The sequence below is a fragment of the Carya illinoinensis genome, chromosome 14 (genome assembly GCF_018687715.1).
Source record: "Carya illinoinensis cultivar Pawnee chromosome 14, C.illinoinensisPawnee_v1, whole genome shotgun sequence".
Classification (NCBI taxonomy): domain Eukaryota; kingdom Viridiplantae; phylum Streptophyta; class Magnoliopsida; order Fagales; family Juglandaceae; genus Carya; species Carya illinoinensis.
The window spans coordinates 3,161,932-3,450,289 of record NC_056765.1 but is presented as its reverse complement, the minus strand read 5'-3'; the positions used below and the strand labels follow the sequence as shown (position 1 = coordinate 3,450,289).

The window sequence follows — 288,358 nt, the reverse complement described above, 5'->3', positions numbered from 1 at the left end:
TTCTATCTCAAATTGAACCCAAAAATATTGATGACGCACTTCTTGATGAATCTTGAATTCTAGCTATGCAAGAAGAGTTGAATCAATTTGAAAGAAATGATGTTTGGATACTTGTTCTTAGACCCAAAAATCATACTATTATTGGAACAAAATGGATTTTTAGAAACAAGAAAGATGAGTCCGGAGTCATTACTAGAAATAAGGCTCGACTTGTAGCCCAAGGTTTTAATCAAGAAGAAGGAATCGATTATGATGAGACATATGCACCTGTCGCAAGATTAGAAGCTATTCGAATGCTACTTGCATATGCTTGTTATAAAGATTTCAAACTTTTTCAAATGGATGTTAAAAGTGCTTTCTTAAATGGTTTTATAAATGAAGAGGTATATGTTGAGCAACCTCCAGGTTTTGAAAATCATATTTCCCCAAATCATGTTTTCAAACTCACAAAAGCACTATATGGACTTAAACAAGCTCCTAGAGCTTGGTACGAAAGACTTAGTGGTTTCTTGATTGAAAAAAGTTTTTCAAGAGGAAAAATCGACACAACTCTTTTCATTAAATATGAAAATGATGATATTATTTTGATTCAGATTTATGTTGATGATATAATATTCGGTGCTACTAATGAAAATATGTGTCAAGTTTTTACTAAGACTGTGCAGGAAGAATTTGAGATGAGCATGATGGGAGAACTTACATTCTTTCTCGGATTGCAAATTAAGCAAGCAAAAAGTGGGACATTCATCAATCAATCAAGATATATTAGGAAATTACTGAAGAAGTTTGGGATGGAAAATGCTAAGGAAATTGGAACACCAATGAGCCCATCAACTAAACTTGATAAAGATGAATCCGGTAAGCCAGTTGACTCGAAAATATATCGAGGTATGATTGGTAGCTTATTATATTTAATAGCTAGTAGACCAAATATTATGTTTAGTGTGTGCTTATGTGCACGCTTTCAATCATCTCCAAAAGAATCACATTTAATTGCAGTTAAGCGCATTCTTAGATATCTTAGTGGTACAATTAACCTAGGGTTATGGTACCCTAAGCACACATCTTTCGATCTAATCATCTACACAGATGCAGATTATGCTGGCTGTAAAATAGATCGAAAAAGCACTAGCGGAGCATGCCATTTCTTAGGTCATGCACTAGTTTCCTGGTTTAGTAAAAAATAAATTTCTGTTGCACTATCTACTGCTGAGGCAGAATATGTTGCTGCTGGTAGTTGTTGTGCTCAAGTTCTCTACATGAAACAACAACTTGAAAATTTTAAACTCAAGTATAATCACATTCCAATCAAATGTGATAATACAAGTGCTATAAATCTTTCAAAGAACCCACTACAACATTCTAGAACTAAGCATATTGAAATAAGATATCATTTTCTTCGAGATCATGTACAGAAAGACAATATAGTACTAGAATTCACAAACACACACGATCAGTTAGCAGATATTTTCACAAAACCTTTACCAGAAGATAGATTATGTATGATCAGAAGAGAAATAGGTATGATGCATGCTATGAATATATCTTAAAAGATAGACGATAATCAATAAAAATAGAGATAGATTTTTTAAATACTTTTACATAAACTTGAGATTTTTAGCCTCATGTTTGAGACGCTCATTCTCTTCATACAATATCATGTCATTCTTATCCATGGGAACCGGTAAACGGAATGAAGAATCTAATAAAGATTTCAACTGTTTATTCTTCTGCCGAATGATTCCTTCCCTTGTGTGAGACTCTTGAACAATTCGTTGAAGTACAACAATTTGTTCTTTGAGCTTTTCAACTTCATGATTTTTGGCTTGTAGCCGCTGAGAAAAAGCAACAATAGAGGAAGAGTAGCGAGTCCCAAGACTCACCAAGTCATAAATAGCATCAGAATCTAACTTATTAGTCAAATTATTATTTTCTTGCTGCAACATGGCACCAATGGCAGCTGCAGAAAGGACAGGAGGTTGAGATGCAGAATGCCTCATGGATGGATCTAGAGAAATGTTAGAAGAATGAGCCATTGAGAAAAGAATAGAAGGCTTAAAACGAGAATGTTGAAGGAATGCAGATGAGTTATAGAGATGAGAAGAAAACTTGATACGGATTAGATGAACTCTATGACTGATTTTATAGAGATAGCATAAAGAATAAGACAAACTATTGTCTCTTCAAATCTTATTTAGTCAAAATAAATACAAGATATACTGGACACACATTGTCAAAAGTTTTCTTACTAACCCAGCGAGATTAACAGTAGATTGTCCCTATTTTTCTAGTAAACGATGAACTTCTGCTGTTATCTGCCGATGTTGACCTTGTATCTGAACCATTTCTCGTTCCAGCTCCTCTATTCGTGGTTGCAGATCATGAGCATACCAATCTGTAAATTTTTTCAACTCTTAGTTTTCTTGCTTTAACCTTTTATTCTCACTATCCTTATTAGCAAGCTTCTGTCGTAACTCAGATATTTGCATGTTAAGATGATCAATCTCACTCACCCTCGCCATTAACCTCCGAGACATGATCATAATAGATGCAGCATATTGACTACTGAGCATTCTTGATTCTGCAATAATCTCAGAATCAGCCTTACTAGAAAAACAGTTCACTGCTCCTATCATGGTATTAACGGCCTCAGGAGAGAAGATTGATGATTGATGTGTCAATGGTTCCTGATTCAAGTCTGGAACATTAGTGGAAGAGAATTGCTTAGCCATTTTATCGTTGTGGTAAAACAGAACTCAGGTCAAGAATCAATTATTTTTTTTGGCATCCGATAGATGAAAATGATCATTTTTTTATAGCAACTCAGAGCCTTCAATCACGTTTGTCAACAACATCACGCGATTGTTTAAATCTCTAGCCGTACTAAATTCATAGAGTTAGGCCTCGAGACTTTGCAGCATTTGTCGGGTCACGGACGGCTCCTTTTTCAACTATCTACAGTGACTATTAAACGCATCGTTTTCTTCAGTCCATTTACTTACTGCCGATCCTTTTTAATGATGCCAAAAGGGGGAGAAGTTTTATACTAGAATATTAACATTGTTTAAATTGCTAAACTTGTTATATATACTTGGAATTATATTTATACTTTTGCTTGAAAAACTAACGCATATTTTCAGGGGGAGCTTAAGTATTAATACAGGTTTCAAGTTCTATCAAGTATTTGTCATCATCAAAAAGGAGGAGATTGTTGAACTCAAGGTTTCAAGTTTCATGTGATTATAAATCTACACATGGATTTTGATAATAACAAATGAATTCAAAGAATAAAGGAGTTTCAAACTCAAGTTGTTCATATAATGGAATCAAGCATGAGCAAGAAGGAAACAAGTTCACATTAAAGTCATAGAATAATGTTGTAAATCTCTTAAAATTCGAAATTAGGATTAATGCTCAAAATTAATATTTTATCATAAAGCATTAAAATACATTTTTTACATGTGCATGAATATTTTTGAAAATTAAATTTGAAAATTTTAAAAGATGATTGATTGTCATCTTTTGTATATGCATGCTTTGATTAAAGGGTTGAACTTTGAAAATATTAAAGATGATTGATTGTCATCTTTCACATGTGCATGTTTTATTTGAATATTTTCAAAAGTGATTGATGCTTTTTTAGATTTATACAAAAGGTAGATGATTTTGTTTGAAAAATTTGAAAAATAAAGTGTGCTCATTTTGTCATATACAAAAAGTAAAAGATTAGGTTTGAATTTTTTTTGAAAAGGACAGTGTGCTCATTTTGTCATATGCCAAAAGTAAAAGATTAGGTTTGATTTTTTTGAAAAAGTGAATGATGTTGTCTTTGACAATTGAAAAAGAAGAACCTTTTATTTGAATTTTTTGAAAAAGTGAATGATGTTGTCTTTGACATGTGAATCTTTTTAAATTTGAATATGAAGTCTCATATGCTTATAAATAGATCATTTGAGAGCTTCACATTCACAACACCAAGAGTATACAACATTCATTCAAAGCTTTCATTCTCTATTCTCTAAGCATTGAGCCTTAATCATTGTTCATTTTGAGAGATATAGTTTGCGCTGTATTGTTCTTATTTCACTCATTGATGAGTGTTTTCTGATAACCTACCCACTATCAGCTTTTGTATCAGAAAAGGGTGTGTATAACCTTTGTGCGTGTAGAAAGTATTCTACACGGGGAATAGTTGAATTACCACGTGTAAGGTGATTGCAAGTGTAGAGGGTGTTCTACATGGATCCTTTGTAGCGGTGTTGTTCAAAGGTGTAATAGGTTTCTATCTCCACCTGAAGGAAGTTGAATAGTGAATTTGGGAATCCTCAAGGGGTAGCTTAAGGACGTAGGCAGTGGGGCCAAACCTCGTTAACATACTGAGTTTGCTTCTCTCTTACCCTTACTCTTTATATTTATTGTTATTTCATATTTTGTTTATATTTTATATTATATATTTGATTTATAATTGTTATTTTTTTTAATACAACTCAATTCACCCCCCCTCTTGTGTTAGTCATCTGGGCAACACTACAAAATCAAAATATATCCACAATACAAAATTATTTAACCTAAATTTATTGAAACTACTACTGAGAGAGAGATACCTCAGTGAAACCTAAATGAAAGAAGAATGACTCCTCCGCAGCTTGCAAGACTTGTGGGAGGTCTGTATTAAATGAAAAAAGAAGCACCCCTTTGCGACTTAAGGTTTAGGGTTCATAACAAAAATTGGGAGAGGAGAAGAGAATAAAGGAGAATAGAGAGAGTGAAGGAAACAAGCGGAGAAGAAACAACAACGGAAGTGCCTCCCCAAAACGAACCATTTTTCTCATTTTCTATTTTCATCGCATGTTAACAAAACATTACTTTTACTCTAGTCAATTTAAAATGCACCATTTCATTAAATGGTACAAGTGGGATGGATTGACACGCAATCCGTCTCAATTTGTTATGGGTGTTGAGAAGTGTTATGAATAGTAATAAAAAATAATAATAAAATAATAAATATAAATAAAAAATAAATAAAAATAATTAATAATAATAAAAATAAATAAAAAATAATAATAAATTAATAAATAATAGTAGAGAGAGTTGAAGAGTGCTCAACATCCAAACACCGACTTTTCCTTAAAAAAAAAAATCTTTGGATTCAATAAATCAATTAATTATTTGATTTTGAATCCGATTATGAATTTTCAAGCAAAAATTAAAGGTGTCCACAATGTTAAGACAGCAGGCCTTAATCAGTGGGTGGGTCTTTCATCTTGTGGGTGTCTAACATGTGGCCCACACGACAACAGCTCGTACAGGCGACCGAAGCAGCACATCAACCTCACAGTTATATACTACCTAAATTCTTTGCTTAAATTTAAAAGAAAGAAAAACATACAGTACATTATTTTGTACAAAAGTCTAAACGAAGGAAAATGTTAGTTTGCCTGTCGGTTTAACTGTTAGTTTATTTTAAATTTTTAAATGTTTAAAAAAAGTTATTATTAATGAATATTTATATATATTTTTACATATTTTAAATGTTTAGAACATATATTTTCAAAAAAAGAAAAAGAAAAAAAACTAGGATAACCGACTAGCGTGATCCTAATATTAAACATGTAACACTGGCAGTACAAATAAGAAAATTAATATTCTTATAATTTTTAATCATTATATGTTGGTTGTTCTTTGCGAATAATATGATATTATGGAGAGTCGGATAAAAATATAAGAGAAATAATTTGTATAAAATTTAAATAGAAAAGTTCATTCAATCTAAAAAGTGACCCGATTTTAAAAAAAGTGTAAAAAAATTATTATTTATTAGTTAGATTAATTTTTTTACAAAGTGTCTGTACAAAACTTGTCTAATTAGGACTTATACTTAACATTATTTAAAATATAATAATTAAAAATATTATATAATTCTATTATTTTAATAAAAATGATTTATATAATTTTAGATATCTAAGTTTCGTACACACCTTAAAAAAAAAGAGTTAAAGCTGTAATTCATATAAAAAAAACATATTTTTAAATAGTATATATTCTTTTGTATTTTTAAGGAAATATGCTGATTTGGATATTTTAAAATTATATCTAATATTATTTTATATTAATACAATGATATTGTATTTTTTAATTAATTTTGTGTTACTTTTTAAAAAAATAAAATATAATGTAAGAATAATAAAAGATGTTATATTTATCAATTAAAACAAAAATGAGAAAAAATCATAAAAGTGAGTTAAAAAAAAAAATCATAAAAGTGAAATATATATATATATATATATATATATATATAAAGAATTATGAATTGAAATTTGAAAATGAACGATATTACTCGGGCCTCAAGAGTGACGCAGCAGGCGCCAGGCGGGGGAGTTGGGGAACTGAAGCGGCGAAGCCCCCTCGCTCTCGCACTCACACAACTCTCTCCTTTTCTAGTCTCTGGACGACGAGTCGTTCTCTCTGTCTCTATCTCTGTCTAGAATGGCGAGCACGGCGGAGGAGAAGCCGGATATGGAAATGGTGGTGTACGACATAGAAGACGACGAGCACGATTCCAAGGAGACGGTTCTCCAGAAGTACTTCCTTCTGGAATGGAAGCTCGTCAAGTCCCTCCTACTCGACATCGTTTCCAATGGCCGCGTCTCCGATCCCTCCTCTGTCAACACCATCCGATCCATTGTAATCCCTCTATTTTTCTCTAAGTTCATTCTATCAGTTTGTATACTTTTACCGTGTGAAGTTGCAATGGATTAGCTGTGTTGGATTTTTGAGGATTGAGCTTTTTGTGATTCGTTCCATTTCGAATGCTTTTGGGACGGATTGAGTTCTTCTCTGTGAGTTTGTGGTTACCGTACTTTCAAGGATTGCAAGATGAACTGGGTTTTGCTCCCGGGTTCTATCATCAAGCCTGATTTTTTGGTTGTTTCTAATTTGAGCTAGCCTGTTGCATTTTGATAGAAAATAAATTATAATATAAAAGAAGATGGAGAAGAGAGAAAGAGGGAAGGAGATTTTTTGAGAGCTACATTTGTGCTTTCTGAATTGTTATTGAATACAAGGCATATATCTCTGTTTATAAGAAAATTACATTGAGATAATATAAAGTAAATATTTTAAACATTATGGAAATCAAATCAAGATCATATCAAATCAAAGTAATTTGATAATTATGTAAATCAAATCAAGATAATATTGATTTGATATTATCTTCAACATTCCCCTTCAAACTCAAGGTGGAGAACTTTGGAAGCTTGAGTTTGAAGTTTGAAAGTAGTAGCCTTCATATTCATTAATTGATAGCTGATGAGATGATGGTATTGGTGATGAAGTGGCTGGCAACTGGAATATAAAATCTGGAGCTATGGCCAACAATGGGCTATATATGGCCTTGGTCAACTACTAGACCAAAATCAAAAGGCCAAAATTGGATCTGGGGTTTCAAACAATGCTTACAATAGATCAAAACCTAATAAAAATGTCTCACAGCTAATAGAGATACACTAAATGCATTGATTTGAGATGATATATAATTGAACAGCGATGAAAATTTTGTAGGAGGTAAAGCTAGCAGAAGAATAAATATTCCACAGGATCGAGTCTAGCGTTAGCCAATGGCTTTAATACCATGATAGAAAATAAAATATAATATAAAAGAAGATGGAGAAGAGAGAAAGAGGGAAAGAGACTTTGAGAGCTGCATTGATGAGCCCCAAGATGGACCAAGTCTTAAAGATCCCTTGCAAGTTCCTTGTGGGTTCCATTTGTTTCAAAATATGTCTTGTTTTTATGGGCTTAGTTTTGAAGTTACTCATTAGAATATTCATACTTTTTATCGGAGACTGCATCTTAAGGGTGACTCTGCATTTTTGGGTTGTCATTCTATCACGTTCGTAATTTTTTTCAATTAATCTTTCATTTTGACTAAACCTTAAGATCCTTATTTTCCACCTCTGATATTGTAGTTTATTTTGAAAGTATTGCTGCTGCTGACACACTTCTGGACTGCCTCAATTCATGCTGGATGTGTTTGCATTTTTTTATTCCTTTCTCAAACTCACAAGGATCAAATGTATTTCCTTTGGCATTTTTCTTTTTTCTTTTGCCTTTTGCTCCTAAATCCTAGACTTGAATGAAAAGTGTATTCTATACCATGGGGGAAGACGTCAAACACTCCATTCTTATGCTAAAGCTTGAATGTGGTTTGCCAATATAATGTATGTGGTATTTGGATTCCACATTCAGTGATAACAGTATATTAGAATACCATGGACGCTTTGATTGGACACAGATTTGTAGTTATTATAACTTTATTTAATATATCTTTTGAGTACTGCTACTGCTACTGGGCCATCTAAAACTACCACTTAGATGACTCTTTTGATGTGGCACCACCATGCAGTGCCTCGTGGTTTATTAAAAAAAAAACAAAAACAAAAAATATATTCAAACCAAAAAGGCTTCCGAAAATACAAAAAAAGGAAGACTAAAACTCCAGGCGAACCCCCCCCCCCCCCCCCCTCCCCCCCCTTATATTTGTGTTTTAAATTTTTTTAATAAACCATGTGGTGCCACGTCAAGAGGGCCATCTAAGTGGTAAATTTCAAATGGCCAAGTAGCATTATTGATATATTTTTCCTTGAAATCTCTATTTTATGTGTGAATTAGATATTTTGGAACTTTAAAAAGTCGTGGAACACATTTTTGGCTATTTGCTTGTCACATTCAAACATTTGTTCACTTGTTTTCAGTTGGACAAGTATCAGCAACAGGGTCAACTGCTAGAGCCGTACCTGGAGAGCATAGTTTGCCCTCTGATGTTCATTATCCGTTCTAAAACAATTGAACTCGGTGTAGCTTCAGATGAAATCCTAGAAGTAATCAAGCCTATATGCATCATTATTTATTCACTGGTCACAGTTTGCGGATACAAGGCTGTTATCAAGTTTTTCCCTCATCAAGTGTCTGATTTGGAACTAGCGGTATCGCTATTGGAGAAGTGCCATAGCACAAATTCGTTGACAGCATTACGGCAGGAAAGTACAGGAGAGATGGAGGCTAAATGTGTAGTACTTTTGTGGCTTTCTATACTTGTTTTGGTTCCATTCGATATCTCCACTGTTGATACTAGTATTGCAAACAACAGTAATCTGGGGGAACTTGAGCCGGCCCCGCTGGTACTGAGGATATTAGGATTTTGTAAGGATTACCTTTCAAATGCTGGCCCCATGCGCACTATAGCTGGATTACTGCTCTCTAAGCTTCTGACGCGCCCAGATATGCCGAAGGCCTTTGTCAGGTAGCTATCATTATGTATATGGGCCCCATGCTGTTGAAGCATAAAATCAACCTGTTTATGTTGTGTCTTACACAGACAGTGAACCATCAAAGTTTTTGACAAAAAGCTAGTTTTGCGTTGCTGATTAATTTTCTATATTTAAAGCATTGCCAGTAATGGTTCTCTTCTATTAGTTTAATGGTGGCTCATTTCTTCTTTTATTTCCAGACACAGAGAAAAAGCCTGATTAATTCTTCTTCTTTTGTCTCTACTTGGAAAGGAAACTTTCCAGTGGACATATTTACATATAAGGCACTGGTCCTATAGTCACTTCCTTGTACATTTGTAGTCTTTGTAATCATCATTTGATCTTGCTGATGTACTATAATTTTTTACATGGTGGGTTTGGTTGTAATTTTCTTGTCCATTGTTTATTTTAGTTGAGCTTGAATGCTGGAGTTAAATGGTATCGTTTTAAAAGTCAAGAACTCATTTAATTTTTCTATATGAACTTGCCTAATTCTTCTGTTACTTCAGCTTTGTTGAATGGGCACATGGAGTCCTATCTTCGGCCACTGATGATGTCTTGGATCACTTCCGGCTACTTGGTGTTGTTGAAGCATTGGCTTCCATTTTCAAGGTCTTCATTCATTTCGTTTCAATAATTCCATTTATTCACAGTGGTTCCTCTTATACATTTTAGACAGATGATGGCTAAGGAATTATTTTCCCCAAGTCCAAAAATATACAATTGTTATGACAGTCATTGTCATAAAGTATGTAACGATCTCACTGTTGCATTTGATTCTAAATAGATTATTTGAATCATTTGCGGGGTTATTGCTTGATGATTCTATTTATCATTGGATGAACAGAAAATAAGCTTATTTTCTTGTAAGTTTTTCAATTTGGAACCTACTCCAGTTGATTGGTAAGCAATTAGGCTGGTTTTTCTTCTCCATGGGTGTCTGAAATTCAATGGCGACGCTCTTAACTGGGCATGATGAAAAGTATAGAGAGAACTCATTTGCTAAATTTGAGTTGTGGCTACGTGCTGGTTTACTTTGGATTGCAAGGTTACATTTGATTTTCTTCCCTCCTAATACCTATTGACTCATGGTCTTCTTCTTGGGTCACTTATGAATCAATATACCTGCTGATGTGTATAAATCCAAGGATGGAATAATGCAAGGCAAGAGGTTATGGTTTGCAGTTGAGTTCTTTGCTAACAAAATGTGCTGAATCTGATCATTATTTTCTCTTAACTTGGCATCATTGTGAACTTCTTTCATCATAATTAACAGACAACAGTGACATACTGTGCAGAGCTTTGTGATACTATTTTAGCTTCGGCTTGATCACTCATAAGTTGGCAGAGAAGTTCCATTGGCAGAAGTTCCTTTCTTTTAACCTTTTTTTGTATACAGTTTAAGATAAGAAAGAAGAAAGAAAAGGGTTGCATAAGTATATCTTTTTTTAATGTGTTTGGATGCCACATATCTGTTCAATCAAGTGTTTCGATATTTTTGTTTTGGTCTCATTCTTATATCCAATGGAAGCTACATTTTCCGCCTTCTCAAGTACTCGCATCTCTTACATACCATTTATCATGGACAGGCTGGTGATCGAAAACTCTTGCTTCATGTGATTCCAATGGTTTGGAATGACAGCTCAGTATTGATCAAGTCCAGTGCTGCAGCTCGGAGTCCTTTACTTCGCAAGTATCTTGTGAAGTTAACTCAGCGGATTGGGCTTACTTGCCTCCCGTATCGGTCATCTTCTTGGCGCTATGTGGTTAGTCGTGCCAAGGATTTTGTTATTCTCATTCAAAAACCTTATTTTTCATGATATAATATTTCATATATGAATATTCAAGATGCTAGTATCTTGTTTGCCTGCCCTGCATTCCTTTGAGATTTCCCTACCTTACTTGTTAAATGGCTTTTTTTCCCCCCCTCTAAACCATCAATGCAGAGCACTTCTAGTTCATTTGGAGAGAATATTTCTGCGCCTGCATCCAAAAAAGATGATCAAGGCAGTCATGCTTTAAATGTAGACTCCCCTAACTCAGAACAAAGGTCAAATTCCATCCAAGATGAAGATATGGATGTTCCAGATGTTGTTGAAGAGATAATTGAGATGTTGCTCTCTGGCTTGAGAGATACGGTATGTTTGAAGGGTGAGGATCTGTTGTGATCTTGATTATTTTCTCCCATATGCTAAGTGTCTCCAATGGTGAAAATTGACATGATGCCTTGATGATATCTAGGTGCTTGTTATCTTAATTCTTTAAATGTAGATAGGTGAGTCTCATAAATATTTTATATACTGTATCCCTACAGACTTTTTAAGATCTTTCATCGGAGGTATTACTTTTTGTGTTTGGGTTATATTTTGATCATGGTTCTCCTCCTTGTGCAATAAAAAGTTTATGTATGCTAGTACTTCATGTTTCTTTACAAGTGAAGTCTAAGGGGTGAAATTATGGATGAGACGGTGAAAACTATTCAAGAGGAGAGCAATGGCTGAAAGCTTTAAAATGCTGGTGGTGGAAAGCTAATTCTTGGTTTTAGCAAATTTTCAGAAGTTGTGTAAGGTAAATTAATGCTATAAAATAGCTGAAATATGACATGCCTGCAAAAAGGCATGAATAAGGGCATTGCATGCCTGATCAATGCCATCTAGTTGACTATCCATTTCATGAATATTCCCAAAAGAGTTGACTCAGGATATCTCTGGGAATCTGCATATGAATCCTCATATGGTGGGCTAGGTTTTGGATTTTTTAAGATTACCGGTAAGGTGAGAGATACAGTTTTTTTCTTAGTTAGCCATGAATGCAGTAAGCCTCTCTGTTAGGATTTCTTATTTCCATAACTTGAATATAGGTTTGACATGAATGTGTTGATTTCATCAAGCTGCATCTTCAGTTGATAAAATATCATTGCCCTATACCTTGTTTGGGAACTCAGGATCGAATGGACCATAAAGAAACAGATAGAGAGGGGATGAACGGAAAAGTACCGGGATTTGCTGCCCTTAACTTTGATATTCAGGATATAATTTTTTTCCTGTTTGATTGTAAAGTGGAGGAGAAAAGAAGGGAACCTATTCACAATGATAGGGTTATTGTATTCCTTTTTTTCTCCTTCCCACTATTGGTTTCTGTTTGATTTATTAATTTCATCACCTGCATTGCTGGTTTGAAGTTGACATTGTTGGCATGGCAATGCAGGACACTGTTGTGCGTTGGTCTGCTGCAAAAGGTATAGGCCGCATAACTTCACGCCTAACATCTGCCCTTTCAGAAGAGGTCCTATCATCTGTCTCGGAACTGTTTTCCCCAGGCGAGGTATAGTGGTGCAGTTGCTCTCTTTTGTATCTTGTTCCCTGTGAGAATGGAAATTATTCAATAGTCCACTCCTTTTGAGATGTAGAGCTGTGATGCATGTTATATATATTTCCAGGGAGATGGTTCATGGCATGGAGGTTGCTTAGCATTGGCTGAACTGGCACGCAGAGGATTGCTCTTACCTGTCAGTCTTCCCAAAGTTGTACCTGTTGTCATTAAGGTTGTACCTGTAAAAATGTAAACTGCAACCAGTCATTTTGAAGTTTTTGTTTTTTCATTTTGTGGCAGTATTCTTTCCATTTGATATGTTATTGGAGAACGTTTTCCTGACCGATACTGTTTCAGTTAGTACATTGAAAACATGGTTTCCTGTTCTTATTTACTCATTCATGTCCGGCATAGTAGCTTGTGGTGTAAGACGTTGCAAAAATTTACTTCTGGGGAGAAGGTGTCATATTTGAGCTTCTTTTCAACTACTTGGGTGATGTGACCTTTATTTCAGTAGAAATGAGTTTTTGTTTTCTTCGCTTGATGCTAAATTCTTTTTAGTTCCAAGTTATTTATCCTCTTCTTCTTCACATGGTATTTCATAAGGGAACACTGCTCCATGCTGTCAACTGTGTACTAATTGTATGGTTGATTATTTGTATGCTTTCAACTGCTCCATGCTTCCTCTAGCCAATTCATCATGTATGATTGATAGTTCTAGTTATTATTATGGTACTGATTATTTTTCTTCTTTTCCTTTCCCTCCCAAAAACAATCTCTTATCTAAATGATTGAAACTGATATAGTGGTGAGATGTGATTTTTTTAGTAAGCTTTCACATCTTTGCCTCATTCAATACTGCTTCTTTTCTTTGATTTTTATATTTAGACATTATTTTCCAAATAATCAAGAGTCAGAGATAAAAACCATGCGCAAAGATACCTAGAATGCAGCAGTAAACTGATCAATAACTCTTTTTAACAGGCACTACATTATGATATTCGAAGAGGTCCGCATAGTGTTGGATCTCATGTGCGTGATGCTGCTGCCTATGTTTGTTGGGCCTTTGGTCGTGCATATTATCACAAAGACATGAGAAATGTACTAGAACAATTTGGTCCACACCTTCTAACTGTGGCTTGCTATGACCGTGAGGTGCTGAAATCTTGCTATTACATTTTTGTATTGTTCTATAATTTTAATTGTCCTTAAGAAATCATTATTGTCTGATAGCAATATTGCTAAAGATTTTCAGAACTTCTTCTTAGGTTAACTGTAGAAGAGCAGCTGCAGCTGCTTTCCAGGAGAATGTTGGAAGGCAAGGGAATTACCCACATGGCATTGATATAGTGAACACTGCTGATTATTTTTCACTTTCTTCACGAGTGAACTCGTATTTACATGTTGCTGTAGAAATTGCTCAATATGAGGGGTATCTTTATCCGTTTGTGGATGAACTGCTGTATAACAAGATCTGTCACTGGGTATACTCCAACTTAAACTTCTTTCATACATTTCAACTTTTTATATTTTAGAAAGCACTTGAATATTAGTTCACAAGTATGACTTTTTTCCCCATCCAGCTTGATGGTTTTTCTAGCCCTGATTAATAAATTCAAGCCATTTTGTCTAAAATGAACTTTCTGCAGCCAACGTTTTAGAGGAACAATCTGGATTGTAAGCTGCTATAGATTCATCTTATGTGTCCATTTATTTTTATCCCAACTGCACTTAATTTGTGAAGGATTTGCTGAATAAAGACTATATTGGAAACTGGCCCGCAAAGTTATTAGTCATTATTAGCAAGTTTGCTTGAAGTGGTATTTAGTCATGATACTTTGGGGAAGGTGACGAGCTTGGGTTTAAGAAGTAGATCCTGAGTTCTATGTCTAATTATTGATATGAAGCTTGTTACCAATAACAGATTCCTGATGAGGGGTCAAGATTGAACATGGTTGTCTTCATTACCTGGACAAAAACCTTTCAAATTCTATTAACATGACATCAGATGGATCATTGGTAATTATTTTGATGTTCCGTTCCTCCCAAACAACCTGAAGTTCTTTGAAAGTTACCTTTATTCATGCTTGCTTTGAATTTGCTTGGGCAAGTATGTTGTATAATAAATAGACATTTTACTCATCATCCCTTTCTAGAGGGAAGAATGTGAAATTCTTTTTTATTTCTGTAGGGACCAAGAACTTCTATTGCTCTTATTGTTCCTTTTCTTCCTTTTTGCTAAAAACTTAACCGTTTTTATTTTCCTACCATTCTAAAAAATATCCATGATTACATATGTATTTTTGATAAGTATTTATTGGTGCATATTATTGTAAATATATCATTATTTTAATTTTGTTGGATTTAAAAGTAGATAACTTACTAATATTTGATGTGGTTAGGATAAAGGCTTGAGAGAGCTTGCTGCGGAGGCCCTTTCTGCTCTCGTCAAATATGACGCTGAATATTTTGCAAATTCTGTAGTGGAGAAACTAATTTCTTGTACTCTCTCATCTGATTTGTGCATGCGCCATGGTGCAACCTTAGCAGCTGGTGAACTTGTGTTGGCTCTACATCAATGTGATTATATTCTTTCCTCTGGTTGGTACTCTTACATTCTTGAATTTTATTTTGGTTGATCCAAATCAGAATGCCAGTAAAACTTCTTAGCCATATCCTCTCACAATTGACAATGTGCTTTTGTTTTTGGGATATACTTTAATGGATGAAAGGGTGAATATTTGGTCTTCTAGCTTATAAATAAAGGCGATTTGATTTTTTTTTTTTCTCAGCTTGAATGCAGAAACAAGTTTTGATTTTGGAAAATTTCTCTTTTACAGATACACAACAGCGAATTGCTGGTGTAGTTCCTGCTATCGAGAAAGCACGACTTTATCGTGGAAAGGGTGGAGAGATAATGCGCTCAGCTGTTTCCCGGTTTATCGAATGCATCTCTTCATCTCATTTGCCATTAACAGAAAAGATTAAACGAAGTTTGATTGATACTCTGAGTGATAATCTGAGACATCCTAATTCTCAGATACAGGTAGTTGTCCTTTAGTATAATATCTTGCTCATTGACTTAACTTATTTTGTGGGACACCTTGATTTTTGTTTTCCTTATGATGCACAGAGTGCTGCTGTTAGTGCTCTGAAACACTTTGTAAAAGCATATCTGCTCGCTGAAGACATTAGAGGTGTTGGTGATATAGTATCAAAGTACCTTCAAATGCTGACTGATCCAAATGTTGCTCTAAGAAGAGGATCTGCATTGGCACTTGGTGTTTTGCCTTATGAATTATTAGCTAAGAGTTGGAAGGCTGTACTTTTGAAGCTTTGTAGCGCCTGTGTTATTGAGGTGCACCTACTTGTAGTGCAAGTATCATTGAAATGTTGTATTGTTATAAAATTAATGAATGGGAGAGTCACCTAACTATTTTTTTTAATGTGCAGGACAACCCTGAAGATAGAGATGCTGAAGCACGGGTAAATGCTGTCAAAGGACTCGTATCAGTCTGTGAGACATTAATTCAGGGTAGAGAAGATCTGAATATCCAGTCTAGGGTGGATGACATGCCTCTTTTTCTTCTAATTAAGAACGAAGTGATGATGAGTTTATTTAAAGCTCTAGATGACTATTCTGTTGATAACAGAGGTGATGTGGGTTCTTGGGTTCGTGAAGCTGCTATGGATGGCCTGGAGAGATGTATCTATATCCTATGTAAGGGAGATTCCAATGGTTCTACTAGAAGATCAGATGGAATAGAATCTGCATCAGAGCTTTCAAATTCTGTCGTAGATAAAAATAACCAGATGCATTCACTTTTTGATGCAAATCTTGCTTCCATCTTCGTTGGAGCAATTTGTAAGCAAGCTGTAGAGAAGATGGATAAGCTGAGAGAAGCAGCAGCAAAGGTTCTTCAAAGGATTTTGTATAATGAAATAATTCATATTCCATACATACCTTACAGGGAAAGGATAGAAGAAATTGTCCCTAACGACGCAGGTTTAAAATGGGGGGTAAGCATAAATTGATCATTTCTTCTGCAGTGTACTTGGTAAGTAATTTGAGTTCTTTGATGGAAAGGTTACTGTCTACTTGCTTGTAGGTACCCACTGTCTCATATCCACGGTTTGTACAGTTACTTCAGTTTGATTGTTATAGTAGATCTGTCCTGTCTGGGTTAGTTACCTCCACTGGTGGATTGCAAGATTCTCTGAGGAAGGCATCAATCACAGCATTGTTAGAGTTTCTTCAATCAGCTAATACTGAAGGACTTGTTGAGAAAAATTCCAGAGAATGTATGCTATCTAAGGACATCCTTTGGGTTCTTCTACAGTACAAAAGATGTGATAGAGTGATTGTACCCACTCTGAAGGTAACATCTCCCGAGAAGCATTTTGGAGGAAACATGAAATCTTTGCTGCTTACTTTTAAAATAGAGATAAGAATGAACGGCTGGTCATCTCTGTGACTTGTGCTCTAGAATTAAGTTACCAACTATTTGTTGTGTGGCTTGCACTGACCACAAGCTGCAAAATACATAAATAACTGACCAGTAGATAATCTCGTCTCCTGATTTAAACCCAGTCATTGTCTGCAGTACGATTTTATCTTTTGTCTCGTTTCATGAGAATCATAATAATCGCCTATCTCAAAATATTTACCCAAGGAGATGAAAGCTTGGATCAAAGTGACCAGAACACTGCAGGGGTGAGAGTGAGTATCATTTATTTCAAGACCTTGAGAGAATGAATGTCTACAGAGCACACATTTTTAAGTGGTTAAGAGAAGTGTATGAAGGAGTAAGAAGCGAGACTTGTGTCGCTATAAAAGCAAGATTCTGAGTGCTTAATGCATTTTGTTTCTCAAAAATAATGTCTTTCTTATAACATTCATTTCATCCTTTTTTTTATTTATTTTTTTTGTTTTCATAAAATGAAAATTCTTCTTTATTTGCGTTTACTTATCAAAAATAAATCTCTTCTGTATTTCAGACGATCGAGATTCTATTCAGCAAAAAGATACTCTTAAATATGGAGGTTAGTTCACTCATCCAGTTTATTGATGTTGTTAGTATTGTTAAAGAATAACTCTATTCTAAGATCTCTACACTACACACTATCCACATGGGCATAAGTTTATTAGGAAGATAAATTTTAAAATTTGAATATTTTTTTTATAAGTATTTAAAATTTGAATCTTACAAATCAAATTATGTCATATGGATGGTGTGTGGTGTAGGAGCCTTAGAATAGCAATACTGTGTTAAACTATTACTTGTCCCAAAATTTTAAGCTGATAAGAAAATGTGAATTTAATAATTTATTTCAGTGCTAGAAAATCATCTCATAATTCATGGATATTATCAGCAATAACTGTTCCAGAGCATATTTACAAGGATCTGGGTACCACGATTTGCTGGTGACAAAGCAAGTGTGATCTGTTTTATATTATCCAAACCATGTCACCCATCCAGAACATTACATTTGGAAACCCCAGTAGTTTATTTGTTTTCTTTTTTAAATTCTTCTTTTCAAAGCAAAAATTAAAGCAATCGCCTGAATCTTAAAGAAACAAAGTTTTGTGGGAAAAACCATCATTCATCAAGAATTTTGTTGTGCTTATATTGGTCAGTATTTTTCAAACATATTTCTAAGTTTTGAATTAAAAACTTCTGCAAATTTTTTTTGATAAGTAAAAACTTTGCATAGTAGTTTTGATGGAAAGCCAAAAGTCTTGCCTCCAAAATCATCTGATGAGATTCTTATTACTAATCAATCTAGTACAGCCTTGCCCCGTATCAAAGAAATATTGATCAGTGGCAATCCTGTGCCTATTTTTTTTCTGCATGATGGTGGACTGTGTTCCTGGTAACATCAATCAGTAGCAATGTATTTATTTAAAAGACCTTACTTTTACTAGTTTACTTGTATGTTATTTGTTCTCTTCAAGACCGCCCACCAGTGGGGTTGGGGGGATCTAAACAAAAACTCTGGATGGACTTTTTACGAAAGTGAATTGCTTAGCAGCCAAGGTGATGCCTATAATCCCATCATCCATTTGTCCCAACTCTGCAGAAATGCTGCAATTGCATAAACCTCCTTTTGGCAGTTGTACTGAGACACACATTGTATTAATCATGAATAACTGACTAAGGATCCCTTATGTTTTAGTTATATTTTGTATACTTAAAAAAATGTTTTAGTTATATTTAATCTGTTAAAAATCCTCGTTCTGAACACCTTTTTAATTGACCTGCTCTAAATTTCAATGTCCAGGTTCATACTACAACCTTCTGCACAGGTGTCTTGTCTTCCCTTGCAGTTGAACTGAAGTGGTCAAAGGACTTCTCCAAGTTATATGCAGGCATCGCAATACTAGGATATATTGCTTCCCTGTTGGAATCGATCAACTCTCCGGCCTTCTCTCAGCTTCTCACTTTCCTTGGCCATCGATACCCTAAGGTTTGTGAGGGGTCACAAAATATCTACATTTTCCTTGGCAAGAGTAATTAAAAGAATCAAAACTTCTCACAAGCTTTAACATAAATATCTCCATAGATGATCCTATAAAGATTAGCATGTTGTTTAAAATTCAGTCTGTATCAGAGTCAAAAGTCCATGAAAGAGGGTCATCTATCTATAAATAGAAATTCATACAAGAATGTCATGAAGAGTCCATGGAATATCAACACTGGCAATAACTGTCTGTAACCAGCTTCGAGTCTCCTTCAATATGAATCTTACATGTGCCATGAAAGCCATTGTTTCCTTTATGGGGGCAGAAAATTCCTTTATTTTCATGAATTACATCTTCATAGAATCTGTGGGTTATAGTATCTATAAAGCAACTCAATTAACAACCTTCTTTTTTCTCTTATGGTTCTGTACCTCTCCGTTCAATTAACTCTGGTTATAACCCAAATACCATAACCTTGCTTATTGGTTTTGTTCCCTATTTTTCCTGTCAGTAAACTCTTCTTATAACGCAGATACGGAAAGCTTCTGCCGAACAAGTTTACCTTGTGCTCCTGCAAAATGGGAATCTTGTATCGGAGGACAATATGGAGAAAGCACTTGATATTATTTCTGAAACTTGTTGGGAAGGTGATATAGAAATGGCAAAGCACCAAAGATTAGAATTGTTCAATATGGCTGGTTTGGAAACAGGACTACTTTACAAGAAGACTGATGGAGTATCAAACAAGGATGGCGGTAAGAAGACTCCAGCGGCTGATGAAAATGCTTCATATTCCTCATTGGTTGGGTCAGCTGGGTTCTGATTTTTTTTATGTCCAATTTTGCCGTAAACCTTTTATCTTTTTTGTGGCCCTGTTCATATACCAGGACTTTGTGTTTTTAACTTTCTTTTTTGGAAGGCGCTTGCAAAAGAGGTATCTATGTATCTTTTGGAACCATTAATCCATGTTTTACCCAAGCAGCAAAGAATTGCCTATTAAAGATGACCGTTGGCTGCTTATACCCAGCTGAACAAATTCGTGTGAAATCCGGTGACCAGAAATCGGCAGTCTTTTCGAACAGAATTGCTTTAGCAACCAGCTTTGAGAACATAATCTTCAGATACCAATGAAATTCAATCTTCAGATAGATGTATAATTGAATTTTTGGCATTAGAGGAAATACATATTGTAAAAAAGCTCTAATTTTCTGAAACTACATTGAAAACAGTGGGAAAATAGATTAGTGATTAACATTATGGTAATTCAACGTTTATCAAACCAAATACAAGTATCCAGTTGTATGATCTATTGGCCAGTCCACAAGCACCAAATTAATAAATACAGATCTTTGTAGAAAATAAGATATCACGTGACATTATAGGTGGAGAGAACCCCTGAAATTCCAAGCCACATTGGCACTCCCGTCACTGGAATCCATGACTGCGTGGATAAATGTACTAGCTGCAAAAGGACTAGCCTCCCGGGGACCTTTAAGCACATGAAAACCAGGTCATTTCACCCTTCTTTGAGTAGATGCTCCAATACCTGTATTCATATACTCCCCAAAAAACAGCGTAGAAAGTGAAAAATTTCGTCTCCATTCTGTCCACCCTTCTGGATCAATTGAACCATCTAGGTCAGTCTTCATAAACACAGTCCTTGAATACTTTTTCCATGGCCTACCCAAGAAAGTTCTGAATGTATTGTTTTTTACTGCACTCAGATCACGTGCTGACCTAACCCTACAACCTTGAATGGCAATCCCTGTATTCTCATTTGAATCAACTCTACCCTGTGATGTTACCATGTTGGCTTGGTGGCGCATTGGCCTCCTTACAAAAATGTCACAGTTTTGGAACACCGCCGTGGCATCACCAAAGATGAAATCAATAGTGCCATAGATGTGGCAGTCACGATAAAATTGCCTTAATGAGTGCACACAAAGAGTGTCTTGGTAGCCTCTGAAACTGCATCGATAAAATACAGCGCGGTCCGAGCTTACCCTCAGTGCCACTGCTCGGAGTTTGTAGGGTCCGGCTGTGTTCTCAAATGTGATATTACTTACCCAGAAACCATCCCCCGATACACCTATAATCATAAACCATATAGCAAGTACCTAATGCTGTGAAGGAGTTTCGAGCAGTGTGCATAGATTCCATGAACATTGAATGTTATGTCTTATCTTTAAATTGGTACATCTAATTCAGCCGTCTAGGACGTTTCTGTTACCGGTGACAATTGTTTTGTCGATGCCATCTCCAACCAACATGACATTCTTCATGTTCCATCTCATCTCCACTTTCTCATTGTAGACCTCTAATTTCACGTAGATTATTACTCTTTCAGGTCACTTGCAACCCATTCTAGAAAGTGCAACAACTGCTGCATTGATTGTCCTGTGAGTGCCAGAACCAACCTTTGCCACTATGAAGTTGGCACTAGAAGTTGACGTATTCCATAATGTTAAAATGCCCCCCATTTTGAGAAGATTTTTGGCTACTTGGGTTTCCTAGAAAAGCAACATTAATGACGTATAAGTCCAATATGTAATTATGATGTTTTAAATTGCTTAATAAGCCAACTATTTAAATAAAAAATTACTAGAAAATAGAAACATGTTTTGAAGCATTGACATTGGTGTAACCAAATGAAAATGCAAACCGTTGGATGGAGGGGCGCACATGTGGGCAAACCCCTCCCCTCTTGTGTGTTATAAGCACAAGTAACGCATGGCCGTTACATGGCTTGTAAACGCATCGCTTTAAAGCCATGCGTTACCTTCAAAGTAATGGTTGGCCTTTAAGGCCAGCCGTGTAGGGTGGGCTATATATAGCTCCCCTCATTTGGTTCTTCTTTTTCACCTGCAAAGTAAAATCTCTCTCTTTTTGTTCTCTCTTGAAATAAGTATTTAGGTTGTGGATTTGTTAAGTGTCACTCTAATTTTATACTAAGTAGTGCACTTTGTCACTAAGAGAAAACGCTTGAAATTTGTCAATCTGGAGAAACTTGTGGAGCAATTTTATAAGTTAAGTTTGAAGTACTTTTCCGTTATGCTTTCTAACATTGGTATCAGAGCTTTTTTTTGTTGTTCCCAGTTTACAATATTTTATTAGCAGCTGTGAGACTGCATGTAAACTGAATGTGTGCAATTTTTTTTCAACGCTGTTCGCGTATGAGTTGTGCTACATTTTTTTTAAACTCCATCGCATTTTTTTGAAGTGCCGTTTAAAAAAAAAAAAAAGTTGCATCGGATGGGCAACCACTGCTAGGCAGTGGTGCAACCAGTTAGTGGCGCTGCAAGCACCACAGAGGTGCTGTGCGCACCATGGAGGTGCTGTATGCACCACCATGGTGCAGCGCACACCAAGCTTGGTGCTACGTGCACCTCAGTAGGTGTTGTGCCGACATCCAGCTCCATGCGGTGGCAATTTCTGGCCACTCAGAGCTGCACAACAGTGGCTATTTTTTTTTGTGAGGTACTGTTTACGTGAACAATACCCTTCTGATGGAAGAAGATGACTCAATGTCATTTGGGTTTTTTTATGGACTTGGGCCTTTCGGCCCAATGTTTTTAAGCCCAATTTTTTTAAAGGAAATAAAATAATAAAGTGGCATTTTGAACCCAGGACCACCTTCTAAACTAAAAAAATGGACACACCACTGGACTGCGAATGTCTTTTGGTTTAGGTGGGGTTTTTTAAATTTATTTATAATACATTTGTTTTTCTTTAAAAACATTTTTTTTGCATGATTTAACATATGCTTAGATATATTGTTATATTACATGTGATCTTTTATTTAATTTTTTAAATTAAATATGATTACATGTGAATATTTGGTTATATTCATGCTATTTTTTTATTCCATAATTTTATATTACATGTGATCTTTTATTTAATTTTTAGATTAAATGTGATCACATGTATGTGGGTATTGAACATGTGAATATGTGATTATTTTATCATTAATGAATGTTAGACTTGAATGTTTAGACATTAGTCTTTTATTTCTTTTAGTGATAAAATAGAAAATCCCACTAAGTAGTCTTAGTTAGAATTGTTAGTGTGAATGATAGTCTGAAAGAATTGCAGTGATCCAGTAAGAACTGTAAATGCACCGTATAGCCAAAAGACCATGATGACCCCAGTAAGAACTATAAATGCACTATATAGCCAAAAGACTATAGTGGCCTCAGTAAAAACTGTAAATGCACTGATGGAATAAGAAAAATGGACTGTAATGGTCTTATATGAACCATCTTTGTAGACTGGCCCAACAGGTTGCTGTAGTCTGGCTGTCTTTGTAGACTGGCCTAACAGGTTGCTATGGTTTGGGTAGCTGTCCTTGTAGATTGGCCCAAAAGGTTACTGTGATTTTAGTATGATATGTCTTTACACATGACTAGGACTAAGAGATTATTTAAGATAGTGGGAGTATGATTGAGATTTATGATGATAAATTCTCCCATATTTATTTTAAACTTGCGCGGGAATTAGGTTAGAAATTAATAATTTGATATTGTGGTGTAAGAGATGATTTTGAAGCCTAACAATTTTTCTATCTTGTGACATGTCTAAATTATTTATTTTCTAATTTGAAAGGACGCGTCAGATTTCTTAGGTGTGTGTGTAATGCCCCTTTTTTGCATATTGTAGTGAAATCGCATCCAAGAGTATTGTTGCTGACTTAAACAAAGGGGAGAAATTAGATGGGGAAAACTATGACATATGGCATCACAAGATCCAATATGTCTTAGACAAGAAAGAGGTCATAGAGACCTTATCTCACACCCTTACTGTGCCCGAGGAAGGGAACTCGGAACAACACAAGATGGATCAACTAACCTATACTCAATGGGTAAGAAAAATTGATGTGCGCGCATAATAATGTTAGCATGCATAATTATCTAATATGTGAGTTTGAGATCTATAACACTACTCAAAGCATGTGGGAGGTTTTGAAATTGAAGTTTGGTGGAATTTCAGCCACTAGGTTGCGTGGATTAACTATGAGGTTCGACTCCTATAAGAAGTGCTCTGACCATACGATAAAATAGCATCTTAGAGTTATGTCAACTATGATCCGTGAACTTAGGTCGGTAGGAAACAACTTGACAGATGAACAACAAGTCCAGGTAGTGATAAGATCACTACCGAATTCTTGGGAGAATATGAACCAGAACCTGACTCATAACTAGGGGTGGGCAGCGGGGGGCCCGCCCCCGTCCGCCCCGCCTCCGCATGGGCGGACGGGGTACCCCGCACCGCACATGCCGGGGTGGGGGACCCCGCCCCGCATGAAAAACATTAAGCGGGGGCGGGGGGCGGGCAGGGCTCAACCTGGCCCCGCATTTTATATTTATATTTATAAATATATATTTTATATTTATAAATATATATTTTTATTTTACAAATTGTATATATATAATATATTACAATTTGTTAAACTTGTTCACAAGAATCACAAGAGAGTGAGACTTGTTCATCACAAGCTTGCATATGCTATGGGCACCCTAGGCCTCATTTATATAGAACTCTAAGACCATACAAGAGTCTTACTTGAGCAATGTGGGACTTGGCGTACAACATAGCATAATTGACATAACTTAAATTGAAACATGAACTGAACTTGACTTGACATGAACTTGATCTGAAACTTGACTTAACATGAAAAATACATACTCCACAGTTGTTGTGGTCCCATGTATTCTACGTGTAAATACATACTCCACAGTTGTTGTGGCCCCATGTATTCTACACAAACTTGACTTAACATGAAAAATACACACTCCACAGTTGTTGTGACCTCATGTATTCTACGTGTAAATACATACTCCACAGTTGTTGTGGCCCCATGTATTCTACGGAAACTTATTCTTTAAGTGCTTAAATACATACTCCACAGTTATTGTGGCCCCATGTATTCTACGTGTCACAATTGCTGTGACCCCATACATAAGTAATCAAGATGAAACGTGACTGGAATACGAAATGACTGAAGTCCTGACGTAACATAATGTGACTTGAACATAACTTGAAATATATGACCAACTTGAGATAGAAACATTTCGTAACATGGCATAACATATAATAGACAACATATTTAACACGACATACTTGCAACAGTAAATATTACATGACTTGACATATATGTAATAGATGGTATACTTAACATGACGTACTTGTAAGGTACAACAATACATGACAGAATATATTATGTAACAGATAAAAATTGATGACAGAATAAATTCTGTATAATAGACAATTACGTGATAACTTGGCATGACATGACATATATGATAGCATACATACATACACTGTAGTTCATTTATTTAGCACACATACACAGTAGACTGCTAGTAAGTTAAAAGCTAACTTACCTCGATCTCCGCGTTTCTTATAAAACTTCAAGTGCGATTACGAGAAACTGTAATTAGTGATTCTAAAAGTTAGAACTAAATTACTAATAATTTGAAATATGGAAAATACTAACTTAAAGAGTAAAATTTTCATTTTACTCTCTACATGTGGGAAAATGACCGTTTTACTCATAACTTAAGGATTTTGCATACTAACTCCAAAAGTTTCCAAAATTTACATTCCTCATGTAAATTTTGTCCTAAACTTAAATATCAACTCAGAAAAATTTAAAACAAAACACAACTATGAAAAACACACTATGGCCGAAACATCCATAGGCCATTTCCCTTTATTTTTGTTGCAATTCCTTCCAACTTCAAAACTCATGCTTAAACCAAAATTTTGCAACAAACATCTTCTAATCCTAAGTTCAAAATCATACTTAAAACATCCATTTAGAAAAAGCTAATAATTAACACCAAACTTTTTTGTAAAAAGATCCAAACACTTGAATCACAAGTTTTGATCTTAAATCAAAACATCTCCAAGAATTTCAAAAATCAAATCTTACTTCTACCATATTCATAATATCATCCTAACATCAACCATGTTTTAAATCATCAAACTAAAGTCACCAAAATCACAAAATAACATTTGGAGTTTTTGGTTTTACACTTAATCCAAAAACAGAAACTTTTTCCTCAACTAGTTTTGATAAATCTCTTGATCTATGACTTATAAATATATGATCTTCAAACCAAACTATCACATGGTTTAAAAAAGATGTCCTAAAACATATATAAGTTTCTAATTCAAGATCACATGGTTAGAAATTAACCAAAACATAAATTTAGCCAAGAATATCCACACTTTGGCTTATCTGAATATCTCTTTGCATAAAATTTCATATTTTTGAAACTAACATCAAATATCTTCAAAATAATAATATAACATGTATATAAGATGCTTAGGATCCTCCAATAAAATTATTAAAGTCATTAGAATAGGTTTAGACCACCAAAGAGTTAAACTTTCTCAAAACAGAAACTGTTTTTCTTCTTCCAGTTTATAAGTTTCTAAATCTAAGAAATTCTTTCATCAAAACCTTTAATCATGCAAAAATCCTCAACCAATAGTCACATATACATGTTAACAATACTCCATAAAAATTTCGGACCAATATCTATCCATTAACTTGGTCAAAAACTCCAAATTATAACATATTCTCCAATTTATCTCCTAGAATGACCTTTCTATAGTTTATATAATATTTGACTGACCAAATAATTTTCAAATGGGGCAAATAAGATATCTACATAAACTAGACTAAAAAAGGAACAAGTTATATGAAGGAGATTTTATGATAAAATACTTACAAAAGCTTCAAAATGGGCATGCAAAAGAACTCTTAAAAGCTATCCGAGAGAGGGTGTTTGATATTCTTTTAATGGAAAGTATAAATGAAAATAATTTCGTGGGGAGAGGTGGCTGGAGATACTTATGGATGAGATATGGAAGAGATGAGGCTGGAGTGAGAGTTAAGTGTAAGACTCTCTTACCTGAAGTGAGAGTTAAGTGTAGGACTCTCTTACCCGGAGTGAGAGTGGAGTGTAGGACTCTTTTACCTAATAATATCTACAAAAATCAATTCAAGATATTTTTACCCAATAATATCCACGAAATTAGCTTAAAATATTTTTATGTAATAATATCCACAAAATTAGCTTAAGATATTTTTATCCGACAATATCTACAGTTTTGAACAGACATTTTGTCCGAAAATATGAAAAAATGTTACTGCGCTATAAGACCTTAAATAACCCTCCGAGTCTAATGGCACAAACCATAATACATTTTGACACTTCTAACTATCTCCAATAATCAAAAACACACTTCTGATACCATAGTAAATAATAACACTAACTATGTAGTTAGACAAAAACCTATACGATTAATGGATTCGTGAAAACTTATGTGGTCTTCACGAGGTTCCTAAAGTTAATAGAAATTTCACAATTGAATTTCTAGCGGGCTGTTACATATGCTATCAAGGTTCAGATTTGCAGCTAAGAGGTTACAGTGATACAGACTGGGACAGTGACCTAGATGAGCGTAAATCAACCACTGGGTATGTATTTCTGCTCAACAATGACATCATTACATGAAACAGCAAGAAACAACTCTGTATAACTTTATCCACCATGGAGGCAGAATACATAGCTTGTTCTGCAGCAGTTCAAGAAGCTGTTTGGTTACGGAGGTTCCTTAAGCATTTAGAAATTAGCACGAATACTTCAGATTCGGTAACAATATTCTGCGATAGCATGGTTACTCTCGCATATGCTAAGGACTCTAAGTACCATGGAAGAACCAAATACATATATATCAAATATCACTATATCAGAGACATGGTAGCGCAAAAGGAAGTGTTTTTGAAACACCTCTCTACGAGTCTCATGGTTGCTGATCCCTTAATGAAACCTATAGCAAGAGATGTTTCAAATGTAATTTGTGTAAATGTAGGAACTGAATCTAGGACTACGTAAACTGTAAATGTAATTTATATTTCAAATGATATTGAGATGTAACCTTTCCTTTGGGATATTAATACAATATAATTCAGTTCCTGTCTTTATCATATTGTTTTTCTAATACACACAAGATATGTCAACAGGTTTAGATCGGCTCACTTACACGAGCGATCGTCTCTAACGCTTGAGAAGCAAGTAGAGACGAGACATTGTGTTCTTAGATACTTGTCCAAAGGGATAACTTAGTTGACACAAAGATATGTCGTCTTAGTGGGAGCCAAGATGATGTCTAATGAGAGGACTATGCACGGGTTACCCCATAACATATGTAGCCTGTGGTTAGTCAGATGTGAGATCCTCTTTCACGCCTTAGAGGCAAGCAAATGGAAGAACTCAGATTAGAAGCTTAAAGAGCGACTAGACTAAGATCTGTACGGTGTTGATATAGACATATGCTCTTTGAGAAAGAGAAATCCACCGTAGCATGTGTTTCATACTACATGTGCTTGTTCGACCAAATGAGTAAGTGAGTAAATGGTTTCCCTCTTTCTCACTGTGTGGTCTCATTTTTTTAAGTGTCATTTACTTTTGACTATGTCATGAGATGAAGGTTGTAATGTCTACTACTTAATTTGGCATGTTGTCTATGGCCATGATTAATACAGTCTAAAAATGCATTGTTGGGAAAATGGTTCGACCAAAGTTGAATGATATGAGTGCAAATGGTAGATTTTTTGATATCGCATTTTTGATAGTGTTTGCTGACGTCAAATTATGACGCTACATAATGATAGTGACTAAAGTTGTGAACATATTGAAATGATTTGGAGGTAGTCAAGCATTGTTATAAGTTTTCTGAATTCAAGAGGGTTAAAAAGTGTTTGATTTGATGCGATTGAATGAGTTTAGGACATGACTAGACACTTTAGAGATGTTACTATGTTGGTCTTCTCTGGGAGAGATTAGGTGTAAGTACTCCCATTTTTTTTAAGATGTGCTTGGTAGTCGCATGGTCTATTTATTTATGTGAACAAGATTGAGAACATTAGAAACATGAAGACATGGCATCATGCTCACTGTGTGCAAGTGGGAGATGTTGGATGGAGGGGCACCCATGTGGGCAGACCCCTCCCCTCTTGTGCGTTACAAGCACAAGTAACACATGACCGTTACAAGCTGCGGCATGTAAACGCATAGCCGTTACCCGGCTTGTAAACTCATGGCTTTAAAGCCATGCATTACCTTCAGAGTAATGGTTGGCCTTTGAGGCCAACTGTGTAGGGTGGGCTATATATAGCCCCCCTCATTGGTTCTTGTTTTTCACCTGTACAGTAAAATCTCTCTCTTTTTATTCTCTTGAAATAAGTATTTAGATTGTAGATTTGTTAAGTGTCACTCTAGTTTTATACTACATAGTGCACTTTTTCATTAAGAGAAAACGTTAGGAATTTGTTAATCTGGAGAAACTCGTGGAGCAACTTTATAAGTTAAGTTTGAGGTAGTTTTCCATTGTACTTTCTAACACAAACACATATATTAGCTAACAATTCCACTTTTTCAACTGCATTGGATTAATCATATGTAAATTAATTTTTTGCTTACTATGAACAATGTTTTTACATATTTTCATATTTACTATTCACCTTTATATTTTATTTTACTACTTTTTTCTCTCTCTCACCCAATGACTATTTTTCTCTCTCCTCCAACTTTTCATTTTCTTTAAATTTTTTCTGTACTGCATTGGTATATATTTGGTGATGTTCAATTTTAAGACAGTGCAATTGGTGTATATTTTATAGACATGACGTGTTAATTGTCGCAGCTTTATATATCAACCATGTTAAAGACCACCACTTGCTATAAATCGAACATGTGACTGAAAGTAACAAAATTTTAAAAAAATAAATAAATAAATTTAAACTAATAGCTAGCTAGCCACTTACCACCTGTCCTACCCGTACATATACTTTGACTGATCACATACAATTTAGCAAGAGCTTCACTAATTAGTAAAGTGGTAAGATTAATTAGTAAAGTGGTAAGATTTTTTGCCACCACATGATCATGATGATCAGCCTGATCAATAAAACCGGCCTTCTCATGATGATCCAATCCATCCAAGCAACTCCTATGGTTCGCCAGCACGCCACTTAGCCAAGTGCGAGCATCATCTTCTGTGTAATGGCTCTCATCGTGATCAGGGAGCAAGCGAGAAAGCAGGGACTCGCTCTCATCATAGAGCCTGGCACAGTCATTAAAAGACCCACCCCTTACATGGTTTTTCCAATTGGCAACTTTTGACCCATGCAGTACTCGTCCGAGAGAGGTCTGGACCCAAAAATTCTTAGATTGCAGAACCTGGGTTTGAGCCATTTGCAACAGTAGTGCCTGATCTAGTTCTAATTGGAGGCAAGAGATAATGGCGGCCATGGCTAGAATTAGGAGAAGAAAGGTGGTGGCCATGTTACAAGTACTACCTCTGGCCTGGACATTGTGGCCATATAGATAGAATGTGGGCAAAATCATGTGCTGGTTCGGTTATTTTATACATGAAGGAAGCGAAGTTGCGGACAAGTGTCATTAAGGTTGACAGACTGTGTATATGTAGGTTTATATGCATGCATTAATATTATTGGCGACATGTACAACAGATAGAAAAACGTACGCGCGTGTCATTAAGAAGTACATTGTTAATTGAAGTACATATATGTGAGAATTCTATTTACAATCCTCAAGTGAAGATTTCATGTGCAAGCCTTTTATTAAAAGAGAAAAAATATCATTTTAATAGAGATATTTTAGTAATTTTAAAAAATTTTAAAGATAAAATTATCTATGCCTATATTGCAGTCTCCAAATAAGAAATATTATATGTAACATTGCTCCATATATATACATATAGCCGGGTGATTCTTATTATATATACAAAAAAAACGTAAGGGGAGTGAGATTTGGCTGGGTGATTTGGCAATGTTATATGGGAACGTGTTGGCTTCTATCCAACACTAGTATATCAATTAACGTTCAATGAATATTGATGATCGGTTTCCCGTTTTAGATTTGAACATGCAGCTATCGACTGCATATATATATATATATATATTGTAAAACGTGCAGTAATTACTAATGAATTATAGGGAATAATTAAAATAGAAAAATAATAGAAATTTATACAAAAATTTAACGTGATTCGGTGATGTGTCTATATCTACAAAGAGCAAGCAACGCAAAATTAACTATTAGTCAAGTAGGGTTATATAATGTGTATATTAACCCTAAATGTATGAACTTATTTAAAAAAATTATAAAAATACCCCACGTACCATACTGCAATGGTGTTGCCCCGCACGCTAACCTCAGCGTCACAAATAATGTATCAATCCTGAAAGGCAGATACCATGCCACTCCGCTCGCTCCGGCATTTACTTCCTTTCACTCTATAAGTCATATACTTCAACAATGTATATGTACAACAACTAGAAAAGTGATCATTAATACAATATTATTACACCACGTTGTACGTATAACATGGTATTTTCCAGCAAGTACTACAGCTGGTTTTAGGGCTATAAATGAACTAGTCTGTTCGATAGCTCGCTCAGTTAAACTCGAATCGAATTCGACTCGTGAAAAAAAAAAAAGCTCGTTCGTTAAAGCAGATGCTCGCTCGATTTGTAAATGACACATACTCGACAAAACTCGACTCAACTCGACTAAGGTTCGTTTAGGCTCGCTCGTTTATGCTCGAGTCGACTCGTTAGCTTAACTCGATTAAAACTCATTCATATATTGATAAATATATATACACCTATACATGTATATATGTATTAGCTAATAATATAAGCATACCATTTTTATAATTAAATATATAATATATATTCTAATTATTTATGTTTATATAGTAAATATACTTCATAGGTATATTTTATAATTTGTATAATAATTAGTTGATAAAATTTAAAAATTTCATATACAATGTGGGAACCATATATGAAATAGATATATTCTATTATATTAAGTGTAAGTATTAATAATATATGTAGGCATATAATATATTATTATTTTGGATAAATATCAACTAGTTAGATATTAATTATTTATAAATTTTTTAAAATTTTATAATTTAATAGAGGTTCTACTTGTTAGTTGTATAAATTCAATATTAGTTCTTATTTATTTATTTATTTAATTTATTAATTATTAAATCTTATTCAAAAAATAATAATTCAAACTCGAGCTCGAACTCGACTCGAACTCGTTTGTGGGACGAGTTTAAACTCGAGCTCGAGTTGAGATTTTAGCTTATCGAGTCGAATTCGAATAAAGAATTAAAAAAAATTTCGAGCTCGAGTATTTCGGCTCGACAAACCAAAACTCGGCTCGGCTCGGCTCAATTACAGCTCTAGCTGGTTTTGTGACTTCCTAGTGTTTTGACGTCATACAGCTAGAGTAATTACCTCAACCCTAGTAAGTGTGTGTATATATATGAACCCTAATACATAAGTACATATATTCATATATATATAGATATACTTTATGATTCTATAAGATAAACAGATTTTTGCGATTAAATTTGACGTGACTTGATATGATACGTATATTCGATTATAAAATTATTAATTATATTGTAAAGTAAATCTAATATATTACATGCATCCACATTATAAGTTTGTAAATTTAATTTTGTGAAAAAAATTTATATGTGATTGTAGCACTTTTCACGCATACACACATGTTAGGATTTGGAATTAATAGAAGAATGAAACGTCATCATAAAACTAATGAAATCAGCAGAAATTATCCAGTACCCTATATATATATGTCGACCTCAACATAACAGCAAGATTTAACCTATACTCTGAATTCACCTAAAGCCATTAATTATGTATATAATATGGATGGACAAGATTATATATTAATTAATATATATTATGTTTACTTTTGGAATAATGTTATATATCATGACTGGGTATAGGCTCTCATTCCACTCTCATTTCAGTATTGTATAAGATAAAAAATTATATAATAAAAAATTATTTAATAATGATAAAATTGTCATGATACTCGATCAAATTTTCATTTATGGCTGCTATACCGAACCAAGGAAATTAAGTTATCATGAAGCGTTAAATTGTACAAAAGTCAACAAGTTATAGGTGTTGATAAGTCTATACCATCCACTTGTTCGTACGGTTTTGAATGGTCGAGATCAAAGCTATGTCTCTAGATTCAATAATACGAGTCAAAATCAGGAAATTAAAGGTCATGACGTTCGTCATAATGGTGATGATGTGAAGGCATGCAGATGATGCTTATCAACTTGAGCTCCTATTATTATTTCTTTCTTTCTTTCTTTCTTTCTTTTAGCGATCTATGGTCCCTCTTTTGATTACGTCCATCTCCAAGCATGTCTTTGGGTCAAAGCTGCAAATGCAAGTAACTTCAGCTAGCAATTAATTCTTCATTTTTTAAAATTTAAACTAGTGTTTGGTTATTTTTATTAATATTAATTATAAAAAAACACTAGATATATTTATATATGCACCAGATCTAATAATATTAGATACAGTTCTAAAATATATATAAAATCTTACACATTCATTTAAAAAATAAAAATAAAATGAAACCCACTTAATTATTGTATAGATCATCATGCTATATATTATTTTTGGACTGGTTCAGAAAAAATGTACCGAATTATTTTAAAATCGACTTAATTAGTATTGACTTTATAAATTATATATATATATATAGGCCTTCCATTTTCATGCTTAATTCCTTGTACAATGAAATTAATAACTAATTATTAGTTGATCGATCGATCCTAAAGAAGACTAGCAAATTGTTAAACCTGTTAACAAATACTCGATATAGCCCCTAAATCATTTTAATTCCATTAATTTCTCATCGAAAAATTATTGGATTATTAAGGTTTGCAAGTAAACGAGTCAAGTTCGAATATTTATGCTTATTATAATCTTTATTTTATAATATATATATATATATATAAAACAATATCGTTTAGAGCAATCCTAGCAAGATAGAGTTCCAAGAAAACGCAATATATATTGAGAGAGATAATTTGCTACTCATTATCCCCATACACCATATTTATTTTTAATTTTTGTTTTATTTTATTCTTCCTAAACTAATTGATTACTTCTACTTATCATCCATACATCACACATTTAGTAAGTAATATATATATATATATATATATGTGTGTGTGTGTGTGTGTGTGTGTGTGTGTATGGTGTGTGGTACTATAGATGAGGATGATGAATATAATTTTTCATATTGAGAACTTGACACCAAAGAAAATTATATGTAGAAGAAGATAAGAATGAAAGTGTTGCTGTTTCTTTTGACCAGATGACAAGAACGTAATTAGAATATTTATAGAAAAAGACTTTATCAATCATTCCTATTGATTAATAGGGCAAGCAAGAAGTCCCACTTGCTATTAACATTCATAAGCATATATATATATATATATATATATAATCATGTGTATGATAATGGTTCAGATGATCATCTCCTTAAATATTGCTCCTCCAAGTGCCAAGTGCATCTCATGGTGTCCATTGCCCGTGTGACGTATGGCCGGCCACCACTAGGCTGAAATGTTACTAAAATTTCTCTTCTAGCTACTTCAATTCAAGACATTCTTATTATATATTTAGAAGAATTCATCTCAATTTTTTTATTTTTAATTTTTTTATCAATCACTCAAAATTTTGGATTGACTTCAAGTTCTTGTAACTTGTATATATGCATGTCTCTTTCAATTAATGGATCTTAGTATATATTTAAAAATAAATAAAAATCAAAACCTAACCATCTCTATATAATTGGCATAAAAATCACACCCCGATCGAGATTATGAAAAATTTAAGCTTTAATTGAGCATGACTTAATTAGTTTTCTAGTTCTATCTTTTGGCAAGCTTATTATTTTCGCTATACAAAAGGATTACGCATAGATTCACACACAATCAAATGGCCATAAATAATATTAGCAATCAAAGTCCAGACCTGATCAGATAGACATGAATAATTGCTAATTATTCTTGTCAAATTTTTTAGTGAAATTAGATAGCTAATTATTATATGATATGTTCCACGATAATAAGAGTATTAATATATAATGCTACGAACATATATATAGTCTTAAGGTATGCAAATTCTGTGCACCCCCTTTGAAAAAAAAATGGAATCCACCAATATTGGAAATATAATTTCTTATGTATGTTCCAGATTTTCCTAACTTTTTTAAAAACAGTGCGCGATTCTTATACACTCTAAAACTGCAAATATTATTTGATATCCAATAATAATGTTGAATTAACGGTTCCTTCAACTATGCCGGTTTCCCACTAGCCTTAATATTTACGTGTAAGTAAACACATAATTTTTTCAAACATCGTTTTCTTTGATCGTTTACTGATGATATTCGAACTGATCTGATCTTTTAAGTACTTAAATAAAATTCATACATTTACAACTGATGATTTTTCTTTGTAATTTCTTTTTAGCTTTGAATTTTATTAATTAATTGCATGGTTTTTATTATCTCCAATTAGTCATGTACATATTTGTTTGACCTTTTCATTGTGGCATAGGATGGGGCTTTCTGAAGGTTTCAAGATTGATCTCATCAATTTTTTAGTGATGTGATTCTTTTCCGACGTGTAATGAAAACGTCCACAAAGACAGGTTCTATCCATCTATGATCTTTTGAAGCAGCATGATGAGATGATCATGAAGAACTGGCCATGCATGCTGAGTTCGATCTAGCCATGACCGGCCAAATTCTAGCATATTCGACATTCTTTCTTGACCACTGACGTCGTTTAATGGAAATTCTTATACAATATTATGGTAAAAGTATTCCAAAGAACTTAAGCTGATGAAAAGAGATGGCAATCGAGTCTATCGTCTCCACATACGGCTTTTCCTTTTAGGACGTACATATTGAGTCAAATTCTAACACGTGAAATATTTTATTAATATATTAATAGAGTTAGAATATTTTGGTATTATATTTAGTATATCTCTAATTAATATCAAATTAAATTACTAATTATCCTAAAAGCTAGCTAATCGGTAGTTTAATAGTAATTAAATGCTGGGGTAAAGCTATGTTAATTGACTGATAAATCAGGTAGATCAGCAGCCTGCAGCATTTCATGAGTTATATATAATATAATAGCAAGTACTTCAGAAATGCACGAAACAGATAATCTTGTTTATTAATTAGTAATAAAGAAAAACTTTGATGTTAGATATCCATCCATATCTAAAGGCAGTATGCGTGTTGATCAATACTTAAAATTCTATGCAGTGAGCGGATAGGAATTCCGATCATGATCATGTAAATTAATTAATCAGATCATGAACCTCTGCAATATTCATTCATTAGACAACTATTAATATACCCACTAATTAATGTTGCCTTGTAGGAAATGAATTAACTAATTAATTAGCTATATATAGGAAGGCAAATTCTCTTTGTAAGCTGCCGGTGTACTGTAAAGCACACCCTCCATGAACGTTGTTGACATGGCAAGACTTAATTCGTAAAAAAAAAAAAAAAAAAGATTTAAATTTCTTACAAATTAAATCATGTCATGTCAATTGTGTACGTAAAGATCATCAGTATATGTATCATCCACGCTGGCTTATAAGTAGAAAAACTCGTGTAGGGATATTTTCTTTTTTAAAATTATACCAAACTGTATTTTATGGTACTCATCATCCTAATTCTCAGCATCCTCCCATTATCCTATAATTGACATTAGATGATTAAAGATTATTTGTTATATTTTATTTGTAAACTTATTATCTAATGCCACATCATAAGATGATGAGTAGATGATGAGAATTATTATGATGAATATATTTTTTCTATATATAATCACTTACAAATCCTTTTACAGTATTAACACCTTAAAAGGATGAGGATACATACTCGACACATCGATCAGTCTGCAGCTAGGCTTTGTTCCAATAAAGGAAAGACAGGATGAACTAAGAACAAAGAATTAATTAGTACTTTCTGTTGAGCCAGATTGGAATTAATTAATCTAGGCGCCATACCATATAATATACATGATATATAATTAATTTCCTCTTAAGTAAGCAATAACAATACAAGAAAAATGGACTTTTGTAACTAATTTATAGCAACAAAAAGACTATTTTTATTTTGGTTGCTAATAGTCTTTTTGTTGCTATAAATACAACCAAAATAGCATTTTCGTTGCTATAAATTGGTTACAAAAGTCCATTTTTCTTGTAGTGTAATAATTAATTACATGCAAGAGTAGTAGTGCATGGTAGATTCATTGACTGCGTCGGAATGAGGCCATGAATTCATGATTTGCTGATTCGTTTTACTTTTTATTCCATCCATAAACATATAGGGCCATGCAATAAATAAATAAACCAAGAAGTAATTAATGCCATATAATTGGCGGGAGCAGCTAGCACTATTAATATGGTTGTTCGGCGAAACGATTCAATTATTGAATTAGTCTGGACCAACACTAGTAGTACGAGTTGCATATATTATATATATATATATATATATATATATAATAAGATCATAGCTCAGATCGATGTTAGTACTACACTTTAATCATATATATATATAAGCTCAGGCAGATCGAATGCATGCATGATCATATCCATGACCGTATACATGATTAATCTAGCTAGGCATATATATATATATGCAAAATGAATGATAAATAGAGGAAATTATCAAAAAATATAGATCAATTACCTACGCTTGGGTGCCTAGCTAGCTATACCCCTCGGATCAAGAAGGTTCTAATTTCAAGCTTTTGTTCGAATTTGAGTGTTTTAAATGGGAGAAAGATAAATATATATAAATAAGATGGATCTTTTTTTTTTTTTTTAAGAAGAGTCGGTAGCCACACACATAGTAGCTCTGTCTCAAGTTTATTAAAAAGAACCTCAGTTAGATGGATCCTATATATAAAATTTACTGCTTATAATTTAATCATATACGAGTACTAGTAATAAATTATATAGGTCATATATACTAATTCATATCATGTCTATTTGTGCATCCACTACAAGAAAAATGGCCTTTTGCGGCCAATTTATAGCGGCGAAAAGACTATTAGCAACCAAAATAAGGCCATTTTTCTTGTAGTGATCAAGTTCATATCATGGATATTTTTTTTTTTATAATGATATATGATCTCTCTGCTTCCGGTACTTAAATTAATCCTCAAATCCAAACAACAACTTGAGAGCTTAATTGTTTTCATTTTGTTGCATTCTTTTTTGTTTTTTCATTTGTTTTTTTTTGCACTTAGACATGAACTTCTTGCACTTAATCTACAACCAATGACGAATGATCGATATAGGAGTACGTACGCAGCAAGGCATAATTAATTTGTAGTTGAGTAAATGATGTAATTCGTGTGTGTGTGTGTGTGTGGTGTACGTGCATGTAGCATGAGAATGATAAGTAGAATTTGTATATATATAGATATTAAATGCATGGGGGCTGATACAGTAGTACTAGTACTTAATCAAGAACCAGTTCAAGATAAGGATCGAATTATCAATGGCTTAATTGGAAGGAGTCAATGATTTGCAATTAACAGTTTAACCACAAGTACTTAACTCGTTTGAGAACAAAAAACAAACAAACAAACACCTAGGTTGACGATCGTCGACCGAGGTTGTCATAAACCAATTAACCATGGGATATAATTAATTATAAACTAATAAGTAGTACCATATATATGTAAACATGAATAATTCATGATAAACGTCGTCCAATGGTACAAGAAGGCCGGCGTCTATGGTGTACGAATCGTTAATCAAAGGGAAATTGGAATTTTGCCATGACCATTAATACATTACATTGACCATCCAATTCAATATGCATGCATGTGAGAAAAATTCAACTGGTAATTTAAGAGGTTATGAGACGTGGCTGGTTTTTTCAGATTAATTGGCTCCTACGTCGTCTGTAGTTTTTGAAATAATGCATGCATGGTTTTTGAATGCATGATACATGCAGGTCAGACTGTCAATTAATTCTAGAAACTATATATATATATCATTATTCGTTTACAACTTTTAAACCTATCTACCTTCGAATGATTGAGATCGAGCCTTTTGACTGACTCAATAATAGAATAATAATATGACTAGTAGTCCTGCTTTTCTCCTGCAATTAATGGCCGAGTACTGCATGTTGTTTACGTAATTAAAATTCTCTTGGTTCCAAAGAGACAGTAACAAAAAAAAAAAGAGTCATCAATCAAAATATAGGCCAGCCGTGTATTATTACTATATATTATAAATACCCATACCAAGTGGCCGTGTTTGGTTGAAAAAACGAATATATATATATATATATATATAAATGCATGTTGTAATTATATCGGAGAATCTAGTCATGCATGCATGCATGCCGACCATATAAAACCACAGATTATATTTCCCATCAACAGAGCATCACGAATTCACCAAAAGCTCTACCCCGGATTTACTTGCAGACCTGCACATATGTCTGCGCAAGCAACGCGTTTCTTCCCTGCAGGTATATATATATATATATGTCCATGGATTTTCTGATCAGGTCAACACATCTAAAGTTGGTCAAAATTAATTATTCCTGATTGGATGGATAATACCATAAAACATGGTAAAAAATATTATTATTAACATACATGTCGTCTCTCAAACATATTTGTCCTTAACGTATACCTCGATCCCCTTTCTCATGTGGTAAGTGATCCCATGCACCATATGATCATATGAAAGCTAGCTAGAAGAGAATTCGATCGATGAAAAAATGGATTATTTTTAGAGTTGAAACAACGTCAATAATAAGTACCCCAGATTGTTATGTACGCTATATATATAATTAATTTCATTTTGAAAAATTATACATACATAGATCGAACTACTTCCAATAAATAAAATAAAATTTTATGTACAGTTATTTTTATATTTTCTTTATATATTTTATTAATGTGATTATTTGCATGACTTTTTTTTAATATAAAATAATTAGTTTAATTAATTACATTAATATAATACATAAAAAATACATAAAAATAACCGCTGAACTCATAAAAAAAAATAAGGAGCAAAGTAAGGGAATAAAAAGTTGTGAATACCATCAATTATAATATAGCTAGGTATAGTACCCTTAGTTTGACGACTTTTCGTGTGTCACCTCCTCTATATAAAGTAGCCCTTGGATGACACCTAAGCCCATTCAAGCCTCAAAAGCACTCTCAATCTCTCAGTTTAAGTCCATCTAAATTGTCCATTAATCGTCCATCCAATTCTTCCAATACCTCCCCTCCAATTGAAAGGCCAATTAGTACGTAGTACATGATGATGGCACTTCGAAAACTCTTAACGCTTTTATTTTTGCCTCTCTTTCTCTCTACAACCATTTTTGGCTACTCTTCAGAAGATGTGAAGAAATGGTGTAGCCAAACCCCAAACCCTATGCCATGCGAGCATTTCTTGAGCCAGAAGTACCCCAACCACACCCCCATCACGAAAAAGTCAGATTTTCTCGAGATTTCAAAGCAACTTGCCCTTGAACGTGCCACCAAAGCTCACACCAACTTAATTTCTCTAGGCACCAAGTGCCAGAACACTTTTGAAAAGACTGCATGGGCGGATTGCCTCGAGCTCTACGAGAACACCATCCTCCGGCTCAACAAAACAGCCGACCCTAGCTCAAAATGCACCCAAACCGATGCTCAAACATGGCTCAGCACGGCTCTAACCAACCTCGAGACGTGCCGAGCCGGGTTCATCGAGCTGGGGGTCAACGACTATATCTTGCCCCTAATGTCAAACAACGTTTCGAAGTTAATCAGCAACACTTTGGCTACGAACCGTGCTCCATATTCCGAACAAAGCTACAAAGATGGGTTCCCGACTTGGGTCAAGGGCGGGGACCGGAAACTCCTGCAGTCTTCTTCTCCGGCTTCTCAGGCCAACATCGTGGTGGCCACAGATGGATCAGGAGATTATACGACGATAAAGGATGCTATCAGCGCAGCGTCAAAGCGATCGGGAAGCGGGAGGTATGTAATATACGTGAAACAAGGGACGTACAAAGAAAACGTTGAGATAAAGTTGAAGAACATTATGTTGGTGGGAGATGGCATAGGAAAGACGATAGTCACAGGGAGCAAAAGTGTTGGAGGAGGTTCTACGACGTTCAAGTCAGCAACTGTTGGTAAGCAATTAATTCAATTTCCTTGAATTTTGTTCACTGCCAATAACTTCTGCTTGAGTGTGCTGGATAATTTGGACTTTGAGAGACATGGCTTAGAAAATTAGTTCAGAGGGGTGTGAATGAGCTAAGAAAAACGTACGTAGAACTGGATAGCTAGCTAGCTAGCGTTCACAAAGATGAAATAATCAGCTAACGCATGCGCAAGAAACCTTATTAACAAACTTAAAAACTATATTATTACAAAGGGACTATGTGAGCCTTGTGTATTCGAAATTTGTATAAATTATTATTTTATATAAAATATATAATATACATATATATAAATATATAGACCGGTAGGGATGAGATTTTTGGAGACCAAAATCTAGATTTACTAAATGAGTAATACTATTTGTAGCACTTTATACCAAACACATCTAATATAGGCTATATGGTATAATTTGATTTCTAAGATTTAAATTTTATAATTTATATTTCAAATCAAATTATATCATATAAATAGTATGTACGTAAAGATTTTTAAATAAAGTTATTCTTATTAAATACAAAATTAAGTGCTAGCTGTGAGTAGTTCAGTCCACATGCATGAGTAGTGCTACTATTATCTATGCAAATATATAAATTTTTCTAATTTTATTTTTTAATATTATTTTAAAGAGTAATATTATGTACAGTTGTGGAATGCATAAATATCATACAGTCGCTTTGAAAACGAGTGAAATTTACTATTAAAAATTAATTTTTTTTATATAAGTCCCGTACTTTTTTTTTTTTAAATGACCGTGTACTCTTATAATTGCAAGTATCATTTCTCTACCGTAAAATTAGTAAATTTTTGGATGTTGGGACTTGAAAAGGACGATTATAAAGTACTAAAATTTTCTGTTATATAAATTTACCTTATATATATGACCATTAAATTATTTTTCTTCATGTTAAGCATGCTGCATGCACATTGGAATTAGGCTAGCTTGACGATAGAATCTCTCAAGTCTACTTGCACAAAGTTAATTGCTTGCGCATGAAGCTGAGCTTTTTTCTTCATAAAAACGACAGCTTAATTTATTAATTACTGTTCTGATAATACTCAAATAATTAAATACACAAAGAGAATTTGCATGAAAGTCAAGGGTCATGATCAAGAAACTGAACTATAAATTATAGACCTTTTTAATTATATATTATTTAAATAATAAAATTACCATGCCAGCTGGATAGTAGAAAATGTCATAATATATATAGATATAGATATATAGATATAAATTTAAGGGTGCAAAGGTGCTGAGTCGCAAAATTCAGAGCTAATTAATATATATTAATACGGGTAGGTTTGACTTTAATTGGTCAAGCTGATTTTTGAAAACGTGTACTGTTTTGCGTGTGGTCATCACGATCATCATCTCGAAAATGACAAGATACATAATTAACTACCGCCAGATAGAACCTGTCTGTAGCTCTATGGACGAGAGAATTTCATGTTTTAAATCTCGATCGGATGATCCTAATTTTCTGCCAATACTATATATATATATATTATATATGTGTGTGTATGTATGTACACACCATCTACGACGTAGTATAATTTTATATATTTTTGCAGCTGTCGTGGGAGATGGATTCATCGGCCGAGACATCACAATCCGGAATACAGCCGGAGCAGCAAATCACCAGGCCGTGGCCCTGCGTTCAGGATCGGATCTCTCGGTATTTTACAAGTGCAGCTTTGAAGGATACCAAGACACTCTTTATGTCCATTCCAACAGGCAATTTTACAGGGAATGTGACATTTATGGGACAGTAGACTTTATCTTCGGAAATTCCGCTGTTGTTCTACAAAAATGTAACATCTATGGACGTTACCCACCTAACAAGACCATCACTGTCACTGCCCAGGGAAGAACTGACGCTAATCAAAACACTGGGATTTCCATCCACGATAGCACAGTCACAGCAGCTTCTGATTTAAAGCCTTCCCAAAGCTCGGTCAAGGTGTATCTAGGGAGGCCATGGAAGGCGTACTCACGCACAGTGTTCATGAAAACCTATCTAGATAGTTTCATTAACCCTGCTGGGTGGATGGAGTGGAGCGGTGATTTTGCCCTCAAAACATTGTATTATGGGGAATATGCCAACACAGGGCCAGGCTCATCCACCGCCAAAAGGGTCAAGTGGCCAGGCTACCATGTCATTACTAGTGCATCCACGGCTTCTCAATTCACCGTAGCAAACTTCATCGCCGGCGGTTCCTGGTTGCCAGCCACCAACGTTCCTTACACAGCCGGTCTCTAGCTTGCTGGTTGGGCGCGCGTAATTTGGTTGCAAATAAATTGTTTAATTCACGTATGCCTTCAAATAATTCGTTTCAATTATTGTTTCAAGTTGTACATTAATTCTTAATAACCATTGAGGTACTAAATCGAGTTCCTCCTGGTATGAAAATTGTGAGTTGATTGTTGTACTATTTAAAAACGAAGACAAGGCAATATTTAAATTATTAATTGGAGTATTATACATCATGTATCAAATATTGTACTCAAATATATATGTTGCTTAATTTATTCATTAATGATCATATATATCTCTTGGTTTGAAAACAACCTGATAGATAATTAACACTAAAACCGAGTACATACGTATACGCAGGATTCAAACCGTGTCCTGAAACTACTCGATAGGCAATTAATAATATTTATGGATATTAGTCAAGAACTAGCTATAGCTTGTTCATTTCTGATCAGCTCATCCAACTACTTAATTATGAGTACTACTACTTACCATATAATATATGTTTTTCTTTATAGAATTATACATACATACATGTATACATACATATAGTTTTCTGGTTTTCTACATGAAAGAGAAAAATTAATAACATGTTTTGCTACTCACCATCAGTACCACATATATACTACACTTTTTTATTATATTTTTTAATTTTTAATTTTTTTGGTTTTATTATTCGTAAACTAATTAAATTCTTTTACTTATCATCCATACACTACACATTTGGTAAGAGAAAAAATAAATAAAAAAATAAAAAATTATATGTGTTACTATGTGTGGTATGTGAGGATCTTGATCATGAGTAGAGTTTTTCAACAATAAAAAGCTATGTCCATAACTTTTTAGGAAAAATATTAGTCATCGAACAGTAAGCAATTAATTCATTGTACTTAATAATAGATGTGCGGATGAGAATCAAAGACGTTAACGTGAATGTCCAGACCTTCAAGCAAACGTACGCGATAAATTGACCTTAATTATAGAATAAAAAACCTCATGACTTATCTCCCCATCTTAAGAGAAAAAAAAACATGCATGCGTAACAGTCCACACCTACGTACCTATAACCTATATATATATATATATACATAATATATACATATAAGCAAGAAGTATAATAACTATGTATACTGCATGAGTTCCTTTTCTTTGACTTAGAACACAATATGGTGATCTTAGCTTTTTTTTTATTAATTAATTGTTTGAAGTTCTGACCATGAAATAAAATCATGTGAATAATCCGTACGTTCTCTTCTTTTTGAAACAAGAGGCAATTATGGTTAATTATGTCAATGCTTAAAACAATTATGTCTTCTCCATATACTTACTATATATATCTTTATAGTCATCAGTAATCTTAAACTAAAAAAAAAAGTAATAATACAGATCGTATCTCAAAGATCGCATGCTGTCGTTCTTCTTCAAATTTTGTTATTTTATTCCTTTTAGTCTATTGGCCGTACTTCGCCGTAGACCTAATTGTAGTTATATATAGGCCGTTATATACAAATCAGGGAGACATGCAATCTTTTTCATCAATTCAAAACTTGTATAGGAAGTTTAACATGAGAGACTTTGTCCCTTGATCTTTTCCTTAATCCTTCTGTTGAGAATTGAGAGTAATTGAGTTTGTAGTAATTGGTGGGCCATTAATTAAGAATCCTCTTCGATCGGCTAAACACTATCATTACTCATAATTAGGTTATATATGTCATTCTGGACTTTAATTTCTCTATTGCATACCATTTTGGACTTTCTTCTATTGCATGGTATGAAATAGAGAAAGTCCTAAACATTATTCAACCCTCGCGCGGATGCATGCATGGGTCCAACATAAAGGAAGCAAGTTCAAAGCTGATTAGTACTGTTAATCTTTCAACAACAAAGGCGCCGCCCTTCCGAGGTCGAACCATGTCTGTCGCAAATAAATGTTGTTTTTCATCTTGAATTTTATCATTCTTAAACACGTACGTATAGTAATTAATAAGTCATATATATTTTATCATTCTTAAACACGTACAGTAATTACTCATTTAGTAATTAATAAGTAATTTTATCATATATATTTATCTATAAAAACATTTAAAATGCGTCACACTCAATCGATGTGGACGTGTCTAAAGATGATAAAAAAGCATTCGAGAAAAATAAGATAAAATTATTTATGACGCTAAAGATCATAGACTATATATATATAGTGGATATTAAGGGGTTGATATGTTCCAAGGTCTCCCAGATTATTCAAACCATTGCAATCTTGTTTTAAATTTGCTTTCTCTCGCTCTAATCGATCGGCAGTTTTGTGGGCTCCCATGAATCATGATCTTTAATAAATTAGTCTATGACCCAATCCGTCTTAATGATATGTGTCGTGGGTCAAATAAGTTTTGTGGGCTCACTCTTTTATCCTCAGAGGAATTGGGGTAAGAAATATGAGGGAAATCTACATTAAACATAAACTATATGAGTTTGGTTATACAAAACTACTAAACAAAAAGAAGAGAGATCAGTAATATTAGATATAATTTTAGGGCATGCAAATTCTAAACATTCATTTTGAAAATAAAAAATGAGGTTCATAATTAAAAATAAGGAAAATGCTTGGGATCCGACTGGAGGATCCATTTTTTTGTTTTTTAACTTAGTGATTAAGAAAATAATTTTTAATAATATTGTGAATTTTTTTCTTTTCCTAAAAATATTTAAGAGTGTTAAAAAAATTATGTAAAAAAAAACTATAAAAAAAAAGTATTAGCTGGATGAGGTAGCGGGATCCCTAGCACTGCCCTAAAAATAAATGATTAAACAAAAACTATATGATCTTGGTTAATATACAAAACTACTAAACAAAAAGAAGAGAAATCAGTAATATTAGATATAATCTTAGAGCGTACATAATAGATCTGGTCTCAAATTTATAAAGTTTTTTTCAAAAGGAGTGGATGACTTTAAGTTTATATAAATCATTTACATAATAATCATGCAGAATTTCCTAACATAATAGATCGAATATATAGAAACATGACATATAGCTTCAGAAAATTAAAAGTGGTACTTTAAGAACATTATATTGAAAAGTAGTACCGACGGGATTTTGTTGGATAGCGTGATCAAGAGAATGGAATCGGCAGCCCGTCTCTTCTTTTGTAAGTTAATGGGGATCAGAGTGTTACTTTATACCAGAAGATAACATCCAGCGTCACCTTTTGTGCACAATCATTTCGAATTAGCAAGAAAAAATATTTAAGAAAAGAAAGAAATTCAATCACAATTGCCAAAAAGTAAAGTACGAAGAGAACTTAAATAGTAGTGTCACAAGAATAATACGATCGATGATACAAAGATTTGCCAACCTTTGCAACATGGGTTATCACTGGCTGACATGAACAGGAATCGTCGGAACCGACCGCCATCGTCCAGTTCAGTTTTCAGGCCTAGTGAGAATTAACCAGCTTCGATAATTAACGGAAAGAAATTAATTAAGCGGGCCATATCTTCAATCTCCTTAACCTGTATATATGTTAGATATATTAATGAATATTGCTCCTAATATAATCAGTACCATTTATGTACGTTTTATCAAAAATATTTTAGTTAATAATAAGCAAAAGATTTAGAATTAAAATAATTAAGAAAATTTACCCATGGTTCTTCGGCAAATTGAGAGAAGAACGATGAAAAGGGCTACACCTGCTAGTATCCCAACAATAATTGCTACTGTTTTTCCCACTTGATCCTCGTTAGAGGAATCTACATGCAGTTCAGATCAAAAAGTAGAGGTAATAATTAATATTGATAAAAAGATGAATATTGGAGATTAGGCAAGTTGAAATGGGTAGATCAATTGACTCGTTGGTGGTCTAAGAATAAAATAAGAGAACAAAACCTTTTGCAACCGAAAAGATTAAAAAACTTTAAAAGATGCAAGAGAGGAAAGGAATGGCACTTAGAATGGAGGTCCCCCAAAGCAGCAGCACAAGTTACCAGTGCCCCTTAATGCTTTAATACATAGAAAGATAACATTTTGACAATTGGTTCTGCAAAAGATTTCAAGATCTCTCTCTCTCTCTCTCTCTCTCTCTCTCTCTCTCTCTCACACACACACAGACTTGTAATGATCTATCTAATTAATCTGTGGCTCTAATTTATAAAGAGGTAAAATGACAGATAAAAAATTTTTCCTAGTTTTTTCCTTCAAAAAAATGGAAATGAAGGTCTTCCTGTTTAATAAGAAATGGAGAAAGAAATGAGTTGCTAGCTGCATGTACCTGAAGAGGCATCATAGTAGCCAGATGCCCAGTACCGAGCATAACACTGCGCCAAATACACGTCCGCTGCAGTAGCTGATCCACATACATTCTTCAACTTTCCAACAGCATCCGCAAGACAAGAAGAGCAATCTGTTGGGTTCAAATCCCCCACACACTGTGCAAAACCTTGCACTGAACCGAAACTACTCACTCTAAATCCAATGGCCCCTAGCAAATCAGCAAGAACGCCATCTCTACGCCTAAAGAACTCAAAATCATTGCTTACACTTTTACTGCACTTAGTATGCCTAAGACTTGTGTCAAGCTTTCCCAAGAAATCAACATGCTCATATCTTATGTAGCAGCCTTCGAGTTGCAGAGAAGCCCCATAAGAGTATGGACAGACTAAGGCTATTTGACTTGCTGCACTTTCAATGCATTTCGAACAGTCAAAGATCTTCAAATCCCCCCTGCACTGGTATAAGCCAGTTATGCTACTGTCATCGGGTGTTGTGGAGCTTCCATTTCCTGCAGCGAAGCTGTTGTAAGAAAGTTGAGAAGACGAGCTGACTGCCGATGTTAGAAAAGAGTTGAGATTTCCTTCAACGGGTGAATTGGGTTGGTATTTTTCTTGAGAGCAGCCTGCATAGATGAATGTGTTGATTGGGTATCCATGGCTGCTAAGAGAAGATAAGAGAGAGAATAAAAGAGAAGAGAGTAGTCTCATAACCAAGATCATGGCTTGGCGAGTACTGAAGTGTAACTCAAGGTTTCTCAGCATTTTTTTCTCTTGTTTTTTTTCCAATATTTGGCCTAATTGGCTTGCTTTCTTATGGTTTTGTGCTGGTTTTGAGGTGATGGTGAGAGACCAGTGGCTGCTTTTTGGTCTTTCCTGAATTCCCTAGCGGAGCCTTTGTTCTTCATGGAACAACTTGTACTGTTGTACACAGTTAACAGCATCTTTTTCTGATCAACAATATTCTACTTTGTCCTGAAAACTAATCTATAAATCAAGATCATCAACATAACTACTTTTAATTTTGGCCAGAAACTTGATTAATATGGCATTTGATTATTTAAAACATGATAAATACTTTAACCACGAAGATATTCCATAAAAATAAAATCATAAACTAACTTGACACTGTGTGGTACATTAGATTTTTATTGTAAAGTAGACTTAATGTACGTATCATCGAAAATCACATCAGTTTATAAATTTATTTTTGTGAGAATTTTTTATGCCTATACACTTCTCTTAAAATATTGGACGGTTATAGGTCCGGATATTCAACTAATTTTGGCTGATGCCAGCCTCCACATGCCCAAGTTAAAAGGCAAGAATATATGCTAATTATATTGGAAGTAGGGCAAGTTGCTCTTACAGCCAATAGATACCAAGCTAGCTTTCATTTTGGAAAACTAAGAACAATATTGAAAGTCTCATAAAGCATCAGATGGAGGAAAAAAAAGAAATACATGGTTGAAGATCCGAATGCTTATCTAGAAATTTAGTGAGAAGCTAGCTATAATATGCAACTCATGAACACATTCGACTAAAAAATTGGGAGCAAATTACCTAAATCGTGAGAATTTCTTGTTTAGTCTAGCATGAGTTTTGGCATATATAAAGGGTCAAAGAGCAATCTTCATATGCATATCCTTGTAAAAACATATGTACGCTCGTACATGAAGGGAGCTCTATAATGCTAACTATTGTAACGAGTAATAAATGTTGTAAGCCGGCCTACTTCATGCGTTTTCTCTTATCAGATATTTTTTAAGGAAAAATCTAATTACAAGCACACTTGTACATTAATATATGTATTAATTTATTGTGATTAGTCAAAAAGTAGATTTTATCACTACAAGAAATTAGCCCTTTTGCAGCGGTTAAAATCGTTGCAAATACATTCAAAAAACGCTGTAATTGATCAATTGCAGCGTTATTACCCTCCTTGCATGTTCGACAGTATAAAAGTGATATTTTTAATCAATAGCAACGTTATTGAAAAAACGCTGCAAAAGACTTCATTTGCAGCGTTTTTAAACCGCTACAAACTCACTAATTTCACGCTGCAAAAGGCCACCCCATGTGACTGCCATGGCGCTACATTTGATCAATTACAGCGAAATTTATCCTTGCTATATCATTAAATTTCGCTGCAATAGCCCCCAACAACAGCAGCGCTACATTTGGTTCGTTACTTTTGCGATTTTTTGCAATACTTAAAATCGCTGCAATTGATTTATAAGCGCTGCAATTTGTATACGTCAAAAGCAACATACCATTCTAGCGCTGCATTTGACACTTTTTGCAAGGACGAAAATCGCTGCAAAAAATAAAAAGCGCTGCAAATGCCCAAAAGCAACGCTTACTTCCTTTGTTGCATTTTGCATTTTTTTCAAGGACTAAAATCGCTGAAACTGATGATTTGCAACGAATTTGGCCTAGTTGCAACGACTAAAAATCGCTGCAAATACTTAATTACGAAATTAAAAAAAATAATTACTACTGAAACATACAGTTTCAGTAATTAATTAATCTGTATTAGAAGCAAAGTTAGTATATCTTCTAGGATTTAATTCCCTTTACTTAATAATAAAAAGGGTACATAGAAAATAACAACAAAGTACCCAAGGATCCTTACCCAAGTCAAATTATAAATTCATTTACATTATAATTTATATAGACGGAGGGGTAGCTTGATACATTTTAAAGTACTGCTAAAATTTCTAGGATAGTCTTATCTACGTAATCACCTAGAAGTGCCAGAGCCTGATAAAAGAAGCAGAGTAAAAAATGAGATACAATTCAAGATCATGTGTTCTCTGTGCAAAGGAAGATATTTAATAGAACTCACAGGATCACAATCATTCTTGATGCCACAGTTCACAATCCCAACTCCTAATAATGCACCAGAAATAACATGGTTGTCACTTAGGTGGAAGTACTTGTCAATTTGGGCAAGTCCAGCGTCAACATCCCACAGTAAAATCATACTCTGTTATGACAAGAGGAAATGAGAATCCAACTTATAGGTTGAAGAAGTAAGAAGAGATAAACTGGGCAGTAAAAGACATACAAGACTTGCTGCAGCACTAGTCTTTCCATGTTCCTTATTTTTGAAAAGCCAGTTGGCAGAAGAGCCACCACTAGAACTGTCTGATGGGACTGTCATTAACTTATCCTGCAACAAAAACAATCAATATCACAAAAATTCACACCATATGTTATTTCTCAAGCCTATAGCACATTACCTGACCAAAGCCAGCATTTACAAAAGCATTAACAAAGGTGGCAGCAAGGTTCTGTCTAGCCGAGTCAACACTTGCACCAGCACTAGCACGGCCTTCAAGCAAGTGTGCCTGAGAAAATACATGAGAAAGCACATTATCAAAAGGGAACTCACATTTATCTTAACACATAATGAGCACCTAGAACATCTCTCTCTCTCTACTCTTTTGGCTCTTCTTTTCTTTTATACATTATATTAGGGGATGATGTCACATCAGGAGATGATGAAATGATGATATTAAAAGACTTGCATTCAAGGATTTCTTTGCAATTAGATATTAATAATAAATGAGTTTATTAAGAAAAAAACTACATATGTAATGCGCAAGAATGAACAAGGAGACCATCAAAAACAAAATCTATTGGCAGCAACCACTTCTAGATGGTGCCATAGCGTATTGGAAGAATCATAATTGACCAAAATACATCACCAGATACATAGAAGAACTACTCGATGAAGATGCTTTTTCAACAAGGAAACAGAGAAATCACAGCAATCACCCACTAGCTTTCATCTTAACCTATAAGCAGAACGTGGTTTTCACTAAAATGTGTGTGGACCTCTTAAAGAAAGAGCTCCACATAGCATGAGCTTCTTTATTTAATAACTACCCTTAACAGTATATCTCCCAATAGAATGATGACACCATTCAAGATGAACTCAAGATAGGAACTTTCAGCAACAGTTTTAGCACTTTCTTCAAGATTTCTTAGCCCAAAAAGAATTCCTTAGAAGATCATATGCACTTTTGCCAAAATACACAAAGTACCATAAAAAACCAGTGGAAATCACAAAAGCACACATGCACACTTTTGCCAATAAGCCCATTATGTGCTTTTTTAGTGAGCTTAAATCGCAAAAGCACACTTCTATAGTTTCTTGAAAAAAAATATAAAAACATCAGTCTTAAGTATTCTGGACCATTCATTTGCGGTACAAATAAGAACATACAGTATTCTACATTGTAAACAATATAACGAGGAAAAAATCACTTTTTCCTCTCTGAACTGCACAGCAGCACAACAACACAACAATCAAACAGTCTCTTGGACCCCCCCTCCCAGTGTGTGTGGGGGTGTGGGTGCGGGCATCTGTTGAGGTTCCATTGTCTCCAAGATACCCATTCCTTCTATTTCCCAAGTGGAGAAGTGTTATAAGCTTTGGATGAAAGCCCTGGCAAACGTCGGCACTAACTCTAACTGACCTAAGGTAGCAAAATTCCTTGGCTCCCCATTCCCAAAACTCATTCCACCTCCCTTTTCTTTCAAGAAAATGATTCTCTTTCTTTCCATTTCCTTTGTTCTCTCTCTATTTGGTTACTGCAAAAATGATTACTTGAAATGGGGTACAGTTGCTAGAGTTGAAGAAATATGATGTAAAGAATGAACTAAACAAGCACTGGTGATGAATTAATAGAATCCCGGTCAAATTAAGTATGGCCATTGCCTTCATTATGCATAAAATAAGGGAATGAAGGGACATGGGAATACCTTGGCCTCTCAGACTTAGAAAGATGCTTAGACATTATGGATGCCTGCAATGAACCAATCATTGTATTTTGATTAATCTTCAACTAAGAAAAAAAAATAAGTGTAAAAAAGAAGGAAAAAAAAATGCCAAATCCCTCCTATTGCATTAAGTATTCAGAATCTCAGATATAATTAAAAACTTGCATGTAAAGCATGAATTATAAGGTAATCCAAATAGAATAGTGGATGCAGAATGAAAAAATAAGGAAAGCAATCTACGGTTAAATTGGAGGATGAACATAAAACAAATTATTCAACATTCAACTGAATAACATATAGTTTTGCTTGGAAGGTAATCCATATCATAAAAAAAATGCACCATCATATTATGGAGCATATAAAAAAAATTTACCTAATCTAGAAACCAAAAGAAAAATGCATTGCATATCTCCAATTTACATTAGACGAGTATAGTACCTGCTCTTGGAGTATGCTCCTGGCCTCAACAAGTTGAGCTTCAAGTTCAAGCTCCCTCTCAGTTGATTCAGAAGTAACTTCAGCACCTTTCTGTGCATCTTGCAATTGAACCATACGCTCCTTCAAATGTCAAAGCATAAACAAGAAAATAAATTAACATCTTACTGTCCATAGGAATCATAAGATGAATTTGTAGAAAAGGCAAAAAAAAAAAAAAAAAAAAAAAAACCTTTATGGAAGTCATCTTATTTCGGAGACTTTCCTCTATTTGATCTCTAGCCATGTGAAAGGGCAGGTCAAAGACATCCTGCATGTATTGAACTCTTAACATATAGCGCCATAATCTTTCATCATCTTTCATCAATGCACCATATAAACGACATTGATAAACTAATTGGACATGTCAACAGTGCAACATTGAACAAAAAGTGATCAACGGAACTAGAGGTAGTCAGACACGTTTACACAATAAAATAGGACAGAGATTGAGGCCAAAGCACTTGCCGCTGTCTCTGCTCACTAGCAGAGTCTCTAAATTCAACATCCCGCTGCCTCTGTTGAAGCAACGAGTATAGACAATTGCAAGTTCTCGCAACAGAAACTTGCGAAGCACGGAAAAAACAGGTTAAAGTAAATAAATGATATCGTATACAAATCCGAGCGAAGCAAAAACAACGATCAACATCAAAACGGACCGGATCATTGGCGAACAGATCGAGAGAAGCCAGGAATCCGTACGTAACAAGCGTCCGGTTCAAGTACTTAGCGCAGTGTTCCAAATTTCCCACATCGGCAAATGCGTACTCTCTGGAGCACAAATCAAAACCATAAACATCAACGCTCAATAAGATACATGCCTATACATATAATGTGGATATATAGCATGGTAAATGTATGCTGTGCAAAAAGAAACCCTAAACTGTTGAGAAGCTCACCCGATTGTGGAGCCGGACTGAGTGGTGGCAAAAGGAGCCCCTAGCGACAGCGATACAGAGAGAGAGAGAGAGAGAGAGAGAGAGAGAGAGAGAGAGAGAGAGGTGAGGCCAGATTTGGAAAAAAGGAAATTTCCGGCATGGGGTTTGGGGGAGAAGGAGGGGGCGGACATCGAGGTGAGGTGGCAGTTACGTGGTGGGGTCGCTGGCGACGGGCTGTGCCCGGCGGCGTGGGTCGAGGGAGGATCGCTGGGGGAACGAGAGCGGGGAGACAGAGAGAGGGAGGGGGGTGTCTGCTGGAGGGAAAACAAAACATAAATTGGGGGACAAAAAATTGAAACTTGGCGCCCATGTCAATTTCGACTATATTTAGGCGCTGCAAACGTAATTTTACAGATACAGCGACTTAAACCGTTGTAAATATTAGATATTTCGCTGCAAAAAGGTAAATCATGCATCGTTTCATTTTTTAAGACCAAAAAAAGCGGCGATTTAAAAAATGCTATAATAGATAACCTTTTGCAGCGATTTTTTTTACAACAATATAAAAATCGCTGCAATAGGCCTATTTTCTTGTAGTGTATTAAAAACAGTGTTAATTTAACTTTTAAGTATGAAAAAATCAATATTAGTACGCAGATTAGTGCGCGACTTTACTTGTATGTAGTAAAACTCTTTTTTCAATCAGGCCCCTCTACAGTCCTCGCTGGTGCTCCCGCTAGGTTTAGAAAAAAAAAATTCACATCATTTTTTAATACTTTTAAACAGTTAAAAAAAATAAAAAAATTCATAATAATATTAAACAAAATTTTCTTAATCTTTAAGAAAAAGAAAAAAAATAAAACATTTTCCTTTTTAATCATTGTTGTGACCAAGTGATCTTGAATTGGATTAAGATGCTTATAATTGATGTGGGCTCTGATGATTGATATAAAGAATTGTTATAGATACAAAAAGATTATAAAAAGTAAATTTACAAATTGACGTGATTTCATAAAATTCGTTACATCTATTTTAAAATAAAAATAATTTTATAATCTAATATATCACATTAAGTTACATCAGTTTGTAAGTTTACTTTTATATAATCTTTTTGTAACTAAAGTATTTTCCTATAATATATATGGATATGTTAATGAATTGGGTGGTGGGCTTTTATTGTGTATTAAAATTTATAGCACCCCTACGCGAATATGCTTGCTATTCAAATGGTTAGGACTTTTGATTCGCATCCACACTAATAATTAATTAATTAATTACTTAATAACTTATTAATGTAAATGAGCTTAATTTAATATTCAATCAAGCTCGATCAATTCATTGGGTAAAGTAATTTTCAATTTTCAAACATAACTAGCTTTATTAATATTTTATGAGTAATTCTACGTACGATTGTAAAATATGTAATCGTCGCGTAATCATTTTAAAAAATAATAAGATTTTTTATTAAAAAATTAATTTTTTTATATAGATTCTATATTTTATTATTTTTTTAAAGTAATTACGTAACGGTTGTATAATTCATAATTACAGATATTTTTTCTCATTTTATATAAAGACCTAGCTGTAGCATTATTATAATTAATAAAAAAATATAATTAAAACGATTGGCAAATAATTATATAGTCAGTGTCTGGACCTTTTCAAAGGTAAATTCTACGTATCACTTGATGGCTGGATTCCCCTGCCACTTGCGCAACTTGATTTATACGTCGACGGACATATTTCTATAATGAGAAATATTTTTTGCAGTCGGTAGATGCAGTCGGCGTGCAGTCGGTTATAAAAAAAAAAAATTAATATCGGACCTACATGAAAAAAAAAATTATTTTTATAATTTTTTATAATTCATGTAGGTCTCTTTGAATATAAAAAAAAAAATTTATAATTTTTTTTATTCATTCTGTACAGGTGATTGCATGCCAACTGCATGTGGCGACTGTATGTAGCAAAGCTGTTGTATAATTTTATCAAATCCATGAATGCCAGAAAATTTTAAAGATGTTGTGTCTAATTTAAATATTGTCATCTTCATTTATACTGTAACTGCAATTATCGAGGCATGTCTAATTTTAGTATTTTACGATGGATTCAAAAAAATTTATTTGAAGTCAAAGGCAAGTGGTTTGATTGACATAATCTTCAATCTTTAAAATGTAGGTCTGGATTCGAAATCTTCATTTCCAAATATATTCAAAAAATAATTATTTAAAAATTTAGAAATTTAAGAAAAATAGAAATCTCAATTTTTTTGAAAATAAAAATTCAACACTCCCAAATATGTTTTACGCACCAAAATAATTTTTCATATCTCATAAATAATTTTGATCTAATATTCTTCTATGATTCAAAATACACAAATGTCAAGACAACGTCAAATATATATATATATATATATATATATTTCAAATTGGACAATGATACCCTTCAATTTCAACTGGTTGACAACCAGTTTACAATTAAGACAATAAAATTATTTTACAATTTTATTAGTTTACAACTATAAAACTGATAAAGTTGTTTTTTCCTCCATTTTATTTTATAAATTTTTTTAACATAATTAACCATTAAGAAAAAATTAAAAAATATATAATTTTATTAATAGTCACTTTTTTAACCATTAAATATAAATATAAATAAAATACTCTAATATTAACTTTGAAGAATAACGTTGAGGAGGTTAAGTAGCATTTTACTTTACAAAATTATTAAAAAAAAATTACATAATTTTTTATTGATTTTTTAAACTTTAATTTTTTTATACCTAAGTTGTGAATTGGTCGTCAATGAGCGGACGTAAGGCTATCATTATTCATTCAAACTATCTCACGACCTTTTCAAACTCAGATAAATATAAATATATATCAATATTTCTTCAAGATTTTAAAAAAATATATTTTTGAGTTAAAACAAGTTCTAGTAATTTAAGGTGAATAATGATAGACTTACTACACCACTACTACGTGCCCTTTTACTGTTCTTTTTTATTTTTTTAAAATTTATTTAATGGTTAAAAAATTGACTATTAGCGAAATTGTATATTTTTTTAATTTTTTCTTAATGATTAAGGATGTTAAAAAAATACTTAAGAGAAAATAATCAAAAAATAAAAAATTTTAAATATGTTGTTAAATAGTAAATAAATGGTAAGAAGGTAACTCATTACCCATTTAAGTACCCAATTATTTGTATACAAAAAGGAAAACTCTAAACCAAGTCAACCTTGTGCACCCGTTGTGCACAACGCCTACCTAGCATAACCATAAAATGAAATGGGGCGTTTTTTTGTGTTGTAAGATTTGGCTAAGCAGGAGTCAAAAATGGGCTGGGGGGATATTTCAAACAATGAAGTGAAACGGCATTGTTGCTTTTTTCCTTCACCTCCCCACTGAAGGAGCCACTTCAACTCCCATCCATCCACGATTCCAGAGAAGGCTGAAGTCAAAAAGACTAAATCGGCATCCATTATCATGTCCTTCACCTTCCAATATTCAATCCCTCCATCTTCTCTCCTCCATCCTGCGAATGAAAGTGAACCATGAGGGTTTAGCTCTTTTCCTAGCAAAATTTATTGCTCTGACGATTTATTAAGTGGAACTTATGGGAGTTCTTTGGACAATATACATTTCACCACTTTAAAGGAGTGGGAAGCAGTTTCTAGGAGCAAGAGCTATAATGGGTTGGATATGAATTGGCCGTTCAAACCGCTAGTGAATATTGGACCCAGACCCTTCCATTTGCCAACACAAAATCAATAAACAAAAGTTGCAAGATTTCATGTAACCCAGACCCGCTACAATCAGTTTTTTCACTGCTCAAGCTTGAGATTTCATGTAAAAAATTCAACACCGATTGAGCATTATCGTGTAAAATCAGACAAGAAGTTAATTTGCCAATTGCAAATAAAAGCAAGTCTCCATAACCCACAACCAGAACAAATTCAACATCGATTGAATTTGCAAGTTGCAAGATTTGTTTGCAAGGTCTGGGTTACATGAAAGTTACATGTAACTCATACCCACCATAATCAGTTTTTTTCACTGCTCAAGCTTGAGATTTCATGTACGTTGCCATTGTGAACCGGCCGGATGTCATCTTCATCGCATTTTCTCTCTGTTTTTTTTCATTTACCCCACCACGTCAGCGAGGGAGTGCAAAGTGTGCACAAAATCGACTACGTTGAGCAAAACTGATACAAACAAGAGTAGCCCCACCAACTGCAATTGACGAGATTGCACGAATATATAATTTCAGATTCTCCACTACTGCCACGATGATAGGATTGATCTTATGGTCCCAAACAAAGTGACGGCACAACTTTTGCAAAAGAAAAATAAGACAAATCAAGATTCTCAACAATTGTTAATCTCATCTTTCAATAAAGTTAAATAAAGTTAGAAAAATGCTATTCGCAGTGGGCTCTTGTTAGGATATTTTTAATTTTTTTATTTAATAATTAAAAAAATATATTTTTTAATGATGTTGCATTTTTTTTAAAATATTTAAAAGTATTAAAAATATATGTGAAAAAAACAAAAAAAAAAACATAGATGAAATGTCATAACAGGAGCTCTCAGTAGTGGTTGCAGATCCAATCATAAAGTTAAAGGCACAATGCCACTTCATTGTAATTACTAATTAAGCACGCTATTTCATATGCCTCTCAATTTGTTCACTTGTTACTTTAGTGTAAATTATATTTTTTTTATTTTAAATAATTTTTATACATGTTTAAATATTTTTTAAAAATTAAAAAAAATACCAATACACTAATAATTACTTCTTTAATTAATAAAAAAATGTTCTTAAGCTTAGTTTTTTCATCTAATCTCTTTATTGTAGTTCCTGTTGATGTCTATTTTCGTAAAGAAAAATTTTATTTATAAGTCAATATAAATTATATATTTAATAAAATGTTTACATGACATAATTTAATTTAAAAAATAAATTTTAAATTATGAATCTTATAAATCAAATTTTACTATTTAAATTATATAGATAATGTATTTTACACATTTAACTTCGACTTAAAAATAGAAAAATTCTTTTATAATAACATAGAAACATGATTGGCAAAGGAGAAATAACAAAAGTAAGATAAAACTAATCATGCACGTAATTACATCTAAAATCTACTCCATTATGGAAGGAAAAAAAAAAAATCTACTCCATTATGAAATCAACAAAAGTGGTAAAAAAACATACCAAAAGAACTACAGGCCGAAAAGACCGGAAAAAAAAAAAAGGAAACAGGCAAACCACTACAATATATTATATATATAATCATATATAAGGAAAATAAGTTCTAAAATATAATCGTCATTATCAATTTGGAATCTTTCGTCGTCGTCGTAATCAATACGTTCAACAACCACAGAGTCTCTCTCTATCTCTCTCAATAGGAGCGGTTCCCCGTCAGCCCCCTGGCACCACCGCAGCCGGCGGCTATACAGGTCTGGACCCTCTCGAACTCCGATATCCGGCAGGGGATGGTGATCCCGCCCTGGTGCTGAAATCCGTATTCCTCTTCTGCTTCCCTTAGAAGTTCACCAAACAGAGGATGGTTGAAGTAAATCACGGGCACCAGAACCCTGCGAGAGTCGCCGTCTTTTTGGCCGACGTACACCGCCAAGTGCCCCTTAGGTACCGCTACTTGCTTCTCTTTGATGGGCTCATGCCCAACGGGTATATAACCAGAGCCGGGTCGATTACAACACAGTTTTTTCGCCCCGTTCGTCAACCGCTGGCCCCAGGTGACGAGCTTCGACATGTGTTTGGAGTTTGACTTGGGTTTGCTTGATGGTGGAGTTGGTGGTGGGTTGAGCCGGTGGTATCTGGTTCGGATCCGGGTTTTCCCGACGATCCATTTAGAAGCCCGGACTATCCGTTTGCCAAGCTTGAAGCCTCTGATCTTTCTCATCGTAAGTTTTGTGACGAGAGTGAATAAAACGAAATGAGGATGATAATCGCCAAAAAGAGAGCGATTTTCTTTTTTTTTTCTTTTTTGGGTTTTCTCTTTAGCGTGAAATGGTGGTGTTCAGGAAAAGGGCCATAGATCAGCGACGGACATGGCGAGGCGGAAGAGAGTGAGGCAGACCTCAGAGAGCGACGTTGGTATGTTTGACATCCTGTATGTCTATACTCCGTGGAGAGGCTTTCATTCGAAACTAAACAAAAAACAAGATTCTGGGTTCAGTTCGGTGGTTGTCTTGATTCCCAGTGGTGGAAACAACAGTACTCCTTTTATGCTTGATGGGATTTGAGGAAGAAAACTTTCAAGATTAGGCACAAAAAAAGGAGCGAATAATTCCCCAAAAAAACACACAAATTGTGGGTTCGGTTTTGGTGGTTGTAATGGTGCCTAGTGCCGAGGAAGAAAACGATCAAGATTAGCCACGAAAAGGAACAAAAATATTAGAGGCGTGAAGGGAGAGAAGAATTTGGGAAGCTAGTGGTCGGGACGTACTTGCAAGGAAAGGGGAGCTAAATAGCGAGCCGCAGAGAAGAAAGAGCAAGTCAAAGGTCAGATGACAGCATAGGCGGCTGCGGCGAGATTTATACGGTGCGTGCGATTGATTCTATTACATGGCACGTAAAATCATTCAATAATGTATGAATACATCTTACTTCCGTCTCACTCTTATTTTATTATTTAAAATATAATATATTTATTATTATTAAATACTAAAAAACAAACTATCTAATAAATAATTATTTAATTATAACAAATATGTCTTATATTATATAATAATATGAAAGTGTGAAAGTAACGTGATATATATAATTTTTTCGATTATACTAATTACAAGGATGAGAATAGTAAAATTAAAAATAATATTAACGTATAATAAATTTTAAAACAAGTGGTCAAAATATGTAAAACAAAAAATATATTTTTTGGACCGAATATTACGGAATTTTCATATCATACGTATCTAAAAGTGGCGCCTAACAAATCTGAAGAGTTTGATTTGGGAGTCTTGCTAAGTACAATCAATTTGATGTACCAATTTGTATATTATTGATTTTTTTATTAAAATAAATAAATAAAATTGAGAGAAGAAAAATTTATTTATCTTCTAAAAATCATTTCTATATTCAATTCACATCGTTTCATTAAATAGATGCCTTATATATTAGTATTGGTGCATAATTTAATATATAAATTTACTTATAAGAAGAATTTTTATTTAAATATATATCAATTTATTTATATTTTAATATATTTTAATAAAATCTATGAAATATTATTATTTATAAATCAATTTTAATAATTTAAAATTTTGATATTTTTAATTGTAAAGTGTATAATTTATTATACGAGAATTGTACAATCAATTGATATTTTAGCATTACTCAATTTGAAATCATCCACTCTTGAGGGAGAGCAACAAAGTAGACCGGGGGGGACAAAAGCAAGAATCTGACCTCACCCACGTTGTTTCGTAGAAATGGGTGAATTGGACACGTACGCATCTCTAGAATGAAAGTTGTAAATACAAGAAGGCCCAGTCTGAGGTTGAAACGGTGCAGTACGGCACAATTTAATATCTTGCTAGCTATCGAACCTGTGTAGAGCACGTGGCACGCATTATCATTGCCTCTTCGTACGTCGTAGGAACTCTTGTTGCAGATTCGGACCACCTCGTTCTCCTGACTCCTTTTAAAGAATTAATAAATAGAATTTGAGATAAATAATATCAACAAATATAATTACATATAATAACATTTAAAATAAAGAAAAATTTATACTATAAAATAGTTCGATGTAATATATTAAAATTACTTTGTGATAAAAAAAAATATTTTATAATTTGATATATTATATCATGACATATTAATTTATAAATAAATTTTCATAATATCTTTGTGTAAATTCAGCATTGTTCTAAAATAAATTACATGGCATTTATGGTAATTTAATTAAAAATTTTAAATGATATTGACGAAAATTGTTAGTTTTATTTAAAATATTTTTAAAATAATTTACTTATTTACGCATAATTATTGATATGTTAAAAATTATAAAATTTAAATTTTTTAAAAATTGACAAAATGAATTTTTTAAAACTTTTTATAAATAAAATTATAAATATTCGTAACATTATTTTAAATAAGATTTAAAAAAAATGGACAAGATAAGAATGCGTGGAAGAACTATTATAATTCCGCACGCCTTTGGTTAACGCACTAGCTCCCACTTGCCCAAAAGACCGTCCGCCATTGACCGCTACGCCCCGAAGGAAGAACGGTCCAAGACTCCAAAACTCCTAAGTAATTAATTAAGTAATATTCCGCGTTCTCCGTTCCGTACGGTGCGTACTAAAAAATCAGCTCTGACAGACTTTTCAAAAAATGGTGAGCCACGTGGGCTAATAAGTCAGCGTAACGCGTGATTTAATCTAATGTGGTGGGCCGGGCCGTAGAAATAACAGGCCCAAATGTTCTGCTTTTGTCAGTGGAGCTTGGAGACATCCAATGGCCGTCCTTTTCTCCTCCCCTAGGAAAAATGATGCTTATCTAACTCGATTCATTATTACCCGTTTAGGTAGGACACAAGAAAGGGATGTCTTCGGCTGTTTAGATTCCGTCTAGCAGAAAGAGAACTTGATATCTATCTCTCTATATTTGCCGATGCGAACACTACAATTAACTTAATTCCTTTTATTTTTAAGGAAAATAATCTAATAATAAAGATATTATATAAAAATAATCTCATAAATTAACATGACTTAATATATTTCATCAAATTAAAAAGTTATTTTTATTATTAAGCAGATTTAACAGATCAGATAAAATTACATCAATTTATAAGATTATTTTTATATAATTTCTTTGTAAATGTAAAGTATTCTATTTTTAAAGATAACGTGCATAATTTTTATATTATATCTAACATTACTTGTAATTTAATTGTGTGTACATATATTTTTTGAAGAAGTTTAACACTAATATTTAAAAAACTCAAATATGTGGATAGAACATTTGGATTTTAACGATTAATGTTGACTTTTCTAAGCATAGCATTTCTAAGAAAAGATTGAATTAATATAAAATAATGTTGTCGTACATACATACCATATATTATAATGACTACTTAAAACAGTGATAAATTGCAGATTTTTACAAATAAATTGTCGCATTATATAACAGGGAAAGTAGTTTTAGTTATTTATTAATTGTACGCACCTTGAAATGTCGTACCCGTGCCCGGCCAGCAGAATAATCACCACGTTTTTAGCCTCTTTTACGCCACAAAATAAAAAGTAAAAAATAAAAAATAAAAATCTTTATGGAAGAATAATATTAGGTGGGGAGAAAAAACCAAAAAGGAGCGTTGAAATATCCGTGTCCTGGATTCTTCTGTACTTTATTTTTATGAATGATCTTATCTGGTTCATTACTTTTTCAAGATTTTCTCCAAATTTCACATCATGGTTGGATTCCGAGATCCCGCCCTATATGAGTGTTTTTTCTACCTTTGAGAGCACTATATATGTGACGATCATGACAAGTTGACAACACATTTTGTTCCTATAAACTACAACTCTCTCTTTTTTGGTGATAACATTGATACAACTTCTTTTGTAATTCGAAAAGTCTATATGCTCCCGGGGAGTAATCCCACCGCAGACTCGTGGCATACGTGGCATAATAATCAAAAAGGTGTCGTTTTGATTTTGACTAAATCTCTCTCCTCTCTTGCATTCAATGTTGGCATCATTCCCGTCTTCCCTCATCTCTCTCTTCTATCATCTGCCTCCCTCGAGTCTCGTATCTCTCCTCTCTCGCATTTAATGTTGGCATCATCCTCGTCTTCCCTCATCTCTCTCTTCTATCATCTGCCTCCCTCGAGTCCCGTAACTCTAATCGGCCACTTCTCCCTCTCTTCTCCCCATCTCTTCTCCCGTAACCCTAATTGCCAAATCTCCCTTTTTTCTCCCCATCTCTTCTCCCGTAATCTTAATCGGCCACTTATCCCTCTCTTCTCCCCATCTCTTCTCCCGTAATCCTAATCGGCCACTTCTCCCTCTCTTATCCCCATCTCTTCTCCCGTACCTTAATCGGCCAATCTCCCTCTCTTCTCCCCCGTAACCTAATCAGCATTTGCCCTAATGGCCCAATCTCCCTCTCTTCTTCCCTGTAACCTAATCGGCCAAATCTCCCTCTCTTCTCCTGTAACCTAATCGCCCAAACCTAACCCAAATCTCTCATCTGTCTCTTCGCTCTTGCTCTTCTCTCAACCCTGTCATCCGTAACCTATCTTCTCCACATTTCTCAAACCCTAACCCTAACATTTCTCAAACCCTAACCTTAATATCTCTGGCGTCCTCCCTCTCCCCCGAACCTCCATGTTTGACATCGTCACCTCTGTTCTTGCCTATCGCGGTTTCTGTTTTCGACCGGTTGAAGACTAACAAGGTAGTGAATGTCTCTCTTATCTCCCTCAGTTAAGCTTGTGAGGTTCTTTTAAGTAGGTTTTCTTCGATTCATTACAATTGTTGGGTTACAATTTTAAGTCTGTGCGTGGGTTTCTGTTGGGTTATATGCCGTAGGTTTCGATTTCATGATTATGGTTGGGTTACTGTTTGTGGGCTGCTGTTGGGTTATATGCCGTGGGTTTTGATTTCATGATTCTGGTTGGGTTATTGATTGTTGGTTTCTGTTGGGTTATATAAGTGAGTTTTGATTTTATGATTCTAGTTGGATTATTGATTGTTAGTTTTTGTTGGGTTATATAAGTGGATTTTGATTTCATGATTCTGGTTGGGTTATTGATTGTTGGTTTCTGTTGGGTTATATGCCGTGGGTTGGATTTCATGCTTCTGGTTGGGTTATTGTTTGTGGGTTTCTGTTGGGTTATATGTCGTGGGTTGGATTATGGTTGGGTTATTGTTTGCTTGTTGTGTGTTTATGATTTGTTGGGGGGTTGTATTATCTTTTCTGGGTTTTGTTTTAGGGTGGTTTGGCATTGTTCTAATGAACTGTGTTTACTTTGATTAATGTTTTTGGTTGCTGGGATTGACTATGACATTATTTTATATCATATTGGATTGTTGAATTGATCTTGGTTTTTTTATAAAAATTGAATATCGTTACAACATAAATATATGGGAATAAAGAGGATTATTGTTGAAAGTGTGATTGTTTGCTATTAATAGAAGACCTTCAACATGCAGTATCATCTTCAAGAATTGGTGTTCTGTTTTCTGAAGTTATGAAGTTGCTGATTTTAGTTGTTAATAGACTAGGTAATGAAGTGGCAGATACACTAGCTAGACATGCTTAGAATGTTGAAACAATTGAGATGTGGTGGGATTGTTTTCATATTTAGATTGACGTTTGATTGTTTTATACATCTCTACACTTTCTCCCGATTGAGATTTGTTTCAAGTTTTATTCTTATTTGAGCTATATAATTATGGTTGGGTTATTGTTTGTGGGTTTCTGTTGTGGGGTTGTTATTATCATATTGGATTGGTTGGGTTACTGATGAATGCTTGTGTTTATGATTGGTTGGGGGGTTGTTATTATCTTTTATGGGTTTTGTTTGAGGGTGGTTTGGCATTGTTATTGTCCAAGAAGTCATTCGATTGTTTTATGGGGGTTCATCTTAGAATGTCATCATCATCCTCATCAATATATTCTTCATCTTTTTCCAAACGTATTTTGGGACAAACATTGTGCTTCTGCGAGCTTGAAGCCACTTTGAAATGGTTTACAACTGCAAAAAATCCCAGACGACCGTTTTTGGGATGTTCAAAATACAATATCCAGGTAACCACACTAATTAGATGCCATGACCATCTTTTAATATATAATTTTTAATTTCCAATACAGTTCAATTATTTCTAATGATTTTTCTGAAATCATTAAGGCTTACCATACTATAAGTTTTTCAAGTGGTTGAATGGTAATGAAGTGACTGAGCCACAAGTTCAAGAGAGGGCCAACGAACTGTTAATGAAAGAGAAAGAGGTTGAGAAAATACTCGAGCATCTCGAGAAGAGAGAGATGGAGCTGCGTAAGATAGTAGATCGCCTCGAGAGAGTGAAGATCGTACTAACCAAAAAATCGACGAGGATATGCAAAAGGAGTTGGTGCATGCAGCACAAGAAGCTAAAATAAGGCGTTTAGCTTCCATACTTCAGATTTATTGTTGTTTTGCCTTTGTACATGCATGTTACCTAATGTTATATAAGTAATTTGGGATTTATAGTTCTTAGTTCATTGTTAGCTCAAATAGTGATGTGCATTTGTATTATTTTCTGGTATTGGCTCAGTTTGGAATTTTAGTTACTAATGCTATGTTTATAGTTATTTGGTGGAATTGGAAGCACCAACGCTTCACAAGAAACTGATGTGCTGCATATTGGAACTTGTTGGCATGAGTAATAGATGGTTTCAGAAGTAGGATTTTAATCCTTCTTCTTTTTTTTTTTTTTTCCTGGTAGTATTTTCTGAAGGCAAAATGACATTTAGAACCCAGGATTTTTTGCTTCAGGGAAGATTTGGTAGGCAACCATTACGTAACCACTATGCTGTTGAACTCAAAAACGTTTGCAACAAATCATGCGTATAAATTTATTTGCACAATTACAACCCGCTGAACCCAAAAGATAACTTCTAATGCACCAATCCAACTAGATACTCAAATACACCAGATTTTAGTTTCCAACTTCACAAACTCATTCACTAAATCTCTGGGCATGAACACTTCAATGCTCAAGGTAACGTTCTATTCAAATACTTGCATACTTTCCAACAAATACTACACAAACCGAAATACACCAACAGAACTTCCAAGTTCACAATATCCCAAATAATTTCTGGGCATGAACACTTAAATGCTCAAATACATGCCTATTTTCCAACAAATATTTCACAAACCCAAATGCTCAAACACACGAATAGAATTTCCAAGTTCATTGTAAACTAAATAATTTCTGGGCATGAACACTTAATCCCAAAATAAATTCATCTCAAATACATGCCTATTTTTGAACAAATATTTCACAAACCCAACTGCTCAAATACACCAACAGAATTTCCAAGTTCATTGCAAACTAAATCATTTCTGGGCATGAACACTTCATCCCAAAATAAATTCATCTGCCATACAAAATATTTTCCATCAATATCTTTTAATACTAATTAACTTGCTCAAATAGTTGCTCACATACATGCTTTTTTCCAACAATACTTCACAAAATGAAATGCTCAAATACACTTAAATTCTTTCCAATCCATGATAAATGTTTCCAAATTGGATTTAATTGGGAACCCATTATTGCAAAGGTTGTGATCCATCGAACCCAACTTGCATCTGTAAATATTAAACAACAAATATTTTATTTTTGTAATAGAGAATACTTCACAAACTCGAATTTAGCCGAGTCACTTACGCTTTCTTGACTCTGCATCACTATTTCTTGTGGCTGGGTTCCAAAAACAGCTGAAGCCGTGCTTTCTCTCTCTGGCATTGGTTGTTGACATGCTTTCTCTCTTTAGCATTGGCTGTTGACACACAAACTCATCACTATTGCAAAATAATTGGTGTCCTCGATATACTTATACTAATTAACATACATGCATGTTAGACACATCAAGCTCAAATACACCAAATAAATTCCTGCATACTTCCACAACAGGCGTATCTTCTCTTTTCGTGACTCGGGTGTATACTCCTTCTCGCTAAAAAATAGGTGAGTCAATTAAAAATACATTACATATTTTAATTCATTTATAAAATAAATTCTAAACTAAATAATATATATATGCACCTATTTACGCTTCCCTTTTGCTGGTGCTTTCTTTGTCTTTGCTTTCGCTTTCCGCATGTCTATCTCCATTCTGGATGTTCTACTCAGAGATGGAGGTCTGCCTTTTCCTTTAACCACACGTGGGTTGTGTACTTTCCCATAACCGCCGACCCTAGTGGCATTTGCCATACTATCAACATTGGAACCAATTTGAGTCATCGATGGTGGTTCTTCATTGGCACGATAAAGCTCAATCATTGCTTCTAATTTAGTCCTCGCATCCTCAGTATGCTTACTCAAACCCGCTATATGGGTAATCATCTTATAACATATACTTAAGAGACTCGAATATCTATTAGAATCTAGCCGTTGTTCCCCTTTATCGTAGCTACTTTTAATTGAAGTGTATCGCCTTTTAATATCCTTCCTCCATCGATCTAAAATGTACATTTCGGGCAAATATTTGATATCATTACACCTGAATAAGGCCAAAATGTGCCGACATAATATTCCCCTCATCTCAAATAATCCATATAAGCACTTTGCAACTGCATCAATCTCACTAAACTCCACAAAGTATTTAACAAACTTAGTAAACTCTTCCAAACAAACTTTATCGTCAACCATATATGTCTTTACGACACCAATAGAATTATGTAACTTTGGATTCAAATCAATGATACTGTTCACTTGCTGCTGAACTTCCTTGAACTTAGCAATCGTGTACAACTCTTAGAATCTCTTTTCAATCGGAGATCTAGATATGCAGGGGATTGTGACATTAAATGAATGGAAGTCCGCTAGATTTTCATTCTCAATCTTTTTTTTCAATGCGTTATCAAATTGGCCTACAAACTCCTTTAAGTTTGTCCTAGAATGTACATAATCGTCAAAAAATACATTCATGCTCTCGCTTCGCTGTGTGGTACTCATTCCAGCCTAAAAACACTCCTTCAAAAATGCCGGCACCCAATGTTCACGTTCAACGTATAGGCTATGCAACCACGCATTCTCATGCAAGTTGTAAGTGGTAAGCAACTCATCCCAACATTTCTCAAACTCATCAACACGATGGTTGTCATATACACATTTCATCAATGCATTTTTCATCCCAATTTTGTAGGAACCATATGAGCCAAGCTTATCCGGAACTTTCTTCAGTATATGCCAAAGGCAGAATCTGTACCGGGTATTTGGAAAGACAATTACAATTGCATTTTTCATCACCCTATCTTGATCAGTGATAATAGATTTCGGAGCTTTACCATCCATGCGTTGCAACCATGTCTCGAATAACCACACAAACGTCTTAGTATCCTCACTAGAAATCAACCATGCTCCCAACAAAATTGACTATCCATTGTGGTTTACACTAACAAATGCAAGGGCATCCCATATTGATTCGTTAGGTATGTGGTGTCAATTGTGACCACATCACCAAAATATTGGTACACTGCTCTACTACGGGAGTCTGCCCAAAATACGTTCTTTAACCTCTCGTCATCATCTATATCCATCATATAAAAGAACCCAGGATTTTTATATTGCATCCTTAAAAAATACTGTCGGAGTGCTCCAGCACCACCTGCGCCAAGTCGTAGATGTCTTGATTTGTCAATATAATTACGACAATCCTTTTTCAAAAATGGGAGATTCTTGAACCCACCTGCACCAACAACGAGAGATCCATAACTCTTATTCGCTCGAATGCCAGCCATATCATTTGTATCTAGAACCATTTTTACGGCATCACTAACTTTTCTATTACATTGAAAGAACTGGGATTTCTTCGGACTGAGGCCATGGTTATGGATATTATGTACTGTCGTCAACCGAAGCACTCCATCTTGCCTTAAGGCATTAATCTTTGCCTTACATTCTGTCTTTCATGTCAGGCGTGAGTTGGCAACATTCAACGTGTGATTCCGGGCTTTCCCACTATAGGCACAACAAAGAGTGACGTATCTAACAGAGTCATCTTCATCCCTATCAGTCCGTTTTGTCATCACCCCAAATCCGCATTTTTTACCATACTCCTTATAATAACTTAATAGCTCTTCAAGGGAATTAAACTCCATTCCCGACTTTGGCTCCTCAATCGCCTCATCATCAACCACTTTGACATTCTAAGATGTCTCGCCACTGGCATTATTACATTCCGTAAGATTTGGTCTATCCTCAGTACACTCATCAACTATAGGAGATGCACATGGCGCTTCAGATTCCCCACCATCAGTTTTATTATCCAGCTCTGAACCAACTATTTTGCTCGTGGTAGAGCTTGTATTGCTGAAAGGAGTCGGCTGTTCCATGAACTGTTGAAATGAGTAACCAGCATTCTGCAACAAATTATATGTTAAAACTAAATAAACATGTTGCAACCAATATCTTATTCTTTTGATAGTTGCAAAGAAGCTAATTTATTATGAATAAATCCAGATCAATCAGTTATCACTATATGTATGTTGATTGGATATTGGTTACCAGCCGGATATGGTAGAAAGGTTGGTGACCACGCAGGCATTGCTCCAAAATAACCAGGCATATAATTTGGAATGTTTTGACTACTTGATGGTATGACCTAATATGTTATTAGATAAATGTTATTGATGTATTTTCCCAAAAAAATACCAAGAGTACCAATGTAATCGATTTTTCCAATTTTTTTCCAACATACCTCGGATGGGGGATTTGAGGTAGATAATGTTTGCGGAGTTGACTGATTTTTCTCGTTTTCCATGCTGGGAAAATATCCTTGAACTGGCACCAATTAAGTAATTCAACATAAGTATTAATAACTGACAATCTCATATCTGAATCCAAACTTAGAAACACTTTTTTTCTTTTATAGTTATTTTTTCTTTTTCTATTTAGTTGTTATTTTCATTTTCTAGTGAGTTGAAGATCTTCATTTGAGTGCACCAATAATAAGAACAAGAGAAATGATTGGGATCCTGATAATGGTCCCGAGCATTTCTATCAACATATGATTTTACATATATATACCCCTAGTGATTAAGTATTTTTTATTGATATTGTGAATTTTAAAAAAAAATATTTAAGAGTATTTTAAAAATACATGAAAAACAAAGAAAAATAAAAACTTTTTTACACTTGTCGCCCGAGTTGGTGGCTGTAGCCTGTAGAGCCACTCTTAAAATATTAACAAAAACCAGAACTTACAAATTAAATTCTAATACATATTGAAACTTGGGAGACAATGAAATTAAACTCTAAACAAAGCATCCAACACAACATGCATCGGTACTACATTCTCTCTAATTTTATTTGTTATTTTCTTTATTCCCTAGTTTACAAAACAGGTGAGTTTTCCAATAAAAAAAATGAATTTCTAGAAGGTAAAGGCATACTTTCAGAGCTGTGTTTCCCTTGGATTCAGCAAAAAAAAAAACAAAAAAAACAAAATGTTTCCCTTGCATGTACCACTGGAATTTTGATAAAAACATTCGGGTTTAGCCAAAAAAAAAATGTGGTCTGTCCAAAAATAACATTATAGAAAGCACAACATGATAACTTCACAATCAGTTGGATTCTCTCTACTAATCTTTTGATGCTTTCTTTGACTAAAGATCAGATTGTGCATGCTGATGAACTAGCCGATCTTCTGCCTAAATGAACAAATTTCACGCTGTCTTGCCTTATCAATAGGAGTACTAAGCAATAGGAAATACAAACAAAAACAACCACAAAATATTTAACGAAAATAAAGATAGCAAACGACATTCACAAAGCAACAACACAAATCAAATGTTCAAAGAAAAACTTAGTGCCAAAATCGCTCTCTTACCCACAAATGCAGATGAATGTGTAAAAAAAAAAACCCAGCTAAAGCCTCGACGAGCTCTCTGGTTCCGTCCCAGTTAAAGCCTCGACGAGCTCTCTTGCGCAGTTAAACCCAGTTTCGGCTCTTGCGCAATTCTTGTCCTTGTTCTTCAAAATCACACGCATCTCTTACCCACAGATGCAGATGATAGAAGCTGGTAAAAGGTCACCTGTTACAGCTCGTCGACGACATTGGGAGGTTCCGGTTTATGGATCCTGCGTCTCCTCCTTGTTCATCAGAATCGACCCGTCTCTTACCCACAGATGCAGATGAAAGAAGCTGGTAAATGGTCACTTGTTACAGCTCGTCGGCGAGGTGGGAGGTTCCGGTTTTGTGCTCCTCGAGTTTTCTCTTCAAAATCAGGTGAAAATGGCTTCCACCCCTCCCTCCTGCGTTACCTTTCAGCTTTCTTCTATTTTCCTTTTTTTTTTTAATTATCGGCTGACGTGCCACGTCAGCCCCGAGGCCGCAGCTGGATTACACCCCGGGGGTATGTAGCACTATTGTTTATAATTACAATATTTTTTTATTTTTGTATCGAAGTGACATTATGTGATTCATTTTTACTAATCACAAAATGAAAAAATGATCACTATCTCGTGTAGTATTTAAAAAAAAATTAAAAAATTTATGACTCGTATGAAAAAATGTATTTTTTAATTATAAATCACACTTTATTTTAAGAAAACTGATACTTACAGTAATGAGTTTGTAAGTATCGCACAATTATTTTAAAAAAAGTAAACAAATATAGAACCCATAAAAAAAGAAAATTAATTTTTTAATAAGAAATCCTATTCTTTTTCAAAACGATTGTACGGCATTTATATACTTTACAACTGTATATAACATTATTCTTATTTTAATGAAAGCATGCAAAACTTACAAATCTTAATACTGTATTTAACATTATTTATATAAAAAAAAAGTATTAAATTATTGAACAAATGTCTTCATATTTTTCTTTTCTTTGTCATGTCATGAATCGTGACACATTCATGTGCACAAAAAACATGGAAGGCAAAAAAAAATGTTACTATTCAATTTATGTACATAATGCGTATGTGTTTTGCAGCCGTATCTCAAACATTAGTTTGATCTATATATATGTCATTTTATTTAGAGAACTGCTAGCCTCACATCTAATACACTATTATTTTTAAAGTGTAAAATAAAAAAAAATAAAATAATAAATTTATATTTTTTAATAGTGTAAAAAAATACGAGACTACAGTATATATTTTTCTTTTTATTTAGATCTATATATGGATGACACTTGCGCAACTGTTACAAAAGAATAAAAGTATATATATATATAATATATTTTAAAAAAATCGAAGTGACAGTACGTTCTGAACGAAAGCGTGACGAAAATGCATGCATGTGATGAAGAGTACAGTACGTTGGCTGCTGAGAGTAGGAAACTTCGATGGCCATCCCCTGTTAATTTTGATAAGATTGGTGACATGGATAATGGAGATATTCAAGCGGTTAGGCAACCTGCCATGCATGTGATGAAGAAAACCATTCCCCACTTGCATTGAAAAAGGTTGTACATTGATCGAGTACGATAAAGCTTTATTCATTTAATTTTTATTTAAATATAAGTAAAAGTTGAATTTATCATCAAGATAGTATTATATTTATAACTAATTTATTTATTAAACTAGTTTGAGCTTATTCATAAGCTACTTAATTTTGATAAAATAGAAATTTATATTATATCTTATAATTTTATCTGTAATTTTTTAAAAAACAATTGAGTTTTATGCGCGCAGACACGTATATTATATTTTTTTATTACATGATTTAATAAATTTGAATTTATATAATTATGTTTTATGGATTAATAATTAATCAAAATTTTGTGAATACAAACGAGTAATTTTATATATAAAGGAACTGCTTTTTTTAATAATAATATATCTAAATCTCAAATGTATAAATCTCGCATGTCTTTTATAAAAAATTAATTTCCACTATACATTTTTTTTTATATAAAATATTTGTAGAATATTTATGCATTTAGAACTTATCCATAGTATTAATATTATTTATTTATATATTTATTTCTATTTAGAATCCTACCCAAAGGCGTGGAGATGATAAATTCCTAAGAAGCCGTCAATGACACTCATTCTCTTGTACGAAATACGGAAATGAAACTCGATCATAATTTCATGCCGACATTGAGTGTGAAACCATTGAAACAAAACCAGTTTCGATTATGAAGTGACACATCAAAAAGTGGTCCATTAGGCGTAATTTTGAAGCTTTCAAGATTATTGGCCGGATGACAAAAGTGATCGTAATTGCATTTTATAAGCTTAAAGAGAATATATATGAGAAGACGCATGAAGAAATTGATGAGAACGTGAAAGAATCAAATTAAAGAATGATTGGAATGGTTGAGCTCCGGAAATGATCAGTGTGTACGTACGTACGTACGTACTTGTAGCAACGGTAGAACATTTAAGGCTTTTTGCAACGGTCGAATTCGTCGGAAAAAATTACAAATGTAGTTGAAAATAAATCTCTAATTGTTGTACACCAATCGCAAATATCTCATCTTAAATGTTATTTTACGGCAAAAATAATAAAATAGTGGTAAGAATTCGTCGCCTTTTTTTTTTTACAACTATTTTTAAATTTTTATATAAAATAAATTAAATAATTTAAGTTTTTTAAATTTTAAAATAAAAATAATATTAAAAAATAATCTTATAATATGAAAAATCACATCAAATTACCTTAATTTAAACTATTATATTTGTATAATCAGGCTAAAATACTTCTCCTAAATTAATGAGTTTTTTTTTTTTCAATTAATGATGCTGTATCATAATCTTCGAGGCGTGTGAAAATGACTTGAACCAACTCAAATAATTATTATGGGCTGCTGGTTTGAGTGTACCCATGTTCGGCCCAAGGACAATTTGAGGCTGGGCCCAACTCAATTGAAGTCACTTCATAGTTCACACTTCACAGCCAGGTCAGTGTATTTTTTCTTTCTTTTAACCCTCGATAGAGAAATTTGATCGAAACTTTCTTGGACTGTGCTTGTTTTGGACCTTCAGGTAGAATACATTTTCCAATGAACAAGAAATTGGAAGAGCGAGGACTGAGGAGGAAAATAAAATAAAAATCTTTTTAGGAAGAGAGATTAGAGGTGCTTTCAACCCTAATAGACGAGGTGGGAAACAGAGGTGGGAAAGTTCAAGCATGTCTGCAGCAATTCAGTGTGAAAGTTCAAGCAGTAAGGACACGAAACAGAGGTGGGAAATGATATGGAAAACAAGTATATCAGGTACCCTGAAGCAGTTTCTTTGGAAGGCACTTAACATGATTTTGCCTACAGAGGAAAATCTCTTTAAGAAGAAGGTGGTACATGACATGTTATGTCCCATATGTACTGGTAGGGTAATGAGACTACTTATCATGTACTTTGGAACTGTCCTGCAACTGGTGATGTATGGGCAGTGAAGGAAAGTTCTTTGCAGAAATGGAACTACGATGAAGGGGATTTTTTTCAGTTATGGGAAAAATTACAACAATGTTTCAATCAGGAGAAGCTTGAGGAGATATCTGTTATTTTATGAGGTACATGGAAGAGGAGAAACATGACAGTTTTTTAAGATAAATTTGGCAGTCATACCAATTTAGTGTAGAAGGCTTTGCTCAATCTCAAAATATTCAAAGAAGCTGATGAAGTTATTAATGAACATCAAATTCAAGGGGCTTGCAGAAGGAGAGATGTTAAATGGCAACCACCCAGAGCAGAAACTACAAAGGTAAACTTTGATGCAACCATAGAAAAAGGAGAGAATAAAATGGGAATTGGAGTGGTAGGCAGAAACTTTCAAGGGGAGATGTTGTTCACTGTCTGTGCTGGTAAGATGTTTATTGGACCTGCTGAACTAGCTTAAGCATTATGGAACGAAATGGAAATTTGTAGTGAGTTAAACATTCAGAAGGTTCAGTTTGAAGGGAATGCTCTTAAAGTCATTATTGATATAACTCAGAAAGAAGCAACAAGTGGATGAGATCAAGAATATACTTCAACAAATGCCAGATTGGGAAGTAAAGTTTGTCTACCAAGAAGGCAATAGCGTTGCACATGATTTGGCAAGAAGGGCTTTACATATGAGTGATGAAGTAATTTGGATGGAAGAGGGATCGAGTGATCTAATGTCTCTGATAGAAAAGGAAAGGCCATGTTTTTCGGATTCTACCTATTAATGAAATGAAGTTATGTTGATGATTCCAAAGAAAAAAAAAAAAAAACCTAATAGACAAGGACATGATTTCCTTTTGTAACTTGCATTCTCCTCGTTTGTTTTTAGAGATGAGATAAGATCAATTGATATAAAAATTAAAAGTTGAATAAAATATTATTAGAATATTTTTTTAATATTATTTTTATTTTGAAATTTGAAAAAATTATAATAATTAAATGAGATGAGATAAAATGAAATGTGAATAGTTGTGAAATCAAACAAGGCCTAGTAATTTTGTACTAAATACTAAAAAATATAATTAACTAAAATATCATATAAAATCATATTAGTTTATGAGTTTATTTTTTTAATATAAAAAAATTTCATAAATTAAATAAAAAATTGATGTAATTTTATATAGTACGTAGATTATAAAATTATGTTAATTTTTAGATTTATTTATATAAAATTTTGGTGTGATTATAACACTTTAATTTAATAATAATAGAAAAATGTTTAAACAGCTATGAAGAAGTAGCGAGGGAATTTCAACGGTAATAACTGAACCTATAGCCACCGTTGGATCACAAGATGACAGCAATTTAGAAAGAATGTGACGAGACTAGGAGCGAATAGAGCAGCAAGACCCGAATTTGAATTTGGGCGAAGATCCAATATGAAGGATCCGAATCTGGAGTTGCAGGAGTCGGGTTGGGAGGAGCTGAGGAGGGAGGCCCGGAAGATCGAGGGCGATCTCGACGTCAAGCTCTCTTCCTATGCCAGACTCGGCGCTAGGTTCACCCAAGGAGGTACCGTTTTTCTCCTCGCTACGCCACTTGCACTTTCTATTCGACTTTTCTGCTTCTTCTGCGTTGCATTTTGGTTATCGGTGGTATTGGGATTGATGGGTCTGTTTTAGATTTGGGAAATTTTTGGTCCTCGAGTTTCAAATTTAGGAGAATGAAACCTGTTCTTTTGGGTATCCGTGTTATTGAGATTTCAGATATCCGTGGGAATTTATGCTATCGATCTGTTAAAAAGAAAGGGAACTTTGAAGGCTGAGCGGGGCGTAAGTTCTATTGTAAATGGGCAATCGTGGCATCGTAAATGCAAGAGTTTTAAGATTGATCCAAGAAGATGGAGAGGCCTTGAGGTAGGCTGCACCCTTGACAACCTCTGATTTGAAATCAATTCATTGAACTGGGGCATAATTTCGATTCTGGTAGCATTGTGTTGAATTAGTGCTTCAGTATCAATTATGTTAATCAGTTTAGTGACTTCTATCATCCTCAGTTTCCTTTCTTCATAGAGTTTTTGGGGAAGTTGTGGTTTGAGTTCAGATTGCAATGCAAGAAGCTTGCTTGGATAGGCTGCTATACCGTACTTTTGGACTCAAGGCTATTCTAGTAGCCCCTAGACTCCTAGAGCAGTCCGCTTGGCTGCTTTTTCTGAAACTATTCCTTCATTCCCGTGTCATCATCATATCGACCAGAATTGCATTCATTCCTGTTCTCACTCTCACTCTTCTAACCTAACCACATGTTACTGGTCTTGGGAGCGCACTTTGTAGAGAACGCGTGAGGGTAGGAGGTGTTTCTCGGTTAGGTCATATCTCCTTAGGACTGAAAACCACTTCAGGGCATACAATACTTTGCCCAGATTTCATCTGGTATAACTGCTATCGGGTCAGCGACTTGTGATTTGGAAAATGGAAGTTTGTTCAGGTCTAGTGCACTTTTGCTTTTAAACATCGTAGTGCAGAACAGATGGTGAAGTGTCATTTTTTAAATCACGTGTGAGTTAAGTGCCACATTTTTGGTTCCACCCGAGTGTAAAGCGCCATTTCTTCTAATAGCACACAGTCTGCAAGTGCATATTTTGACAGCAGATCATGACGGACCAAAAAACAGAAAAGTATTTCCTATTCTATCTGAATGTATATTTTAACTTGGGTTCTGGAATACTATCCTTTTTTGGGTTCATTATCTTATGTATCCTGAAGACAATTACCGATAAAAAAAATGTATCCTGAAGAAAATTATTTTGACCTTCAATCCATTATGCTTTGGTCAGTGTGGCTGCCTTTATGATGTTCTATATTTTGGAATCAGGTTATGTAGATGCTGGTTCCCCTTCTGCTGGGTCCAGCAGATCATGGAAGGCCATGGAAATGGAAATCCAATCCTTGCTTGAGAAGCTACTGGATATAAATGACTCAATGAGTCGATGTGCATCATCTGCTGCACCCATGACTTCTGTAACTCAGAAGCTTGCAAGGCATAGGGATATACTTCATGAGCTCACACAGGTTTTATTTTCGATTTTGAACTCTTTTTCCATCCCCTGCATTTTATTGCTGTCAATTTTACTCAGTTAAGGAGTATCTCTTTCGTTGCAACTAATTTTTCCTCCTAACTTCCTTCAAATCAGTCTATTATATATATCCATTTGTCTTTTGAACATGTGAAATGCATATGTTTTTCTGATAGGCTTGACGGTACTAGATTAATAGAAATAAGGGTTTTTGATGTTAAATGGAGTCAATGGTGGATTAACACATTAATCCTATTAAAAAAATAATGTACCTCATATGTTCTAAGGACACAACATTTAATAGGCTGGTTTGGAGGAATTTACCACCTGCACTATGCCCAAGTCGTTGGAATTAAGGCTCTGAATAAGTAGAATTTACTTGGGGTATTTATCATTGTATTAGTGCAACTTAGGTTGTATTAAAAAATTTTGCCTGTTGCTATGCTGTAATGGTTTTGGTGTCAAACACAGATGAACGCATTTTTCTGGTTTATTGAGCAGGGAGAATGATGCTATCATGCTAGTATATTATTTACATTGTGTGCTTTGTTTTGTAGGAATTTTTTGTTCAATACTTGCTTTGTGCATTTGTCTGTTTTGTACAATAATCACTGTATCATGTTACCAGTAATCGCCATCTGTCCCATGAAGATTGGTGTATTTCTCTTTTAGGAATTTAGAAGAACTAAGGGAAACGTAAACTCAATGAGGGAACATGCAGAACTTTTGAGTTCAGTCAGGGATGATATTAGTGAGTATAAGGTAAGCCTGGATTAAATATTCTCCTTATCTCCTAATTATGGTAACTATTATTTCTCTTCTTTCTATATTTGCTTTTGCTCTTATTGTTGTCTTGCTTTACAAAACTAAAGTTGTGTTACTCTCCTTTATGCAGGTCTCTGGGAGTATGTCCCCAACGATGCCATTACTACGGGAGAGAGCAGCCATCCATGGAAGTATAGCTCATGTAAGCTTAAATTCTATTCTGCTGTGATATTACTGTCTGTATGCTTTTGGAAGAAACTTCCCATTTTCATTTTTGACAATTTAACATTCTGCTTTATGTGATGTGAGGAATGAGATTTTTTAGGTTTTTGACCCGTGATAAATGAATGGATAGGGTAAGATATGATGTCAGTAGTAAAAATCTAGATCTGTGACCACTTGGATGGTTGAAATATATGTAGTGTGGACCAAATGACCACATAGAAGAGATTTGATTTTGAAAACGTGAAAATTGTAATAGGAAAAGCAAACATTAGCTCAACAAGTAGTTTCTAATGCTTTGTTGAGCATACATCCCAGGGAAAACAATCAAATTAATTTGAGATGAAAAATCCATTCTAAGGTCATCATTTTGGCTGAGAAAGGGTCCCATGGAGTCCCCTAACTACGAATGTACTGGTTCCTCTAATCTTATGCTTGTGATATTAGAATGATTTTGAAGTTACTGATCATTGAGTTTTTATCAATTTCCTCATTGCCAACCACAATGAATGCTCTGTTTGAGGGTTTCCAACAATCTTATCTGAAGGGTATTGAAGTTTATGAAGAAGACTTGCTACCTTTCAGTAAGAATTCATTGGAGTTGATTGATTAGAACTGTATATATTCTGTCATTTAGGTTAGCTAAATCCTATGTCATAATTACGATCTAGATGCAATGACTTTGGGCCTGACAAAGAATGAATGAACTCTCTTATGGAAGCTTTCTCCCCACAAGTTGTGATTTTACTTCCTGAACATGAACTGTTGGTGTGAGTCTATTACTCACGGACCAATATTGTCTTCTCACTTGAGGAAACGGAAGGAAAACAAGAATTGATCATTATGCAGTTTGAAATTGAAGCTTCCCAGTCAAGTATATATTTAGGTGTGCCTCTTATCACTTCTAATCTACTTTCTTGAAATCTAGATCTCAAGTTCTCAACTCCTGGTCTACAGGATTACTCAATAGAGCTGGACTGCAGGGCTCTTTCATGTCTGGGAGTTTCAGTTCACTTAGTTTAGCATGGAGATATATATTGTGTACTTTTGCTTGAAAAGGGTTATGAGGTGAAGTGATAAAACTTTTCATGGAAGGGGACAATGGATACGAAGACACTCACCAGGCTGTTTACTATCCTAAAAGGGATGTTGTTTAGGATCAAGAAGATCAACGAATAGGTTTAGGCCATGAAAAGGACCAACGAGGGGTGAACAATTAAATAAACAGACCTAATGCCTTCCTATTATCACCAGAACTTTCAAGCTTAACCATGAATTTGGCACCAGATAAGCCCCCCACACCCCCCCCCCCCAACACACAAAAACCCAAGAAAATAAAAACGTTAACATTTGACAGATCCTGTTTTAATGCTTATATAAAGGCTGTACCTTGAATATAAGTTTTAGTGCATCATCAGTCTAAAGTTGTTGTAAGAAGGTTTTTTTTTTTTTGATAAATAAGAAGGTAATAAATAAGAAGTTAAAAATATGTGGCTTTGATTGTTTGTATTATTACTGGCTCACATGAATACCTTGAGTATCTGTGTATTTATTGAAATTTTAAGTGTTCTCTCTCTCTCTCTCTCTCTCTCTCTCTCTCTCTCTCTCTCTCTCTCTCTCTCTCTCTCTCTCTCTCTCTCTCTCATCTTTTATTGGCTTCTTTGTACTAGATGTAGAGGTTGACTTGTTATTCCAATGATCTCTCAGTTTCTGATCATTGCATCGAAGTATGTAAAGTCTAGATCAAGCTTTGCTCTCCATATACTTTTCTTGTTGCCACGAAGCTGGCATAGTATGAATGCTTGAATTACCTGGTTTGAATAATCTGGTTTACCCTGCTTCCATTCTCTTTCTTTTTAAAATGATAAAATTATACTTCATATTTCAAACTATCATTCTACAATTAGACGGCAAACTATCAAAATAGACGTGCTCTAATTAAAAAATAAAATAAAAATTTCTAACCATTATTCTCACGCCACACGCCACATATGATTTTTTTTTTCTCTTACCAAATATGTGGTGTATGGATAATTAGTAGAAAAACTCAATTAGTTTAGGAAGAATAAAACCAGAAAAAATAAAAAAAAATAAAAATAAGTGTGGTGTATGGGGATGATGAGTAGCAAAGCTCTTAACTAAATCCCCCCAAATTATCATCTTTTTACAACTTCCAGCTTACTTTAAAACTGAATGGTTAAGATTTCATCATGTCACCTTTTTGTTCATTTAACGTTCAAATCTTAACAATGGGAGAAAACTGCAACTTATATTCCAAACTGGGAGATAAATTGCAACTTGGGTTTTAAATCAGGAGGGTAAGTGATAGGTTTGGTAGTCTACTGGTCACATTGAATGGTAGTTGGAGGGCTTTGGGGACGGAAAAGTTTGATTTTGCCCTTTAAAATTCACTCCAACTCCGAATCACTTATTTACTAAGGTAAGCATTGAACTGTGGATGGTCCTCATTGGCCCTTCAGGGAAGTTAGTGCCTTTGTGAATGAAAGCTTCGATTATAAACATCCAAATTGCAATCTTGGGTTCACTGTTGTGCAGATAGATGATGTGATTGGTCAGGCTCAAACAACAAGGCAAGTTCTGGGCTCTCAAGGGGCTTTGTTTGGAGATGTTCAGGGGAAAGTGAAGCATTTAAGTGAGAAGTTCCCCATAATTCGCGGCCTACTTGGTAAACCACCGGTGGTTTCTTGATATCATCACACATCACTAATTTTTGTAACCAAAATGGGATTAACCTTGGACACTGGATTTTGCAGGTTCAATCAAACGGCGGCGATCAAGAGACACTCTTATTCTGTCGGCCGTCATTGCCGCTTGTACGCTTTTTCTCATCCTCTATTGGCTTTCAAAATGAGTAAAGATTTGATTTATCATATCGAAAATGATGTTGATTCTCTGTTGTTTTTTCTTTCCCTTCTAGGAATTTTGTTCATGTAATATGTTATAACAAATCGATTTATGTTTCAAAATCCGGTTTACATAGCAATCATTCTTCCAAACACTTTATTTCTTTCTCTCTGATCTTATCAGTACTGTTCTTTTTTGCTTTGAATAGATTAGTAAGTAAACCAACTTGTCCTCTAATGACTACGTACGTCTCGACCAATATGTGAATGCCTGCATCTTTGAGAGAGACACAGACAAGACAGAATTGGGGCATTTTAACTCGACATGAATGCTTAACAAATGATCAGGTCATTGCACGCACTGCAATATGACTTTTATTATTCTTTTAAGGTTCAAGTTTAGATATAAGAAGTGTTTTATCTTATCCTATTAATTTCATCATTAAAATTTTTATAAATATTTATATAAAGTACAATAAATAATTCAACTAAAATCTTTGAAGTCCTTGTAATTAAGATGACCTCTGTCTGAGGGCACAGCGTGGGGACCAGGTAAGACTTGACCCATAAAAATAAAATTTTCAAAAAAAGAGGAATTTTTAGGTTTAGCCTTAAGGGTGGGCCTCCCAGTCCCTCTCCAGCCCAGCCAGCTCCGCCCCCAGGGTGCTTTCACTTCTATGCTTGCTGTAACGAATGTAATGGACCACCATGTCTTGAACATAACACACACATATATATCTCGCGTCTTACAATTAATTAACCTTCTAATTCATGTAAAGAGATCGATGTTTGAGCATGTTGCATCTTCTTTGGGACTGCTGACCAAATTAAAAACATGTAAAATGTTTGGTAATGGCACTGTTCTTGATTTAACTCAGGCTCAAAGTTATTGAAATAAGAAAAATATTTGCAGTTGTGAAATGAATAAATCTCATGTAATTTTTTTTTAATTAAGTAAATATAAGATTTTTTTTTTTAAAAAAGAATTACGTTATATCTAACATTATTCAATGCATGCATATGTCTTTATTTTGACGAAGATGCTGCCCGGGGATGGTGGAACGAACCGAAGAGGCCAGAGGACATTATTAACTAACTTGTTGGATATTTTTAGAGAAATGATTTTTGCAGTCGGCAAATGTAATCGGCGTGCAGTTGTTTTAAAAAAAATGAATTAATATGGGACCTATATGCGGAAAAAAATTATTTTTATAATTTTTTTATTTACTCTGTACAATCATGAAAAAAAAAATTTATTCCATACAGCCGTTTGCATGCCGACTGTATATAACAAAGTCCATATTTTTAACCTTAACTAAACGTACGTACGTGTGGAGCCCCACGTCGCATGTTCCACAAGAATTCAGGAGACTGTATGTCACTAGGATCGAGACTTCCGACCGATCATATGTTTTTTTTTTTTTTAAATAATATATACATTTAATAATATAGAAAAATCGGTTCAAATCATCTATCCATCGGTTCAAAAAGCATTTTTTGATTGGAGTACTTGGGGTTAAATCAACAACAGTCATGACCTGGAGCACAAGAAACCTCCTCGATCGATCGTAGGTAGGCCCATATATGCAACATGCTGTACAAATATTTACAGATAGGAGGTTGCTATGTCTATACAGGATTCTGGGATCCTCACCGATCACTTTACATTCTTCTTCTTTTTCTTTTTTTAATAACTTTTTCTTTTACCATTATTTTAAACTATTTAGATATTTTTTAAAGATAAAAAAAATTCTTATATTCATTTAAAAATATTTACTTAATTATTAAGTAAAAAAATTAAAAATAAAAATAAAAAAACATTTTGGTAGATGATTTCGATACAAATAATCTGTGAACCTATAATATTCCTTACAGATATAGGATCAATAGGATCAGGTACGTACAATGTTGAAGAAGCAAGATTTTAGAATTAGTGGTGTTGGTGTCATTTCGTGACCCAAGCAGCTTTACAATGGCCAAGCTTTTTGCACATGTTAGAAGGAAGAAGAGTGGGTTTCGATGGAGTTCGAGAACCCTCCAATACCAAAATTAGTTGAAGCTCTAGACTGATGGAGAAAATTAAGAGAGTGGTTAAGAAGAAAGAAGACCCCACCATTCCTTTGGATGGGATCGGAGTTTTTATACCTGGTCTTGACTCAACTGCCGAGGGAGATTATGGGGTGTCAAGTAAGGCTTGGGTCAAACCTTCCACTAGCCGTTGCTACAGTAAAGTGTCAGGCCGAAGTCTTGCCTGCCCAGCGGATCTCAGACTGCACATTGTTGCGTGTTTGCGTCTCCTGACATGCATTAAATGCTTGGTAGGGCTCAGTTCCCCATTAAGGCCTTGGGTGATCGTTGCCCATGGTGGACTTTTTGACCAAGCTAAGCCCAAGGCCGGGGGCTCTTTAGGCTAGAAGGTGTATCACGGATGTGGCACAAGATCTCCGCCCTGGGCTACCGAGTCCTGCCCGACTTCCCATTTGATGGGCTTGAGGCCTTCTTGCTCCCGGCAGTTCGAAATCGTTGGACACGGGGCCTTTTCCCCCTCACAAGTGGCAATGATACCGACCAACAAGCTGTTAGCTAGTCAAGTATATTTCACAACAAACAGATTACTACGGTAATTATTTCAATATGTGCCCTAGTATTTGAGAGCAAATCATATAATTAAATAGGATATTTAGGTCGAAATTGGTAGAAAACATCTTATCAAGAGTCTATGCAATCTAGAAATTAGTCAAGAACTTTGTTTTGAATAGTCAATGCAAAAGAAAAAAACATGGGCAACCAAGAAAAATCTATCGAGAGTTGATTTTAGACGACAGTACTACGCATGCATGCATGCTGGTGTGAATCCCCGTTAACATCAAATTTGAAAGCACACAAAACATGGACAAGAGGTTTCTATCGACTCTGGTCTTATATAATCATTATAGCATGCATAGGAATTATTATATATGCAACTCCCATCACTACTTATCACTTGTTAGCTCAAGTAGCTTTATATATCACATGATCCACTAGTACTCTTGCATGCATGCCTAAATATTATATATAATAGATCAATAGTACTCTGAGATTCTAGGCCAAGGCTATATTGCTTTATCATAAATTTTATATACAGTCAATTTTGCGTTCTAGTCATATATTTTACTAATATGATTGGATACGTCACTTTTTTTAATATAAAATAAATGTTTTAGTCAATCATATCAGTGAAGTAAAGTGCACAAAGAGTATACAAAAATGACTATATATAACACAACTCTTTAGGACGTTATTCATCTGGGCATTTTATTTTTGAAAATATTTTCTAATTTTTGTTCCCGAAAACGGGAAAAAGAAAAAGTTGTCAAATAACATGAGTTCTAAATTAACCTTGTTCCCCACTACTCTAGCTATCCGGCCATATGCAACATGTTCCTTTCTTATCTAATAGGTTAATTATTTAATTAATTAAATTAAAGGGATTAAAAATATATTTGTTTGGTAAAATTACGAATATAATCTAGCTACATTACAAGAAAAATAAGTATTTGTGATTAATTTTTTATAACAAAAAAGACTATAATTTACAATTAAAACGGACTAATTTTATTTGAAAATACTCGTTTTGTTGAAAATAACTTATTGTAAACCAGCAATTTTCTTCTAATGAGCTACATTAACCTTAGCTAACAAGCCATTGGAGCCTGATGATCAGCATGGATGAACCCCATGCCACTAAAAGCTGAAATAGTGAAATATGCCATTTATGGGCGGTCAGGACGTACAGGTGGCTCTGCTGTTTAGAATCAAACAAAAATGAAGCTTACTTTCATGTCTTTTGTTAAATGGCTGTGAGCCCAAAGCTTGAAAAGAGGTGCATCTATAGGTCATAGAGCTGAACCCCAGTGCGTACTTTTGTGTCACAGCAAAACTGTACACGATTTAGGCACGCCCCTACTGCTCACTGCTCAGCTTGGGATGCCGAAACCACAGCCTGAATAAATATCATCTTTATTGGTTTCTACCCCCACACACCCACAGAGAGAGAGAGAGAGAGAGAGAGAGAGAGAGAGAGAGAGAGAGAGAGAGAGAGAGAGGTCCTCTTACAGGCTTTTTCTGATAGAGCCTATCTAGTACCTTGCATGTACTTGTGTTTATTTACATGAATTCAGGCGCTGCATGATTTCCGACCTGAAGAGGAGTTGACAATTTTACATGAAATAATATAGTAGGACAGGTGAAATAGCTAGGCCAGATTCGTTTGTTATACATATCAGGCCAACCAGTGTACCACAACATATAACAATAATCAATCATATGTCAAAATTGCTATATCTGCAGTAGATCAGACATTAATACAGGAATTAAGCAGTATATATCATGCCTGCAGTTCATTCTATTTGAAGAGCAAGGTTAATTCCCGTGCACCAATACTTCACCAAACTTTGGTTATAATTATCTCGACCTTTTCATTCTGCTTGTAACTGGAAGGCTTTTTATTTTTGGGTGGGGGCCGGGGGGCTAAAGCAAAGGTTCTTAGTTCTTCAGAGGAATGATACTGAGATGGTGGAAGAAAATAGCTAGAGATCAGTACTGGCTCAGCAGTAAAGAAACGAGGGGCCATCTCTGGTCACTGTCATTTGCTCTCGGTACACTTTCATATCTATGTGCTATATGAATCATAGGTGCATTCCAACACCATATCGGACAAAAATGAATTGACTCTCTGGAAGTCAGGAAAAAATTTAAAATTTATTACACGTAAATTTATTATCATCCACAAAAACTTGAAAAAAAAAAAACCACACATACCAGAACTACCCTTGGAGTTTGAAGTCGTCGAATTCAAGATATCTACTCAATATTGCAGATATCTACCAGTCCTGATCATCTCGTATTTCAACTAAATAGGTTCAGTCAACAAAACCTAGAACTGCCATCTAGCACAGACGTTGCTGCATAATCCAGCCGAATAGGTCAAAGACATAATAATTTATTACATGCAACATGCATACAGATAGCATATTCCATTAATTTTCCCTGACGAAGTTCTCAACATTATTTGTATTATAATATTCTATTTTCTCAGGGAAAAAAATAAGGCTCATACGTATAAAAGTTTAGAGGTTGCATATATATATATATATATATATCTTGTAAGGTATTGAATCATAACTTGATCAAAGTTGTATTGAACTCATGTACATTGCACTGAAATTTTTCAAGATATTTGGTAAAAATTTGAGCACAAATGCAAAATTAAGGGAAAAGTTCAACCATGCATTCACAAATGATCAGCAAATTGAGGGTAATTAGATGCATGCGCACTTGTACGTCTTGATGTTGTTGTATCAATTGGTGGGTCATTTTGATCATGACTCTTGCCGTCCGTATTGTTGCCGTGGATGAACACTCCTTAATTTTGTTTGATTGCACAAACTTTTTCAGTTGGGAATAATATATATATATATTAATGCAAGAAATCAGGTTCCATGCATGCACGTGATCATCATCATCATCATCATCTCGGCGTTGTAGCTTGAAGCAAATGATCATGATTAATTTGTGTATATATATATACTGGCTCCCCGGCCCCTTCCCGAACCAATTTCACTAAAATTAAAATGCATGAGTGGTAAGTTTGAAGTATTCCACTAGCATTTTTCGGGAAAAAAAGAATAATAATCTGGTCAACCGCACACTTTGACGTCCAGTCGTTCGATCGAGTTCTAAAAGAATTTCACAAGCCTGCAAGTTTGCTGTTATTGTTCAACCTCGTGCACATATAAGAGGCCGTGGATGGAATTTAATTGAAAAAAAAAATGATAGAGAAACGTCGACAGTCAACTTTTTCAGCAATTATATATATGCTAGCTTTTATTTCATTTTTAATATTTCTATATTCTTTTTTAATTTTTCAAGTTAAGGTAAAGTTAAGAGTTCTTCTGCAGACGCCTTGCAACAAAAAGCAAACGTAGCTCTCTTCTGGGACTGGAACACATGGTAGAGAGCCGGGCAACTATTAAATCGGCAAACAATGGGCCCCAAAAATTAAAAAAAAAGGGTAGAGAACTAAACATGCAGAGGACAGTGTAAAGTAAAAAGGATCTGTGTCTTCTGTTGACACTGACAATTACGTATCTCTGTACAAATATGAAAGAGACTGATATCCATGAGAGGTCTAATCGATAATGTTAAAAAAACTGAAGAAGAAATTAATGAATGCTTTTCGCTTGATTATGTTATCATGATTGTCATGTAAATAATTTGGCGGGGTTTTCTTTTGGGATTCGGAGACATGAGAGGAGAGCCCTAGTTTGTCGCTGAGGATACCCTTTTTTCCGCAAAGCTTGAGATTACTCTATGTACGTTGATAACACATGGAATTCGATCGGGAATGATGTTACAACTCTATATAAAGTCGGGAGAGGACATTTTTTATAAATCAGTAATGATCATGATCTGTGACATTTAATATTGGATGGCACTTTTCAAAATTATTACGTGATTTGCGTTCTTTAACTTGTCATTCTATTCATCATCTATATATTATATATTGATCGTACTTGATTTTCATTTTTATTTTTTTAAATTAAAAAAACTCTTTTATTATATAATATTGTACAGTACTAGTTGCTAGCTTTAAAATTAATTAAAAATAGTATTATTTGGCATGGATCCATACTATATTGACAATTGATCAGACATTAATGATCAATATTATTCTCATTTTGGATGATAAGATAAGAAGCTAGCATTAATCGTGAGAGAGTATTAAATCCCATATCGATTTAAAGTAATTCTAAGGAGTACTTTTAATTATAATTTAGGGCAATTTTTAGATTGTGACAAAAGCATTATATGCATGCGTTATAAGAAAAATGATTATTTGTAATAAATTATTTATGATGGAAATGATTAATTGCGATGAAAATAAACTAATTTAAGTAGAAAATATTAATCATTTTAATTGCAAACAACTAGCTAGTACTATAACCCCTTGTCTTCTAGGATCCCTTGAGTCCTACCATCAAAATTAATTTCACCTCTCTTTCGTGTGTGTGTGTGTGTATGTATAGATCATCATTTTTGGTTAGGAGTTCTGACATTAATATGATCATGACCATGACCACTAATTTTCAGGTTTTCTTAATTAACATTAATATGATCCCTATAAAAAAGGGCAGAAACTCGAAATATTTTTGTTAATTACCTGTTTGCTATGAAGAGTAATCTATCTGCTAGCTAGTGAGTTCCTGAAGCAAGATGCATAAATGGGAGGATCAATAGACAGAACGAGACTCAGATTTTGGACATAGAGCGGATGCTTTATTTAGGAGATCAGTAGTTACCCACAACATGACAGTGATCATTACTTGAAATGAAAGACAAGTTTTGGTAGTACAGGTGAAATCCAACACCGCTCGATCTCATGTAAGGAAAGCAGTTCACAGACTATATATAGTAATGTTAGGTATAAATTTCATATAAACAAGTCTCGTGCAAGTCTTTTGTAAAAAAATATATCTCACTAATAAAAAGTAGATTTTTACAAAAGCTTGCGCGAGACTTGGATCTATTAATTATAATTTGTACAAATCATTTCTCTATATGCATAATATCATGTCGTGTTCAAGAAAAATAATTATTAAATGAGCTAGTTCCAAAATACTTTGAGGTGGCTAATTGATCAGATCGGATCTGTAAGAGCTGACAATTAGCAAATTAAAGAACTGACAAGAAAAGTGATCTTCCCCCAGTACTCCCCTTCAAGAAAATTTTAAAAAATGTTAATTTTTCCCATTTGTTTATCTTTTTTTTTTTAAAGAAATACTTAGAAAAGAGATGCCCCTTGTATGCCACAAAAATTTGAAAAAATCAGTACTACTGCATGAACTTACTCCAAAATCTATAATAATATTCTTATTTGCTAGCTAGAAATATTTAAGAAAGGAAAATGATACTACTATTGCTATGAAATATGCCCACTAAATGTGCTTACTCATATATTTTTATTTTTTTATTTTTTATTTTTTCTTAAAATTAAGGAAGTGACTATTAGGGGTGGCAATTTGTTACACGACCCGTTAACCCAACACGAACACGACACGATAATAGCGGGTTAGGGTTTAATCTTAATGGGTTCGGGTTAAAACGGGTTGACCCGTTAAGACACGATTGCTTAACGGGTTGATAACGGGTCAACCCGTTATGACACGTTAAGAAAATTAAAATTACAATTATACCCTTCTACCCAAAAGTAAAATTGTTAGAATTTTAATTTCAATATTTTTATTGTTTAGATTGTAATTTTAGACTTGTAGTTAATTTTATAATTTTTATAGATATTGTGATTTTAACATTTACAGAAAATTATGTTAAATTTAATTAAGTCAAACAAGTTAATTTCAAGTCTATTCAACTCATTTATATAAACAATTTGAAACAGGTCGTATTGTGTCATGTCAACCTATTTAGTAATATTCATTAATGGGTCAAAACGGGTTGACACGATACAACACGTTATGTTAATGGGTTGTGTTAGGATTTAAGATTTTGACACGATAAGCTTAATGGGTCGGTTTAGGGTTTACCTATATAGTATAATATACATGCTTTGACACGAGATAAACACAGCCCGTTAACACGATTTGACACCCCTAGTGACTATTAGTGAAATTATTTATTTATTTATTTATTAATGGTTAAAGATGTTTAAAAAATGCTTATAAAAAAGAAAAAAAATCATTTATATTAGTATGCACATTTAATAGTCACCCTAGCATCATCCTTTTAACCATAAGATGTTTCTAAAAGTTAACATATATATATAAATAAATAACTAAAAGGCGTAGCTAGCGTGTCGACGTACGTTGATCCTATGAGTCCCATTCAAATTCTTTGTTGTTCCCTTCTACGTTCTCCTTTGTACGTTACTACGTTTAACAATATTATTTTAGAGTACATTTATAGTAATAAAAATATCACAAATTAGGAAAAAGGATTTTTCCCTTTTAAGAAAAATCTTGATCGATACATTCAAGGCTCAGAAAAAATGTTAAAGGGTACTACTCGATCGAGGAAAAGCTTGATAGATTAATATGTATGTACGTGCCCGGCATAAAAATTTCTAAATTGATAATATTTTTATATTTTGAATCGTGTTATATATAATATTGTTTTATTAAGCGTAAACTTTATGAGAAAAAAAAATTATGCAAAGATATGATATTGGTTGATTATTATGATAATTATGTCCCAAAGATAAATTTCGTGGATAGGCTATTATATCGTGTATATACATTTATCAACCTTTTTTTAAGAGAAATAGTTTAGCCACAAAAGGATTATTTAAAAATAAACTTACAAACTGATGTGAATCTATAGAATTGTTAGATTGTAAAACTACTTTTATTGTAAAGTAGATCTAACAGTTTACATAAAATCCCGTAAGTTTGTTTACTTTTATTTAACAAAATTCTATGTGCAGTCATTTTTACATACTTTTTTATGTGCTCCACTGATGTGATTGGTTGTGTATTAAAAAAAGTGATGCAGTCAATCACATCAATGGAATGCACAGAAAGTATGCAAAAGTAACTGTTTATAGCATTATTTTTTTTGTAATCTTTCTGTGTCTGTCACATGCACCTCTCTTTTTTTTATATTTATTTTTCTCAATAGAGTAACGCTTCCCACCCGTTTCCTTTTTACTATCATCTTCTTATTTTGATTTGATGTGGCATTTAATTATTAAAGATTATTTGTTATGTTTCTATTGTGGATCAATCATTTAATGTTACATCATGAGATATTAATAATATGATAAAGAGAATTGTTTTTCTTATATATACATGTCCAAGCACGGCACAATATATGTATGCATGTATGTATGTATGTATAGATGCCCGTTATTTAAGGCTTTGTCTAACCAGTGTGTACCAGATGGAAAAGAAAAAAAGAAGGGGGAAAAAGTAGTCGAGGAGCTCGAGAACATGAAACACGAAATGGAATTGTAGGAAACCAAGAAAAGCCTTCACAACCTCTTAACTGTGAAAACAACAGGTGAATGAGCCAAAGCTAATCTCCCATGCAAATGTCCCTTTCTCCTCTTCCTCTCCCCCCCACCTCTGCCGCCTCTGCCCCTCTCTATCTCTCTCTCATCCATTGGGAATGCCAACCATACATTTCCTTCCTTATTTACCTCGGCCGTTTATTTCATCTCTCTCTCTCTCTCTCTCTCTCTCTCTCTCTCTCTCTCTCTCTCTCTCTCTCTCTCTCTCTCTCTCTCTCTCTCTCTCTCTCTCTCTCTCTCTCTCTCTCTCTCTCTCTCTCTCTCTCTCCTGTGTTTATGATTCACTGGCAATTTGTACGTACAATATGCTAAATACATCAACAACAACAACAACAACAAAAAAAACAAGCAAAACACGAAACCATTTAATTTTCAAGACTCTTCCCTCGCCTATTCTATTATATATAGTGGCATCTCCCTCTTTCTCTTTCTTCTTCGTCTTCCTTGACAGTAAATCAACAAGTTCAGATCCAACGGAGGTTTATCAGTCTATCCTCAAATTCCCGCTGGTCAGTCAATCCCATCAATCAATCAAATAAAAAGGCTGAGAGAGAATCAACAAAAATGTCTGCCTCTTCCGCTGCCTTTTCACCGGACCACCTCTCCCCCTCCGATCAGCTGTGTTATGTCCATTGCAACTTCTGCGACACTGTCCTGGCGGTATCCTTCTCTCTCTCTGATCTCTCTAATCTCTCTTTCTTCCTGATTTGAATATTTATGCTTTGCCCCTTTACTTCTTCTTCTTCTGGTTTTGGGGTGAGTGTTTAGGTGAGTGTTCCCTGCAGTAGTCTGTTTAAGACCGTCACAGTTCGATGTGGACACTGCACCAACCTCCTGTCCGTGAACATGCGCGGGCTGCTTCTTCCTGCAGCAAACCAGCTTCATCTAGGACATACTTTCTTCAATCCTCAAAATCTCCTGGTATATTGAATTCTTTTAGGGTTTCGAGTATAAAAACTGAATATTTTTGTTTTTCAGTTTATTTGGGCTATTGTTGCATCTATTCTCCGAGTTCGAATTCCAATATGTAACGCATTGTTGGTTTTATTAACTGGGAATTATATATATCATCAGGAGGGTATCCGAAGCTCTCCTTCGAACATTATGATCAATCAGCCCAACCCAAATGAATCAGTTCCGCCTGCTCGAGGAGATGATCAGGGGATCCCTAAACCTCTAGTCGTTGCAAGACGTGAGATTTCCTGCACTCAAGCTGTTTCTTTCATGTTGAGATGATCTTTTAGCAATCCAAATGCATATAATTAGTAGTTACAGGAAGGGAGGTTTTTAATTCTTTTATTTATATTGTTTCTTTGATGTCTCCCACTTGGCGGCCTCTTTACTACCATGCATGATCTATAAGCAGCTACTTCAATGGCTTTTCAAGTCGATGACTTTATTGTTATTACTTTTTGGGGGTACTGAAATTTTAAACTTCGCACCCAAGCCTTTTTGTTAAACAGTGATATTTGGCAAAATCAAGAAAAAAGTTTGAAAAAGTTAAGACTGCGATGGCCTTTGAAGCTTACTACCCAACAGAATCCGAGCATTTCTTGGTCTGGGCGTGGCAAGCTGCAAGAATCTTTCGTACGGTTATCAAAGGCCTGGCTATTAATTCATCTTCTTCAAGTTTTTCCAAGTTTTTTAGTAGTAGCAGATCCCATTTTAGATCTGCATGTCTAGCTACATTAATTATTCTTCAACGGTTTTAAAATTGAACTTTCATCTCTACTTTACGGACACCAAGACCCTATATATAATCCTCCACAACTTTTTTGTTTTTATTTTGAGGCGGCGCCGCATCATGGACTTGTTCTTACACCACAACTCCCCAAAAATTAACATTATAGAAGTAATCAAAGAACACAAACGATCTTTGATTTGTTCTTAAATGGGTCCTCGAAATCATTTCTTCCTTTTAGTTTGTTCTTATACCACTAATGTCCAAAATACTGGTTGTCTTTAATTGTGTTTGAGAGAGAGAGAGAGAGAGAGAGAGAGAGAGAGAATTTCCCCCGGAAATATAGTGTAGAATCTAGGAGAAGGAAATGGATTGTTTGAGATGATGATGAAGTAATGAAATAGAAGGAGAGAGAGTGAAATTAAGCTCAAAAGTTAGAGAAAATGCCAGCGAAATGATTGTAATGCGTCTGTCTCTTGTTCTGTCGTCTGTGAAATATAAAGTTTTTATTCTCCATTTCCAGCTCCGGAGAAGAGACAGAGAGTCCCATCTGCCTACAACCGCTTCATCAAGTAAGAACTAATTCTGAACTTGCTGCTTGTATAATACCTAATTATAACCTACACAGCTTTCAGCATTTCACTTGTATCAATCTTAATTATGTCATGTACATGCAACTTATAATTTTGTTTTGTTTTTTTTTTCTTTTTCTTTTTTTTTGTGGTATGGTGTGGAACTTGAATGCTTCTGCGACGAATGTGCATGACTTTGACATTAATTATTCAATCTGCAGGGACGAGATCCAACGAATTAAAGCGGGGAATCCTGATATAAGCCACAGAGAGGCCTTTAGTGCTGCTGCAAAGAACGTGAGATCCAAGAAAATTCCATCTCTTTGTTTCCTGGGGCTTGATCTTTTCCAGGACTCTGGTTTCATTCTACTTACTAAATTAATACAACCATGCAAGGAATACTCTACATGGTTTTATAATTATGATATATTCATACCAATACATTTCACAATAATACCTCGAAACGATTTTCAATTTAATAGTAATTCCTTTGTCTCGTTACTTTCAGTGGGCCCACTTCCCACACATCCACTTCGGACTCATGCCTGATCAACCCGTGAAAAGAACTAGCGTCGTGCGTCAACAGGTACTCTAAACCCTAATGATCTAGATGATCATCTCCTCTATTTATATATATATATATATATATGTATGTATGTATGTATAATATACATGCATGGCTGATCATCATGATTGACCGCAGATCATACACGTAAAATTAGTAAACATGACATGATGATCAATATCTCAACGCTCTAGCTAGCTTTGGATATTTGAGACGATGACGTTTTTGGGTTTGTATTCATGTAGGAAGGAGAGGACGTGCTGATGAAAGATGGATTTTTTGCTCCTGCAAATGTGGGTGTCTCCCCCAGCTACTAGGAATATTTATATCGTGTTAGCTAGTTTTCCTAATTAATTTGTGTTCCATCTCGATCTTCTTGAACCGTGCTAGCAGCTCATGTTTAAAACTACTTCGAATCTTGTCCTTAAATTTCTTCTAATCTATCGATCGGACTGTTCAATTATCTAAACTTTGGGTTCCTAATTGATTTATGTTGTATACGTACGTGCATGGGGGAGAGCACTTTGAACTCTACTTGATGCCGGACCGTTCATCCGGGTTTCGGACCGGATATCCGGGTGTACCCGGCCCGTAACCCGGATTTCAAATTCAGGATGAAATCCGGCCCGGATACACGCAGTTATGACCTGGTCCGGAATTCGGATGAATCTGAATTTGTTAAAATCGGAAATCCGGGTTCCGGGTTGTACCCAGATCTTTTTTTCTTTTCTTTTCTTCTTCTTCTTCTTCTTTTTTTTTTTTAACTACTAAAATATATAAATACCAAATACTAAAAAACTGCAATCTCTACATATTATATTATTTGGTGCATATTCTTTTATATACAAAACTAATTTTTATTTTTAACTAAATGCATCAAAAAATTAAAAAAAAAAACTGCAATCACTACATATTATATTATTTGGTATTTATATATTACATTACAAAACATACTTACAAAATATGAAATTACATATAAAAATGGATTACATAGAGCCGCCAATACATCTTACATAATATGTCTGCTTCATGCAATCAATGCATTTCTCAACAGCCATTTTTGGTCCAAGCTTATCTACAACTCCTCATATACGGTTTGAGTTGAGTATTTCTCACAAATAGTCTCCTAGCACCCCTGTAATTAATAAGTAGCATAAAGTATAGTCAAGCTGAAGAACAATCAACTTATTTGAGTTGAATCAATAAACAACATTCCTGGATAATCCCTTCAGAAGCTGTTTCACTTCTCAATTCTGGAATTCCAAGTACTAGACAATAAGGTAGAGACGGAAGAGGTAAGAAAACATACATCAGAATATCCTTCTGGGCAACTACATTAATGTTGGAAGTTTGTAAAAAGATGCATGGCTTCTTTAAAAGCAGAGGCAGATAATAACCGCAAGATGGCTTCTTGTCAAGTCCTGTTCCTAACTTTCAAACTAAAAAAAGGTTTTGAAATTTCATTGTACTTTGGAAGTCTAAGAAAATGAAATGAGGACTATCTACATTGAAGCAGGATGCAGTTTACTACATATGGGTGCAAGTTAACCTATACTCCAAATCAAAGGCCCCAACCATCATCAATTTTCTCAAACTTGTAGCTAAATTCAATCGAGGACCTTACAAAACAGTTATTTGTATGAATTCAATGCATGCAGAAACGAGAACATCATCACAAATAAATGGGAGAAACAATTCAAGGTTCTACTGTAAATTTTTTTAAAAAAAAATACACAGAATCTGTTAAGCTTCATAACGTTATTAACTTATTATTATTGTTTTCGAAACCTTTCTTGTTGTCTCTTCAATTATAAATATGCATCTACACAGATAAGTTTGAATTTACTTATCCAACATTACCATTTACTTGAATCCTTAAGAAGAGCTCTAAAATGTTGGATATTTTAGATTTGAAAATCATAATATTCTCAACCTCACCTAGTTCAAAGCCACTTGATGAAATTGTCTGTCCTGCAATTTCTGGAAGAGCACTCGAGGCTAAAATTGCCATCATGAAAGTCGGGCAGGACCAGTTGTATTCTGTGTGTGGAGCCCATGATCTCTAACCTTTGAAATAAGAAGAAGAAACAAGTTTAAATATAATACTCAACAGATTTCAAACAAGATGAAAACAAAAACAAAAACCCGTCAACAAAGGCTTTTACTTTGATTAACTGAGAGAGAAAACATGAGTGTGGAGAAACAATTACCTTATGACAGGGTCAGCAAAGGTTGGCAGAAACGTGTAGCAACCCAGTAGATAGGATGAAACTGATGTAATGAAAGACCCAGCAGACTCCAACGATCACAACAAAAAATGTAGGAACCCTAGATCTGGGCATAAAACATGAAGAAATGAACACAAAACATACCCAAATCAACAAATTAATAAAAGGAATTAAAAAACCCTAAAACACTGCTGCAGATTTGAACGTGAACAGATTCTAGCATAGATCTGAATTACCTTTCACAAAATGAACAAGATTACAACAAGTAAGCATCATTCAGTGAAGACCCAAGTAATAGAAGATTTAAAATAAAGCAGAGGGTAAGCAAAGAACAAACCTTGGGCTCTTGAGAGGGAAGAATCAAAGATGGGGCTTCGGAGAGGCTGAGATTGAGAGAGGGATGACGCAAGGGTTTCGGAGTGACTGGGAGAAAGCTTTCGACGTAGAGATAAGAGAGCAGGATAGAGAGAGTAAGAACAGAAACTAAAATCGACTGGGAGAAAGCTTTTAGAGTGACTGTAAAGAGAGAGTAAGAATATAAACTAAAATTGACTGGGAGAAAGCTTTCGGAGTGACTGGGAGAAGGGTTTCGGAGGCTGAGATTGAGAGAGGGACAATGCTAGGGTTTCAAAGTGGCTGGCAGAAAGCTTTCGGCACAGAGCTAAGAAAGCAGAGGGTAATCGAGTCCGTTTTCGCATTGGGAAAAAAAATCCGGGTACCGGGTTTTAAACCCGGGTTCCGGACCGGGTCCACCCGGTTTTCATGATACAGGTTTCAGTCCGATTTTAATCCGGGCTGAAAACCTCATCTGGGAACCCGGTTATCTGGGTTTCGGTCCAGGCCAGTTAAAAACAAACCCGGATGAACAGTCCTTACTTGATGATCATGTACGTTCTTAACTATATATAATTACCAGTCTAAACTTGGTCAATATAATCACTAGTACTACTACTGTCGAGTATTTGAAGGTTTTTTTTTTTTTTATAATTTCTTTTTGTACGTATTAAAATATCACTACTTTGCTCAAATATTTAAATTGATGAGAAAATATAAATTTTATTATTTTATTAATGTTATGTCAAATATGAATTATTTATATATATAATGATCCACTGTGCTATTATACTACAAGAAATCTTGTCTATCCCAGCAATTCTTAAATCGTTACAAATAAAATCGTTGGGAAATGTACCCTTTTGCGGCGATTTAAAAATCCTTGCAAGTTTTAAAATCAAATACAACCAATTGCATGCTGGGTCCATTAATTAGGATTATTACTGACGCTCTAAACTACGTCGCTTTACATTGTGTGGGCGTGAAATCTATTAGATTGCTTTTATTTTTCCCCCGCCCCCCTCACCCCCAAAACACATTTCCCCCAACACCTAGCTTTTCTGCACTTCGACGGACCCTTGATTGCATATCACCTACATTTGGCCCCTTCCCAATGTTTGTGCATGGCGTCACCTTCTCTGTCTTCAGCCAAATCTCGTTTTCACTATCCCATTTTCCCACACCCTTCTCCCTTATGTTGTTGGTTCTCCATTTTTGACTACCTGCAAAATGAAAAAATAGAGTTCCCTTCATTTTGGCTAGTAACGACGTTGTGACCCTACATTTCCTTCCCTTACAACTGAGGTTCTGTGCCTCCATTTCATTTCCCAAGTTGAACTTTTGCTGTAGTCCAGTATAATCGTCCTCTGCTCTAGGGAATATCACCACCGTCAAGGTATCGCTTGCTGCCAATAATTTATTTGTTTTTCCCCCTTCATGCGTAGATTGCATTGCAAAAGTTGTATATTTTTTTTTCAATAATTTTGTTTATGCGAAACTGATGTATTAATTCCTCTGTTTGGTTCAAAATGTTGTGTATCTGCCTTTTACGGTTTAAGTGCCAATTTTGAAAACAAGGCTTGGTTTTCTTTGTGTAATACTGTTGTGTTTTGTGTTTATATATAGATTTAGATCAAGAGTAAGCTTAAGATCGATCTGTTTTTTGAACTATTGCAAAACAATACCAACAAAATTTGTCCGGATTCAAGTTCACAGTTAAAATCCTATAGGAAAATGTACCAAACTACAAGAACAAATATTAATTTGGTAAAGGGGAAAAACCATACTCTTATATATTATGCCAGAATGAATTTCGTATATTAAACCCCTAAAAGGAAAAAACAGGCCAACTTCAGGTAGAGCTAGCTCATATAAGTGACAAATTGATGAATTTTAAAAATTGTTTCAGATTTATTAGAAGACTAACTTCTTCATATTTTTCTAGTTTTATAAGATCATAAAAGTTAATTTCTAGTTATTTCAGTAGAAGCAATATTAAATATATCTTAGCTATACTAGAGTGTATAAGTCTTGCATAGTCTTGTTGAAAACTAAAATTTATGTTTGCACAAAAATGAAGGTTTTTGTGAATGGTTTTAATTTTGTTAGAAGGTGCAGCTAGTACAACAACTTATAAGTTGTGATTTACTATATCTACCAAAATGGTCTAACTTTGACTTTCTGAAGAGAAGTCCATGTTGTTGGGAATGACATCACTGCGTATGCTGAAAGTAGAAAAATCGGAAATTTGACATTCATGGCACTCTGTCAACCATTATTATTCTTTTTTTATAATCTGTTTTACAGTTAAATCTTTGTTGGCCACCGTATTTGTTACCTCTTTGTTGACCAACACCCTTTCTAAGTTTCTTAGCACCTTCCTTTCCGTTATTTATTTGTTTTAGGAAAAACAAGAACCTCACACACATAGCTCGGTATGCAAGTGTCAATATGCACCTTAGAATTGGATTGGGATGTTATATTGCCATTTTCATGTTTCCAACTAATAAAAGTACTATTGTTATAATACATTTGTATTAGTCACCATTATTTTCATTCTAATTATGCTTTGTATTACTGGTAGAGCAAAGTAGGAGGAATTATCTAGATTCTCTTGGTTATGTGCTTATGTATTTAATAAGAGGAAGGTTGATTATATTCAAGCTTCACTTCATTAGAAGTTTTCGCATTTTTTTTATAATTCATAAGAGATATTTATTCTAAGTAAATAGGCATAGTCCAAGTACCTGCTTTTTCTGCAGGGCTGAGCACCGACACAACCGGAGTCGGTATCTGGGTCGTCCGACTCCGACTCGGACTTCGTCGGAGGCCGAGTCCGACCTCCGACTCCGGCTCCGAAGGGTATATGCTCCGCTCCGGCTCCGGCTCCAGCTCCGACTTGTCGGAGCGGAGTCGGGGCGGAGTCGGTGAGAAATCTTCAAAAAAACAAATCCAAACGACAGATTCGGCGCAGGGGGAGGGGAGGGAATCAAAACCAAAAAACAAAAAAATAAATCAAAACCAAAACCAAATCCATAACAGAAAAGAGAAATCAAAGAGTGAGAGAGAGTGATTCGGCGCAGGGGAAGGGGAGGGAATGGGGGGGGGGGGGGAAGAGGGGGGGCCGGGAAACCTAATAATAACGTTTTGAGATGAGAGGTGAGAGAGATCAGGATTCCGGCGCAGGGGGAGCCGGGGAGGGGAGGGAATCGAGGGGGAGAGAGAATCTGAGATGAGAGGTGAGAGAGGCACCTCGGTTACAACTCAAAATGGGATATACGGGTTCACGGAGGGACGACGGAGGAGCTCCGGCACGGCACGGCTTCAGAATCTTCAGATGAGAGGTACGGGCTGGGGTCGGTGAAGGTTGGGATGACTCAGATGAGAGGAAAGTGAAAACCCACTGAGGAAGAAAAGTGATTCACTGACAGCGAAGGGGGGGGGGGGAAGTTGAAAACCCATTAGGGTTGCACAGAAACGGCGCCATTTGGGGGGGGGGGGGAGGGAAGTGAAAACCCATTAGGGTTGCACAGAAACGGCACCGGCGCCGTTTGGGGGGGGGAGGGAAGTGAAAACCCATTAGGGTTGCACAGAAACGGTGCCGTTTGGGGTAATTTTACCCCAAACGGCGCCGTTTGGGGTTCAAAATTGGGAAAAAAAAATGGTACTAATCTACTTTAAACAATAAAAATAAATTAATAAGTTAGTAAAAATATATTTAAGTTAGTAAAAATATATACTATTATATATATTATATATTAGTGATACACTAATACTAATACTAATACTATTAGTCTATTAATATATAGTAAATTAGTAATATTTATTAATTTATATACTATAGTCTAATAACTAGATAGTCATCATAGTCTAGATGTAATAACTAGTAACTAATAATATCTAATAACACTAGTTAGACTAGTACTAATAGATAATAACTTAAAGATACTAATTTAATATACATATAACTAATATATACTATTAAATATATTATATATTAGTAATACACTAATACTAATACTATTGGTATATTAATATATAGTAAATTAGTAATATTTATTAATTTATTTACTATAGTCTAATAACTAGATAGTCTAGATGTAATAACTAGTAACTAATAATATGTCTATAACACTAGTTACACTAGTACTAATAGATAATAACTTAAAGATATATATTTAATATATATGTAACTAATAATATACTATTGAACTATATTAGCAATTTACTATATACTAATAGTCTAATACTATTAGTCTATTAGTAAGTTAGTATATAGTATAATAGTAAATTAGTAATATTTATTAACTTATTTACTATAGTCTATAACAAATATTAAATAACTAGATGTAATAACTAGTAACTAATTATATGTAATAACACTAGTTACACTAATACTAATAGATAATAACTTAGAAGATATTAATTTAATATATATTAACTAATAGTATACTATTATATATATATTATATATTAGTAATACACTAATACTAATACTATTAGTCTATTAATATATAGTAATATTTATTAACTTATTTACTATAGTCTAATAACTTATAACTAGATAGTATAGATGTAATAACTAGTAACTAATAATATGTGATAACACTACACTAGTACTAAATTACTAATAGATAATAACTTAAAGATATTAATTTAATATATACAACTAATAGTATACTATTACATATATTAGTAATTTACTATATACTAATAGTCTAATACTATTAGTCTATTAGTATATAGTAAATTAGTAATATTTATTAACTTATTTACTATAAGTTTATAACTAATAACTAGTGCTAATTGCTAGTATATTATTGGATTTAACTAATGATGTTACTATATTTATATTTATATGATTACTATATAGAAAAACACATATATTTTTTATAAAATATGTATACTAGCGGAGCGGAGTCGGATGCGGAGTCGGAGTCGGAGTCGGAGTCGGAATAGGGAGTCGGAGTTGGAGGATCGGAGTCGGATCCGACTGGACTCCTACTCCGACTCTGACTCTGAATTTTTATGGGAAAAAAACTCCGACTCCGACTCCGACTTGTCGGAGTCGGAGCGGAGTCGGAGTCGGAGTCGGAGTCGGATTTTCGGATTTCTGCTCAGCCCTATTTTTCTGTATAATCAAGTTCTCTAGTTATTGATATTCTAATGGGTTTGTAATATTCTCCATATTTATTGGGCTGATGTGATCTAGCTATGTTATGTCATTTCTTGTCTTCAAGATTTTAGTAGTCATTTTGCTGAATCTGGTGTGTGGGCTTTTAGCTTTTGTGGCTACTCTCATGCCCTTTCTGCTTGGTTGTGACCCGTTTATGTTCTAGATTAAAGCTAGTTTGAATGCACTTTATCAGCATGAAAGTGCAAAAGAAATCTGTGGTAGTGCAGTTTTAGGCTCCTCGAGTCATTGACTGGCTGTAAAATCAGCAGTTATTGTGGAGAGAGGCTCAATCTCTATGGTAGGATAACTTGGATGGTCATTTTCATTATGAAAGGTTTCACAAAAGCAACTTATTATTATATTATTACTATGATTGTGGTCATTTCCTCTGCTTGACCATTGGCCATTTTGAGCCTCTATATGCTTTCTACACTTCAGCCTTGTTATAAGTTTATTATTATTTTCTCTTGTTTTCTCCATTGACTTTGTTGGGAGATATTGACTGGTTGTTTATATCTTGAAAAAGTGAGCTATAGAGAACTGTTTTTGAGTTGGATCAGAATTGTAGCAGCTCTTCATTAATAATTCAATGGTTTTGTAGCTTTTTTTTTTTCCAATGTTTTTGGTTTAACTAACATCAATTGATATCATCATATGCATTTGTTTCTAACCTATATTGACTTCTGTTGAATATTTGAGGTTATAGAAGCTCCAAATTTCTCATGGGCTTTTCTTCAACACTAGATTTTGCCCCCATGAATTGTAGAAATATTGGACAGCCAGATACAGACTAGATTCTTTAGAATGTATGTAACAAGTACTTTTGTGTGGGCATGCATGCATGTGCATCTATGTGTTCCCATTTTTTGTTTTATTTTTACTGCTTTAATTTACTTCAATGTATCAATTTCTTTATGTTTGAATGAAGAACAGGGTGGGATTTTATACCTTACTGTATCAGCTCCTTCCGATTTGAATGTTTTTCTTTTCTGGGAAGAAAAGGGGAGGGATGTTTAAGGAGTCATTTTTTGCCCTTGTTTACATTTTTAAGGAATTTAAAGTCTCTAAAAGAAGTAAATGCTTTTTGCAGGAGGCTTATTATAATTTCTTTGTCATATTGTTGAAGCTTTTGCATGATGTGAAAGAAAAGGTAGATAAAAACAAGTAGTTTTTGGCATAACTGGCTGCCCCAAATGTAGAACGAGACGTATATTTTATCATTTTAGGGATCATAAAATTTGTCATTAGAATAATCTTGTGTGCTTTGTACTGTAGATATTGTTGGCTTAAGAGTCGTCTGCAAAATCTTCTATCATGTCTTTGTAGTTGTTATGGTAGATACCATCATATGAACATTTCTTCTTAATTTGGTGTCATTTTCGAGTCATTTCTTGCCCCTAGAAAATCAGGGCACAACACCTCTATATTCGACTGGGAGCTAACTTCTCTTGGCTTCATTTTGCTGTCATTTTCAGGGAATCCACTACGTTAATCTATATTTTCTTGTCCCTCTAATTTTTCTATCACTCCCCCTTCATGCATAACATTTTGGGCTTCATAGCTTGCTTGTGAGCCTAAATTCAATATTTTTTTTTTTACACTATCAAATTGATTCCCATGTTCTGCCTTTCGATTTAACTTTTCTATATCTGCCTTTTGTGTATGTGGTTGTCTAAGTTATGGGTATTGGCACCTTCTAATATGTAGTTAAGTGATTTATGTGAAGAAGAAGCTTTGTTTGATTGTGCATATAAAACGCTAGTTTGGATTCGTGCTAGTAGTTCTTTGATTTAGTTCGGTATAAAAAATGCACTTTCAGTAATTAAAGGCAATCAAATATATTATCAGTGATTATTGCATTCCCACTCTTAGCCCAAAGTTATGCACAATTGGTGTCAATTAAAAATCAGCAGCAAATTTTCTTTCATTAAAACTTTAACCTCTTTAATCTGTTTCATTGGTGGACATTTACTAAGGTTGAGAATAATGTTAGAATGTTAGATCAAATAAATGAAGCCTTGAAACTCTTACCTAGCTCCATGGTAGTATTGCTATGCTATCTTTTGATAAGTATTGCTATACTATCGATGCATCTAATGTGACTTTATTGGGTAAATTTGTCATAGAGATTGCAGAAAGTTTATTTCCTTGATTTTAAGCAATTGAAGACTTTAGTGGTAGAATCTTTTTTTTTTTTTACTCACTTTTATCTGTTACAAATCCAAAAAGTTTATAAAAAGGGAATTGTATGATTATTGAGAATGAGATGTCTCTACATTGCTAGTTGCACCAATAACAGTTTTCTATTTAGTTATTTGTAATTAATTATCTATGTATTTGTTTCTTTTTCTGCATGAATATTCAAAGTGAAAGAGGTGCATGGTCTTGTCAACAAGACTAAGGAACCGTTGTACTGCCATATATATACACCACCATATATATATATAATATATGATTGGAGATTTGGAAGACATCTTTGCCTGAAAGTTCATTGGCAGCTTGTTTCCCAATGTCTGCATGAGTTCCTCTTCCGATGAATATTACTGTCATTTCAAATATAGGCTTATTGAATATTGATATTTATTTCTATTTTTTTTTTAATATTGATTTGCTCTTCTGTTTTTAATATTGAGTTTGAATGAATGTTTTGAGAGCCCTTAACCCTTTATGACTATGTTTTAAACTAGTAGATCATGGGAATGTACTTTGAGAATACTTTTCCCCAAGATTAATAGCCTAAGTAAGCAACCAATGACTTTATTCAATCTAGTAGGTTCGATTAGAATTTTCTGATTTGCTAAGATCTCCTCTTGCTGTTTATGTTATGCTTTCACAAAAAAAAATGATGTTTCTTCTCAAGTTTTCTTCAACTCTAGCATGATTGGTTTATGTAGTTGAGATTATGGTTAAATGAGGGATGTTTAAGAGCATGAATGTACTAAATTTGCTAGTTGTCCATGGTAGTGCAACAAATTCTACTATGCACTCTGTTTTGGGGCTTCAACAAGTCTATTTCATCTCCATTTTGCTCAACCAACGTTATTTGTTAGTATGAAAAACTATTAAATCAAGGAACAAAAACCAGCCATCTTTTGAGTTTTAGCTATTCATTTAATTATTATTCAACAAGTTACTAAAAAACTATCAAACTATGATTTTTGGTGAAAATTCCAGATTATTATGACACTAACTTGTTCCCTTCTATTTCTAACTAAATTCCTATAATTTGTACATTCTTAACCCACATTCTTCATATATATGGAATGTATAAAACTCAATGGCCTTTATTGGACAGAAAGCATCTATTAGTCATATCCATGAATTCCTTTACCATGCTTGAAATGACAACTTTTAAAGTTTTGGCTTAGTGTTAAGTGGAGAGAAGTTAAATGGATTGAGGTTGTGCTTTGTAGTTGATTTTCCTTAAGTGAAGAGGATTAAGGAAAGTGCTTTGTAGTTGATTTTCCCTAATTAGTTTATGTAGTTCAGATTGTGATTAAAACTATTACTCCTATAATTTTTTCCTTTTTTTTTCTAATTTTGTTTGTGTTATATTCTGGTATTGAGTTTAAACTGAAAATTACTTGAATTTTTGGATGCAGATTGTAGGCTGGACGTTAAGTGCTTTTGATTTAAAAGGAGTTAACTGAGCCTGAGAGAATTGTTGGTGAGCCATTTCAGCCAGGGGTGAGCTTAAACTTGTTTAGTTTGGTATTGAAGGTAACGAATGCATCTGCAGCTGCAAATCCTTGTTTTTCATTTCCATAATTCTCAAAACATAGATAGATGTTTTATCTCTTTGTTTTCTATGAGTCCACACTTCATAATTTGTTAGTGTTATTATATTTGCCGGACCTTCATTTTTTGGAATGAAATATTGATGATTATTAGATAATCACTCCAAGTCAAGTGTATTCTATTTACCATAGATTTATTGATTTTCTTCTAAATTATATTATCATATAGTAGAGATAATTAATCATGAAAATCTCAACTTGAACTGTTCTTGTTCAAGGCTAGCTTTAATGTCCAATTTTTTGTTTGTCTTTCAAAAAAATGAACCTTCATGTCTTTGTAAAGTAACTCACATGCTTTAGTAATAGTTAGCAGTTTCACTCTTACATTAGGCATCAGACAGCATAGATGTTCTAACCTTATGCAAAAGAGAAGAGTTTATGATCAGTGGGGTGATTTGGCCATTCAAACTTGGGCTGAGCAGCAGTAACGTGAGTTATATATCTTCGTGTCCGTCACCTTTCTCGATCAAAGGTAATATGTAGAACTGTTTATGCTATGCTTTCACAAAAAAAAATATGATGTTTCTTCTCAAGCTACTAGCTACTCTTGCATGAATGTACTAAAGTTGTTAGCTGTCCATGCTAGTGCAGAAAATTTTGCTATGCAATTTGTTTTGGGTTTCAACCAGTCCATTTCATCCCTATTTTTTATTTACATCTTTTGCTCAACTGTTATTTATTTGTATGAAAAACTATTGAAAACAAGGAAAAAAAACCAGCCATCTTGTGAGCTTTGGCTCTTCATTTAACTTGGTTTCAACAAGTTACTAAAAAGCTATCAAATGTCATTTTTGGTGAAAATTTCAGATTTTTTATACTTCATTGTTCCCTTCCATTTCTATGTAAATTCATATTATTTGTACATTCTTAACCCACGATATTCATATATCTTTCATGTAGAAAACTCAATGGCCTTTATTGGATAGCAAACATGCTATAGTTGGAGTATTTCTTTCCTAGAGGTTTGATCCTGCAAATAATAGTTGGAGTATTGCTTTCCTAAAGGTTTGATTTTTGGAATATCTATAGAATATCTATAGGGCAGGAAAGAAAGTTGGCTTGTACCTACTAAATTAGCTATCATTCTTTCAGTAAGCTTAACAGATTCATCGTGTCATGTCTATTAGTGAGTGAACATTCTTTTTAGTAACTTGTTGACACGATGACACGATGTTTCAACTATTTACAATTACCATTCTTTCTAATCGCTATCAAAGTTTCAGGTTTTAGAAAATCGTTGGGAAATATTTTTTCGGTTTTATAACACCTTTCGGTTTAATAACTCAATAGCGGCGATTAAAAAATCTCCGGGAAAGGAAACCTATTAGCAACGATTTTTTACTTCCATTGTAATAGATCAGAAGTGGAGAAATAATACTGGCGAAGTTGCAACGACTTTAAAATCGCTGGGATTGATATTTGGCAGCGATTTTTGGACTTTTCTCGACGATTTCTAATTGCTGGGAAAAGTGACTTCTGTTGTAGTGTTAATTAAAGGTATATAAAATCCCGATAAATTAGTTATGATTAGAGATTACTATATATTTAAACTGTATATAATATGGTTAATATTATAACAATGCCAGTATTATTATTAGTAAAAGTATATAAGGAGGTGAGTGAGGTCATAGAGAAGCATATTATATACATAAAGATACTTTTTCTTTGTTTTTTTTAACAATTATAGGAAGTGCAAAATATATGTTTCATTTGGGGTTAAGATATCATACTTGAAGAGATTGATATTTCACACCTCAACTAAGTATGTGTGTCTACTTGTGTATTATATTGCAAGGTCTATAATATATTACAATTAAATACAAATCAATCACTAGCCTAAAAATCTGTACAATGTTAATATTACACAGAAGGAAATCTGCAAGGCTTGATATTAGCAACTAAGATCATGGAGAGTTGTCTATCTTTCTATGTAGAGAAGAGTAAGCTGGATTGAGGTCCACCTTTCCATTTATAACATTAACCACCCCCCCCCCCTTCAAGCTAACTGAAGATGCTAAGACAGTTAGCTTGGACCGAAAGAAGATAGACTATGGATGAGGTAGACTCTTGGTGAAGATATCCGCAAATTGAAGAATTGATGGAATGAATTTAACATGTAAATGGCTAGCAGCCACTTGGCATGAACGAAGTGGTAATCAAGAGCAATATGTTTCAATCGAGTTTGAGAAGCAGGATTACAAGATAAGAAAATTGCAATTTGATTATCACATAGCAAAGTGGCTGGACATGAAAGATTTATGTGAAGTTCTTTGAGAATGTTTCGTATCCAAGTCACTGTTGTAGCAAGGGTTCAATACTCAGGCTTGGCATTGGATCATGACATAGTGGGTTGTGTTTTAGCACTCCATGATACTAAGTTTAAGCCTAGAAAATTAATGGCATAGCCAGACATGGACGGACGTGTGTTAGGACAGCTTGCCCAATCAGCATCTGAGTAAGCTAACAAAGTAGGTGACCTTTGTGACGAAATGTTGAATCCAAAATGCAAAGTGCCTTTGACATATCAAAGTATCCTTTTAACAACACATATATGAATTGACAAACTGTGTTAACAAAATATGAGAGATCTGGTCTGTTATGGTGAGATATTGAAGGCCACCTACAAGAGATCTGTTTAGAGTGGGGTCTGAAAATAGAGTTCCTTCACCAGTGAGTCTCTATCCAACCACCATTGGAGTCAATACTGGATTGCACTCAAGCATAGTAGCACGATTGAGAAGATCACATGCATATTTTGTCTGAGATAGGAAGAGACTAGAGGAGGATGATTGGACTTCAATTCCCAAAAAGTAGTGTAAGGGACTAAGATCTTTCATTGAGAGAGCATGATTGAGTTGGTTGACTAATGAAGTCAATAACTTGGTGTTGTTACTAGTGACTATGTCATCAATGTAAAGCAAGAGATAGATGATGCCTCCTAGTTTGCGGTAGATAAAGAGGGAGGAATCTGCTTTGCTACAGGAGAAACCAAATTGAAGTAAGGTGCTCTGTTGAACTTGTGGAACCAAGCATGTGGGGCTTGTTTCAACCATAAAGAGCTTTGTTTAGGCAACAGACATGGCTAGAGAGCTTAGGGTTGATGTACCCTTGAGGGTTGTTTCATAAAAACTTTTTTAGACAATGATCTATGAAGGAAAGCATTTCTGACATCTAATTGTTGTAAAGACCAGCTATGTGCAATAGCAAGATATAAGATGATACGAACAATTGAAGTCTTGATAACAGGACTAAAAGTTTGATGAAAGTCTTGGTAAGGAAGTTGTGTGTATCCTTTGACAACCAATCAGGCTTTATAACAATCAATAGTGCCATCTAGTTTGAGCTTGGTGTGAAATACCGAGTGACAGTCAACTATATTTCTATGAGAAGGCTTAGGCACCAATGTCCAAGTGTTGTTATGATGAAAAGCATACATTTCATCATCCATTGCTGCTAGCCCTTCATGATGTTTACTAGCAATTCTTTAATGGTGAGAAGAGCTTGAAGGAAGGGAGATTGGGGAACAAGTCAAAGAGCATGGAAGGCTTTATGTTTTGTGATTCCAGCCTTAGCACGAGTAACCATTGGATGAATGTTAGTGGGAGAGGTGTCTACTGATGGAGAAACAGATGTAGATGATGGAGGGGAGGACTATTGAGGAGTAGGATTTATAGAAGGGAGATTTGATTGACTTTGGATGAGAGTGGACACAATGGGGTCAAGAGCACACGTATGGCATGGAGGGGATAGGGATTGATAAGGGAATATAGGTCATGATATGCTGATCTCGACTCTGATCGAGTCACAATGCACTCTACCATGATATATAAAAGATTTTTATTTATCTTGCACTCTACCATGAAATCTTTTTAAATTAGCATTTCATCTAATTTATTTAAAAATAAAAACAAAATATGGGTTGATGACATGATTTAATTTGCAAGAGAGATTTTAAATTTAAATATTGTATCTTGCAAATAGAAAGAATCGACCACAAAAAAAATAAAGATAAAGAATTTGGAGACAAGATTTTGAAAACTTTATAACATCATTTTCACTCAACTCATGGACGGATCTCGATCGTATTTGTTGGAAAGCACATTTGGATCTCGATGCCATTTAAGATCCATGCAGCCTTTCAGATACCTATGTTTAACGTTAGAATTTTAACGGGGTTAAATTACTATAATTTGGAGGTAAAGGGATAAAGTTGGCAATTAACTTTACTGGGCTTTGAATATTTGTGAGTGGTCAGTTGTTTGAGAATGGGAACAAAGCCCACATAAAACACTTGACTTTTGTTGGGTTGCATCTTCATAGAACATAAATAAGCTTATGGGCTTTGGCTTCAGCTAATTATTTGGGCTATTTGAGACTCGCATTCTATCAAAGCCTAATTCATGAAAAGAAAACGTGCAATAACAAAACTTAGAGTACTAATAGTGAACTCAATAAAATTAAATTATAGCTAAAATGTAAAATAAAGTGCTACAATGGGTTAAATAAATATACAATAAATTTGGCCATCAAGCATTTGGCTAGCCAAATTTATTGAGGCAAAGAGACTAGCTAAATATTATTTTTTGAGTAAAATATTACTTCCCAAATGCAGCACCGAACGAGATCAACTCCCGCGCACCGGACGGAGTCTCTCTAGATGCGATTTCTTATTACTTCCCAGCTATAGTAAAATATTATTTTTTTTATGCAATTTCTAGTATCAGTTTTGGTACTGGATGGAATTTTTCTGGATTCATCTCTATTTGAACTCCATTTTTTTTAAATTCTCAACCTTTGATTGAATTTCTAAATGTGATTTTAGTGTATTGAATTTGATAAAATCAAAGATGATGAACCACTTCGAGTGTGTTTATTTGTTGTGGAGGTTGAGAATTTCTAGTGGTGTATTATACTGAAACCGAACATATAAAATTACAGAAATTAGAGTTCAAAATCAATATTTTAATATAATAATGAAATATTTGTTGAGTTTATTATTTAGTGTTGTAAAAAGTGGCTAGCTAAAATTTGTAAAAGTGAACTTTCTAGCTAAATTTTAGTTAAAGTTTGTTGAGCCAACTACTAATGCTCTTATGGTCCTATTGGTAGCCATTACTATTAGCTAAACCAAACTTCTTTGAAAAGTAGTGAAATAGTTTATGAATTATAGTGAAATGATTTGAGTTAGCATGTTTTATTGGATTTTGAGAAAAAAAAAATAGTTGAATGAAAATATTATAAAGTTAGAAAATTGTTTGAATATAATATTTAATATAATTTTTGTCCTAAAATTTAAAAAAATTGTATTATTTTTTGTGTTTTGTTTAGAAGCTTGGGAAAGTTGTATTGGGTTGTGTTTGGATCATGATTAGATGAAAAAATTGAAGATTTGTAATTGAAAACTGTTTTAAGTAATGTTTGGAAAGGAAACATATGAGAATATCTTGTTATACAAAAAGGAAGGAAGGAAGAAAAAGAATCATAAGGCTCTAATTAACCAAGCACCTCCTTTATGCTTTGCTTGATCAACTATATCTAATAAATGTCAATGGCTTGATATCTCCCTATGTAGCATCTCACAAGCGAGAAATAAGGATATCTGAAGGTTTGAGAAAATGATTGAAGTTCATGAAAAGATTGGACTACAATAATAGTAAAAAAGAACATTGGAAGTGGTCTCCCTATACCCAACAAAAAGGCCCAGGTCGAGGCAAACATCACAGACTTCAAACCCTGAAGAACGGACAGAACAAGGATACCCTGCAGTGAGAAATTAAATCAGCATATATTTCTCTACGAGTTTAAACAAGTGAATTATTCGCAAAGAAGCAAAGCCAGTGTGAGATATAAAACAAGAGCTATGATTTCAGGCAAAAAGCTTCATCAAACATTTCTTTTTGATGATGAGGAACCCCGGCCCATGCAAACGTGTTTTTCACCCGATTAAACCCTGCCAGGCCGTGCAAAATGCAAGGAGTCCAACATCTTAGTCCCGATATCACAGACAAATGAGTAATGTTAGATATAGTCACTTTTACGTATTCTCTGCGCACTCCACTTATATGATTAGCTGGATTAATTTTTTTTTAATACAAAATCAATTATATCACTAGAATGCATAAAAGAGTACGTAAAAGTGACTGCACATAAAATTTTTACAGACAAATTTGGGACGAGAAGGTGGTAGACATGCAATTGTCCTTCTGTCATTCAGACCAAGTAAGAAAATTCTTTTCTCAAGAGTGTATATAGTAATGATATCATACACTTGATGGTGAATAGTATCATTCGCTCATGCAGTAACAGTTTACAATTGAAAGTCAACACTATGATTAGTTGTTAGAGTGGCTGATTAAGATACAAATTCAGAATATATTTGTGTCAGATGAACCTAAGAAAAATGGGGGAGAAAGAGAAAAACAAGCTTCTATACATTTTTCTCTACATGAGTTAACAAACATAAATAAGGAAAACCAAATTCACAAATCAGACAGAATCACAGCTCCGATCACAAGATAGCCAAAAAAGAAGCAGCTATACCCCCGGTAACTCCCAACTCCCACTTCAGCAGCATAGCAAGAGGCTGATACCTGTCTGTTTCAAGGTCTTTCCTTCTAAGGCAAAGTGAAAGAGATGGGCCTTCTTTGATTTGTACATTTCCATTATTGAAGACTAAACCTTGACCAGAAAAGAAGCCTATGAAACTGTTCTGTCCATTACCATTGCCATGATTTCCTAAACCAGAACCATGGATTACTACTCTCTAAATTTCAGGCCACTCAAATAAACCTGAGACTGAATTATTGTCCTTCCAATTTTAAAACCCGGAACCACAGTGCACCCGACCTTTGCTCTAGTTTTACATGGCAACATGCACCTCCTTGTGACATCTTCCATGTACACCATCGAGAAATCTGTGCCTCTCTCTACTTTAAAAATCTCAACCACAGGATCAAATGAAAACGCCAACTTATGCAAGGTCCATATCGCGCTTGCCATTCTCACAAATGAATCATAGAACACGCTCAATGATTTCCACGAATTCAAAATCGTTTCATTTCGGTCCAAATTACTGAAAATCGATGATTCCATGGTAGGGTGGATAAGCTCCTGATACTTAGTCTCACAAAACCTAGCAAATTCACACTTCCGATTCATACTCAGCAACTCCACAGGATTGCTAGATACGTGCTCGAGCAATTGCTTCAAAGAACTACTATTCTTTTCGGAATTCAAAACATGCCCATTGCACACAATTTCATTCTCGCCCACTCCAAACCCATCCAAATCAAATCCTTTAAACATCAATAAAGAGACATACGACATAAAGGCATACCGACTATGTCCTTCTTTTGCGTACTCGATATCCGAATATACAGAATTGGCTGCCAAACCCAAATCCCACATAGCTTTCCTCATCAATTCAATCAAAATCTTCGTAAACCTATGTGTTGCTCTACAGGCATCAAGTAAAACAGAATCAAATACTCTAACCGACAACAAAACGTCATAAGATGAGTTCAAGTTACCAGACAACCTCTTTGACAACTCAAAATTGGACTTCTGAATCTCCCCCAACTTCTTCTTCAAAGCCAAAACCTGGTTATCTTTCTGATCAATCTCCGACTGCAACCGATTCGAGACGTTCCCGAGTATACGAAGCTTGCTTTGATTCTCTTCCACCCGAGCTTCCAAGCAAGACCCAATCGGCAAATCATCACCAAAATCCTGGTTTCTACAACAATCTTTATAGAACTGCTTGAATTCAGACAGCCTTTGAAGGTGTGAGACCAAGGCTCTATCCGCGTCCTTCACGTTTTCCTCAGCAAACGGAACATGGGCAGCCTGTAACTGAAAGTACGAAGCTTCAAAAGAGGAAACTGTAGCAAAAATGGAAGAAATTAGGGTCTGAGTGATACGGGTATTGATGGTTTTGTTCTGGGTCCGGCTCAATGGCCTTGGCATCACCGACCGTGGTGGTGATAGTGATGGCTGTTCGGGCACGGAGGGACCGTAAATTGGATCAGGCTTGATTACCACGACCTTCTGGTCCGTGATGACTTCTTCGGCGGAGTCAAGGAGGGAAAAAACGTCGGAGTCTTCGACGGGTTCGATTTCAGTGAAGAACTCGAAGGTCTTGGACTTGAAAGCCTGGGCGAATTTTTGGAACATATCGGAGATTTGTGGGGGTTTGGAGGAGCCATCTGCGTCCGGCATTTTGGAATGGAATTGGACTCTGAATCAGTACAAAGATTGGAGAGAAAAGAAGAAGACAAAGGATTTTTCAAGGGGAGAGAGAGAGAGGGAGAGAGTGTGTGAGAACTCTTGGGTTACACTGCTGCTTGTGCTTGCTGTGAGATGGTGGTCATGGTGCTTTGGATGCCTTGGAAGGAAGGTATTGTGGATTTGCTTTATTTTATTTTATTTTATTTGGTAATTGGGTGTATATTTTTAGGTGGTTTGACTTGCCAATACATCAGTCAACTGCAATGGAAGAGATTAGGGGATATTGAAAAAGTTTTATCTTATTTTATATTATTATTATTATTATTTTGAATTTTTATATAAAATATAATAAATAATTTAATTTTTTTAAATTTTAAACTAATTATGATATTTTATTTAATTTTTAACTTTCATCTAAATTTATCTTATCTTAACTCACTATCTAAATAGTATTTAATAGGAGAATTGGATAATGAATTGAGTTGAGATTACGTGAGATTTGAAAATTGAATAAAGTATTATTAAAATATATATTTTTTAATATTATTTTTATTTTATGATTTGCAAAATTAAATTATTTATTATATTATTTTTTTAAGTTTAAAAAAATTGTAAAGATAAGTTAAATTGACATCTTATATCATCTTATCATTATAATTTTCTAAACTCTCACATAAAATATAATAAACAATTCAATTTTTTCAAATCATAAAATAAAAATAATATTAAAAATTAAAAATTTAATAATATTTCATTCAACTTTTATCTTATCTCATCTCAATTTCGCTCAATATCCAAACTCTTAAAGTAACACCACTGGTGATTGATATTTATTCCTTGCCAAATGCCAATTAAAAGGTTGGTAATATAAATAAAAGTTACAAAACATTAGTAATTGACAAGTTGACTAGTTTTAGTTGACCACTTTACTCTTTTAATATGCTTTTCTATGATAATTCACACCATTTTTCGCTCATGATTCGATTTTGAGTAAGAATAATAATGGAAAAATTAGTTAGAAGCTATTTAAGAATAAATAGAACGTTTTCTATTACATGAACATGTTTAAAGAATCCCTTTTAGAAATAAATTATAATTATTGAGAGTTTTTTTTTATAAATTTTGTTAACCTAAAATCTTAGATCAATTTTTAGGTAAAAGACTGCATAGTTTTGATATGGAAATATTCTTTCTTGATGAAGAATCAAAATTACAATACATAATTGGATTGTGAGAATTACGAGACATTAATCTTTTTTTTCCCCTAAATGAAGAAGAGAAACGCTTTAACTAAAAAAATAAAATAAAAAATCAAGATGATGTAACCTGATGTAATATATTAGATTGTAAAATTATTTTTATTATAAAATAAATCAAATATATTATATAAAGTTATATTAATTTATAAATTTATTTTTATAAAAAAATTTGTAACCGCTATAATACTTCTCAACGATGGTTTATAAGATAAAGATGGCATAAAAACTAGCCAAAGAAGAGAATAATTAGCATCATACGTACATCGACCCTAAGGTCCTGATTGGAACTTAATTGGATAGTCTAATTTTAAGTTGAGTCTAATATCTAAATATTTAATTTTTAAATCATTAAATTTATTTCAATTCAAAATCTCTTTACACATGAGATTCACAATATTTTTCAACTCAACACGTATTTACACGCGAGACCCACAATATTTTTCAACTTATCATAAATATATAAAAATTCATCTTAACATTCAAACACATAAATTCATTAAATTTTGCTGCCTACAAGCGAATTTGTATATCAATCTGCATACCAATACTATTGCATTCATATTCAAAATTCAAATTGGCACCATTTTCATTAAAGTTAGACATTCTGACCAATTACGTTAAATAGATGAACATAATTGCTTACAGCCAAAATTATTTTAATTCATTTTACATGAATCTTATAAAACTCACTCTACTATTTCAATTCATTAGTATTTATAAATAGGAGCGGGCTACTTTACTGCTTAAGTAGTATCATTCCATTTGATCGCACATTATTTTTTTTATTTTTCTTTTTACATTTTTTTAATATATTTAAATATTTTAAAAAAAATATATCAGTACACTTAAAATAATTTCTTAATCATTAAATTAAAAAAAATTTACCAAACCATACACTTTAAAAAACAAAGTGACCTTTTATTTATAAATAACTATCTCATATCATATAAAACAATAGTAAAGCTTTCAACTTATCCCATCATATTCTCAGCAAAAAAAAAAATTAAAATTTTGTTACATATAAATACAATCACATATTAATCTATGTACTAATATTAATTTATTTATACTTAAAATTTAAATTAACATTATTTTTAATAAAATTTATTTTTTTATCAATAAATTAATACATAATTATACTTAAAATTATATTTTTTCAAAAACTTATCCCGTCTCCACTAACTCGTCGTACAAACGGTCATAAAGCTTTGGTGCCATGCAGTATAGGTTTCTTGGTACGTACGTATATGATCTGTCCATTTGTCGCTGTAATGATTTCTTGGGCGGCTTTAAAGCGGCCGGCTTTCCATGTCTGCCAATTTTCGTACACTGAATGAATTGTATTTTAGAATGTGAACACGCTTGCTTTATATGCATTTCAAAGCAAAATGCAATGCTTTGTGTAGACACAATGTATATGGCCTGTGGTGGAATTCTTCACGCGCGAGTTGAATTACTGCATGCACCTTTTCTAACAACCAATTTTACCAACCCCTAATTTCAGGTCGATGCAAGAATTTCGGGACATAATTGTCGTCATGATCATCTAATTAACAAAGATTTGGTCACGTCCACCAAGCATACAAGATATGGCGAAAAAGGGATTGAAATAATGGAAAATCTTAATGTACGACAAGTGAATAGATAGTCTTGTTCAACTACTCTCGTAATGATTCATATATGGATACAAAATGTACTAGAGAGTTAGGAAATTCAAGGGTATGACAAGAGAGTGAGATACATGATTGGGTTATTGTTCAACCATCCATTTGTAGATGAATACAAAAAGATGTGATGTAGACTCTCTAACTCCTTTTTAAGTACATATATATTCGAGACACAAACCTCGCAAGAGAATAATGTTCTTCGTATTCAAAATTACCATCTCGGACAAATTTGACAAATAGGATAAGATATAAAATTTCCATCTCATTGTTATAAATTTTTTAAATTTTCATACAAATATATAAATAATTCAATTTTTTAAAATTTTAAAATAATAATAATATAAAAATAATAATATTTTAAAATTTCATTTAAAATAAAAAATTTTCATCCCATATATGTTTTCACATCCAAACAAAACTTTCACAATTTAGTCCCCGAGTACATGTACCAAGTGAAGCGGTTGTGTTTGGTCACAAAAAATTTTCATCTCAAATATAAAATTTTTATCTTACCATTATAATTTTTTTAAATCTTTATATAAAATATAATAAATCATTTAATTTTTTTTTTATTTTTTAAATTTTAATACAATAATAATATTAAACTTAAAATTTAAAATTTTCATCTATCTTAGTCGCCAAGCAGAAATGGAAGATTGGTCCCTTTGAGTTCATGTATGTCTGACGCAAAGAACAAGGCCAATGGTGAGTGAGGTGAATTTATGATTGGAGACAAATGGGGGCCTGTGGTTGGTGGGGGTAGGTCAGAGAGAGCTCCATAAAGTCAAAACTGAGAGGTAAAGAGAAAAGCAGTCCAGGAGTGAATAGTGATACTACAGAGGACTGAAGTTCATTTCCCTTCAAATGTTCACCCTAGTATTATTGCATTTGCTAGAGAAGCTAAAGTCCTGACCTAACTCATCATGCAAGATTATGGCCTGGTTGAATAGAGATACCATCGTCTCATTTTATTTTATTTTAAAATTTAAATATCATAAATATAAATATTTTTTAAATTTAAATTTAAAATTTTTTTATCTAATCATTATTTAATTATTATAATTTTTTTAATCTTCCAAATAAAACATAAAAAATAATTCAATTTTTTTTAAATCTCAAAAGAAAAAAATATTAAAAAATTATATTCTAATAATATTTTAACTTTATAATATTTATATTTAATTTTTTCTCTCTCCTCTCTAAAACTCCATATAATATTTTAACTCAAACCATTTCTAATCCATCTCATCTTAATTCAAATTTCTCATTAATATTTATAAATCATCTCAACTCACTATCCAAATGAGGTAATTTTAAGAACTAATTTCTAGTGGATTAAAATTCTCAATACTTGTATTTGTCAAAGATTTCATGTAATTAAGGCTACGTTTAGATATTAAGTTGAGTTGTAAATAGTAATATTTTGTAGATCTTATTGAGATAAATTTAACTTTTTAGGTTAAACTGTATGAAGTTAGTTGAAATGGATTTAACTTTTTGAAAATACTTTAGCCACAAATGAATTACACAAAAATAAACCCACAAACTAATATAACTTGATGTATATGTCAGATTATAAAGTTATTTTTATTATAAAGTAGATCCAAACGATTCCATGAAACTATATCAATTTATGGGTTTACTTTATGTAATTTCTTTATATCTGTAACAATTATCTTAATTTTTTGATATTTACTTGAAAAAATAATAAATTATATTAATAATTAATTTGAAATAAATTAAAATGAATTAAGTATGGTTTAACAATCATACACAACTAAGGAAGACCATCCAATTGCTCATTATGAATATAGAACTTCTCTTGAAACAAAGGTTGGTGAAGATCATCCCATTAGTAGTCAAAGATTCCAACAACACCAAATTTAAAATATTTTTCTCCATAATTATTTTAACTAACTTGTGACGACTTATACAATCTTGGACTCAATCAATGCTTCTTAATTAATTGGATTACGAAGAACATCTAGCTGTTATATATGTGCCTTTAACGTGATTGGTTGAATGTAGAGCTTTGGTTGACTTATTTGATGATTACTTCATCAGAAATATTAGTTATAGTAGTGTATGAATATTGTAAAATTATTTAAAAAAATAAATAAATATAAGATAAAAAATTAAATTTTTTAATAATAATTTTTTTTTTTTAAGTGACGCGCAATTCATAATTATCCGTAGGAGTTTGCAATCTGCCAGCTGTCCGGAACAATATCATAGCAGTCCCCACAAATGTGTAGTATTTGAAATTTTATTTTTTTATTTTTAAAAAACAATGCTACCTTTTTTTTTTGTTATGAATATTTTTCGAATTCTCAGTTAAATTTATTTTGTTTCTCATTTTACTTTTAAAAAAATAAAAAAAAAGGTACCATTTTTCTATTTTAAATCTCAACTCCTTAAATAAAAAGTTAATTGAAATATGTTAGTCTCAATAGATCCAACAAGTATTGACAAAATCTAAAATCATAAACATAAAGCTTTCATATGTCCACAGTTTGATGATGAATATGGGTCTCAAACTCAACCTAAATTGGTTTCTTTTTGGAGGGAGGGCATAAAGATTAGGAAAAATCTACTTGTAAATATAATTGCATATTAATATGTGCACAAATCTAATGTGATTAGTTAAAAAGTAAATTTTATTGAAAATAATGTAAATTTAAATTTTAGATATGAATTAATCAATATTGGTACGCAGATTAATAAGCGACTTTATTTACATGTAGCAAAACTCTAAAGATTAAGTTTGTCTGCGGTTGTCAAACCGACTCAATTCAAATTAATCATTGATAAGATTTATTATTTTTTCAACTTTTCATTAAAAAAAAAAAAACTCAACTTAACGCATCTCATACATTTTAACTTAAAAAATTAAACTCATCTCAACTAAAAAAATTAAATCTATCTCAATAAAATTAACAAAATATTACTATTCATAATTCAACTCAACTCATCTCTATATATAAAAAGTTAGCCTAAACATATCGACTTCAAAATTTTGGTTTCATTCGTATGATAACTGGACATTACATGGGAATCTAGGATGGGGTATTTCGTGTGGATATGCATTCTCGGAGCTATGTTGCCCATCAAGGAAAAGCCAGCCTATGTACTTTGCTGTCATAGAAAAAAGAGGGTCTTTCAAACCATTCGACGGGCCCAAGTCCAACCACAGAAGACACCTCCAGTACTTTGGGACTAATGGTTGTTGAGGCAAAAATCTTCAAAAGCTTTTGCAGCTTTGAAATGGGTAACTTTTGATTAGGTTGTAAAAACACATTCAAATCTTTTATGATATTCCACGTTAATATATTCTGCAAGCATGCTTTTGGAGATGTGTCGCTGAAGATAAGTTGTTGTCAAACACAGTACTTTTCGCCAGCACCAAGTATACTGGATCTGTTGTCGAGAACATGATCATCACCAAGATGCAGATCCCTCCCCGTGGAGGCCTTGGGGGGATAGTCCCCACCCCATGAGGTGATGTCTAGCAAACACCGGACTCCTTTGGATTAGAGCCTTAAAAGAGTTTTGTATCGTCTTGTTAGCAATGACCTGCACTTTAGGTTTTTATTGAACTGGTTCAATCCCTTTGCACATGGAGCCTATCCTCCCTCCCATATCCCACCTCATGGGCAATTATCCTCGTCTAGTGCTAGACCCCCTCTACACCTATAGCAGCATTAGTTGCTAACTATATCTAGGAGAATCATATTGTCTGTAACTCCAGTACGTGCTTCCCATGTTCCCTGCCCCATCTAATTTTTTTGGCTGGGTGGCAAACCACCCAAAGCAAGACATGCATTTATATTCCAACATGCTGAATCTACATTGCCTAACCAGCAGGGATCCAACCCTAAGTAGAGCATCAATTTTAGACACAGATTCATCCAGCAACAAGTGATTCATAACAAAAATCTCAAAGACGAGCAAATCTTCCCGAAACGGAGACAATCTTTATTGCCTTCTTCGTTTTAGCATTTTGTCTTGGTTTGGTTTGGTTTAACTTGAGTAGTTGCAATGAGCTCCTTTCTCTTTCTGTCACCAAGAGATGATATGTGACAGTTAAGAAGACATGGCTCATGGGATGCCATATTTTAGCTTGGTTTGAAGTTAGCATGAGAAAAAGATAAAAGAGTCTCAGCTACTGCTTGAAGAGAGTATCTTTGACTTTTGAGGCAGGCTATCTTTGACACTCGAAAAGATCAAAATATCTCTGATTTGTTTACTCTACAGAAGCCTGGGTGGTCATAAATCAACCCCTAAAAGACCTTGAGCTAAATCAGGCTCACTTTAGTCAATTCACGTAATAAAGGAAAAGATCCTGGGCTTGTGTTGTGGGGGGAAAGTAAGTACCTGTAGGATGTGATATGAAAGTACCTGAGGTGATGAGGTTTGCTGGTTTGGGCTGCTCTGCTCTGCTCTGAGCCGGTGAGTGCGTTTAGGCTGCCTGCACTGCTGAGTGCTGATGATAAATGAGTACGATCACACGCAATTGCGAATGCCTAGGGCCCTAAACCCTCTTTGTCTGCACCTAAGAATCTTGGCACCAAGCGGGTATCTCTTTGCCAATTTTATCGTCTTCTTGGCTAAATGCCATGGCTACCCCTCACAATATCTCTAATTTCTAAACCACTTCGTTCATGTCCAGCTGCCCTGACATATCAAAGCAAATCGAATCCCCTTAAAGTCAAAACTAGGTTATTGCATAAATTAAAAAACAAAAAACAGATTTCTGTACATTTTGCACGTGGAAACGTTGTTCATAAGTCATAACGCCGTTTTTTTTTTTTTGAAAGGAAGTCATAACGCCGTTGGCAGTAGAGTAAAATGATATTAGGAGCTGAATCTATGAACTCGTATGTATGATTTGATAAGTGAGAATTTTGAGTTTAATTAGGAAATATTAAAATATTATATTATAATATTATTATTTTTTAAAAAATTAAAAAGATTAAGAAAAAATTAAATTATTTATTATATTTTATACAGAAATTTAAAAAATTATAATGATGAGATGAAAATTTTTTAGAGTCAAACCGAACCGTAATCTCAGATAAATCATTCATGTGCAACCAATGTTTGATGATAAAGTTGAAACTGGATTGATCATCTATATAATGTTCTTTTCATCAATTTCAGAAGAATTTGTAAGGTAAAAGAGTTATTTTTTAAGAGTTTTGTTATATACAAGTATAGTCGTGTACTAATCTATGTATTAATACTGATTCATTCATATTTAAAATTTAAATTAATACTGTTTTTAATAAAATTTACTTTTTAATCAATCACATCACATTAATGTATAGATTAATACATAATTATATTGGTAATTATATTTTTTCATTTTTTTAAGATTTTACTTTTGGAAAAAACTGTACTTCCCGTTGGGGCTCATGCTGAGATTTTTTTAATTCTTTTTTTTTTTTAATTTTGTGATTAAGTAAATATTTTTAATAATTTGTGAATATATATTTTTTTAAATATTTAAAGATGTTAAAAAATCATGTAAAAAATGTTTTTTTTTTAAAAGGACAAAGAATGCATTAGCAAGAGCTTCCAGCGCCGCCCTTTATTTTTTGCTAGATGGTATGTTAAATTAATATTGCTACATTTATAAAAAATTATATAAAAATAATTTTATAAATTAATGTAATTTTATTTGATTTATTAAGTCTACTTTACAATAAATATAATTTTATAATCTAATAAATCATGTCAATTTATAAAATTAGTTTTGTGTAATTTTTTTATAATTAAAATATTTTTCTAAATTATTTATCGAGTATCTATTTTGAATTTTTGTTAAAAATAATAATAAATTAAAAGAGCGAGGTGATAAATTGAAAATTATTTAAAAGTTTTAAATATTATTATAAGCCACACGTGTCTACAACAATAAATAAGAAAAATTATTTCATTCCAACTTCTTCAATAATAAATAACAATAATTACTTTTCTTAAAGGAATAATAATTAAAAAAAATATTATTATTATTATTATTTTTTACATGAGATAATCCTCCTTCTACCTTTTCTTGAGGTTGATTTGGGCACATCACAAAAAACTTGGGGGGTAAAAGTGGTAGACAGAAGTCAGAAATGGTCAATTTTCAAAGCTGTATTCCCCCCCTCTTGGTAGCTACTTTCTTAGCTGGATCAGAGAAAAGTCACTGTTTATTGTGTTGTCGGGTTGCAGATAGCACAGCATAGAAGAGCAAAAAGAGAAACCCATTTACCCACGCCCATTCGTCACAAACACCCATTTGGGTTGTGTTTTGAAAAATTTTATTTATAATATTAAAGTGTGTAAATTTAGTGTTTTTTTTTTTTAAAGTAAATAACTATAAAATTTATATAAAAAAATTAATTTTTAATGATAATTATTTTTTTAAAAAAAGTATTCAAAATTTATGTATTTTCAGATTATATATAATATTTAGAAAAATCTTATTACAAGCATATTTTATATATCAATTTGTGCATCAATATTAATTTATAAGATATATGTTTAACGAAATGATGGGAATTAAAAATAAATATAATTTTTATGAAATAAGATATTTTCTTATTTTTTCAAAAAATTTTATATTTTTTTAAAATAAAAAATTTTATTGATACGTAAATTAATAAAAAAAAAAGTGTTTATATTTAACAAAACTAATAATATTTTAGGATTCTCTGGATGTGGTCTTTTTGTAAACATCAATTGGGATGGAAAACTCTCCCTCCGTACGTTGATTTGCGTTTACTTTCGACGTCTCCTCTTCTTTTATTATATATTTTTAATAGATAAAACATATTTACACAATAAAATAAATAAAAATTTATATCAAAATTTTAATTTTTTTAATTATAGACTACTATTTTTCAAAAATAACACATGATATTTGCACAACTAAAATTATATTTGACATTATTTTTTTCAATAATTTAAAATATTATTATTTAAATAATATGATCTACATATTAACTTAAAAATATAATAATTCAAACTAAAATTTTAAACTAACATAATATAGCTTGTTACGTGGTATTGTAAAATCCTTTTATTATAAAATATATTTTTGTATATCAATTTTTAAATTTATTTTTTGAGATTAATCTATTATATATATTTTTTAATTTTATTACGTTTAAATAAAATTATGTATTAATTTATATATTAATATTGATTTATTTATATTTAAAATTTAAATTAATATTATTTTTGATAAAATTTATTTTTTAATCAATATTAATATGCTTCAAACTAGATTTTTTTTTTTTTCCGTCCTTTCTAACCAATCTCTACTTATATTTATTGTTTTGTCTTCCAATCTTTTGCGCAATAAATTAATATAAATTGTATGATAATGCCCCACACCGCCTCTTCTTTAAATGACGCCAACCCCTCCTTTTCGTCTCTGACTCCTGCTCTTCATTGGTAACAGTAATACTTGTATCAATTGCCAGGCGCCGCTTGCGTTTTCCTGCTAGGCTCTCTCTCTCTCAATGGGGGTGTACGCCAATATCTTGGTGAGATGAAGCATGAAGCCCTCCCTGCCCGCACGATGATAGAACTCTCTCTCTTCTTCATTTAAAATTGAAACCACTAAAGAAACTGACGGAAAACATGGTGGTCAGGGTTTCTCTCTCTTGTTATTATATTTTTTTCTTGTGGAAATTCATTTAATTTTATTTGTTATGCTTCTGTATTTTTCAGCTTATTGCTTCCCATCTTCTACCTCGGTGGCTTGAGGTACTTCTCACAGAGAAGTTCTACAACGCATGCATAATTCACGAAGAGGCCAAGAAGAACGAAAAGAATGTCTATTGTCTGGACTGTTGCATCAGTCTCTGCCCGCACTGCTTGTCCCCTCACCGCACTCACCGACTCTTGCAGGTTTCTCCTTTCAAAATTCACCACAACAGTCTTCGAGAATTCCTTACCTCTTCCTTCTAAAAAATCTCGTCATTACGTTACCCTTAGTTTTTTATATTGAATTTTAATCCTTTGCTCTTCCGCGTTCAGATAAGAAGGTATGTTTATCACGATGTTATAAGGTTGGATGATGCTGCAAAGTTGATTGACTGTGCCTTCGTTCAAGTAAGTATATTCTTGAAGATATTAGCTCATGGTCTTCTGGTAACCTAACCATGTAAAGCCTTGTAAATGAAAAAGAAAACACAGAACATGTCTGAGTTGCTTCTGATAAAAAAAAAAAAAAAAAAAACTTCGTTCTTTTTGGGTTTTTCAGAGGACTGACTTCGTTGAAAATTGAAGATTACCCTTTTCTTAGTTCTTCAAGTTTGTGTAATTGCCTTCTGCTGCTCACTGCTGCTTCTGCTTCTTTTCCCCTATATTTCTTTGCACACCGAGAATTTTATGCACATGTTTTTGTGGAGGAAGTTTTGAAGGAATTAACACACACAAGTGTAAAATTAAGAACACTCGAATTTATTCTGCATAACCATATTTTCTTGTTTATGCTTTGCTGTAAGTCTTACTTTCTCCAACCCTCTACAGTCGTACACGACCAACAGTGCAAAAGTGGTATTTTTGCACGAAAGGCCGCAGACAAGGAACTTCAGGGGCTCCGGCAACTTTTGCAGCACCTGTGACAGAAGCCTACAAGACCCATACCTCTTCTGCTCCCTCTCCTGCAAGGTTTTTTGGCCCAAAACCCTAATTCTGATCTATCACACTTGGTTCTATTCCTCACTATCCCTCACCCCATTTTACACTTTATCAAGTCTTTTACATTTCCATCCCAGTTTTCGAAATTTTTTTTTCCTCCGAGACGAGTATCATTTCTCTTTTTCTCAAGTCTGCCATGAAGACACTCGAATTGCTTTCTCTTCTGGCTCTTTTTACTCGCGCATGGTGCTTTTCTCACAGCCAGTTTATTTTTACACACTTACTCATCTGGGTCTCGCTAAAGTCCCACTCTTGTTCAATTCTCCTACACACCAATTCCAATTTTTCAACTCGTCACTTTTTCTCACCTGGGTTTTTCTCATTTCTGACCGTTTCCTTTTCCTTATCACAGATTGATCATCTCATCAGGACGGAAGTTGAAATCTCGAAGTATCTCTTCGATTGCAAGTCCTTGTCCTTACCCGAGCCGGGTTTAGAGGACTGTTCGATTACTGCCGACTGTGTCCTTGAACCTACCGGTTCGAGCCAAACCTCTTCTGGGTCGGGTGGATGTGGTGGGGTGGACTGCAGGACATTTGCTTGCACTGCCACAACCGAGGTTGTGAGGAAGAAGAGGACTAGCTTGTCGGTGTATGGATCGGCGTGCCGGCCGGTATGTTCGCCAGTCCCAGAAATCTCGGCAAGTTTGATGAACCGGAGAAAAGGGACTCCACAAAGAGCTCCACTTTATTGAATTTCACTGCTGATTGGTAGAGAGAGAGAGAGAGAGAGAGAGAGAGAGAGAGAGAGAATATTAGAGGGAGGTTTAGGATAAGTTTGGTGTTTAATTACTTTTCCTTTATACTAATTTCAGGATAAGGGAAGTCTCCCAATTTTGTTAGAGGGCTCTCTCCATCTCTCCTCTCTAACGGGTGGCTGGATATTTGTATTTTTTTGTTTTTATTTCTTACAGACTCAGAATACTGACAAAATTTTCTAGTTATATTGCTACTCCCATGGCTATGGGGTTATATAATTTACTTTCCAAAGATTTGTACTGCCATGACTTGGTTCTGTTTTTGTTATTTTCCATTTTGCCAAGTATTTGGGTCTTAATTGAACTTACACTTTCTGTGCTTATATGTAATGTAAATGAACATGTTCATGATTTTATGGGCATGTGTGCATTTTCAAGTTTCTACCAAAAAAGTGCAAAGCTTAGTTAATGGACAGATGGGAACTGCCACTTTTCATAGAAATTGGGAGAGTTGAGTGTGGGAGGAGAGGGGGGTTTGAAAGCAGAAACCAAAGCAAAATTGTGTCTATATTTTCTTTTCTAGGGGGGAAAAGTGACAAAATCTGAAGACTGGTCTGCCAATTATTTTCTGTATTCTTGAAAGGGTGAAAGATGGCAACCCCCATTTTATTTTCTTTTTCTTTCCTGCCTATATTCTCCTCTTCTAGGGGAGAAAAGTGACAAAATTTGAACCGAGTTTGCCTATTATTTTGTTTGAATTTATATGTTTGAGATCCTAACAATACTATTCTATTTTATCTTATAGGAACCTGTAACTTCATTCTTTAACTTAATTGTCTTTTTGTGCTTAGTGCTCTCTATAACTATGGTTTTTCTATTTTTTATTATTTGGGATTACATGTCTTTAGGACTTCTATGCTTGCCCTATTTTTTAATACTCTCTCTCACCAAGTTTTGGGAGTTATGATCCCTTTTTGTCTCTTGTAGATATTTGAGCTGGAAAACTGAAAGAGGGCATAGAAATGGGGACCAAAAATCTTTTGGTCTTTGTCCCAAATCAAGGATAATTTGAATATATTCTTGTAGTTGTGAGTGCGAAAATTGTATAATATAATAATTTTGAAAAACATAAATAAATATTATATTCACATGAAAAAAATTAATTTTTTAATAATAGATTATACTCTTTTTTAAAGTGAGTATATGATATTTACATACTTTACGATTGTATATAATATTATTCTTAATTTAGATGCAACTGAATAATTCTTTCAGCCACTCTTACCTTGTTGCGATGGGGAAGCATTATTCATCAACCTTCGAATATTTCTTTTAAGGACAATGAAAGAAAAATGTCGCATTTTCCATAGAATGATCATAGTGGAAAGATTCTCCATGGACCCTTATTTCTAACATACTCACTTGTTCAAAGAAAAGGAAAGAAAAAATATTCACGATTATGGTCATGATCATCTCCAAGAAATCCTTCTAGACAGCGGATTGCAGAATCCTTCTTTGCTCAGACTTGTTCTTCATTTCTACTTTTCCGATTTCCATTCCCAGACTGATGTCTTTCGCTAAACTTTGAAGAGAAGTTTGTTGAGAAAATAATGGTTTTGAATGCTGCTTCGTACTACAGTCTCTGGTTTAAATTCATGAGCATGCAGTGCACGCATGCATGTCTTCCTATGCGTTAAAGGGACAGGCATTTTTGGCATTTATATGTCCTCCCAGACATCTGTATCGTATCAGTACCATGATGGCCTTTGCTCACGTCTTTTGTCAAACACGTGCTGTTGTGTTTGGTGTGTATGTTAGCCCTCTTTCTATACCTATTCTTCCAACAAATCAACATGGTATCGGAAATTTGCAGTTGTTACCATGTCAACTTTTGTAATATATGGTGTTTGAGGTACACTCTGGTTACACATAGGGGGACCACCTTAGTACCATATCTATCTCTGATTGTATATATATATATATACACACATTTAATGATCCTATGACATCTTGAAAGACAAAACAAGGGAGTAGGGAGAGAAGAAGCAGTCAAGGAATCATTCAATTCAATGCATACAACTGTAGAAGCCAACTTTTAATGAACATATCTAATCTCCTTATTTGAAAATTTACTAATTGTTTTCTAAAGCATTTTGATGAGATAATATTTCATGATAGTGTGGATCGAGACGCAAGAAATTGAACGAGTAATGCTAATTATAAGGTTTTGCTTGGCTATTGAAAATTTTTAGATGAGAATTTTGAGTTTTAAGATTAAATATTAAAATATTATATTTTAATATTATTATTCTTTTGAGATTTAAAAAAGTAAAGAAAAATTTAAATTATTTATTATATTTTGTATGAGGATTTAAGAAAGTTGTAATGATGAGATGAGATGAGAATTTTATATTTTAAATTAAAATTTTATGTGTAAGCCTCATATAACTCGCATATAATTTTTTAATAAAAAAATAGATTTCACTAATAAAGAATAAATTTTTTTATATATTTTTTAATAAAATATAATTTTTTTGCAAATGTTTATACGCGACTTATCTATTTAAAATTTGTATAAATCATTTCTTAAGGGAGATGGTCTCGTGAAGAGGACTCTTACCATATTTATGATTATATGTGTTAATTTTCAATGCAATATTAAATGCTCAATATATATTATTGGACTCCAATGAAACTAAAAATATTATAATTCTTAGGCGCGGAGAGGAAGAGAAAGCATATACAAATCATATACTATAACCAACTTTATATATATATATATATGTCTCTCTCCTATATACATTTTTCTCTCTCACATTCTATGCATAGGGTTCAAACAAGAATTATATAGAATATAAATCCACTATATATAATATATTATATGGTACAATCCTCACTCAAGTAACTTGTGATAGGATAATATTTGGATGGATTGGGAGAATATATAATCAAATCTAATTACTTATGAGTAATACTAGACATAGTATTAAGATGTGTAAATTCTACGCATTTCCTTTTTAAAAAAGTGGGACTTACTATTAAAAAAATTATTATTTTTATATGAGTCTCATACTTATTAATTTTTTTTTAAAAAAAAGAGTAAGAGTTTGCATGGCTAAGATTATAAATATCATTTCTCATTATTTATACCGTGTTTGAGATTTATATTTTTAACTTTTTTGAAATGAATAGATAAATTTAAAATTAGAGATCTTTGACGATCAAATTTTCTTAAACTTCTTAAAATTTTCAACTAAAGTTCCATACTTATCCATTCGGTTCGGTTCGGTGCTATAAAATTTTTATTTCAAATTCAAAATTCTCATCTCATTATTATAATTTTATCAAATATTTATAAAAAATATAATAAATAATTCAATTTTTACTTAACTTTTTCAAATTTCAAAACAATCATAATATTAAATTTTAATATTTTAATATTTTATTTTAAAACTTAAAATTCTCATCTCAATTTTATAATAGATAAAAATTTATTTATTTTAACCAAACCCATATATTATTCTCTGAGAATGGAACGGAAGGACAAACCAAGTGTCTGCCTACTGTAACAGCTAACCACACAATACAGGTGACAGCCAATGCGCCACCGTTCGATCATTATCCTTGGTTTACGAAGTGAAAAAATACGGCCCATTTGGGCGCCCCACTATTTCCGACACACGATACGGAACACTGCAAAATCACCGGCATGTGATGCTATCTGCTTATAGGAATTATGAAATCTCGAGAACTGATTTCTGCCTCCGTTTCTTCTCAGATTATTCCTATATCTCCCGTTTTCAGGAAACCCTAATTTTAATTTCTTGTGATATATTTTATTTTCAGCTTTCTTAGGGGAAGTTGAAATTCTGTTTCTTTTGGATTCATAGCCATGGGTACTGGGGATCTTCTAAGCGTTCACCCTACAGAACTCAAATTCCAGTGTAAGGTTTTACTTTTGTTTAGTTTTTTTTAATCAGACTAGTTTTTTGTTTGGTTCCATGGAAAATTTTGGAAAATAAGAGAGAAAAAACTTGCATGCCGTGTTTTATGCTTACTGGTTTTAATAAGAATACTAAGGACGCACATTTTTATATGCAAGTAAGAACGCACTTTTATTATTCAGCGAGTTGTTCGATATGGCGTAGACTATCGCTGTTTCTCAGCAATCATGATTTGCCCGAGTTTTCTATCGGTTGAGAAATTGGGGGAAGTTAAAATCATGAATTGTATAATTTGCGGTGTTTTTCTTCTGTATCACAGTGAGGTTATCTGCTTAATTGAGCGAGGTGTTTTTGGTTGGTTACTTTGTCCTGGGTTCGTTTGGTGAGAGTTGAGGAAAATAAATTGAAATGATTTTTTTTTTTTGAAGATACGTAACCATCTGAATAGAGCCAAATGCTTCTTTGAGGTTTCTTTCAGTATCTCTAAGCATGATGAGTTGTTACTTCTGTTTACTGTTTGGCCCAATTGTTTGTCATGTTAATTTTACTCTTTGGAACTCTTGCAATGTGTTTATTTCTGCTAATTGGTCTTTTTTGTTTGGCTGAAACATGATGGAAAAGTTGAAGTGAAGAAACAAAGTTCATGTTCTTTGCAACTGACCAATAAAACAGATAAATATGTGGCGTTCAAGGTAGTTGCCTTCTGAATTTTCATCACTGGTTTTTATTTATTCGTTTGATGTGGTATATGCCATCAATTAACTATGCCTATATTCTGTTTAATGTACTTGACATTGTAATGGAATAGGTCAAAACAACTAACCCCAAAAAGTATTGTGTCCGTCCCAATGCTGGTATTGTTTTGCCCCAAAGCACATGCAGTGTTACAGGTAAATACTTACTAGTAACTTGAATAGCGTGTGTCTGTTTACGGAAAACGTTAGTTGAATCTTTATCTTGAAATTATTGTTGCTAGGTTTTAAGTTGTAGCTTTTCTGCCAATCCATCTGTTTTTTTGGCATGTATTCTGGCAGTAACAATGCAAGCTCCAAAAGAGTTACCCCCTGATTTGCAGTGCAAGGACAAATTTCTCCTCCAAAGTGTTGTTGCAGCAGATGGTGCAACTACAAAAGACATTACTCCGGATATGGTGTGTTAATGTGGCTGCAGCTATTGTTTCTGGCTGTTGTGTGTTTTGCAGTTTTTTTTTTTTTAATTCCATGAATTCAGACGTGGTGTATTGCTCTTGTAGTTTAGCAAAGAAGATGGCAAGGCTGTCAAAGAGTTCAAGTTGAGGGTCATTTACATTCCTGCAAATCCCCCATCACCTGTACCTGAAGGATCCGAAGAAGGTTCTCCTCCCAGGGCATCAGTGCTTGAGAATGGGCATCAAAATATGTCATTATTTGATTCTGTATGCGTTTTTTATTTTGCTTTCTTGAAATCCATTTTTTCTTTTCCAATACATTATTTTTAAAAACATTTCAAAGACTTTGATGGAGACATTGGATACCAACTTGGTTTACTTTTGGTCTGGTATGTTGGTTTAAATGTTGTAAACATAGGTATCAAGATCTTTAGAGGATCCTAAAGAGAAGTCTTCAGAGGTAAAATGTCTCTCTACCCCTCTTGCAAGACATCCTTGTTATTCTCAATTATTTCTGTGCTTTTCGTTTTAGTAGTCAATGAATGTTTTTGTTCCATTCTGTTCCTTTATTAGGCTTTCTGAGTGTGTCGAGTCACTGTGTTTCTAATTGTATGGTCAATGAAGGATGCTTGAGACATGACATTTTAACACTTTAATGTTTTATTTATGTTTCAAAGATTATAATGTGTATATATAGATAGTTGGAAGCATCTGAGTCAATAAATGTTACTATGAACTTCCAGAAAATATAGTGCTGACAACTTTAAGCATTAAATGGGGGTACTAGATGTCTTTATATAAATAAGACATTGATGTCTTTGAATTTTGTCAATCGTAGGCTCATAGCGTTTGTTTCCTACAACATGTCTCTATGTTCCTGTTTTTGAAACCTAGTGAAAATGTCTACTCTATGCCTGTGGATGATAGTGGTATGAATTTTGGATTCCTAGTTGGGTCATATTATGAAGTGCTTATGGGAGAAATGAAAGTCAAAGAGTGAGTTGTCGGTTGTTGCTAAGGTGATTATCAGAAGTTTAACAGTTTTATAGGAACCAATAATTGTTTTTTCACTTATTTGCAGAGGCTAATAGATTTTAGCTGGTTTGGTTTGAGTTTTCATTTTTGGATAAGGTATTGAGGCCTCAAGCATGGAGAAAAAAAACTTCATTACCCATATAAAATAGTTTAAGTGAAGTGGGAGGTATACCCTGGTGATTTGGGATCTATTATTTCAATTACAAATACTTAGATGTTAGACCTTGTGCTCTTAGCTTTTTGGCCAGTTAGTAGTGTAGCATGGAGACTTTTCTCAATTTTGCTTATAGTCTTTTTTATGTCTATTTATTACTGTTCTTGTTTTGCCTGATTATAGTCTTTTTTATTAATACAATTGGTTGATTAAATTTCATTTTGCCTTGGAAAGTTGATGTATCTTTTTTCTTCAGGCATGGTCTATGATTTCTAAGTTGACTGAGGAGAAAACTTTGGCCTTGGAACAAAATCAGAAATTACATCAAGAACTGGTATTGGTTTTTCTTGGATTGTATGTTGTTAATTAGCTCTTCACTTACTTGGCTCTTTTTTTTTACTGGTTCTCCTAAAAATTCTGTTTTGTATTGCTTGTGTTCAACATATTGTCCGGTAACTCTGTATGCTTTGTCATGTTATGTTCGCCTGCATTAACTCTCAGTAAAAGGCACTACTGCACTTAACTATAATCATACGAGTGAGGCAATGTAAAACCAAGTATACTGAGTTAGATTGCCGATTCTCTATGAGATCTATTCATGTAAAAAGAAGCAAGGTTAGATCCATATTGTTATTTGATAGTCAGTTTAAGAAAGGTTCTCTCTAATGCATTGCTTTTTGATAGGTAGGAAGTTTGACTTTTTTAAGCTTCAGTACTTGGTATCGTCATATAATGTTAATATAAACAGAGTTTTACTGAGATTGCTATGACACACATATACATTCAATGTTATTTGTCCAAGGAAACTCTAGTTCCTTGAGAATTGTATGTCTGTATACCAATGATTAAATTCTGTTTTTAACTCTTCAATCAAGCTATGAAACTTGCATCCTTGACTGAAAGTCTATGTCCCATTTGTTCTTTCACAACTATCCTTATTTTACAGCACTGTGTCACTCTCCTCTGTCGTGTTTTCTGTTGTTTCAATAAAATTATGTGGTTCATAGTTGCTTGACCTTATAAAACTACATTTGATAGGATCTGATGAAAAAACAAATGAGCAAAAGTGGTGCCGGTGGCTTCTCTTTATTAATTGCGATGCTGGTTGGTCTCCTTGGCATCCTGGTTGGTTACTTTTTCAATTAAACACTGGAACTTGCATTGGGTGTTTGGAATCAAATATGGTTGTTCATGGTGGCTTCTCTTCACACTAACTGTCTTTGGGACTCTTTCTATTTCTAGTGTGTAAATTGTAGCCTCTCATTATTGTATTTAGACCTTGTGAATGATTGATTTATCCAAGTCTGTTCTTAAGAGCAACTTTTTTGGGTTTTCAGACATGTTGATGTTTAGGTTTAATTAAGTAATTTTTTTCCTCTTAAAGGGTGTCATTAGTGGATTTGTCTTCAAAGTTGGGACCATGATAAACCAACCGTCCAATCATATTTATTATTAAATATATATTAAATAATTGAAAATTTATTTATTATATTTATATTTTTTTGGTATACTAATCATCTGGGGAACTGTTAGGTCCGCTACTGAGAGGTGGTCTCGAGAGTTCACACACTATAAGTGCACTATGCACACAACACTTTTATTTTGCGTATTTTTAAGCTTTTTTTAAATCACTTTAAATATTTTTTAAAACATTTCACAAATTCATTAAAAAATACTTTTTTAATCATTAAGAAAAAAAAAATCAAATCGGTAGAAACTCTCAACAATTTATCGGTTGCTTAAGATCTCATTTGTTTTTATCACTATTTTTAATCCATCTAATCATTATAATATTTTTTAAAAATTTCATATAAAATAAAATAAATAATTTAATTTTTTTAATCTTGAAATAAAAATAATATTAAAAATATATATTTTAATAATATTTTATTCAACTTTTATAAATACAACTTTTTGATTGGCTGGAATAATCGTGTGCTGTAAATCATAGAAAAGTTTCAGCCAATAACACGAGTTATTATTTTTATTTAATTACTGATGCTTTTGATCAGAAAAAGCACAAGTAACTCTTCTTGCTATAATTTATAGCAGAACACTAATTATGTTTTGTTGAAACATAAAGGATCTACTTATTTATTTACCGCAATTAATCTTGTTTATTCAGTCGTAACAACGTTGAATATAGCTACTAAGTCTTGATTTGGTTACACATTTCAAACTATCTTATCTTATTTTATCTCATATAATTATTACGAATTTATTAAATTTTTACAAAAATATAATAAATAATTCAACATTTTCAAATCTTAAAATAAAAATAATATTAAAAATTTATATTTTAATAATATTTTATTCAACTTTCAACTTTAACTCATGTGTAACCAAACGATATCTTTACTTTTTGAAGTCGATAAAATTATATTATGTATGTTAATAACGTGTTTCGTATGCCTTTGGGCTGGACTACTTGGAAACTCGGGTCTTTTCGTACCTGCACACACTAAATCACTCTCAATTCTAGCAATCTGGTGGATTTTCGAATGGAACCTCCAATGCTTAAGTCAGTCTCGTCTAGAAGAAAACTCTTCGAAAATAACAAGTATTATTGTTTCAAAATTAAATTTTTTTATGGTGCTCGAGGTGGATGCTTATACTTGTCTCCAGGGCAGCTCCATACCTTGTCTTCAGGGCAGCTTCATACTCTGTCTCCCTATGCCAGAGCTCCATTAATGCGACTTGGCCTTAGAAGGGCATCAGATCATGTTGTCCCATCGAGATGGCGTGCTGCTTCTTTCCTGACAATATGGGTGCTAGGTGCCCATCGGATTACGGCCCACCCGCATCCTCTTGAGATGGGGCGCCTGCAGTAACGTGGTTCAGAATTGGATGGGTTTAGGTCTTGCCTTGGGCCACATGCCATCTTTACCTGGACTGGGCCGAACTCCTAGGAGAAATTTTCCCCTAACAATGTATATACAAAATAAAAAATTATACTTATTATATTTTTATTCCACTTTAATTTGATATTGTCCATCAACTTTTGAGTTAATTTTTTATAACATAAAAATGATCCAAATGTTATACAAGTGTCTAAATAATATATAAAAATTTTATGTGCAGTCACTTTTGTATACTCTTTTGTCCACTCCTGTAATATGATTGGTTATGTATTAAAAAAAATTTAATTCAGCCAATTATATCAGTAGAGTGCATAAAGAATACGTAAAAGTGATTGTATGTAAAATTACTCCTAAATATAATATACAAGTTTCGTGCACTATCTTTTTTGGAAAAGAATCCATTATTAAAAAAGTAATTTTTTAATATGGAGTCTAACTAGAGGAGTTCATCCGGATTGGATTTTTCCGGATCCGGGCGGATAACCGTCCGGATTATACCCGGGCGGATAAGAAATAATTCTTACCCGCCCGGACCCGGTTTTATAACCGGATATCCGTAACCGGTTTTAAAGTCCATAACAAAACAAACCTAACCTAACTTCACGTGCATCCTTACGGACACAGACCTCGACGATTCTCTCGCCCCCCATCCCCCCGCGCCGCCCGTTGCTCACAGCTGGATCCTTCGCCGCCGGTGACTGGGCCGTAGTCCGTTTAACCCCAACTCGAGTTCTCCTTCGCATGTGCTAGGGTATGTCTCTCTCTCTCTCTCTCTCTCTCTCTCTCGCTCTCTAACTCTATCGCTCTCTTCCCCCACTGAAATAACATGAATGTTTTTTCTAGTCCTTTTAGGTAAATAAAATTTTTTTGTAATCAATGAAGAAAATGGATTTTCGGTTAGATTTCTTTTCAAATACGAGCTGTCTTCAACAATATTCATGTACGCATGCAACTGGAGAAATTGTCTAAAATGTTGGCTTATTATTTATTAATGTGTGGATTTTTGTTTGCATTTCGTGATAGATATCCTTCTGGGTATCAAAAAATTCTGGGTATTAATGTGATAGTAGATGGAGACGAGGAGTGTAATCTGATAGAATGAACTATTTAATAATGAGATCTGATACTCTGGCTGTGATTTAAAAGCCTTACAAATTTGGCAGTCATTATCCCAACTCTGTTTTGAAAGGATTTTGTATCAGTGGATAGTCTTGGTAAGAATATCAAGTCTAGAACTAGATGTCAATATATTATATATACATGTATATAATATGTATATGTGGGCTGTGTTTATCATTACCTGTCATTGGTTAAATCCCATTTCGTTTCTTAGTTCTAAATAAAAAGTAGTTAAAAAGCATGCATTTTTTGGTTAAATACAGCCCATTGTACATTGTTCATTGAGTTCTGCAATATGTCGGTCTGCATCTGTAATTTTGGTTCTTCCGTGATCTGGTCTGAAGTTTCTGTATTCTATAGCTTCATGTTTCATTCAGTTATGCTGAGTTGTATAGCTGTTTGTGAAGAGCATCTAATTCATAACATTTTCTGTAATAACAACTTTGGTAGTCCTCTCTCTGTGTTTTTTAATCTTTTTGCATGACAATAATCCTTTTGCTTTGTGTAAGTTTTGTTCCCATTTATTTGAGGGGCCTTTAATCAAACTCATGATTTCTTTTGCAGGGCCTTCCAGTCATTGCCATTGGTGTTGGGCTCAGCACAGTTGACAAACCATCTGTAACTGTAAGTATATTATGCTATCTTGAATCTCCTTAACTTTCACAATTATAAAGTTGCATTGGATTAATGGGCCGAAATTTGATGAATAATTGAATACATGTATCTTACTTGCATTTAGGATTTACTGTATGTTAATTAAACTTGAACAATGAACAGAGTTTCTGTGTTGGCAAACTTGAATAATTAAACTTCTTAAAAAATACAGATACTATAGTAATCTCACACACATGCAGCCATACCCTTTCTAAGTTGTTCAATTAAAGTTTATAAATAAGTAGTGGTTGAGATTTAATGGACTGGTGTTCTGCAATGAGAAACTTAAAAGGAGCTAAATGGGTCATTTGTCAGTTAGATAACTTAAAATATTAATTGGTCGAATCTTTGCAAGCATATGGGTGTTGTTGTGATATAATCGCATGATAATGATTAATGATAATGATTAATGGAAAAAGGTTAGACTGCATGTTAACTACCTCTCTATGGCCTGTTTAATATATAATATGTTGTCTATTTTATAATGGCTACAGTTTATGGCTTGCTAATTGGAACAGTAACCTATCATCTGGACCTGCTCATGCTGGTGAGTTTGCATCTTGATCTGTTTTGCATAATTTGGTTTCAATGGGTTGTACTGCTGCGCTCTCTGTAATGATTCTATTTGCTGCTGCTAATGAATTAGATCAAATATGAGATTATAAAGAAATTGTAAATTATCTTTAAAAAAAAAAATCTGTGAATGTTCCTACTAGGAGTATCACGTATCTAATATTAGCTTGGTTTGGATACATCTTGCCTTCATTTTGACTAGGCTTAAACTATTAACTTCGTTTTTAATGGCAGCTATCACATGTTTTGTGGGATTGCAGTTTGAGCACATACTTTCAGTAGGAAATAAGGAGTGAAGATCTCCATAATGATGCAGTTTGGGTACTAATAATTCTTCAATGGGCTTGGTTTGATTATTTGCAATTCCTAATTGTTCCATCTCTTTGTAATATATGTTATTGGTAAAACTGCACCATATTGATTTTTTTTAAGAACTTTTTACAAGTGATTAAATTATTTAACAAAAAAAATCTAGGCAATTTGAACATGATTTCAGAATTTTTTTTTTTTAGAAGTGCTATAATTTTTTTTTTAAAAGTTATAAGTTTTTTTAAAAATAAAATATTACAAAACCCGGATTGAATCCAGTTATAACCCGGATCCGGTTTTTATCACAAAAAAAGAAATAAACAATCCGGATATCCGGTAATCCGCCCGGATGGAATCCGGATTCAATTCGGGCGGATAACTGCCCCTTTTTTGAAATATGGATCCGGATCCGGTTATGGCCGGATATCCGGATCCAGATCCGGATGAACACTCCTAAGTCTAACCATTCTTTTCAAAAGGAGTGGGCAAACCTTAATTATCCTAAAGCTGAAAATATTCTTTTTTTCGCATAAAATATTTGTATAGGTAACATATAGGTAAGAGTAACTGAGGCTTTGTTTGTTTTTACAAATCATCTCATCTAATTATTATAATTTTTTTAAACTTTCAAATAAAATAAAAAAATCAATTCAATTTTTTAAAATTTTAAATAAAAATTATATTTTAATAATATTTTATTCAACTTTAATTTCATTTTATATATGTACAGTGTAACCAAACCATGCAAGAGAGAATAAAATAATATATGGCAATGACGTCGTTTTTGTGGGAGTGTGTGTCTCTTTAACCGTTGAGTAATCTACGCCCGAGACCGCATATTCAGAAAACTCAAAACCCTAGCTAACCCCCAATCTAAACCCTCTCTCTCTCTCTCTCTCTCTCTCTCTCTCTCTCTCTCTCTCTCTCTCTCTCTCGACACAGCCTTTTCTCTGCAGATTTCTCCCTAAAAAATTCTGCTACTTTCTTGGAGATACTTGAGCAGGTATTTTCTATGTTTAACTTAGGTCTCTCGATTTTAGGTTTGCCGAATACTGTGATGTTGTATTGCGGGTTTTGTGTTTAACCTAATTCCCCTTGCTCTGTTTGGTTATTCATTTCAAATTGTAACTAAAATGCCGTATTTTCTTAGTGTTTCGACTAATGTTAGCTGAAAATGCTTGTCCTTTTTCCTTACAATATAAACGACTTATCTTGTCGACAAGAAGCGGAGGGGAATTCTGGACATTTGGAAAGTGAGACTATTGGTTTAACTTTTCCCAATTAATTGCTTGAAGGAGACATAATAATCGAAGGAATTGAACTCAATTAAATGATTCTCCTTCAGTTATTTGGCTAACTTGAGTTTATTTGATTTTGTTAAGTGATAGAACTGATACGATTCCCATATTAAAATGCATGAAAATGATATCTTTTGAATTAAAATCGTAATAGGAGTCAGTTTTTTTTTTCCCAGTATTTAGTTTAGACTCTGACTCTAACCACGTGTATCAACTTGGACGAACACTGACTCTGTTTTGTCGAGTGTTTTCACAACCCTGCTTGGAGAAAGTGGGGGGCTTGGGTTTTGGGGTGGGGGGATCCACGTCTGTTGGAGGATTGGGGACAACTTTCTTATTTCAATCGGTGCGTAATGAATTAGTGGGAATTCAAAGTTTAGGTATTCACATATTGTAGCTTGATACTTTCAAGTGCTATTTTTTTCTTTTTCTTTTCTCACAGGGTTTCCAAAAGGTAGGAAAAGTATTCATTTTATATGTGATCTTGGCTCATATTGTTATTTTTTCCTTGTTTCATCAAGGCATGATGAATTGGTTATTGTTGTAGACCAAAGTTACCAAAGTCTCTTACCCGCCAACTGAATCAAGCTTAGCTCCAATTACTGAACTATGGTAAGCTATACAAACACATTATTTTTGTTGCTCAGTTTTGGATAAAGAAGTGAGCATTGACTAAAAATTTATAAAGGGGCATAATATTTGTGAATAATACACGGAGGAGGATAAAACAAGTGTTTTTTTTAATGGCGCTTCACCCCCATAAGTACAGGTGATGGGTGAGATTGTAGGTTAATTGGGAAAAGTGAGATTGCAAACATGGTAGCTTATGGGGGGGTTGGTGTACTAAAGAGGGGAATGGGACATACGGTGTGGGGGTGTGGAAGCACATAAGACGAGGGTGGGGGGAGTTTACTCGCCACACTAAAATTGTGGTGGGGGAGGGTACTCGTGTAAAATTTTGGAGTGACATTTAGTGCGGGGAGGAGGCATTAAAAGATTCCTTTCCATCCATTTTTCGAGTGGCCTGTGATCAAGAATATTCCGTGGCAGATCTTATGCTTCGTTTAGGAGACCAAGTCCAATGGAATGTCACTTTTAGCAGAGCAACCCAAGATTGGGCTTTTGAGGCTTTCTTCAGCATTGTGTATTCTGTGAGAATGCACGTTTCGCGCGCTGATAAACTATGGTGGACACCAGCCGGAAAGGGCACATTCTTGGTTCACTCTTTCTATAAAACTCTTACCATTATACCTGATTCCCACTTCCCATGGAGAAGCCTATGGAGAAAGAAGGCACCCCCCAAAGCACTATTCTTTCCCTGGACAGTGGCCCTGGGTAAGATCTTGACAATAGATAATCTACGAAAGCGCCGGGTAATTATTTCAGATTGGTGCTGTTTGTGCAAGAAAGCTGGTGAATCAGTAGATCATCTCTTGCTACATTGTGAGATAGCTAGAGTCTTGTAGAGCGAAGTGTTCAGTCGTTTAGATTTAAATTGGGTTATGCCAGCTACAGTCATTGAGCTTTTGGCCAACTGGTCAATTCCGGGTGGGGCTCCTCAAATCAAAGCAGTTTGGAAGATAGTCCCCATCTGCATTATGTGGTGCATATGGCATGAGCGTAATGAGAAGACTTTTGAAGATATGGAGTGGTCTTTGGAGGAGCTTCGATCTTTATTTTTCAGCACTTTATTCCTTTGGGCCATAGCTATAGATTTTAATGGCCTAAATTTTCATGATTTCCTTGTTTCTAATATTTTGAACTAGATAGGTGCTCCTTTTGTATACCTTCTTGTGTATTTGGACTCCGTCTATTTCTTATTAATACTACCGTTTACCTATAAAAAAAAAAAAAAGTACATGATTTAATTACAAGGAAAAAAACAAACAGTGAACCAAGCTTTACCTGTTATGTACCTCGTGCCCAAAATAGGAGCTTATCATGTCCCAATACCCTTTCTATGAACCTAAAAAGACCACTTCCAAGCAACTTTGGTTGTGATTGTGCATAGAAGACTGTTTTCATAAATTTTCTGTGGTTCTGAAATACTTGGATTTAGATATTATTTGGGCAAGTTGCATCATTATAACTATGCACTTCGAATAGCATTATTATAACAGGCTATGAACCTACCTTTTTTGGTATAGAAATGTCAACTGATTAACGGGTGCTCCTGTGTCCTGCTCCTCTTAATCAATTTGCCTAATGGTGTTACAGAACCAAAAAAGAATGTCAACTGAACAGAGAGGAGAAGAAGATCAGCAAGCCACAGGTGCCCCAGTTCAAGCTTGGAGCTCAATGATGGAACAGTACCGAAGGATCAAAGAAAATGCAGAAACTTACCCTTATGTTTGGGCTTCATATATTCTTGTATACGGTGGTTTTGGCCTATGGTTTACCTACAGATGGAGGAAGCTTCGCAGGACTGAAGATAGGGTACGGGTACTACAAGAAAGACTGCGCAAGCTCGTTGAAACTGAGGAGTCTACAAAATCTGCTGCATCAGTTGAAAAGGCTCCACCACCATCTGCCAATAAGCCCCCGAGATAGTTGGGTTTGCTGCTAATTTATTTTAGCCTCTTCTGCACATTCACTAGTCTCAAGTATGGAAACAGATTGCTTTTGCTTCCTCAAATTAAATTTGAGAATTGAAGAAATCATAATGATGATGATGTATTCAAGAACTTGTTAGAAATTAAGAAGAGAATTCCCTCTTTCTTACTTTGGTCAAGATCTGAGGTTCCAATATGATAAAATGTTTTTTTATATGTGCAACCCGTTCCCAGTTTTAGGTTTGGTGTGGCATGTGAAGTGAGCTTAAGTGGCCAATATGGCATTATGGCCGATCGAGGACAATAAATTATAAGGAGTTTTGTTACATACAAGTAAAATTACATACTAATCTGCGTATCAATACTGATTATTTCATATTTAAAATTTAAATTAATACTGTTTTCAATACAATTTATTTTTTGACCAATCACATTAAGTTGGTGCGTAGATTAGTGTATAATTGTGCTTTCAACTAGATTTTTCTAATTATAAGATGTTTGTTATTTTTACTTGACATGAAGGAAATATATGCTTTATCAACCCTTTATGGATCTTACTGGTTCTATGTATATTTATCCCCTTCCTCGGTGTTTATATGACGCAATGAGTGATGTCATAAATTCAGTGTGCCTTGGACTCGGTTACTATTAAGCTGTGTAAGATCATAATTAGGGTTAAGGCTTGTATGTTGTGATTTAAGATGAGTGCTAAAACATTTGGAGTTAATGGCACTTAAAAGGGAATTCTACCTTCTCATGTTCAGTTCTTACCATAGAGACTGATTGCAGCAGATTGAAAAGGAGTAAGAAACCTGGTAGATCGTCAAAACTCCATAATTTTCTTAGAGCATTACTCCTTAGTAACCCCGATTGTTTATTCTTACTGGAGTTTTGTCTTATTTTTATTTTTATAAAAGAAAGGCTAAATAACATGATCACAACTGCTAAGAATAAAAACTCGCCAGCGTGAATTTACAGACACAGACTAGAAGAAAGTTGAAACAAGAAAGAAAAGGATGGTACAAAAACCACAGCATTTCGCCTAAAATAACAGAGCTTTCATTTTCAAGTAAATAATTAAGATTTCAGGAGTTTAATATAGAAAATAGATCTTTAAAAAACTTAATGAATCCATATCCTGGTACTACCAAAGCTTATCTTAACAAACAAGAGGAACAGAATTTAAAAACTGTGTGGAGGTGGTGGGTGTTTAGACTTTGGAGTTCAAATTCAAGCCTTTCATCGCATTGGGAAGTGACGCACATTCACGTAGTTGCGGCCTTTGTCGAGGATTAAGATACATTATTGGGATGCTTGTTTCTAAGTTTAGTTGTAGCCAAAAGATTTGCCTTTTTTTCTCTTGTATCGTTTCTGTAGGGACTTCTAAAATTGACTTGATTTACGTGCATTGTTTATTTGTCTCGGAGACACCCTCGAGAGTGCTGCATCCTATGTCCCTTATTATGCGAGGCACATGATCCAAATTATCATAGTATATAGCTTGCACCATTCAATTACAAAACATGTTGCATACATCATCCTTCAATTTTGACTGTTAAAATATATAGAAATAGATATCGTGACATAATCTTGAATAGTACTGTTGGCTTACTGTCGGATTTAGCTCAGTGCAAATCGATTTTTTGAGAACTGACTCCTTATAAAGTTCAATTTTCTTCCATACAAGAGGTGTTCAGCTTGGATTTTCTAATTTTTAACTAAATGTGTTGTGGAGGGAAAACAATCCCCACATACTTTCGGATTGAAGTACAATATGTCAAACAGGAAGAGTACGTGGTACAATCTTTTAATAGTTTAAAATGCCAACATCATTTAAGAGTAACCAACTACCTCATCTCAGACTCGCAAATAGGCCCCCCATGCCCAGTATCTTATGTTTCTGTCAGTCAGAGTATCAATAGTTCACATGATTCATTGATGATCTGCTTGAGAAAATTCAAAGGGCATAAGTTTTTGAACTCTAACCATCATATACTGAAGAATATATATATATATATATAATATATATAGGAAACTACTTTAACCACACAAGAATTACACAAAAATAAATTTATAAACTGATGTGACATGGTATGATATATCAGATTGTAAAGTTATTTTTATTATAAAGTGGATCTAACAGATCTCATAAAGTCATGCCAGTTTATGAATTTATTTTTATATAATCTCTTTGTGTATGTAACAGTTCTCTCATATATATATATTGCCAAAGGATTTGACAAATATATGCTGGTTTCTGGCGGGGAGATGAACATGAAAAAGTTGGAGTGAAGGTTTCACATGATATATATTACATATATATCGAAACATCATTAGATACCGCATTGATAAGCACATGCTGCATCCATTGTATGTACTGTATACGATGCATGTATGAAGAAGAAGAAGATCGAGGAAGCAATATTTATGAAGAACTCTTCCAGTCAAGAAAATAAAATATTCCAATAAGATCATGGAGATCAGATTCCGTACGAGCAGTGATCGATTTACACCAATATACGTACATCATGCGCGCACGTCAATGATATTCATCAGATGTATATGCACATGCATCCATTGCATGTATTTTTTCTGCAACTAGCTCTAAGTATATGCATTTATGATTTACCCATTTGCTTGACCAACCCCCTTTAATAATTAACTAGAGCACGGTGGAGAATATTTGTGGGCATCAAAGTTATTGAATTATTGCTTTAGTACCCTTGCATTAACACCAGAATATTCCTAGGAGAAGGACCAAGGAGGATTAGGATTTTCAATAGAATCTAAAGAAGATGAACAGTCATGAATTAATATAGCCAAACAAAAAACTGAAGCACATTGAAGTATTAGAGTAACTCACGAATTGAGTACTTATATGCATACTTGATCTTGATGATCTCTTTAATTACTTGACCATATGATGATGGTGGCCGGCGATCATGTTGATGAGGTCAAGTTGAAGAAGATCAAGAAAGCAGAGAATAATTTCGAGAAAATTATGCCGTGGGGATGACAAAAAGTTACGATTTTAAGCATCCTTGACCGAATAATATATCAAGAGGATTAAGAAAATGGAGAGATTTGTCAACAGATGCAGACATTATCGATCATGATGTATATTAATAAGTGATAAAAGGCTTGCTAACACATGAGATTTAAGAGCCTATGTCCTACAGCTAGCCATATATAAGGTGCCAAGTTTAGAATACCAGAACACTTGAACCTAGGATAAGCGAGAGGCCCTACAAGTTCTTCAGTACTGATCGATATCATGTTTTTCAGAACCCTGAGAATGATTGAAGTAGAAGGGACCTTTTTTTTTTTCCTCGATCAGAACTATTACTCAGTTGTGAGAAGGAGGGTGTGTCTTTGGTGGTGAGTAGTCCAAGTTGAACCCAGGATCTTTTCCACTGCGTTTCTTGTGGGGAACATGCCAAGAAACCGATTCTAGAGACTCAGTTTGAACAGCACCTGAAGTTTTTCCTCCCACTTTAGGTATTTTCTGGCCAGTCCTTGTCTCGTTTTGCTTTGGAGTGTTTTCACTTGAGAGGATTCCTGCTATGCTCTCCCTTCTTCCCATTTCATGTTGCTTTGATGAGGAAGGCTTCACCTTTGACACAGCAGAAATCTCATCAGAACCCGTCTTCTCATCATTCTGCACATGCAAATCCAGACGATGTAAAGAAGAAGATATGAACATGATGACATCAGATGGGGAAAAAAAAAAAAAAATACACCAACCCAGAAGGAAAAGTGGCGTTTCTTTTCCAGCTTTTTATCAACTGCACGAAGATGCCGGCCCCGGGCATTACATGCATGCATAGAAACGCAAAGAAGGAAAAGAAGAAGACAAGAAGTGACTGACATTCTATGAAAGATAGTCGATCTAAAAGGTATGAAAGGTTGATAGATAGCAAGAAAAGTACAATGTTCTACTAATTTGGCGAGTAGGAGAAATGCATGTCGCGTCTTATGTAGTGAGAAAGCATAAAACTCAGGTACTTCAGGGGATTTAAGAGGCTCAGTTGCAGAACATGAAGGTGTATGGGTAAGGAGAAGTAAGAACGAAAATGAGGATATGGGCAGCCACCTCCCCCTTTTGTCCCCTCCCCACCCCTCTTACATTTCTATCTATTGTTACTCCCAGAGCAATGCATACGCCCACGATCCACCACAGAAAGAAAACCAACGTGGGACCTTCTTGTAATTAGAGAGAGAGAGAGAGAGAGAGAGAGAGAGAGAGAGAGAGAGAGAGAGAGAGAGAGAGAGAGAGAGATTTTTTTCCATTAGAACACAGCAAAAAAAATATATCGTAAGACCATATAAGAAAAGAATTCAAAAATCAGGAAAGCGATCAATGCCTGCCTAATTGTTTGTTTCGAGGACTCCCCACAAGAAAAAGAAACGAGTTTCTACCGATCGAGGAAGTCCATTCCTCTTGTCATTGTGCTAGAGATCCACTAGTTGCATGGTTGTGCCTCCTTGTTTCTTGCCCTTGCCTGCCTTTATACCTTGAAAAACTTACCAAGATCATAGATTATTCTATGAATGAGAGAAGGTGGGAAGCCTTTTTCGATGCATCCAGGAAATTGACACCCTTGTTAATGTGACAATGACTGGTGCGTCCCTTAGCCTTACTAACCAAGAGCAGAATGGCGATCTGTCGGCACAAGAAAATTAATCGAATGTATGTCTAATTCTTAGAAAAAGAGACAGCCAGGGAATAGGGATAATTCATGAAATTCATGGTTCAAGTTTGGAAAAGTTGAGGCTCAGAGCTCTTAGCATACTAGATAATTGTGTGTCTGATCGATACTTTTCTGGAAATTGCTCGATGAGAACGTCATGGTGAATAGTGGATAGTGGGACAGCAATGTTCCTCCCAAACTGTTTTGGTTGGTCCAGATGACTTTAGGTTAACCTGCATTTATGCTGAACAGTAAAGTCCAGCCTTGCGAATATTTGTGTTCATGATCGGAATAAGTTTCTAATTCAAGTACTTATATGTATGTATTACATACATATATATATATATATGAATATACATTGATGAGTCGTGCTACACCCACCGACGGTGTAGCCCGACTAATTCTCCTGACAAGGCTATTTAGGTTCTTCTTTTTTTTTTCTTAAAAAAAATGTTTTCATTCTTTTTTGTTATAACCTTAAATATTTTAAAAAAAAAATTCATAACAGCATTAAAAAATACTTTTTTAATCATTAAGTAAAAAAAAACTGTAACAAGACCCATTGTTGGTAGGGATCCTCAGGACAACTAACATTATTCATACATTGATATAGACTAAGTTCTCATTCTTAGGACATAATTATTATATGTATCCATATATATAAATCCTACGTACATTGCAACTTCAAACTTTCTAGTTTGCATCCATAAATAACATATTAGTCTCTTAATTTAGATGGTCACATATTTGGAATCCATAAAATCTTAAATTACACTTGGACTTCAGCAAAAGACCATTTAGATGGTCGATTTCTAAAATGCTAAACATCTCCATAATTATGTGGTTCAACCTTGAACAAGTAATGCTACATATATACTGTAGTATAAGAATATAAGTGTTGTACAATCGTTTTAAAAAAGAATAGAATCTATTATTAAAAAATTAATTCTTTTCTATTTTTTTTAGGTTGATTCCATATTTATCTTTTAAAAAAAAAAATTACACGACTTGCGCACTCTATTAAATATCATTTCTTCTCTCCAAACATGATGACTTCTCATTCTTGTACTTGTACATGGCGACTGGACAGAACATGACAGAGAGAAGGATAACTCGGTGGACCAGGGCAAGCTATGGCCGCATGATCAGAGAGTCAAATACGCATGCTTCCGTAGGGGCCGATGGAAAGAAAAAAGTACTGCATGGAGACAGTAGAGGGACAATGGTTGCATGGACCATCCATTCTTTGTTCCTGAGCCGAGGAACACCAGACTGCTCTAACCGTCATTACCGGCCATGCATGACACGTGGCAAACACCCATGTGATACAGTCAATGCCACGTAACCTTGTTGACCCAGTTGAAGTCGCCGTAAGAACGAACGTCTTGTGACCTCGTTGCTTTTTCCATGGCCAAAAGATCCATGTTTTCATCCTCTCTACAAAGGATATTTCATGGCAGAACGCATACCTCGGCACTGGGGAAAATGGTTAACAAAGGGAATTAAGGAGTCGTCATCGTTAGCGTTCACCGAAGAATAATTCTTCGTGCTACACATTTTTCCCAACTTTCAATCAATTTTCAGGCAAGGATAACCCAACTACCGTGACAATTTCTGGGCAAATCTCCTTGTTAAGCGATTTCTTTTAAAGAAGAAAAAAGTCCCCATTTACAAAGTTCCAACTCCAAATATGCCGTTCTACATAGAATAATGTTGTCTTTTCAAGAGAAAAAGATCAGTAAAGATGAATGCATGGCTTTGTTTAATTTCTATATAATTCAGAATATTATACATTGCTTCCCAGTAACATCATTGAAGAGCATGCAATTGGAAAAGGAACATTATACAGCAATGGAAAAGCATATCATAGAGATTGTTGGTGTGTTATTTACAAAGTAGAACTGCACAAGTGGACACAGAACAGGTACATACATTTGGCACGATGCCTGTATCAATCAATGGCAGCAAACCAACAACAGCGGAAACGTGGTCTTCTATCTGTCACCCAAATGTGTTTTCTCCACTGTAAGTAACATAGAGAAATCCATCTTCATCCTTCTTTTCATCGTAGATGGTAGACATTATAGCTCCTGCACATATCTAATCAACATCAGTGATGCTTATTTTGAATGATTAATACAATATAGCCACTTCAAACCATTATCTTCTTGAAATAAATTGGTGTTAGCAAGGAAATTAAAATCGAGCATCACAGGGGCGTACAGGACTCGTAAAATTGAACTGCCAGGTTACCTGTCGGTGGGAGGACATTGTCCACAAATATAAAAATTGCCTTTTCTGCACTCAGTTTAATTCTCTTCCGAATTACATAGACGAATTGGCCCACTGTCAGATCAGCTGGGACAAGGTATCTGTAAATTTGTAAATTGTCATTAATACATAGATCATCACAACTTTCAAGCAAACACATGCACTAAAATGGTGTTCTAGACAATGTGCCCTCATTTTCTTGTCCAATACTTATTTTTGTCCCTATTTGAAGGCCAAACAGAGACTTGATGGGGAAGGACAGAAATGTGTCATCAAAAAAGGTTCTTTGTTTCTAGCAGTTCTAGGAGAGGAATCAGGGGAGCACAAGTATGAACCACAGGGCAATCATTTATAACTAACAGCTAATCATCCTTGGTGACAGAACTGGAACTCACTTTTTCTTGTCAATGTTGGGAATATCACTTCTCTCAGCCTTCTCCACAATCACCTTCAGAAGCATAAAAGCAACTATCAATAGAGTCACAAACTCACAATATGAGTACAAAGAGAGTATCAAATGATTCTTATATGATTAGAAATACACACTAAGCCGGTAATAAATTAGTAGACTCGTCCAACCACTATTTTGCAAAATAAATTCATATTTAAAAGGAGTTATGAACAGTTACAATATTTATCTCAATTAGCACATTAGTGAAAATTGAAATATCAGCTACATACTAGATTACAAAAGCCTGATGCATATCAATTGATCTGATTTTCAAGTATAAAAGGTAATAATTATATGATAAACTTCAATTCCAGAAGAAGCTTTATGGGGTGGAAAAACATAAAATGTTTGTAAATAAAAAGGAAATAAAAATATCAATCTGACAGAGTCAAACTTCCTCTATCATGATGTGAATAGTACACGAAAAATAGTTTATCAACTGGAAAAGCAAGTGTTCACATGATCTTACACACAACATTGCAGATAAGGCATTTGATTATGAAACTTGTATGCCGTAGGAATTCACAAAAGACACCAAGAACAAAAGCTTATATCCTAGCCACTTAAATGCAGTTTAACTTCTTAGAAACATACAATAATTTAATAAAACATGAAAAACAAAAAGAGAACACTAGATGTGAGATTTGATTTCAAAGACCTGAAAAAAGCTTTTCTAGGTGCAAATATTTAATATCCCGATCCAATATTTAAAGATTTCAAAAAAGCTATTATACCCAGTGCTTCATTAAATATTTAAAAATAAAACAATTAAAGGCACCGTTAGTAGCACCTCAGCTCCCCTACATTTAATAATAACATTATTCCTAACCCTGGGGGACAGGGTGTTACAAGATACTCAGTGGAAAAACATTTAGCATGGAAGCAAGCACTCACAGCATTAAGAATTGGAGTCTGGAGATAAAATCTAACATTACATAGGGATGGAGGGAGGTTTTTGGGAAGGCAAAGGATTTGAAGGGATAGCATCCTTTTCAAAGCCCTTTTTCAATTCCAAATTGGAATACCCGGCTTAATTAGTTCTTCCATTCTTCCCTTTCAGCTCTCACCCATTTATCAACATTCAGGAATATCTAAAGAAGCTCTTATCACACCACGCAGCCTAAGAAGGAAAGGGATGCCTGTTGCCCTGTTCTCCTCTCCCTTCCTAGTAATTCTTAAAATTTTCAAACAAAGAAATGGATCATTTTTCCATCTCTTCTCCCCCCCACACCATTCCCCCCAAATTATCCTCTCCTCTCCCTCCAAAAAGGTGCTTACTGCATTTCTATATATCAAACAAACCTACAACCGATATGCTAATAGGAGACCCACTAAAATTAAGTAGATATTGCTGAGGTTTTTGCCAAAGAAATCTCTCTCTCTCTCTCTCTCTCTCTCTCTCTCTCTCTCTCTCTCTCTCTCAATAACAATATATCAAGAATCTTCGATTTCTATGTAATCAAAATTTCCCCAAGTAACCAGGTTCTTAGGAGTCTGGATAAGTTTAATAATATAATGAGCATTCATGTATTTGGTCAACTACATGATTCTTTGCGTTTCATTTCGAGTGCCATAGGATCATATCTTCAAGCCTAAGACAAAGCCTCACTAGATGGAGAAGTTCGTAACTTATTCCTATCGAATGAATTCATCATGATCATGTGACAAAACTCAGTTAAGAAGAACTAGGTAGAATTTTGAACACAGAATCAAACAGAAATATATTGGCAGCTGGAAATTAAACATGTCAATAAAATCCACCCCCCCCCCCCCCCCAAATAAAAAATAAAAAATAAAAATAAAAACTAAGCATGTAAACTAGTCCTAATCAACAAGAAAGTCAAAACTTTATTAGCCTAAATCGCTATGCCAAATTGAAAGAGTGAAATGAGAAACCGTGTGCTCACTAAAATTTAAAACTAATATTCCATAGTGGGAGAAAAAAAAAAATTAAGATCCTCTTCAATTCTTTATTCAAATTGGAAGGTCCAATTCGGATAAAATTAGACACAGCATTAAATGCCAACGTGGATTTCATATTCTCACCGGAATTCTATCAGGGTATTTCTCCCTAATTCTTGCAGCTTCAGCGCGCCTCTTCTCTGCAGATAAAGGAACCATGAATTAATGGAATTGATATCACAGATATAGAAATTAACAGTAGTTGGTTAAATGGTTTGATAAACAAATATGAGATATAATAATTATTTTACACAACCCCAAAATTTTAATCCATACCCAAGTCGTGCTCTTGCTTGAATGCGCTCTTAGCCATTCTCCTTCAATTTACTGAATAACCAGAACAAAGAAGTCAAAGGGGGAAATTCCTGGTTAACAAAAATCAACAGAATCGAATTCCGAGAAACCCAGAAGAAATTCCCATGAAAAAAAGAAAGAAAGCAATAAAAGCTTCAATCACATATAAAAACCCAAAAGCTCCGAGCCTAATACATCTGCTTGATTAATAAAAAGACAAAGTGTGTCTAGGACAAACGCTGAAGAACAACTTACGCAAAGATTGGACCCAAGGCGTAAAAATGGAAAACACGAAGAAACAGTTTCGAAGAGTTCTTTCCTCTTCAGATAAGACTTGAATCAGTTGATAATAAAAATGGGGATTCAAAGATTGCACTTTTGGCGATTCATCTCTCTCTCTCACTATTTATTAATCAAATTGGCCTTCCTCTCCGGTTACGTCGGTCAACTATGATATTTTAGCCAATGAGATTTCGCCGTGTAAATGATAGCTTTTATTGATTTTATCTTTAAATATATAAGTTGACGTGTCACTTGACTAATTTATATTTAAATATTTAATTTATTAAAATAATTAATATATAAATAGAAAAATTAAGTATTAATGCAAGTTTGATTGAATTTAATTGTTTTTTTTTCCCTACTAAAAGACAAAAAAAAAAAAATTAGTAAAATTTGATTGGCTTTGAGTGAACAAACTTGACAACCGCTCACCGTAGAGAGGAGCATTAAAGGAGGCCAGACCGGGACAGCTCCCCCAACTTCTAGAGTCTCTCTGTCCGCCTTGAATATCTCGTCCCATTCATTTCATGCATTGCTTACGTTTCTTTCCAATCTCTTGAAACAGTTTTTTTGACAACTTTATCCCCCAACTCCCACAACATTTTCTAATTTTTAAGAGCTCTAACGCAATTTCAAACATACCCTCGTGAGTAATGATTCATTATCTCTATTTTCATTATTTTCACGTTATTTCATATATTAGATAATTAAAAGTTATTTATTATATAAATAATATTAGTATATTTTTCATTTTAATATCTTATATATTTAATTTTTTTTAAATTACCTATTAATTAAAAAAATGACTATTAATGTATTAATATTTTTTTATTTTTAAAAAGTATTTTTAAAAAAAGTAAAAAATAAAGAAAAAATATAATTTGCACTAAAGACACACTAAGTAGACAAATTGAGATAGCATTACCCTAATCGATGAGAAGATGATAAAAAAATAGATAGTGAATATATTTTTTTCACTTGAAATATAACAATTCTCTCGATACAAAATCAAATGGGTATAAAGCCCAAGTTGATCGGCTTGACAAGGGACTAACAACCCATATCGATAAAAGATGCCGTGCATAATAAACTCTAAGCCCAGCACAAACGGGTCCTAGATCCAAACTCTTAGGCCCAGGCCCATCCATGAACAGAAAATTGGTATGACTGATAAAAATAAAATAAAAAAAGGTACTCACTCCTCTCCTCTTTGCCATTACTTTCAATGCAAAAATAAAAAGACTGAACTCATAATAAAATAAATATAATACATCCTTTTATAGCTAATTATTTGCAACATTTGAAACAAAAAAACTATTAGTCTAAGGGTAGTTTTGGTAGCTAAGATGAGACAAAAAATTCTCATCTTATTTTATCTCATCATTACAATTTTTTTAAATTTTCACATAAAATATAATAAAAAATTCAAAATTTTCAAATCCTAATTTAACTTTTCAAATCTCAAAATAATAATAATAATATTAAAAAATAAAATTTTATTTTACTTTAAACTTTTATTTAAAATAAAAAATTCTCATCTCACTATCCAAATCTATCTTATCTTTAGACTTGACTTGTTTCTTTATCTTTACTAATGAGCTCGAAGAACCGAGTTTGAATAACAATAATAGTTAGCGAGTCCAGCTCAAATTAGTAAATATACTGATCGAGCTAGAGCACCCTTATTCAAATTCGACTCGACTCAATTTGTTTGTAACCGGACTTCACGACCTCTATAGATAGCTACGATGGTGAATTCTTTGAAAATAATCTCTTTTCCTAGAAGTGATTTAATTTATTGTGAGACGTCTATCATCACCCATCTAATAATGTCGCTTTCTCAGTCACTTTTATGTTTACCTCTCAGCTCCATTTTTATGATATTGCATGCATGCATGCGCGCGCTGTTCTGTGATCTATCTGTCTGTCTATAGTTTACATAAATCTTATTTTCTGTCGTAGAATTACCAAATATTGCTTGAAATGCAAATCAAATACTACGTACTTCGTAGGTCCGGTACTGTTTGTTACACTTGTTTAGTTGTTTATGCTTTCACGTCTTCGAATTACTCTTAGTCGTCGACAGTGACAAACGATGAGAAAAACCAATTCAGATTTTATATATAATGCCGATTGTCGTTCAGAAAACCAATGAAAGGACGCACAAAATTGACTAGAAAAGTCAAATACATTGCAGATCAGATGTATCTGTGAATGCATGCATGGATTTTTATCATTTTCTTAATATTTTTGCACCTTTTATCTTAAACTCATGAGTGGTACTTTCAACCAATTATATACGATCTCGTGAATCATGATCATAAAGTTGCGGTCACCTTGTCACGGAACTGCTGACTGACATTATATATCTATGCATGTTTTCTTCCAAAACCCATGTGCTGCAATGGAAATTAAAATTTCATTTTCTGCACTAAGAGGCCATACATATATGCATATAAATTTTCTGCACTTGTAAGAACCCATGTGCTCCAAAGCCATATATATACTTTAATTTGTGTAATAATTAATATTTGTCCATAATCAAGATCCATTTTGGCTTGGGAAATGCTCTTCCTTTCTAGCTAGCTTTGTGGGTTTGTGTTGCTTGAAGTGAGGGGTGTCTTGAGAAGAGAGAAAAGAACATATGATCAACACTCCAGCTTAATTTTAGGCTTTTAGCCAACATATCTAGAAAGAAAGGAGAGGGTTTTTGAATAGAAAACTCTCAAGGAAATTAAGTAGTGAGAATGAAAATAAGTGTGATTTAAGTTGGGACACTTTACACTTGATATATATATATATATATATACAGGAGGAGGAAGAGATAGGAGAGGGAGTTGTTGTTACAGTAGCAGTACTGGTACTTCACATGGTAGGGAAGATAAACAAATTAGCTTTTCTGTTCTGACATGTCCAAATCAAGGTTTTCCTAAAGATCAATATACGCATGGCAGACTACCTAAGCATGTCCCCCCCTCTCTCCAACGTACATACGTATCAAAAATTTCAATTTTCCCTACCCAACCAAACGACCAGATTCTTCAAACTCTCACCTTTTTCTACCCAACCAAACAACCAGAGATCGCTTCCCTGTTTGGGAACGCAACTCTCAATATTCTCGTACTATTTCAGTATTATTTACAAATAATTTACTATTATTTATAAATTATTTATAAATTATTTTATTACTATTTACAGATAATTTAAAATACTTTTAACATCTAAACAAAGTCTTAGTTTGTCAATTGCCTTCCTCCATCACACTGATATGAAGTTGCTTCAGATCTGTATTTGATATAATATTTCACCAAATCATAACCAACAAAAAGAAAATGAGCATTTTGAACACGAGAAATGTTGTTCTTCGTCCGGGATTTTGTTACCTCTTCCATATAAAACGAAGATTGGCATTGCTGTTTTGAACATTTCATTCGTGTGCTCCGGATAAGTTTAGGTTGGGAGAGAGGATTCAGGAACTAACACCACTTGAGTCATGTCCCTTATAAGATTGGCCATTTGCAGATTTAGACAAAGCCTGTCGGACACTGGAGGGCTGCTGAGGAAAAAAAAAAACAACATAGGAATCCGAAAGTGACATTGAAATGAAAACATGTTATATGATCAAAGCTGTAGTAGATCAAACAATGAAACAGTTCCAAGTTACCAGCTCGTTACATCATATGAAATTGACATGAGATAATACCATCACATGACATATACCCTTTTGTTTTCTCCATTTTTGTAAGGTATTTGTTCCATGTTTTAAATAACTAAAAAAATAAACGTCAAGAACTAATAAGATAATTTTTTTAAGGAGGTTAAGATATCTCATAATGTTATATCTTAACATTTCACAGAAACTCCTGATTAGGGTTAACTCAAGTGGTAAAGACCGTAATTTTGGTGGTATGTTCTCTCCAGATCTCATCTTAGATGTAAATAATTTTATGATCTATTGGACTGGCAGAACTTTCCCTTTAATTACTTGAATTACCTTGCAAGAAATTCTTTACCGACAGTCTATACTCATCTTTAGTTGTTTATTCTTGAGCTGTTGTAGCCATTTGATGATCAGGGAAATACAAAAAGTAACAACTCATGGCTGCTTACCACAGGCTGAATCCTCAATCAATTAAAGATCGAAGTGCTGAGTATTAGAAAAAGCATCGAAAAATTATATTAAAATTGTCTAATAATAATAATAATAAAAAGCCATGAAGCGACTCGTAGCAGCCAACATACTGATAATTTTCTCGATCTCTCATTCAAACTTCAATTCATGATCTATCATGAGATGGATTTGCTTCTTTTTTAAGGCAACTTGTTAGGATACGGATTATTTATTAATGCAACTAATAAGAGTAGACTTTATTTAATTTCTGTCGTAATAACTCAAGGATTTTGTTAGGATCGTGTTTGATTTATTTAATAAAAGAATCTAATAAGTTTCCATGATTTACATTGGATGTTGCTAGCTAGGTTGAATGACTGACACATTCATGTATCTAGATAATAATTATTAAGATAGTCAAAAGATTTTATTTACTTTACAATTATTTTACTTTTGTTTTTTTCTTCGGGAGATCATATCATCAATAAATTGATGAAAAATAATAATATATATTTTTTAATTATTTAGTAATCCTAGAGTATTAGTATTGGCTCAACCAAATGCCAGTACGTTTAAAAATTTCGATTTTCTTTGCATTGAAGTAGTCAAAACCTGAGAGCTTCACATATGAGTTACAGTAAATCGTTTCTCCATCTTTTACTAGACATTGTTCATAGCCAAAACACATATTTTATTCTAAAATATTGCTATCTATAAGTATTAATTAATATATGGTTAGTGAAGTTGTAAAATATGAAAAAAAATTAAAAAAATATTATTATTAAAAAAATAATATTATGTTAATATTTTGGCTAATATATGAATAATCCAATGTGGGGTTATATATTGAATGATTTTGACTTTATGCAAAACATGTTGTTTTAGGTAAATTTTGGTTAGACTATTGTTAATGTTCTTAATGAAATGAGGATCATTACAAAAATAATCCAAGTTTGTCAATATGAGGACAAATATACCTTTTATTTATCCATGATTCTTAGGTATATACAGCATGGCAAAGCATAATTACCATTAGGTATAATTTTTTTTTTATTTAAAAATATTTTATATTATTTATAGAGACAAGTACAATATATAGACTATACGATGCTTAATGTTGAAATTTTTATATCATTCACCTATGGACTTTACGGTATTTAATGTTTAAATTCATATTATTCAAGGAAAATATTTAATATAATGAAATATTTATATTATATCTATTTTTTAAAATTATAAAAAATATTTAAGTGAAAAAATTATAAAAGATAGAGTGACAAATGAGAGTCTCTCATTTTTTATAATTTGACATTTTCATCTCATTTGTCACTCTATCTTTTATAATTTGACATTTTCATCTCATTTGACAATGAACTCAGTCATTGAGAGACATGTTAGAGCATTGATATTAGTGTCTCTATATGCAAATGTCAAATTATATAGTTTAGAAATTTTTTTTGTTATTGAAAAAAAACTTTCACATTAAATTTTACATTTTTAAGTTAAAATAATAATATTATTATTATTGATTTTTTTAAATTTATTATATTTAATTTATAATAAAAATAATTTTATAATATAAAAATAATAAAAATATTTTACTTATAAATATGAGTTTCCCTTTGCATATGCATGCACAGCTCCCAATGCTCTTCAATGAGGCAATGGGGTTGGTGGGCTTATAAAATAAGTATTGAAAAAAAAAAACAATTTCTTTTAATTCGCAAACACTCGATCATGGCCGCACAATTTTATCCCAAACAAAATATCTCATCCGTCAAATCTGTCTCGATATTTTCAAAACCCCGAAAAGGCCTTTCGTTATCTCGTGTCGTCAGATTCAGTTTCGAAAACCAGGCCAGCAGAAATTGTTCCCATCGAATTACTATCATGCCCCCACATTTAAACACCCATGCCCATGTACAAGAACGCTACTCGACCAATATTTTATGCCATCCGTGCAAGTTTAATAAAATTAATTAAGAGTTAAGACCGATTATTTAATTAATAATCATATCTTATATATTTTTTGAATTTATAATTTTTAAAGAGAAAACATTTTACATTCACAGTATTAGAATAATATTTATGAAAATAATATAAAGTTTAAAATTAAATAATAAAAATCAGAGTCATATTTTAAAATTAGAAAGAGAAGATAAGGATAATGTAGGAAATACGCGTTAAAAATTATGAAAACACTCTGACCCAATACACCTTTTCTCTGTCTCGTTGGTCCTGAGAAAGAAAATACGAGATGAAAATAGAGAGCCACGCGCTTCTTTCAAAGTGTGGAAGATTTGCACTTTTTAAGATTATAAAAATATTATTCATTTATTAATCAATTTTACAGTAAAAAAAAGTATAAAGTATTTAATATTTCTTGATAAAAATCATTTTTTTACAAAATAATTATAAAGATTTTAGCCTTGTGAATTTCATTACTCTTACCTAAAACCTTCCTCACAAAACCTTGAAGTCTATGTATGTGTAAAGTGAGTGTTAATTTCTTTGAAGGCTGTGCATGAGGGTGTGGGGATGGAGAGAGTGAAAGAGACCCTACAAGGTAGATAACTATGTCTACAGACAAAAAGCCACATAAAAAAAATAAAATAAAATAAAAACATTATAAATGAGAGAGAGAGAGAGAGAGAGAGAGAGAGAGGGAACTTTAGCACTTTTATATGTTGCACGCATCCATAGAGCAGAAGACACAAGGAAGACAGAGTCCTTCAAAGAGAGGAGAAAGAAATCCCCTCCAAAGTGTTGTCTTTTTAATTTTATTTTTATAAACCACGGAACAAGTAGAAGGAGAAGAACATTGATGCCAAAAAAGGGTTTGGTGCTGTATCATAAAAATTTAGAGCCCAAACGCATTAGCATAGAAGAAGAATTGCAGCGGTTGAGGTGTGTGTGGTGAGATGGGTTTCTGGAGCTCTGCAGGCTTGTAACGTGTCTTTAATTTTGTGTCAGAGTTTCAACCCTACAAAGTCTGATTTTGTTCTTAAATTTACTGTCCACCTTTCCCTCCATTTTGCAAATTTTGGACCAAGCCCATAATACTTCTGGTTTTTTGGCTTAGAGAAAGTCTGTTTGGGGGTTCTCGTCTTCAAGAAACTGGAGGGTTTTGGGGTCTTGAGGGTGTGGAGATTGTTGTTCTTGTACTTGTTCACTATTTTAGATGAAGGCCATGCCCTTACCCTTTGAGGATTTTCAAGGGAAGGGGGTGTTAGATTTTTCAACTACTGCATCTTCCGATTTTTCCCAGCATCGTCGTCATCATCAACAATCACAAAAGTGGCACACCAACAAAGAAAATTGCTATGTGGGCATTGAGCCTACCTCTGTTCTGGACACTAGAAGAAGCCCCAGTCCTCCAACTTCAACCTCAACCCTGTCTTCCTATCTCGGCAACGGCGGCAGCGGCTCCACTGACACCACCACCAACACAACCGGCGTGGCGGCAGCGGCAGCAGCAGCCTCCGAAAACCCGTCCCAAACCGGCTTAGACATAGGGGAAAAATGTGGGCTGGGAATGGAGGATTGGGAGGGCGTGTTGTCTGAGTCCTCACCAGGCCAAGAACAGTCCATTCTCAGAATGATTATGGGGGATATTGAAGATCCGTCTGTTGGACTCAACAAGCTCTTGCAGGGTGGGAATATTGGCTCCCATCAGGACCTTGAATTCAACGCTGGCTTCGGCATCATAGATCAAACTACTGGCTTTGGTTTTGAACCCATTTCAACGGCCAATTCCGTGGCAAGCATTGACCCTTCTTTACCTATACATTCTTCGGATTTTTCCTTCGGCAATGCAAGGCTTGGTTCGATTTCAATTCCTAATCCGAATCCGAGCCCTTTGTTCTCTACCCCAACAAGTAATGCTTTGCCGGTTTCGCTTCCTCCAGGCGTGTTCCTTCAACAACAGTTGCAAGCAATTGAAGCCGTGGATGAAAAACCGCAGATTTTCAATCCCCAGGTGGTAATAAACCAGAATCAAGCTCAGTACGCTCAAAACCAGGCTTTGTTTATGCCTTTGACGTATGCCAATTTGCAAGAAAATCACCTAATCTCGCCTCCGCCGGCGAAAAGGCTCAATTCTGGGACTACTGGGGCAAATTATCAGGTCCCAAAGGTGCCGTTTTCGGATTCTGGGCAAGAGCTATTTCTTCGGGGACAACAGCAGCAGCAAGGTCAGATGCTTTCCCAGCACAGTATCCAACAAGGGCCAATGATGGTGGCGGCGAAGCAGAAGATGGTGAACAATGAATTTGCGTACCAGCAGCAGCAGCTTCTTCATCAGGCGATAGTTGACCAGCTAGTCAAGGCAACAGAGCTGATCGAAACGGGTAACCCGGCACTCGCGCAAGGGATATTGGCGCGGCTCAATCACCAGCTCTCTCCAATCGGTAAGCCTTTCCAAAGGGCCGCTTTCTATTTCATGGAGGCCCTGCAATTGCTCCTTCACATAAACAAAACTGGTAATTCTTTCACTATGTCGCCACCACTCCCCATTAATCTCATTTTGAAGATTGGTGCTTACAAATCGTTCTCCGAGGTCTCCCCTGTGCTTCAGTTTTCCAATTTCACCTGTAACCAAGCTCTTCTTGAGGCCTTGGAAGGCTGTGATAGAATTCACGTTGTAGATTTTGATGTTGGGTTTGGTGGCCATTGGGCTTCTTTTATGCAAGAACTCGCCTTGAGAAATGGCGGTTCTCCGGGTCTTAAAATCACTGCATTTTCATCCCCATCCACACACGATGAACTCGAGCTCGGTTTCACTCAAGAAAATCTGAAACATTTTGCCACTGAAATTAATATTGCGTTCGAGTTCGAAATTTTGAGCCTTGATTCGTTGAAATCCGGTTCTTGGCCACTGCCCCTTCGGGCCTCGGAGACTGAGGCAATTGCGGTAAATCTGCCAATTGCCTCCTTTTCGAATTACCCATCATCCCTTCCTTCAGTCCTCCGTTTTGTAAAGCAGCTCTCGCCCAAAATCATGGTCTCCTTGGATAGAGGCTGCGATCGAACAGATGTTCCATTGCCCCAACACATTGTTCATGCCATTCAATCTTATTCCAGCCTGCTCGAATCGCTCGACGCGATCAATGTGAACCATGATACCTTGCTGAAGATAGAGAGGCATTTACTTCAACCGGGCATTGAGAAAATTGTGCTGGGTCGGCACCGTTCTCCTGAAAGAACACCACCTTGGAAAAATCTATTTTTGTCATCCGGTTTCTCCCCATTGACATTCAGCAACTTCACCGAGTCCCAAGCTGAGTATCTGGTGCAGAGGATTCCAGCTCGCGGATTCCATGTTGAGAAGAAACAGGCTTCTCTTGTTCTCTGCTGGCAGCGAAAGGAGCTTATCTCAGCATCTGCTTGGAAGTGCTGAGAGGATCAGTAGTATTTTGAAAAGTGGTTCTGCAATTTAATTTTCACTGTTAAGGTGCTTCATAACTTACTGTTTTAGTTAATCCTTTTTTTTTTTTCTTTTTTTTTTTCAAATTACCTCGACTGTGGTTCTCTTATGCTAATCGTCTATGCGCTTTTAGGCCTATTGTTCCCGAACATGAAACCAAATATTCTAGTAACTGGATGGCTCTGGACAGTTGCTCATGTTTAGTCTATGGTGGTATTGCTGTAATGGTGTTTTTTATGTCTAAGGTGGTGGTGATTGTTTGTTGTACACTCAGACAACTATGCAACACAAGTTATGAGGAAAAAAGAATTTAAACCTGCTGGTATAAATCCTCTTTGGTGCATACATGTATTGAATTTTTCTATCCTAGACTCCATTCACTGGGATGAATTATGAAATGCTGCATTTGATTTGTGACCTTCAATCCTCCAGCTTGACCAAAACTTCAACTTCAAAGAATTTCTCTGAATTCCAGGGAACCTGTCAGTAAATCAAATAACTGGCCCCTTGGGATAAGTTGCAGCATGATTATCAATGTGGACTTTCATCTCTCCATGAGCCAATGCCTCTTGCAGTCCACTTCATTGGTTAGGAATTTGGTTTAGTTTTAGCCACCAAAAATCTCCTGTATGGAGAAGATCTGAACTTTATAATTTCTATGCCATGTTTGATTGAGTACTTGCTTTTAATCCTTCTTGTCTGCTTTACCATTTCCAATGGAACTTTTGGTGTTCCAATCAGTGGGAACAAGTCTAAAGCAGATACAAATCTTTAGCTGGATTTGAGACCCTTTCACATATGGGTTTTGTCTCAATTTGCGGCTATTTTATTAAAATCCTTAACAGCAGTGTGCAGATGAGGTTATGATCCTTTTTTCAATAAGATATGAATTTGCGTACCAAATACTTAAATTCATTTGTTTATGCACATTGAAACCCGCAACCTAACCTACCCATTTGATCCAGTTTGTTCAAAGAATTATGGCATAAATAAGTAGAAACTTATGCAGATCCATGTTCATATATTTTTGGTATTGAAGATCTCAAGAATCAGGATGTTGGCCTTAATTCCTTCTAATACTTACACCCACAAAAATCCATCATTGCTTGTAATATTATGTGCCTAATGTCAATAATGGTGTGTACCCTTCATCATTAAATTAATTATATGCTTTATTATATTGCTGTATATTGTTGACATTCATTGCAAATGCAATATAAATATACATATATATATAAGCATGCTAATACTTGTATTATTATACATTGAATTTGAGGTTTGTTTGGTACTTTGGTGTGTATTTTTTTAATTATTCCAGTAATGAAATCACATGGATCTAGTACTGTGACGCCCCCAAATTCCGTTTGGGATTGGACGGACATTTGAAGCGTCGAGACATGCAACACAAGGTTACCTGCCCCCGTTCATGACATATAAGATGCAATAATCCTAACATGCATCTAACATTATGCAATATTCGCAGCGGATAATTTTTTTCTTTAGCAATACTATGCACCAAATTAAAATATCCCAAATACTTAAAACATACTTCATATATAAAGATACATTGAATAACTAAGATCACAGAACTATTCCAAAATAGTTATGATCTAAAAGTACTGGAGATGCAACTCCATCGTACAAGTAGTAATTTAACTACTATATTAACCTTAACGACGCACCGTCGTTCAGTCGACTGTATCTAGTTGGTCAGCTCCTGATCTTCCTTCAGGTCCTGTAACAAGATCTACCATTCGGGGGGAATGGTAGTTGGGACTACCACAGTGAGATTTGATTACAAATCTCAGCAAGTTAACAAAAAACTTCCATACAGACTAATGATGCATGTATGACAGTAAAAGCATAAATGCATAATCAAATTCATAAGTAATTAAAGCATAACTTAACGTACAACATAGCATAATTGACATAGCTTAAAATGAATCATGAACTGAACTTGACTTGACATAAACTTGATCTGAAACTTGACTTAGCATGAACTTGCTCTGAAACTTGAATTAACATGAAAAATACATACTCCACAGTTGTTGTGGCCCCATGTATTCTACGTGTGAATACATACTCCACAGTTGTTGTGGCCCCATGTATTCTACACAAACTTGACTTAACATTAAAAATACATACTCCACAGTTGTTGTGGCCCCATGTATTCTATGTGTAAATACATACTCCACAGTTGTTGTGGCCCCATGTATTCTATACATCACTATGCAGTTAAATACATACTCCACAGTTGTTGTGGCCCCATGTATTCTACATAAACTGAATATACTCAAGATGAAACGTGACTGGAATATGAAAGGACTGAAGGCCTGACGTAACATAACGTGACTTGAACATAATTTGAAATACATAACCAACTTGAGATAGTAACATTTCGTAACATGACATAACATATAACAAACAACATATTTAACATGACATATTTGTAATGTATAGTAATACATGACAGAATATATTGTGCAACAGATAAAAATTGATGACAGAATAAATTCTGTATAATAGACAATTACATGATAACTTGGCATAGCATGACATATATGATAACATACATACATACACTGTAATTCTTTTACTTAGCACACATACACAGTAGACTGCTAGTAAGTTAAAAGCTAACTTACCTCGATCTCCGCGTTTCTTATAAAACTTCAAATGCGATCACGAGGAACTGTAATTAGTGATTCTAAAAGTTAGAACTAAATCACTAATAATTTGAAATATGGAAAATACTAACTTAAAGAGTAAAATTTTCATTTTACTCTCTACATGTGGGAAAATGACCGTTTTACCCATAACTTAAGGATTTTGCATACTAACTCTAAAAGTTTCTAAAATTTACATTCCTCATGTAAATTTTATCCTAAACTTAAATATCAACTCAGAAAAATTTAAAACAAAACACAACTATGAAGAACACACTATGGTTGAAACATCCATAGGTCATTTCCCTTTATTTTTGTTGCAATTCCTTCCAACTTCAAAACTCATGCTTAAACCAAAATTTTGCAACAAACATCTTCCAATCCTTAGTTCAAAACCATACTTAAAACATCCATTTAGAAAAAGCTAATAATCAACACCAAACTTTTTTGTAAAAAGATCCAAGCACTTGAATCACAAGTTTTGACATTAAATCAAAACATCTCCAAGAGTTTCAAAAAATCAAATCTTACTTCTAACATATTCATAATATCATCCTAACATCAACCATGCTTTAAATCATCAAACCAAAGTCACCAAAATCACAAAATAACATTTGGAGTTTTTGGTTTTACACTTAATCCAAAAACAGAAACTTTTTCCTCAACTAGTTTTGATAAATATCTTGATCTATGACTTATAAATATATGATCTTCAAACCAAACCATCACATGGTTTAAAAAGATATCCTAAAACATATATAAGCTTCTAATTCAAGATCACATGGTTAGAAATTAACCAAAACATAAATTTAGCCAAGAATATCCACACTTTGGCTTGTTTGAATATCTCTTTGCATAAAATTTCATATCTTTGAAACTAACATCAAATATCTTCAAAATAATAATATAACATGTATATAAGATACTTAGGATCCTCCAATAAAATTATTAAAGTCATTAGAATAGGTTTATACCACCAAAGAGTTAAACTTTCTCAAAACAGAAACTGTTTTTCTTCTTCCAGTTTCTAAGTTTCTAAATCTAAGTAAATCTTTCATCAAAACCTTTAATCATGCAAAAATCCTCAACCAATAGTCACATATACATGTTAACAATACTCCATAAAAATTTCGGACCAATATCTATCCATTAGCTTGGTCAAAAACTCCAAACTATAACATATTCTCCAGTTTATCTCCCAGAATGACCTTTCTATAGTTTATACAATATTTGACTGACCAAATGATCTTCAAATGGGGCAAATAAGATATCCATGTAAACTAGACTCAAAAAGGAACAACTTATATGAAGGAGACTTTATGATAAAACACTTACAAAAGCTTCGAAATGGGTGTGCAAAAGAACTCCTAAAAGCTGTCCGAGAGAGAGTGTTTGGTATTCTTTCAATGGAAAGCATAAATGAAGTAATTTCGTGGGGAGGGATGGCTGGAGATATTTGTGGATAAGATATGGAAGAGATGAGGCTGGACTTGAGAGTTGAGTGTAGTTTTCTCCTACCCAAAAAAAATCTATAAATGATTATCTTATAATATTCTATCCAATAATATCTAAAAAAACATCAACTTAAGATATTTTTATCTAATAATATCTATCAACTCAAAATATTTTTACCCAATAATATTCACGAAATTTACCTCAAGATATTTCTTTTTATCCAATAATATCTACAGTTTTGAACAGACGTTTTGTCCGAAAATATGAAAAAATGTTATTGCGCCATAAGACTTTAAATAATCCTCCGAGTCTAATGGCACAAACCATAATACATTTTGACACTTCTAACTATCTCCAATAATCAAAAACACACTTATGATACCATAGTAAATAATAACACTAACTATATAGTTAGACAAAAACCTATACGATTAATGGATTCGTGAAAACTTATGAGGTTTTCACGAGGTTCCTAAAGTTAATAGAAATTTCACAATTGAATTTCTAGCGGGCTGTTACAAGTACTATTGGACACCACAAATGATTAATTTAAACTCTATTTTTTTAAGCAACTTGAAAGCTCTTCATGTAAATATGCTTTTTGCTAACATAATATTTTAATGTATTGATTATTATTATTATTATTATTATTATTATTATTATTATTATTTACTTTTTAATATAAAAAGTAAAGGGTAAGAGACCATAACATATTATGGTTGGTGAAAGTGTATTATTGTGATTATTTACTAAAAAATGTGCATTTTTAATGAAAGAATAATCACTAACAATCCCTAATCTAGTTCAAGATAATTATAATTTTTAGGGCACCACTTCACTTGGCACTTGCCTTGTTTTTAACTCAACCTCCCTCTTCTCTTCAAGCCAAGGGCACCCAAAACCCTATACTACAATAGGACTCCCTCTCCAAATGAAGTATTATTTGCATTTGGACATAGAGAAATCCTATTTTAACACCTCATTTAAGGTATTCTAGAAACTCATTTTTTTAGAAAATAAATTTTAATCCTGTGTAAAATTATTTCTTAAAAAATTATTTATTATTTCTTACGTAGTTGCGAATTAATTAATGTCATGTCCAAAAATTAATATTTAAAATGAAAATTTTCCATCTTTTTTTTTTAAATGCTAATGTTTTTCAAACATTTGATATGTATATTATAGTGGGCAAAAGATGATAGGGATAGCTTATAGCTTTATTTTTTCCTATTAGATGTTATAATTTACCAATAATTATCATATATATTATTGGTCAGGCCTTGAGTTTGCTTCTCAATAGTCACTAGTTTGAGTCCCCTCAGAGTTACTGGAGGTTTACCTAGCCGTTAACTTTAGAGTCCCGTGAGATTAGTCGAGGTGCGCGTAAGCTGGCTCGGACACTCAAGATGTTAAAAAAAATTATCATATATATTTCTAATAATTTATTGTATTTATGTCATAAAAAAAAATAGACAGAAAAGATCTTATAAAACTTCATTGTATTTATAGAAAATGTTTACCTGATATAAAAAATAATATTTAAAAATCCAAAATTTTTAAAAAAAGAAAAATAGATAAATTTATATAAAAAATAATAATTTATATAAATTTTAAATAGATAAATTCGGCACAAAGTTTTATAAAATAAAAGAGTTTTACTTTTTTAATAAGATTATATTTTTATAAAAAATTTAAAAGTAAAATTTGGACATTTTTAAAGACTTTTACCTCGAATTACTAAAAATTGAATGGGACGATTGTGATGTCTCTAATGTGTCGCATTTTGGTTGGAGGACAGTAAGATAGAAAGTGACCTAGAACCTATCAACCTTTGAGCAACTTGGGGAGTGGGATCCATACCAAAAGAAGTGAATGGTCACCATCTTTACGTCATGCCTCGTGTACGGACAGTGCACAGCAAGACATGTCGATGCGTGTACACACAGGATAGAATCCAAAGATCTACGGTCCCAAATCGGAAAAGTCCGATGGGGGCTCTACCGCTGTCGGATCTAACGTGGGACACCATCCCTAGTGAAAATTGTCTCTATTGACTTCATCGAGGGCTCCTCACCGACCGATCGATACCTTTTTAAAAGAAAATTTTAATTGTAATCATAATTATTCATTAATATATGTATTAATTTAATATGATTAGTTAAAAAATAAATTTTATTAAAAATAATGTCAATTTAAATTTATAATATAAAAAATAAATATTAGTACATAAATTAGTACGTAACTTTACTTATATGTAGTAAATTTTTTTTTTTTAAAACAACCACCGTGCGATCATGTAAAACTATGAATAATCGAGTCATAATTATTTGGTTGTTTTTAGAAAAAGTTTTGTTACGAACAAGAAAGTCGCGTTACATTTTTCTTGAATCCTTAATGGATGAAAATGTTTTTTCTATTACATTAACTTACATATTTTTATATTGTTTATACTCTTGATGACATTAATATCAAAAAAATAGTTTTGTAAAAGTAAATTTATAAATCAGTATGAGTACTTAATGTGATATGTCCAATTTATTTTACAATAAAAATAATTTTATAATCTGACCTACCACATCAAATCACGCTATTTTATAAGTTTATTTTTGTGAAATCTCTTTGTAACTAGGCCCCATTTAGATGTTGAGATGAGTTGAATTCTTTATAAATAGTGATGAGTTAAAATGGTGGAGTGAATTTTGTAGAACCCACCTAAAATGAGTTTAGATGTTAAGATGAGTTTAGATATATTTATGAAAATTAAAAAATGTTATAGGTTCTGTGTATAAAGAGGTATTGAGTTGAAAAATATTGTGAGTCTCATATATAAAGAGATTTTAAATTAAGATGAGTTTAATGATTTGATAGTTGAGTATTTAGATGTTAGACTCAGTCTAATCATTTATTTTTCAAAGAGGCATGCACATACCCTCCTAAGTTAGATTCCTCTTGGGAGACATGATCCTAACGAAAATACTATTTTGATCGTAATAGCTAAATCCAAACACGACCTTAATATCTCATTTTTATTTAGGGAATTGTTATATATATATATATATATATATCTTCTATATATAAAAAGTGTGTATGAAACGGAAAATCTTGTTTTAACGGTTTTTCTTGTTTTTCCGTTAAAGTTAACACCGTTTGTTTTAACGGTTTGACACATAAAATGAAGACATAAATGTTAAGAGAGATAACATTCAATGTTGTTATATGATTTATTAATCTCAATAATTATAATATTTAATAGTTTATATAATAATAAGTAATTAAAAATTAGTTATTATATTTTTCTCTTTCTCCTTAACATATACACGTGTATTAAGTGAATAAGACGTGAATCCCTAAGTATAATATACGTGTATTATACGTTTCATTAACTCAGCTTATTGAGTATTCCAAATTTAAAAATCTCATATAATATATAATATAAGTGTGTTTAATCAAAGTGTTTTTTTCCCCATGGTAGTAGGACGTAGCTTCCACTAAGTCATATTCCATACGTAGGCTTGCTATGATAGGCACGTGACAAAGGTATTGATCCTTGAGCTAATCAAGAAAGAGTAAATTCGGCCAACAATTTCAAAATATATTTTATGATTTATATATATGCTATATATAGAAAATATTATACCACAAATTTTATAAAAAGATTATGTTTTAACTTTATGTTGTCCCTGATCGACTCAACCAACAGCAAAATAAGAATTTCAATATTGTCTCTATTGATTGTCTACAGGATGACATAAATTGATGAATTATAATACAAACATCAAACGACACATATATATTTTGAACTACCGTTTGTATTAGACTTTTATTAAATTTTTCGTATACATCTTTGCTAAAATTATAGATGTTATAAACATGTATTGGATTATATGATACTTTGAACTAATTTTTTTATTTTCTCTAATATGCCTTAAATTATTAAGTGACATCAATAATTTTTATAAAATATATATTATTTTTTACAAATAATCATTTCATAAAATTAGACAAACGTGCTTTGCACGTTACTCTCACCCAGTATATATATATATATTTGATAATTTTGGTCGAAGCATAAATGTTAATTTCACTTATAGTAAATTTTGCTTCTATTAATAATTTAATGGGGACTTAGATAATAAGATTCATATTTATCCGATTAGGATAAACATTTTTTACACAAATAATTAAGGTTCAAGTTTCAACCTTTGCCTCTTTATTTTATTCATAATATTATAGGAAAAATCCTCCTACAACCTGCATGCATGCATGCACGTACGGTTCCTAATTATTCATCATTCATATATAAACTGATCATCGTGTAGATATTGACAAATCTAGATCGAGACTAATACTATCTGGTTAATTGAAAATCTTAAGAACCAAGCATTTAATGGGTTTCTGTTTTGTACTACATGCAATAACTTCAATTCAGAATTCTTGATGCATGCATGTGTACATGTTACCTAGCTCGCGACACTTTCAATGCATTCTTGAAATATTACTCTTTACAATATTGACATAATCTCTCTGGTACGTCTCTGGCATTTCAAATTAATTTTATGATCATGAGCCCATTGCTATGTCAGAAAAAATAATATCATCTATGTATAATATATATATATATATATATAGCCATGGCATTGCAGGGTTCATGATCAATGACTCAAAATAGCATCAGAATGAATGTTGTTTGGATCGAGCTACACATATTGATCAACGACTCATGATATATATATATCTATCATTAATTGTTTGTGTTGGTCTGAATAAACTAATTAAATTATTGAGAGTACTGTTTATAATCCTCGATCGTTGTACGATTAATTAGGAACTAATCCTATGTTTTTGGGTCATAAGATGATCAACTTTAAGCAATAATGGAGCCCACGTACAATAATTATAATTAATACCTGGATATATATATATATATATATATATATATATATTATAGTGGGTTTAACCAATTGTCTTTTGATTTTGGACCATCTGAGAGGCGAAAGCTGGGAGATTAGTACATGAGCAGCAAATGACAAGAAAGGTGACTTTCCTTTTTATCATTCTCCAATACCAAAACCTCGATCCGGTATATATGGACCGATCATATTGCGCCATTGCATGTTAACTTTGGTCACCTCAGTACCTAGTTGAAAGCAGATTCCGAGAGAGAGAGAGAGAGAGAGAGAGAGAGAGAGAGAGAGAGAGAGAGAGAGAGAGAGAGAGAGCATGCACATCCATCCAAGCATCTTATAGACATATATAAAAGCGTCACGCTTTTTTCAATTAAGCTCCAATTTGCATGCAATCACCTTTAATTTCGTTGGAAGATATATTTATATATATAACGTGATGACAAACAGCTAATTTTCATTAAGGTATTATTGAGGAAAGCACTTTTGTATTGCAGAAGCCTCTCCTAGATGTGAGGGGGATCGATAATTGATCAATTATTAAGAAGATCGATTGAAGATCATATGCTAAAGATGATCACTAAAAGCCGCCATTAATTTTTATTTGGCAGCTAGCTTTTGTCCTCTATCTATATATCTATCTATCTCTTCAAAGTTCAAAATGAATGTTTTCCATTTATTGAGATCAATCAATCAATGTGGTGCTCGATCGAATCTTCAGATCATGATGATCAGGTACTGGATCACTAAAAATAAAACCTTTGTTTTCATAAACGTAGATTACTTTCAGTCCATTAAAAGCTACCACCTACCGACCAACTTGCATGTAAAATCTTCTAAATCTTACAAAAAGCATACAAAACAAATGGGAATATATATCGGAATTATATAGATATATATATATATATATATATATATATTCACACATACGTGCACAAATTTGCATGCCTACCCCATATATATAATTAATATAACTCATTTCATCTTCAGACGGGATTAGGCTTAGGTCTTATTTGATTACACAGTTTAGATAAAATAAGATATTTTGTTGAAAGTTGAATAAAAAAAATTTTAATATTTTTTTATTTTATTTTGAAATTTAAAAAAATTAAATTTATTTATTATATTTTATATGAGAGTCTGAGAAAGTTATAATGATTATATAAAATCAGATAAGATGAGATAGTTTATTTAATAACCAGACCTAATGTCAAATTAATGTAATTATGATATTCCACTCCTCATGAGGATCATAGTACTAGACCTAATTACCATTTAAGTTTTTATTCGATTTTTTTCTTTATATATAATTATAAGAAAAATCTGGTTGTAAGCGATTTTGCTCACTAATTATATGCACACTCATCCAACGTTAATTAGTCAAAAAGTTAGACTTTAATGAAAATAGTATCAATTTAAATTTTGAATATGAATACAGCAATATTAATACGTAGATCGGTATGTGAATTTGCTTGGACATAACAAATTTCATAATTATATATAATCATTAATCAATTCAATATAATACACGTCAGTGAGCTAATCGAATCTTATAATTTTGATCTTTCCTTAGCCACCTTGGGGCTAATAATTATATATATATGTTTTTAAAACATCCCAAAATCTTCTAATTAAGCCGGTGTTTTTTATTTTTTTTATTTATATAAAATCTTCAAATTTAATACGTGCTGTGTGAAAATGATAAATAATAAAATTCAAAACAAAATTAGCCAAAAGGCGTGATGTCAGGTAAAAAATGGTGCGGGGGAAGAGAAAGATAGATGCATGGTTTGGCCCCCCCTCCCTCTCTAAACTTTTTTAGATGCTTGCGGCCACCATATCTTCTCAACTCTTTTCTTTTAAAGTTTCCTTCCATGTTTCTCCATGTTCTTTATTTCAGTACTCGATCTTTCTTTCTTTCTTTTTTTCTCTCTCACTTTTCGTAGTCAGCTTGGAAACAACGCATTCTTTGCATCCCACACATTTTCCTTCGTACCAAAAACCAAAAAGTAAGCACTCATATGATTGCCAAAAGCCTCTTAAATGGTAGGCCCTCTGATAATTACATACGTACGCACACACGCTCTCCCATTGGTCTCCTCTCGGCCTTCCTGATCTTCATGCTCACGTCTCTCTCTCTCTCTCTCTCTCTCTCTCTCTCTCTCTCTCTCTCTCTCTCTCTCTCTCATTCATATAATTGGTGGAGTAGTACTTTCGGCTCAGACTTATAAGCATGGTTGAGTTAGCCACCTTCCAATCTAGGGGTCGGTCTTTCTTCTTATCTCATCTCCTTCTATTATCTCCATTGTTTTTTTTTTTTTTTTAATTGTGATATGGAAACCCATATTGAATGCGAACCCAGCAGTACTCATCACTTCTCACGTCTCATTCGTACTTTTTTTTTGTATTTTGTTCTGTTTTCTTCGTTACACTTCCATTTCTTGTCAATTAGCATGATGCATGTAGCTTGATCTTTGGCATAACTGAGCAAATTTCAATATTGCCGATTTTCTTCTTCTCTCTAAAAAATTAATTAGTTCTTTTTTTTTTCCTAAAAAAATCTCTCTTTCAATGCCACTGACGAATATATATTTATTAATGCTCAAGTAGTACGTTTCTCGACTCTCGTAATAGTCAGAATACGATGATCATATCCGATCTTCAAACGAAAATGAATTAATGGTATCGATCTCCTCAAGATAATTAACAAAAAGAAGGAAAAGTAGCAAGCAAAAAGGATAGAAAAAAATGATAATATATGTTGCGCGCGGACAAAAACATGAGATCTCTTGGATACATGCACGCTCATGCGCGTCATATATATGTTCATTATACATGCATGTTATACGTACGTACAGTACATGCATGTGTAAGGTGTTCGAGAGAATAATTACTTGATCTAAACAAACAAGTCCTCGTTGCTCGTGTAATCAAAGAAATTAGATGATCAGTTGTGCGCGCAGCTCCCACCTTAATTTCAGCCATGTAGTACGTCGTGATATGTACGTGTGGTTGTTGCCTAGAGGAAAATATAATTGGGGACAGCTTGCGTCAATTATTAATTTAGGAGTGATTGCTTGCTTGATGTACTAAGATAAGAACTTGACTTTCTTAATTTTTTTTAATGTAGGTCACATCATGAGCTCAAATTAATTAAACAAGTTGACTACTGTAATGTTAACTCTTTTTACCCCAAGAAAACTAGACCCTAAGCGTGATGGTTGTTGGGATTTTGAGGGCCTTGTCAGGGCGGATCGATCGAGTACCTGATCTCTTTGTCTGGCCTTCTGGAATATTAAGGTAATTGACATGATGTGAGAATCGATATATATCATGCATGCACTTGGGATTAAATGCTGTTTAAAGATTTTATGGGTCAACCATTGGAATTATTGGGAGTGGGAATAAATCGAACAAAAGAAATTAAGAGGGGGGAAAAATTACCTTTATAAGACAAAAGTACATATATATGGAGAGGTAGGGGGGGCTCGATCGGACCAAATGGCTGTGTAATGGTGTCATGATCATAACCACCAAAATTATTAAGACAAGATGGAAGTATATATATTAATATTTTTGTTTAGGATTATCATGTTTTCGGACTTTTAACTAATGATGAAGAAACATAATAATTGAAGTGTCACTTCCATTGCCGGGGCATGCACTTTACATATATATATATATATATGTGTGTGTGTGTGTGTGTATGTGCTGGCACACTTTTAGGGGGGTACAGATCGACAGACATGTTGATCCTCGAAGGAAATAAAACTGACCAAAATTGTTGTGTCCCAGCTACATAGGTCGCAATAAGGTCGGGATGTTTATTAATTAACAACATGCCGGCCAGCAGGGATCGCTTATTTTTCATAGTTGTATTTAATATAAATTCATCTCATTGACAATATAAAAAAATATTTAATCATTGTTCAATGGTTTTGGTTAGAGATACGGGCTCAAAAATTAAAAACTCCTCCTCTTGGAACCTTTCATAATATTGTATAGATATTGAGAGTCAAGTGCACTTAGAAATCATTGTTTGCATGAATCAGTTCAGTTTTTCTAATATGTTAGAATGTGCACTCCTTTAGAAAAAATTAAATAAACCTAAGATCGATACGAAAAAATCAATTTTTTAGTAGTAGACCCGACTTTTTCAAAAAGAATGCAAGAAACTTGTACCCTCAAGACTGTATATAGCATTGTTCATACAAATTCTGATTCTGGTACATCCTCAATATATATTTAACAGGTCCTATAACCCATTACTCAAACGTAATCATGTAACTTTGTAATCATATATTTTACTACAGCTATAGTCAATGTATATAATGAAATATGATGCACACAAATGATGCTTCAAAGAATCGAAGCAAGTACAGCATCGTAAGCCCAAAATATAAATCATTAAACTTCGCATTAATTTACTTCCAGAAAGAAAAAACGCCAAGGAACTAGCACTTTCAGCCGATATATTTTGTTACAAAGTAGAATCAAATCAGAACTTACAAGCAGAACATTGGACTTATAAAGAAAAACCAGTGTATTCACAGCCAACAATGGCACTATCGTTGAAATCAATATGAATATGGGACTTCTTGAACATGTTGAGGTATGTCACGCGATAATCCACAGCCCTGGTTAGCCTGAAGTACTGACCCCGTGCACTTTGAAAATAAGTTTATCGAGTGTGTTTTCTAACTTGCATAGGTGGAGGATTATGGGATATTTTTGCTTCGCATTTTGGGCAATTAGCAAGATATTCTGCTGCAGATGCAAATCTAATCTTGAGCCTCTTCTCTAAACACTTCATCCCCTACGTGCTTGTCCAAGTAGTAAATCCTATTGTCCAGAAAGAAAAGAGCAGAAACTACTCCCTCATAATTTAACTAAAGCATCCATAAGAAATTATCAGACTCCATAGAGTGGCAGGAAGATTTTGACAAATGAGTATGCAAGTGCACCCGTGAATACGTAGCTATCCACTCTGTCTAGTATTCCACCTGCATGAACATCTCAAGCAATGAACAGACTAAAAAGCAGTTAAATGGATCCTGGAACTTGGACAAACAGATAAGAATAACTTTTCTAAAGATCTTAAGGATTACACATGGTACAAAGTTTTGGATTACGAGTGTCTATCCTCAACGACATAATCAGATCCAAATCATGATAACTAGGCCTGTTGGACAAGAGTTTTTCCAAGAGCAATAATTTTTTGATAGGTAAAAAATTTTGACCATTTCTCAATTTGTTCACAGAGCAATCAACTCAAAAGATAAATAGCAAGGGAGAAGGACAATCGCTCTTTATATCACAATTCTTAGGGGACGTACCACTAAAGATGGGGAAGTAAATAATTTCCGACATGCTAGAGCCATACTTCGCCAAAGTAATCTCAAGTTGCTTTTCAGGTGGAGGAATGACTGAACTTATTGTGCCAAAAAACGTTGTTCTAAAATGCACATGTTTTGACTCTTGTTACCTGATAGGACTACATTTAGAAGGCGTAGAAACCAAGTAGTGGAGGTTTTATTATGATAAATATGATGTTAAACAATAAGGATTAGGGTTTCATGAAGCACAGGATCAATGAAGGTTTAAGGTTATGCCTTCATAGCTCGGGAACTAATCATTATTAATTGTAATTCCTTCTTGGTTGTTCCCAGACTATGGATGAGGAATTGTTTTGAAGTTTGGAACTCTTTTGACCTAGAGCAAAGTTCTAAAGAAATCCCTTGGGATAATTTTCACATCAAAGAAAGAAGTGTGACACCCCTAGAATCACAGAACATTATATTACAAGTGAAGAACAAGAGTTGAATTTAGTACTAAGAAAACAAAATCATGACAACCATAATAGACAGCAGAATCAGTTTATAATATATAAACAGAACAATAAACCAACTACCAACTTTAGATGAAATATTGCCAAAAAATTGTATGTAAAAAATATTCAAAGCATAGTAACAGAGAACTTGTCCATTATCAGAGTATCAAAAGATTATATTCATAATCTCATCAGAGCTTACAGTCATTAGCAGAAGATAATTACCATGTCCAGGTATTAGGGACCCAGAGTCCTTAACACCAGCGTCACGTTTGATCATTGATTCGGTAAGATCGCCAAAAATGGAACCCAAGAAATTCAGAAACCCAAAAGCAATTGCACTGAAAACCACCAGAGTGATACGTCAACAGTTTTTTTTTTTTTTATAAGATAGATATTATTGATATGAATGAGATAGGCCAAAGCCGTGTACACCAGAAGTATACAGAAAAAGACCTAAATACATTCTAACTTTGCTGAATTAAAGACAAAAAATCATGAACGTTGTCCCCATTTAGTACAATAGCAGAAAACCAAAGCATTAAAGTGTGGAGAAAAAAATTCTTCAGTTCCTCCCTTGTACGTTCCTTATCATCAAAACAATGCGCATTCCTTTCTAACCAAATACACCACATGATACATAATGGAATCATCTTTCACAAAGCAGCACTTGAGATGACCTTGTAGCTTCCTCCAACATCCCAACAAATCCACCACCCTTGCGGGCATCACCCAAGAAACATCCACCCTTCGAAAAATCTCCTCCCATAACCTCCTTGCTACCTCGCAATGCAATAGAAGATGGTCCATAGTTTCTCCATTCCTTTTGCACATATAGCACCAATCTACCACAACACAACCCATCTTCCTCAAATTATCCATAGTCAAGATCTTCCCAAGAGCTGCATTCCATACAAAAAAAGCAACTTTCAATGGCACCCTGGTCTTCCATATATTTTTCCAGAGGAACGGAGCATGATCTTGTGATGTCAAGATTTTGTAATATTCCTTAACCGTGCATTTCTTATTAATAGCCCTCCACTTCAATCTATCCCTTGTGTCGAAAGCAACCACCTGGAGTATAGTAGGCTGAAAAACTCTGCAACAATGGCTAGTTCCCAACCATGAAAGTTCCTACTAAAAAGAATATTCCATTGGTGGGAACCATTCGAGAAGAATCGCATATCTGCCACAGAAGCCTCTTTATTCACAGCAATACTATAAAGAGCCGGAAATACCCTTTTCAATGCATGATTTCCACACCACACATCCCGCCAAAAACTGATGTGATTGCCCTCACTGGCTACAAAACAAATCTGGTTTTCAAAACATGGCCACCCCCCCTTATAAACTTCCATAAGCCCACTCCATACCCCCCTCTCACTTCATTAGAGCACCACCCACCCCAAGCTGTCCCATGTCTAACGTCGATGATTGCTTTCCACAAAGAACCCCCCTCCACATGATATCTCCACAACCATTTTCCCAGTAACGCTTTATTAAAAGTTCTCAAATCACACATTCCCAATCCCCCATGTACAATAGGATCACACACTGTCTTCCATTTAACCAGATGAAATTTCTTCTCCTCCCCCATAACCCCCCATAAGAACGCCCTAAATATCTTCTCGATCTTATTCACAACCCCTACCGGCATAGGAAATAAGGGTAAAAAATATGTAGGGAGATTAGTAAGTGTACTCTTAATCAGAGTGAGACGACCCCCTTTCGATAAATACATCCGTTTCCACCCCATTTCGATAAATACATCCGTTTCCACCCATCCAACATTTTCTCTATCGTCTCCACCACCCCATCCCAAATAGCTCTAGCTTTAAAAGTTGCACCCAATGGTAAGCCCAAATACTTAATTGGCAAAGAGGATACCTTACACTCCAACATGCTTGCTAAGCTGTGAATATTTGAGACCGCACCCACTGGAACCATCTCAGACTTCCCAAGATTCACCTTGAGTCCCGACGCAGCTTCAAAACAACATAAGAGTGCCCGTAGAGTTTGAATCTGGCTAGTATCCGCATCACAGAAGAGAAGAGTATCATTTGCAAATAATAGATATGGTAATGGATTCGCTAGTGCCATTACCCACCTGATAACCACATAAAAGACCCCCATCCACTGCCGCCTTTACCATCCTACTAAGAGCCTCCATGACTATAACGAACAGAAGAGGAGATAATGGATCTCCTTGTTGCAGACCCCGAGAGCTACTAAAGAAACCAACAGGTGTGCCATTAACAAGCATTGAGAACCTTGCAATAGAGATACAATGCCTCATCCAGGATATCCACCTCTCACCAAATCCACACCTTCCAAGCAGATATAATAATAAATCTCAATTCACATGATCATAAGCATTTTCCATGTATAGCTTACATAATAGACCAAGGTCTCCCCCCCTCAATATGTGGTTTAAGCACTCATTTGTAATGAGGACTGAGTCAAGGATTTGTCTCCCTCGAATAAATGCATTTTGTGACTTGGAGATAATCTGTTCTATCACAGGACATAACCAATTTGCTAGCACTTTTGAGATTATTTTGTAAATACCACTCACCAGGCTTATAGGACGAAAATCCTCCATAATCGACACCCCGGGTTTCTTGGGAATAAGAGCAATAAAAGTTGCAGTAAGAGATCTTTCAAACTTTTGGAAAGTGTGAAATTCACTAAATACCTGCATCACATCACCTTTCACTATGTCCCAACAAGTTTGGAAGAAACCCATAGAGAATCCATCTGGTCCCAGTGCTTTATCCTTTGCCATACCATAAATAACCTTGTAAATTTCATCTTCATCAAAAGGTCTCTCCAGCTCACTCACCCTCTGAGAGTCAATAGTCTCAAAAGACAAGCCATCAAGTTTCGGTCTCCAATCAACCGGTTCGGTGAGAAGGGACTCATAATATTACACAATATGGTTCTCTATAGTAGAAGGCGAAGTCATTACCTTAGGACCTGAATGTAACACCTCAATAGCATTACTACGCCGATGAGAGTTTGCCACTTTATGAAAATACTTCGTGCACCTATCCCCCTCTTTCAACCAAAGTGCCCTAGATTTTTGGTGCCAAGAGATCTCCTCCACCAACAAAACTCTCCAGATTTGACATAGCCATGCCCTTTCTCAACAACCCCTCCTCTAAGATATCTCCCTGTAACTCCTGTCCCTCTAACACTTGCAATTCCTCCAGTAGCGCTGACTTCAGATTGTCAATGTGACTATAGACTTCCAAGTTCCACTTCTTCAAATCTTGTTTTAGAGCCTTTAACTTCCCTGCAAGGATGAAACTTGGAGTACCCAAGAACTGGTACAAAGACCACCACTCCCTCACCAACTCAACAAACCCCTCCGCTGTAAGCCGCATATTTTCAAATTTGAAGTGCCGGTGACCATTGTGGATGCCCCCACAGTCTAGAATAATAGGGAAATGATCAGAGCTAACTCGAGGTAACCGTTTCTAACATATCTTCGGAAAGTGGGCTTCCCACTCAAGAGACAAGAAATCTGTCCAATTTTGACCAAACCTGACTGTTTGACCAAGTGTACTCAGCCCCTACCAGCGGGAGATCCATGAGGTTTAAATAAAAAATAAACTATGAAAACTCCTCCATGGCCATAGAATGTCTATACTACCATGAGCGCTCACTCTGGAAACGGGTAATGTTAAAATCACCCCCTATACACCACGGCACATCCCATAAAGAATAAAAACCCGCCAATTCCTCCCACAACCTTCTTCTATCCCAGTCCACATTAGCACTGTAAGTACCTACAAATGCCCAAACCCATCCGTCCTCCACATATTTAAACTTAGTTGCTACCGAGAAGTCACCAATACACTCTTATAACACCACCACCACCATTTTATCCCACATAAGTAAAACCCCTCCTGAAGCTCCCACTGAAGCCAGATAAGCCCAACCCACATACGAACATCCCCATAAACTACGAACAATGCTTCTATCAATACTCTGTAATTTTGTTTCTTGCAAACACACCACATCACCCTTCCACATCCTCAATAAAGCTTTGATTCGAAGTTGTTTATTGCTCTCATTAAGCCCCCCACATTCCATGATATAATTTTAGAATGCATGTAAACTTAAATTGCCCCTCCCTTTCAATTTCTCCCTTCCACCACTTCCTTCTTAATTAATGGAACAAGTTAGCCTTTTCAGTTCCCTATCCCTCTTTACTGCTGATTTTGAGTGGCTTTCTTCTAAAGCCACTAAAAGAGCCTTAAATTGTTCCTCCTTTCCTACACAAGAGATCCCAATTACCGCTTGAATCTCTTTCACTTTCTTCAAAACCCATGATGAGGAGCAACTCCCCACTTTATGACTGGGAGGGAGTGCACACAAAGGTGTTAGGACAGCCCCCTCTCCACCATCACAATCATCAACAAACAAGGCCACTTGCAAATCAGCCACACCACTAGCCGCCTCCCCCAAAGACCCCCTCATTTCTGAAAGACAGGATGCTACTGAAATCCCAACTAATTCCTTCCCCAAACTGTTACCGGCGGCACCCCCCTCCTCCTATGTAACAAAGCTTTCAAAGACCCCAAGACCATGGACCCACAGTCCAATGTTTCAGCTGGTACAGAGGAGATAGCCGTGCATCCTCCCAACTTCGGCGACCCATTCTGTGCCAAGATCTTCGCCGGGATGAGTCTCTCCTCACTACCCACCGTCGGAACTATGTCTCTGGGTACTGTCGGCCCACTATCCTTTGCAACAGACCTCGCCGGCGAACCCATCTCCGTCATCGGCATCCCCTGCTCCGTTACCGACGAAGAAGGAAGAGACCGACGAAGAAGGAAGAGACCCACTCAACATAGCAGAAAAATACTTGCTGCGCGCACTCAAACTGTGCTCTGCCGGCGTGTATTCCAGCACCCCTGACCTCACCGACATCGTCGCCACCTTCAGTGGTGGCCTCTGGTCCAACGCCGGCGATGGAAGTCGAGCTCCACCCACTGATGAAGGAGTATCGAGGGTCTCCATTGAATTCCTCTGTATTCCGTTACTAGCAGATCTCACTCACGGGGTGGACTGGCCCAATGGGTGAGTGGGCTTGCGTGAAAGAACTCTGGGCCCCTTTAAGCCCAACACACGCAAGGCCCTTGCCTTTCTCTTCATACCCCACACGATGAGGCTGCAAGTCCCCATCTAGCTTAAGGCCTTCTAACTAACCCGGGCCCACGTCTCTCATCACCCCCTCCTAAACGCCATATTATCCTGCAACTCTACCACCTGCTTTTCCATTACCAACAGCGCATGCAGTAGAGTTTCTAAATTTAGCACCAACACACTCTTGCCCTTTTCTACGCAAATCAGACTCTTCATCAAAGAGGAAATATCTCCTGTCTTCTCTGCCATTTTTGGAGCTCGAGATAGGACCTCTTTATACAATAGGGACTGCTGCCCCTGCGACGGTGGAGGAGGCTTCAATGGGAGGTTGCCTCTGTATTTCCCACCCAGAGCATAACCCGTTGCAGCTAACTCCTATAGCAAGTCCCCGAAATTCCTCCAACCTACTCCTTTCCTCCCTTCCGGTATTACCAACAGCCCACTTCTCCTCTATTGTTCGAACTTTGAAAGAGAAAAAAATCTCCCATGGGAGTTATGCTTTCTCTGCAACACCAGATCTGAGACCCACTTCGACGTGATCTGTGAAACTCAACAGGCCCCCCATGAGCTGCACCTTCACTTACCATGGACGCCAACCACCCCAAAGTGGCTTGGTCGATGGAGACATGATTCACAGCATGACAACTGCTCTCTGTAACTCTCCACCATCTCTCATTAACCTTCCTAAACTCAAAACACTTCTGGTCAATGATAACATTCCTAATCGACCCCATCTCACATAAACAACTCCTAAAAATCAGTAAGACAACTAGGCTAAACTCCACTGTTTACACTCAAAATCAACCACTAACTCCATCACACTGAACCATTGTATTTTCTCAGGAATGTATGGAGAGAAAATAACCAACTCTACTGGTGAGGCTCTTTTTTGATAAAATTATGCGGACAAAGCTAAAAATACGTCAACAGTTGGCGCACGTTCATCTTAGAGAAAAAAAAAATGAAAATGGAAAGAAAAGCAAGCACTAAACTTAGTATATCAGAAGACAGGAGGCTAGTCATGTTTACGAAACAAGTGAACTGTCGATGGGCCCAAAAGGAGAGAAAGTCACCATCTGCTTATGGTCTGGACTGGAAGTACATAAACTATAAACAAACATCCCGGAAAAAAAAAAAAAAATACCCGAAGGTGCTGAAGAGTACATACAAATAGAAAGATGACCGAGAAATCAAACTCCTTGACTAAGACATCAAAAAACAGTACATTGCAAGTTCCTGCTTCCGGCAAAATAGACCATAAGGTAGAACAGATTCCGCCTATCCTTTTTATAATTTATCCCAATCCAGGCAGAAAATATAACCAGCTTCTCATATATTTCCTAGTTACTTCTTGCAAGAACAGAGCTTAAATTAAAAATTTTGACTTCCAGTAAGTACAAATTGCAGTAGATGTTGCCATCACTGCAAATACTTAGGGGTGGCAATTTTTTACCCAAACCACCTGGTGATTTGATAATCATCACTTTACAGAGGTTTTTGGGATCAAATTAAACATATTTCACAACAACTTATAGATTGCAGCAGAGGAAAATTGAATACCTTAGCACGGATGTTGGCCAGCAAAATATCTTTGATAAGATGACAGAAGTGGCTACACAACCACCCAGGCCTGTGATAGTTCCTTCCCATGTCTTCTTTGGACTGATACTAGTAAGTGGCGTCCTCCCAAATGTCTGCATTGGGGTGCAAAACTATCTTAAGGTCTCCCTTAGATATGGGCTATAACAAATATTATGTGACAAAAAATACTCTGCACACTGTCCAAATGATGGCAATAAATAATATAACTGTAAAAATCCACAAGTTAACAAAATCTTGACTCTTCCTTACTTACCCCTTTGGATTTTTCACCTTTTAACTCTTTTACTTTGAACTTTTTGTATTCTCATTAGTTAATTTTGATGTTTGTTGACATATAAAAATTGTGATTCCTCAAAATTATAAGAATATTCTTGCATTTTAGACTCTGTGACAGAAATTTTAGACAATGCATGACAGTTATTCCTGCACATTCCGTGGGTTGACGACTAGTTCTTAATCAATGCAAGAAAGATCCCGAACTCATTTAAAATAACAGCATCAACTGTGCCGGTATTGTTGTTTTCACCCAGTATGATACTGGAAGTAATCATTTAAAGCTTTCTCTTAAATTTGTGTAAACATTTTTTCTCACAATTACATTACATTCCCCACCCTCTTGTTCCTCTGTCTTCACCATGTTTATCTCAATACTCATCACTTCCCTTCATTTTTTCTCATGAATTTCTTCCATGTTGTCCATATAGTGGTTATCTTCCTAAAGTAACATTAAGTAGCATATGAGAAAGAGGGGGGAAGGGAAAATACATAACGGTTTGAGATAGAGAAAGGACACTTCTTCAAGTAATGGGTTAAAGCCCATAGGAGCAGATATGGCACCAAGGATTTGAGAGAGAGAATATATCATCTGCTTTAGTATTTGTATTTATTTTCTTATCATGGCATCAATATTAGAGAAGAAAGTATGCCCACACTATTAGATTCATCGCTCTGTTAAAAGAAGGAACTACTGGGTTGATAAAATTATGCGTACGAAGCTAAAAATACTGTGGAAGTAGCACCTCCAACATATATTTGCCCAGAATTCCAAACCATGTCACACATGGTTCATTGTTGACTGGTCATTTCACTATGGAATTTATAATAACATTAGTAACTGTTCAATATATTTGGTGGGAGCAAAATGATAGAAGCTTTGAAAACCACGAGAGAACAATGGAGGAGCTGAAAGTTTTTTTCTTTAGAACATTGTTTTCTTGGGTGGGGGCCATTGTTTGTAATGGACTAAATGCCCATGACTTTCTACTTTCAGTTGCAAACTCTAGTTAGGTACTTCTCATGTATACTCCCTGTGTACTTATGAATTAAATTTCTTGATTACCGATTGGAAAAAAAAAAAAAAAAAAAAAGCCTGTTCAATTCAGGAGCCATTCTATGACTTTCTGTGGGCAGAGCTGACAAAATCCCCTGTAAAGATCAGTGACGAGAGAATCTAATTTGTTACAGAACACGATCTTCCAAAGCCATCATAGTTTAACCACAAGGATAAGAGTAATAAGAATCTCCATATGCAATAATCGTACTCATGGGCAATTAACTACGATGCGATGGGAGGTAGTTCCAGTCGAGGGAAGACTAAAGGGAGGGCATTGTGAAGACGGTCTTGTAGAGGGATTTGAATTAGTTGTATGGAAACAAGGGGCTGGGGTTGGGGAGGTGTGATCCATTCCAATTCGGGTTTGGTGTATTTTGGGTAGTTTTCACAGGCTTTTGGGTCATTCGGGGCACTCTAGTATGGGCTAGGTGTTTTCTTGTATACGTCCAGTGTACTTGGTTACTCCTATTGATATATATAATATTTTTACTTATAAAAAAAAAAATAATCGTACTCATATGAAAAAACATACATAATCATTAAATTTATTTTTTGACGAGATAATCTTTACATTTCTATCAAAAGTACCTTGCCACCCAGAAAAGCAAATGTATCAGCTGCAATTATGCTGCTAATAGAGATCAGCGTTGCCACAAGACCAACTGTCCAATGAGCTGGTCCCCCAAGAAGAATGGGCCATGTTGCTCCTATTCCTGCCAAATACAAACTAAGACACAGCTTGAAAAAGCACCAACAAGGACACACACACAAGAATTAAGTGAACAAAGGAGGTAAAGAAAAAGGTTACAAGTGGGCCTTCACCTAAAACTTTGTTATGACAAAAGGTTTACCTCCTTTGTAAAGAAAAAGGTAATAATTGTGAATATAACAAAGTAGGAGGAAAATATCAACATAAATGAAAATGAAAATTCTGTTAATTTTAATAGATCTCCTTCAATATAAATTGACTACCTGAGAGGCATAACTCTCAATTACTTACTGGTGTTTAAGGCTGGGGCTGATAAGCCACATCGAAGCTTAACCCAGAAGCAAGGAAGATAGCCACAATAAAAGAGCCCAAACATGGCACTACTGAGCTGTGCAAAACGAGGAATTCCTCTCTGTAAAAGCAATGCCATGGCAACAACAAAGGCAGCAAATGTCACGGAAACATCAATTTGACCTAAATACCTGGTCACATGTAAGAAACATAAATTAATCACCATTCCAAAACCTTGTGAACAAATACACTCCACACCAGAAGTCAGAAAAGCAACATATCTGAAGTATATATGCATACTTTTTTTTTTTTTTTTAAACATCCGTGGGTGTTCGGGCCAGTTTGTGTGCACCTTGACTAATCCCATGGGGACCTAAAGTTAACAGTCAGGTAAATATCCAGTGGCTCTAAGGGGACTTGAACTGGTAACCATTGGGGAGAAACTGAGCTACCCCTCAGGGCTATATGCATACTTTTGAAGTCAATAAAGAGAGGAAAAAAAAAATCAAACATCATTTGACTATCGGTACAATGTAGGAGAAAGGCTTTGACACCAAATATGATGTATGACAGTAGCAAGAATAATTTTATAGGGTAAACAGTACAGTAATTACTGAAGCAGCATGAACAATATCCATAAGCAGTGTTCTGGTTGTTTGGGATTGTTTACAAGCATTCTGAGTGATGGTTGGTTTAGGAGTTTAAAGATTAGGGATGGGTGGTTTGCAAGCATTCTAGGGTTCCTTGGAATCACAAATTTGGATAGGGCTGCATTTCACAATTCTCAAGAGCAATTGCTCCTAAAAATTTTCATCAACCAGCCTATACATGTCTATAGGTGTCTAATGACTAAACATAATTCAGCTTGACTCTTTATATGACTTGACTCGAACTTCTCGACTCCTAAAACTAAATAAACTTTTTTTGTATAAGTAATTGAAGATTTCATTAAAAAAAAAAAAAAAAATCTGAAGGCATAGCCCAAGTACACATGAAATGTACGAAAAGAACACCTAACTGTAAAAAAGAAAGTTCTAAGTTCCAAAACGGTCCACTCTTGATCTTCGGAATTTTTGTCATTCCTTTCCATCCAAATACACCGCACTAGACAAATAGGGGATCATCTTCCACACAGCTACAATTTGTTGGCTACCATATAACCTTCTTTAATTGACAAAGAGATCTACAATCCTTCTGATAACAACCCAAAACCAATCCAGCTCTACTAAAAAGATCATCACACAAAGTACTGGCAATCTCATAATGGAATAGAACTACAAATTCCCCGCTCTGTTTGCACATACAGCACTACTTTGTTACAATGCCATCCATGGTGAGGATTTTCCCTAAAGAGGCTACCCATGCATGGTAAGAAAATGCTCTCAAAGGTGCCTTAATTCTGCCAAGTATTCCTCCAGGGGAAAGGGTTGATATTCTTATCAGACAATGAAGTTACCCTTGTTAAGGGCCCAAAAAATCTCAAATGTCCCTGCTAGTAGAGTATAAGAGATTGAAGAATCCTGAGAAGGCACAAACCTCCCAATCATGGGTCGCTCTAAAATAAGAAACTCACAGTAGAGCCACCAGAAAACTCAAATAGATCTGCCACTGAAGCCTCCTATGCACTTGCAACATTATACACCTCTTGGAAAGCTTCATTCAGAGCCCTGCTACTGCACCATAAATCATGCCAGAATCTAGTCCTAGAGCTATCACCCACCGCAAGTCTAGTATGACTAGTAAACACCCCCATCCTTGGAAAATATTTTTGCATTACCCCAGCCCATATGCTTCATCAGAACACCACTCACTAAAGCCCAAGTGGCTCTCATTTCCTACATCAAGTACTAGGGAAGTCACTTAAAGAAGCTCAACTTTAAAAAGGAGAGCAATCATGGGGAAAAAGGGAGCAATTAGAAACACAATTAGTTTTAGAAATGGATATATGAAGTACGCAAAATCCACATCCATATGCCATTTGATTGTGGTAACCATGAAGATTTTTTTTTTTTTTTGCGCAATGCACAGAAATATAACCCTTAAAAGAACCCCCTTTAAAAAAATCAATCTAGGGAAAACCTTTTGACAACATGCTCCATGACAACTCTTTTACATTAAGGTTTCAGAAAGAAAATGGGTAACTTTTATTTTGAGTAAGTGGGTAGGTGGTGTCTAAAGATACATAAGTATCATAATTTGTGATACCCTATACCGAGTATATGGGGTGAATGGGATCACACATTGCTAACTATACAGTTCAATAAACAACCCCTAAGATAAACATGCTCCAATTGCTTCCATAAGAGTTAGTAAATGATGAGACTTGAAAAATAAATAAAATTGTATTTGATTACTGATACCATGATTTTCTGCTCTTTGATTATTGATTTTACATGATACAAAAACAGAAAAAGCAAAACTTACATGATCAATTACAAAAGAAAGCGCCGGATAAATATGATGAAACTTTTGGATTGACAAATTATTGATGTTCGACAAGTATGGAACAAAATTGTAGACACGTTAGCATAGCTTACAAGGTAAGAATAGGGATCACAGCACAGATAACGGAGCAAACACGTGAGACGTAACGAGGAGGTGGCGTCATCCCTTCAGCGATTCCATGACTCCTAACCAACTCAAAATACTCGCGTGCACCAACAAAAACAACAGCAGCCAAAGCCACAGTGAAAACCCATCCTCCAGCCAATACAATACCACCGGCAGTTAATCCAATGCCAAGTCCAAAAACAATTCTTGTCTTTAACTGACTAGTTTTCTCTTTAAGCTCCGACACCGAATCCTCTTTTGCTGATAACGTATGGCCTTTGCCGACTTCCTACAACATACTTATTTCAGTGATTCCATTCAATCACAGATTCCTGATCATAAAGTACATAATTCTTTATAAATATTTTTTAAAAGAAGTCAAGATTTCAAAATTTAATTTTTCGACATCGACCCATGGTAAAAAAAACTTTTCAACCATGACATTAAAACTGAACTTTGTTTTTATAAATACGGCATATGTTCCACAATTTCCAAACTTAATCCCAACCATCCTATATACCATGAACTAATCAGCAAAATCCCATTCTTCAGTCTAATTTCCATTTTCCTTCCAATGTAATTAAAAAAAAAAAAATCCCAATTTCAAAACCAAGTTCTTATCTTTTGCATCACATACATACGTGTGTTAGCTCATTTATACATATTGAGTCCATGAGACTAATTTTGAAGTACCTGTTTGGCATTGCCCTCGTCAATCCGGTCTGGCTCGGCCCGGGCGACGGAGGTTATAACGCGCCGGTGCATGGAGGCTGCGTTTTGGGGGAGGAAAAGAACGCTTTTGTGTCGTTCAAAGACCGAAACAAGATTACAGACTCTGGAGCCGGGACGAGCGGGAAGTAGGGGTTTCGAGGGCGAGGGGCGGCAGCAGCAAGAACGTAAATTAGAAGAAGAGGGAGAGAGGGGAAGGAGCTTGTAGCGACCAGTTCCCAAATAAGACGTCGTCGCCATGGGAAAGGAGTACGTAGAGGTGGTCCTTCCTATGGTTTTGACATTGGCGGAGAGAGCGAGGGAGGTAGGGAGTAGAGTGAGTGGGTGAAACCGTGAAAGGGTAATAGAAGTTGTGGCAAGTTTTGGGGGCGACGAGCTCAGAGATGATATCAATTAGATTCATTACGATCTGTCCTTTTCTGCGTTGTCTGCGTAATAAAGGATTCGGGCTGTGCCACGTAGGCTTTTATTTCTTCCTTTATAGGGTATGCAAATAACCTATTTTTGGTAGTTTCCTTCAGGTTTTTTTTTTTTTTAGTTCTAACTGAATGATTTTTTGTATCTAATTTTTTTATTAAATATTTTTTTATAACAAATAAAAAATACAAAAATTTTATATATAGTCACTTTTATTATATATTCTAATGTGATTGACTATATCACTTTTTTTAATATAAAATAACTGTTTTAACTAATTACATCAGTTGAATATCCAAAATGTACAAAAAAATAATTATATATAGCAAAACTCTCATAAGTAAATTACTTTTTTATGGTATATTTCACTTTTTGCTTGAAACTTGTATATCTACATTTATATCTAATATTACTCTTATTAAAGCCGTGAGCAATTGTCTCCAGAGGAATCTAGTATTATTATTGACAATTGAGGTATAAGTATTTAATGGTTTCCTCTATGTTAAACAGATCACAAGCCACTTACTACTTATGACTTGAATGAACAAACAAGCATTTCTGGTTATATTACCAACTGAACATAACAGCAGAACAAGGTTCTCTGTTTAACTACCATGCCATGTTGCTCCTTGTAAAATTATATTCACCCCAATGAACTTCAATCAGACTATTCTTTACATGCTTCAATCAACTACCATTTGGGATTCAAAGCAAATTCAAAATGGAGAAGACGAAGTTAACAGAAAAGGATATGTTCATGCCAAAAGTGGGTCACACAAAATAATTTTAGAGTTCTTTCGGATCAATTACAAAACCGGTAAAACCCATAAATCATGTTCTCCACTGTCAATATCTGGCTAATACAATGATAAAAAAGTTACCTTCCACACGTCTGAAATTGTCCCTAATGTCAATACAGGTCTTTAATACAACAAAGCAAGATCTATCAGTCACGCATCTGTTTTCTACTGGCTTTCTACATTTTGTTTCCCACTGAAATGGGTGGACCTGCAGGAACAAAGGATAAACTCAATTGTTCATGTCTTCTTCATAAGGTACCCCAACACGATGCCGACCAAGCCAACGAGAAGCACATATAAAAGCGGGATACCACCGTGCCTTTTGGTGGCTGCACGCCTCAAGAGCTCCTGTACATATATAAAGGAACTTGTATACATCCTTTGATGCAGTAAATGTTTGAAACAATCTTCTATCAATATTGCAGCAAGTATAACCATTTTATATATTTCAACCTTCCCTTGGAAGCTCACTTCAAATTGGGAAGTAATCAACATTCGTACTTGAGACACTCCAAGGAGAAATTTTAATTCCCTCTGGACTATTGAACTTCCAAAAACAATTGAAAAAGCCAATGGCATAAATAGTTTCAAGAGAAACTAAAAGATGTCATATATTCGCCAAGACTTAATCAGCACTCACCAGTATTCTCTAACTCATATTTGACCAATTTCAGAACTTGTGATCCTTTTCTCTGATAAACACTTTCTTGCATGTGATTTCAGGTATATCATTAAAAGTTTTAGCCGTGGAGAAATGTTTGATTTGATTGGTGGGTTACCGTGCAGAAATTCAGCTTCACGCTATAATCAAGTTTTTATTGATTGTCATCAGTAAATGATCACAAAAGAACTATAACCCTATTAATAACAGTTTAAAAGCTCAAAATCAGTTAGTTTCAGAAGCATTAAAGCACCATATAATCTCTCCTATGACATCACAAGAGTATATTTATTCAAATGATACATCATTACAATATATGTTGATTTTCTGTAAACAATGGCTCAGGAAAATTATAAGCGTGCCTACAAGAATTTTTTATGGGCATTGTTACTTCTAACATTAATCCAAATGAAATGTTTTTGCTTTTCTCATACAAGTGTCTCTTCCACTAAGCATGTATCTGGAAAATAGATTGCTTCCAAGTCACTTCAGCAACAACACTTGAAATGTTTTGAGATACAAAATTCCTTACCAGTTCTTGCTGAAGCTTGTTATTTTGCTGAACAGCAGAATTTTTCTCCTCGGTCAGCTTTGATAGAAGAGCTCTTGCCTGGAACAAGAAATACACTAAAAAATAATTACAAATGGTACTTTATCCTAGGAATTAAGTCAACTGTCTTGAATTGATTTTTTATTTTTTATTTTTATTTTTGAAAATTAAGACATGCATATTTACAATATATATGTATATACTAGTACATCTCTACGAAATTACGTGTGCATGCATGCAGTTTATGTGTATGCATCGCATTTGACTGATTTGCTCCAAGATATCTATCAGTGATGGTATCGTACATTCTGATGGTATCAGTGATGGTGGACCCCATTATTGGATATTTAAACGAATCACACTCAAGAAATCACTAACTGTTTGCTGAAAGCGAAATCCTCAAAGCCAATATTCTGACCGAGAATTTTTTAAAACACTTCCAAAACAAGACAACTGTTAAAATTTTGTTTTAGCTTTCAGAAGTCAAACATCCTGTCAGCTAAACCTTGGTCCTTGCCTAATAAAAAAATGGAAGCATGAGTCACACAGATCCTCAACTTCAGAACTTACTCGTTCTGTCTGAGAATCTCTGATGAAAAATGATACAGATCTCTACGAATAAAAAAATCAGAAAATATTAAAATTTTAAAATTTAATAGAAAATAAAATTACCTCAGACGAGGTTTCCTGAGGCTCATGTTGCTCCACAAATGCTCTTGAAGCCTACAAGCACAATCACCTATGTAAGACAAATTCTACCAAACTAAACCGTGATTAAACTCTTCAGAGATTCAGAGGTGTAATATAAATTCAGACCCTCTTTTGAATTTATTCACAGGTTTCATCAATACTCACAAGTGTAAATTCAGAAGCATTGAGATTCCCGTTATCAGATACTGAAGCCCTTGGTGAAGAACCTTCTTCTGACCCTTCTCGAACTGGCGATGGAGGTCGAGGTGGAGCAACATAAACAACTCTCAATTTGCTCTCCTCGACATTATGCCCTGACTCCTTGTTGAACTAAAAGACAAGAAAACATAAACCCATCTGCTTAATCCATCATTATTCCTAATCAAGATAAAAGAATAAAGGATACCTGAATAAGAAATCGTAAATTTGTTCATGTTAGTACCATTTCCGGGGTTATCTCCTTCACAGCTGCTCCGGGGCTTGCAACCACGCTTTGGAGCAGGAACTTGTCCTTGCATTGCATATCGAGCGGGGCCTCCTTTTGAGCTTGCATTGTAACTGAACCATATAGGATGGGGAAAAACACATGCACGATAACTCATTCATATAGAGAGTACATTTTAAAGCTAATGATATCACTAATTAAGCATAATTGGTGAGAGATAGTGATAATAACTGTGAAGCAGAAAAATTATTGTTTTTTTTTCATATAGAGTAATAAATCAAAAACTTACGTCAGCGACATCAAATGAGCACAAATTCAATTCAGTAAGAGCAAGTGAGAGAAAGGCACCTATAACATCGCAGGTAGACCTCGGCAACACAATTCCAGTATTGGGTCTCACACAGTACTTCTTTGGATTTGTCGTCTTCACCTATAGCACACCCATGTCCGTTGCACAGGAATCAAAATTACAAATTCCCAGAACACAAAAATCCACAAAAAGTAGAAACAAAAATTGCAAAATTGAAAGCGAGCGCTCAAATTCTACCTTGAAAGCCACATGGTTATCGGTCTTATTAGACAACTGCAGAGAGCACGAGATCTGCTTCCTCAACTCAACTTTTTTTTTAATTCGACAAACAAAAAAAATTATGAAAAATAAACAATGGCAACAAAAACACGGATCTGAAAGCAGAAAAACAAATTTCTTTTTACTTTGTATAGGGGAAAATCATAACATTAAGAATTTCGTTTTTAGGAAAGCTTACAAGGGAATTGGAGCTCTTGAGGCTCGATGTTGAGAAGCTCGCCGGTGCTCATCCCTAGGAGATCGGATATAGGCCGTCGGAGAGAGGAAACGTGGTTCGCCGGTGGACAGAGAGAGAGTAAGTGAGAGAGAGAGAGAGTTTCGTCTTTTCGAACGGGAGAGAGCGCTCTGCAACTGCAAGACAACGTGGGACAGAGTAGTTTTTGTCCGGCTTTGTTCGAGTCGTAGTTGCCTCCTGTACCCGTTTGTGCGGTTCATCCGGTTCCAATTATGGATACCTTCGTCTAAACTAGATTTTCGGCTATTTTTTATGAAAAAATGATAGTATTACTATTTATTTATTATTATTTTTATTTGATTTTTTTATAATTTTTTATTTTACTTAATAATTAAGAAAATAGATAATAATAAAGTTATATTTTTTTTAATTTTTTCTTAATGATTAAGGATGTTAAAAAAATTCTTAAAAAAAATAAAAAAAAATTTGAAATACACATGAGTAGTAGATGGGTGGTAGATGAGTAGTAACCCTATCACTATCCTTTTTTAAGTAGGGGTGCTATAAGGGCTCTACCGCCGACTCGGACCCAAATTTTTGTTTTTTTATTTATAATTTTTTAATATATTTTTAAAATACTCTTAAATATTTAAAAATAAAAAATAAATTCACAACATCAATAAAAAATACTTACTTAATTACTAAATAAAAATAAATAAATAAAACAATATTAAAATAAATATTTAGGATCCATTATCGAGATTCATAACTGAAATAAATCAAATTATTACTTAACGTGATAATTTAAATCCATTATAACAAATTTATAAAATTAAAAAAAAAAATAACATTGTATTTCATTGTCCTACTGTAAATTTAGTTCATCATAAAAATTAATAATTTATTTATATAAATATCAGATTTATCACTTTAAAAATCAAAACTTTAAAGTAGTTCCACATTACCTAATCGTACCAAAGTTCAAATCTCAAGTACATCGCCCATCAACATGTTACTTTTTTTTTTTCATATTTAACCCTCAACAAGTACAGCTGAAAGAGACTGTGTTTGGATGTTTCCAAAGGTACACCAACAGTGTGAGTCTGTGAGATTATGTTTCCAACTTCCAGATTTTGATTTTGATTTCTGATCCTTAAAAGTTATCAGTGCTTCTGTACAGGCTAGTCTATAGGCAGAGTGGCAGACAATTCAAATGAATTTATCTCTACAAATATAGAATGAAATGAAACAGTTGTTTGTCGGGATAAAGCTATTAACTTGGTTCTGTAAGAACAAAATTATTATTAATAAGATTTAACGTATTACGTTAAATCAAATCAATTTATCGTTTCTAAATTGTATGCTCTTGACACACATTTCATTTGTAAGGAAGTTTACACCCAATTCATCTGGGATCAACCCCACGCAAGAAAGCTTAATTATCAGAGTAATTACAATTTTAGTTGTAATTGTGATAATCATCTAAGCACGGTAACTGAACCAGACAACTTTGGGTTTATAATTTACTCATTTGTTCACTCAAAAATCTGTATGGGAAGCCAGTCTTATTTAGTTTTCCGATGATCTTTTGGTATTACTAGCCATCACCAGCAGAAAAAGGCTGTTGCTGAAGATCGTGAGCAGTGAAACCAGCAAACCAAGCCACCCTCATCAGCTGTATGCCTAGAATCAGCACGCACCAGCACACCAACCAACCTCCGGATCACATGCATAATCCATTCCGGTGCACCGAGCTCAATCCCAGGCTTCAAACCCCTTTGGGATCCATACAGAATCATCAAAGGGATTAGAAATTCAGTTACAATAGCAGCCATGTTCCAGAATTGGTATGTAAAAGGAGCTTACTTTTGCTTGCCTGAGTTGGGTGCTTTGGGCGGGCACAGGAATCGGCCAAGAGGAGAAAAAGGGTCGCACCCAGATTGAAAATGCAATCAAGGAAAGCAGGCTGGCTACGTTGGAGCCCAGGAAGATGGAAGATATTGGGAGCCACAGGTTTGGAACCATGCCTGTTGGAAGTAGAAGAGTTAGCCATTTGAGGAACTGAGGCTGCACCACTGGCTGATTACTTGTGTCAGTAAGCTCTTTGGCGCTGGTTACTGGTACTTCATCTGTGTTCTCAGAACTAAGGGTTTCAAATATGTTGGTGGTTTTCTCCAACAAGTTGTTGGTAGCAGTCTCAGTGAAAGCATACTTGACTGGTGGAGGCTCCCATTGGATCAATTTTGTGCAGCAAGGGAAGCTGATATGGAGCGCATTTGTGGAGTTAAACAATTCAAGGTTTCTGGGATGGATGTGGGGAAAAGTAATAATTGACATTGTGGATTGAGGTCTGGCTAATGATAAAATTCCTCGGTTTATGGTTCAACATGATGCTTCTCACTCTCTGATACATATGGAGTTGAAAACAATGGGGGAAGTGATAGAAAAAGCAGAAGCCAGTAGCAGACACAATAGAGGTAAACAGAAAATGGATGCTACTCGGGATAGAAAATCATCAACATTGACAAGAAATCAAGTCCTAAAAATGTGTATATGGCAACAGATAATAGATTAAAAAGACAAAAAGCAGAAAGGTGTAGAATTGTCTGCTGTACCAGGAAAAAGTTCAACTGCAAGAACTCCTTTACAGATCCTTTAAGGTTTCTTCGCTGGTAAGTGACACAAAACAAGTGGGGGGTAGTCAATTCACCACTCTATTCATATATTGAAAATTAGATAAAACTATTGAGTAATTATCATGCTTTTCCGATAATAAGAGTAGTTAACCAGGCCATCAAAGTGCAAGAAGTTTCCTTTTTTATTACTGAAAAAAGAAGATTGAAAATCAAGCTAAATACATGGAAGGACCAACTTTTTCTGCATACTAGAGTTACCCGTTTCAGACCCAATAACCAACCAAAAACACAAACATATTTCATATGTAGAGAGACTCGATTAAACATAAAATTCGACTCTTTTTTATATATATTTTTTCCTTTAACACTGATTTCTGATCAAACAAACAGGGCATAGAGAAACAGTATGAATTGTGAACGATGATTTTGAAGTGATTAATTTATCCACTTTCAATCCTGCAGATTCAATTGCAGTTTAGAATATAATTCCAAAACCTTTTTCAGCCCACTACGCTTGGATGCCACAGGAAATATTCTATAATTCTGAACTTGGTAGCCACCCTTGACTGTGCCACTCCATCTCTTCGTAGAAGTCTTAAAAGTAGCACTTCTCATATTAAAAGTCTTACGGTTGACCAAATCCCACAAAATTGAAGCCATGACCAATGTGATCCTCAGAAATATCGTTGTTGCAGATATGGAAATTCTTGATCCACGTTTAGGTTCTTGGATAAGAAATCAAAAAAGGGTTTATCAAGAGCATTGAGAGAGAGAGAGAGAGTACAAAAATGACTGGTCTCCTATGGCCCTAAAGAACTCCAAATGCTTGGAAAATCATGCGGATCTGTTCAGTTGATTCAACCTCTCAGCACGTATAATATAATGCATAGTGTAATAAAACCATGTGTATGACATGTTAATATCCCTGATGTGATGATGGACATTGACGACAGACTACTACCTCTCCATTACATTTGAAAGAAATAGTATTTCCTTTAGTGTAAAAACTAAGGTTTTTGGACGTTATTCAAGTTGGGAAATGCTGAAAATTGGGTGAATTTTGTTTTGACAAATTACATTATTCGGGTGAGTTGCATGGAGAAAGAAAAGGATTCGTATGAGTTCTGTTCCAAGATCTTAGCTTTTTTTTCTCTCTCTTTATAAATAACATCTATACGAAATTTGACTATAAAGTCACATTTATATACCAACCCCATCATTATACAATTTCTGAACTTGATATACGAGGTATCAAAGTTCAGAACGATGTTCCTCTTCATTCTAAATTTTGTCATTCTCAATCACACTTAGTGGTGAGACGCATTTTAAGTGAACGCTCATTTCAATGATTGCTATCGGGAACCACTTAAAACTTGTTGTATCAACAAGAAATACGACGGAGACAACAAAATCTAAGAAATATGTACTAACACTTGCTAAGGCATGTATCCTCAAACACAGAAGTGTGAGTTATTAACCAACTGTCGTGTCATATAACTGTTGTGGTTTGCTAACCTCATCTCTATTAGACAGTGGGAATGGGAGAATTGAGTTGGAAGGACTGAATGAGCTCTGAATCTGGCAAATTCAGAGGAGGCAGAGAAAAGTGACCATAAGTAGAGCTTCCTCTTCTGATCTCTTGCATGCTCTGCAGGGCTGCAACAGTATTCCTGAAAATCCCTTCTCCTTCAACTGTTATTGCTGCTCTAGTCTTCTCTTCATCCTCAACTGGGAATACTACATCTATGGTGCTTTCGCATTCCTTCACGAGTTTTGAGATCAGATCTGTTGTGAAAAAGGGCTGCTGCAATATCTTCTGGATGAATGGCAAACGCAAAACGCCACCTGTTCTTTTGTCATACTTCTTCAAGATCTTGGCCAGACCTGCAAAACTCAGATTCTCAGTATTCTAAATTCCCTTTTAACATCATTTTTAAAGGTGGATGGGAGAACCCCAGAAGTGTTTAAATATCATCAAGAAAGAAAGAATAAAATGGAGAGAGCTTAGCCTGATGAAATACCTGTGTAATTGACATTGCTGTAGTTAACTAAAAGCACCATTTCACCATGAAAATCAACGATGTCTTTTCTGATTTTTGCCATCTCCTCTTTATGCTTTGACTCTGAAGGCCTACTCCCATTCGGCCCCCATGTATCAATCACCCTTTGGATCCTCTGTTGCAGCTCCTGAATTTCAAAATATTCAACACAAAATTGAGTGTAAATTGTCAAAAAAAAAAAAATGTTACCATGAGATGGATATTGATTTTTATAGTTATAACATGATTGAATTTTGAAAAAAAAAAAATTTAATTTCTAATCACCCCTCGATTCCCCTTATTTTTAAGAAACTATCAAACATGAGTAATTATATTTTCAAGTCAGTGTATACAGCATACCATCCATGTCACTTATATACTAAAATTTGATTTATAAAATTCAAATTTTAAAATTAATCTTATAAGTCAAATCATATGATGTAAACACTTTACTAAATATATTTTATATACCGATTTGATAATAGAAATTTTCATTTTAAAATTCTTAAACAACTTACAAAAATACACCAACCAATAAAAAAAGAGAAATAATTTGTACAAAACTCAAATAGACAAGTCTCGTACAAGCTTTTGTAAAAAAAGTAGATCCCACTAAAAAAAAGTGTAAAAGAAACTATTCTTTATTAGTGAGACTCATTTTTTTTACAAGACTTATTATTTTAAAGCTTGTACCTAACATTACTCATTAAAAAGACAAAAAAAAAAAACCCACGAAAGCTCTCGGCCCTTCCATTGTAAGTACAATTTCATATTTCATAAAAACCTGTGGTAGATTGTCATGGTTGCGTCGAGTTTCCACATACTTACGAAGAACCCAAATTTCCTTTACACATGATACGATATAATTTTCAAATCTCGAATTTATTCTTGAATATTTTTAACATGTACACACCTTCTATTTTTTCACTTTTTCTCTGAAAATATTCCAAAGCATTGTCAAATATCATTAGCTTCCCCACCCTCCAATATAAAGTACTTCAAATTATCTGCAAACATTCTTGTCTGCCACACTCTTAATTCTAATCAGACGGTTAGGAACTTAGGATCGATCAAATGACTAATACTAGATACAGTTATAAGATATGCAAGTTCTTCGTATTCTTTAAAAAAAATATATATAATCCATCATTAAAAATGTCATTTTTTCATATGAGTTCCAAATTTACTATTTTTTTTAAAAGAAACACGTAATGCTTGTATAGTCTAGAACTGTAAATATATTTTATTTTTATTTAATTATCAAACTTCAAATTGCCTACCACATCATAATTTCCTTTTAGAACTATTATAAAGATAAAAAAAATTATATAAAAATAAATTTATAAATTAATATAATTTTATATGATACATTAAATTTATTTTATATTAAAAATAAAATTACAAGACGTATCAAACACCTTATAGATTTACTTAATCCTGAATTTGTTCTCCACTGCATCGATTGAAGGGAAAGATAAACTCGGACGAGTGTTTCCAAGTACTACACAACCCTCGTGGACCAGCTGGATGTCATTTTCCCAGCATCCAATCACAGGGTAAAGAAGTGGGGTCCGAGGGACCCACATTAATGGAGCACCAAACTTCTCAACATAACAACAACTACGAGTTGATCAACCGAGTCATCCCCGAGGTTAGTTGAGTTTGACTCGCCCAAAAACCAGCTGATAATAACGACAGACAACATCAAATAATCGGACACAAAGTTAAACGCTATCGTGTCCAACTCAGTTTATGTTCGGTTCCAGTTCCACCCATTTACCCATTAAACAAAACTAGTTTTTCAAGGAAACGGAATCAATAATATTTACCTTGTGCCGGATAACGAAATCCTCCTCCTGTTCCATGAAGAAAGTATTGAGCTTCTCAATCTCACTGTTCAACAAGCACACGAATTCCTTCTCTGCAACCCCATACTCGACCTGGGACCCATTCGACAACGTCGGGGAAGATATCTGCTTGACCAGCTGCTTCAACAACTTGTACGACAAGAACTTGTCCCTCCACCCGGGCAATGTTCCCCGCATTTGTTGTTTCAGCTGCTTCCCAAACTTCATTGGTGTCTCGAGATTCTCGGAAAATAAACAAACAGAGAGTAGAAAGAAGTGATCGGTACCAGAATTTGGGGGTTGCAGACAGTGAAGGAAGAAGAAGAAGAAGAAGAAAAGGGTGGGTTTTTATTGGCAGAGGGTTGTAGAATATTACGGACGGATATGCTTGGCGTGATGGAGTGGCAGTTAGAAAAAGGTATTAACGAGTCGTTGAAGTAAGAGAATTCTGAGGCATATTCGGTTACTGTTTGGTCATACTTGAGCCCAAAGCTTTGAAAGTGAGGACTTTTAATAATGTGTGCGACCATGCACGCATGATTTGGTACAGAATAGGGTTGGGCTAAGCTGGCACGGGGTGAAATCGAGGGTGGATTTAAGTGGCTCCGTACTGTTTGAAATTGTGGGTGAGTGAAGGACTGTGATTCGAGAAATGGTAAAGGAAGATGTGGGAAATGGGAAGAGGATGATTCCGAGGAATCTACTGAGAATCGACCATGGAAATGGAAACTATTAGAATAATGTGAGTTTGACAAAGTTTGGGATCAAACCAAATTGGGGAATATGTGATCTTTGAACTCCTAGGAAATGGGTCTATAATATTGTAACTTGGGCTCGGGTAGTCTTTGAATGCAGGCCATTGGATTAAGGTCAGTTTACAAATGTCAACAATCAAGAGGTTAAGATCATTTTGTCCTTTTTGGCTGTGCCAACAAGAAATTCATAGGTGGTATTTTGCTTATATACTCAATGAAGATACTTCGGATTTTAGACAATATTAGGGAATTTGTGATTTTGAAATCCTACGAAATGCCCAAAGTTATCATTGGCTGCAAAGTTAGATGACAGATATAAAAACAAGGACCCTGCTATAAGGATGTAGCCCGAGAACCCACCAAATAACTCAATTCTTTTCTTTATTTATTTTTTTATATTCTTAAATAGTTTTTTTTTAAAGAAAAAAATTCACAATATCATTAAAAAAATACGTACTTAATCATTAAGTAAAAAATAAAAATCATCATTCGGGACACACTTTAGACTGGTCATTTCCCTAAAAACAACGCATGCCAACTCACAAATAAAGAAGTTATCTTGTTGTCATGCACTCGGGCTTGTGCATTTTCAGCTTGTGAAAAGAAACAAAAGAAAGAATGTGTAAAGAGTGGTCTCCAATGGATTCGCCCATCCATTGAGATCACCATCCATTGAGATCACTAGCACACACCTCTTTGCACACATTTCCAGTAGATGAAGTGTGGAGTCGGTATTTAAATTCAACACCTTTATTTTGACATTATGTGAAATTATTATTTATAATATTAACTTAATATAATTTAATATAATGAAAATATGTAAATTTAATTATTTATATTTATCTTAATATTGAAAATCCTAACAACTACACTTTTTAAATAAGTGATTTTTCCTTGATTCGAGTATACAAAGTAAAAAATAAGATTGGGGCCATATGTCGTTTCCATGATAGACAGTCCAAATCACAAACAGGTGTAGTGCAATTAAAACAACTACTCATTAATGGGGTCCATATAAATTTCCTTTTCGAAGAAATGAACTTGTACTTACAATGCGGAGAAATTCACTTATCTGTATAAAGCCTAAAATGTAGGAAAAGAACAATGATAATTGGACACAGCGCAAAGAGCTCACGGATACTCCACAAGGAGAATAGATAAAAGAGAAATAGTAATGCTACATACAGTTATTTTTATGTACTTTCTGCGTACTTTATTGATATGATTGATTTGATTAAATTTTTTTTAATATCCAACCAATCATATCACTGGAGTACACAAAAGAGTGTACAAAAATGACTGTACTTAGAATTTTTGAAAGAGAAAATGGACATTAGTCCTCAATATTTTGTCTGAAAATGCAACGGCATAACCAACAATTGTGTCGAGAGGGCCAATTTTTTTATTATATAATATATTTATATAAAAAATAATGTTAAATATAGGGCTCTACACTTCTTTTGGAAAAAAAATAAAGTTCATCATTAAAAAATAATAATTACAATATATTTTTCATATAGATTATCGACATTAAATAAATTTTTTTATATTTTCACTCTGGATTCCACATTAAAAAAATCAAATAGTGTATAACAGAAAAATTTGAGATTCATATTAATAAGTTTATTATTTTTCCTAAATTTGATTTTAATTTTAGAAAAACCACATCCTTGAAAATAGATAATATATAGAAATTAAAGAAAATTTTGGCATTATAAAAAAAAATGGAGAGAGACATTTCTAGGTATATTGAAATTAAAAAAAAAAAAAATTAGAGAGCATATGGAGATTATAATTTTGTAGGGGGCCATTTTCCATATTTATAGAATTATGCGAAAATGTTAAAACAACTTCTTTAACTCCTAAAAATGTATCTTAAAAATAATCTTATAAATTGATACGGTTTGATATGATATGTAAAATTTTAAAATTACTCTTATTATAAAGTAGATCTAAAATATTATATGAGTTGCATTAGTGTGTAAATTTACTTTTGTAAAATCTTTTTATGATTGTCACACTTCTCAAACAATGAATTAAGATTTTTTTTTGGTTTGGTAGATGAGAATCTCCTGAGATGAGATGATTATCTCATATAATCATTACAATTTTTCTTAATTTCTATATAAAATATAATAAATAATTTAATTTTTTTAAATCTTAAAATAAAATAATATTTTATTTAATTTTTAACTTCCATCTTATCTCATATATGTAACCAAACAGATCTTAAAATTAGGAGTACACATCGGCCTACCTGCTGAGCATTTGAACCCAATCCGATCTGACACGCAGTAATTGACATGGCAACCTGACTGGAAGAGAGAAAGTCCCCTTTTTTTTTGAAAAAATCTTCACAACCTCCCAACACCCCACACTCCACATTTTTTTTAATTTTTATTATTTTAATTTTTATTAAATATTTAATATATAAATAATGAATAAAAGAATTAAATTAATTTAAAAAGAATAAATTCAAAAAAAATATTAAAAAATTAAAAAAAAAAGTGAAGTGTGGTGTGTTGGGAGGTTGTGTAGCATTTCCCTTTTTTTTTTCGTTTCTAGTGGGTTTGGGTGTATAGGGAAGAAGGAAATGATGTCTCTGAGACTATACACTCATTACGTCACAAAATTTTTATTTTTATTTTTTCCCACTATACATAAAATTAAATCATATTTACAATTTACTTAAAATTTATGAGTTGAATGAATATGTGCATTTTCAAATTAAGAAATGTATGGAAATGAAAGATATCAATTAATTAGTTTAAGCCTAAAGTAGACCGGAAAAATAATAATAATAATAATATAAAGAGAAGGAAGAGCATCATGGACAATTATGATATATTTATATAATATAAGGAATTGATTTAGAATTTTTTTATTATTATTTTCTCCTTTACTTTCTCCTTTTTTTTCTCTCTTCTGTCGTGGTTTAATCCTACAATGCTAATGAAAATAGTCAAAAACTCAGTGAAATGGATGAAAGTATGAAACAGTAAAATGTAAATAATGAAAACACTAAAATTAAGTGAACTCGATTGATTATTATTGAATAAAGTATTAGAGTGCACCAGATGTTAGAGAAAAAGTCGAAAAGAAATCGTCTCTCTTCAATATGTATTTCAGTAATTGTTTTCCACACATTTACAGAGCAATGCAGTGAGCTATTTATAGAGTACATTCCTCTCAACTATTGGTCCACCTGTACATTCGGTTTTGAATAATTTCTTCTAGAATTTATAAGATACTACAGCAGAGGAGCATGTGCGTTGTGGGGTGATTTCTTTATGGTCAGATTGTGATGTTGCCGTGTTGGTCTTCCTGTGAGGCATCTCTGTTGTTCGCCTTATCAGCCCCCCTCGATGCAAGCTGCACTTGAGTGAGAGTGAGGCTTGATCGTAGTTGTGAAAACCGAGCTGAAGACAAAGCTTTTGTAAAAATGTTAGCAAGTTGACCTTTGCTGGAGATAAAAGATACACGAAGTGTTTTAGCAGCCACTATTTCTCTAACAAAATGATAGTCAAGTTCGAGATGTTTAGTACGAGTATGTAAACTGGGTTGAGAGAAAGATATGTAACACCCAAGTTATCACACTATAATGTGGGTGCTTCTTCTAGAAAAATACCTAATTCTTGTAGAAGAGATTATAACCACAGAATCTCACAAGTACTATTTGCCATAGCCGTATATTCGACTTCAGTGGAAGACCATGCTATAGTGGGCTATTTCTTGGAGCCCCAAGAAAGAAGATGAGAACCAAGATAAATACAATATCCTCTCGTAGACTTACGGTCATCCGGGCACCCTGCCCAATCAACATCGTAGAAAGTAGACAACTTAAGAGAAGATTTCAAGCCAAAGTGAAGACCAAGATTTTTGGTGAGCTGAAGATAACGAAGTATGCGTTTTATAGCTTGTCAGTGGGACAAACGTGGATAATGCATGAATTGACATACTTTGTTGACAGCAAATGAGATGTCGGGACGAGTAATAGCCAAATACTGTAAACTACCTACAATGCTTCTATACAAATGAGGATCCTTAAAGGTAGGTCCATCAAGAGTAGTAAGTTTTATAGAAGCCGAGAGAGGAGTTGAAACAGGTTTCAACTTATGCATGTTTGTATGAGAAAGCAAGTTTGAAATATATTTAGACTGAGACAAGTAAAGACCAGATTTATTTCGGACAACCTCTATGCCTAAAAAAAATGCAATGGTCCAAGATCCTTAACAGGAAAAGAAACACGTAAAGCACAGATGAATTGGGATATTAACACAGAGTTTGAACCGGTGACAACAATATCATCTACATAAATTAAGACATAAATGAACTCAGATTTATTTTTAAGAATAAACAAAGAGCTGTCTGATTTAGAGGCAGTGAAACCAAGAGTGAGCAATCAATCTGAGAGCTTAGAGAACCAAGCTCTAGGAGCTTGCTTTAAGCTATAAATCGATTTTCGTAACTTACAGACGTGATGAGGGAGCTCGGGATTGACAAACCCAGAAGGGCCATTTATGGGTAACAGTAAGAGAGAGGAGGAGACGGATGTTGACTGGTTTTACAACCCGACTGAAGGTTTCCGTATAATCAAGACCGGGTTGTTGATGAAAGCCTTTAGCGACAAGGCGAGCCTTGCGCTTCTCAAGAGACCCATCTGCCCGGCGTTTTGTTCTCAAAACCCACTTGGAACCAAGCAAATTGTAGGTGGAAGAGAAGGGTACGAGGTCCCATGTCTGATTTTGGAGAAGGGCATCAAATTTAACAACCATGGTAGCCCTCCATTCAGGATGTCTATGAGGATGGTTTTTCGGGTATAGAAGAAGAAACATAGGAGGTGAGGTTTGGTTTTAAGTTGCTGGTTTGAGTGAGAGAGGTGGAATGTTTGGATGGCCATGGGATGGTGCCATCAGTTCTTACACGAGGACAATATGTATGAGTTTTGGCACGGGTTAGCACCCGGTGATGAGAAGAGGAAATGGCGTTGGTGGGTGTTGCAGAAAGTGAAGGAGATGAAGGAGTTAACTCAGGAGAAGAAAATGACGACGTGCTGTAATGTGTTTTAGGTTTAGTGGAATGAGATGAAGATGATGTGTTTGGACTGTCCGGGCAAATGTGTGGACTTAGGTGAGTGTGTGGGCTGGATGAGTTTGTGTAAGTGTTCGGGCTGGGTGAGTGCTGGCTAATATGAGAATTGAAATTAATTTCAGGTGCAGGTTGTGACTTTTGATTGTGTGGACTTAGGTGCGTGTGTGGGCTGGATGGGCTTGTGGAGGTGTCCGAGCTGGGTGAGTGCTAGCAAATATTAGAGTTGGAATTAATTGCAGGTGTTGATTGTGACTTTTGATCGTGTATTGGAGACAAATGTGAAGCGGGCTGGATGCGAATAAAAGGATTGAAAGGAGGTGGCGTAGACTGAGAGACAGATTTAGAAATGGAAGGAATGGATTGAGCCGTGGTGAGGAAAGGGGAGGTGGACTCATCGAAGCGCACATCTCGAGAGATATACATTCAACCAGTAGGTAAATGGAGACAAAAATAGCCTTTATGATCAGGACTATATCCTATATAGACACAAAGTTATGACCGAAAATCCATTTTATGACGATTAAAAGCACGAAGATTTGGCCAACAAGCCACACCAAAAACACGTAAAAAATTGTAGTCGGGAAGTTTGTTGAAAAAAACTTCAAAAGGAGATTTGTCAGAGAGGATGGTAGTAGGCATTCTATTTATTAGATATATTGAAGTTTGAAAAGCTTCAAACCAATATTTATGAGGAATTGAAGCATGGGCAAGGAGAGACAAACTAGTCTCAACTATGTAGCGATGATGCTGCTCAACAGTTCCATTTTGAGCATGAGTATGGGCACGTGAGTCGGTGAGTTATACCATATAATTGAAAAATTGGACGAAGGGGTTGAAATTCACCACCTCAATCCGTTTGGACCGAAGCAACATTGGTGGAAAATGTGTTAGTCACGTAACGTTAAAAAGCTAAAAAAATTGTAGAAACATTGGACTTAGTTTGAAGAGGAAAGATCTAAATATATTTCGAGAAATCATCCACAATAGAAAGATAAAAACGACAATCGTTTGAGGAGAGCATAGGTGCAAGTCCCCAAACGTCTAAAAACAAAAGTTGAAATGACTTTGAAGAATGAGAAAATGATGGAGGATGAGGTAATGCATGAGATTTAGCTTGAGAACAAGCTGAACAAGTATGAGATGCAAATTTGTTTATTACAAGAAGCTGAAATTTGTGAATGGTAAGCGTAGTGGTCCGTGATGACAGGTGGCTGAGACGAGCATCCAAAGTTGAGAGGAGGCACGTTCACCAAGATAGGCTTGAGGAGATGGTTTGGATGAAGATGTGGGTGGAAGCGGAAGAACATAAAGACCATCCTTAACGGGACCTTGAAGCAGCACCTCATTGGTTTGTAGATCCTTCACAAGAAAAGAAGAAGAATGAAACTCAAAGAAAACAGGATTATCAAGACAAAATTGACGAACAGAAAGTAAATTTTTAGTAATCAAAGAAACGTGCAAAAGTTTACTGAGAATATAAGTTCCAGAAGTAGTGGAGAGATGAGCGAAACCAGTGTTGTGAATGGGAAGAGTTGTGCCATCACCAATGCTGACTTGCTTGGGACCTTGATATGCCATAGAGTCTAAGTTAAGATTTTCAAAATCTGCAATAAAGTGGTTGGTAGCAGTAGTGTCTGGGAACCAGTAAGTGGATGAAGAACTAGTAGGCTGTAGTGAGGTGAAGTTTGCTGTAAGAGATGAGGGGGGTGAGGCTTGATAGGATTGATTCAGGCGATTATAACAAGTAAGAGCCATGTGACCCACTTTTTGGCAGATTTGACAAACGAGCCTTGAGTCAGGCCGAGGAGAATGTGGAGATGGAAGAAGACCATGACTAGTTCCTCTACCGCGATGCCCACCATGGGAAAAATTATTTCTCCCACGTTGGTACTACCCATAAACCATTTTAGTAGCGGAGGTATTTGCAGAAATGGTGGTTGAAGACAAAATATTATGATTTTGATGAACTAAACGAGATTCATGATTTAAGAGATAACTAAAAATCTGCTGAGGAGAGAGAGGTTCAGGACGAGTAGTGATGGAGGTAATTATAGACTCATAGTCAGACCCTAACTCAGCAAGAAGATAAACAATGAATTGAGCAGAAGAAATGGACTAACCAGCAGCACTGAGTGAGGCTGAAAGAGTTTGAGCCTTGTTGTAATATTCTGTGATGGATTCGATGCCCTTTTTCAAGGTTGCAAGTTGATAATGCGACTGAAAAAGATGGGCCGCATAAATATTTTGTAATGTGGACCAGACCTCAGCCGAAGTACTACAAGTCAGTACCTGCGCAAGGACTATATTCGAGAGTGAGGAATTAAGAGCAGAAAGAATAAGTTGGTCTTGAAGCACCCATCGCGTGTACTCAGGATTTACAAAGTTGTCAACCATCTGAGGTGGAGGAGTAGAGGAACCATCAACATGGGAATATAGTTGATGACCCTTCAGGAAAGGAACAATTTGAGCTTTCCAAAGAAGGTAATTATCTTTGGAAAGCTTGATGTTGATGGAATGATTTGTAGCTGATATTATAGTGGAGGTAGGGACGGGGTTAGGAGCTAGAGGTGGAATGGGTGGGGAAAGGGATGAGTCAGTTTCTGAGTTGGGTTTTTCGGATGCCATGAGAGAATAAAAACGTAGAAATGAAAAACTGAAAAGATGAGAGAAGAGAGATTTTTTTTTTTTTTTTTGAAGGAAGAGACGTTAGCCTTGGCTGGCTCTGATGCCATATTGAATAAAGTATCAGAGTGCACCAGATGTTTGAGGAAAAGTCGAAAAGAAATCGCCTCTCTTCAATATGTATTTCAGTATTTGTTTTCCACACATTTACAGAGCAATACAGTGAACTATTTATAGAGTACGTTCCTCTCAACTATTGGTCCACCTGTACATTCAGTTATGAATAATTCATTCTAGAATTTACAAGATACTACAACAGAGGAGCATGTGTGTTGTGGGGTGATTTCTCTATGGTCAAATTGTGGTGTTGGTCTTCCTGTGAGGCATCTCTATTGTTTGCCTTGTCAATTATTAACAAGATTTCACGTGGGAGCCAACAATGTTACCTGCTCAGAAAATCAAACTTGTAAAGGAACATGAAAAGGTTCTCTTCCATCTATCTCTGTCTATCCTGGCTTCACTGAATCTAGAAAAGAATGGATTATTAACCAAAGATGATCTTTAAAAATATCCGCTTTTCAAGGACAACAATAATTCATGAAATTTTCAACAAAAAGGGATATTCTACAAGAAATATGATATGGAAGAAATACAGCTAGTATCTTCACCCTAATTTAATCCACTTTTGCCCTTTGAGTTATTTTTGCTAGTATTTTATTTGAGAAATCTAACTTATTACCCGGTCATTTGCTTATTGATCATGATGACCTAAGCTAATTCTCAACATCATCAATCAACACTCTTTTATTTGAGAACGGCACAGAGACTTATATATGTGTATATATATAGTGTGCATGCATATAATATTGCAACAAGACAGATGATCAACATCATCACTAGAACCTACAAGTGCCAATTCTCCATGCCACCCTCTCTGCCCTCAGCTTGCCACAACTGCCATATTTTCAGAAAGTCAAAATCAAGAACAAGACGCTTGATTTGGGAAACAAACAAATCAAATAAACATCGGTTCGATTGCCGAGAAAACGTGATTTGGTTGAAGATAGACCCTTTTCTCCAAGCAGAAGGATTCGTGACTGTAGTAATCCTAGTTTATTACAGGGGAGATATCATGTTGGCTATCGCCCTGCCAAATGCAAGCCAAGAGCGAGGATGTAAGCGCATACTTTCTTATCAAGGATGTTGACTCAGTCATAGGACTCCTACTAAATTATGTTGTGTCTTATTAACATGGTATATTTGAACCTACTTGTCGCCTCCGAGTGTTTATTGAGTGATGCCAATGTTTCACCAAACTTCCAACAAAAGCTATTGGAAGTTCTATTTTAATATTATGGCAAAGTCCCCATTTGTGTTTAATGAATCATCTATTTGAATCCAAAGAGACTGGTGAGCAGAGGCTACTCTTTACCTGTATCAGTTGGCCTTCAATTGATAGGGATTGCTTCAAGTTGAAGTTAAAGTGTATTATTTTCAGAATAGGCTTTTACCTCTCTATACTGACATCTAATGCAAGCTAATAAATCAATATGTTTTTATTTTATGAATTGGAAAATTGCAGTTTAATAACGTTGGTTAGTGACAATTTAGCAAGCACACAAATATATATATTTTTATCAATAGCAAGCAAACAAATATATCAATATGTAGCAGAACACTTTCTAAACCATTGTACCCTTTGCAATTTCCATTTTTGTAAACATGGCAAACCGAAACATTACGCAACAATTAGTTGATTGGCCAGGAAATGAAGAACCATATGAAATGGGGGCTTTCTTACCTACAATAAGTAGTGATAGGCTTGGAGAGCCCAATGACCACGACAATATCCACCACTTGGAAAATGGGTCTATGAGGCTTTCATAGTCTGAATCAATGAATCTCCAACACCTACCAACCTTTATTTCTATCCATTCTCTTCTCACACTCCAATGCAATGCAGACCAACCCTAATGCCATTTTTCATACCAAAACTCTTGTTGGGGTTGCAAGTTCGATAAAAAAAATGTTGGGTCCTACTTGGCATCCTCTTGAAATGAAATATGGGTATGCCCTCTATGATACTCGAAAATGGTACCTATCACTTGGGTGCTTTATCTGCTGTTATTGAAAAAAGCAGATCGAAGCTTAGCATTTGACTACTTCTTCCTTGGTGCTGACACATAAGAGATTTCTACAGGCAGGGGGATTCCAAACTCTTCATCTTTGATCCCTTCCTCACAGAAAATGAGAAGATGAGTTGAACGTCAGTGCTTCTTCCTCATCGCCAGTCTTCTCTGGCTCTTTGAGAAGGAATTAAACAATAACAAATGAAGAGAAGGAATAAGAGATGACGAACAAAGGGAGCAAAGGCGACGACTACATCGACGAACTGAGGTGATGATAATGAGGAAGAGAATAGGGAGGGCTAGCTGTCTAAGGTTTGATTTGGATTCTATGTTTAAATCATGACATTAGGCGGGTTGCTCAGGTTAAAACCAGCATTTTATGGGTTCGACCTGAACATTAGTTTAAGGAAAATGACAGGGCCACCGCTGGTGGCTCTGCTGGGGCCACCGCTGGCTTTATTTTATTTTTTTTTAATTTTTTTTAATGATTAAGTAATTTTTTTATAATATTATTATAATTTTTTTATATTTTTTTAAAATGTTTAAAAATATTAAAAAATAATTTAAAAAAAAATCAAAAAGGCAAAAAATTTTTTTTGCTTAACGGTGACTTCCAACGGAAGCCACCAACAGTGCCTGTAGCACCGTCCTTAGTTTAAACTGTATTTAGCAACTAGATCGAGTCAGGCCATTCGGGGGGCCAGACTTGCGGTTTTTCTACACAAGCCTTACTTAAAACAAGAATTTGAATTAGAAATCTCAACTCTAATATACATTATTTGGCTGCTTTGTGCAAGAACAGTAGGAGTTTTGCTCATCCACACCAATCATGTAACCAATAATTGGTCGAATGAGATTTTCCTCTACTTGTTTTGGTCGGGATTCGACAAGAGTGAAAAGGGGACATCTTTTAGTGGGATCTTGTACATGTTTGAAGACACTTCGAAGTGTGCACGAAACTTTTCACATACAAGATTTGTTGTCTATTCAAATTTCAAATTTTGCACAATTTATTTAAAAAAATAAATACTTTAATTACATAAAAAATAAATTTATAAAGTGACGTGATTTAATGTGTGATATTAGATTATAAAATTATTTTTATCGTAAAAACTTAAAATATATTTTAGAAATTATATAAAATCACTTCATTTTATAAATATAAATTTACTTTTTCACAATTCTTCTTCTTTAAGGATTCTAAGTCTAAGTTTTATAATTTTAGTATTTTAAATAGTAAGTATTAAAGACATAATAATAAAATTTTATTTTATTTGTAATTATTTTTGTATATTTTTGTATAAACTTTATGAATAATGTTTTAATCACGTTTATAAACTATATATTTTTAAAAAATACGTAAAAATAATTATATACTTAAGTCATAAATTAAGGGGAATCTCAAATTCAAACGTCGGCGTTTAACGTTGACTCTTGTTAACTAGATGCACGACGGTCCAGACTCGAGACGGAAAGGCTTGTTTTTGACAACATGGCAGAACCCACCGGATAGAAACAAATCCGGACTACCCAAAAAGGCCCGGTTTCAACGCCCCGAAAATTCTCTGGCATTCCTTCTTCCCGACGTTCCACCCTCTACCTAACTACTGCCATGGTTTCTGTGACCTGTGAGGAAAAATGTCCAAGGCGAACCTCAATTTCCCTTCCGAACCTTCACTCTCCAACTCGTTCATGTCTCAGAACCAGCTCATCGACTCGCTCACCTCCCACATCTCCCTCTATGGTTCCCGCTCCAGCTTCCACTCCCCAAACCCTAATCCTAACCCCATCAGGTCCGCCATTCTCAAATGGTTCTCATCTCTCACTGTACACCAGCGCCAAGCTCATCTAACGGCCGTCGATTCCAACTTCGTACGACTCCTCTTCCAGATGCTCCGCAAAGTCCGCACCAATGGCCACGGCTCCTTCATCATCCTCCCCGACCTCCCCTCACATGACCTCCCCGGCCTCTGCTTCAAGAAGTCACGCGGTCTCCTCTCCCGCGTCGCCGATTCCAACGAGTCGGAACGGCTACTCTTCGACTCGATTCGGTTCTTTGCCTCCTCGGAAGGCGAAAACATCAACGAGTGCTCGTGTTCGATCAAGAATGTCGACACGGTGACGGTTAGCGAGGAGTTGGTCGAGAATTTGGATAGGTTCGTGAATACTATGGATGAAATATCGAATAGGGGCTTCTTGAGAGGTGAAGAGACCGAGTTGGGATCGGATTGGGTGGAATTGGAGTGGTTGAAGGCGAAAGGGTACTATACCATGGAGGCTTTTGTGGCGAATAGGTTGGAAGTGGCGCTGAGGCTGGCGTGGATGAATTGTAATAATGGGAGGAAAAGAGGAGTGAAGTTGAAGGAGAAGGCAAGTGCGGCAGGCGTTGCGGCCAATGTGTTTTGGAGGAAGAAGGGCTGTGTGGATTGGTGGGTTAATTTGGATACCGTGACTAGGAGGAAGATTTTGACATTGGCGTTGGGGAAATCAGCAAAAGCTTTGGTATTTTTCTCGGGAACCTTGTTTATTTCTTTATCTTCTCTATGTGATTTTCGTCTACGTTGTACCATGTGGGAATTTATCTGTAGTTAAGAATGCATTTTCTTTTTAGGAATAAAAGTCGATTCGTTGTACTGGCAAAATATCATGGCTTTAAATGTTGTGTGGTTAACTGGAGAAAAAGATGAGATATTTCCAGGAGAAATATAATTCAATTGTCAATTATATATTTAATATTCATTAATTGAGAAGTGGAAATTATATCCAATAGGAGGGATGGCTAAGAGTAAAAAGAATGTTGCAGATTTACCGTTTATGGGCTTATCTAGTAACTCATCTAATTTGGCCATCTGGCAAAGTTGCGAAGTATACAAAGTTGTTAATCCCAATCCGTGGTTTTTAGGGTAAATATGAGAATTTGTATAACATACAGAATGTAATGATCTTTATATCCTATTATATTTCTTATTCTTTTGCACTGATCAATTTTTTTTTTTCCTTCTTTAGCAAAAATATGTTGTGTTTTTTGTGAAATAACACCAGCATTCTAAGTTTGAGAATTTTTGGAATGCACAGAATTGTCCCTTCATTGATTCTTTTTTCCTGAAATTTGAAACTATTGATGGTCACTAGATTGTGCCTTCAATTGAAAGTTGTCTTTGAGTAGGGGCTTTTCTTCTTCTTTTTTATTTTTTATTTTACAATTTCTCGGTCTCAGTTGCCTTCTGCTTCAATATTGTATTTTATATTATTTTCCCCTTACAATGGTAAAGTTTCTTAAGCACCGTAAATTGTGGATTCAGATTGTTTTTATTATGTAAAGGGTATTACAATTAATCTGTTTCTGGTTTTAAACGTTTTATTCCACTTTAGCCTCACTTTTGGTCACTTCTAAGTTTTCAGACTCATGAGATTCTGAAGGGTGCAACTAGTGGTTTGGAGGATGAGATGTGGCTTTTAAGTGCAGGAGTGGAACATCCAGAGAGATACAATCATGCTGTCACAATGCAAAAGACTATCCCCTGTGTCACTGCAGAAGCAGAACTTGGCTCGATCATTACCCCTGCTACTCTTTTGGGCAAACATACTTCCTTAGCCAATGCATTTAATAGCATACTTGTGCTTCAGGATATTATTATGATTATATTCTCATGTCATAGTAGTGTGTATGATAAAGTTAAAGTATTTTTTAGTACACTGGGATCTGTTTGTACCATTTCTGATTGTATATTTAGAAAACTGCGAGGATTTCTTATGGCAGTTTCACTTGATTGCACAAAACTTGAACTTCTGGGAGAGGAAATCAAGAAGTCATCAGCTAATAAATCCAATGAAAAGCTTGGTGCGGTTAGCCGTAGGAAGAAGGCGAGGACCCGCAATATGAAAAAGGTAAGTCCTATTCCCAGGTCATGTCTAGATGATTTTCCTTGTGACAATCCTCTCAAGGTAGGAATTTGGCTAGTCGTTTTATAGAAAGGCAGACATTGATACTATTTAATTATAATTGCTTGGAAAAATATTCCAGGATGTTAATTGTGCAATTGCACATGAACAGAAGGTAGATTTGATGGAGCCCAAAAAGATACCTTATATTCCTCAGGTGAAAGAGAGTTGCAGAGAGACATCAACTGTTCTGGTGGTAGCATTTTTCCTTAATTTGGATCTTACATTTTATAAGTGGTTTACAAGTATTATACTAATGGTTTGGATGGTTCATAATTGCTGGCCTGTCATCAGGAACATGCCCAAGGAATGATGGTTGAAAAAGCTCAAACTTCTTCGAGGAAGAGTAAGAAAGAAAAAAACAAAAATAAAAAATCTGGGTTTAACAATCTTGTGCAAGTGATAAATTTGGAGAGATCAGTCCAGGAAGATACCTCTCACTCTGTTGTTTCTCAGGGTGAGGCAGCAAAGTCTGGTCGAGCATCAGATAATTCAACCGCCCATAATGAAATAGTTGATAATCCAATTGGCAATAATACCCTTGCATCTGATTCAAGTGTTTGTTGTGGTTTTGCTAATGGGCCTGCTAAGGAGGATGATGCCATGGAAAGCATTCAAGGAGCATCTGATATTTCAGCCAGTCAGAATGCAACAGCTGATAATAGAACTGGTAGTAATATCCTTCCATCAAATTCAAGTCTTCCTGGTAGTTCTGCTAATGGGCATAGTGGGGCGGATAATCCCATGCAAAGCATTCGAGGAGGTTATGTTAATGGTTCTAGTGATAGTTTATGTTGTATTGATCCAGAGTGTTATAACTTACCTAACAATAGGCTTGCAAATCAAAGTATATCTTCCAGAATTGAAACCCTAATCTGTAATACAAAGCCTCCTACTATGCCTGCACTGGAGGTTGATACTGTTCTCAGCAATGGAGATATCGATTCTCAGAATTGTGCAAATAGAGGTGAAACTAATGTGAAACTAACTTTTCCTGACAAACCAATCCGACCTTTTGATGTGAAAGAGGAGTCTTTTCAGGTTAGACGTTCAGCGAGTGTAAATACATATGATACTGGACCTTCAAATTCTTCAGAGCGCCCTTCAAATGAGTGGCCCATTGTAGCTCCCTTTTATTTTCCCTCTTTCAACTCACATCTTCCAGCTGCTACTGATCGATTGCATCTGGATGTTGGTCGGAACTGGCATAATCACTTCCAACAATCATTCATACCCACAATTCATCATGCAAGAAACTCTCCAATTGAAGGTGGGTGTAACCCAGTTCTGTCTCGACCATTACCAATGAGTTTAGATTGGCCGCCAGTGGTTCGAAATGCTTGTGGACTGGCTCCATCAGTAACTTGTAATTATGAGTCTGGATTTATCCCAAGGCTGCAGTCTACATATCCACAAGGTTTCACTCCTCACAACTTGCGGCTTAATGCAATGGCCATTGATGATGAAAGGAAGTATTCTGTGGATGTCACAGACTTGGTAACGAATACACAGGAACTAGCAGACGAATGTGATAGCCACTGCATATCAGAGGAGGATGTTGAGGTGCATGCTGTTTCTGGGATGGATTATAATCAATACTTTGGCGGAGGTGTGATGTACTGGAATCCTTCTGATCTTCCAGGAACAGGTTTCTCTCGACCTCCTTCACTAAGCTCTGATGATAGCTCATGGGCTTGGCGTGAGGCTGATATGATTAGGGCTGTTGATGACATGGTTGCATATTCTTCTTCTTATAGTACGAATGGCTTGACTTCACCAACTGCAGCTTCATTTGGTTCTCCTTTTGATCCTTTGGGTGCTGGTGCTCTTGGCTATGTAATGCCAGGAAGTGAAGTACCTGGCAAGATGTTGCATCCCTCTTCAGCATTGGCAGACACGACAGCAGAGGAGGAACCTACTGGTTCTTTGTCCAATTTACCCAGTGATGTTGAAGGAAAGACAGGAGATTCACTTCCTTACCCCATTCTGCGGCCAATCATCATTCCCCCTATGTCTAGAGAAAGATCAAGGTCCGAGTTTAAGCGTAATCCTGATCACAAAAGCCCATGTGTTCCTCCTGCGAGGCGGGAGCAACCTCGGATAAAGCGACCGCCATCACCTGTAGTGCTTTGTGTTCCAAGGGCTCCACGTCCACCACCACCCTCTCCTGTGAGTGACTCCAGAAAACAAAGGGGTTTCCCAACTGTTAGATCTGGTAGTTCGAGCCCAAGGCATTGGGGTGTTAGAGGCTGGTACCATGATGGAAATAACCTTGATGATGCTTGTTTGCGCATGGATGGCACTGAAGTTGTTTGGCCTACTTGGAGAAATAACAATCTTGCAGCTCATCCAATGATTCAGCCTCTACCTGCAACTTTGCTGCAAGATCGGCTGATTGCAATGTCACAGCTGGCTCGTGATCAGGAACATGTAAGTATAGCATTTATGTTATCTCATTTTAAAGTTTACTCATAAAAAAAATGTTATCTCATTCTAAAGTTACTCTGCTTTTCTTCAATGCAATGCATTTATTAGATCGAAATATCTTTATGCAGCCAGATATTGCATTTCCCTTGCAACCACCAGAGTTACAGAGCTGTCCTACACAGAAGGCCTCTCTTTCTTTGATGCACAGCCTCCTTCATGATGAGATTGACTCATTCTGCAAGCAGGCATCTTGATTTTTTTTTTCCCTGTTACTACAAATCATTGTTCTAATTTTTGTCATCGTTATCAAGATAGTAATTTCTTTTCAATTTTCCATTGAAAACTTGTAGCTTTGTCGTTATAAGTCCTAGTCATATATGTGCAAGAAGTTATTGATTGTTTGAATGATATGGTGGCATGCAAGGTTGCTGCTGCAAATATGGCCAGGAAGCCCTACATCAATTGGGCCATCAAGCGGGTTACACGATCTCTCCAAGTCCTATGGCCAAGGTCCCGGACAAATGTATATGGTTCAAATGCAACTGGTTTGTCCCTGCCAACGAGTGATGTGGACCTCGTGGTTTATCTCCCTCCAGTGAGGAACCTGGTAAGAGTTGTCTTGATTCAATTATTACTTTTTCTGGTGCTATTACTTTCATCGTAAAACCTTATCTAAAAGAATAATGCTTTAGGAACCTATTAAAGAAGCCGGGATATTGGAGGGACGTAATGGCATTAAAGAAACATGCCTTCAGGTATGTTAGAACTTTTTTTTTTTTTTTTTTTTTTGAAACATTAGTATTTCGGTAGTTTTGCCTCAACGACCTTACCACTACTCCTTTTTTTTTGTTTTTTTAATTTTATTTTATATCAGAGGAAAAGAGAGGACAACAATGTTCAGTTTCAAGAAAATTTAATAGCAACATGAAATTTGCAAAATTGCATTGACATACACCCTTTTGATCAAGATTCTTGTAATTTTCACTGATAACAAGCACTGAAATTCCATTATGAGTACGTGAGCTTGAAGTGACAGCAGAGCAAGTAATCCCCACTTTTTATTAACAATGTGAACTTTTTTCCCTGGGATGCTAACTTCTGCAGACATTTTGTTTTAAGTTACTTCTGTTGTTGCCAATGGAAGAATATTGTATGTGGAGTCATTGACTTGCAGATTAGAGTCAAATTTGCAATTAATAAAGACTCATTGACTGATTATTAGATGAGAAGATATGTTAAATTAAAGGCGGCAAATTTCACTATAGGTTATGTATTAGATGGAATTAGTGTTCTTTTCTTCATGATGTTCAAACGCATTGCCATCAGGTAAAAAGAATGTTCTTACCTTAGATGGAACTGGTGTTGTAATTTTATTTTGTTCTTGAGCTATTATGTTGGCAATTGAGCTGTTAATTTTCTCCCATTGTCTTCAAGATCTGTGAAATTGCTTTTGTGGTGTCTATTGAATTGCTGCCAGCCTGCTATTGCCTGTTGGAAGATTGAGATTTTGTTGTATTGGTCTTTCAGCATGCAGCCAGGTATCTTGCAAACCAGGAGTGGGTAAAAAATGACACTCTTAAGGCTGTGGAAAATACAGCTGTAATGCCTCTTCTTTTGAGCTATGCCATTTTTTCTTTTCTCTAATGTTAGCCACTTTTTATCTTCATGGATCTTATCCTACTGGCCCCTTTGCTGTTAGATACCTATCATTATGCTTGCGGTGGAAGTTCCTCATGATCTTGTTACCTCTTCTACCTCTAATGCACAATCACCTAAGGAGGAGATAAGTCATGTAACCGGTGAACAAGGCAATGATGCTCATTCTGATGCGGTTGTTTTTGAAGATTCTGCTCCTTCTGGTACTAGATGCATGCAGACAGATCATGTTACTAATAATGATTCAAAATCAGTTCGACTTGACATCAGTTTTAGGTCACCATCACATACAGGACTCCAAACTACAGAACTGGTAATCTTTTTGGACTATGGATAGTTATTGGACTATGTACATATTCTCCCATAATGGGAATTTTGATGTGAGATTGGTTGAAGTTAATTACATAGGTTCAATAAACTCTAGGAATATAGTTAGATAGAAGATATTGTTTTTATGAACTACAGATCAATTTGGTTGATGTTTTCAATTGAAGGCTTTGGATGTGAACAGGTACCTGTCTTAACTATAGGAAATCAATATTCTAAAACCATGGTTGACGTTCATTATTCACCGTACCATCTTTGGAATGATGTGAAGATGTAGCTTCTGTTTTTAATATCATACTACTGGAGATATGCAGTCTTATGGTGATGCTGTAGTCATGTCAATTGATTGCTTGCTTGAGTTTCATAATGACAAATTGAATTATTCTTTGTGGAAATACCTTTGCCAGAGCAGGATATGCACGCCTATATAAGAAACAAATTTTAGTTATGGATCCTAATAGTACTTGAGGTTTGGAAGTATTGTATACTATGTGTCGTGCATGTTCTTGTGAAGATAGGCTACTTATAAAAATTAAATAAAGTTCCTTGTGAAACTAGGCTTATGTTTTTTTGATAAGTAAAACTATATTAATATCAATAGGCGTAACTAAGTACACTGACTGTATGCAAGAGAGAACACCTAGCCCATAATAGAGAGCCCCTAATGAACATCACCCAAAGAGGGAGAAATTAGAAACCTATCCAATATACACCAAGCCCTATTGGGACAAAACAAGCTTTCCCAAAGCAAAGCAAGTCACTGTAACTACCCCAAACCTTTGTTTCCCACACAATTAATACTCCACCTGAATGACTTATTGATATCTCTTAATTGTGATTGGCTGGGCTGGTTTGGAAATGTTATATGAAGATTAGTATGAAAAAGAAAATTATCCTCCCCTCCTCCTAGGTACTCCCAAGCAACCAAAAAAATGGTCAATTTGCCAAAACGTCACATTGAATGACAGATGTTTCATCAGCTCTTTATGTTCGGTGGCCTTCATCTTTTTGTGTTTTCTACATTGACTTGATGCATTTCCCATAATAGTGTTTCTGAAGGGTTTTTTTATTTTTATTTTTTATTTTATTTTATTTTTATGCCACATTGTATTCAACATATTATTCATTTCTGTTACAGGTTAAAGAGCTGACTGATCAGTTTCCAGCTGCTACACCCCTTGCTTTGGTACTGAAACAGTTCTTGGCAGATCGCAGCCTGGACCAGTCATATTCTGGTGGTTTAAGTTCCTACTGTTTGGTGAGCATTGCTACATTTCTCATATTCTTTGAACTAGCTTGATCCATGACCAAAAAACCTCAACAAAACATTTTAAATTCTACAAAGTGAGATCCTCGTTACGGTACAGCCTAGTGGTCATAGGGTGGTCAGCTTGGGGTGGGCTGTCGATTCATACATCTAAAGTTTGATTTTGCACTAAGAATCCCCGAGTTACTTGATATATGGTGGGTGGAATCATGAATGCGTGCCTTGGCAAGGTTCCACATCATTGAAAAAAATCTATGAAGCAAGATGCATATTCCTCTTTTGGTTGGTCTTTTAGTTTTGACATTTTCTTGTCAAGGATAAAAAGGAATAAGTAATAGTGATCCTGCATGTTTTTGCATTTCACTGTGTCGTTCTTTGCAGGTGTTACTGATTATACGTTTTCTTCAGCATGAGCATCATCTTGGCCGGCCTATTAACCATGTAAATACCAATATTTCACCACTGTTTGTTTTCCATTAATGATACGTTACATGCCTTTTATATCTTTGGCTCTTTTAACCCCGATTTACTATGTTTATCAGTTATAATAAAAATTCTTCTAAAATTTTGTTTAATTAGCTTGACACTAGACATATTAAAGTTGTCTGTGGTAAGTCAATGAGATATTATTTAGTAGATACTTCATCCTCCTTGAAGATCTTATTTGTACAATATTTTGTTGTATGTTATTGAGGGTGTATTTTACATGCTTGTATACAATAGTTTGTGCTGAAAGGCATTATCCTTTAGAGGCATAGGATGTGCTGGCATTTTTGCCTGCGCTGGTATTTTCCTTGAGTTACTTTTCTCATGAATACCAGTAATATTTCTGATGTTTACTTCCTATAAAAAATATATATATATTTCTGATGTTTACTACCTATAAAAAATATCTCTGCTGTTTACCTTGGGAAGGCTTGTGTAATGATAGAGTTTGGAAACCATCTGGGTGAGGAAATATTGATCACCCTTTAGAGATATGCTATTCCTTTATCTTTTGAAACCATGATTTATCAAACACGCTTGAGCAAACTTACTATTTAGGAATATTTGTCTTGGAGTGACATTGGTATTTTCTTTGGATTAAAAGCCACCCAGACAACAAGCACCTAATTCATTGGAATCTCCTTGCTTCCCTGAAACGGAACAGTGTTAATTTATTGGTTGCCAATGACCTCTGTGCTAAATTGCACCCCCACCCCTAATAAGAGTGGGATGGTAAAACTGATGGATAAGCCTCAGTTAAAGCTTAAATTAATAAATAAATCCAAAATGTGTTCCATCCCTATTTGCAACAGCCAATCAGAAAACCACTGCAAGGCCTTGAGTTCTATAATTTGAATATTCAAATTTCCTGTGCCTTGGTCATACGCAATGTTTACATCCGTAATTTTCCTATTTGTTCTTGCAGAAATTTGGAAGTCTTCTGATGGATTTTCTATATTTCTTTGGGTAAGTCAAATGCTGATGACAAAGTTTGTCTATTGATTATTGAAAGTGATTTGTGAAATTGACTATGCAATTTGATTATAGAATTATTTAATATTACAACACATTGTATTAATAGATTAATTACAGTTTATAATCTAATCTCTGATTTTCCAGCAATGTGTTTGATCCTCGCCAAATGCGCATTTCGGTACAGGGGAGTGGAATTTATATGAAAAGGGAAAGGGGTTGCAGGTAATAGCAGCACTCTTTGCTTTCTATGTGGAATTTATGAGTGACATGGATTCCCCTGAAATTTATCTTTTATGTACTATTTTAACAATCTGTTTAATCTTGTAGCATTGATCCAATACACATTGATGATCCTCTATTTCCAACAAATAATGTGGGGAGAAATTGCTTTAGGATACATCAGTGTATTAAGGTACGCCAGTGTTCCTTGTCGAAATCATAACCATGATAGAAATAGTGTGCGCTTGGCATGATGATCAAAGAAAGTGATCAGACTCTAAATTGACCTGTAGGCATTTTCAGAAGCCTATTCTGTCTTGGAGAATGAGCTTACATGCATTCCTGATTATGGTGATGCATGTTCGATGCCGCCATTTAGATTGCTTCCAAAAATCATCCCAAGTATTGATCTTGTATAGGGATTCTCACTAGCTGGAGAGTTGTGATTGGAAGGTATTTTTCAAGTCATTAGATAGAGATTTACTGATTTCGGAGTTATGGAGTTTTTTTAATTTCATATTCCCATTTATTTTAACTTTTGCCTTGTCATTTATGTAGAAGAAAGTAAAAACATCAGAATAATATTAAAGCAGTCGAAATGGAATAATGAAGTTTTAATAAATACAGAAGATCTGGCAGATGAGCTGCATGATTTGGATTAGATTTTTGTTGTTTGTATTCACTGATTATGAATTGTATAATGCTTCAATTAGGAGGGTGTTGCTTATTGTAACGCCCCAATGGAAGGCCCAAACCACATGGCCTATACTCCAAAAGGACTAGTCAATGATACAATTGGAACCCCATTGGAACCTTATAAAGAGCAAAAACTTTTCCTTCCCAAGCAATATGGGATCCCATACACTACCTACCCATATCCTTATCATATGGGGTATCACAATTGGCTCTGATACCATTTGTAACGCCCCAATGGAAGGCCCAAACCACATGGCCTATACTTCAAAAGGACTAGTCAATGATACAATTGGAGCCCCATTGGAACCTTATAAAGAACACAAACTTTTCCTTCCCAAGCAATGTGGGATCCCATAGACCACCTACCCATATCCTTATCATATGGGGTATTACACTTATCCACGTCTGATCTAACAAAAGTTGAATGGTTGGTACTTATTTCATACAGTGGCTGAAAATGATATGTTGAAATCCTATGGTTTTGATCCACAGTGTGTATATATGTTAGAAAACATGAAAAAGTGATGACTACCACCATTTATTATTGGGACATCGATGGTGACTTGATGATATCTTCATTGGATTTATTTACTCTTCTGCGTACCAAGAGGATTGTTTGTTAAATATTGTCTTATGCCAATTATCAAAAAAAGAAAAGAAAAGAAGTATTGTCTTATGCCGTGAGTGTTGTCTGTGGTTGAAGTGTATTCATTTGAATATCTTAGGAACATATTAGTTTTTAAGGGAATTTTTGGAATGTCACTGGAAAGAGTGCTTTTCTATTTCCCTTTTAGTCAAGGAAGGATGGAGAACAACGGTGCTTTGATGTTCCTTGTGGTTAGCATTGATTTCGTTTTGTCCTTGGTACTTTCAGATATCTTTGTTCTTGAGACACTAGTTTCATTGGGGAAGTCCATGATTTCCTGTAACAGTACGCCACAACAGGTTTTGTTAGCCTTTGTTTTTGCTGAGATATTGTACGGTCTACATTGCTTAACTGCTTTCTGTTATTAGTTGTAAAGCATCCTTTTTGCTGTTCCGGCCTTGTACACTGGATTATTAGCTTAAGAAAATAACTTCCATTGGGATGGGGTGGCTGTACACCCCTTTCCCATTGATTTTACTAAAAAGGCCTACTGCACCAAATTACCTGTTGGTTTTTCCATCCAAACCCTAGATGGAAAAGCTGTGGATTTTTTTTTTTGTAGAATGAAATTTTATTGAATCAAGTAAATAGGCATAGGCCAAGTATACTGGAAGTAGACAAAAGTGAATGCCTAGTTACATTTTAGGAAAATATGAAACTAGCAATGAAAATGCAGAGGCTTCAGCATTGTTGACAGCGGCCTCTTAGTCAGAGGGAATTGGATTTTAATTATTGAATCTTGTTTGTGGCCCGGTTGTAATCTCATATTCTGCTATTCTCTATGAAAGCTCTGATTTATTGGCAAAGAGATGAAGAAATAGATTTATTATTCCATTCCAATCGATCCAAGAATGAGAAAAAGAGCTAATGCCATTTTAATTGAAATACACATGGTTTTTTTATTTTTTGCAAAAATAGTATTCTTGGCATTCTTGCTTTTTTGATGATCTCCATACAGAATAAAAAACTCAGGAATTACCAAATATGGGATTCTCTACCAAAGCCACGGGGTATCAATATGATTCATAAAATCTTCAATTACTTTGTCAAGAAATTTGAGTGCTTAGGACATCTTGTTTTGTGATTTAAACATTGCTTCAAGAGCACAGAATTAAAGAGGCCCTGTGCTTTACATATATGATGCTGGTCCTTTTTCTTCACATTTCTTTGCATTTATTTTTCAGTTGAAACTTGGATATAGCTGGCAGGACTGCTTCCATGTTTAGCAAGGTTGAACTTATCAGACCTGGAGCTGCCATCATATTCCTCAAAAGGTACTACATGTCTTCATGTAGTCTTTAGGTGCACTTGGTATATAGAACGTGTACCTTTGGTTTCACCTGTTATTTTTATTTGTAAATTCTTACTACAAATAATAAAAAAAATTATGTTAAAAATTGTTAGCTACAGAAAACTCAAGGGCTTGGCTCAAGTGGTAAGAGCCTTGGTCTTAGTGGTATGCTCCCTCCACCTTAAATGTTTAAAAGCTCTTGGGTGCAAACAATTTCTAGGTGCATCGGACTGGGGAAATTTTTCCTTATATTACAGGAGGTGCACTAGTGGAAACTACTTGTTGAGGGCCTGTGCGCCTCCGGATTAGTTGGGACTTGTTCTAGGACACCCAGTGCCAATGATAATAATAATAATAATAAGTTTTAGTTACAACAAACTCGACTGTTCACAGTTTTTTTCTTCCTTGAGTGTCTGTAAATGCTGATTTATTTTGCTAAAATAAAATCTGAATTAGTAAATGTGGTTCCTGACAATAGTCAAAAGTTTATGTTTGTTTTACATGTTAGGATGTAATGATTCACTCTAATAACATTCCTAGACTGTTGTAAGCTTTTGTACTGCTCAAGAATTTGTTTAATGCTTAGTTATCGACAAGGTCACTGTGGTGTTGCAATGTTAGTTGGTAACTTTATCCTCTACTGCCTGTATAAGCCTTCAAGTTTACCAATGCTCTAACCACCAGTAAGTATCAGAGCACTGATTCCAAGCAACTTATCTAAATAGGTGCATGTTAAAAGCTGCCGATGTTGACAACACCTTAGCCCCACCCATTGCTTATACATGATTGCACTGGTGTTGTAAGAAGTGAATGTCTTGTTTCTTTGCGGATAGTTACTAAACTAGTTCTATTTTCAGGACTCTGGCATCAAAGAACAGCTGTTACTTGCACTCCACCGTCCAAGTTCATAGAGCTGTTCTGGACTAGTCACTGCTACCACCACGGCTCCTACAGATGAAGGTTCAGCCAAGAGCACAAACAATAAGCTGTTTCAATTTCTACTAATGTTAATCAAGGTACCCTGGACTATACAGTAATTATAACTTTTGTCCATCCTTGTTTTGTTGCTCTTTGCTTGAGTCTACAGTTAAGGTGCTGTTGTTAAAGAGGACAGCGTTGAGTATGTCGTGGACCAGAGAGAGGGCTCGACTGTTTATATGCATGAAGTCTGAAGAACAAGTTGGATTGAACAGTAGTACTTGACAATTTTGAGATCTTGATTTACCTATCATTGGCTTTCTAAATCAATCAAGAGCATGGAATGTTGTTGATGATGCTGAATGCAGCAGATTCAAATTAATAGACTGGAATGTTCCTGATGTTGATATTACCTATGATCACAAGGAAGGTTGGGTTGGTCCATAGCAGGCTGGCCGTTAAAGAAAGAAATTCACCAATATATGGTCATCCCTGCTTATAATTCTTGGAACCTCTACCAGTTTTTTGGAAGCCAATGTGATTGTCAACTTATTGATTTTAGATCTTTTCTGCATAATATGAGAAATGGAGTAGGTTTATTTATTTTCAAGTACCAAATCCCATTGTATGAAAGTGGGAAATCTATGGGGTGTGCGCGCACGCATAGATGGGCTTCATAGAATCGAGATATTATTTTATTTGATTGGCACGAGTACACAGGTTGTCGGCAAGAAGTTTTCGGCTAATTCAAAGGAAAATTCTTTCAGTCCGATGGCGTTTAAAAATTGTTTGCACTCAAGAGGATTCGAACTTTAGACATGAAGAAAACATACCGCCAAGACCAAGGACTTGCTAATCCCTATGGGTTGTAGAAGCAGCGAGATTATTACTAGGATTCTATTTTTAACATTGTTATTGGGGAAAATTACTGTACTGTGATTTTAATTTTTCATGAATGGTACTAGATCTTTGAAAAAGCTTATAACCAGTAGCTATAGTTATGGTAATGTTTCAAATCGGTACTTCCGTTCTTCTGGCAGGAAATGTGCCATATCAGCTCAGACGACACCGTATCTAGTATGAACAGTAAAAAATGATAAAAAAAGAATTAAATAATATAAATATATAAATCTAAGAAACATAAAACAAAATAAAAAATAAAAAAATTTAGTAAACATTAAAAATTCTATAAAAAACTAAAGTTAAAAAAATCTATAAACTAAAATTTAGAAGACATTAAGAATTTCTAAAACACAATTATTAAAAAATCTATAAACAAAATTATTGCAATTTTTTCTTTTCTTTTTAAATTCATTGAAAATTACTTTTTTAGCCATGAAATTAAAAACAAAATATGTATGGTCGGTCAATTAATCGGTCTCCCAGGCAATTTCCATAATAATTTATCCTTGTTATTAATATTCTCTTTTTTACCTGTTGCTAGTACGTCATCTGATGTACATGCTCGTGGCAACAACGATATGTAGATACTTTGCGTGATGATTAGAATTTTGAAAAGACTGCATATTTACGCTCATACTAATCGTTCCAAATTCTTTACCAAAATTCTAAGGACTGCATATCTACGCTGATACTAATCGTTCCACTTTTTTCGCTGTATATGCTTTGCTTCTGCGTGAATCAAGGACAGAAAATATTTGGATGAAACTGAATCTTGATGTGGGCACCAAACGCAGAGTGTCAACCTTCAAATTCTTCTGGAAAGAAATCAATGTCTTTGGGTGGGCCCCTATGGAGCTTTTCTTGCAAATCCAAATTCTTGGGCAGCACAAGTTCAGTTCCGTGGCCAGCCAGGGAAAAATATCTCTCCAGCAGCATCTGCGGCCGAAGAACTGAAGAAGTTAGACTGGCAAAAGGGAATAATGCAGAAGCTTCATTGATAGTCAAAAACAGAATGAGCTTTGTGCAGTAGTGGTGTATATCTAGTTCTTCTTATGAGGCCAAAACGGGTGCTGAAGTTGCGCGAAACCATCACAAGGGAGGAACAAGAACAGGAGAAAGATATATCTATATATATGTGTGTGTATATATATTATGTATATTATTCACCATACCATTGCAGCATAGGCATCAATTTTCCCTTGCCGCGTAGACCTGTTAATGCCCCTGAAAGAGTTTATGAGCATGTTATACCCCAGAATATACATATTCCTTTAGCAACGGCGGTTTTACTTCAAAATTAGACAATGATGTATAAAATTAGGCATATTAACCTCTATCAATGTGAGATATGAGGAGGTGGCTTTCATCAAGTGCAAAACAGAAACCAAGAAAAAAGGCACATTGTATTGAATATGACAACAGCTGTAACACTGCCAGAGTATCCAAAAACGTATCCAACTTCTATTTTCTCCCACATATGGTGCCTAAAATTAAATGAAGCACAAGAAGTCCCTAAAAACATCAAGGAAAATTACCCCCTCCATTCAAGCCTGTTAGTTGTTACAACAAAGAATCAAATGGCATCTGGGTTCCAGAGAAATTAATTATTCAAATCGTATGTATGAGTTATCAGGTGTTACAAAATTTACACGAGTCCAGAGTCTTTCACAAAGTATGACCTCAAATCTTTTCATTTCAAATGCCATGAAGAACATAACACAATGACTCCAATGCAATGCAATCTTGAAACAGCAGATAAACGATTCGGCTATTTAGCACCTATATCAGCTTGACAAAGACTGGCTAACATATCGAAATCAGAAGAAAATTACCAAAATTATCAATAACCAAATTCTAGTGACTGAAGGGAATACCCAATGAAATGAAAGTGGAACAAAAGTACTGCTTTTGAGAAAATGTTACATGGAAATCATGCGATCTGCTGCTTCTGCAGTTGTCCCATGTTCATCTTGCAGGTAGACTCTCCAACCCCTGAATATTAAATCTGAGATCAGCCAAATCTGGAGGCAAAAGCAATAGACTTAAAAACTAATGATTTTACTTTTTTGTTAAGAAATCGAAAATTTTATTGAATAATGCAAGTTTGTTTATCCAGTTACAAGATTTACACTCAAGCAGTCCACCTGAATAGTCTTTAGAAAGATCAACCCTTATTACAGAGTCACAAATCAGAATAAACAAACCACCGAATAGACTTAATAATCATTCAGAACAGCAATTTCTGATATGGGAAATATTAATCACTTTATCAACCTATGCAAAATTGCGTTCATATAAGACTAGCCTTTCTAATTATAAAACAGACCAATTAGAAAAACAGCAGCTTATTAGCATGATCTTAAAAATAGGATCACAACGAGTATGCAACATTTATTTCTTTTCCCATTACTGAGAAATATATAGCAACCGAACTAAGCAGTTTTTGATCGGCGTATTAACCTTTTTATTAGAAAGTATTACTAAAACAAATATATAGACACACACACACACACACACACACACATGCCTCTCAGCAGCCCGAACAGCAAGTCTTCCGGCTACACTACGTACTTTGTTTGACTGAGGCGTCTCCATCCCATCACATGATTTGGGCAGCCCGATTATGAATTCATCAGCCTCCTGCACTGTCTCACAGATAATTACCTTTTTTGATAGGTAAAGTAATGGTTTTTGCCTCCCATACATACATACATAATTCTCCAAAAAAAAAAAAAAAAAAATTTACCTCCTGTAGAGCGATATCGAGAAGCTCAAGCTCAAGCTTTTGTCCTCGAAATTCCAAAACCTAGGAAGATTCGAAATATCCCATTATTGCGTTTAATGAAAGGAGGCAAGCTTAAGATAAAGGCATGGATTTGGGGTATTAATTACTGTAACAGGACGGACGGAAAAGCCTTTGCTGAGGGCGACGCCGGTGCGCGACATTCCCAAGTCTACCCCTAGGCTGAACCCACCTCTCCATTTTGGGTCAATCTTCCGGCGAAGGGCATTGGGGGGAAGTTCGTCCAGAGAAACCGCCCTTATTCTGGGTGCAGAATTATGGGTCTTGACTGGGGATAGTGAGAGAGAAGTAGGGGCGTTTATGAGTTTAAAAAGAGAAAGAGCGGTCGGAGCGAGAAACTGCGGGGAACATAGGAAATTGCTCTGTGCTCGGAAAGGCTGTAGCGGCTGAAAGTGCATCTCCACCGTGTTGTGAGAGAGACAGAGACACAGGAAACAGAAACACAAAAGGATTTGATTACGAGGCCGAACGCACTGGTTTCGTCTAGGCCCATACACCGATACAACCTTATTTCTATTTTTTTTTTTAAATTATATAATATTTATACACTTTCTCATTATAAATATCATTTCTTAAAAATAAAAAATCGAATTAAATCCTCAGAATTGTGCAGGAGGCTGATGTATTCATGTCAGATCAAGGACTCTCTTATTATTTCATCGAATTAAATTATTTAATATAAAGATATAGATCTGCATTCATATGAAATTTATATCGTTCTAAAATCCGAATGTATCTATCTTTCTAAAATCTTATTAAAGTCGGTCCCACAACAAAATGAAAGTTAAAAAATATAATAGAAATATATATTCCTTTAATAATGGAAATATTTTTTTTTTATTTGCTGAGATATTAATAGAGGACTTTTACTAATATTCCAAAACGATGTGTAACAAAACACTTCATTGCAATTAGTAGGACTAATTAATATGTACATAACTGAATTAAATACATGCAATAACATTCCATATAAATAATATTTGCAGATAGCTTGATGTGTACAAGTTCAGTGTATTTTCTTTAAAAGAAATTGGATAAATTTGAAACTTTAAATAAAAAAAATTATTTTTAATAGTAGACTCAACTTTTTTATGAAAAGAGTCCTCTAGACATGCACACTTTAAGATTATTATATCTGATCTTGATCTTGCTCAACATTCCAAGAAATGTGACTCCAAAAAAGAAAAGAAACGAGGGCTGCATATATTTCTCCTAATCGATGTAGAGTTCTTAGGAAAACCAAATTCGAGAGCAACTAGAAATCAAAAGAGACCATGACGCATAGAGTAGAAGGAAAATCAAATCCCAGAAGTAGAAGGAGACTTCAATTATATAAACATCCCAACTTCAATTATAAAAAACCATACGAATCACCGTGATCAGTACTTTTCCTACGTATACGTAAAGCAGCCAATTACCACGTTGTTATGGCGGACCCGCCACCGCCGATCCGGATTAGTTATATACCAGACGACATGGTGCTGGAGATCCTGGCAAGGTTACCACTCAAATCATTGCTGAGCTTCAGGCGCGTATGCAAATCCTGGAACTCCATCATCTCCAGTCGTTATTTCTTCGCCACCCACCTTAAATATGGTCCTCGTCGTGGTTATTATCTTCTATACCAGACTATGCTTGCTCAAATACATGAACCCTCATGTACAGTCGTCTGCGACCGGACCTATGACAGAATTTCCAAACTCAAACTGCCCTTCATGCATGCCAGAATAGTGGGTTCCTGCAACGGTCTTCTTTGTGTGGAGTCACTAGGAGACCGCGGGCGTTTGAGTTTGTGGAACCCCAGCATTGCAAGATTCAAGGTTTTGCCCGCTCCTTGCTTATTAGCTCGCGGCTATAGTGTTACATACGGATTTACGTATGTTTCTGAGGAAAACGACTTCAAGATTGTCAGGATTTCATACAGTGAGTTTTCAACTACGCTTCCTCAGGCTCAGGTTTACACATTAAGTTCGAATTCATGGAGAAGTATCGATGACCCTATCCCTCTGAAACCTGATGTTCAAATCTACAATATTGGTTGTAATCATTTACCCTGCCCATTCATTGCTGGAGCTTTGCATTGGATCGTGCGTAGTAAAGGAAGCTGTGAGGATTATGGGAGTGGCAATAAAAAGATTTTGTCATTTGATCTCAGGGATGAAAAATTCGGGAAGATGGCTCTGCCTAGCAGTTACTTGTACTACCACGATGGATGGGAATATCTTGGCTTGTTCAAGGGAAAGCTTGCTTTGTTCAGTTTTTCAAACAGCCGGTGTGGGATATGGGTGATGACAGATTATGGAATGGCTGAATCTTGGACTCTGCTTAGGACTGTGGAATTTGAGCCAGGCGTGATAGATTTCCGGGGCTGCACCGACGGTGGTGCCGTCGTGATTGCAAGGATGCGCCGAGAGTTTAGTTCTATAAGTTTTATTGAGACTCATGAGGAAGCTCCACATCGAGAGAGGATTCTTGATGGTGGACATCTTCTAATATTTGCAGCTCCTTTCGTGGAAAGCCTGGCTTTACTGGACGCATCGCATGACAAAGTCAATGTAGATCATCAATCTCTACGCCACCAAATGACCAAGGAGGCCGTAATCCCGAATCAATGATGAGAGTACTTTTGTTTCGAGTTATATATCTTAGGAATTGTTTGGATAGTGGGATAAGATAAAATAATTTTAAATGAAAGTTGAATAAATATTATTATTATTTTGAGATTTAAAAAAATTAAATTATTTATTATATTTTATGTTTTGTAATTAATTCTCAATTGTTGAAATGATCTCCATTGTTATATGTGATTGCTTTTTTTTTTTTTAATTAATTTCAACAGACTCATTTGAGAATTTAGGAAATGTTTGGATAGTGAGTTAAGATAAGATAAAAATTGAATAAAATATTATTATAATATTATTTTTACTATTATTTTTATTTTAGAATTTGAAAAGATAAAATTATTTATTATATTTTATTTTAAAATTAAAAAAAAATTATAATAATTAAATAAGATGAGTTAAGATACTTTTTAAATCCAAAGAGAATAAAATTTTATGAAAGTCGTTTATGTAATCAAGTCTTAAAAGAGATTTGGATAAAACATCATTTTCGATTCCATTTCAAGTCAGGAAGACTAGTTATGATTAGTAGATCAATTCAACTATAGATCAAGCTACGGGCACTAATTCAACGTCAAGTTATATCAATTTTTGAGTTTATTTTTATATATAGAGTTTCTTTACGACTAATATTTCTCTATATATATATTATTCAGAATTCGATCAAGGACTGACGTTCGACCCATTTTGCAGGAAAATTTGTCCACTTTGAACTAAATAGGAACATACTTTGAAAGGTTCGACCCAGCAATAGTGGGTTTATTTTATTTTTCTTACGAAACATTACACGAAAAAGAAACTCAAATTTACAGGGAAAAAAGACTAGAATTTTCAGCAAAATGAAATTAGAGAGTGAAAAAGAGAGCTAAAAGGCAAGCTGTTGGTTGACTTTGGTACTGACCCTGACGCATGCAAGCAAGATGTGAGCCAGGTCACCCATCTAGTAGATTAGGAGGATGCATGTTTGATTCTAATTCGGAATTTGGAATATATGTAAACATGCAGCGATAGATGATTGCTGTGTTGCAAGCTTGATACTTTGAAGTAAAATTTAAAAGAAAAAAAAAATTTCATGGCAGCTTCTGGAAATAATAAGATTCAAAGACAGTAATCGAGAACACACATTAGATGTTTATCGCCAAGAGCTCAACATAGTTTCCAGTATCAGATATGGTTCAGTCTAAATTCTAAAGAAAGCAACTAGACACTAATGTTGATTCCAGTATCAGATATGGTTCAATCTAAACAATCAGCGTCAGCACTCACAGAAGATGAAGTTTCAGACTCTCTGCTGATGAGTTGAGGCTGAACTTTGGCTTCAATTGCATCAGCATTGTGGATTCCAGCTTCAGATATACCTCCTGATCCTTGAGTCTCTAAACCTGGTTGATACTCATTTTCAAGAGCTGATCCTGTTGACGGAGGTGGCTCCAATGTGGTTGCTGCTGGTACCATCACTGGTGGTTGTGCTTGGGCCTGAGAGAGCACGTAAGTCATCAACAACTGAGCCAAAAGGACTTGGGGGTCGTTAATGCCTTGTTGTTGGACTAGTGGATTTCCGGAAGTCGATGGAGCATTAAAGTTGGGTGGGTAGACTGATTGAAGCCCTGCTTGTTGGTGTGCTGGAGGAACATTAAGGTTAGGCGGGTAAAGTGCTTGAAGCCCTATTTCTCCATACAAAGCACAGTGACCGTGAAACCGCTTAAGATTTGCTAGGTGTTTTTTACCAGTCAAATGACTATCAAAAACAACCTGCGAGTCACACTTGACATTGCACAGCTCACACATTAAAGGAATCGCCTGTTTTGGTTTGGAGGTCTTTACTGGCCTTCTTGCTCCTTCATAAGTTCTCATATACTTACCTCCTCGGCCTCCTCTCATGTTTCGCTTGAGACCACGTCCCTGAACTGCAAATTGATCCTTGGGCTTCTTCTCTGGTTCTGCCAAAACTTCAGAATTCCCTACCACATCTTTCTGCTGCTCCGTTTCATTTCTATTGTCACCAGTAACAGCTTCAGAGGTTAGATTTTCAGGAGGGGTTTGCTTTCCCTCATTTTCCTCAACTTTTTCAGACTGAACAACAACTTCAGGTTGCAATTCAGAATTGGGCATTTGCACATTCTGCTGTCCAGTTATGACTTTGTTGAGTCTCTGCAACTCCTCGTGTTTTTGCAAATTCTTTTTATGTCGCTTTCCATTCTTATGCTGCTCTAAGATTTCCAGAGTGTTGCAGTCAACCCTACAAAGTTCACACCATGCCATACGGGGAGGTGGCCAGAATGGAGCAGCAGGCACTTGTGCTGGTACAGGCAATGATGCCTGTCCAGAGACTGATGCTGAAGGTTGCTGCATTGAAGCTGCTACACCTTCAGCTAGTGTGGATGCTGTAGATGTAGTCGCTGCAGCACCTTGTGGCGAGAAGTGCCTACCACCACCCTGACCACGTCCCCTGCCACGAAAAGGGGGTGCTGAGCCATCTGGTCTTGTGCCAAAATGGCCCCGACCACCCCCTCTGAAGGGCTTACCACCCCTTCTACCTCCAACTCTATATGGAGAATGCCCAATCTGCAGAATAGCATTGAAGGATAAAGTGGACAATGTAGTGATGTATTTTGCCAAATGCTTCTATGATCAGATATAAAACCCAACTGGAACATCAAGCTTAATTTTTAAAAAAGTTAAAAGTAATAAATCTGTGGAAATAGAAAATTAAGCATCATGATAATAACACAATAAAATAACTTATAAAATTGCTAAGAATAAAATGTCATAACAAGCACATTATAAGTTATTCAAATGAACAACCAAGCAGACAGGAAAATTTAAGTGACTTGAGGTATAACTGCAAGACACCACAAGAACAAAAAACATGTCCGCGAAAAGTAGACCTACCATGTGAAACCATTACACGTGAAGTTGAAGATCATATAATGATTCAGTGCTGAGCTAATGGCTCATCAATGAACCAACTAAAACATTCAATGATTTTAAAATCCAGTAGTGGTCCACTTTTTGAGAATCAAAAAGTAACTTATTCATCTGAAAATGCTTCCAAGACATATAAGCCACATTAATTATTTCCTTAACCTTAGTAATTCAGCATCTGTTAGTTTTTCATTTTTTCCCCACCAATTAGTTTGAGTTAGATGCTCCTCTCATGGACAAGTTTGCCTTAGGTCAGTGTAACATAGAAGTGCCATCCTAAAGTAGGGATCACTTTATGCCATCTTGTTTGGAAACAAATGTAACAGAGAATAATATATGAAGAAGTATTTTTAGATGGTCAATTTATGCTTGGGTAATTAAAGCAAAGTGTAACATCCAGACCCAAATTTGATAAGTTTGGACAACGGGCCCAATTTTGTTACAGCTAGGAGGAAGATTATTTTATTGGACCATTAACCTGTATGTATTATTTTGAGGATCTAGTATTGAGAAGATAGGATTGGATATGAAATTACGGACCTAGATTCAAGATGGAGTAGGTTCGGCTCATTAGGTCTATATATGGATGGATAAACCCAAGTATTTTTTAGCCAAAGCCCATTTGATTTTTGGCTGTTAAATTTGTGATAATTGGAAACCAGTCCCATTTATGACTCCTAAATGGATCCAAAGAATAGCAACATATTTACCCTAGAACTCCTAACCATTGGGATTCTTAGAACCCCTTTCAAAACAAACTGAGTTAAATTCGAACAGCCCAATTATTAGGTTTTTCAGGTCTCACTAAACGGATTGTTTGGCCTGAAAACTAGGAAAACATATGCTGCTGTGAGTCTGGAAAGTTTTTATAGAAAGCCCATGTGATGTTCTTCAAGGAAACCAATCCCTAACCCTAGATAACTGCTGCAATATCTGGCGATTGAAAAAGGAAACAGCCTCACCCTATCAAGTCCAACCTTTTTCCAGCAACTTCAAGTAGCACGATCATATCCTTACGTGTATGGAAAACGATGTTTTTAAAGTATTGTGTATGCATAGCCCTTTCTTGAAAGCCTCTCTTTACGTATCATGATATAATGAAAGTGAGTTTCAACGTATGTTATTATGTGTTTTACATTCATCATGATATGTTTTTATTTATGATTATGATAAGCTATGTCATTATGTGTTCTTCATGCATTATGGTAAGAAAGATAAAAGACAAGCTATGAAAGAAGCTTTAAGAATGACCATAAGAGATGCATGGTACCAATGCAGTTATGGGTGGATGCGCAAGCCATGGACCCAAGCGTGGCCTACCAAAGTAAGTTATGATAAGTTAAGCGGTTCCCCTTGTGGCCATAGGCAATGGAATTGGTGCACAACCCTGCATACGGGGGTTAAGGTGTGCTGGCCATTAAAGAAAGGGAAAGACAAGTTTAATAAGTTATGCATGGTACATGTTACATGTTTATGTTTTTTTTTTTTTATGAATAAACAGGTTACATGTTTATGTTAGTATAAGTATTGAGTATGCACACCAATCAAAAAAAAAAAAAATATTGAGTATGCATGCTTTTCAAGAAAACCCTATGCTTATTGTGTTTACCGTATGATATACTACATAATTGAACATTCAATTTATTTTGTTCGTTTGTTGTTATGTTTTTAAAATGTCCAGGTTAAGAAGATAGTGTTGACGAGCTGATGACCAGGCATAGATCATGTGTCAAGGGATTTTTAGACTTACGTAGTAAGTGTCTTCTATTTTCATTAAGAGATCAGCTTTAAATTTTTTTTCCTATGAGACTATATTTTTGTTACTTTTTTGCAAATTTATTTTCGATAAATTAGGAATTTTTATTATGTTAGGTCTCTTTATCGGGCATAGTTATGAAAGTACATAACACTCCTAACCGATGGGAAGGGGGTGTTACACAAAACTACCTTTTTATCAGTACAACCAAATTTTTATTCATTTATTAATAACATCAAGTCTTCAATAAAATACTTCTTGTACAAGTATTACCAGTTGTTTTCAGTGAACATGTAAAATGACTTCAGATGGCACCTCAACCTCTCCCCTCAAGCTTATTTGTACATTAGCTATCTTAATCTCACATTTTTCAAGTACTTTTTTTTCTTTCTTTTTTTTAATAATAAGTACATACCTAGTCAATATCTTGTCATCATTTAGATGTTCTGTATTTCACTGGTAAGTTCTTTAGTTTCTTATCGAGTAACCTCTCTCTCCCTCTCTCACACACTAATGCACACACAAACATAAATACACATGAGCACGCGATCACTCATACAAAAACAAAAGCACACAAACGGATGTCATAAGAACCCACAAAACTGTAGAAAAGCCACAATCTATAACAGGAGAATTCAATCTAAAAGATTTTTTCTACAAACTGCCATACTGAATCCAATGTAAGATTCAGCAGACATCAAAACCCAATGTAAGAAGGTGCTATTGCTATCTTGCGCCATAACCAGAGAATCAAAAGCAATTGAAATTAAGTCAACTGAAGATAGAAATCGGTAATTACATCATAAGTTATCCTTTTTTTTCCTCTGTTTTCTTTGAAAATTCTCTCACATCATCACTTATCCAACCAAGGAATTCATTCTTATTCACCTCACATAGAATCTATTTTCAGGAAGCTTGAATGGATAATTTTTTTCTGTTGAGGAAGTTTACACAATTTTAACAACTCTAATATACAAATTGCAAATATATGGACCCAACATAGTGTCCTATCCTATTTAAATTTTCTCTACATACACAATACTCATACTGAAAGATCCTTCATTATCATTTAAAATACTTATCCCGATTATTTACACAGTGATTTATGCAAAAACAGAACGAGATCACATACTCTACTAGGCCCACCTAAAAAACCCATATGATAACAAACAAAACAAAACGACTGTTAGTTAAACCCTTCCCTTATCGTGACAAAAACATATAAAATGTATAGAAACAATGTATTGAAACAATGGCATTCTGAAATACGTCCAAGCAAAACAAACCAACAAACTAATGTCACAAAAGACAAATATTATCAACGAGATGGCCTATTGCGTGCACCTAATATTATTCTTACCCTAATCACAAATATATAAATATATATATTTATGTATATTAAAAGGAGACCGATTCAATTATGCATACATGTTGCTACATGCACACGCATTTCTATTGACTTGAAAAATTGAAAGCATTAAAATCAATAAGAAAATCCCAATACCGGAGGGTGCACAGCCCGTTGCGTTGTGTCCAAATTACCGCCTAACTGCAGGAGCTGCGACATCGTAGCCACCACAGAATTCACTTGTTGCGGATTTTCCACAGTCACTTGTGGTGGGTAATAGGCATTCTGCTGACTCTGCAAATGGATCGGCTGCTGGGTCGGCACCGGGACACCCGGAGGGTGAATGGAGGTAGTGGGTTCGTCGGCTGGCTGGAATTGGGATAGGGATTGATGGGCATAAGAATTGGTGGAGGCGAAGTCATGGGAAGGAGGGTAGTAATTGTAGCTTTGGTTAAATTGGTGGGCATAGGAATAGTAAGGCTGGGATGATTGATCATATGCTGCTTGAATTTGAGATGGGTCGGGAGCTGCTTGCTGCTGCTGCTGTGGTTGCTGTTGGTAGTAGTCATAGGAGGAGTAATCCATTGATATTTGAAATGGGTGATGGTATTCTGCGCAAGGTTTCTGGGGGATTACATCTTATGTGGGTTTTGCGGGATTTGATTGCTTTATTTCTATGGCTATTCCCTTCGATGAGGAAAGGGGACGAAGCCGGAACGGCAGCAGGGATTTGTGATTGTACTTTTGGAAAAGAATAATCATATTTACACAACTATTTTATATAACAGAAGAAATAAATGTCGAATGGAAGCCCAAAAGGATTACTCAAGGCCATAAGGACTTATCCTCAGGCCTAGTAAATGTTCTTCCTCTCGTTTTGAGGTCACAGGCCCAGAGATGACAGTAGGAGAATTTTGAAGACAGACTCGGATCTTCAGGCCCAAATTAGGATATCTCATGTGCGTATTTGTTCTTCATTTTAAATTATATTTATTTATATAATATATTTAAGTTCTTTACATGTCAATCATTTTTAAATAATAAAAACTTCAAATATATATCATATCAATAATTTAGCTGGAGATAAAAAGTAGGATTATTCGAAAGAAAAATCAGAACAAAAGGTCATATTAATTTCTTAATAATTAGTACGCAATGAGAGAACTATATATATATATATATGGAGTTATTCTATTATCAAGTTAGTGTGTGAAGTATATCACGCACATCACTTAAATAATAAGATTTATTTTGTAAGATTCAAGTTTTAAAATTTATTTTTCAAATCAAATTATGTCACATAAGTACCTTATTATATATGCTCTATTTTGGAGATAGTATCAAATTATCTTTATTTGATTTTTATAATAATTAAAATATTTACATTATTTTATCTCGATATAATTTTACTATAAATAATGATCTATTTCTTGTATTCAGCAACTATGGAGAATACCAAATATGTAGCCCTCAAATTGTCTCTTCCTTCTTCTTTTTTCTCCGTCTTCTTTACTAGTATATTATTTTTTCTATCATAGTATCAGAGCTTTTGACTAATACCAGAATCGATCATGTGAATTACTATTTCTTTTAAAATTCTTTCAATAGATTTATTTCTGACTTCTTACAAAATTTTCATCGTCGTTTAATTATATTTCATCTCGAATTCATGCATTTGGAATATCTTTATTAGATGTGAGATCCTTTTTATTGGGTTTTAATTTGTTCTGAGTATTGTTTGAAGCCCCAAATCTATTTTTAGCCTTTTAATTTTGGTTATATAGTTGACCAAGTCCATATATAGCTCATTATCGGTCACAACTCAAGATTTGATGTTTCAGCTGCAAGTTACTTTGTCACCAATATTATTTTTATCATCTTATATATTGCCAATATATTGGCAATCAATGAATGGATACAAAGGTTATACTCAAAATTTAACATTATCTCCTACTCTCTACACAACTTGAGAATAAAATTTTTTTATGGGAAGCACTACAACTGTTGGGAGCTTATGTTAGTGTAAAAGTTTTTTTTTTTTTTTTTTTTTTGCTTTTTTTTTAACACTATTAAATATTTTTTTAAAAAAATTCGCAACATCATTCAAAAACACTTCTTTAATTACAAAGTAAAAAAAAAAATACATTTTTATTTTTATTTTTCTCTTAATTTATTATTTTATTTTATTTTATTTTATTTTCCTGCAGCGGTGGCTCCCAGCGGAGCGGTTTTCTTAGCATTTTCCATTTTTTATATACGTATTGACTGGGGAGCAGTCTGGACTATGAAAAGAGAAAGCTAGCTGACAGTCTTTGGGCAATTGCATGCCAATGGCCAATTCTTCCAACTTACACACCCGGAGACAACAAAAGGACTGACTCCACGCAGCATCCTCTGAAATTTCCTTCCAGTTTAAATGGTTCCTAGAAATAGTCAGAATCATACATCTTGGGACACAACCATAAAAAAGTCGTGCATTTTCTTCCATTTCTATGTATATGGTGGCAACAAACATGTGCCTGTTTGTTGGTGCAGAAAATCAAACATAATAATTATGGGCAGCATTATATATAGGAGATATTTCTTTTCTTTCAAGAGCCTAAACTACTTTGGTTTGTGTTCATGAAGCAAGGAAATTCTTGCCAAAGACTCCAGGTTGGAGCCACATATACAATCATCAGCCACGCTGGCACTCATGAGTATTTGTGGTTGAACCAATTAAACAGTGTTTCACCATCAGTGTTAATAAATAAATGGAAAATTCTTTTTATCATCCTCGATCCTCATACTTCACACACCACACTTATTTTAATTTTTTTTTAATTTTTTTTATGATAAATATGTAGTGTGTGGATAATAAATAGAATAATTTAATTAGTTTAATAATAATAAAATGAAATAAAAAATAAAATAAAAAATAATATTTTAATATATAAAATATGTGATATAAAATGATGTGTAACATTACTCTAAATAAATATATCTCCTTAGTCTCTCTGACTTAAACATTTCATGTGGCAGTCCTGAAGTTCGAAGCACGTTATCTATATCCCTCATAATGGTCATGGTCATGGTCATCGGCAGTGACTTTGACTTTTTGTATCATAGGAACATCTCCGGTCCAAGCCCTCTCCAGCTCCAAAACCACTTGACTGTGGCGCAACATGCGACGCATTAACAAGTAGGAGAGATATATCGAGTCTCTTTAGGGTCATTAGAGGTTTATTTGGCCGTTAACTTTAAGGTCCTGTAAAATTAGTCGATATGTGCATAAACTGGCCTAGACACCTAAAGATATCAAAAAAAAAAGTAGGAGAGATTAGGCCTGTGCAAAATACCCGCTGGGCCGCACTACCCGCACAAACCGATTGGATCGAACCCGCTAACGTCGGGTTGAGTGTATATCGGTTTCGACAACGAACCAATTTGACCAATTTCGGACGGCACCGACTCAAAACTATTTCAGTGAAACATGATTATACACTCACCGAATTAGATCGCGAAATTGGGAAGACGAGGTTTGCTATGCGAAACTGGTTACAGAGGAATAACTTTTACATTTCTACAAAACTCACGAACAGAAGAGTTTGGCCAACATAGAGGAGGCATGGCTGACCTGGGTGGTGTGACGAAACTGCCATTGATCTGCACGGCCAAGTAACAGAGACACAGAGAGAGAGGTCAGCGACTGCGACAAAAATTCTAGAGGATGCCGAGAGGGGAACAAGCTGGCGGTTGGCCGACATGGAAGGGGCACGGCTGACCTGGGTGGTGCGGCGAAACTGCCGTTGATCTACACGGCCAAGTAATAGAGAGAGAGGTTGGCGACGGTGACAAAAATTCTAGAGGATGCCGAGAGGGAACAAGCCGTTGATCTACACGGCCAAGTTAATAATAGGTCGGCGACATGCATGGCCAAGTAACAGAGACACAGAGAGAGAGAGAGAGAGAGAGAGAGAGAGAGAGAGAGAGAGAGAGAGAGAGAGAGAGAGAGAGAGAGAGAGAGAGAGACAGTGAACAGAGAGATCGGAATGATTTTTTGGGAGAAATAGCAGGTCATACGGGTTCGATCCGTTTCTATTTTATTTGGGTCGGGTCAATTGGCACCGCTGCCGTGTATGATCCTTTTCGAGTCGGGTCGTACCCAAATCCGGTTTGGATTGGTCGGGTTGCAGGCCTAGGAGAGATATACATATTACACCCAAAAAAAAAAAAAAAAAAAAAACTGAAACAATAATCAAATTTCCGTTTGTGATTTTCTTAACCACAATTATTTTCTTTCACACTAATTATTGAGTGTAATTATTTTCTAGGGTTCTACTGCTTATGAATTGGTATGTAAATGTAAATACATCATTTACTGTGTGACCCAGAACAGAAGGAAGACTTTTGATCACATTCTCGAACAAGTGATCACGGGCACAACAAAGTTTAATGGCTAAAGTTATATCATCTTGACCATGAAGTTGTGCATCGTATGAGCTAGCTACCTACAACTTCTGACATGTAATTAATTTGTTGGTAGCAAGCACTAGGCGCGCACAGTGTAATTGGTTAACCAGCCATATCCCAACCTCCGAGTAAAGACACCTCTAGCTAACCGGCCAGATGAAGCTATTGGTCTGAAAGGGGCAAGTTGAAGCTGTGCAAAGCCACAAAACCAGGGAGATCAAGCCAAGTCAAGCCACCTTTTCAGATCAAGGGCAAGTTGATAGATAGCCTGACTTTGAGGAGGTCATAAAGAGACTGAGATATAACTTCTTGAAATTCGAGGTATAGGTTGTTCATTTAGATTTCCTAACGTGCCCCTTCCCACCCCCCCAATGCACGTGAAGATAACATGGTCATGACCAAGAGCCCTGCACGTGTTTTTGGCTTTTATAAAGTTCACGAGAAGATCCCGATTCCCACCTGGCCATTTCTTATATATACCATATATATAAAGAACCCAAGAACGATATTATTGCATTAATTGCCTCCCTTGAGGTTTTTTCTTTTCTTCTAATAAAAAAAAAAAAAAAAGAGAGAGAGAGAGAAGTAGAGATCATCATCATCAGGCTGCTCAACAATTATATAATCGGAATAATAAAAACAATGCAAAGCAACCAAAGAAATGAAAATAGATGAGAGAAAAAGGAAGGAAATAATGAGATCATTCATAGGGCCGGGTGGTCCAGATCACCCATGGACGTTGCTTGGCTTTGAGGTTGCTTTCATTATCAAGAAAATAGCCACTTTTGCAAAGAAAGTTACTTACTTCGCGGGCAGACGTTTCATATGTGGTACTGCTGCAAAATTCATAGGTCGGGCACTTAATTGACAAGTTTTGATGCTGCTGTACGTAAGGATTCAGTACCACTGGTCCTAACTAGACTAGATCATTTCACATCTGTAAGCAAAAGTAGATTGATTTGTTTTAAAGACCAGCTCATGTTCAGCCACTTTTGTCAATTAAGGACCAAACTTTTAAGTCTGAGTTAAAATATTTTGGTGTAATCTTATATGCACTCGCATCATATCTCGCTACATATAAAAGTAATTTTATAATCTAACTTATCATATATATATAATTAAGTCATATTAATTTATAAGTTTATTTTTATGAAAGTTTTTAACGAATAAAACGTTGTTTTTAAAACTACTACAAAAAATGACAAGATTAGCCGTGGCAAGGGATCGTCATCATGAGTAGTATTCAAGGAAATTTCTTGTAGTTGTCATTTGCAGAAAAGCAAGTCAAATATTCAATCAATTTGAAGCCATGAGCACATGCCAAGAAACAAGAACAAAACGGCCGTGAGCTTTGGGGGAAGGAAAATATGAGTCAATGTAATTTGGTGTAATCGCATATATATGAACAATATGCATCATGCATGAACATGACAACTGATTTGCTTAGAAAAATGATTCGTGGGTATTTTCGTTTATATAATGCGTTTTCTATCTCTTGTGCGATTCCATTTACACTAGTAATGTATGTGCATGCATGCATGTTATATATGTGCGTGTACATGAGCATGTATTTGCCTAGGAAAAGGGGAAAGATCAACTAAACTCCCCACACACGCAAGAAATTAGACAAATGCTGTTCATCATGTCTTGCTTTTAGATGGGGTACATGTATGTATCTTTACAGTACTACAAATGATCTGCATCTACATGACGGTATAATTTGATTTGTAATATTAAAATTTATTGTTCAAATAAAATTATTCCATGTGGATGTATGCATGGTGTATGTAGGTGTAGAGGTTTTCAAATAGAATTATTAAAAAAATATTAATTCATAGTAAGATTAATACCGCCGCCAACTAGAGAAAATATGCTTAATCTTCAAATACTTGACTTATGCAGTTGGGGGAGTTAGTTTAATTAAGTTGGTCCAATATTTAAGATGAGGCAGACATGAATTTTAGTCAATTTAAGGGCAAATTATGGGCATAAAATGGTTAGGTTATAAGGAGGAGTATTAATGATCTAGCTCGATCGCCTGACCATAGGATCGATATTGCTTTTCAATTTTCAAAGCTGATGACCACATGGACATTTGCAAAATAGACGACCAGCCAAGTAAATACTTTAAACCCTCATGTCATTGTCCCCAAACAGTACTCCAATCGATCGATAGTCGTCTGATCCTTGATATGAGAATAGAAATCTTGGAAATTAGCATTTTGGCAAGTTGCATGCATGCAAATTAAACAGATAATTTCTAATTATGTCATACCATTGAATATTTCAGGTATCATCTTGCCAAATATTATTTTATTTTAAAAAATTTGAAGTAAATTAAGTAGAATTAGAGTCGGGATTAGGATCTGATCAACAATTCTTGACCAAAGAAATAAATGAATACTTACTCTCCAAAAGATGAATTAATGGAAAAATTGTTTAATTTCTTAAGCAAATATTTTAAAAATATTCCGAGTTCTTATATGCTACAAGAGAAGTACTATTTATTTGTGGTCAATTATTTTTTATAAATTAAAATAGTAATTTCTTGCCAAAATGAGTTTATTCTCATCATAAATAGTAATTTTCGTCGCAAATGACTCATCATAAATGATTTCCAAGATAGCTAGCATTCATTCTTTCTAATGGGTTGGAGACCACATGCACTAGCTGGGAGACCAAGTACACTGCTTGGTGCGTAATGTGAGAGGCTTTTTCTTGAGCGTGTATGACTTAGGAGAAGGGTCATGGAATCATGGTGTTTGTGGCGTGAACTAATGGCAATGCCTACGTACGTTTTGCATAAAAACACTACCATATAAACATTAAAATATTGTTGATAAAAGAAGGTTAAAAAGGAAGGAAAGGAAACACAAAGATGTGATCAAGAGCGCAGCCCACGTAAAAGCTAGTTTGGATAAGCAGCTGCCTTCAATGTCAAACTTAATTTGGTGGGGGTGCCATTTTATGGTTAAGTCACGAGTTGAGCATTGAAACCAAAGCACTGCACGTCATCAGTATTACTTAAGGGTGTCAAATCGTGTAAACGAGTTGTGTCAAAACATGTATATTATATTATATAAGTCAATCCTAACTTGACTCATTAAGCTTATCGTGTTAAAATCTCAAACCCTAACACGACCTGTTATGTTAAAATCTCAAACCCTAACACGACCCGTTAACATAACAGGTCGTGTCAACCCATTTTGACCCATTAGTGAATATTTAGAAATAGCATTTCAAACTGTTTATGTAAATGAGTTGAATAAGTTTGAAATTAAGTCGTTTAACTTGATTAAATTTAGCATAATTTTATATAAATGTTAAAATCACAATATATATAAAAATTATAAAACTAACTACAAGTCTAAAATTACAATCTAAATAAAAAAAATATCAAAATTAAAATTCTAACAATTTTACTTTTAAGTAGAAGGGTATAATTGTAATTTTAATTTTTTTAACGTGTCATAACAAGTTATAAAGGGTCAAAACGGGTTGACTCGTTATCAACCCATTAAACAATCGTGTCTTAACGGGTCAATCCATTTTGATTCAAACCCGTTAAAACTAAACCCTAACTCGCTATTATTATATCGTGTTCGTGTTGAGTTAACGGTTCGTGTAATATATTGCCACCCCTAGTATTATTGTTTGCCTGGTGAGAAAATATAGCAAAATATGAAACAAATGGAGCATCTTTATACGTTTTGTATCGATGATCCCTCTTACTATTCCAAGTTACTATTTCTCTTGATTTTGGTGGTTCATGTGGAGCGGTCATCATAACTCATGACATGCATGTTAGGTAATAGATATATATCTTCTTATAAAGGTAATGGGTATCATTTTAAGTACTATTAACTAGGTGGTTATTATGGGACCATTCATTACAAGAAAAATAACTTTTGGCATCATCTAAATTCGTCGCAAAAAAATAAAACGATCTCTATTATTTATTAGCGACTCATTTTGTATTTTTTGGAACGAATTTAGATGATGCAAAAAGTCATTTTCTTGTAAATTAATTTTTCAAATTAAAGTTTAAATTGAAAGAGCAAGAAACAGACACATAAAATGGATTTCTACATAATTTGTTGAGCATATATCTAATATTGTTCGAAGTTTTATCTATAATTTGTTTCTCGCTCATGATCGGTTTAATTTCTATATGTAGACGATCTAGATCCATGATCATGCATGCATGCATGCACCTAAAAATTAAGTTTTTAATTTGTTCCCAGATTTTGCATATTATTTGTATCTAATTAAAATTAACTTGTCTAGATGCATGCAGTTTCTGATCTCTATGATCGATCTGTCTGGATCGGAAAATGGTTTGGCTTTGAGACTTGTAACGCAGTAGTCATGACCAGCTAGCTTGTGGTCCAATTAAATTATAATTATTGTTGCACAAGTACTCTGGATGTGCTTCATAAACCTATATATCTATCAAATTAGCTTGATACCTCTTTAATTATCTATCTTAATTAATATATATGATCTCTTCAAGAAGTTTACAATTTTTTTTTTTTAAGAAAATTAACTGTAATATTTTTATAAAATATTTTTGTTAATTTTTTTATAATTCCCCTCGAAGCTTTCAACAATTTGGATCGTTGCATTGTATGGCTAGCTAAACTGATGATAAATCAAGGATCATTCCCTTCTACGTCGATTGTTAAGAGTATAATATAAATAATTAAATCTACAACTTTCTCGTAGTTTAAAATTTTAAAATAAGTGATGATTTTATATGGTATTAGAGCAGATAAAATCCTGAGTTTAAATATGGTAAGACTTTACACTCTATCCAATTTAATTAAAATATTTCACATGTTGTACCCACTAATTAAGAAAAAGTCTAGCACACACGTAAGGTAGAGTGTTAAGAATATAATACAAAAAAGTAAATCTACTTTTTCTATAAGATATTTAAACTTTTGTGACAAATGGTGTAGTAGTAATTTCACATTGATCACTAGGCCTTTTTAAGAATTTTTCTTAAAGGTGGTGCTAGTGTGCCGCACAGTTTTGATGGCTAGGCGTGTCTTATTAGTACGCTTACAAATCTCATTTTTGTTTTCTTTTAGATTTTTTAATATATTTTAATATTTTAAAAAATTAAAGAGAAATTAAATACATAAGTGGGCAAAATAACAGGACAAACTCATGGGCATATTAGCATTTTCCTTTTCTGAAAGTCTTAAAGGTTGAAAAACTTAGGGCAGTGCATGTGGTTTTGCTTGGTTTCACACTTTTCATTCAAACTTACAAATTAAGGACACCCATGTGAGCATATATCATATATGAAAGGGCACTCTCCCTAAACCTTTGTTGCCAGTGTACCACCTGGCCTGGCCTTTACCTTCAACGACAACATGCACAGTACCCTCCAAATTTTGTTGCTAACTTTTTGTTCATCTTTTGAATGCAGGAACAACATGAACCGACACACCGACTCATGAGAAGCCACTCTCAAATACCCAACCACCAAGGCCAGCCATCCCAAGTTGTCTGTCCTACTCTTGCCACTGGCCCATTGCTATGATCCTTTCTTTTTGTAAATGCCTTCGGCCGATTTAAGAATAACGACGTACCTACAACTCTTTTATAATTATTTTATAATAATTTTGTATATATAACTACCCTTTATTTCAAATATAATTATAGAATAGTTGTAAACTTATGGTTTTGCTTAAAAGAAAAGGATTTTGATCATATAGACTATAATTGGTATTATTTATTTATTTTCCCTTTTTTCTTGCCTGGATGGTTTTGAAAATTGGCCAATAGGTAATACTCAATAAGAAAGCATTGCCACTTGCAAAGTCTGAATAGTTACTAGCTAGCCTTAGGTTCTAAAAAGATGTGCTGTTACAGGAATATATATATATTGGCATTATGTAGGGTATATTAGCATGATAAGGTTGACTTAATACAGATAAATTAATGCTCGTTTGACATAGATTAGAGGAAAGAATAAGAATAAGATGATATCCAACTAGCTATGAGCTCCATCCATACTCCATTTTGCACCAATTTTAAAGAGTTTTGTTACATACAAGTAAATTTATGTACCGATCTATATATCAATATTGTTAATTTTATATTTAAAATTTAAATTGACATTATTTTAATTAAAATATAACTTTCTGACCAACCAATCATATTGAATGGTGATTATATTAATATGTAGAATTGGTTACAACCAGATTTTTCTTTCCAAGTATAGGGAGTCTATCTAATCCAAGAAAATATATACTTCATTTCAGTTGTGGAAAATGTAAAAGATATAGGCTTCATTTGTTATCATTTAAAATGTTTCATTTACTTCATCTCAATTTCCAATGCAACTGATATTTTACAAAAATAAAATATTAAAATGACATAGTTTCATTTAATATGTTATATCTATTTTATAATTTGATATATTATATGAAGTCACGTCATTTTATTGATTTACTTTTATTAAATTTTTGTATGAATAAAAAATTATCAAAAAAATAAGGAGGTAATGCATGGGCACAAAAGGATCAAAAGATGAGGTCATAACGAGTGCTTTTCTTCTCTTTTCTTTTTTTCTTCTCTAGTTGAAGTCATGAACAGAGTACCAACTACCAAGTGGCAACAGAATAAGCAACTCCCTTCAAAGAAGCATGACATGTAATTGTCATTTTCTCAGTGCACAGAAAACACCTTCACCTTTCTTGCCTGAAGAGATTAACTTTCCCATAAAATAAAAAATTGGAAATTAAGGATTTGGGATCAGACCCCACAACACCATCCTGTAGTTTAGCCCTTTCAAAACATTAAAAAAAGAAAAAACAAGAGCCGGTCTTCTTGGTGCAGCCAACAGATAAACCTGCTGGTCATCTGCTGCACCTCAATTGGAGGAAATTTAAGAGTAATAACTTCATAGTGGCAGTTCCACTACTGTCTTGTGTTATTTTTTCCTGTTCTTTTCTGGGCAACTAGTTCCACTACTTTCATACTTACTGTTCTTAAGCTTTTTCGACTTCCAGGAAAAAAGAAAAGGAAAAAAAAAGGAAGATTGGTATGTTCTTGTGTCAGGAGATGGGAAGAAAAAGGTTGCATCTTTAACCAAAAATTGAGGTTCAGATTGACAGAATGACACTACCTTTTCTGCTAACTCTACCTGAACACTTTTATTTTGTCTTTGTTTCTTGGTGGTAAGTAGCTCTAATGGATGTCAAAACAGAACATCATGCTAGCCCTACTTCTTGAAAGGATCTGGCTGTTCTTATGACGTTTGAACACCCAAATGTTTTTTTTTTTTTTTTCATTTTTGTTTTCTATGAAATTTTGTAATTAATTAATACAAATTTTGACTTCAGTTAAGTCACAAAAATAAGCTGAAATATACACTAAATGAATTAAATGTGCAAAAAAAAAAAAAAATGTCACTTTGTCATTTATTACAGATTTTAATGAACGTGACTGAGAGTTTCCATATATTTTCAATAGGTCTGCTTCAACCAGATACCTCAAAAGTCACAACCAAACAAAACAAAATTGTATTCTCGGCAAAAACTAGAGCCTCTGCTTTTTCTCATGATCAGATCACCCTTTACAGATTTCCCAGATATTTAGAAAATCAAATGAACCTTCAAGGCTTTTATCACAGTCATTAATCTCTGCAGCTGGTTTTTGCAGATCTATGAGAAAAGCTTGAAACAGTCTTCTTGGGCTGAAAAGAAAATATATATATATATATATATATATATTTGGAACAGTTGGTAAGAGGTGGAAGTTACTTTTCTATTATAAAAAAAGTACAGGTTGATCAACTTCTTTTGAAAATGACTCTGTAATATATTCAGCAAAAATTAATGGTGGAACAGTTCCCCTGAACCGCTTGGAAACTGAAACAGAACCTATCAACAAGAACGTCGATTTCTTCTTCTGCAGAATTCTATAATCACGCAAAAAGAAAAGAAAAAAAATAGCAAAGTAGGACCGTAAATATTGCTTACAAATGAAGCAAATCGGAAAATAAATATGTGGTTCCTTCCTCCATTAATGGATGCTCCAAATCAGTTGTTAGAGAAAACAGAACAGAATTCCGGTAAAAGAAATACAGTTCGAACGTGGAAGAAGAATAATGTTCTATAGATATAGAGTTATCAAAATTCGAACAACCCAATTTGAATAACAATAACTCGGACATAATACTAGATCCAAGGACGCCAAAAGACCAAAATTTTTTACCTTGGGATCAACCTATTTCTGCATCAAGATTCATTGCTAGCTGAAGAAGTTCGTTGCCTAATGGGGGTTCACGAATTCTGCATCAGACACCGCAGAGAGCTCGATTTGGCTAAACTCGTCATCATCCGTTGGAGCTGGAAGATTAAGATCTATGAAAGCTTGACCAAGCATGGTTGAACTTCTAACAGAAGCTGGAGGCCTTGCGGAGCCAGTTACATGGGTTCTCTTATGCCCGCCAAGAGCTTGTCCAGAAGCAAATACTCTCAAACAAACAGGGCATTCGTGAATCTTTTTCTCCGTCATAGACGGAGTACCCGCATTTTTTTGCTCCAACTTGAGCTTGTAAATTGGAGCAGAATTAAGCTTCATCTTCTTGTGGCTCGCTCTGTGTCCACCCAGAGCTTGATAGGAACGAAAGCTTTTCTTGCATGTCTCGCACTTGTACCTGCCTCGCGTTCGTGTCTTGGACATCTTGAGCTGTTCCTCGGACTCGTCGGTCATGTCCTCCAAGGATCTCTCTGATTCATCTTCCAAGTCTTCGTCCTCGTCGTCTTGATCTTGTCTCTTCCATTTGTCCCTTGAGAGCATCATGAGACAAAAGGCAACATCTTCCTCGGTAGTAGTGTCGGAGATCGAACTCACTGGTTCAGGCTCGGCCCATGACTCGGCCTTGTTAATCGTGAACTTGAGCTTTTTCATAGCATCATCATCTTGTTCTTGAACTCGCTGATGATCATGATGAAGAAGATGGTACTTTTGTTCTAAATTCAGAGTCCGCTTGGATCGTCGCCGAGTCGGGTTCTTGGACGACTCAGTTTCGCTCTCTCCATCTTGAAGAACAACAGACCCAGCATCCACAGCAAAAGAAAATTCAGGATCTACCAATCGAATGCTTCTCTTTGGGTTCTCTCTCAGCTCATAGCAGAGACCCTTTTCTTCTCCTCCTCCTTCCTCTTCACCAGAGGAAGATGATGGTGACGAAGCAGACTCGGTCTCACTGAATTGGTCGTGTGGTAGTGGAGCCGGCGCCGGCGCAGGTGGAGGTGGTGGTGGTGGTAATGGAGATAATTCTGGTCTTGCAGGAACTGGAAGATTCAACATATGAGACCTCATGTGACCCCCCAAAGCTCTGCCATTAGAGAAGCCTCTGGAGCATAACTTGCACTTGTGCTTCTCCATCACAATCCCAAAAAAACCCAGAAAGCAGAGAAGAAAACAGAGAGCTATATGCCTATTTGTCTCTCCGAGAGAAAAGCTTCTGAGCTCTCTGGCATTCTCTTTCTTCCAATGTGAAAGAGAGAGAGAGTGGAAACTAAAAAAAGGAGTAGGTGACAAGCATTCCTCCACCAAGTGATATATACAATGCTACCAAAATAATAATTATATTATTATCATTAATATTTGTAATATTTCCTGAAAATTTAAAAAAATGGGATTTTTCCTTTTGATTAGGGACAATCTTTCTCATTAAAAACAATTAATTAGAAACCGAATTAATTAATTTTCCTATGCATGAGAGGAGAAAGAGCGACATGTAACATGCAAGCCTTGCCCGTGCCTAGTATTATTTATTTCCCACCTCATTTCTGTTTTTTTATTTATACATATTTTCAATTTCCCCAAAATCCCCTCTCCAAAAATCCCTGAAAATGATAAAAATAAACAGAAAAATTTGCATGGAAATAAGTGGGTTTTCCATTTGGAAATTTATTTCACATTCTTAAATATTAAATGTATCATATAATACTTATTAATGCTAAATATATGAAATTTCATGAAGGGCATCTTGGAAAGTAGAGACAATTTTTGTTTTTTAGTTTTTTTTGTTTTGTTTTGATTTGGACAAGTTGGTTTTGTTGTAACCACGCAGGAGAATGAAAACCCCGAAAATGGGTAACCAACAAACCATCCCATTGGTTACTATTACTTGGAAGAGAATCAAATGTCATCAAGACAGTAAGATTATTAATTTATAAAAACATAATTAATTATATTTTTTTATTTATTTACTCAATTAAAACGATAATTAGTTTATGGGTTTTTTTCACATCTAGAAATTGGCTTTTTTTTTTTTAATAATTTTTTTTGAGGATGATATACCTTCCTCCAATTTTGGATCTTTGGTTGAAAACGGTGATGGGAATGAAGGGTGGGAAACCAATCTCTCCCTTTGAGAAAGGAGTTTTCTAAGGGTTTGGGGTGGATCAGTTAACGCAGTTTAGTTAGGGGTAAGGAGAGGAGACCCAGTCCTATTCCTAGAAGCAGAGCTCGGAACTCTTCTTTTTTCGGTCTGTTTGCACGTTGAGTTAAGTTGAATTGAATAATTGAATAATTGAATTCTTTATAAATAATAATAAAATAAAATGATGAAGTGAATTTTTTAAAATTCACTTAAATGAGTTTAAATATTAAAATGAATTTAGATATATTTATGAGATATTAAAAAAAGTTTTGGGTCTCGCATGTAAAGATGTGTTGAGTTAAAAAAGATTATGAGTTTTACATTTAATCAATAAAATAAGTTTAATGATTTGAGAATTGGGTATTTAAATATTAAACTTATTTAAAAATTAAACTGAAATAAGTTCCAAACGGAGCAACTCTATACTCTATTCTAACAAGCTTGGTCCAATGGAAATTAAAAAATGAAAAAAAATACCCATAATTAGAGCTCCATGTTAACATTCTAGAGTTACACGACCTTGTAGAACCTCAGCACCTTGTCGTGACAGTTACGTGTCAACAGAAATATTATATTTTGAAAATATTATTTATATTTATAATTCTATGCACATAATTATCAGTATTTAACATATTAATTTGAGTTAAAAGAATTAATAAAATAAAACTGTCACTCAATTCGTATAATAATATACGTCAGAACTATTCTTATAATTTTCCTTTTTATTAATTGATTTATCTTAATTTTCCTTCATTTTTTTTTTTTGAAAAATATTAGTGAATTGTACAAAATCTATATGATTAAGTTTGGAAATAATGATTGAAATTGAACTTATAGCTCAAGAATTCTGAAAAATTCTTGATCCCTCGTACGACATCATCTTTAAAAACTCTTCAAAAGCTGAAAGGGAAGGTTCCTATCTTCTTCTACAAACGACATTGCCATTGGCATTTTGTTGGGCTTTATAGAGTAAAGTAAAAAGTATGAACAATTTTTTCTTTCTTTCTTCTTTTTTTTCTCTTTACTGGTTTTTTTGGTTAGTATGAAAATAGATACCTAAATGTAGGCCTCCAAAATTCTCCCATCCAAGCTTAACAACTACCCTGGCACTAGGAAACATTTTCCACTTAGCCTATGATGCTGTTTAAATAGTGAATTGAGATAAGATGAGTTGAGATTAAAGTTAAAAGTTGATAAAAATATTATTTTTTAATCTTATTATTTTATTAAGATTTGAAAAAGTTAAATTATTTATTATATTTTATATGAAAATTTAGAAAAATTATAATAATAAAATAAAATATTTTCATTATCCAAACGATACAATTTTGTATAAAAATCTTTTAAAAAAATCAGATTCTACTAGGGATGAAGGAATTCTAATAAATTATTATACATAGCAAGTTCTTGACATCAATTATGCATGCATTCTATTATTCTTCGTTAATATTATAAGAAAAATGTCTATTTGTGATCAGTTATATGTTACGAAAATGATCATTTTCTATCATAATGAGTTTATTATCATTATAAATAGGCAATCTCATCACAAATATATATATATATATATGTGTGTGTGTGTACACACAATAGTATATGTAGACAAATATCTAGACAAGTTGGGAGTTTTGGTTTTTAATGAGGTTCATGTTGGTGGGGTCAAAAGTTTCTTGGTGGTCGATATATCATTTTGGTTTTACATGATATAACTTTGAGATGTAAATTATTTGTTTTTTTTTTTTTGTTGTTGTCACATATATATAATATATAATATATAATATATATTTGTAGTTTTGGGGATCTACAGTACTTGTTTTAAATGATTCGGTTGAGCTTTATGCTATGGTATTTATATGTATGCCCACCCAAATGAGAATGATGGAACGGTAGAATTACTTTCCATCTGATTTGATTTTTTATTTTTAAATAAAAAAATACAAGAAATATAGAGTAATTAATGCTTTATGTACCTATAATATAATTTTGAACAATTCTAAACTCGCCGAGTATTCATTCTGAGGATGGTCTCGGTAATTTTTTTTTAAATTTTTTTAATAATTAAAAAGTATTTTTAAAATAATATTGTGAATATTTTTTAAAAAATATTTAAAATTATAAATAAATAAATAAATTTATAACGTATCTATAACCATTCTCGTTCTATACCCTCTGTGGTGTAGTAGACATTGTTTTTAATACTATACCGTACTGGCTACTAGTCTGGTACAGGTAATGTACCTGTTTCATATCTGTCATACCGACCTACGTACTGGCCGGTATTTTGGCCTTTACCTTTTATTTTTCTTTCAAAACTTTAATCTCATTTTTTGACCTTCAATTCAGACCAGACTATTTATAATTTATATATATTAATGTATAATTTATTCATATATAGATTATTATTTTAAAATATAATTTATATATATTTATATATAATTTATTTATATATCGACTATCTCGAAACGGTATACGAAATGATATCGATACCAAAATATTTCATTCTAATATCTTAACCGATACGACATCTAATACGATATTCAAAACATTGATAATAGGGCCTATAATTTTAGATTTTACAAACCCAATGTATCACCAATATTTATTAAAATAATGAGTCTATGAGTCAACCAATATTTATTACATAGATGATGTGTCACCTATAACTTGAAATTTGCAAGAAATTTATAATAAAGTTTATAGCAAATTAATAAATTTTCTTTGAAAAAAATCCCATATCTATTCCATTGATTACCATTCTCTGTCTTGTAACAATATTAAATTACTTCAATTAACAATAATTATCTTTTATACTTCCATTTTTATTTATTTATTTATTTATTGCTTTGCCCCTCTTTATATTTGCATTTCCCATCAATATCCAATAATCCTCATTCATAATTAATTCCCTTAATTCGGATGAAAGCATATATGTGTATGAAAATGACTCCAAAGTCTTCCGAAATATTTTTGATTGATTTGTATTTGAGTGGTCTGAAAATTCACCGAACTAGTTAATTTTTTTTCATTATTTTATATTCTTAAATATTTTTTTAAAAATAAAAAAGTTCATAACATCACTAAAATATACTTCCTTAATTATTAAGTAAAAAAAAAAAAAACATATTCGGGACCCAAATTCGGGTCCTAAAGTATTTTCCTTTGTATTTAGTTGTACTTATTATCGCATGTCCTTGCGAAGTTCCATCACACACACACACACACACTATCGTGGTCAAGGGTCTAGTTTATATGATAGATCAATGATGTTAATTATATAAAAATTTGATATTTACAGTTGTGAATGTATAAGCGCTATGTAATCATTTTAAAAAAATAAATAAATACAAAACCCATATAAAAATATAAAATTATTTTTTTAATAATACATCATACTCCTTTTTTAAAAAGACTATACGATATTTACACATTTTATGAATATAAATAGCATTACTTTGATTATATGTGGGGAAGCGAAAAACAAATACTAATAAAAAGGAAAAAAAGTATAAAAGCAGGAATTTTGGCTTAGGTAGTAACAAAGTAAAGGGACAATGGCACGCAAATTTTGTGCATATTATCACTGACTTTTCGTTGGCCAAAACCAAGAATCAAACGCAAAGCCTGCCCCATGCATTGCGTGTAGTTAATAAAGGTCAATGACTCAATTGCGTTCATGATCATTTGATTAAAATAGGGAAAATTTTTGAAAATTGAGTAATGTTATATATATTTATAGAGTGTGCCAGTCTCACATATTTATTCTTTTAAAAAATATTTAATTTATTATTTAAAATTTATTTTTTTAATAAATATTTTAAATTTATTTAATTTTTTCAAAATACCTGATAATAAGGACGGTAAATATCATAAAAAAGAGAGTTTCCTTTCGGACGTAAATTTAAATATTTTTACTTGCATTATATGCCGACCAAATCTTTTAGAAGGTCTTATAGCTAAAATCAATAGCCCTATATATAAGTTGGAGAGATGCATGAGAAACTCATGTAAAGTTTTCCATAAAGATTCCGATCTTTTCGAAAGTGAATGTTTTCGTTCTTTTTGACTACTCCTTCTCTCTAATTCATTACTGTGAAGAATGGAATACATGTGATGATTAAAATTAGAGTAATATTTTATACAGTCATTTTTATATATTTTTTTGTGTATTTCATTAATGTGATTAATTATATTAATTTTTTTTGATATACAACCAATCACATTAATGAAGTGTACAAAAGAATACTTAAAATCGACTGTATATAAAAATTTTTGTTAAAATTAGTAGTTCCAGAACAACATTTAAAACTACTGAGAGATAGATCAGTATTGTGTGTATCTATTACAAGATCGGTCGGATGCAAATCCTTGCCTTGCCACCATGTCGAATCTCGGACATGAAAATATTGCGCTGATTTTGCTAGGTGAAGAAGAAGCTGGGTTCCAGACTGAAAATGCGAACACCCCAAGGATGATTTTCTTCATCTTCGTGGGATATATATCACCCGACCCAATCACCGGAGGTGCTTTCTTCTCCCTTCTTTTTTTTAAATATCTGGCGTGGGACCCAGCCACTTCAAACATTTGTTTATAGATACTGTGGGTTCTCGACTATATATATATATATATATAGAAGAACTGTTAATATATATCATTTAGAGCTATAGATAACTGAGAAAATCAAGAGTACTTATGCCTATCTATAAACCGATGATTGAGCTAGATCCACTTTATTTATAAACTATCTATGTTCTGTATACTCTAAACCCTATACTTTGCAAAATATCTTTCATGCATACATCCTTGTTCTGATTGATAGGTATGGTAACTTTGCAAATACATGAATTAGCGCCGCTTATGCAGGCCGGCATGCATTAGTGCTTGAGGGCGAAAACCATGTCGGCTAGTGCTATACGGGTTTTTTGACGGAATTAATTCTATATGTATAGGCCCCATGACCTTGATTTTCTTCAACTCTGTTCCAACTTCGAACCCTTTTTTTTGTGGATCGTTTTCATGTAAAGAATCCTCATGCACGACCCTTTCTGATATTTCAAGTTTGGCTGCACATTCTATACGACCCAGTAAAATTCCACAATATCAATTAATTACACTGTCAACTTTTATTCCGCAATGAGCGTGCAAGAGACGTTGTTCATGATCATCTTCATCATGGAATATTCAAGCATGCATTCATGATATTGGAGAACAGCGGACGCTCACAATTTATATATAATGACTGGCTAGCCACTAATTAATTAATCAATTATTCCAAGCTTTTGATCAGGGATAGAAGAGAACACAGTACTATAAGAAAAATGAATACTCGTAAAAAATTATTTTCGACGATAATGACTACTTGCGGTGAGAATAGACCCATTTTAATAAAAATTAGTCATTTTTGTAACATATAACTGGTCACGTAAAAACGTTTTTGTTATAGTGATGTACATTTCGATCATGTACACCCACCAATTAAGGTGAAGGTTTCTGTCTCTATTATATATATTTATAGGAATCTGTTTTATCTTAATTACTAGCTAGTTGCATGGTCATTCTCTTTTCTTCTTTTTTTCTTATTTTAAAGGGCTTTGTAATGATAATGTCGTCTTGCTTATGGACTAGTAGACGCGTATATGTACCATTGACATGATACAGGTAAAGTTCAAAATCACCATATCATGATATCCCGAGGTCGACTTTTAATTTGGAGTTTATGGGATTAATTTTTCTTCATATAGATACAAGATTGAACAATATCATGTATTGTTCACTTGATTCTTAGCTTGATGTTTCTTTTATGATCGTTCGGCTTTATGCATCATTTTACACGCAAGACAAAAGAAATTAAAAACCATAAAAAATAGAAAAACATTATTTAGTACTACACTCTTATTATACTTCCATTATATCATATTGATAAAGAGATTAATGTTATGATAACAGCATAATGCGATGAAAATTAGAGCTACTTTTATCGATGGTATATATTTTAAAAGAAAAATGATAGTTACAATCGTAAGTTTGTCAACGTCGTACATATAATCACTTTGAGAAAAATAAATAAATACAAAATTCATAAGAAATAATTTTTTAATAATATATTTTATTTATTTTTTAAACAATAGCACAATATTTATATACTTTACAACTATATGCAACATTACTCATTTTAAAAGATAATATTTTAGAAAATGTTGGCTACCCCATGATCCGGGGTTGAGCCAAGAAGGTACGTACCTCGATCCACAATGCTTAAATGGTTCTTGAATCAATAGATATATACCAAGACACATTGCAACATTTGGCAGGCAAGGAAGACAAAAAAAAGAAAAAAAAAAGATGTATATATCCATAATAAATTTCAGAAATCGACCTTATAAGGGTCAAATATTTAAAGACTAGAATCTGATCAGTCGCATCAATGTCCGTTTTATAATATATATATATATATATATATATATTAAATCCTTGCAATGAGTATCTTTTAAGTAAAAGCAATAGAGACTCGAAATGAAAGGATGAGAATCAGATGTCATTTTAGATGAAAAAATAAACAGAAAAAAACTTATATTATTGATTTTAGGTACTTTGATTCAATTCAGACCTCGTAGCTAGCATTGATTCTAAATTCTGTTTGGATTCTCAGAATTTGATAATCTTTTATGAAGCTTTGGTGTATGATGTTAAGCATATTAAATAAATAATATTTAAATCTACATATTTTTATTAATTTAAACTTTTAGAATAAATGATACTAATTTCAGATGGTATTAAATCATAAGTTCTAAATTTAAAACTCTACACTAAAATCTAATCCACATATGAGAATGAGTCTTAAGCATATAATACAAATAATTAAATTTATTTATTTTTATTAGCTTAAATTTTTGAAAGAAGCGGTGATTTCACACCTGAAAAGTCCTCTCCGGCCTGTTCACAGAAGAATATGGCTACTTATCCACATCCACATCAGATGCTAGAACTTCACTAGAACAATATAGTCTATTGAATCTTGATGGTGAAGAAAGTTGGAGTACAGCCTGAGTCAGGGGGATAAGGGCCCAATTATTGGTATTGGGATAAGGGCCTTGACCTAAGTAGTCATGCAGCCCAGCCCAGCCCAGCCCAGACCAGCATCATGTACAGATTATTCGGATATTACGATGAAAAAGAAAAGAATGCAAAATCTGGTTAAAACAAACAATTAAATTAATGATTTATATTATAAATGTTCACTACTGTCTGGTTAGTGCATGTAAACAGTAGAACTGATCCATCTGCTTTTACTTTTAGGCGCATGACATTTTGTTCAGTTCATGGATTTTCTAAATAGATACATCCAATTAATTCCTCATCATGTTGTCTACTTTAAGCCTGAAGTTGACAATTCGCATTAGTCTTTTAAACATATTTTTAATGGCAGATTCTACTTGAAGATAAATTAAGGAGTTTTATTTTATTTTATATTTCCACTTTATATATGTGTTCTTCGTGAAAATGAAAGTGTTAAGATATTATTTTTAATAATTAAAGTTGTTTTTTTTATTAATTTAAACTTTATAAAGATATGATAATTTAAAATAATATTAGAACATAGATTCTAAATTATATAATCCTAAGTATGGCTGGCGGATTATAACCTTTTTATTTATTTATTTAAGAGGCACGACTATAATATTTTGACCTCTCTCTAATTTGTCTATCCCTCTCTCCAAATAGTTAAGTCAAAGAAATAATTAAGGTTAAATTATCATATATATATATATATATATAGAGAGAGAGGATCTAATATCGATATTATTATATAAAAAAAATAATAGTTACAGTCGTGAGTGTGCAAGCAGCACTGATCACTTTAAAAAAAGAAAATAAATATTATATTCATATAAAAAATTAATTTTTTAAATAGTAAATTTTATTTTATTTTTAAAATGACTACATAATATTTATACAGTCTACGATTTTATATAGCAATATTCTAACTTATATATAGTGCATCACAGGCAATTAATTTGACTGGTTGGTTGATATTTTTTTGTGGGATAGGTGGCAACAAAGCTTTCGAGTTTAGCCGATGGTAGAAGGTTTGTTGTTAGGTCTTCGTTAAAAGTGCGTGCGCGTGTTTATATATATATATATATATATATATTAGCAAAGTCAAACCCTACAGGTAAGTGTGCAGTGTAATCGAACTAATGAAGTCAGCGACATACGTGTCGGGTAATTATTGTGACAACATATGATATTTTATGCAAATCTTTGTAATCTATTGCCTACAATTACATTATTGCTGAGGTGAGATGTATTGCTTGCAAGTAAAAATGTGAACCATTGAGACCTTTTGCCAAACAATATGTAGTTTTAAATTTAATATCTCTAATGAGTAATGGTAGATTTATACAATTCTATATATAGTATGTAAGTTTTACGCATTTTTTTAAATAAAATTGAGTTTATTATTAAAAAATAATTTTTTATATAAATCTCAGATTTAACAACTTTTTTAAAAGGAGTATGGGAATTTGCAGATTCTAAAAGTATTGTAAATATTATTTCTATTTTTCAATAGTTTAAATAGTCATATTTTTCATGCAAAATGTAATTAGTTTCTTGTAATTTAAGGGTGTAATGTGTCCATTATGGTATAAAAGTGCATGCCAATATGAAAACATATACATTGTGAGTAATTACTTTAAGGTTGGTGGTTTGTATTTGCTTATTTGTAATTTCCCTGATGCTTCGCTTGTAACTATGTTATTTCTCTGCCGTAAGCAAGAGTATATTTAATAAATTTAGGATGCATGGGGTCGCTATGTGTGTGACTACCGGCTTTAACAGAATATATATATATATATACACACACATTGTGATTAATTACTACATAATTTATATAGCGTTATATGCTTTTCTATTGAGAAATGTATGGCCGATACGATAATGGAAATCAAGTAAAGTCGTATGATCTATCGTGATGAGTACGTAATTTGGTTAGCCATAATACTATTGTTTAAAAGTGTAGACCTTTCATATAATCAAACAAACAATTTCCATATATATATATATATAGTCCAAATTACCTTTCTAATTGAGACATCGAATATCCTAATTTCGTAATTATTAAGAATTTTATAATATAAATATATAAATTTAACTATTTTTTATCAGTTAAAGTTTTGAAAATTAGTGGTGATTTCATATAGTATCAAAACTTAAGTCTTTCTTAAATTTGAGTCCTGACTCTATATTTTATCTCATTTAATTAAATATTTCACATATTAAATTTGCTTATTTGGAATGAAATTAGCCCACATGTGAGGGAGAATATTAAGAATATAATATAAACAATTAAATTTAGCTCTTTCGGTCAACTTAAACTTTTAAAATAATTAATAATTTCACGATGGAAAATATTTTAATACAAATGAATTACATAAAAATAAACCCACAAACTGATATGTCTTGATATGGTACGTTAGATTGTAAATTTACTTTTATTATAAAATAGATCTAACGAATTGTATAAAATCACATCAGTTTATGACCAAACTTACTTTATATAATTTCTTTACATCTGTAACAGTTTTCATGTACAAATAAATGCTTTTTTTCAATGGAGTTAGTCGATCGTCAACTTGTCAAAGTCATAATTAATGTCGGCCAAGATCAGTAACCAACAAATATTTGATCAAAGAACATGGTTGAGTTGGCCTACCTTCCGACTCGATCTGAGTTGGTAATTAACAAATCTTAATTCATGCCAATTTAAGAATTTGAAAGAAGGATAGATCCACATATAAAAAAGATGTTACAACAGTAATATTTATCATTATATGTATAAGATTTTTTAACAATATTCTTTATTTAATAAATACTATAGATCGAATACATATTTATCTTCTTCAATTGAAGCCCATTAATCCAAGGGAATTCCACGAGAAGTAAAAACAAATCATGCATGCGTGGTGGTGCATGTCAGCTAGAAACCAGAGAACATGACAGCAAAAGTGCACCTGATTACAAGTGTCAAGCCTTGATATATATCTACCTGTGCTCATGATCATGAGATCTAACAGCACCACAGCTCAGCTCAACTAAGTCAGTCAACGATTTTTAGCTAAATATGCATTGTGGATGTAACTTCATATATAAAATAATCAAGCTACCTACTTTAATTAGCTTCACACACTTGGCATACATGTACTATATAGATATTTATATATCATGGATTCTAAATGGATCCAACTAATGACTATATATAGGTCCAATGCTCCTCTCACTCCCTCCACACGATTTGATGTTTTAAGTAGTGGGCTCCATATTTCTTGGCATCTTTGAGACGATATTTGATGTCACGACACATTTTAAGTGATTATTATTTGAGTGATTGATGAAATAAGTCATTCAAAATATATTAAATCTCTAGGTATGATATATTGAAAATAATAAGGGAAACACTACTCTAATTATAAAGAGATTATATAAAAATAATTATATAAATTTATATAATTTAATATAATTTATTAAATTATAAAATTACTTTTATAGTAAATTTACGAAGGTAGGTCAATAGGCTTGTGCATTTTTTTTTTGTATGGATATAGCACTTCTGATCCCATCCAGATCTGAACACCCAGTACTCTTAACATTTTGCTCATTAAAAAGAGAAAATGTACAGCATCGAAGACCAAGACATCCTTGACTTCGTGTCCATTTAAACAAGCAAAAATGGTAGGACATGACGATCTTTACACTCCTGTGCAACCAGTAATTTGGACTACACTCTGTACTAATTCCAATCAGATCAATATATAGTATTCTAATCTTAATTGATGAAGCAGCGTTCGGAGCACATGAATCTGCATCAATTCTGTTTGGGGGCCGGCAATCCAACCTTTGATGATGAAGCACCGACCACCCTAATATCAGTCAATAATAAAAAAAGAAATTGGGTCCCTGCCAGAACTCTTGAGGAAATGCGGATTTTAAAGTGGGCATCGGGAATCAGAGCTATATATACAGTTTTATGGCCAATGTAGACTGTCACTACTAAAAGCATGCCAGTTCACCTTTTTTCCATCTAATTAGCATCTACAGATGAGGGGGAGAATCCGGGAATCATGAAATATGTTTTTATTGAGAAAAAATCGTATGTGCTTTGCAGACCCGAGTCCCATTGGCCCACCAAAATTTCAGCAAGAAAAACACTAAATTATGAACATGAAAAAACAAAACACTGTAATTACGAGTATTAATTTGAGTTTATACTTACAGTTTCTTCGTACACATTAGAAAAGGAAGAAAGAAAATGAAAATGGAATAATTACTTGGAGAGGATGATCGTCACTTTGCTTCACAAAAACTTATGGGTCAGCTGCCACATCAGTAGTTGAACCAATCCCCACCTGCAACCAAGGTGAGGAACCCGCACTCGTGTTCATGTCTTTCAACTCACTTAGCTTAGCTAACTTCACTTTACTGTCTGCCTCATCATCCACATTCGGCAGTAGTATCGAACCATTACTGATCATGTCATGGATATTATTATTGTTGTTATCAATGTTGTCATTGTCATTGTCTGCTTTTCGACGGTGGTGGAGGTTGTGGTGTTGGTGTTGGTGCTGGTGATTATCTTCCCTTTGATCTTTTGCACCTATCGGCCAAGGCTGTAAATAAATCTCTGTAGAAACTCCAATCCCGAGGCCTGGAGGCTTTATTATTTGGACGTCCCTCCGCGCCCCACTAAGATCGTGACGATCATTAACTGGTGCAGGAAGGTTAAGATCGAGCTTGAGATCAAGCAAGTCTGAATCATCATCTGGCTTGGGCTTGGGATTTATTATTTGCTGCTGATCTATCTGATCTTGCAGCTGCTGAAACTTAGCTAGCGTAGAAGTTTCGGGTGCGTTTGATGTAATCCAATGGCACCTCTTATGGCCCCCTAGCGCTTGCCCGGACGAGAAAATACGATGACATATCGAGCACTCATGCACCTTTGATTTCCTCTTGGATGTGGATGCCATTAATGGCGGATTAGAAACTTGATCGAATTGTAGGGTTGAGTTTGATTGTGTCGGGAAGAATTCTTCGTGCGAGATCACGTCGTCATCGGCTTGACTATCATCGAGGTGGTGGTGGTGAGGGTCGATCCGGGCGGCGAAACAGCCTTTAACTTTTTTATGGCTGGCTCTGTGACCACCCAATGCTTGGTGCGAGTTAAACACTTTCTTGCATGCCTTGCACTCGAACAATCCTTTGGCCACGCCCTTGTTCTTGCTGTTGTGATGATCTACAGGAACCTTCAACGAAAGTGGAGCCATGAAATTCATGGGATTTCGTCGCTCCTGATCTTCTTTACTGGCCGAAGCACAAGACTCCTCGGGCTCGGCCACCATAGGGTCGACGCCTGCATTTGATAACATCATCAAGCAATTTGCGAGGTCTTCCTCCTCGCTAGAAGGGCAATTCGAATTCATGAAATTATCCACTTTCGCTCTAAATGATCTTTTTCTTTTAGACCAGGCGCCGCACCCTCTTCTTGATCCTGTGCCATCAATATCGCCTTCTGAACCAGGCGATGACACGAGGGACTCGGCGTCTTCGGAGCTACATTTTCCATGTTCGAGAAAAGATTTCCATGACAAGAATTCTTTGCCGCAATTCTCGCAAACACGGCAGCTCTTGAACCGATTTGGGTTTGTTCTCAAAGCATACATGCGCTTGTTGCTAGGGGGCACGTTGCCGCCGAGCTTGTCATCCCAATCACTGGCAGGGTCTTCGTCGTCGATGTGTCCGTTCTCGTCCCCTATTCCATGCGCCCTCATGTGCCCTCCAAGTGCTCTTCCACATCCAAAACCTTTCTTACAAATTTTGCAGAAGTGCTTCAAGTTTGCTGGATGTTCCAAAACAAAAGCCATACAAAATAAAATGAAAAAGAAAGGAAGAAGGAAGAAAAAGAAAGTCCAAGAAAGAGATATTGGAACACAGAGACAAAGAGGATGAAGTGGGATAAGATTAGAATTAAGAGGGATGTAGTCAGGCACGTACGTGTTGGAGTTTATTCTTGTAGTGGAAGTTGTTGTGGGGGTAATTTGTATGGTGAAAATTAAGGGGCAATAGTGGTCCTAGTTTTTAGTTGGAGTACTGGTTGTGGTTAATTTGTGAATTAATGAGAGAGAAAGAGAGAGAGAGATGGGAGTTCTCGAAGAAGAGCAATAGAGAAGTGTGGTGGATGACAAGTGGAGGGAGGGTGAGAGGGTGAGAGACTTTTTCTAAGACTTTATTTATGTGGTGGTGGCGCCGCCAGTCAAAAGCAACCGAAGGAGGCCCGTGAGTCCAGTACTCATTTGTGTGTGTTCGAGAGAGAGAGAGAGGGATCAGAAATGAATGAATCAAGAGATCACCAGCTCGATCATGAGAGAGTGTGAGGGATCGAGCTGTGAGTGAAAGGGGAAATTAGGGAGTGGTTCTAACTGCCGTACCTATTCATATCCCTTCAATTCCAAGCCAAGAAAACTAATTTATGCTTCTCCTTGTCTGTCGGTTGGTTCTAGCTGCTTTTCCACACAAAATCTATTATATACATGCATATATATATATATATAATATAATATTAATTGTCTGCTAATTTATAATTATTATTCTTGTAATTACCATTAACCCCTATGAGACGTAATTTATCTTTATATTGCATTATTTTTCTTGTTTTATGTTCATTTATTATATAGCTAGACCTTCTAAAAATAACCCTAAAATGAAATATCAGTACGATTTGACATCCTCATGTGCATGCATATATACTTTAATATGTAATATTGGAATATTGTATAAATGCACGTACTACTTTTATGATCAATTTTATATGTTATTGGTAGTAGTACTATTTTTGAACTTGACCTTGAGTCAACCAAAAAAATACATATTTATCTTTACTAAATTTCATTATATATATATATGTGCAGCAGTGAAGAAAACCCGGCCGAAAAGTTAGGATCTCATGAACTAAGATATTCCTAGCAGCTAGCTGGTTGGTTATTATTAGTGCTGGAGGCGCATATATATGATCGATCATCATGTCCATTAATGCATGTATGGTTGGTCTTCGATCTTCATATATAAGATACATCTCATGTATATATATATATATATAAATATAAGATCAAGATCAGATCATGTCTTAAGCAGCTTTACATGGTTTTCCATGAGGTTTGGTTTCTTTTTGGGTGGCATGCATCATGATAGCATGTTTGTGTGTTGATCAACTCATCTGCTGTTCATCCTCTAACTCATTTAACTCTCGATCGATCTTGTTTAATCATATTATATAGAGAGAGAGAGAGAGAGAGAGAGAGAGAGAGAGAGAGAGAGAGAGAGAGAGAGAGAGAGAGAGAGAGAGAGAGAATTGAGTTGACTGGGTATAAATTAGAAGCTTATAAATTTAGTAAGATTCCAGTTTAATTAGCGATCGATCCGTTTATTTTATTTTATCTTCCGGCCAGAATCCAGTCATCGAATTATATATATATAAAAAGTCAATAATTTCTCTCCAGGCCAGCCTTTTAATTTCTAATTTAACAATAAATTTCCAATATATAATTCCTGGATGCGCCTAATTAATTAGTGTACGTCTTCTCAGCTGGCGAAGAGACTAGCCAGCCCTACTTGGCTAGCTGAACGTTTCATCTCTCCGACCAACTTCACCTTTTACTTTTCCGTTTCCGGTACGTATAACCAATTAAGGAATGTGAAATCTAGGCGCTAGGCGCAGGGTTTATATCCTCATCTCCACCAAGTGCAATATGCATGCAGGAGATGATGGATGATTGCGCACTAGCTGTTCAATTTAAATGTCTAGCCCCGGCCTTGATCATCAGCTTCTCATATATTCTGAAATTGTACGTACGTAGTACTTGCTGATACATTAATGTTCCTTTGACAGTCCAAATCAATGTCACAAAGAGATCAGTAGTATCTAGTGTTGGAGTTGGGTATTCTCGATCTCCTTTTTATCTGATCTATATCTATAGACAGACAGACATTATTAACAGTGTTTCGAAGGTGATATGGCAGCTGGATATTCCCCTAATTTTCATGTTTTCTTTATTTCATGATCAAGTACTCTTCTTGAAAATAAACCCTATCAACAGTTTATCAGATTCATTAATGATAGTGAGTTAAGAAGTTCCAACCACTATTTGAATAGTCAGTAAACTCTTTGTCAAGCAATAAGCAAAGACATTGCTTAAATGAGGGCAGTGTGTTTAGTCTGTAATCCATCATTAATCATTCTTTTTGCTTTGATTCGAAGCAATATTAATATTCCCAAAACCAACTAAGTGATAGTGATTAGTGTTAGAGTAGAAGAGATCAGAGCATATTTACCTATTACTTATAAGTACTTCAGCCAAAGTCCAATTAATATCTGATCAGAAATCAAACCAGTTGATCTTCCTGCACAAATAAGTACAGTACTGAAAAGGAAATCATGGTTAATTAATATTTGGGACTGTCCATCAGAGGGATGTCATATCATTATTAATATCATGGCCATTTTGAAATGAAAAAAGCCACCTATCTTCTTCCAATTTCATTGATGAGTAAATCAGATAATGGGTCTAGATTGGTAAGTTTACAGCTCCTAGGGATCAGATCAGAAAAATGAAATATTGATGAATTAAGCTTTAATTAATTTCATGAGTTTATGGCCCACTTCTTTCATGAATACTTTTCCCAAGATAGCAATGTTTAATGATGAATTTAAAGCTATATTATATGTATAATCTTTACTAAACATAATAATGCATTTTACAGCTGTGGAGGAAGGAACTTGAGGTGCAGTGTTGCATTCGATTCATCATGTATGTGTGTGTATATATATAGTACTTGAGAAGCTGCTTATTTTTTTCATGATCATATCTGCATGATTTCATTTTGAAAATTAGGATGAAAATTATTAAACTCATGCCAACCGTTGATTAATTATTCCATGTTTTAGAGCTTCTGATCTTGCTCTGCATCATGGGAAACCTTGCGGAGAAATTGGAAAATCCGTAAGTGAAGAGTCTTTTAGCATTCACAAGCAGATGCATGCCCCAACTCCAAGCCCTCGACTTCAAGTACTCATGAAGGAATGTGTAATACCAGTACTACTACTGACTGCATTAATGGAACATTTGCATTAATTTTGAAAATCTGCAGTGAATGAATAGTGACAGAGGTTTTACCACTAAATGTGGATTAATGAACATGTACATGAGTTGCGTGCATCCATAAAAGATGGAATAAGTAGTGGCTACTGACCCAGGAAAATAAGTCAGCACAAAATATATATATATATATAGAGAGAGAGAGAGAGAGAGAGAGAGAGAGGGCTGAAGCGAATCCAATCCAAAATTACTAAATCCAAATCGTGCTCGAAAGAACTGGTTTGGCCCATATATAATTGGGCTCAGATTGATGTCTAGTCTTACATCTAGCAAGGCTTGACAAATATAAAGCCCAACAGCCAATTCTGTGCTAGCTGTAGGTTCTGAAATTAATGTCTTAAACCTTGACCTTTAATAATGGAGAGCATGCATGAGATTAATTAAACGTCGACGTATAAGACCCAAACTACTCTTTGATCTTCGATCTGTCTCAAACATTTTTCCCAATGTAAATAGATCAAAATCTGGCTTTTGGATGCAGGGTTTGCATCTGAGTTTTGAACCCTGTAATATTACAACAATGCAACATATTTTTTTTTAATAATAATTTTCATATAAATTCATATATGTTTGTACAAATCAAGTTTAAATCGATTAGGACACCTTAATTAGTGCCAATTATTTTATAAACTTTCTATATAATTTGTCCAGAACCTGATGGAATCTCATGATGATTGAATGAATATTATGTATACCAGCATGCATATATATATAATATTAATTTTTCTATACTTACTTACACATACACACTATATGGTTTGATATAATGCGAATCATTCAAAATAAAAAGAGTAATGTTAGATACAGTCATATGTTGTATAAATATCGTATATTATTTTTAAAAAAGAATAAAATTTATTATTAAAAAATTAATTTTTTTTTTTAAAATATGTGTTGACTGTAAATATTATTTTTCAAATAAAAATACATATAATATATATATATATATTAATAAAAGGTCATCGAGGTTAGGTGAATGTTCATGGACATGGCAGCATAAACCGGATTGAAATAGATCACATGTCCGTCTAATCAATGAAACTGCATTTATTCTCGGCTTAAAAGCAGCCTTCATCATTAAAAAGAAAATTATAAAAAAAATATATCACTATGATCATTGCCTCTACTTCTTATTTTCTTGTAGAATATAGAAAGTTTCCTCCATCGAGAGCCTATATTCGGCAAAAGTAATGCCCGATATTGGGAAAAAGGAAAAAAGTATTTACCATTCAACTTTAATTTAAAAAGAAAGCCATTAATTTAAACTCAATATCATATGCTGCGGAGAGAAACATAGAAAGGAGAACTTAATTTATAGTGCATGAGGAAGCCTTTAATTTACTTTTTGGCCATTACAAACACAATTATACTAAAACTTTTGAATTAAATATTTTTTTAAAACCATCAAAGTCAAACAAAATTCAAAAAAAAAAAAAAAAGATGCTTTTATTATATAGTTGCACGTACGTGCAAAATTTGTATAATGTTTGATTAAATACTAGATATAGTTTTAGGGTGTGTAAGTCTCACTTACTCTTTTTTAAAAAGAGTGAGACTTGTTATTAAAAATTCACTTTTTCATATAAGTTTTAGCTATATTTACTCATTAAAAAAAAAAAAGAATGCACAAAACAGATTACAAATCCTGAAACTGTAAATATCATTACTCTATCTAGTTGGTTAAGGTTGAGCAAAAATTTAGAAAATATAGAAGCAAGCCTGTGTACATATTGACCACCACTGCAATCCTCTAAATTTGGAGATGTAAGACTTGGGATTCTTGAATTTGATCCAAATACATATAGAGTGGACTCCTTGATAGAAACATATATAGGCTCCAACTTGGGTGTAGAGAGAGAGAGAGAGAGAGAGAGAGAGAGAGAGAGAGAGTAATAAGGTATAGTGGTGGGACTCTGATCTTATATTGTTGTGTTCTGATGAAGCAAAAGGGTTAGAAAAATGAAAGTATGATTTGCCGTTTGGAAAGTTGGAGGTAAAGAATGATAACTTCAAACGATGACAATGCCAAATTATGATGGCCAGAGCGCTTATTAATATTCTAAATTATCATGTGTTGCAATATTGCAAAAGAGAGGTGGAAAGGGCCTGAGCGCTTATTAATATTCTAAATTATCATGTGTTGCAATATTGCAAAAGAGAGGCGGCCTTTCCAGCTTTTTGAATTAGGAAAAATATACACAGTAGCCTCACACTTTTTTACATCATTAAAAATGTGAATTTACTATTTTACCCTCTTCTATTTTACACTTCAAAAATGATGGTGTGTTGGGTATGAGGCTACTGTGTAGCAGTTCTCTCTGAATTAATGTATAATGTCCATCACTTCACTACCTTTCCTTTTATTTTTTAAATCTTAGTATTATGATTTTTGTTTCCTATTGTTATACATATAATTAATGTAATATAAGTAATGATGCATTATTGGTTGTTATAAAATAACCTTTAAATTAAAATAGTTGTACGTATCTAGCTATATCATTATATTATTCGTACAATATATGCGAATTTAGACGGCTATTTTATATATTTATATATTAATTTATATATTTCAAGCACTTTTGAAACCAATGCATGGCTTGTTCTTTTAGCACCGAAAACAAAAATAAAGTGCTTTAATTTCTTGACACAAAAGGAGCAGTACTCTAGTTACCTGATCGGCCAAAGAATTAATTAGAAGTATAAGCATTATTTGTTGACATGCCTAGCTTTCTTGTTAGTTCCAAGCTAATTAAGTGACAATTCCATAATAAAACATTGCACATATGGTTTGGTAGCTTAGATCAAACCCCACAACAGTTGTAAGACTTGAACTTGAAAGGATCGAGCTGCATGCAAGCTGGAACAACATCTTGAAACCCTAGATCAAGTTTTTAAAGATACAATATATATATATTTATGTGCAAGATCGATGTGGCCTCTAGCTCCAAACAATCAGTCAATGCACTACTACAAAAAAATTACTTATTTGCGGCAAGTTATTTTTAACAAAGATGATTATTTTCTATTAAAATGAGTCTGCTTTTATCATAAATAGTCATTATCGTCGCAAATGAGTGTTAGCTGGAGAAATTAAGATTCTAATTAATTTCTCCCAATTAATTGTAAGTTTATAAGTTGATCGGTCGTACTGCTAATTATTATATTTCCACCTGTCTTAATATATAATTTGTATGTTTTTTATACACTACGTACTGCACACATGACTGTTCGAATTAATTAGTTTTAATTTGGTTTTGATAGAATTCAATGTTAAATATCGTACGCACATTGCATCCATCATGTGGTGATTGTGCCCCAATATTAATGCTTATAAATGTTTCCATTTTGTGGTATTTAATTGGCCACGTAACATCTTACTTTTCTTTTTTCAAAGCTTCTTTAATAAATGGATCGAGGAATCTATATATCATAAGACTCTCTCTCTCTCTCTCTCTCTCTCTCTCTCTCTCTCTCATTTTGATATTTCAAAACTCAAAGCATTCATATATTAAAACGTATGAATTAAGCGCAAATCATGATACCAGTCCCTAAAAGCAAGGGATTTCACTAAGCCTCCACCTACTACATTAATGTGACATGAATCGAATAATATTCCCTATTCAATTTTGCACACCATTTCTTACATACATACATACATACATGCTTATACACGATGATCACTATAGCTTATATAAAAGTACACGCTCTCATATATATCAAGCCTATAGTTATACATTTGATCTTTTCTCTCGACTTGGGTCCTGTAAATCCTTGAAGATTCCCCCATTAATGGTGGGAAAAATTTGCCAAAAAGATGAAATTCCATATTCTAGTCTACAACATGACACGAGCAATCTGATTATTATACCCTCTTTCTTCTGATCTTTGCTTTGCTTTGATTTCTATAGCACATCTCAAAGTCCTCTCTATATGGTAACCTCCTCCAATGCTGACCTCTCTCTCCAAGTGACAGCAATAGCTCTCAAAAACACTTACATTGACATGCAATTTGAAACCAATCAAGAACAGGAATTCGAGCTCCAACTTGTTCAATTCTTCAGCTGTTAATCCCCCAACTCGCGCAAAGTATGAGTTTCTGTAATTCCTGTTCAAAAAATAGACTTGCCAAAATGATTAATAAAAACATAGTTTTTGGCTTCCTCGACAATATTTGAAATACCCAGAAAGGAAAAAAGTAAAGAGGAAGAAACTCACATGTCCTCCACATACTTAGAAGCCACCATGATGGTTGTGATGAGAAAGTTATGGACATTTCCGGGACTGATCCGAAATCCCGGATTGCTCTGGCAAAACCGATCGATATATACATAGGCGACAACATAAATCGACGGCCCGGCTCGGGTGTACCTGAAAATCCTCTCTAGATAGGACTGAATTGTCATGTCCGGCGTCTCATGGCAGTCAAAAACTCCGGTTCTAGAGTCTTTAGACAAGGCACACCTGCAATTTTTGACAATCCTTTGATTCCTGGCCATACTTCTCTCAATGAGAGAGGCTAGAACATTGATCACCAATGGTGTGCTGGAGTCATCTTGGTATGAGTAGGAGTAAACATCGGATCTGAGCTTTCTTGGAGATATTAATGCGAGTGAAGATGAGTCCATGTTCAACTCAAATGATATAAAGAGAGGTTTGGGTTTTGTGGTTGGAGATGAAGATTTGGAGGACTTTGTCTGAGGAAGAATGTCTGAGAGAGAGAGATAGTGGGAGGTATTGTTATTTAGAAGGTTTTAAGAGAGGTTTATATGTATATATGCAAGTGGGCTAGAGGGAGGGGAATGAGTTGGTGGTGGAGCGGAGAGACTGTTGTGTGCCATATGGAAGGTAGATGGAAGAGTACGGCTACATGTGGTCGTGTAGTGTGCAAACGTCATATAATCACTTTAAAAAAGAGTGAGATCTATTATTAAAAAATTAATTTTTTCATATAGATCCTAGATTCTGTAATGTTATATATAGTTACTTTTGCATATTCTTACATTTTATTAATATGATTAACTGCATCAATTTTTTTTACTATACAACTAGTCACATTAATAAAATGTATAAAAAAAATATAAAAATAACTATATATAAAATTTTTAAAATAAAATTTGTCTAAAAAGAATGTTGCTGTAATTTATCTATATTTGAATTTAGACTTGAAACGATTCCCAAGCCCAATTTAAAGATACAAACAATAGATTAGGCTTTGAACCTTCAAATTCCAAATCTATGACCCAATCCAATACCAAATCCAAGAATCCGTCCAATTTGAGAAATTTATATATAAATAATAAAATTATAAGCTAGATTTTTCTTCACCAAAAATAATTAAAAAGCCCATGTTGAAATATGGATTTCTAAGTTCATTAGTCGGCTAATATGATAAAGCCCAGCAATAAGACTTGGGCCTTTTACAGCCCATCATCAAGTCCATAAATTCTCACTATTCAAATAAATAAATCAAAAAAAATATAATTATATTATTTACAAGCCTGGAATGTATCACACTACCGGCGTCCCAATAAGGTAAAATTTAAAATGTGGCTTTTTCTATTTATAATATAATAAAATATAAGTTATTATTTAAATATTATAAGATGAGTTTAGATGGAAAGCTTATATAGGATGAGTTTAGATGTATTTAAATATTGAGATGAATTTAGAAATATTTTTAAAAAATTAAAAAAATGTTATGAGCTCCACGTAAAAGAGGTTTTGAATTGAGATGAATTTAGTAATTTGAAAGTTGAGTTTTTTGATATTAGACTCAATTTAAAATTAAATTGAATTAAGTTAATATCAGTTAAGTTTAATAATCAAATACGGTAAGCTATGTATCACACTAATTAATATAAAGTCTATTATATTAAGCAAAAAAAAGTAAATATCAATACTTTTATATAAAGATGGGTGTAAATAATTCGATTCCGTTTGCCTTTAGACATGCTGTTCAATTAAACCGATCTAAATCAATCTTCAAATTCTAAAAATGGAACCGACCGGTTCCTTGTGGGGACAGTTTAACCCGGCGATGCTTATAAAAAGGCCAAAAGTAAAACACATGTCTATCGTGCTTATTTTTATAATTGCATCAAAGGCCTCTTTCAGGTCCAGTGCCCAAAAAGGGTTGAATGACAATAGCTACTTGATAATTGCTATACCGATCCCATACATATCTTCTCTCTTGAAAAATTCATTATCTCCTATATTATATATTAACATGTAATTTATTATTTTTTATATTTTTATTTAAATAAAGATATATTAATATGTAAATATGTGTATTTAACTAAAAAAATAAAAATGACATATTATATATTGATATGTGATGTAGGAATGATAAGTAGTATTTATCTTCTTCTTATTTATCACTTGATACTTCAAAAAGAAAAAAGAAAAGAAAAATAAAAGGTTCCTTTTGACTTGATGCCAGCTAGATGGGCAGGCATGTTCCTCCCGAAAGGTATGGATGACCTTGAGGAAAAAAGTTTTGCTATATACAAATACAGTCACGTACTAATCTGTGTATCAATACTGATTCATTCATACTTAAAATTTAAATTAACATTATTTTTAATAAAATATATTTTTTGACCAATCACATCATATTAATACACAGATTAGTACATAATTATACTTGTAAATATATTTTTCTGAGAAAAGAAAAGAGAATACCAAATTGAGGAAAGGGGTAGGACCTTGAAAGATTCTTCATACATCTTTCTTACTCCACTTTTTCTCCAAGTGACTTGCCACACACCATTACTTAAAAACTAGCAACTCTTTTAGTTAAATACATTTCTTTTAGGGTCATGTTTGTAAGCTAAATTGTTTTTAGACTGTTTTATTACCTTTTTTTTATACAAAAGGGTGGAGGTTTTGAATTCAAATTTTTTATTTGAAAAATTAGGTCATATATCATTAAGATTCCAGCCATCAAGCTCTCAATATAAACAGTTTACTAATATTTACAAATTATTCATTATTATGTTATTATTATTTATAAATTATTTTATTATTATTTATGAATAATATGATATAATCTTAGAATAAAACAAAGGACAAGATTAATTTATTGCGAAAAGAGGCAAAAAGTGTAGATTTTATACATACAATAAGCGTGTGGTGATCTTAGAGTCCAAGCGTTTTGATTAATTTCCAATCATTTATTCATCGTATCTCTTCGTCTTCTTAATTACACACAGAATATGAAATGACAAGCAAGTGGGTACGTAGCCATCACGTCCTTGTTTCACACTTCGCTACCAAGCCACGTCCTTCATGATGGATGGATGGATCGTTACAGCTAGTTGTGTCCCATTAAATAAATAAATATAATAAAATATAATTTTAATTGTTTCAACTCTATTGTCGGAATATAAGACATAAATATGAACATTTAAGTGATATAGATAGATGGTGTGAGAATTGAATAACTTATTTGATAGAATAATATTATTTATTATTTTAATTATCATTATCTCGTGATCATGTACGTGCCGATATTAAATAATTAGAAATTATTTATTATATTTTATTTGTAAATCTATAATCTAATATCATATAATTAAATGATAAAATAATGATGAAAAAATAAATAATAAATAGATTTTTTGCATTTGATATACCTAAAATTATCTAATGCACGTGCTGCAAAAGGACACTGAATTATCCACCACCCTCGATCGTGGGTGGATGCTTCATGCTAAAACACAAAACTAGATACTGATACCACACAGAAAAGATACCTTACAGGCTGGCAATAAAAAGAAAAATGTCTAAAGAAAAATGGGTGAACCAAAGAAGCAGTCATCTAGATTGCCAAAGAGAGGGAAAGCAAGCATTGGGTACAAGTTGTAGTATTGGGCGAACTTGCATGCCATGGCTATAAAGAGAACTTAATTATAATCCTCTCCTTAATTTGCAATATCTTTATGATTTTTTAGTAAATTTATTCTCATTTGGTTGTTATACACTTGGGATTTCTTCTACTCAGTGGTTCTACATTACACACCTATTGAAAAAAAATCAAATGTATGATGTAAGGCTGTTGAGTAGAATTTTTCTACACTTAAAAAGACTCCCAATGGATGTTCTATAATATAATTTTCTTTAAAATATAAAAAAGTTCTCTCAAAAGTACCATCTAATGGATGGTATTCAATTCTTTATTTTACATTTTACTATAAGAACCCACTAAATGTCGAGGAAACTATTCATTATTGTAAATATTTTAAATTAATTTCTCTCTCTTGTTGTTGATTTTCTATTGGAGGAAAACTATTAAAAATTATAATATTTAAATGATATAAAAAAATAGATAAGCTGATGTATAATATATTATAAAAATCGGTATGAAAAAAAAGAAAAGAAAAGTGAGTTGTAATGATATATTTTAAAATGTAGGATGAATAATCTATTCAGAGTATTCTTAGACCTTAATATTGAACTACATTAAATATAACTTTTTTTTAAATAAAAAATAAAAGAGTCTGCCCACCCGGCTACAATTGAGAGACCTTTTATCCAAAGAAAATGAAGTAGGGTTATCTAGAGCAAGCTCTCCACAAGAATCTGCAATATTGGCATATGGCCTTCTTATTATGGTAGGCGATGATATGTGATTTGGAGCTCAATAATTAGGAACTTGTGCTTCGAATTTTCTCACGGCCAATTTGTTAATGATGAAATCATGATTGAGATCATAAATTTGTCATTTAACTATACATATATGAAATATGTTTGCCAAAATATAATGACGATCGACAGCTTGTGAAAGGGAAAAGGGTCGATGAGGAAAAGGTTAAAATAATATTATTGGATAGCTTTTGTCATGATGTTGTACTGTAAAGGCTAAAAGTCATTCATTCAGCAGTAGTATGATGGCAATATCGTTGAAAAATCAGCAACCAATCATTTATACGCTCACCTTTAACCATACATTGCATGTTTGATGTCTTCTTAGGCCCGGGGTTTGGATGCCTGAGATACCATTTATCTTATCTAGGTTTTACGGTAATCTAGTTTACCTATTTAAACGGTATGAGTTATTTGTATTAACTCAGAAATTAATAATCTAGTAAAAAGTGTGAAAAAAGGAAAAAAAAAAAAATTTTGAATGAACAGTGAAAAGCTAATAGGAACATTAAGTGAATAGTTTAAAATAGTAAGTAAACAGTACAAAACAATAAATAAATAGTCCAAAATAGTAAGTAAACAATTGTTATCCAAACTATAGGACTCACCCCTTTATCAAATTTTAAAAAATAAAAACTATCACATCTTATCTTACTATTCAAACACGCATTTTTTTATAAATCATCTCATCTCATCTTAACTTAAAAATTTTACTATTACTCAAAATATCTCATCTTATCTCATGCACATCACAAGTTTTTGGTACCAGCCAGATCAGACTTGAATTTATATATATATATATATATATATGAGAAGTGTTATGGTCATATGGAGATTTTACAAAACTAAACTTATGAATGTGAGTAGTTAGATTTATTTTACAATAAAACTAATTTTATAATCCGATTACCACATCAAACCAAGTCGTTTTGTGAGTTTATTTTTATAAAATATCTTTATGACTTAAATCATTTATATATGTGTGTTCCATAGTACTATTAATTATTCATGATCTCTAGTATCTTTTATAATAGGAAAATATTAATATTTTCAATCCCAATGAGTACAAGTCCTGCACACTTTTTTTAAAAAAATAATAAATTTGGAATTCACATGAAAAAATGATTTTTCTAATAATAGACCCAACTTTTTTTTTAAAGAAAGTGCATAGGACTTGTACATTCTAATACTAATATATCTCGCATCATTCTTTAACTAAAAGTCTAATGACCTGATGGCATATGATCCGATTCTTTAAATGAAAAATCTAAATTCAAAACTCTCACCTACTTATTAAAAAAAGCATTACTCTTTATATATAATATTTCAATTTTATTATAGAGGATGCAAATTCAAAAGAGAATATTGTACTCCGCCAAATATTCACAATTTACCAAAAATAAAAGCGACCAATTTGAGCTAAAAAAGGACACTAATTAATATATACTTATGCCATCGATCATCTAAACACAACACCTCGCGGCATGAAGAATATTGCTCTTTCAGCAGACCCAAAACCGGATGAGCCACACGTTTCGGGTGTTGCTTACTAGTAATTAAGCTTAGCTCTTAGAACTAGCTAGAAGGTGGAGGTTGCTGCTGCTGCTGCTGATACATGGCAGCCAGCTTGCTGTAAGCCTCCATCGTAATTCCCTGCAATTAATTAATTTAATTATTATTTAACAGATAGTAAATAAATACGTAAACAAATATTTAAAAATGTTGAAAGTAATTAATAAATTTTACCTGTGCATGATATTATATATATATATATAAGAGTAATTCTATGTATAGTCGTAAAGTATATAAGTGTAGTGTAATCATTTTAAAAAATATGATCTATTATTAAAAATTTAATTAATTTTTATATAAATCTCTTGTTTATTCAATTTTTTTGTTAAAAATGATTACACTCAAGTCGCTTATCATTTATTCGTTTATAAACGAAGAAAACCCTAATTTTTTCATGCAAGAATACAAAAGAACTGACGCGTGCATGTAATAATCATGAGCTGGTGGGGTCAATATTGCATATATATGCAAGTACTGACAGTCCTTGTAGTCTAACAAAATAAATCAGGGTCCCTTCAATCATTTTCAATGAGTAATGATTGAGAAGAACTCGTCTTGTTTTGTTCAGAGAATGATTAAAAAGACACTGGTTTGTTTGGTTGGACTACAACATGACACAAGAAAAGCGAAAAACAAAAACTGTCCATATTCAATAATTAGATCATGAGGCATTGCCACCAAACTTGGAAAATTTAACCTGTGATTGGCATGAAAGGAATGTGGATAAGGGGTCTGGAATTATAGCCGCATGAGAAGTGGCTTGAAACCGGTCGCTGGAGGCATCTGGCCAGGAAGCAATAGGCATGAAAGCAGCATGAGTAGGGTGAAGAACATGAGGAGAAATGCCTCCTGTGATGTTGGAGCGATGGTTGGTGTTGTTCATGTCCACGCCCATGGTTCCCATTCCGAATCCCATGCCCATTCCCATCCCCATTTGAGCCATCATGGGCATCGGAAGCTGTTGCATGGTCATTGGCAACATCATTGCTGCAGGTTGCATATTCATTCTGCTCATCATTTGGACTTGAGCTTGCAATTGCTTCAGATATTCAATCACTTCGTCAAGCATCGAAGCCTTGTCAGTCTGATCAGTTAATAATGCAACAAAGTACGTAAGTACGTACGTGTATATATATAAATACACATATACGTGCAAGATGAATCGCAAGTTAGCAACCAATAATTTTGTATACATGTTTATGTATGAACAGATCTGTTGCCCTCTGAGAAGATTGAACAGTATACCATTAAGTTTACGAAGGATTTTACAAAAGTAACCTTTAAAAATTAACGTAACTTATTGTAACACGTTAGATCTTAAAATATTAGATTGTAAATTTCTTTATATTCTAAAGTAAATTTAACGTATAAAAAGAAAGTGGGTCGGCCCGGTCGGGGTCTCCATATATACCAAATTATCCACCATATCAATTACATGTGTGGACTAGGATCATCGGACTTGCTAGTTCCAAAATGCACGCTATTTGTATACAAATATATCTAGCCATGTTAGGACCACATGCATGCATCTATCGCACGTAGCTGGCCAATTACTGCCAATATCTTTGAGGCTTCTTTTATATCTTTATCAACTCCCACACATGTGATATATACAAATGACAAGGTGTAAATAATTACAAAATATAATATTATTTCATTAGTTTTCCATAACATGTCGGACATTTCCTAGATGCTATATATGAGATTTTTCCATTGTTTTTATTTTCCCTTTTTTTCTTATTTTTTGGGATTTCCGGTCGAGGAAAACAAGTAAAGGCTGTGTTTAGAAATATAATTGTTCTCGAGTTTTTTCAGATTACTTCATTACTATTCACAAATAGTACATTACTATTTACAAATTATTTATCATCATTTTTCTACATATTTTTCAAATAGTCAAAATCTATAGTCACCAGAATCAATATCATTCATCATTATTAATCATTAGCTTATCATATTTATAAGAGTAATATTAGATACAATTTTAGAGTAGGTATGTTACACGCATCACTTCTATTGAAAAAATGTAGAGTTTACTATTTAAAAATAAAACGTGTAAGACTTACGTATAGTAGAATTATACAAAGTCTAATTGAGCACAAAAAAAAAAAAAAAAAAAGAATTATAGAAGTGCTGGAAAAAGTAAAATTACCATAAAGGTGACAGAGAAAAGACCAGAAAAGGAACAGCATATATACCTTACTTGAATTGGGGACCAGCTTCTGCAGTGTGCTAATCCTTTGGTTGATTTTATCTCTCCTTTTCTGAAATAGACACAATTAATATATCTCAAATTTGGAATACATTCTCCCCATGTTTTCTATACATATCAATTCATGATACATAGTTCTCTACCCATTTGGGCAGGTACGTGCGTAGTTTGAGGCTTTAATATCCATCAGTTAATCATTTTATTTACTTTTCTAATGAATCCCAGATTCCCAATCATATCACTGTCCTCAAACTCAAAAGTATCTACCTTTTCTCTAAAAGTCTAAAGCATGGTTAACACCTTATCCGTATGTGCGTGTGTGTGTGTGTGAGAGAGAGAGAGAGAGAGTTACCCGTTCAGATTGGTTATGAATTGCAGCAGCTCTACTTCTTTTAGTTGAAACAGTACTGAATCTCCCGGTTCCCTTCTTTTTGGTATGATCACCTCCCTCCCTCTTCACAAATTTGTACTCCATGAACAGCAATTAAATAAATACGGAAATGAATAACAACACACACACAAAAAAAAAAAAAAACAACAACAACAACAACACAAAGATATCAAAACTTGAGGGGAATCTTCCATCGACTGAAAACAATCAGAAGGAATTATTGAAGTTGGTAAAAAGAAGACTGCTTTTGAATCATTAAAGTACAAAAGGAAAAGAATTTATTAGCGCCTGCTTACCGGCGGTGAACTGTGGCAAATGGAATCATGGTCATCGGCGGTGGTGGTGGCCTTTGTGGAAGGTTTGCTGGGAGAGCAGGCTTGTTCCGGTGACCCAACTCGCAGGTCCCTCTCACACGTGTCTAGATCAGTTTGGTGATGGCTGTCCATCCCACAGGTGGCGCTGCCAGTGAAGCTTTCGTCTCTGCTGCTCCACTCGACGGTGACACGCTCCTCCCCGGCTCCTTTTCCCCCGAGGAAGACGTCCTTGTCCTGTACTGTGGTGGCTGCAGTACCGCTGCAGGACCCGACGCAAGTGCCGAGTCCGTCCACCACCTGGCCCTGTGTCTGCGTGGCCTGGTCGACCTCGGAGGTCAGATTGGAGCATGGCACCAAAGCGTCCATGGTCATGGTGGCCGAGGGGGTGGCAGCAATAGCTTCGCGGTGGACCGGGTGTTGGCTGCAGCCATGTGAAGGGGAGGGTTCTTTGGGCTCGGGTGGCGAGCCGGTGGCTTGGTTGACAATGGACTCCAAGGTACCACTAGCGCATGGCTTTTCCCAGGTGGTGTTGTACTTGGAATTGGAAGTGGGCTTTTCGGTAGTGTTGGCGATGGCAGGGGTTATGGGTTTGACAGGCGCGCGTGCCTGACCTAAGCCGTGCATGGCTAGCTGGCCGTTCTCCCATGTCAGCTCTGCTACTTCAAACCTGCATATATATAAGAGATTGCCACTGAACACATTAATCAAACAACCTCGAAGACGAGAATATATATAAATCCGAGAGAGAGAGAGAGAGAGAGAGAGAGAGAGAGAGAGAGAGAGAGAGAGAGAGAGAGAGAGAGAGAGTACATGGGGCCATCAGTAGTACTGGAATTCGAGTGATAGCGAAGTGAGAGGCTTGCAGGGTTAGGATTATTATCGAAATCCCAGCTAGGAACACACCGGGTCATTTTCCCGGGAGAGAATGAGAGGAGTAGCAGTGATTGCTGGCCGTAGTAATGGATGTGTTTTGGTGCAGGAAGAGGAAAGGAAATTTCTTGCTTTTGCCTTTTATTAACCGAGTTTCAGGCGTTTGAAACAGAGAGAGGTTTTAGTCCACAGATACAGAATATATCTCATGACGGAGTTTCATTATTTATGGGCAGAGAGAGAGAGAGAGAGAGAGAGAGAGTGGTGAAGTTTGACCGTCCCCAATGAATATTGCTTTATCTGTTTTCTCTTCTAATTACAATTATTTTGTTCTAATAAGTTCTAATAAGTAATAACAACAATATAAGTAGACTGCGCCTCGTGAGTCCTGATGGGTGCGATACGTTTGCTTTCTATTAATATAAGTAGACTTTTTTGAAAAATAAATAAATAAATAACAACAATATAAGAAGAAAGATATTTTTACATATTTATAAAAGAGCAATGCTACATACAGTCGTGAAATTGTAAACGTTGCATAATCGCTTTGAAAAAGAGTGGGTCCATGATTAAAAAGTTAGTTTTTTTTTATTTAGATCTCATATTAATTTATTTTTTTTAAAACGACTGCACGCCACTTGCACAACCACGACTGCAAATATCATTTCTCTTTATAAAAATACTTTTATATATTTATCTGTTTGACCGACCCCTATGAATATACTACAATTTTTTTATTTTCTTTTTTATTTTTCAAACGATATTTTTATTTTCATTTACAATTAAAATGTCACTTACTTAATATTACTCATGGAAACGACAATATAGAGTATCTTTATATTAATTTCTTTTAATATGTTTTAATTTTTATTTTTAACGTGCATGTAACATGCTTTTAAAATTTTAACTGTCTTGAATATTGTTTAATATTCTTTTATTTTTTGGCATATAACGTGTCATTTGAAATGTAACATTTGTGTAAGTAAAGGAATGCTCACATACCAAGAGCTTAATAGCAGGCTTGTTAACATGTGACCCGATTCTTTAATAGAAAATTTAGATTCGAAACCTTCCGTCTCTTTTTATATATATATATATATATATATATATATATATATATATAAAAATAAAAGAATATGCATACAATTCGAATGTGTCATAAAACTACATATCATCTATAAGTCTTATATTTTTTTTTTCTCAAAAAATAAAAGTCTTATATATTTTTTGAGTTTTCTTATAGTCACAAAGGGATACAAAAAAATAATTTTATAAATTAACGTAATTTCATATGATTTATTAGATCTATTTTATAATAAAAATAATTTTATAATTTAACAAACTACATCAAGTCACTTTAATTTATTAAATTATTAAAATATTTCTTAAAATGTATCACACGATTGTTTAAAAATAAAATTTTTTATAAAACAAAGAAGCCGACCACCTCGAGGTGGTGACAGGCTACTTGCATCAACGGGGATATGGCAATCCTTATGTGGCTTGAGGGTAAAGGTGGAAATTTGTGTTCTTATTATTTTAAGTCGTGAATATTCGAATATATAAATTATTCCAAATACAACCAGTTAAGCTAAATGATCAAAAATTCAAATCTTAATATAATCAATTTAAATAATAGGTTATATAATACAACTTATTTCAACTTATTTTATATAAACGAGTTGAACTGACTCATATGACCGACCTATCTTATCTGATTACATAATCTCACTTAAAAATTAAACTTGAAATACGATTAGTAGCTATAATATCTATAAAAAAAAAATATAACTGCATATTAACAAAAAATATAAATATTTTTTAGATTTTAACATATAATAAAGTTAATATTACAAACTTAACAATAACAAATATGAGTATAGATCTAAAATTATAATCTCAACTATAAAAATATAAGGATAATGAGAAATAAAAATATTACAACTCAATAATTTTTTTTATATATTATATATTTATTTTACTTTCATTTCACTTTATAAATATAATAATTTTCGATCTCTTAATTTTTTTTAAGTAAATCAAAAGTAGTCAATGGAAAGATAATATAAAATAATATATAACATAACATTTATAATATATAAAATTTATAACATAATATATAAAATTTTCGATTCTGACGACGTGATTTACACGGGATTAACTCTTTTTTTTTAATTATTCACTTGTATCATATAAATCGACTCGGAAGAAACATTCGCAGCATCGTTGATTCCGAAGTACTCAAACAGAAAAAAGGGAAGTTTGGGGATCTAATTGAAACACATACCAGCTCAGAGACACCGGGTCGACTCAGGCGAGTTTTCCTGCCCCGTATCCCATGATTCCCATCCTTCTTCATTCCTAGTAGTTAGGTTCTATCAGATTTCATGCGCCTGCAATTCTTCCGTCCCCGATTATTTATATATTCGGTCCCTACGGTTCTAGATCTAGTGCATGCATCTTGAATTTTAGGATTTTTTTTTGGTTTTGTTTGCGTTGCTTTTCTCCTCAGATCCGATACTTCTGGTGGGATTTCGAGATTAGGTTTCAGATTTAGGAACGTATGAATGTTTATGTTGAATATCTGCCATTTTTTTAAAAACGGATTATATTTTTTAGAAGTAAAAAAGGAAATTTTTTGTTGATGGATTCTGTTGCAATTCGCTTTGAATTATTGCTATTTTCCTCTTTAACATTCATGACAAGATTGGCAAAGCCAACTGGATAAGAAATTAAGGTCGATTGTCATCCAATTGCAAGGCTGATTGTGTGTTTTTGTGTGTTCTGAGTTTCATTTATGTCAATCGGCGATTCTGTATTATGTATTTTGGTATTCCGTATTCTCCCTTATTGTTGGTATTATGTTCTTAATTTCGCATCAAGCATGCTTTAATTTTTTTATTTATTTTTTTAGTTTTTTGGAAGATTCGCTTTGATCGGTTACTCGGAAATAATGGAATTTAGAAAAGGGAAATGAATGCCTTTGTTATGAAATCTGTTCTGCGTGCTTGATTGGCTTAGAGTTTTTGACAGTTTATTCCAATATGTTCATTTGTTGCTGCCTGTTTGAAATTTGAAGCATTTCGGAGGTTGAATATGCATTAACTGGACAAATAATATGCTTGTCTTTCTAGGAATTAATTGTAACCACAAAGCGGATGGCAAATAACTCTGAAAATGAATTGGTAGTACATAGTTTGAGTAGCTGAAGCTCTGCGTCTACTTTCAAGATTCTATCGTGAAATAAGGAAAGAAGTACTAAACTTCTCTAAATTATGTACTTGCTTGACTTAGCAGTTCCGCGGTAAAATAAGGGATTATTTTTATCTTACACTTTGTGTGGCTCTGTTGGTGATATTGAAATTCTCTCTAAATATTACCGAATTCTGTTCAGAAATGGCTTTAGGAGGACCAACTCCACCAAGAGGAAGTGCAGCAGCTACTGCAAGCATGCGCCGGAGGAGGACAACTAGTAGCGGGGCCTCTGGAGGTGCAGCCGGGACTATGCTCCAGTTTTACACGGACGATGCCCCAGGACTCAAGATCTCTCCGAATGTTGTTCTTGTCATGAGTATTGGCTTCATAGCCTTTGTTGCAATCCTTCATGTCATGGGTAAGCTGTACTTTGTGCGTAAAGAGGCTTAGAAGCGCACGATGATAGGTTGCTAAACTCAATGCGGTGAATTATGGGTTTTCCATTGACTTAGTCATGTTTAAGGGACAAAATGTAGACTTCAATTTGTAAACTTCTAATGGTTGAAACAGTTGTAGTTTGTCAACTTTAAGATTTTGCTTCTTCATCAGAATGAGAATATATTCATTGAAAAGCATTGTAAGCTTGGTTATACTAGTATGATTAATATTATTTGTTTGAATGAGAGAGATTTTTAGTGGTTGTATGTGTACGCGTTCACAGAGTTTAGGCCATGGTTATTCATACCCCTTATGATCCCCATGTTTGCCTCCCCCGACCTGGCCATGGATATCAATGAAGCATTGTGCTCATTTTACTAGGAACCTTTGATCTGATTGCCCAAAACGGTAGCAATACCCACAGCAGGATAGGATGGAGTGTAATGTTTTCCTGCTAATGCTAAAATGAGATGCAAAATACTAGTGCTATTGACTTTGGATTTGGAGAACTCTGCTTCCTTAACCGGAGTTCCTTTGCGAATGTCGGCACTATTTTGAATGCCCCAAATGGGGGGCTGCAAGCGGCAACCTTGGCTGCCCAGTTGTGCTGGAACTGGAAGAATGAAGCTATTTCATGCAATTGTGCGCACAATCAAACTATTTTTGTAACAGCCCGCTAAAAATTCAATTGTGAAATTTCTATTGACTTTAAGAACCTCGTGAAGATTCTATAAGTTTTCACGAATTCATTAATCATATAGGTTTTAGTCTAACTACATAGTTAGTGTTATTATTTACTATGGTATTCGAAGTGTGTTTTTTTATTATTGGAGATAGTTAGAAGTGTCAAAATGTATTATGGTTTGTGCCATTAGACTCGGAGGGTTATTGAAGGTCTTATGGCGCAATAACATTTTTTCATATTTTCGGACGAAACGTCTGCTCAAAACTGTAGATATTATTGGATAAAAATATTTTAAACTAATTTTGTGAATATTATTGGATAAAAATATTTTAAGTTAATTTCGTGGATATTATTGGGTAAAAATATCTTAAGTTGATTTTTGTAGATATTATTAGGTAAGAGAGTCCTACACTCCACTCTCACTCCGGGTAAGATAGTCCTACACTTAAACTCTCACTTCAGGTAAGGGAGTCCTACACTTAACTCTTACTCCAGCCTCATCTCTTCCATATCTCATCCATAAGTATCTCCAGCCACCCCTCCCCACGAAATTATCTTCATTTATACTTTCTATTAAAAAAATATCAAACACTCTTTCTCGGATAGCTTTTAGGAGTTCTTTTGCACGCCCATTTCAAAACTTTTGTAAGTGTTTTATCATAAAGTCTCCTTCATATAAGTTATTCCTTTTTTATTCTAGTTTACGTGGATATCTTATTGGTCCCATTTGAAGGTCATTTGGTCAGTCAAATATTGTATAAACTATAGAAAGGTCATTCTGGGAGATAAACTGGAGAATATGTTATAGTTTGGAGTTTTTGACCAAGCTAATGGATAGATATTGGTCTGAAATTTTTATGGAGTATTGTTAACATGTGTATATGATTATTGGTTGAGGATTTTTGCATGATTAAAGGTTTTGATGAAAGATTTTCTTAGATTTAGAAACTTAGAAACTGGAAGAGGAAAAACAGTTTCTGTTTTGAGAAAGTTTAACTCTTTGGTGGTCTAAACCTATTCCAATGACTTTAATAATTTTATTGGAGGATCCTAAGCATCTTATATACAT

General features: G+C 34.3%; 28 protein-coding genes and 1 long non-coding RNA gene across 62 annotated transcripts; 12 read left to right on the top strand and 17 right to left on the bottom strand.

The window, feature by feature from the left end:
- The first annotated feature begins 6,322 nt into the window (after window positions 1-6,322).
- On the top strand, window positions 6,323-20,119 carry LOC122294239 (tubulin-folding cofactor D). Its single transcript, XM_043102825.1, has 17 exons — window positions 6,323-6,684; window positions 8,754-9,301; window positions 9,818-9,920; window positions 10,898-11,074; window positions 11,255-11,446; window positions 12,516-12,632; window positions 12,748-12,852; window positions 13,605-13,775; window positions 13,889-14,104; window positions 15,023-15,221; window positions 15,461-15,666; window positions 15,754-15,978; window positions 16,074-16,640; window positions 16,730-16,999; window positions 17,619-17,663; window positions 18,903-19,088; window positions 19,616-20,119. Exons 1-17 carry the CDS (start codon window positions 6,487-6,489, stop codon window positions 19,904-19,906), a joined length of 3,816 nt encoding a protein of 1,271 aa, XP_042958759.1. The 5' UTR covers window positions 6,323-6,486; the 3' UTR covers window positions 19,907-20,119.
- A 330-nt stretch (window positions 20,120-20,449) lies between these two features.
- On the bottom strand, window positions 20,450-30,469 carry LOC122294698 (probable pectinesterase/pectinesterase inhibitor 36). The gene is given in 4 exon segments (XM_043103616.1): window positions 20,450-20,528; window positions 20,530-21,193; window positions 21,284-21,593; window positions 29,910-30,469. Coding segments are annotated over 4 exon segments (1,584 nt in total). The 5' UTR covers window positions 30,441-30,469.
- Window positions 30,470-40,240: 9,771 nt separating this feature from the next.
- Window positions 40,241-43,759, top strand: LOC122293299 (pectinesterase 2-like). The gene is made up of 2 exons (XM_043101831.1): window positions 40,241-41,234; window positions 42,835-43,759. The coding sequence occupies exons 1-2, from the start codon at window positions 40,370-40,372 to the stop codon at window positions 43,521-43,523; spliced, it is 1,554 nt and encodes a 517-aa protein (XP_042957765.1). The 5' UTR covers window positions 40,241-40,369; the 3' UTR covers window positions 43,524-43,759.
- Window positions 43,760-46,388: 2,629 nt separating this feature from the next.
- LOC122293435 (plasmodesmata-located protein 8) lies at window positions 46,389-48,681 on the bottom strand. 2 transcript variants are annotated; one of them, XR_006237275.1, is made up of 4 exons: window positions 47,786-48,681; window positions 47,160-47,267; window positions 46,871-47,027; window positions 46,389-46,720 (listed from the first exon to the last, which is right to left on the bottom strand). XR_006237275.1 is itself a non-coding variant. In XM_043102010.1 (3 exons), the coding sequence occupies exons 1-3, from the start codon at window positions 48,546-48,548 to the stop codon at window positions 47,023-47,025; spliced, it is 876 nt and encodes a 291-aa protein (XP_042957944.1). In that variant the 5' UTR covers window positions 48,549-48,681; the 3' UTR covers window positions 46,776-47,022. The 2 variants fall into 2 exon arrangements, 1 of the variants encoding a protein (XP_042957944.1); XM_043102010.1 differs by lacking the exon at window positions 46,389-46,720 and having other exon boundaries at window positions 46,776-47,027.
- Window positions 48,682-50,468: 1,787 nt separating this feature from the next.
- Window positions 50,469-52,618, bottom strand: LOC122294697 (26S proteasome non-ATPase regulatory subunit 2 homolog A-like). The gene is made up of 6 exons (XM_043103615.1): window positions 52,557-52,618; window positions 51,678-51,774; window positions 51,029-51,175; window positions 50,854-50,958; window positions 50,632-50,772; window positions 50,469-50,546 (listed from the first exon to the last, which is right to left on the bottom strand). Exons 1-6 carry the CDS (start codon window positions 52,616-52,618, stop codon window positions 50,484-50,486), a joined length of 615 nt encoding a protein of 204 aa, XP_042959549.1. The 3' UTR covers window positions 50,469-50,483.
- Window positions 52,619-59,089: 6,471 nt separating this feature from the next.
- LOC122293168 (auxin-responsive protein SAUR36) lies at window positions 59,090-60,458 on the bottom strand. The gene has a single exon (XM_043101658.1). It carries the CDS (start codon window positions 59,862-59,864, stop codon window positions 59,340-59,342), a length of 525 nt encoding a protein of 174 aa, XP_042957592.1. The 5' UTR covers window positions 59,865-60,458; the 3' UTR covers window positions 59,090-59,339.
- A 3,026-nt stretch (window positions 60,459-63,484) lies between these two features.
- LOC122293465 lies at window positions 63,485-66,275 on the top strand. Its single transcript, XR_006237290.1, has 2 exons — window positions 63,485-65,722; window positions 65,823-66,275. It is a non-coding gene; the product is annotated as an uncharacterized LOC122293465 (long non-coding RNA).
- A 1,453-nt stretch (window positions 66,276-67,728) lies between these two features.
- LOC122294696 (protein FAR1-RELATED SEQUENCE 9-like) lies at window positions 67,729-68,334 on the bottom strand. Its single transcript, XM_043103614.1, has one exon. It carries the CDS (start codon window positions 68,332-68,334, stop codon window positions 67,729-67,731), a length of 606 nt encoding a protein of 201 aa, XP_042959548.1.
- Window positions 68,335-76,362: 8,028 nt separating this feature from the next.
- On the top strand, window positions 76,363-82,087 carry LOC122293219 (Golgi SNAP receptor complex member 1-2-like). 3 transcript variants are annotated; one of them, XM_043101731.1, is made up of 6 exons: window positions 76,363-76,577; window positions 77,889-78,076; window positions 78,754-78,843; window positions 78,977-79,048; window positions 81,625-81,754; window positions 81,843-82,087. In XM_043101731.1, the coding sequence occupies exons 1-6, from the start codon at window positions 76,445-76,447 to the stop codon at window positions 81,938-81,940; spliced, it is 711 nt and encodes a 236-aa protein (XP_042957665.1). In that variant the 5' UTR covers window positions 76,363-76,444; the 3' UTR covers window positions 81,941-82,087. The 3 variants fall into 3 exon arrangements, with proteins under 3 accessions (XP_042957665.1, XP_042957664.1, XP_042957666.1); XM_043101730.1 differs by having other exon boundaries at window positions 76,365-76,577; window positions 77,880-78,076; XM_043101732.1 differs by having other exon boundaries at window positions 76,451-76,577; window positions 77,842-78,076.
- Window positions 82,088-92,285: 10,198 nt separating this feature from the next.
- Window positions 92,286-95,282, top strand: LOC122293279 (axial regulator YABBY 1-like). Its single transcript, XM_043101800.1, has 7 exons — window positions 92,286-92,655; window positions 92,764-92,916; window positions 93,070-93,187; window positions 94,200-94,248; window positions 94,470-94,545; window positions 94,757-94,834; window positions 95,059-95,282. The coding sequence occupies exons 1-7, from the start codon at window positions 92,560-92,562 to the stop codon at window positions 95,128-95,130; spliced, it is 642 nt and encodes a 213-aa protein (XP_042957734.1). The 5' UTR covers window positions 92,286-92,559; the 3' UTR covers window positions 95,131-95,282.
- Window positions 95,283-112,567: 17,285 nt separating this feature from the next.
- On the bottom strand, window positions 112,568-114,764 carry LOC122294910 (protein GRAVITROPIC IN THE LIGHT 1-like). The gene has a single exon (XM_043103900.1). It carries the CDS (start codon window positions 114,562-114,564, stop codon window positions 113,104-113,106), a length of 1,461 nt encoding a protein of 486 aa, XP_042959834.1. The 5' UTR covers window positions 114,565-114,764; the 3' UTR covers window positions 112,568-113,103.
- Window positions 114,765-124,914: 10,150 nt separating this feature from the next.
- LOC122294734 (protein RGF1 INDUCIBLE TRANSCRIPTION FACTOR 1-like) lies at window positions 124,915-127,199 on the top strand. Its single transcript, XM_043103658.1, has 5 exons — window positions 124,915-125,137; window positions 125,222-125,401; window positions 125,531-125,605; window positions 126,026-126,166; window positions 126,549-127,199. Exons 1-5 carry the CDS (start codon window positions 125,132-125,134, stop codon window positions 126,888-126,890), a joined length of 744 nt encoding a protein of 247 aa, XP_042959592.1. The 5' UTR covers window positions 124,915-125,131; the 3' UTR covers window positions 126,891-127,199.
- A 3,348-nt stretch (window positions 127,200-130,547) lies between these two features.
- Window positions 130,548-134,493, top strand: LOC122294997 (vesicle-associated protein 1-3-like). The gene is made up of 8 exons (XM_043104002.1): window positions 130,548-130,837; window positions 131,459-131,529; window positions 131,646-131,727; window positions 131,872-131,987; window positions 132,090-132,251; window positions 132,403-132,444; window positions 133,430-133,507; window positions 134,212-134,493. The coding sequence occupies exons 1-8, from the start codon at window positions 130,786-130,788 to the stop codon at window positions 134,317-134,319; spliced, it is 711 nt and encodes a 236-aa protein (XP_042959936.1). The 5' UTR covers window positions 130,548-130,785; the 3' UTR covers window positions 134,320-134,493.
- A 2,127-nt stretch (window positions 134,494-136,620) lies between these two features.
- On the top strand, window positions 136,621-142,718 carry LOC122293972. Of its 14 annotated transcripts, none has more exons than XR_006237420.1 (7): window positions 136,621-136,785; window positions 137,718-137,777; window positions 138,302-138,354; window positions 138,641-138,701; window positions 139,646-139,692; window positions 140,535-140,599; window positions 142,205-142,344. XR_006237420.1 is itself a non-coding variant. In XM_043102438.1 (7 exons), exons 6-7 carry the CDS (start codon window positions 140,597-140,599, stop codon window positions 142,535-142,537), a joined length of 336 nt encoding a protein of 111 aa, XP_042958372.1. In that variant the 5' UTR covers window positions 136,627-136,785; window positions 137,718-137,777; window positions 138,302-138,354; window positions 138,615-138,701; window positions 139,646-139,692; window positions 140,535-140,596; the 3' UTR covers window positions 142,538-142,718. The 14 variants fall into 14 exon arrangements, 12 of the variants coding, with proteins under 12 accessions (XP_042958372.1, XP_042958370.1, XP_042958377.1 ...); XR_006237421.1 differs by having other exon boundaries at window positions 139,632-139,692; XM_043102438.1 differs by having other exon boundaries at window positions 136,627-136,785; window positions 138,615-138,701; window positions 142,205-142,718.
- A 2,924-nt stretch (window positions 142,719-145,642) lies between these two features.
- LOC122293970 (root meristem growth factor 10-like) lies at window positions 145,643-147,530 on the bottom strand. Its single transcript, XM_043102431.1, has 2 exons — window positions 146,284-147,530; window positions 145,643-146,197 (listed from the first exon to the last, which is right to left on the bottom strand). Exons 1-2 carry the CDS (start codon window positions 146,407-146,409, stop codon window positions 145,886-145,888), a joined length of 438 nt encoding a protein of 145 aa, XP_042958365.1. The 5' UTR covers window positions 146,410-147,530; the 3' UTR covers window positions 145,643-145,885.
- Window positions 147,531-148,969: 1,439 nt separating this feature from the next.
- On the bottom strand, window positions 148,970-152,619 carry LOC122293974 (autophagy-related protein 8f). The gene is made up of 6 exons (XM_043102444.1): window positions 152,464-152,619; window positions 152,191-152,241; window positions 151,999-152,054; window positions 149,897-149,949; window positions 149,484-149,602; window positions 148,970-149,320 (listed from the first exon to the last, which is right to left on the bottom strand). The coding sequence occupies exons 2-6, from the start codon at window positions 152,225-152,227 to the stop codon at window positions 149,232-149,234; spliced, it is 354 nt and encodes a 117-aa protein (XP_042958378.1). The 5' UTR covers window positions 152,228-152,241; window positions 152,464-152,619; the 3' UTR covers window positions 148,970-149,231.
- A 6,642-nt stretch (window positions 152,620-159,261) lies between these two features.
- On the top strand, window positions 159,262-162,223 carry LOC122294287 (scarecrow-like protein 22). The gene has a single exon (XM_043102899.1). The coding sequence runs from the start codon at window positions 159,783-159,785 to the stop codon at window positions 161,997-161,999; it is 2,217 nt and encodes a 738-aa protein (XP_042958833.1). The 5' UTR covers window positions 159,262-159,782; the 3' UTR covers window positions 162,000-162,223.
- A 13,269-nt stretch (window positions 162,224-175,492) lies between these two features.
- LOC122294143 (phosphatidate cytidylyltransferase 4, chloroplastic) lies at window positions 175,493-189,676 on the bottom strand. 2 transcript variants are annotated; one of them, XM_043102636.1, is made up of 7 exons: window positions 189,214-189,673; window positions 188,508-188,809; window positions 185,971-186,161; window positions 185,559-185,683; window positions 183,596-183,729; window positions 177,107-177,222; window positions 175,493-176,054 (listed from the first exon to the last, which is right to left on the bottom strand). In XM_043102636.1, exons 1-7 carry the CDS (start codon window positions 189,487-189,489, stop codon window positions 175,963-175,965), a joined length of 1,236 nt encoding a protein of 411 aa, XP_042958570.1. In that variant the 5' UTR covers window positions 189,490-189,673; the 3' UTR covers window positions 175,493-175,962. The 2 variants fall into 2 exon arrangements, with proteins under 2 accessions (XP_042958570.1, XP_042958571.1); XM_043102637.1 differs by lacking the exon at window positions 177,107-177,222 and having other exon boundaries at window positions 189,214-189,676.
- Window positions 189,677-190,402: 726 nt separating this feature from the next.
- LOC122295203 (vesicle-associated protein 1-2-like) lies at window positions 190,403-193,779 on the bottom strand. 2 transcript variants are annotated; one of them, XM_043104318.1, is made up of 8 exons: window positions 193,580-193,779; window positions 193,360-193,496; window positions 193,161-193,242; window positions 192,810-192,925; window positions 192,533-192,697; window positions 192,350-192,400; window positions 191,660-191,737; window positions 190,403-190,814 (listed from the first exon to the last, which is right to left on the bottom strand). In XM_043104318.1, exons 1-8 carry the CDS (start codon window positions 193,629-193,631, stop codon window positions 190,704-190,706), a joined length of 792 nt encoding a protein of 263 aa, XP_042960252.1. In that variant the 5' UTR covers window positions 193,632-193,779; the 3' UTR covers window positions 190,403-190,703. The 2 variants fall into 2 exon arrangements, with proteins under 2 accessions (XP_042960252.1, XP_042960253.1); XM_043104319.1 differs by having other exon boundaries at window positions 193,360-193,430; window positions 193,580-193,775.
- A 1,205-nt stretch (window positions 193,780-194,984) lies between these two features.
- Window positions 194,985-200,584, bottom strand: LOC122293237 (SPX domain-containing protein 3-like). 6 transcript variants are annotated; one of them, XR_006237217.1, is made up of 7 exons: window positions 200,081-200,584; window positions 198,234-198,399; window positions 197,728-198,096; window positions 196,708-196,937; window positions 196,192-196,245; window positions 195,443-195,603; window positions 194,985-195,352 (listed from the first exon to the last, which is right to left on the bottom strand). XR_006237217.1 is itself a non-coding variant. In XM_043101757.1 (4 exons), exons 1-3 carry the CDS (start codon window positions 200,324-200,326, stop codon window positions 197,738-197,740), a joined length of 771 nt encoding a protein of 256 aa, XP_042957691.1. In that variant the 5' UTR covers window positions 200,327-200,584; the 3' UTR covers window positions 196,055-196,245; window positions 197,728-197,737. The 6 variants fall into 6 exon arrangements, 4 of the variants coding, with proteins under 4 accessions (XP_042957691.1, XP_042957692.1, XP_042957693.1 ...); XR_006237216.1 differs by lacking the exon at window positions 196,708-196,937; XM_043101757.1 differs by lacking the exons at window positions 194,985-195,352; window positions 195,443-195,603; window positions 196,708-196,937 and having other exon boundaries at window positions 196,055-196,245.
- Window positions 200,585-212,165: 11,581 nt separating this feature from the next.
- Window positions 212,166-226,148, top strand: LOC122294585. 8 transcript variants are annotated; one of them, XM_043103459.1, is made up of 19 exons: window positions 212,167-213,197; window positions 214,098-214,583; window positions 214,720-214,833; window positions 214,932-217,067; window positions 217,193-217,309; window positions 217,489-217,671; window positions 217,757-217,819; window positions 218,592-218,663; window positions 218,764-219,033; window positions 220,186-220,305; window positions 220,696-220,755; window positions 221,726-221,766; window positions 221,920-221,997; window positions 222,103-222,187; window positions 222,288-222,447; window positions 223,565-223,635; window positions 224,521-224,610; window positions 225,485-225,587; window positions 225,715-226,148. In XM_043103459.1, exons 1-15 carry the CDS (start codon window positions 212,334-212,336, stop codon window positions 222,411-222,413), a joined length of 4,815 nt encoding a protein of 1,604 aa, XP_042959393.1. In that variant the 5' UTR covers window positions 212,167-212,333; the 3' UTR covers window positions 222,414-222,447; window positions 223,565-223,635; window positions 224,521-224,610; window positions 225,485-225,587; window positions 225,715-226,148. The 8 variants fall into 8 exon arrangements, with proteins under 8 accessions (XP_042959397.1, XP_042959398.1, XP_042959393.1 ...); XM_043103461.1 differs by lacking the exon at window positions 223,565-223,635 and having other exon boundaries at window positions 214,720-214,794; XM_043103457.1 differs by lacking the exon at window positions 223,565-223,635.
- Window positions 226,149-227,045: 897 nt separating this feature from the next.
- On the bottom strand, window positions 227,046-229,740 carry LOC122294586 (putative pre-16S rRNA nuclease). Its single transcript, XM_043103466.1, has 6 exons — window positions 229,341-229,740; window positions 229,195-229,254; window positions 228,976-229,088; window positions 228,372-228,440; window positions 227,621-227,672; window positions 227,046-227,384 (listed from the first exon to the last, which is right to left on the bottom strand). The coding sequence occupies exons 1-6, from the start codon at window positions 229,647-229,649 to the stop codon at window positions 227,247-227,249; spliced, it is 741 nt and encodes a 246-aa protein (XP_042959400.1). The 5' UTR covers window positions 229,650-229,740; the 3' UTR covers window positions 227,046-227,246.
- Window positions 229,741-230,707: 967 nt separating this feature from the next.
- Window positions 230,708-231,866, top strand: LOC122294695 (F-box protein At5g49610-like). The gene has a single exon (XM_043103613.1). It carries the CDS (start codon window positions 230,727-230,729, stop codon window positions 231,864-231,866), a length of 1,140 nt encoding a protein of 379 aa, XP_042959547.1. The 5' UTR covers window positions 230,708-230,726.
- A 1,056-nt stretch (window positions 231,867-232,922) lies between these two features.
- On the bottom strand, window positions 232,923-238,662 carry LOC122294006. Its single transcript, XM_043102474.1, has 2 exons — window positions 238,058-238,662; window positions 232,923-234,437 (listed from the first exon to the last, which is right to left on the bottom strand). Exons 1-2 carry the CDS (start codon window positions 238,484-238,486, stop codon window positions 233,109-233,111), a joined length of 1,758 nt encoding a protein of 585 aa, XP_042958408.1. The 5' UTR covers window positions 238,487-238,662; the 3' UTR covers window positions 232,923-233,108.
- Window positions 238,663-250,365: 11,703 nt separating this feature from the next.
- Window positions 250,366-251,924, bottom strand: LOC122295209 (zinc finger protein ZAT9-like). The gene has a single exon (XM_043104328.1). The coding sequence runs from the start codon at window positions 251,762-251,764 to the stop codon at window positions 250,643-250,645; it is 1,122 nt and encodes a 373-aa protein (XP_042960262.1). The 5' UTR covers window positions 251,765-251,924; the 3' UTR covers window positions 250,366-250,642.
- An 11,954-nt stretch (window positions 251,925-263,878) lies between these two features.
- On the bottom strand, window positions 263,879-266,282 carry LOC122294028 (zinc finger protein ZAT4-like). Its single transcript, XM_043102495.1, has one exon. It carries the CDS (start codon window positions 265,679-265,681, stop codon window positions 264,128-264,130), a length of 1,554 nt encoding a protein of 517 aa, XP_042958429.1. The 5' UTR covers window positions 265,682-266,282; the 3' UTR covers window positions 263,879-264,127.
- A 6,236-nt stretch (window positions 266,283-272,518) lies between these two features.
- LOC122294903 (cyclin-U2-1-like) lies at window positions 272,519-273,719 on the bottom strand. The gene is made up of 2 exons (XM_043103890.1): window positions 273,185-273,719; window positions 272,519-273,074 (listed from the first exon to the last, which is right to left on the bottom strand). Exons 1-2 carry the CDS (start codon window positions 273,592-273,594, stop codon window positions 272,804-272,806), a joined length of 681 nt encoding a protein of 226 aa, XP_042959824.1. The 5' UTR covers window positions 273,595-273,719; the 3' UTR covers window positions 272,519-272,803.
- Window positions 273,720-278,923: 5,204 nt separating this feature from the next.
- On the bottom strand, window positions 278,924-283,223 carry LOC122294522 (transcription factor UNE10-like). 3 transcript variants are annotated; one of them, XM_043103317.1, is made up of 6 exons: window positions 282,912-283,223; window positions 282,084-282,768; window positions 281,749-281,865; window positions 281,383-281,448; window positions 279,882-280,268; window positions 278,924-279,265 (listed from the first exon to the last, which is right to left on the bottom strand). In XM_043103317.1, exons 1-6 carry the CDS (start codon window positions 283,010-283,012, stop codon window positions 279,188-279,190), a joined length of 1,434 nt encoding a protein of 477 aa, XP_042959251.1. In that variant the 5' UTR covers window positions 283,013-283,223; the 3' UTR covers window positions 278,924-279,187. The 3 variants fall into 3 exon arrangements, with proteins under 3 accessions (XP_042959251.1, XP_042959253.1, XP_042959252.1); XM_043103319.1 differs by having other exon boundaries at window positions 279,927-280,268; XM_043103318.1 differs by having other exon boundaries at window positions 281,749-281,850; window positions 282,912-283,221.
- Window positions 283,224-285,131: 1,908 nt separating this feature from the next.
- Window positions 285,132-286,870, top strand: LOC122294523 (protein transport protein Sec61 subunit beta-like). 2 transcript variants are annotated; one of them, XM_043103320.1, is made up of 2 exons: window positions 285,132-285,285; window positions 286,366-286,870. In XM_043103320.1, exon 2 carries the CDS (start codon window positions 286,368-286,370, stop codon window positions 286,614-286,616), a length of 249 nt encoding a protein of 82 aa, XP_042959254.1. In that variant the 5' UTR covers window positions 285,132-285,285; window positions 286,366-286,367; the 3' UTR covers window positions 286,617-286,870. The 2 variants fall into 2 exon arrangements, with proteins under 2 accessions (XP_042959254.1, XP_042959255.1); XM_043103321.1 differs by lacking the exon at window positions 285,132-285,285 and adding an exon at window positions 285,339-286,219.
- Window positions 286,871-288,358: the final 1,488 nt, after the last annotated feature.

Excerpts from the sequence above, each read along its gene's own strand:
- LOC122294239 (XM_043102825.1), top strand. The coding sequence starts at position 6,487 with ATGGCGAGCACGGCGGAGGAGAAGCCGGATATGGAAATGGTGGTGTAC. Across the intron at positions 12,853-13,604 it reads TTGTACCTGTTGTCATTAAG|GCACTACATTATGATATTCG; the intron begins GTTGTACCTGTA and ends TCTTTTTAACAG. Across the intron at positions 15,667-15,753 it reads ATCCTAATTCTCAGATACAG|AGTGCTGCTGTTAGTGCTCT; the intron begins GTAGTTGTCCTT and ends TATGATGCACAG.
- LOC122293299 (XM_043101831.1), top strand. The coding sequence starts at position 40,370 with ATGATGATGGCACTTCGAAAACTCTTAACGCTTTTATTTTTGCCTCTC. Across the intron at positions 41,235-42,834 it reads GTTCAAGTCAGCAACTGTTG|CTGTCGTGGGAGATGGATTC; the intron begins GTAAGCAATTAA and ends ATATTTTTGCAG.
- LOC122293435 (XM_043102010.1), bottom strand. The coding sequence starts at position 48,548 with ATGCTGAGAAACCTTGAGTTACACTTCAGTACTCGCCAAGCCATGATC. Across the intron at positions 47,268-47,785 it reads CTACTATGATGCCTCTTCAG|ATTCCTCTAACGAGGATCAA; the intron begins GTACATGCAGCT and ends AACTGCATGTAG.
- LOC122294697 (XM_043103615.1), bottom strand. The coding sequence starts at position 52,618 with ATGATTGGTTCATTGCAGGCATCCATAATGTCTAAGCATCTTTCTAAG. Across the intron at positions 51,775-52,556 it reads TCTAAGTCTGAGAGGCCAAG|AAATCTTGAAGAAAGTGCTA; the intron begins GTATTCCCATGT and ends TTTTGGGCTAAG. Across the intron at positions 50,773-50,853 it reads CTAGTGCTGCAGCAAGTCTT|AGTATGATTTTACTGTGGGA; the intron begins GTATGTCTTTTA and ends TTGTCATAACAG.
- LOC122293168 (XM_043101658.1), bottom strand. The coding sequence starts at position 59,864 with ATGAGAAAGATCAGAGGCTTCAAGCTTGGCAAACGGATAGTCCGGGCT.
- LOC122294696 (XM_043103614.1), bottom strand. The coding sequence starts at position 68,334 with ATGGTTGACGATAAAGTTTGTTTGGAAGAGTTTACTAAGTTTGTTAAA.
- LOC122293219 (XM_043101730.1), top strand. The coding sequence starts at position 76,445 with ATGAAGGATCCGAATCTGGAGTTGCAGGAGTCGGGTTGGGAGGAGCTG. Across the intron at positions 76,578-77,879 it reads CGCTAGGTTCACCCAAGGAG|GTTATGTAGATGCTGGTTCC; the intron begins GTACCGTTTTTC and ends TTTTGGAATCAG. Across the intron at positions 79,049-81,624 it reads TCCATGGAAGTATAGCTCAT|ATAGATGATGTGATTGGTCA; the intron begins GTAAGCTTAAAT and ends ACTGTTGTGCAG.
- LOC122293279 (XM_043101800.1), top strand. The coding sequence starts at position 92,560 with ATGTCTGCCTCTTCCGCTGCCTTTTCACCGGACCACCTCTCCCCCTCC. Across the intron at positions 92,656-92,763 it reads TCTGCGACACTGTCCTGGCG|GTGAGTGTTCCCTGCAGTAG; the intron begins GTATCCTTCTCT and ends GTGAGTGTTTAG. Across the intron at positions 94,835-95,058 it reads CTAGCGTCGTGCGTCAACAG|GAAGGAGAGGACGTGCTGAT; the intron begins GTACTCTAAACC and ends GTATTCATGTAG.
- LOC122294910 (XM_043103900.1), bottom strand. The coding sequence starts at position 114,564 with ATGCCGGACGCAGATGGCTCCTCCAAACCCCCACAAATCTCCGATATG.
- LOC122294734 (XM_043103658.1), top strand. Across the intron at positions 125,606-126,025 it reads TTGACTGTGCCTTCGTTCAA|TCGTACACGACCAACAGTGC; the intron begins GTAAGTATATTC and ends AACCCTCTACAG. Across the intron at positions 126,167-126,548 it reads TCTGCTCCCTCTCCTGCAAG|ATTGATCATCTCATCAGGAC; the intron begins GTTTTTTGGCCC and ends TCCTTATCACAG.
- LOC122294997 (XM_043104002.1), top strand. The coding sequence starts at position 130,786 with ATGGGTACTGGGGATCTTCTAAGCGTTCACCCTACAGAACTCAAATTC. Across the intron at positions 132,445-133,429 it reads CTAAAGAGAAGTCTTCAGAG|GCATGGTCTATGATTTCTAA; the intron begins GTAAAATGTCTC and ends TTTTTTCTTCAG. Across the intron at positions 133,508-134,211 it reads AGAAATTACATCAAGAACTG|GATCTGATGAAAAAACAAAT; the intron begins GTATTGGTTTTT and ends TACATTTGATAG.
- LOC122293972 (XM_043102433.1), top strand. Across the intron at positions 139,693-142,204 it reads TCTTGGAGATACTTGAGCAG|AACCAAAAAAGAATGTCAAC; the intron begins GTATTTTCTATG and ends ATGGTGTTACAG.
- LOC122293970 (XM_043102431.1), bottom strand. The coding sequence starts at position 146,409 with ATGTCAGTCACTTCTTGTCTTCTTCTTTTCCTTCTTTGCGTTTCTATG. Across the intron at positions 146,198-146,283 it reads AACGCCACTTTTCCTTCTGG|AATGATGAGAAGACGGGTTC; the intron begins GTTGGTGTATTT and ends TTGCATGTGCAG.
- LOC122293974 (XM_043102444.1), bottom strand. The coding sequence starts at position 152,227 with ATGGCTAAGAGCGCATTCAAGCAAGAGCACGACTTGG. Across the intron at positions 149,950-151,998 it reads AATACCCTGATAGAATTCCG|GTGATTGTGGAGAAGGCTGA; the intron begins GTGAGAATATGA and ends ATGCTTCTGAAG. Across the intron at positions 149,321-149,483 it reads CAATGTCCTCCCACCGACAG|GAGCTATAATGTCTACCATC; the intron begins GTAACCTGGCAG and ends AGATATGTGCAG.
- LOC122294287 (XM_043102899.1), top strand. The coding sequence starts at position 159,783 with ATGAAGGCCATGCCCTTACCCTTTGAGGATTTTCAAGGGAAGGGGGTG.
- LOC122294143 (XM_043102636.1), bottom strand. The coding sequence starts at position 189,489 with ATGGCGACGACGTCTTATTTGGGAACTGGTCGCTACAAGCTCCTTCCC. Across the intron at positions 188,810-189,213 it reads ACGAGGGCAATGCCAAACAG|GAAGTCGGCAAAGGCCATAC; the intron begins GTACTTCAAAAT and ends AGTATGTTGTAG. Across the intron at positions 183,730-185,558 it reads TTGCTTTTCTGGGTGGCAAG|ACATTTGGGAGGACGCCACT; the intron begins GTACTTTTGATA and ends ACCCCAATGCAG.
- LOC122295203 (XM_043104318.1), bottom strand. The coding sequence starts at position 193,631 with ATGAGCACCGGCGAGCTTCTCAACATCGAGCCTCAAGAGCTCCAATTC. Across the intron at positions 193,243-193,359 it reads ATAACCATGTGGCTTTCAAG|GTGAAGACGACAAATCCAAA; the intron begins GTAGAATTTGAG and ends GGTGTGCTATAG. Across the intron at positions 192,401-192,532 it reads ATGCTTCTGAATTTACACTT|GCTTCAAGAGCATTTGTGGA; the intron begins GTGAGTATTGAT and ends TTGTGCTTGTAG.
- LOC122293237 (XM_043101757.1), bottom strand. The coding sequence starts at position 200,326 with ATGAAGTTTGGGAAGCAGCTGAAACAACAAATGCGGGGAACATTGCCC. Across the intron at positions 198,400-200,080 it reads ATTTCGTTATCCGGCACAAG|GAGCTGCAACAGAGGATCCA; the intron begins GTAAATATTATT and ends TTTGAAATTCAG. Across the intron at positions 198,097-198,233 it reads CAGCAATGTCAATTACACAG|GTCTGGCCAAGATCTTGAAG; the intron begins GTATTTCATCAG and ends TGAGTTTTGCAG.
- LOC122294585 (XM_043103457.1), top strand. The coding sequence starts at position 212,334 with ATGTCCAAGGCGAACCTCAATTTCCCTTCCGAACCTTCACTCTCCAAC. Across the intron at positions 220,306-220,695 it reads GTTTAAGTTCCTACTGTTTG|GTGTTACTGATTATACGTTT; the intron begins GTGAGCATTGCT and ends CGTTCTTTGCAG. Across the intron at positions 220,756-221,725 it reads TTGGCCGGCCTATTAACCAT|AAATTTGGAAGTCTTCTGAT; the intron begins GTAAATACCAAT and ends TTGTTCTTGCAG.
- LOC122294586 (XM_043103466.1), bottom strand. The coding sequence starts at position 229,649 with ATGCACTTTCAGCCGCTACAGCCTTTCCGAGCACAGAGCAATTTCCTA. Across the intron at positions 229,089-229,194 it reads TCGATATCGCTCTACAGGAG|GAGGCTGATGAATTCATAAT; the intron begins GTAAATTTTTTT and ends GAGACAGTGCAG. Across the intron at positions 227,673-228,371 it reads GCAGATCGCATGATTTCCAT|GGGCATTAACAGGTCTACGC; the intron begins GTAACATTTTCT and ends AAACTCTTTCAG.
- LOC122294695 (XM_043103613.1), top strand. The coding sequence starts at position 230,727 with ATGGTGCTGGAGATCCTGGCAAGGTTACCACTCAAATCATTGCTGAGC.
- LOC122294006 (XM_043102474.1), bottom strand. The coding sequence starts at position 238,486 with ATGGATTACTCCTCCTATGACTACTACCAACAGCAACCACAGCAGCAG. Across the intron at positions 234,438-238,057 it reads AACGGGCTGTGCACCCTCCG|ATTGGGCATTCTCCATATAG; the intron begins GTATTGGGATTT and ends GCTATTCTGCAG.
- LOC122295209 (XM_043104328.1), bottom strand. The coding sequence starts at position 251,764 with ATGGAGAAGCACAAGTGCAAGTTATGCTCCAGAGGCTTCTCTAATGGC.
- LOC122294028 (XM_043102495.1), bottom strand. The coding sequence starts at position 265,681 with ATGGCTTTTGTTTTGGAACATCCAGCAAACTTGAAGCACTTCTGCAAA.
- LOC122294903 (XM_043103890.1), bottom strand. The coding sequence starts at position 273,594 with ATGGACTCATCTTCACTCGCATTAATATCTCCAAGAAAGCTCAGATCC. Across the intron at positions 273,075-273,184 it reads TCTAAGTATGTGGAGGACAT|GAATTACAGAAACTCATACT; the intron begins GTGAGTTTCTTC and ends TTTTTTGAACAG.
- LOC122294522 (XM_043103317.1), bottom strand. The coding sequence starts at position 283,012 with ATGACCCGGTGTGTTCCTAGCTGGGATTTCGATAATAATCCTAACCCT. Across the intron at positions 280,269-281,382 it reads TGGTCCCCAATTCAAGTAAG|ACTGACAAGGCTTCGATGCT; the intron begins GTATATATGCTG and ends TTAACTGATCAG. Across the intron at positions 279,266-279,881 it reads TCCTTTCATGCCAATCACAG|GGAATTACGATGGAGGCTTA; the intron begins GTTAAATTTTCC and ends AATTAATTGCAG.
- LOC122294523 (XM_043103320.1), top strand. The coding sequence starts at position 286,368 with ATGGCTTTAGGAGGACCAACTCCACCAAGAGGAAGTGCAGCAGCTACT.